The 232684-nt window shown below is 56.9% G+C and overlaps 13 protein-coding genes, 2 long non-coding RNA genes and 5 other non-coding genes across 47 annotated transcripts; 12 read left to right on the top strand and 8 right to left on the bottom strand.

Annotated features, from left to right (window-relative positions):
- Positions 1-16163: 16163 nt before the first annotated feature.
- On the bottom strand, positions 16164-21348 carry LOC117312790 (beta-lactoglobulin-like). 2 transcript variants are annotated; one of them, XM_033859293.2, is made up of 7 exons: positions 21225-21348; positions 20395-20534; positions 19560-19633; positions 17854-17964; positions 17038-17142; positions 16770-16811; positions 16164-16337 (listed from the first exon to the last, which is right to left on the bottom strand). In XM_033859293.2, the coding sequence occupies exons 1-6, from the start codon at positions 21318-21320 to the stop codon at positions 16795-16797; spliced, it is 543 nt and encodes a 180-aa protein (XP_033715184.1). In that variant the 5' UTR covers positions 21321-21348; the 3' UTR covers positions 16164-16337; positions 16770-16794. The 2 variants fall into 2 exon arrangements, with proteins under 2 accessions (XP_033715184.1, XP_073661786.1); XM_073805685.1 differs by having other exon boundaries at positions 16795-16811.
- Positions 21349-72576: 51228 nt separating this feature from the next.
- On the bottom strand, positions 72577-91985 carry ABO (ABO, alpha 1-3-N-acetylgalactosaminyltransferase and alpha 1-3-galactosyltransferase). 2 transcript variants are annotated; one of them, XM_033859042.2, is made up of 7 exons: positions 91882-91985; positions 79597-79669; positions 78775-78831; positions 78333-78380; positions 77751-77786; positions 75189-75317; positions 72577-74654 (listed from the first exon to the last, which is right to left on the bottom strand). In XM_033859042.2, the coding sequence occupies exons 3-7, from the start codon at positions 78798-78800 to the stop codon at positions 73964-73966; spliced, it is 930 nt and encodes a 309-aa protein (XP_033714933.1). In that variant the 5' UTR covers positions 78801-78831; positions 79597-79669; positions 91882-91985; the 3' UTR covers positions 72577-73963. The 2 variants fall into 2 exon arrangements, with proteins under 2 accessions (XP_033714933.1, XP_033714932.1); XM_033859041.2 differs by lacking the exon at positions 91882-91985 and adding an exon at positions 86930-87096.
- LOC117312718 (uncharacterized) lies at positions 85648-88944 on the top strand. The gene is made up of 3 exons (XR_004527196.2): positions 85648-85905; positions 87091-87192; positions 87811-88944. It is a non-coding gene; the product is annotated as an uncharacterized lncRNA (long non-coding RNA).
- A 10271-nt stretch (positions 91986-102256) lies between the features above and the next one.
- On the bottom strand, positions 102257-107225 carry SURF6 (surfeit 6). Of its 2 annotated transcripts, none has more exons than XM_033859027.2 (5): positions 106956-107225; positions 105411-105608; positions 104769-104857; positions 103567-103770; positions 102257-103464 (listed from the first exon to the last, which is right to left on the bottom strand). In XM_033859027.2, exons 1-5 carry the CDS (start codon positions 107152-107154, stop codon positions 102985-102987), a joined length of 1170 nt encoding a protein of 389 aa, XP_033714918.1. In that variant the 5' UTR covers positions 107155-107225; the 3' UTR covers positions 102257-102984. The 2 variants fall into 2 exon arrangements, with proteins under 2 accessions (XP_033714918.1, XP_033714919.1); XM_033859028.2 differs by lacking the exon at positions 106956-107225 and adding an exon at positions 106570-106926.
- Positions 107226-108172: 947 nt separating this feature from the next.
- On the bottom strand, positions 108173-115409 carry MED22 (mediator complex subunit 22). Of its 4 annotated transcripts, XM_073806789.1 has the most exons (6): positions 115164-115378; positions 114500-114651; positions 114017-114119; positions 112957-113037; positions 111908-112116; positions 108173-108957 (listed from the first exon to the last, which is right to left on the bottom strand). In XM_073806789.1, exons 2-6 carry the CDS (start codon positions 114550-114552, stop codon positions 108768-108770), a joined length of 636 nt encoding a protein of 211 aa, XP_073662890.1. In that variant the 5' UTR covers positions 114553-114651; positions 115164-115378; the 3' UTR covers positions 108173-108767. The 4 variants fall into 4 exon arrangements, with proteins under 4 accessions (XP_073662890.1, XP_073662891.1, XP_033714924.1 ...); XM_073806790.1 differs by lacking the exon at positions 114017-114119 and having other exon boundaries at positions 115271-115409; XM_033859033.2 differs by lacking the exon at positions 114017-114119.
- Positions 115410-115501: 92 nt separating this feature from the next.
- On the top strand, positions 115502-119039 carry RPL7A (ribosomal protein L7a). 4 transcript variants are annotated; one of them, XM_019937497.3, is made up of 8 exons: positions 115502-115521; positions 116114-116234; positions 116804-116953; positions 117253-117393; positions 117591-117670; positions 117990-118120; positions 118635-118704; positions 118876-119039. In XM_019937497.3, exons 1-8 carry the CDS (start codon positions 115519-115521, stop codon positions 118978-118980), a joined length of 801 nt encoding a protein of 266 aa, XP_019793056.1. In that variant the 5' UTR covers positions 115502-115518; the 3' UTR covers positions 118981-119039. The 4 variants fall into 4 exon arrangements, with proteins under 4 accessions (XP_019793056.1, XP_073662889.1, XP_019793057.1 ...); XM_073806788.1 differs by having other exon boundaries at positions 115507-115624; XM_019937498.3 differs by lacking the exon at positions 115502-115521 and adding an exon at positions 115911-115929.
- Positions 115891-115965, top strand: LOC117312834 (small nucleolar RNA SNORD24). Its single transcript, XR_004527244.1, has one exon. It is a non-coding gene; the product is annotated as a small nucleolar RNA SNORD24 (small nucleolar RNA).
- Positions 116656-116726, top strand: LOC117312835 (small nucleolar RNA SNORD24). The gene has a single exon (XR_004527245.1). It is a non-coding gene; the product is annotated as a small nucleolar RNA SNORD24 (small nucleolar RNA).
- LOC117312831 (small nucleolar RNA SNORD36) lies at positions 117439-117513 on the top strand. Its single transcript, XR_004527241.1, has one exon. It is a non-coding gene; the product is annotated as a small nucleolar RNA SNORD36 (small nucleolar RNA).
- On the top strand, positions 117847-117919 carry LOC117312832 (small nucleolar RNA SNORD36). Its single transcript, XR_004527242.1, has one exon. It is a non-coding gene; the product is annotated as a small nucleolar RNA SNORD36 (small nucleolar RNA).
- On the top strand, positions 118473-118540 carry LOC117312833 (small nucleolar RNA SNORD36). The gene has a single exon (XR_004527243.1). It is a non-coding gene; the product is annotated as a small nucleolar RNA SNORD36 (small nucleolar RNA).
- Positions 119040-119227: 188 nt separating the features above from the next.
- SURF1 (SURF1 cytochrome c oxidase assembly factor) lies at positions 119228-123453 on the bottom strand. 5 transcript variants are annotated; one of them, XM_073806787.1, is made up of 9 exons: positions 123377-123453; positions 123247-123298; positions 122209-122342; positions 122044-122126; positions 120992-121183; positions 120035-120107; positions 119786-119948; positions 119484-119565; positions 119228-119403 (listed from the first exon to the last, which is right to left on the bottom strand). In XM_073806787.1, the coding sequence occupies exons 1-9, from the start codon at positions 123449-123451 to the stop codon at positions 119334-119336; spliced, it is 924 nt and encodes a 307-aa protein (XP_073662888.1). In that variant the 5' UTR covers positions 123452-123453; the 3' UTR covers positions 119228-119333. The 5 variants fall into 5 exon arrangements, with proteins under 5 accessions (XP_073662888.1, XP_019793050.1, XP_019793054.1 ...); XM_019937491.3 differs by having other exon boundaries at positions 122209-122393; positions 123247-123384; XM_019937495.3 differs by lacking the exons at positions 122209-122342; positions 123247-123298; positions 123377-123453 and adding an exon at positions 121731-121838.
- Positions 123454-123501: 48 nt separating this feature from the next.
- Positions 123502-128139, top strand: SURF2 (surfeit 2). Its single transcript, XM_004322715.4, has 6 exons — positions 123502-123655; positions 123744-123898; positions 124602-124705; positions 126799-126987; positions 127170-127330; positions 127625-128139. The coding sequence occupies exons 1-6, from the start codon at positions 123578-123580 to the stop codon at positions 127706-127708; spliced, it is 771 nt and encodes a 256-aa protein (XP_004322763.2). The 5' UTR covers positions 123502-123577; the 3' UTR covers positions 127709-128139.
- SURF4 (surfeit 4) lies at positions 127992-140350 on the bottom strand. The gene is made up of 6 exons (XM_033859029.2): positions 140162-140350; positions 133020-133206; positions 132315-132391; positions 131638-131681; positions 131007-131193; positions 127992-130322 (listed from the first exon to the last, which is right to left on the bottom strand). Exons 1-6 carry the CDS (start codon positions 140207-140209, stop codon positions 130056-130058), a joined length of 810 nt encoding a protein of 269 aa, XP_033714920.1. The 5' UTR covers positions 140210-140350; the 3' UTR covers positions 127992-130055.
- A 41-nt stretch (positions 140351-140391) lies between these two features.
- STKLD1 (serine/threonine kinase like domain containing 1) lies at positions 140392-159917 on the top strand. Its single transcript, XM_073806785.1, has 17 exons — positions 140392-140761; positions 142432-142518; positions 145570-145614; positions 146917-146991; positions 147981-148082; positions 149968-150038; positions 150725-150840; positions 152312-152430; positions 152974-153137; positions 153714-153841; positions 154940-155023; positions 155636-155752; positions 157239-157367; positions 157877-158005; positions 158080-158208; positions 159323-159463; positions 159610-159917. The coding sequence occupies exons 1-17, from the start codon at positions 140747-140749 to the stop codon at positions 159861-159863; spliced, it is 1905 nt and encodes a 634-aa protein (XP_073662886.1). The 5' UTR covers positions 140392-140746; the 3' UTR covers positions 159864-159917.
- Positions 159918-160211: 294 nt separating this feature from the next.
- On the bottom strand, positions 160212-168502 carry REXO4 (REX4 homolog, 3'-5' exonuclease). Of its 4 annotated transcripts, none has more exons than XM_033859022.2 (8): positions 168275-168502; positions 166535-166869; positions 164988-165125; positions 164596-164789; positions 163341-163429; positions 162255-162329; positions 161655-161787; positions 160212-161036 (listed from the first exon to the last, which is right to left on the bottom strand). In XM_033859022.2, the coding sequence occupies exons 1-8, from the start codon at positions 168500-168502 to the stop codon at positions 160933-160935; spliced, it is 1296 nt and encodes a 431-aa protein (XP_033714913.1). In that variant the 3' UTR covers positions 160212-160932. The 4 variants fall into 4 exon arrangements, with proteins under 4 accessions (XP_033714913.1, XP_033714912.1, XP_033714914.1 ...); XM_033859021.2 differs by having other exon boundaries at positions 161655-161783; XM_033859023.2 differs by having other exon boundaries at positions 161655-161729.
- Positions 168503-168701: 199 nt separating this feature from the next.
- Positions 168702-200946, top strand: ADAMTS13 (ADAM metallopeptidase with thrombospondin type 1 motif 13). 8 transcript variants are annotated; one of them, XM_073806779.1, is made up of 32 exons: positions 168702-168831; positions 169216-169276; positions 169998-170302; positions 170674-170740; positions 174380-174555; positions 176456-176539; positions 176811-176935; positions 177057-177203; positions 178553-178693; positions 179286-179448; positions 180217-180321; positions 181206-181357; positions 181468-181531; positions 183959-184085; positions 184587-184735; positions 185087-185207; positions 185700-185780; positions 186753-186934; positions 189162-189297; positions 189379-189508; positions 189888-190070; positions 190950-191130; positions 191763-191883; positions 192787-192916; positions 193032-193211; positions 194042-194224; positions 196224-196428; positions 197192-197504; positions 197998-198144; positions 198437-198613; positions 199707-199891; positions 200511-200946. In XM_073806779.1, the coding sequence occupies exons 3-32, from the start codon at positions 170204-170206 to the stop codon at positions 200772-200774; spliced, it is 4518 nt and encodes a 1505-aa protein (XP_073662880.1). In that variant the 5' UTR covers positions 168702-168831; positions 169216-169276; positions 169998-170203; the 3' UTR covers positions 200775-200946. The 8 variants fall into 8 exon arrangements, 6 of the variants coding, with proteins under 6 accessions (XP_073662880.1, XP_073662881.1, XP_073662882.1 ...); XM_073806780.1 differs by lacking the exon at positions 169216-169276 and having other exon boundaries at positions 168727-168831; XM_073806781.1 differs by lacking the exon at positions 168702-168831 and having other exon boundaries at positions 168882-169276; positions 170677-170740.
- A 494-nt stretch (positions 200947-201440) lies between these two features.
- CACFD1 (calcium channel flower domain containing 1) lies at positions 201441-209113 on the top strand. Of its 2 annotated transcripts, XM_033859034.2 has the most exons (5): positions 201441-201638; positions 204615-204687; positions 205258-205383; positions 208198-208305; positions 208872-209113. In XM_033859034.2, the coding sequence occupies exons 1-5, from the start codon at positions 201518-201520 to the stop codon at positions 208960-208962; spliced, it is 519 nt and encodes a 172-aa protein (XP_033714925.1). In that variant the 5' UTR covers positions 201441-201517; the 3' UTR covers positions 208963-209113. The 2 variants fall into 2 exon arrangements, with proteins under 2 accessions (XP_033714925.1, XP_033714926.1); XM_033859035.2 differs by lacking the exons at positions 208198-208305; positions 208872-209113 and adding an exon at positions 205915-207203.
- Positions 209114-211765: 2652 nt separating this feature from the next.
- On the bottom strand, positions 211766-218774 carry SLC2A6 (solute carrier family 2 member 6). Of its 2 annotated transcripts, XM_033859019.2 has the most exons (10): positions 218590-218774; positions 217878-218040; positions 216681-216887; positions 215946-216045; positions 215100-215311; positions 214524-214676; positions 213787-213895; positions 213345-213530; positions 212989-213134; positions 211766-212128 (listed from the first exon to the last, which is right to left on the bottom strand). In XM_033859019.2, the coding sequence occupies exons 1-10, from the start codon at positions 218679-218681 to the stop codon at positions 211973-211975; spliced, it is 1524 nt and encodes a 507-aa protein (XP_033714910.1). In that variant the 5' UTR covers positions 218682-218774; the 3' UTR covers positions 211766-211972. The 2 variants fall into 2 exon arrangements, with proteins under 2 accessions (XP_033714910.1, XP_073662887.1); XM_073806786.1 differs by lacking the exon at positions 217878-218040 and having other exon boundaries at positions 218590-218729.
- LOC109550338 (uncharacterized) lies at positions 213518-228826 on the top strand. Of its 3 annotated transcripts, none has more exons than XR_012332763.1 (5): positions 213518-213767; positions 214055-215221; positions 219976-222941; positions 223269-223394; positions 223660-228826. It is a non-coding gene; the product is annotated as an uncharacterized lncRNA (long non-coding RNA). The 3 variants fall into 3 exon arrangements; XR_004527191.2 differs by having other exon boundaries at positions 213518-214222; positions 215022-215221; XR_002176840.3 differs by lacking the exon at positions 213518-213767 and having other exon boundaries at positions 214668-215221; positions 223187-223394.
- Positions 228827-232684: the final 3858 nt, after the last annotated feature.

Raw genomic sequence — 232684 nt, 5'->3', positions numbered from 1 at the left:
GTTACTCTGTGTGAGTGGGGGTTGGTCTGATGGCAGCTACAGTGTTCCTGGCAGCAGGGCCTGGACTTGTGTGTCCGCTGGGGCAGGATGACAGGTGGTCGTCGGGCAGGGCAGGGCAGGAGCAGGGTGACCCGGTACGAGGCCGCTGCAATGATCCAGGTGGGAGGAGGTGGCGGCTCGCACCAGGAGGCAGCAGTGGGGCGGGTGAAGGGGGTCGGATTCTGTTTTGAAAAGAGAATCAAGGATGTGCTGAGGGGTCGGATGAGGATACAGGAGAGAGAGACCTGAGGACTTGAAGCGTGTGCGTGGCACCGGCCTCCACCCTCTTTTCCTCCCTCATTTGGAAGCTAGGAAATGTCTCTGGGGGCTTCCCTGGTGGCACAGTGGTTAAGAATCCACCTGCCAATGCAGGGGACACGGGTTCGAGCCCTGGTCCAGGAAGGCCCCACGTGCCGCGGAGCAACTAAGCCCGCGCGCCACAACTGTTGAGCCTGCGCTCTAGAGCCCGCCAGCCACAACTACTGAGCCCACATGCCACAACTACTGAAGCCCATGTGCCACAACTACTGAAGCCTGTGTGCCTAGAGCCCGTGCTCTGCAACAAGAGAAGCCACCGCAATGAGAAGCCCGTGCACCGCAATGAAGAGTAGCCCCAGCTTGACCCAACTAGAGAAAGCCCACGTGAAGCAACGAAGACCCAACGCAGCCAATAAACATCCCTGGTGAGGGCACGTGAAGGGGTTGAAGTTTCCGTGTTTCCCCCTGCTGGGAGTCAGGGCCAACGAAACATGAGCTACTTTCTCGCCCAGGAGATCGGGTCCGAGACACACCTGGTTGTGGGGAGGTGGCACCTGGGGCGTGGAGGGCAGAGCCACTTGAGGTGAGATGCACACACCCAGCCTCCGGGCCAGTGGAAAAGTAGGCCAAAGGCGCCAGTGCTCAGGGCTGGACACATACAGAAGTACAGACGCCCCCTCTAAGAACTGCAAGAGGAGGGGACGAGGGGCGATCTAGTTCTACTGTAGCTACAATCAAGTTGGGCCCTCCTTTTTTTAAAGAACAACAACAGCAACTATTTGTTTATCTATTTGGCTGTGTAGAGTCTTGGTTGTGGCATGCGGGATCTTTTCAGTAGCGGCACGTGGGCTGCTTAGTTGCGGCATGCATGCAGGGTCTAGTTCCCCGACCGGGGATCGAACCCGGGCCCCTGCATTGGGAGCACGGGGTCTCACCCACTGAACCACCAGGGAACTCCCCTGGGTCCTCCTTACAGCTCTAACTGGTGTCCGGCCACCTGGTCTTCTATGTCCTCCCGGTGAGGGCCAGAGCTGGGAGGTGGCAGAGATTCGAGCTCCTGGGCCTGGGAACAGCTCCTGGGGTTGGGGAGCTGGGCAGGCGGCCACCCCAGAGCCCCTCTGTGGGCAGTTTCAGGTCAGACGTGCGGGACCTGCTGTCCTCTATGGTCTCTGGCTGCAGCCATGTCGGTGGGTTTCCTCTGACCTCCAGGGATGACCCGGCCATGAGTTTAGCAGGTCTGCTGTGCCCTTCGGCCCATCCTCTGCAGGCACCACGTCACGTCCACGCTGCCCTGGTCCCGCGGCCGCACCAAGTCTGGTGGCTGCAGGAGCCCCAAATGCCCTGAAACGATTCCAGGCACGTTCCTTGGGACTGATTGAAAAATCTCAGCTTCAGGAGGGCTTTGCAAGCGGACACCAGGTGGGCACACAGTGCCAACGTACCCGGGTGGAGGTGCAGCTGGCCTTCTCCAGTGGAGGGTCTGCCAGTTTCATGCAGAGACGGTGCCAGGCCTGGGGGTGACACTGGCTGATGCAGGATGGGGACCTTTGGGTGAGCTGACCTTGCCCAGTCCCTTTCCATCCCCCACACGAGCTCCCCACGCCGCCCACCTGATTTGCTCGACAGAGCGTGGCTGCTGCTTTGCCGAGGTCTGCGGGGTTGGGGTCTTGTCCCCCTCCCCTGGTGCCCCTTGTTCCTGAACCTGCTTCTCCAGGCTGCGTGCATGTTTGCCTGTGGGGTTGGCGGCCAGGCCCTTCTCCTCAGCCTTCTTTCTAGCAGCCGGCGCTGCTGGGAGGCGTCCCAAGCTCGGACGTGGCAGCAGGAGGTCAGCCCGCACGCACTGGGACCACTGGCCTCTATTTTCTGGTCTCTGTACCTCCACACCCAGGGCTTTGTGCCTGGAGGGGAAGGGCACACGGGTACCTCCTCTCCCCTCAGTCCCACCCAAGTGGGGCCTGACCCTGTGTGTCCTGCTGCCACTCTGCCCGGAGACTCCGCCGGGCCCAGGTCGTGTCTGGACAAAACCCACAGGGGGAGCCCTCCTCCTGCCCTCTGCCAGCAGAGGCCAAGAAAGAAGGACGCTACCTTCCGGAGAGGAAATCTTTGGGGGATCCGGGGTGAAAGAGGACGGCCGCGTGCATAGACGCCCCTGCCGCTGCTGGACCCAGCCTGCAAAACTGCCTCTGGGGTCCCCACCGATGACCCTGGGTGCTTGGCTCGGGCCCCCACTGCCTTGGCCATAGGCACCTACGGGTGGGCGTCTGGGTGTCGAGAGCACTGATGTGACGGGGGCCGTGTGGGGCGGGGTGTGCAGTCACCGATGTTCTTTTCTCCTGAAAACAAAATCTTTTTTAATCATAGCAAGTAGAATGAATATAGACGCTGAGAATGTTCCTGTTTAAGACCCCACTGGCATTCTGGGGCGACTGGATGTCTTTTCTACCCTACTGTCCTCGAGCCAGCTCACTTAGTTTTTTGTAAATTGAAGTATAGTTGATTTACAATGTTTCAGGTGTACAGCAACGTGATTCAGTTTATATATATATATATATTCTTCTTCAGATTATTTTTCCATTATAGGTTATTACAAGGTATTGAGTATAGTTCTCTGTGTTACACAGTAGGTCCTTGTTGTTTATCTATTTTATATATAGTAGCGTGTATCTGTTAATCCCAAATTCCCGATTTATCCCCCCCACTTTCCCCTTTGGTGACCATAAGTTTGTTTTCTATGTCTGTGAGTCTATTTCTATTTTATAAATAAATTCATTTGTTTTATTTTTTTAGATTCCATATATAAGTGATGTCATTTATAATATTTGTCTTTCTCTGTCTGACTTACTTCACTTAGTATGATAATCTCCAGGTCCATCCATGTTGCTGCAAATGGCGCTATTTCATTCTTTTATGGCTGGGTAGTTTTCCATTGTAGATATGTACCACATCTTCTTTACCCACTCATCTGTCGATGGACACTTAGGTCGCTTCCATGTCTTGGCTATTGTAGATACTGCTGCAATGAGCATTGGGGTGCATGTATCTTTTCGAGTTAGAATTTTCTCTGGATAGATGCCCAGGGGCTCTGACCCCTGGACGGTGGGGCCCAGCTTCCCTGCCCGCTGCACCTCTTCCCTTGTCCATCTGGAGGTCTCTGGGTTTGGGTCGGGCAGTAGCCCGCCGGCCAGCCCCAGCCCCGCGCTGAGCTCCAGAGCCTGGCTCAGACGGCCAGGGCCCTGGAGCCTCTCTGCTCTGGGCTCAGCTCGCCTCTGAGGCTCCCCCTGGGGTGGGTGGTGCTTCCCTGTGGCCCAGGGTCCTCAGCCACCTCCCAAGCATCAATCTGGGCGGCCCCTGTGCTCCCCAGATGCCAGCCTTCCGCACCAGCAGGCCCAGGCCAAGCGGGCAGCTTCCTACCTGTCCCCAGCCATGGCCCAGCAGGCTGGACCGAGTTTCCGGACAGGGAGCTGGAGGCCGGCCTGGCCATGAGAGTGCGGGGTACCCCTGCCCCCTGCCCATCAGGATAGAGCCTCTTTGTCCCAGCATCTGGCTCCTTTGGAAGGGACACAAAACTCTCCCTCCCCACAGCCTGGAGCCCTGGTCCTTGTGCAGCCCGACTCAGCGATTATGAACAGACACTGGTGCTGGGCGGGGTTGGTCCCCGAGGGAAACGCCCTTGGGGTTTGGGGCCGGCCCTCGGTCCTCTCCTGCTGCTGACCCCGGCCGTGGCCATCCAGCCTTTGCCCCCAACCTGGGGGTTTCTGGAGCAGCCGGCCATGGGGAGGGTCTCCAGTGGGTGGTCACCCGCGGAGGGAGGGGTGGCGCCAGCGCCCTCACCCTGCCCGGGGGCTGCCCACTCGAGCTGCACTGCAGGCGGGTAGGTGTTTACCCGCATGTGTGGGTAGTTTGGTTCCTGTTCAGACGGGAGGGGGGAGGCGGGGCAACCCTGGGAGGGGAGCAGAGGGTCTGCGGGGCAGGGGCACTGGGGTGGTGGAGCTGCCCCGTCTGATGGGTCAGGGGAGGAGCCTGTTAACATGTTCCCGGTTGACTCGGAAGGAAGGACAAACTCTCTCTTTTTAACCTTTTATTTTGAGAGAACTGAGGGTTCACATGCAGGTGTGAGAACGGATACAGACAGCTCCCGGGTCCCTTCGTCCACTCTGCCCCCTGCTGACCTCTTGCACGGCTGTGGGGCAGCACCCCACCTGGACGCTGGTGTTGGTACCACCCACGCTTGTGCAGATCCCTCAACACGGGCGCTGAGGGTGTGAGTGTGTATTTCGTGTCAGGCTCCCGTGTCCGCCACAGCCCAGGTACAGAACCTTCCATCCCCACGAGAACACCCTCCTCCTCTGGCCCCTCCCGCCCCTTAAGCCCTGAAATCACTGCAGTTTTGCCACCTGGAGATTGTTGTGTGAACGGAATCCCACAGGGCAGCCTTGAGACCCATCGTCTTGCCCCTTTCCCGTGGAGCACTGTGTCCGGTGCGTGGCTGGACCACACTTCGTTCAGCTGCTCACCTGCGGGGGGACGCGGGCTGTCACAGCTGGGGCAGGATGTGCAGAGTGTGCAGAGGTTTTTGTGTGGACCCGTTTTCACGTCTCTTGGGTGGATGCCCAGTGGACGATCACTTTTAACCCACGAAATAACCGTGGGCTACTGGAACCCCCCCATGTATTCACCAAGACGTGGGGTGAGGGCAGGGGTCACGTGTCTCAGAGGGACGGCTGAGCGGGGAGCAGGGAGAGGCAGAACCTGGTTGGCTACCTTAGGACCCGCCACCCAAACCTCACAGATGCTCATCAGAGGTGCCCGAGGGCCCCCGCTTCTCAGATGAGATGCTCTGGAGGGGCAGTCCCTGGGGAAGGAGAGGTGGTCTTATTGGGGGGGGCTGGTTCCTGAGGAGGGAGGCCAACTGGAGAAGGAGACTGTGTGGGGTAGGTGGTGCCCCCCCGCCCCCCAAATACGTCCATGTTCAGATATCAGCATCTGGAACCGGTCCCTGCCTCCCAAGGGAGCCCTCTGCCCTCCCAGAGACCCCTCTGCCCTGGAAAAAGATCCGTTGCAGATGGGATTAGGGTGAGGCTACTGAGATGAGGTCATCCTGGATAAACCCAGTGGGCCCTCCACCAGCGGCAGGTGTCCTCACCAGGAGACAGAAGAGGAGAGACACGGCCACGGAGCTGAGACTGAGGTGATGTGACCACAAGCCCGAGCAGCTGCACGCGGCAGGAAGGACCCTCCCCTGGAGCCTCCAGAGGGAGCTCAGCCCTGCCCACACCTGGGTTTCAGACTTCTGGGCTCCACAACTGCGACAAGAGAATAAACTCCTGCTGTGTGGAGCCCCTGTCTGGGGTCCAGTGTTACGGCCGCCTCAGGACGGGGATGCAGGACGTGCTCGCTGAGCCCCACCACCCCAGGAGGCTCCCTGTTACGTGGCAGGAGAAGCCCGCGGCAGGGTGAGGGACAGGCTTGGAGAAGCGGCCTCCACCCTCCATCGGGCTTCCTCTGCCGCCTGGCCGCCGGAGCACCCGCAGCTGAGCTCACGCACCGGAAGGCCAGGGCGGGGCTCACGCACCGGAAGGCCTGGGCGGGCTCCACTAGGTGCAGGGGCATCCAGGACCACCTTCATAATCTTTGCTGTGAAATTGCTCTAAAAATAAAGTTTATTTTAAAAGGAGGGGACACAGTGTCCATCGGCCGATGAATGATAAAGATGTGGTACATATACACAATGGAATACTACTCAGCCATAAAAAGAACGCAATGATGCCATTTGCAGCAACATGAATGGACCTAGAGACCATCATACTGAGTGAAGCAAGCCAGAAAGACAAAGACAAATAGCATATGATCTCACTTATATGCAGAATCTAAAAAAAAAAAAAAAACGATACAAATCACCTTATTTACAAAACAGAAACAGACTCACAGACTTAGAGAGTGAATATGGTCACCAGAGGGGAAGGGTGGCGGGCAGGGATAGCTAGGCAGTTTGGGATTGAGATGTACACACTGCTGCACTTAAAATAGATAACCAAGGGACTGCCCTGGTGGTCCAGTGGTAAAGAATCCACCTTCCAATGCAGGGGGTGCGGGTTTGATCCCTGGCCGGGGACCTAAGATCCCACATGCTGCAGGGCAACTACTGAGCTCACGCACCTCAACAAGAGAGCCCATGTGCTCCAACATCCAGAGCCCATGTGCCCCGGAGCCCAGGCGCCACAACTAGAGAGAGGAAACACACACGCCTCAACTAGAGAGAAGCACGCGCACCGCAGGGAAGACCCAATGCCGCTGAAAAAAAGAAAAAATAGATAACCAAAAAGGACCTAATATTCTGTAATAACCTAAATGGGAAAGGAATTTGGAAAAGAAAATATACAAGCATATGTATAACTGAATCACTTTGCCGCGCACCTGAAACTAACGCAATATCGTTAATCAACTATACTCCAATATAAAATAAAACAAAAATAAGCAAAAGGAGGGAAAATAAAGGACAATAAATGAATAATGCAAAATCAAGGCAGAAAAGTTTAACCCCATGGCATGGTATCACACCTTATATGTCTTCTGGTGGCATTTGACCTTCAGGAAAGGACTGGGTGTTGAGATTATCTCTTTGAAGGTAATAATGACGGGCTGTCCTCAGCAGAGAAGATGCAGGGGCCACATGCTAGCCCATAGCATGGGTTTTGCCATGTGCCCAGAACTGTAAACTTACGCGTGGCATATAGTAGGTGCTCAGTCATCATTTGGTTAAAAAGAGCAAATAAATGGATCTGAATTCTAGAATTTTTGTTATTCAAATTGCAATAGGTCTCTGTTCAAATTCAAAACATAAATGATTTTTCCCATTGATCTGAAGAATAAATCATTTACTTGGGAGGGTTGACAAATATAGCAAATAAAAATACAGAATGCTCTGTTACATTTGAATTTCTGATAGTAAATAAGAAATCCACTATCAGAGAGTTTTTAGATAGTTTTGATTGCTTTTAGCTATGATTCCCCACACATTACCTGGGACATACTTATAGGAGAACATCTGTTGCTTATCTTAAGCTCACGTTGAACGGGAGTCCTGCTGTTGTCTGCCAGACATCCCTCCGGAAGGGGCATATATGCTAGCAAGGATCTTTGTTGTATAAAGATTGTCCCTCTGGAAAGCCGAGAGGGCAGGAACCAAGAGGCTCCAGGGGTGGCAGAACCAGGGGGACAGAAAACCAAAGACTGACAGACCTGCAGGCAACCACTTCTGACTTCCTTGGCGATCGGCTCAGAAGTGTTCTAAACACACGACGCCTAGGTGCTGATTAGCTAGTGTGTGCCCTGTGTGTGTTAGCGCATTAGCTAGTGTGTGCCCTGTGTGTGTAAGTGCATTAGCTTGTGTGTGCCCTGTGTGTGTAAGTGCATTAGCTAGTGTGTGCCCTGTGTGTGTTAGCTCATTAGCTTGTGTGTGCCCTGTGTGTGTAAGTGCATTAGCTAGTGTGTGCCCTGTGTGTGTTAGCGCATTAGCTTGTGTGTGCCCTGTGTGTGTAAGTGCATTAGCTAGTGTGTGCCCTGTGTGTGTAAGTGCATTAGCTAGTGTGTGCCCTGTGTGTGTTAGCGCATTAGCTAGTGTGTACCCTGTGCGTGTAAGTGCATTAGCTTGTGTGTGCCCTGTGTGTGTAAGTGCATTAGCTAGTGTGTACCCTGTGCGTGTAAGTGCATTAGCTTGTGTGTGCCCTGTGTGTGTTAGCGCATTAGCTAGTGTGTGCCCTGTGTGTGTTAGCTCATTAGCTTGTGTGTGCCCTGTGTGTGTTAGCGCATTAGCTAGTGTGTGCCCTGTGTGTGTTAGCTCATTAGCTTGTGTGTATCCTGTGTGTGTTAGTGCAAGGACTCTGGTGTTGATCAAGGAGGAGGCAGGACTCCGGATGGCGGTCCCATACAACGTGCTTTTCTGGGCCGATGGGGTCTGGCGACAGTGGGGTGTGGGCTCCACCCAGAAGGGGAATGGGGGAAGGGCTGCCTTTTGTCTGGACACAGTTCTCTGATCTGCTGTTAGTTTCGTTTTCCTTAATCCTTCCTCCCAACCACATACCCTTTCTGGCTTCTCCCCTCTGGCCGTCCTCTCCTCCCCCCACCCCTCTTTCCTGACCACCTTTTCCCTTCCATACCCAGGTGAGATGTCTCCTCTTCCAGTAGTTTCTCCTGGTCCCCACACTGGGCTAGATGTGCCACATGCAGCCATGTGCCTTGAGCCCTGTCTCTCCCATGGGCACCTACTTCAGGGACTGTTCAGGGCCGCCTCTCTGTCGCAGGTGCCCCAGGGCCAGGGGCCGGAGCTGCACGTTCACAGTTGTAGGACCAGCACCAAACAGCACCCAGCACACCTCAAGGGCTCTGTAAATATTTGTTGAATGAATGGATTACTCATAATAACTTGGTTTTCCGTTCATACTCAGGAATAGTCAAGTAGAAGAACGTCAGCTCTCAAACTGGTTTAATCCCAGGTAAGATGGAAAGTGTCTGCACATGAACACACACACGCACACGCACACGCACACGCGCGCGCACACACACACACACACACACACACACACACGAACTCAATTTGGAGTGATTAGTTTTTCTTTTTTCCCAGTCACTAAATTATAGGCGTCCTGGGAGGTCTCCAGTAGCTGGAGTTTATACTGACCCACTCTACTTGCTGGAAGCTTCCTGGTTTACTCAGGGAAAGGGCATCCCGCTGGGGGCAGCTTAAAAAAGCCACCAACGGCTTCTCTTGATTTTGGCCTCGGCTCCCAGGGGAGGGTCCCGTCCTCTGTAGTGGTTAAGGAGTATCTGCTTTCTGGTCATATGCCATCATTTATTAGCCAATTCCCTCTTGGTTTTAGATTGTTCATAGTTTGGGGCTATTGCGAGGAATGTTCCAGGGACTAACCATGTGCGTATATATTCTTACATTGTCCTGTGAGTTTATCTGTGGGTAAATTCCCCAAACATAGCCATTAGATCAAAGAAGGCAGATAGTAATTTCTTTTACATTATGCCTTTATTTTATTTTTTGGCCACACTGTGTGGCATGTGGGATCTTAATTCCCTGATCAGGGATTGAACCCACGGCTCCTGCATTGGAAGCGTGGGGTCTTAACCACTGGACCGCAAGGGAAATACCCAGATATTTAAATTTTTGAGGTAAGTTGCTAAATTTCCTTTTACTAAATGTACCTTTTTACTGTCTTATCTACAGTGGATAAACTAAAGTATCATAAAATTTTTTTTATTCTTAGCGAAATTGCTGGTTAGAATATCCCAATTCAATCTGCATTTTTGTAGTTATTATTGCGTTTTAGCATATTTTAATGTCTATCACTCATTTGTATTTAATCTTCTGTGAATTCCTTTTGCAAACGTGTATTTTCTAAATGGACCTCAGGTGCTCAGAATTAGATAAATCAGAATCCATGATTCATGACACACTGTCCTCATCGGTTTATGCAAAACCTGGTTGTATTATTGATTTGTGTGTTTGCTTTTGCTTACTTTTCATGAAACAAAAACGATAACCTTCAATGACTCACATCGGCTTTGTGTTGTCCCCTGTCCCTTTGTCCTGCCCCCTCGCCACCCCCCTCACCTCTAAGATAGTCGTCATTCTGAATCCTGATTGATCATACTCTTGCTTTCCTTTTTATATAATTTATCTACAAGTACTCTGAACAAAGTCTATTTTTGAATTTTAGCTCTTTGTGACTTTATAAAGGGGATATCATGCTTATGTAATCTTCCAGGGCTTACATTCCCCTTGATACTCTCTTTCTAACATTCACCTGAGTTTGTCACTGTAGTTCATTTTGGACAGCTGTATAACACCCAGGGTGGAAATATTCCAGCTGACTCATCAGCTGTGCTTCTCCCGGGCACCTGAACCACTTCTGTGCTTTTGCTGTTACAATGCTGCCCGCACCATTCTTATGCCTGCTCTGTGGCACATGTGGGCAAGAGCCTCACTTGGGTGGAAGGGGAGCCACTGGGAGGCTGGGCATTTGCTGTCCAACCTGGAAGATGGTGTCAAACCATTGCCCAAGGCAGGTACCCACCCCAGTTTAAATCCCCAAAGGTCTCCTTGCTTTCTGATGCTTGGTGCCGCCAGTGTGGTGGGCATAAAGTCTCTCTTGAGGTATATCACCAACAATGGTGGAGTCCTCACTTCCAATTATTTTCTCCTCCATAAAACCAATGAGAAAACTGGCAAAAATTGTTATAATCAACTCATTCAGCACTCTGGAAATTAACAAAAGGCTTATACCAATCTGGGGAGCATTTGCTCAAGAAAAACAGCTGGTGGCTCTCAGTAAGAAAAGTGAGGTTTGTGGCATTTTAACTTGCCTTGGGCTGACTGCCTCTCTCCAGCTCTACAGTGGCCTTGAGTCAGATTCTCCCTCCCTTCCCAGGCTTCATCTTTGCTCTTGGTTGTTATGTTTGTTCGTTTAATGACTTTTCTGAGCTAATTTTTATAAAATGTACGGCCACTGAAATCTCTGCTCACTTAGGGAGAATCTTATTTACAGGGTTGCCGTATTGTATTATTTAAGTTATTTATTTTCAACCCAAAACTACCAAACTTGCAAAGAAACAAGACAGTAGGGCCTGTACAAAAGAAAAAAGGAAATTAATAGAAACTATGCCTGAAGAAGCCCAGGTGTTGGACTTACTAAAGTTTAAATCAGCTATTTTATTTATTTATTTATTGCGGTATGCGGGCCTCTCACTGTTGTGGCCTCTCCCGTTGCGGAGCACAGGCTCTGGACGCGCAGGCTCAGTGGCCATGGCTCATGGGCCCAGCCGCTCCGTGGCATGTGGGATCTTCCCGGACCGGGGCACGAACCCGCGTCCCCTGCATCGGCAGGCAGACTCTCAACCACTGCGCCACCAGGGAAGCCCTAAATCAGCTATTTTAAGTAACAAAGAACTAAAGGAAACCAAAGTATGAGGACAACGTCTTACCAAAGACAATATCAATAAAGATGAAGGAATTATTAAAAAAAGAACCAAATAGAAATTCTGGAGTTAAAAAGTGAAACATCTGAAATAAAAAATTTGCTAGAGGAGATCAACGGTAGATTTGAGCAGGCTGAAGAAAGAATCAGTAATCCAAGGAGCTCAACAAATTCCAGTGGATAAATTAAAAGAGATCCACCACTAGATACATCATAATCAAAGTGTCAAAAACCAAAAGCAAAGAAAGGATCTTGAAAGTAACAAAAGAGAAGTGATTCAATGAGATTAACCAATGATTTTTAATCAGACACCATGAAGGCTAGAAAGCGGTGGGACAAAATATTTTAAATGCTGGAAGAAAAAACCCTGTCAACTAAGAATTCTATATCAGAAAAAAATATCCTTCATAAAAAGGGGGGTAGTTGGGCTTCCTTGGTGGCGCAGTGGTTGAGAGTCCGCCTGTCGATGCAGGGGACACAGGCTCGTGCCCCAGTCCGAGAAGATCCCACATGCCGTGGAGCGGCTGGGCCTGTGAGCCATGGCCGCTGAGCCTGTGCGTCCAGAGCCTGTGCTCCTCAACGGGAGAAGCCACAACAGTGAGAGGCCCGCATACCGCAATAAATAAATAAATAAAATAGCTGATCTGTGTCAATGGCCACAAAATGTATAAACATGTAATTAGCATTACAATAACAGCCCAAAGGACAGGAGAAGACATGGGGCTATACAGGAGCAAAGTTTTTGTATACCATAGAAATTAAGTTGGTATTAGTTGATCTAGATTGTTACAAGTTAAGGTGCTAATTGTAATCCCCAAGCCAACTACTAAGAAAATAACTAGACTATATAGTGAAAGAAGAAAGAAGTGCATTAAAATGGTAGTGTAGAAAATATCTGTTTCACATAATAGAAGGCATTGATAGAAGACCAGAGGACCAAAAAGGATATAAGACATATAGGAAACAAACAGCAAAATGGCCACTGTGCTATTACACTTTGTGGATGGATTAAACACTCCAGTTAAAAGGCAGAGACTGGGGGCTTCCCTGGTGGCGCAGTGGTTGAGAGTCCGCCTGCCGATGCAGGGGACGCGGGTTCGTGCCCCGGTCCGGGAAGATCCCACATGCCGCGGAGCGGCTGGGCCCGTGAGCCATGGCCGCTGAGCCTGCGCGTCCGGAGCCTGTGCTCCGCAACGGGAGAGGCCACAACAGTGAGAGGCCTGCAAAAAAAAAAAAAAAAAGGCAGAGACTGTTACAGCCCAGACCTACTCTACTCCACCTCTTTGCATGACAGACATTTAACAGAATAAAGTCAACGTATACACACTACTGTGTATAAAATAGATAATCAACAAGGACCTATTGTATAGTACAGGGAACTCTACTCAATACTCTGTAATAACCTATATGGGAAAAGAATCTGAAAAAGAATAGATATACATATATGTATAACTGAATCACTTTGCTGTACACCTGAAACTAACACAACACTGTAAATCAACTATACTCCAATATAAAATGAAAATTTTTAAAAAGGGCAGAGACTGTGAGAATGGATTAAAAAACCATGATCCAACCATATGCTGTCTACAGAAGACAATTTAGATTCAAAACCACTCACAGACCTAGTTTAGGCTGAACTAAAAGGATTGAAAAAGTATACCATGGGAATAGTAACCAAAAGAGAGCTAGAGGGGCTACACTAATATCAAACAAAATAAACAAAGATAAAAACTGTTACTATGGACAAAATAGGACATTTTTAATGATAAAAGAGTTCAATCCATTAAGAAGAAATAACAATTATTAACATGCATGCACGTAACAACAGAGTCCTAAAAAGTTACAGAATTGAAGGGAGAAACTGACAATTCAACAACAACAGTTGGAGACCACAATACCTAACTTTCAATAATGGACAGAGAAACTAGACAGAAAATCAACAAGTAAATGGAAGGCTTGAAGAACACTGCAAACTAGACCTAAGAGACATCTGTAGGGCTTCCCTGGTGGCGCAGTGGTTGAGAGTCCGCCTGCCGATGCAGGGGACGCGGGTTCGTGCCCTGGTCCGGGAAGATCCCACATGCCGCGGAGCGGCTGGGCCCGTGAGCCATGACCGCTGAGCCTGCGCGTCCGGAGCCTGTGCTCCACAACGGGAGAGGCCACAACTGTGAGAGGCCCACGTACCGCAAAAAAAAAAAAAAAGACCCTACAAGAGACATCTGTAGAACATTCCTCCCGACGACAGAAGGATATTTGTTCTTCTCAAGTGCACATGGAACATTCTCCAGGAACGACCATCTTAAAGACCATGGTAAAATAAGTCTCAATAGATTCAAAAGGATTCGAATCATGTAAAGTTGTTCTCTGACCAACATGGCATAAAATTAGAAATAAATAACAAAAAGAAATTTGGGAAATCCACAGATATGTGGACATTAAACAACACACTCCTAAATAGTCAGTGGGCCAAAGAAGAAACAGCAAGGCAAACTGTAAAATACCTTGCGATGATTGACAATAAAAACACAATATCCCAGAACTTCTGGGATGCAGTGGTAGCAGTGCTTATAGCAAAACATAGCTGTAAGTGCCTACGTTAAGAAACAAGAAAGGTCTCAAGTTCATAACCTAACTTTACACGTTAAGGAAAAAGAAAATGAAGAACAAATTAAATTACGGCAAGCAGAAGAAACAATGATAAAAATGAAAGAGTAAATAAATGAAATAAAGAGTGGAATAAGAGAAAAATCAATGAAACCAAAATTGGTTCTTTGAAAATCGTAACAAAATTGACAAACCTCTAACTAGAATAACCAAATAAAAAGAGAGAAGACTCAAATTACTAATGTCAGGAGTGAAAGAGGGGACATTACCAACAACCTTCAGAAGTAATTATGATTATATGAGCAATTATATGCTAACTGATTAGATAACCTAGACGAAATGGAGAAATTCTTTGAAAGATATAAACCCTTAGAGATTCCTAGAAAGACTCAAGAAGAAAGGAAAAATTTGAATAGGTCTCTAACATGTAAAGAGATTGAATTAATAATAAAACATTTTCCATGAAGAAAAGCCCAGGACCAGAAGACTTCATTGGCAAATTCTACCAAATGTCTGAAGAAGAATTAATACGAATCCTTCACAACCTATTCCAAAAATGAGAAGAGGATTCATCCTAGGAGACCAGCATCACCCTGACGCCAAAACCCGACAGAGCCATCACAGGAAAACTACAGACCAATATCTTATATGACATAGAGGAAAAAAGTTTCCACAAAATACTAGAAAACCACATCTAGTAGCACACTAAAAGGATTCTACACCACAGACTAGTGGGATTTATTCCAGGGATGCAAGGTTGATTCCACATAGAAAAATCAATCATTGTAATACACCATATTAATAGAATAAAAATTAAAACCACATGATCATTTCAATATATGCAGAAAAGTTGCTTGACGAAATCCACCGTCCCTTCATAATATAAACATTCAACAAACTAGGGATGGAAGGGAACTTTTTCAACCTGGTAAACCAAAAACATAGCAGCAACAACAAAAATAGGTAAAACGGACTTTATCAAACCTAAAAACGTACAAATTCAGGTGAATATTAGAGAGTGTCAAGGGGAAATGTAAGCCGCCCCGCGGCACGTGGGATCCTCCCGACCGGGGCACGAGCCCGCGTCCCCTGCATCGGCAGGCGGACTCCCAACCGCTGCGCCACCAGGGCAGCCCTAAAATATTTATTTTAAAATCAATTAATGGTGCTTGTATGGGTGTTCCTCTCTTAATCTGTTAACAAATTTATTATATATCGTCTAATGTGGAAACATGATTTTCTGCCTTAAATCCCTAGGTACTGAATACATTGTTGGATTCGACCTGTTAATAAATTATTGGGATATTTGTATGTTTATTCCAAGTGATGGCTCTGCTTTTTTTTGTCTCCTGCATCATCCCATCCAGCTTTGTTAGAGGACAGTCCAGACTCCGCATCTCTCTGTGCCCTGGAACAGACTGTATGAGCCAGGAGCCATGACGGCGGTTTGCTGGTTCTCATCCATAGACTGAGAAGATCTGGCACTGGAACCGTTCTTTACTTTCTAGAGTTATTGTTCTTTCAAAGTTTTCTTTTTTAGCCAATATTGGTATTTAATAGTTTTCTAGAAACGTATCCACTTTACCTATATTTTCAAAACTTTAATATTCTACATAAATTGTTATTATATGTAACTATACCTATAGCAATACGTGCGTATATTATGTTAGACGTAAACTGTTCTTATGATTTAAAAATCCCCGTTTCTGTCGCTATATACCCCCTTTCCATTTGTGATGCTCAAAGCTGGTTGCAGAACAAGCGTCCTCCAAGGGTGACCTCTTTTGTCCAGCTCCTCTGTCCAGGGGAAATCTCTCTATTGCATCTTAGCACAGAAAAGATCAGTGCATTTTTGGCATATGAAGTTTGATATCAATAGTCTTACTAGTAGCAATTACCTTTATGTTCCTGAAAGCTGGTCATGAGGGTCATGGGGCTGCATTTGTAAAAGAGGGCAGAATTTGATCTGCAAGCAACTAAATTAAGCTTTTATATCAATGTTTATTAGACTAAGGGACAGCAAGTTTCCGTTTCCTGTCCTTTGTGGAGTTTGGGTGTTGGCTGAAGATGCAAAGCTAACTGGCAGGTGCCTCTGCCGCGTCCCTACCTAGTTTCCAGAAGTTTAAAGGAGCCGTGATGACGTGTGCAGGGCCCCCAGGTGTCATGAGGCCTGTGAGGCAGACACCTTAGGTCCCGGCCCTGTGTCACCGCCTGAGCCGCCCGGGTGCCCAGCCCACGCGCATCGGCCAGGAAAGACTCAGACAGGAGTGTGCACTGGTTTACGGCTTTATTGCTGAAGGAGGAACGCCCCCGAGCAGGAGACCCCAGGCGGGGCCCGGAGGGGCCTGGGTCCCAAGAGGGGTGACCTTGGTCCTGGTGCCTCCTGAGCCTGCTGGTGGGGGAGGTGGGGGTGACGTCATCTGTCCCCAGAGGGGCCAAGGCTCCCGGGCCCTGAAATGGACACGGGGCTCTCCTGTGATTCCTGGGGAACCTGCTGGACCCTCGCCAGCGCCCCCTCCCCGGGCTGGGCCTGGGGGTGCAGGACGGCCCCTCCTCGGGAGAGGGACCCCCCGCCTCTCCCCTCAGGTGGAGTGTCTGTCACCGGTGCCCGCTTCCGGGGCCTCCACCTTGGCCCTCGGCCCTGCGCAGAGGGAGCAGGGGGAGGTCAGCATGCGAGTGAGGCCAGGACACAGGAAACGACCTCCCCAAAGGCCACCCCTCGAGAGTGGGCACGCGGCCAGCGGCTCTGCAGTCTCCAGGAGAGACCCCAGCTTCCAGCCATTCCCCCAGGGGGACCCCAGGGCCTGATGGGGGAGCCCGGGCCCCACCAAGACCCCCACCCTTTGCACGTGCCCAGGATGTGGGGCAGGGGGGTTACGTTACCTCCAGGGCGCCGGCGGGAGCTCACCTAGACGCGGCACTGCTCTGTGGGGGAGGGAGAGCCGTGCGGAGGGTCAGGACGGGACTGGGCGCCCCAGGGACAGAGGGGCCTGGCAGGGGGTGGGGAGGCAGGGGCCCACCTCGGGGCGCTGCACCTCCACCCCCTTCCTCCCGGGAGCCCTGGGGAGAATGGGGCTCACCACGGGAGGAAGTCTTCCCCGGGGCTGGTGGCTTTCTGCCCAGGGAGCCGGGGCGGGGCCTGGGAGCTCACCTTCCAGCTGGGTCGGGCTGAAGGAGAGCCGGATGTGCATGGGCAGGGGCTTGATGGCTTTGTTGAATTTCTCCATGACCCCGTCGTCCACTTGCAGGGTCCTGGCTGTGGGGGAGGGGTCAGTCCCTGGGGGCACCCCGCCCCCCCCCAGAGCTCGGGGACGCCGAGGGCCCTGCCCCACCCACCCTCCCAGGGTGGTCTGCAGGGCGCAGCGCCCCCGCCCTCCGGGGCCCCTGCCCTCCCCGCTCGGCCCATTCCCCTCGTCGTCCTCCCGGTGCACTAAAGTGGGGGTCTGCACGGCACCCCCCTCAGGACGTCTGGGTCTCCTGCTGCCCTCCCCGCCCCACCCCGGGGCTGGCTGACTTATGACCAGGAGCCTGCACTGCCTGATGCCCACGGCCACTTCCCTGGGGACACACAGTGGCACATGTCTGTGACAATAAAGATGTCACCTGACATTTGTTTTCAGGACGTTATAGTAGAAAGATGTCTCTGTGACTGAATTCTTATTTGGTGAAGTAATTGAAACTCCTGGGTAACAAAGCCTGTTGGATTCATAGTGACCCGCTGGCTCCATTGCGATGGTCACACCAGTCACAGCGCTTGCAGTCCGCCTGCCCCTCAGCCCGCGGTCTGTCCCTCGTCCCTAACCACCCCCCGGCCCACAGGAGACCAGGCCACAGGATGCGACCCTCTCCCGATGACCCCTCACCCCTCCTCCTCTTCCTCAGGTGTCAGGCTCCCCCGTTCCCACGCGCTCTCCGCAGTGAGGACCACACCGCGGGTCTCCCCGGGAGGCAGGGCTTGGGCGCATACCCAGGTACTGGCAGGTCAGGCTGCGCTCGGGGTCAGCCGTGTTTTCCATGCAGAAGAGCAGGTAGTTTGTGTAGTCGGAGTCCAACACGAAGATCTTATTCTCATTCAGGACTGGAAGGGAGACCAAGACAGGGCAGAAGTAAGTTCCAGCGGGGGCAGTGCTGGCCAGCTCCTCTGGTCACCACCCGGCAAGGACTGGGCCGGGAGTGCCTCCTGCACTCCCCACACTCCAACGTGCCGCAGGCCCTTCCCCAGAGCCGTCCCCAGGCCCATCAACCACGGATGTGCCAGAGACATTCCACCGCCTCCTGGACTCAGGAACACGCAGCGCTCAATCCAAGATGCCCCCCGGGAGCCAGAGTGGTCAAGAAATGCACATATATACAATGGAATATTACTCAGCCATGAAAAGGAACGAAACTGAGCTACTTGTAATGAGGTGAATGGACCTAGAGTCTGTCATACAGAGTGAAGTAAGTCAGAAAGAGAAAGACAAATACCGTCTGCTAACACATATATATGGAATTTAAGAAAAAAAATGTCATGAAGAACCTAGGGGTAAGAGGAATAAAGACACAGACCTACTAGAGAATGGGCTTGAGGATATGGGGAGGGGGAAGGGTAAGCTGTGACAAAACGAGAGAGAGGCATGGACATATATACACTACCAGACGTAAGGTAGATAGCTAGTGGGAAGCAGCCGCATAGCACAGGGAGATCAGCTCGGTGCTTTGTGACCGTCTGGAAGGGTGGGATAGGGACGGTGGGAGGGAGGGAGACGCAAGAGGGAAGAGATATGGGGATATATGTATATGCATAACTGATTCACTTTGTTATAAAGCAGAAACTAACACACCATTGTAGAGCAATTATACTCCAATAAAGATGTAAAAAAAATGAAAGAAAGAAATAGGGTTGTCACGCCGACCTCAGGTGAGACTGGGCACCGCCGAGCGAGGGAGGAGGGGAACGTCCCAAGAACGGTTACATCGCGGGGCAGCCCTGAGCCGTGGGAACTGGGGCGGCAGGAGTGAGGGTTGCCCTGACAGAGGCCAGCGGGCGGCAGCGGCTGCACCGCAGGGTCAGGTAGCTTCAGGGGCAACGCCAGCATCCTGACCCAGTGCGGGCAGGTGGCTCTGGAGCCCCTGGGGCAGGCGCCCTGGCAGTGGTCAGTTCTTGTCTGGCACAGACAAGAGTGAGTGAGTCAGAGTGAGTCCCAAGGTGGCCCAGGCGCCCAGCGGGAGTGGCCCTGGTGGAAGCCCCCCTGCCCCCCATGGTGCTTTCTCATCTTGGATTTAGTGAGGAATGAGTGAACCAGTGGATGAGGGAAGGAACCCGTCTCGTGGAGATGGAGGAACCCATGTGGTGGGCTGGGGGCCGTGGGGCATCCTGACCGCTGACAGTGGCTCTGAGCTCCGCCTGGACGGGCACAGATGCTTCCTGAGCTCAGCCTGAGGGGCCCGAGCTCCCGGCAGACAGAGCTTGGAGAGTCACCTTGGGGAGTGAGGCCAGCCTAGCAGGGGCCTGCCCACGGCCACTGGCCCCACAGCACCGGGCAAGGGGCAGGGAGGGCAGTGAAGCTGGTGTAATAAGAGCGTCACTCGTCACCCCCAGCCCCTTGGCATCCTCGGGCCTGGTGCCAGACCCCTGCACCTGCCCAGAGCCCCCCAGGGTGGTGGGGCTCCTACCACAGACCCGACACTTACAGTTGATCTTGAACACAGCAGGGATCTCGGTTTTTTCTGCGATGATTTTCTCCTTAACACACCCGTCCTTGTCCCTGAAAGGCAGGCGTTTCCTGAGCCACGTGCACAGGCCATGCACTGTTGATCAGGCCAAACTGTGGGCCAGGGTGGAAGCTGGCCCCGGGAGGGGCCCGAGCCGGGGGGGCATTGGAGCCCAGCTGGTCACCCAGGCCTTGGCTGCGCTCACAGTAACCTCTAGGGCCACGGGTGACCAGGTTGGACAGGCCACAAGAGGTCAGACGGAGTGAGGGAGAAAAGGGCCGGGAGCGGCCAGGCCCCGCGGTCCGGGGCAATGACCTGCACCTGCAGACAATCCTGGGGTTCGGGTCCCCATCTCTGCACCCCACCCCCGCTCCGAGGGCAGATGGGGCTCTCCCCCCTCTGCTTTGTCTCTGTGACATCCCGTTCATCTGAGATATCGAAGTGTTCAAACCAGAAAAGATGCAAAACGTCTCCCCGTTGCTCAGGTACATTCGTAACCCTAACCCAACACAGAATTAAAGTAGCTGCCTGAATGCACACGTCCTTCCTACGCGTTTCCACTTTAGTGGACTTTATCTCCCTTTCCAAGTCAACTAAAATGATGTTTTATGTTCATTTATTTTATTATGTTCCGAAGCATCAAATTAATAAAAGTTAAAAAAAAAAAAGCCCTGGGTGGGGCTCCGAGGGCCCCATTGCCCGTCCCTGGGGCCCTGGTCCCGCCCAGAGTGCAGCCGGGCCCCACCAGGAGCCCTGACCGCCGCCCGCCCCCTGCTGGCCTGCAGCCCCGGCGGGGTGTGGGGACCACGCGCACCTTTTCTGCAGGAAGATCTCCAGGTCGCCCTGGGGCGTGGGCCTCAGCTCCTCCACGTTCACTCTCAGGGGGGCGCTCTCGGTGTCCAGCAAGGAGATGTCGCTGGCCGCCATGGCCACGGAGTGCCACGTCCCTGCCACCTGGGGAGCGGGCTTGATCGGCACTCCGGGGGGGCGGGAAGGGGACCCCGTCCCCACGGTGGGCTCTCTGTCCCACCCCGACCTGAGGCAGCCCTGAGACACCCCCTCCTCGGCACCCTGAGGAATGTTCTCCCTAAACTCACTCTGAGCCCCAAGAAGGACCCGGAGGAGCCCATCACACAAGTGGGAATGTTTGGACCTTGGGGAGACGTGGCTGGAGGTGGGGAAAGGTTGGGGGGCAGAGAGGCCCTATTAGGGGCTTAACTGTGTCCCTTTAACCCCCAGAGCCTCAGAACATAACTCTTTGGAGACAGGGTCTTTAACGAGATGACAAAGGTAAGATGAGGCCATTAGGGTGGGCCCTGATCCAGTGGGACTGATGACCTCATAAGGAGAGGAAATTGGACACAGGGATGACCAGGTAAAGACACAGGGAGAAGACAGCCGTCTACACGCCCAGGAGAGCGGCCTCAGGAGAAACCAGTCCTGCCGACACCCTGATCTCAGACTTCCAGCCTCCAGGATGCGAGACGATAACCGTGTTGTTTAAGCGGCCCTGTCGGGGTATTTGTTAGGGCGGCCCTAGCAGGGTAACACGCACCCCAGACATCACAGCCTCCTCTGTCTCCCCTTGGCCTCTGAGACCCCTGCCCGCCCTGCAGCTCACCACCCACCCGGCCCCCCTCGAACCCTTTGGATGTCCAGGTCCTCCATGGTCCGGATGACGCTGACAGCCTGGGTGCCACACGTGAGGGCCAGGCCCAGGGCGAGCAGGAGGCACATCATGGCTGCAGGCTTGGTGGCTCTTCTGGGCTCTGGAGGGAGACGAAGGCCGAGGCACTGGGCTCGGGGTCTTATATAGGAGGAGGGCCAGCCGGCCAGCCTGTGCTGGGCTCCCCGCCACGCAGTTCCCCGAATCCCCTGTGACTCACCCTCAGGCCCTCGGGTGGCTTCCTCAGCTGGGACAATAGGAGGCCTTCTTCCCTCCGAGGCCAAGCAGGAAGGTCCCCTGCGTCCCCGGGACTGGACGTCTCCTGCTTGGCCCCAGAGAGGAAGGGTCTGGAGTGCGAGTCCAGGCTGGCCGCCAGCGTCAGGAACACTTCCTGGGTCGGGCTCTTGGACAAGGACAGGTCAGAGCCAGCACTGAGGACAGCTGTGTCCTGGAGGGCGGGTCCATGGGTTGGCCGGGGTCTGGAGAGGCCCATGCCAGGAAGGACCCAGGGACGTGAGCCAGGGGGTGGCCGTCTGCCCCGAACAAGGGGGTCCCGTCACCCGCACCCGTCACCCCTCTCTTGTGGGCTGCCCTTCCTGGGGGCTCCACTAGCTCCCGGGGCCTCCCACCCGGTCCTGCTGAGCGAGGCCTCCCGAAAGGCTATGGTCCCGCTGGGTTCCTCCTGCTTCTGGTACACTCTCCTGTCTTGGGCATCGGCTCCTCCAAACCCCACGGACGTGGCCTTGGGCGAAGGGCTCTCTGCGGTCACCCCACCCCCTGCAGGCTGGGGTGAGGGTGACGTGGGGCTCAGGTGGGGCTCCAAGGATGGGCCTGGCCTGTAGTGAGAGCTCTGCAAGTGTCTGCTGCCCAGTTAGGGTGGCAATAAAGACAACAATGCTGACAGCAGCAGTCATCCGAACCCCCAGAGCCACCCAGCCGGGAAGGTGACCTGACCTTTGGGGGTGCAGCGGAGCAACACCGCGTGCTCCGTGTCTGTGAGCGTGATAGAAAGGTCCACAGTATCTGAATCTTCGATCTACCGAATCTTACGTTTTAAATCTCCCAGGGCACTTCCCTCCACACCACTCAAGGCTGAAGCAAGTCGCCTTCAGCACCTTGGGAGGGACGGGGCCCTGGCGCTGGGCATGTACCTAAGTCTGGAGGGGCATCGAGCAGGACACAGAAGCATCTGTCTCGCTGAGTCCACCTTGACAACAACACCCCCGGGGGCTGTGCAGGCCCTGTGTCCCGTGCCAGGGGGGCTGCAAAGGCCATCAATTGACATTCCAAGTGATTAACCTGCTCATCTCGGGGTGGCGGGGGCGTGGACTCTGGGGTGGGGGAAAGGGGCAAGGTGGGGATATCTCCCGATGGTGGGAGACTTGGAGGGTCGGCCCCTGTGCCCCCCCCACCCCGACGTGTAGGGTCTTTCCAGGTGGCCACTGTCATTGTCAGCGTCTTGGGAGGCTAAGGGGTCTCCTAGACTAGCTCTGGTTTGCTATCTGGCCTCTGGTTTCTTTCCTGTAGAGACCACTGGTTACTGCGCCAGGAAAGAGCCCGTGCACTGGAGAGACTGCAGGACCCCAGGCTGCCCTCAGACTCCCCTTTCCCAGGGTGGGGGCCGTGAAAGAAGGAGGAGGCTCGGGCAGCCCCAGTCCTCGCCCTGATCTGTTTTATCTCCTTTAATTCTTGCGACAATCCTCCAAGCTCAGGGTCCCCAGTTCCCTCTGTTACGACGAGCCACAGGCAGTTATGGAGTTGAATTCTGTCGCCCCAGAACACACGTTCACCCAGAACCTCAGGATGGGACCTTATTTGGAAACAGGGTCTTTACAGGTGTAAGTAGTTCAGATGAGGCGTGCTGGAAGGGGGCTGATGTACTGTCTGGTGTCCTTGTAAGAGAAGACGAGGACACGGAGGGGACACAGGGAGAAGGCATTGAACGCGGAGGCAGAGATTGGAGCGCGGCTTCTACGAGACCAGGCTCCAAGGACTGATGCAACACCAGCAGCTGGAGAAGCGGGAAAGGGTCCTTCCTGGGAGTCTCTGGAGGGACCTCGGTCCTCCGACCCCCGAACTGTGGACTTCTGGCCTCAGACAGGACAGGGCACACTTCTGTAGTTAGAAGCCCCCCCGCTCAGGGGGTGGCCCCCTAGGACATCAGCACGGGCGGCTTGGACCCGGGGGTCAGATGCGAGAGGCCATCCCCTTCAACACAGCTCCGCTCTCAGAACTGGGTCACGCAGGGCAGAGGGAGGTCAGCCAGAGAGAAACAAGCACCGTGTTTCTCGGTGAGCTTGGGAAATCGGGATCCCACCCGCCGCGGGGCATCCGTGCTGCAGGTTCTCACGTGTTCCTGTGAACCGAGACCACAAAGCATGCCCTTCAGGGCACAACTATTCATAACTTCCAGGAACCTTCAGTTTCCATAGAATACCATCCAAAAAATAAAATTGGAAAAAAAAAAAAAGAGAGAGAGAAAAGGAAAAAAAAGCACCCACTGGCCTTGGGCAGTTGGCATTGTCCATTGTGGGAGGGAGACTGAGATCTAAGGGCTCAGCTTCCCCCAGGTCATGCGTTGCCCCAGAAAGTGGGACCTGGGAGGAGACCTGGGCCCCCACCAGCTCTCAGTCACTCCCCCTCCCACCAAAACCCCTTGCTCTTTAGAACCATGTCAGGAAGTCGGGCCTGTAACTGCAGAAGCAGGAAATCACCTATCTCAGAATGAAATCGTGGGGCCGGGCAGGGTCAGTGGGCCTTCACACAGCTGAGGATGCCATGCTGCTGGGGGCCTCAACCTCAGCACCGGGAAGCCAGTCTGAGTTTCGCTGCTCACGACCGTGGTGGCCGGCACCAGGTGCCCCCCACGTATGTCCAATAAAATGGACAGCCTACAAGAAATGGACAAATTCCTTGAAATGTACAGTCTCCCAAGACTGAACCAGGAAGAAATAGAAAATAGGAACAGACCAATTACCAGTAATGAAATTAAATCAGTAGTTTAAAAAACTCCCACAAACAGAAGTCCAGGACCAGATGGCTTCACAGGTGAATTCTACCAAACATTTAAAGAGTTAACACCTATCCCTCCCAAACTATTCCAAAAAATTGAAGAGGAGGAAACACTTCTGAACTCATTCCATGAGGCCAGCATCACCCTGATAACAAAACCAGGCAAAAACACTACCAAAAAAGAAAATTATAGGTCAATACCACCGATGGACGTAGACGTAAAAATCCTCAACAAAATATTAGCAAGGTGAATTCAACAGTACATTAAAAAGACCATACACCATGATCAAGTGGGATTTATCCCGGGGATGCAAATATATCTGCAAATCAATCAATGTGATACACCACATTAACAAAGTGAAGAAGAAAAACCATATGATCATCTCAATAGATGCAGAAAAAGCTTTCAACAAAACTCAACATACTTTTATGCTAAAAACTCTCAACAAAGTGTGTACAGAGGGAACAAACCTCAACATAATAAAGGCCACATAGGACGAGCCCACAGCCAACATCATTCTCAATGATGAAAAGCTGAAAGCATTTCCTCTAAAATCAGAAACAAGATAAGGATGTCCACTGTCACCACCTTTATTCAACATAGTACTGGGAGTCCTAGCCACAGCCCTCAGATGAGAAAAAGAAATAAAAGAAATCCGAATGGGAAAGGAAGAAGTAAAACTGTCACTGTTTGCAGTTGACATGATACTATATAGAGAAAATCCTTAGGATGACACCAAAAAGCTAATAAATGAATTCAGTAAAGCGGCAGGATACAAAATTAATACACAGAAATCTGTTGCTTTTCTATACACTAACAATGAACTATCAGAAAGAGGAATTACAGAAACAGTCCCATTTACAATTGCATCAGAAAGAATAAAATGCCTAGGAATAAATCTAACCAAGGAGGTAAAAGACGTGTACTCAGAAAACTCTAAGACACTGATGAAAGAAATTGAAGATGACACAGAGAGAAAGATATACCATGCTCATGGATTGGAAGAATTAATATTGTTAAAAAGACCATACAACCCAAGGGAAGTTACAGACTTAATGCAATCCCTATCAAAATACTAATGGCATTTTTCACAGAACTAGAACAAATAATTCTAACAATTGTATGGAGACACAAAAGACCCGAATAGCCAAACACAGTCTTGAGAAAGAAGAACAGAACTGGAGGTATCATGCTCTATGACCTCAGACTATAGTACAAAGCTACGGTCATCAAAACAGTATGGTACTTGCACAAAAACAGACACAGGGGTAAATGGAACAGAACAGAGATCCCAGAAATAAACCCAACTAATATGGTCAATTAATCTACAACAAAAGAGGCAAGAATATATAATGGAGAAAAGACAGCCTCTTCAGTAAATGGTGTTAGAAAAACTGGACCACTACATGCAAAAGAATCAAACTGGACCACTTTGTAACACCGTGTACAAAAATAAACTCAAAATGGATTAAAAACTTAAATGTAAAACCTGAAATTAAAACTCCTAGAAGAAAACATAGGCAGTACAGTCCTCTTAAGGAAATTTGAGACGACTTGAAGAACTGATAAGAATTTAAAAAGAGGGAACAAAATGAGCAAAGCTAGAGATGGAAAAATATAATCAATATTTAAGAAACATGAAATTGGGCTTCCCTGGTGGCGCAGTGTTTGGGAGTCTGCCTGCTGATGCAGGGGACACGGGTTTGTGCCCCGGTCCAGGAAGATCCCACATGCCGCGGAGCGGCTGGGCCCGTGAGCCATGGCTGCTGAGCCTGCGCGTCCGGAGCCTGTGCTCTGCAATGGGAGAGGCCACAGTGGTGAGAGGCCCGCGTACCACCAAAAAAAAAAAAAAAAAAGAAATTATCCTGTATAAATTTTGTGTAGATTAGGAGTGAATAACTTAAAATTTTAACTAGGTTTACATTTTTGGAAATCCGGAAAAGTCAGATAAACATTTTACTAGACAATTAGGAGCCATTGAAGATTTTTGAGAAGATTATTTTAGTAAAGATATTTAAGACACACTAGGTGAAATACTAGCACAATCGGGAATTAAGAGGTCACTGCTGTTGTCTCTCTGGGTCTGTTTCCAGCATTAGTGTGCGTGAGGATAGTTTGGAGCTAACAAGCCATTACCGGGCCCACCCCTGAGCCTGAGATTCGGTTCATAAGTGGTGGGGCTCAAGGTCTCTATTCATGACAGGTCCCCAGGTGGTTCTGTGCATGTTAAAGTCTGAGCATCTAAGGGACAGGTGAGAGCCTGGCCTTGAGTGTGGCAGAAGAAATGGCTAAGAGGGCACAGATGAGACAGGTGTGGTCCCCTGGCTGCGAAACCTGAGTACTTATAGATGACTCTGTTCTGAGGCTCGCTTAGTGGAAGCATAAAAAAAAAAAACAAAAGAACCCCGACTTTCCTGGGCGACTCTGCTACTTCTCAGAATGGCCTCTTGAAGCTCACCAAAACTTAAGTGGCTAGTGGCATACAGTTTGTGGTTGGATCTAACAAGTTGGGACTAGATTGAGAGACTTAGAGAGTCATCAGTTCTCTTAATCTCCTAACTTCTTCAAAGCGTGGAGGGGCTGCTGAGAGAAATAACAGAAAGAGGGGGATGAGATAGAGCTCACGACTCTGACCTAGATCAACTCTATCCCATCCCCCTCTTTTTGTTATTTCTCTCCACACCCCAGCAGGGTCCGTGTTTGTGGAATGAATAGGCACGTGAGTGAGTGAATAAAGAGGAAGCACGATGGAGTTTTGATGAAGGGTTGTTTACAGGACTGTAGTTCAAATAGCAACAGGAAAAGTACTATCAACAATGTCCCGTGGGGAAGGGTCAAAAACCCCCAATGTCCTAATGTAACCAAGCAGGACCCTATGGGGCCTTCCCGGAACAGACTCCCCCCACATCCCCCATGTCCTCCACTTGCCTCTTGTTTGTAGAAAAAGTTTAGCCTCCTAGGCCTTCCCAGAGTTCCAAAGAGTACATTTAATCAGAGAAGTGAGAAACTACAGAAAGAAAGGAAAACAGTCAAACAAGTCAAAATTATAATAGTTTAGCCATTAAACAAAGCCAAGGACCTTTAGTTCCTCCTCAAGGGCTGTAGATAATATTCTGAGCCATGTCCTTTGAGCTGTTTTGCAGGTACTGAAACCTCCACCAGGTGGAAGAAGTTAACTGTACACTGCCCCAAAGCACATAGACCCCAGGCCAGTCGGAACCAGAAGGTTGATGTCGTTGACTCCTGATGACCTCACCACCAACCAATCAGAAGAATGTTCACCAGCCAATCACACACCCCACAGGCCCCCTCCCTCACCCTGTCTTTAAAAATCTTTCCCTGAAAGACTTTGGGGAGCTCTGGCCTTTTAAGCACTGGCTACCTGGACTCCTTGCTTGGCACCTGCAATAAACACCACCCCTTCCTTCATCACACACCAGTGTCAGGAGATAGGATTTACTGCACGTGGACACTCGGACCTGAGTTTGGTTTGGTCACACTAATAACAAAGATTTTTAAAGATCGCAAAATACTCTTTCAGGAAGTCTCTCTGACTTTCTACCGCAACTGGAAACAGAGGTGAGCCCAAGGCCACAACCTCTCGGTCTCCCTTGCGGGGTCTTTGCCTCTATCCCTAGAGACACTTCCCCTCGGGATTATGACTCAGCAGTGGCCAACAGCAGGAAGGGAATTTCAGGTGAGACAGTCCCGATGAAAGGTCTATTCAGAGTCTCTTTGGGGAAGCACACGTTTTTTATACCAGATTCTCCTCCTTCTCCTTGGAAAATTCAGCAAAGGGTAACATGAAGCTCAGAAGACAGGCTTGAGGAAAACATTGGTGCCACAGAGCAAGGAATGTGGTTGTGAACCAACTCTGCGTGACCAGCATTTACCAATACCCCCCACGTCACAGAAAGCCTCGTGTGCTGCTAAGAAGATGGCTGGCTGAACAGTGTTAAATTCTGGAAAACAACTATTTTCTAAGCCATTTACCAGAGCAAAATTGTTTAAAATTAACAGTTATTAAAATTATAATTACTTGAATAATTATGGAGCATTTTTATAGCAGTGGGAATACCTTTAGTTTAATAGCTCCTGAGCCAGTCCCTTCTGTGGAAACAACCAAAGGCTAGTACTAAAGAACACAGCACTACTTTAATTGACATCTGTATGGCATTATTTCTAATATGGTTGACCTGAGCTCTATCACTTGGGAGATAAATACATCTCATATGAGTCTGACCAGTTGGTGTTTAAAAAAAAAAAAAGACAGGAGAGGACAAGAAAGCTTAACCTATAGCTTAAGTGGAAAATGTACCCCAGAACACAGGGAGAAAACCAAATCCAGTGCTGGATAGCAATCTCTCGTGACTAATTGTTTTTTCCCCCGCAAGGTAAGGGTCATCTGACATTATAAAACATACTGATGCAATGTACAACCTCAATCGGTTAAAGAAAAACTATTTGGTCACCTCAATGCAGAAAACACGTTGGTTAGAGTTTAACAGCAATTCCTGGTTAAAACCAAGCCAAAACAAAACCTTTTATCTAAATAGAAACAGAAGGGACTTTCTTTAACCTCATGAAGTATATACAACCAACATTGCCAGCAAAAATCATTCTTAAAAGTGCGACCATCTTTGTTCCTTTTTACACAAATTTTTTTCTCTGTTACTGGTTTCGATTAATTTGTTCTCTGTGCCCTGGAGTCGTTTTCTTCCTGCTTTTCATGGTTGATATTAGTTGAGCTTCTTTAATCTGTATATTTATAGTTTTCATCTAATTTTGAGAATTTGGGGCCACTGTTTCTCCAAATAATTTTTCTGTCCTCCTCGTCCCCTGTAATGTCTCTCTCTGTAGTGATTCTCTTTGCTCGGAACTATGCTTTATTGGTTATTAAAATAGCCACTCCTGCTTTCTTTTCATTAACGTTAGCCTGATACATCTTTTTGCATCCTTTCACTCTCAACCTGCCTACGGTTTTGAATTGGGGGTCTCCACTCCACTGCCGAGCCCATCCAGAAATTAAACTTTTAATTTCTTTAATGGTAGGTTGCAGTTTTTGGTGAGATTTTCTGTTTTCACTTGTTTCAAGTGTGTTCGGAATCACTTGTTGAAGCATGTTTACAAAGGCTGCTTTCAAATCCCTAGCAGATAATGTCGACAACTGATTCGTCTTGCTTTTGGTGTCATTGTATTGTCTTTTCTCACCCAGGTTGTGATTTTCCTGGTGTTTGGTATGACAGGTGATTTTTGATTGTATCCTTGACATTGTACCTGTTATGATAGGAGACCCTGGGTGTTACTTGACGTTGTTTTTTTTAGTCACAGTAAGCAGTCTCCCTCCTACTATCCTGGCCTATTCTTGTGGACTGTGGTTCCAGTTTAATGTTCAAAGCCTTTGTGGCTCCATGTTGACCCCCACAAAGGGGTGTCTGGTGCTACCTGGGCCCCCACTGTCCCTGCTCGTGCTGCCTGAAGGGAGGAGGGTTTCTTCAGGCCTGGCCGCCAGCGTTTCCCAGTGGGGAGGACCATCTCAGGCCTGCTCTCCTGTGGGAAAGGGAGTGCAACCCATGGCTAATCATTGCTGGAGGGGCCCCGGTTGGGCTCCCTTGCCGCAGGTGCTGGGCTCGCCTGGTGTCATCAGAGGGACTCCCATTTGATCCAGGCGGGGAATGTCCCAGCTTGGCTGCCTTCCTGGCTGGGTCAGGAAACACCAGGCCGGGTCACCTTATTTGCTTGAGTCGGGGGAACGTGACACCTTGCGCTGTGCCCTCCCCCAACCCCAGGGCCCCAAACCAGTTGGCCTTCCTTTTGTCGCTTTTCAGATTTCGTTTGTGTAATTTCCAGGCTGTATAATTGTGCTTAGCAGGGAGGAGCAGGGGGAGATGGGCTCACACCATCTTGTCCACATTGGAAGTCCAGCCGCCGCGGTTTTTTGGGGAAGTTTTCTATTAAACTCTGCCACAGTTGGCTTTGCTCGCTTTCAATTGACTATGTTAGTGGCAGGAAGAACCCACCGGGGGGCTGTCACACCGTCTCGGGCTGGCCCTGACGTCTGAGGAGACTGAGGCCCTGGCGGGTGGTGGCGATGTTAGGGAAGGTCAGGTGGCAGGACTGGGGCGGCGGTGGTCGCTGCGCACTTCCTGGGCGTGGACCCTGCTCTGGGTGCAGGAGAGCTGTCTTCTCCTTCCATCCTCACCCACGCCTCCCTGGGGTCGCTCCTTCCGCACTCTCCACTTTACAGGTAGGGAACGGATGCAGAGAGGTGACAGCAGGGCGTCGTCAGGCTGGCCTGCAGCCTGTGCTCTTGACCAGCGCACAGCCAGGATGACCGCTGCCCTCAGCAGTCACAGAAACGGGCTCACAGCCTTGTCACCACCCTGTGGCCAGGCCCTGCCCTGCCGTCCTGTCCATCCTTTTCGTCTGTGGAGCCAGACCTGGGAGCTTTCCCATCGGAGGGGTTCGGTGTCAGGTTAGAGCTGGAGCGTGGAGCCGATGGCCAGGGGCCCGGTTCAGCTTTGCCCCTGAACTGGTGTAGGGACTGGGGGTTCCGTGGCTGTGCAGCCACGTCAGCACCGTGCAGGGCCTTAGGAAGCTGAAATGCCTGAATGTTGTTGCCCCCATTTCTCTCTTGGCAGGGGCGGGGCTCAGCCCTGCCGCGGGTCCCGTCAGGGGGTGACCCTGAGCTCTAACGGGGGGGGGTGGCCTTGCTCTTTGATGCTGGTCCCTGTGGATCCGCCCACCCACAGAGCAGCCTGAGGCCCCCACCCACCCTGGAACTCTGACACACCCCCACCTCCAGGGAGGGCAGGAGGTACCAAGACATTTCTTTTTCAAGAAATTTAAATGAAAATGTATGATTTTCAGGGTGAGCTGTCCCACCAGCAAACAGGGTTTCCGCAGCCCTTCGACGACAGAGGTGGGATGAATAGTAAAGGGAAATTGTGTCCAACACCGCCTGACACAGACAAGGCGTCCCACTGGGGCCCCGCTGGGCTCAGGGCTGGGTCTGGAGGAGGTACCAGCTTTCCCATCCCTGCGTCACCGCCTGAGCCGCCCGGGTCCCCAGCCCACGCGCATCGGCCAGGAAAGACTCAGACAGGAGTGCGCACTGGTTCATGCCTTTATTGCTGAAGGAGGAACGCCCCCGAGCAGGAGACCCCAGGTGGGGCCCGGAGGGGCCTGGGTCCCAAGAGGGGTGACCTTGGTCCTGGTGCCTCCTGACCCTGCTGGTGGGGGAGGTGGGGGTGACGTCATCTGTCCCCAGAGGGGCCAAGGCTCCCGGGCCCTGAAATGGACACGGGGCTCTCCTGTGATTCCTGGGGAACCTGCTGGACCCTCGCCAGCGCCCCCTCCCCGGGCTGGGCCTGGGGGTGCAGGACGGCCCCTCCTCGGGAGAGGGACCCCCACCTCCCCCCTCAGGTGGAGTGTCTGTCACCGGTGCCCGCTTCCGGGGCCTCCACCTTGGCCCTCGGCCCTGCCCAGAGGGAGCAGGGGGAGGTCAGCAAGCGAGTGAGGCCAGGACACAGGAAACGACCTCCCCAAAGGCCACCCCTCAAGAGTGGGCACGCGGCCAGCGGCTCAGCAGTCGCCAGGAGAGACCCCAGCTTCCAGCCATTCCCGCAGGGGGACCCCAGGGCCTGATGGGGGAGCCCGGGCCCCACCAAGACCCCCACCCTGTGCACATGCCCAGGATGTGGGGCAGGGGGGTTACGTTACCCCCAGGGCGCCGGCAGGAACTCACCTAGACGCGGCACTGCTCTGTGGGGGAGGGAGAGCCGTGCGGAAGGGTCAGGACGGGACTGGACGCCCCGGGGACAGAGGGGTCTGGCAGGGGGTGGGGAGGGGGCCCACCTCGGGGGCGCTGCGCCCTCGCCCCCTTCCTCCCGGCAGCCGTGGGGAGAATGGGGGTCCAGCAAGGGGGGAAGATGCTCCCCTGATTCTCACCCTGGGCAGGGCTAAGTTCACCCTTCCTCTGGCTCAGGTCCAGGTTGATCCGCATGTGCTCGGGCAGAGACTCCAGCACTCTTTCGAATTTCTGCAAGACCTCGTTGTCCACTTGCAGGGTCCTGGCTGTGGGGGAGGGGTCAGTCCCTGGGGGCATCCCCGCTCCCCCCGCCCCCCGAGAGCTCGGGGACCCTGAGGCCCCCCCCCCCCGCCCAGGAGCGAGCGCAGGAAGGAGGCACTGATGCGCTGGGATCTGTAGAGCTTGGTCTAGCCCTGCTTCCCAGGGTGGTCTGCAGGGCCCCGCCCCCTGCCCTCCAGGGCCCCGCCCCCTGCCCCCCCCCGGCCCATCCCCCTCCTCCTCCTCCCGGGGCAGCGCTGGGGGTCTGCACGGTCACAGAGGAGAGGCACCCGCCTCGCCCCTATCCTGGTCTCCCCCAGTCCCCCTGGGCTGACTGACTTGACCAGGAGCCTCCACTGCCCGGCATGGCCACCTTGGGAGCATCGCCCGTATATTTACTTTGGTCAGAAAATCTCCCTTTAAATCTGGTTGCATAACTGAAAGTGCTCTGAAGTCGTTAAGAATCTCCTCCTATAAGACTGTTGACGAATATTAGCTACTTGTACCAGCTGGTCGGTGAGGCCCCTCCACGCAGGGAGAAACCCCCGAGCCTCCTGTGTCAGTCCCGCTGGCCTGTCCCGGACCTCGTCCCAAGCATCTCCTGCCCTGCACGTCACCCCACATCTGGCGGCCAGTGTCGGGCGCCACGGCTGGGACCTTCGCTAGCATGACCTGTAGGGGCCAGCGAGGCAGCCCCTCTCCCCCTCCTCCCACCAGGGGCCAGGAAGGTGCGGGGGAGTCTTGAGCGTCCCTTATTCACAGCTTGACCAAAGGCCACGTCTCTGACGAGGAGTGGCCCCTCTGGACATGCCCCACGGGGTCAGCCACGTACACAGGAACTGGCACATCGCGCCGTGCTCATCGGTGGGCGTGGGGGCCTCCATGCAGAAGATCATGTAGGTGGTGTAGTCTGTGTCCAGCACGGAAATCTTTCTTTCCCCGTGATCTGGAAAAGGGGCCGAAATGGAGCCTGAAATCTTGTCTGAGTCCCTCCACCATGTCCGTCGGGGCACCCGGATCATCGCCTGGGAGCGCTCTTTCCCACGGCAGCCACTGGGCTCGGAATATCTGCTCCCGGACACCGAGGGGACGCCCTCCCTACTGGGTGCCAGAAACCCACCACCGGCAGCACAAGTTTTATGGACCCCCAGTGGGGACTCTCCGAGCCGCACCGTCTGGGCGAGACCAGCCCGTCCGCACTCAGGCTGAGACTGGAAACAGCTCTTAAATGTTGATGCTACAGTGAAGCCGCTGTCCATGCCTACTGCCCGCTTGGCCAAACTCTGCTCCCCTATGTCCTGGACGTGGCATTAATTCAGTCACTTATTCATCCACACCCCCAGGCACTAAATCCCAGCTAGCCCCCCTCGATGGGGCAGGCTCCCAGGTCTGTGAGCGATCAAAAAGATGCCAGGATTGGAGCCCCACTGGAGTCTGGGGTTATACGCGACACCAAAGAGTGGAAGAAAGAAGAGACGATATTTCAAGAGGAAGGGCAGCGACGCCTCTGTCCTTCGGGGGGAGAACATGGAGACCCCGCACCCTCGGGGCCCTTGTCCTGGCTGGATTTACATGATGGTGATGGAGGGAAGGCTCTTTGGAAAGTCCTGCCGATTTCCCAGGTAGACCTGAGGCCCTGCAGGTGAGGAATGAGAACCTCGGGCGTGGGGCTAGGTGGCTCCCTGCCCCCATCTGCTGCTGGGCCCAGATGTGGCAGGATGAGACTGTCCCCACCCCACCTACTGCCTCTCAGAAAGAGGACGTGACAAAAAACAGACTGTGGATTAGAGATGGGGCTGGTGGGCCCTGGGGGTGGGGTGGATCTGAGGGCCCAGGGATGTGTCCCAGGGAGGCTGCCAGGGCTGGGGTGAGGGAGGTGAGGCCTGGAATGTTCCAGAAGCAGGGTTCAGGCTGGAGAGGCAAATGCACAGTGTGCCTGCCCAAAGGTCTGGTTTGTTTGGATATTTTTAAGGAGCCCCCGAGAAACGTGTCCCCCCCCAACCCACCCCCGGGTGCACAGGACACATACCCGCTTCCTTCCATCTACACCAAGCAGGGGGTGCAGAAGGGGCAGGAAAGCATGGGGATCCCAGGCCTTGTCCCCCTGAGAGTACCTTCCACAGGGTGGGAGAAGCAGGGCCTGGTGCACAGGACGAGGCCACACACTCAAGCCCGACTCCTGCTGCCCAGATGGCGGGATGGCGAGCGTCTCAGAGCGTCAGGTGACGCCCCGCATGTGCTGGGGTTACCCCAAGGGAGCATGGGGCCCGGGCTGGGGGCACTCACCGTCGACCTTGAATACAGCAGGGTCCTCGGTCTTCTGAGCCAGGATGGTCTTCTCAACACACTTTTGGTTTTCCCTGAAAAGCCAGATGGTGGTGGGGGTCATTCACAAACCCTGCAGAGGGACAGGAGCTGCGCTCCGGGAAGTGTCCTCAGGGCAGGAGGACACCTGGGCCGTCCAAAGCACCGTCACCAGGTGCTGGCCTGAGTGGGAGCGGCCCTCCTTGGACCCAAGCGGGTGACTCAGGAAGTTGACAATGGGGCAGAGTCAGCCAGGAACCCCACAGGAGAGCTGGCTGGTGGCCGAAGGCATGTGGCAGCTCAGAACTGACCCTGTCTGCATGGGGCTTTGGACACAGTGTTTCCAAGAATACTGGTCTCATCATGACCCAGAATTCCCCGACGCCCCGGCTCCCCCACTCTGGGGGCAGGTGGGGCTCATGGTGGAAACGGCCCAGGCCCTGAGGACCCAACCTGCAGCTGCCCAGTGGCCCCACACAGGCCTCTCCCCACACTGACCCCGGGGCCGCTCTGTAGCCGCCTCTTGCCCCACAGCCCCTGGGCAGGGCTCCAAGGGGACCGAGAACCTCCAAGCCCTGTTTCCCCGTCCCTGGGGCCCCGGCCCCGCCCACAGTGCAGCTGGGGCCCACCTGGAGCCCTGCCCACCGCCCACCAGTCCTGGAGCTGCCCCCGCTGGCCCGCAGCCCCGGGGAAGGGGTGGTGCCATGTAACGGCGGGCGGGGCTCACCCACCATTTCTGCAGGATGATCTCCAGGTCGCCCTGGGGGGTGGGCCTCAGCTCCTCCACGTTCACTCTCAGGGGGCCGCTCTCGGCATCCAGGAGGGAGATGTCGCTGGCCGCCATGGCCACGGAGTGCCACGTCCCTGCCACCTGGGGAGGGACCTTGAGCTGCACTCCGGGAAGGGGACCCTAGCCCCACAGTGGGCTCTCAGTCCCGCCTCAACCGGGCCACGCCGAGTCTCCTATGTGCCCGGGTTTCTCAGGAAGCGTGATGCGCTAGGGTTCCAGGTGCACCTGGGGATCACCAGCTCTGTGATGACACCTGAGTGGGGAGTTCTTGCATATTTGGAACAACCCCCGTCTCTGCCGAACCCCCAGCGCAGTCCTAAGTCAGCCCCCATCCAGGTGTGGCAACTTCGAGGACGACTCCACCCCGGGAGGGAGAGGGAAACAGGAGCATCTGGGAACCAAGTGGCTGGAGAGAGACAAGTCCCTCCAACATCTGGGGGATGAAGTGGTCCCCCAATGCTATGGCTTCATTTTGACCCGTGTTAGACTTCTGCGGTCCAGGCTTTCCTGTGCCCTCTCAGCCCCTGACCCCAGCCCCCGGGGCCCACCCCCATACCTCTCTTATGTCCAGACCCTCCACTTTATTGGGAATGTGGGCAGCCTGGGCGCCACACACGAGGGCCAAGCCCAGGGCGAGCAGGAGACTCTTCATGGCTGCAGCCGTGGTGGCACTTCTGAGCTCTGGAGAGAAGGGAATTCCGAGGCAGAGGGCTTGGGGCCTTATATAGGAGGAGGCCATGCGGTTCCCCGAATGCCCTGTGACTCATCCTTGGGGCCACGAAGACACTGTCTTCCAGGACAGCCTGAGGCCCGCTTTCTGTGACAGTATCACTGACTTCCATCCGAGGCCAAGCAGGAAGGTGCCCTGTGTCCCTGGGCCTGGACAGTTCCTGCTTGGCCCCAGGCAGGAAGGGTCTAGGGTGTGGGTCCAGGCTGGCCGCCAGTGTCAGGAACACTTCCTGGGTCGGGCTCTTGGACAAGGACAGGTCAGAGCCAGCACTGAGGACAGCTGTGTCCTGGAGGGCGGGCCCGTGGGTCGGCCGGGGTCTGGAGACCCCCATGCCAGCCATGACCCAGGGACATGTGCCAGGGGGTGACCCTCTGCCCCACACCGGGGGCTCATATCACCACACTCCTGATGGGTCCCCTGCACAAGCTGTCCCCGTGTGTGTGCACCCAGTTCACACACCACCTGAGTGTGCACGCCCGGGGCTGCCGTGTGCTCCATGAGGGGGCGCACAAGGACCGCCCCCACCATCTTGCTTCCATGTCGTCATCTGTGGGAAGGGCTGGGGTGCCCACATGGCTCTGGTACAACCCCCATGGCCCTTGTTCCCCTTCCCAGTGCCACCCCCTCAGGCCGGCTCTAGGTGTCCCAAGCGTGGGCAGCTGCCTCCTTCATCCCCGAGCCTGTCCAGGATCCAGCCCTGCTTCCATCTCTTCTGCTATGATTGGGACCTCTAGGAGTCTGGAGCCCCATCTTTGGGCAAGGCCTGCTTCAGGATTGCTGGAGGAGGGTGTACACTGCCCCCAAGGTGAGAGTCAACCCCAAGAGGCAAGAAGCAGAGACTGAGGCAAGTGAGGCGGCCGAAGGCTTGTGTGAGCGGGGAGGGGCAGCCCTGGGAGGTTCCTATTGGTGGATTAAAACAATGCACAGTCTGGATGGATGAAGGGATGGATGGATGGATGGATGGATGGATGGATGGATGGGTGGGTGGATGGGTGGATGGGTGGATGGGTGGGTGGATGGATGGATGGGTGGATGGGTGGGTGGATGGATGGATGGGTGGATGGATGGATGGATGGGTGGGTGGATGGATGGGTGGATGGATGAGTGGATGGGTGGGTGGATGGATGGGTGGATGGATGGATGGATGGGTGGGTGGATGGGTGGTAGATGGATGGATTGGTAGGTGGATGGATGCATGGCTGCGTGGGGGGTTACATGGATGAATGGCTTCCTTAACTCATATTGGATGGGCCATTTAGCTTCTCATTCTCATGATCCCTGTGATTTTCCAAGGTGCTTTCATGTACATTGTCACTTTTGCCTTTCACAGAAGTGACAGGAATGAGATACATAGTACCAAGTACATGACCTAAATACACCCGTTGTTAGTGGCCAAGGTTGGACTTGAGCCAGGTCAGCCAGAAGCTGGCTCTGGAACAGGACGTCACTTCCTCCTCCCAGGGCCTTCCTAGTCCTCGCGTGGGGCCATCCACCTGAGCCCAGACTGAGCCCTGTGCCTGCCAGGCTCTGCAGACCCCTCAGGCAGTTCCTCACAATGGGTCCTTGTGTCTCACTGGCTCGGTTTTTAGCTCCATCTGGGACTTGCCAACAACCCCAAGTGAAGGCAGAGAGGCAGCTAAGTTTCATAATCAACCGAGTAAGGCAGGAAAGAGGTGAGCCCTAGTGCTCCGGGCTGCAGGTGGTAATTACGGCTTTGAGGTGGTGCTGATATATATTTACCCACAGAGTCAAAGTGGGACTCAGAGTCCTGAACACACGTCCATGTTGTCCCCCCAGCTTCCCTCCCCCACCAGATGGACTCGACACACAGAGGACGATCCAGGCAAAGGGACACTTTCTGAGGCTGCAGCTCATGTTTTAGGGTGATGAAAATCAGAAGCTCCCCCCTTTATGAGCTAGACTATTCCATGGTTCCTGTTTACTGCAAGAAGGTGAGGAGTTGCAGTGCAACGCTTGAGTTAAAAGAGAAAATTGAAGAATATTAGGACATCAAAAGGAAAACATAGCATATCAGAAGCTGGGGGAACCAGACAACGCAGGAGAACCCGCTGTCCTAAAAATAATTTCAATAAACAAAAAGAACGACAAGAGATTAATTAGCCGTAGCACAGGAAAATGAGGGGGAAAACACAAACTAAACATGAGAGAATAAGGAAGAAGTTGCAAATATAAAAGGAGAAATTACTGAATTAGAAAGAAGAATGATATACTTGATGAAGTGGTAATTCTTCAAAGCTATCAATAAAATAGATATACCATTAGGTAACCTAATTAAAAAAGGAAAAATACACAAAATAATAAATGCTATTGTGAAAATAACCACAAAAGGAGAAGAAAGTAAAAAACCATTAGAAAGAAAAAGGTTTACTTAACCCCACGGGAAAAAAATGAAAATTTCCCTGAAATAGGTAATTTTCTAGGAAAATGTAAGTTACTCAACCACAGTGAAAGAGTTATGTTAATGGACTAATTTCGTAGAAAAACTAGAAAAAAGAAATTATTAAAGAGTTATTTTCTGCCCCAAAAAACACCACTTCCAGGCAGTTTTACAGTGAAAATCTAGCACAACTTTAAGGAACAGTTAGTTTGAAAGCTAGATAATTGAGGAAACGTCCCATCATTTTTATGAAGTTAGGACTTTATTTTCAAACCCTGACAATTAAGTTAGAGACCAATCTCATTTTTTAGTATCAATGTAAAAATACTAACTGAAATATTATCAAACAGAACCCAACAACACTTTTTTTTGTTTGTTTTGTTTTGCGGTACGTGGGCCTCTCACTGTTGTGGCCTCTCCCGTTGCGGAGCACAGGCTCCGGACGCACAGGCTCAGCGGCCATGGCTCACGGGCCCAGCCGCTCCGCGGCATGTGGGATCTTCCCGGACCGGAGCACGAACCCGTGTCCCCTGCATCGGCAGGCGGACTCTCAACCACTGTGCCACCAGGGAAGCCCCCAGCAACGCTTTTAAAGGGTGATACCCAGATGTTGATTCTAGGATTGTAAGAAGTTTTCATATTTGTAAATCTATTGATAAAAGTAATCATAGATTATGAGAAAAATTGTAAGATGATTTCTATTGAGACTATCACGACTGATCAGTTTCAAAATTATTTTTAACAATAAATTTAATAATTATTACAAAAACTCATTATGAAAAAAAATTTACACTCCTGAGGACGCAACAAAAGACATAAACAAAGGAAAGATATAATTATGGATAGAGCATTCCAGAAAGATGTCAATTCTCCCTAAGTCAAGCTATAAATGCAATTCCATTAAAATATCAACCATATTTCTTACCGGACCATTTGATTCTAAAATTGACCATATAAATAAGAATAACGCGTAGGGACTTCCCTGGTGGTGCAGTGCTTAAGAATCCATCTGCCAACGCAGCGGACACAGGTTTGAGCCCTGGTCCGGGAAGATCCCACATACCACAGAGCACAGAGCCCGTGCGCCACAACTACTGAGCCTGAGCTTTAGAGCCCATGAGCCACAACTACTGAGCCTGCATGCCACAACTGCTGAAGCCCGTGCGCCTAGAGCCCGTGCACCACAATGAAGAGCAGCCCCCGCTCACCGCAACTAGAGAAAGCCCGCGTGCAGCCACGAAGACCCAATGCAGCCAAAAATAAATAAATAACTTTTTAAAAACAAGAAAAGAAAAATTGTGCAAGAATTCCTGCGGGTAAACTCCTGGGATTAGCTCTGCAGGTAAAGGGTTGCACCCGTGGAGCTCTGGGGTCCTGCGCACTGTTCTCCCAGACAGGAGTGTCCTTCCACGCTTCCCTCTAGAGGACCTGCTGGGCCTCTGCTTCCTCACACTGTCCCCAGGGCTGGTCGCCACCAGACTAGAAACCTGTCGGCGTGGTGTTGACAACGCCGTCTCCACGGCCTTTACACCTGCGTGTCATCGGGAGGTCAAGCGTCTCTGACCTGTACCGACCACGTGTGCGGCCTCTTGTTGGAGCTGCACATGTGTGTTCTCTGTCCCTTTTTAAAACATTGACTTTCAAGATCTGGGGGACCACAGGGGTGTCAAACCTCTCTCTGGCCCTGGGGTGTGAGGAGGGCTGCTCCAGTGTGTGGTTTGTCTTCCCAGCTTTCTACATGTTTCTTGTTTCTGTTTGGCCATGGGAAGAGCCAGGCGTTTCCCTTCTGTCTTCTGGCTCTGGGGCCATACTCAGAACAGGGGTCTCTACCCTGAGACTGCACACATATTTACAAAAAAGACTTCAATTTGTACATCCCATCTTTAATCCCTCTGGCATTTCCCTTTCATATAACAAAAATGCTATTTCAAATAAAAACAAAAAACAAAAATTAACCAGTCCCCACGTAAAATATGTAGACTACATAAAAAGATGCCCATAGCATGATTCCATTTACAGGAAACATCCAGACAGGTAAAGACACAGATAGAAAGCAGATTAGGGGCTGCGCGCTGGGAGAGGGAGGAATGGGGAGTGAGCGCTTTGGGTTTTTTTCTTTTTCTTTCTTTTCTTTCTTTTTTTTTTTTAGGTAAGAAGTAGCTGTCTTTAGGGAGATACACACTCCATAGACAGAGTGTGGGCCATCTCAGAAAGCGAGAGGCCCTGGGAGATACACGTTCTGCAGACAGAATGAGGTCCTTCTCAAAAGGTGAGAGCGGCCAGGGAGTGAGCGCTTTGGGTCCGGCTTTCCTTCTGCGAGTGAAACAGTCTGGCCCGAGACTGTGGGGAAGGATGCACGTGACTGTGAATGTACTCGATGCTCATGAAGTGCACGACTTAAAATGTAAAAAATTAAATGCCATTGTGTTAAGGCCTAAAAGAAAAGGCATCACAAATAATGTAAAATGAAAAAGTAAAAATTAAAAAAGCAAAAACAGAACAGAAATAACAGGGGAGGGGAAGGAAAGTTCTGGGTCCGGGGGAGCAGGTAGAAGGAGTGGGTCAGAGCCGGCATTGAGGGCGGAGCCAGAGCCGGTTCTCCCTGCAGGGCTGGCGGGTCCAGGGATGGCTCTGGGTCTCCACAGGAGCAGGTGCGGGTGACCTTCCCAGGCCGTCTGGGGTCCTCGTTCGGAAGACCCTTTCATGTCGGCGCTCACTCCAACCTGTGCTGCCCTCGTGGGCCGCGAGGATGCCCCTCACTCAGGGAAACAGAGGGGTGTCCCCGTCGAAAAGCTCCTCACTGATCTCCCGAGTGGAGCCCTGAAAAGACAGTGACCGGCAGTGGCCCTGAGGACCCAAGAGTCCTGCCCGCCTGATGTAGATGCTTCTTCTGCCCACTGGACCCTCTGCTCCCAGATCAGGCACCGACCTGTGTCTGCACAGCCCTCTACCCGCGACGAAGTGAGACCCACCTCCAGGACTGGCGATAAACCTCGGGCAGAGGGCGCCGCCCCAGCTCCGCACATCCCACCCCGTCACCTTGACCTGGGGGGTCAACACGACAGGCCCACCAGACTTCTGGCCCCTCATCGGGACAGGCCAACTTGACACGAACCCTCCCTTCCATGCACACGGGGAGGGGACACAGAGCTCCCCAGGTGGGACCCCAGAGGCGGCCTGGTTGGGACCGGGCTGCCCTGGGCCTACCTGTGTCACCTAAGGGTGCCTCCAGGCAAATGGCCAGACGCGTCTGTGACCACGGCCTCAGGACATCAGGACGCAGCAGGAGGACACGTTGCTCATTCCGGGGCTCTGCCCGCGCGAGCTGGCCAGGGGCTTCTCTAGAATGTGGTGCCTGGTGACCGAGTTCCTAGTTCTGTGGGGCTCTGCCGTCGGGGGAGTGAGGTCACTTCCTGGGGTCCCCATACTCGGGCTTCCTGCTCAGACATGAGCTCCCCAAGGGCCCTTCTGGGCTGCTGACTGCTCACCCCCACCCCATGCTGTGTCCCTGCACGGTGACACCAACAGGGAGGCCCGGGTGCCGCCAGGACCCCAGCTCTGGGGACACAGCTGGGCTCAGACCCGGCTCCCCCTTGTCACCCGTGATGTGACCCTGGACAGGCTGTGTGCCTCTCAGGGCCTCACCAGTCTCCCCACCTGCACAGTGGGGTCATTCTAACATCTACTTCCTAGAACCGTCATCAGGCGTAGACACCTATGACACCTACAGTGCCTGTAAAGCCCGTGGGCTGGGATTACACAGACTTAGCAGTGGGAGGCCCACAGGAAGGGCTGGGGTAGCACAGAACACAACTCTCACAGGCCTCCGTCTGCCCGGGGGTCTAGGGACAGTCGCTTCCCCTCCTATCTCTTTCTCAGTACCCCCCGGGAGGGGTGAAAGTAATGACACTCTGACATCATCCCCCTCTAGCAACAAACTTCCAGGTCCTCTGTCATGTTTAAACTCAGGTCCAGGCGTCTCACCTCGGCCTGTGGGTGGGCCGCCCCACGACGGCTCCCAGCGTCCCTGCCTCTGCCACACATGCCTGTGTCATCCCTCTCCTGAGGGTGGATGGGCTTTGGGACTGGGTTCAAACAAATAGAATGTGGCAAAAGGGATGGGCGGTTGTTTCCAAGACTGGTTTATGAAAAGTCTGTGACTTTCTGCCTGGTTCCCTCCCTCCTGTGTTCATTCTCTCTCCCTGTCTCTGTCTCTCTGTCTCTGGTCCAATGTTCTAGAGAAGCAAGATCAGGTATTAACGAGCTGCCCTAAGAGGCTCCAGTGCAAAGAACCGACACTGGGTCCCGGCCCACAGACAGGAAAGACCCGAGCCCCCGTCCAAACTGAATCCCGCCAATAACCCGAGAATGATCTCAGAGACAGACCCCTCCCTGACTGAGCCTCAGCTGAGACCACAGCCCAGCCTCCTGGGGGACCTCGGGGCAGAGGCTCCCAGCTGAGCTGAGCCTGCCTCCTGGTCACAGACACCGAGAGGGTCAGTGTTTGTCCTTGTAAGCGCTACGTTAGGGGATGCTGTCGCATGGCACAGACACCGGGATGTCCTTCCGGCCCCGGCTCTGGCCCTGCCTCCCGCATCCCCCCACCTCCTCTCCTCCCAGCTCTCTCCAGCCACACTGGCTCCTGTCTCGCCTGCTCTCCGGCCAGATCCTCTTCTGCCTCCGAGTCTCTGCACCTTTGAGCCCCCCCCCCCCACCCAGCTCACTGTCACGGAGTGTGCAGGGCTGGCTGCTCTTGTCTTTCTGGTCCCGGCATCAATGTCACCAGGGAGCCTTTTAGACCCCCAGGGGCTCCTGGCCCTCCTTCCAGGACCCTGACTCATTCCCTAGAGCACTTGCTCTTCTCTCCCACGTGGATTTGCTTTCCTGCTCTTGTCCATCTGCCCCTCCAGGCTGTGAGCTCCTGCAGGGCAGGGACCATCTGTCATGTCAGCACCGCCCCCAGGGCTAACAGGGCCCCTGCTCAGCGTGAGAGGAGGGGGGACGGTAGCTGAATGATCTATAGAGGGTCTCAGAGCCCCCTCCCGCCTCTGAGCAGCTCCCACTGTGGGCCTGGAGGCTAACAATAAAAGGTGCCTGTTGGGTCCGCGGCAGGGGGACGCCCAGAATGACCCCAGTTGCTCCATCCAGTAGAGTGCGCACAGCCTTCCCCCTGGTGGTCATCCCAGGAACTGCAGCCCCAGGCAGGAGACCAGAAAACTAACCACAGAACTTGTTGGGGGTCCTCAAGGCAGTGGTTCCACCAGGGCCGAGAGGGCAAACGAGCAGGACCTGCCGGCTCCTGGGGGATGAGAGGGACCTCAGAGCCTCTCTTGCTCCCCTCCTTCCCTCCACTGTCCTGGTGTCCGGTTCACTTCGGAGGCCTCCTCATCCCAACCAGGGCAGTGACTCCACCCACTTCCAAATGCGGACCCCCAGGCGCCAACAAGGACGGTCTTGTCCCTGGTCCCCGATGAGTGGTCCAGTCTCTGCCACCTTCTGCACGCCAGGTCCCCAGTCCCCCAAGTCTGTCCCCTGCTCAGAAGGCCTCGGGGGGTAGAAAGCATTTTCCAAGGACTCAGAGCAGAGTGGATCTGGGATGGAGAACCAAGGCCCGCAGACTCCTCTGCAAGCTTATGGGACCTTAGGGATCACCCCGTCTGTGCACCCACTTTACAGAGAAGTAAGCTGAGGCCTCCTCTCCAGCAGCCCCTCCACAGTAGGGAGGGGGTCTCATCGAACTTCGCGGTGCCCATAGTAGTGGACACAGGGCCCCAGACCCTGTCTTCTCCAGGCAGCTCCAGGGGTGGCGAAGCCAGGCAGCCCCCTGGGCACCCTGGGGACCCCCTGCCCACCCTGCGGACCCTCTGCCCTGATGTCTCTCCCCTCCCCATGCTATAGGCCCGGGCATGTTGCTAGGATACTGGATACCCCTGCCCCGTGGCAGAGCTGCCCCCAACCTCCTTCTCAACCCTCTCACCTCCCCCATATGCACTCCCCTCTGACCCCCAGCAGGGCAGTCAGTGGGTGAGTGTGTGTGTGTGTGTGTGTGTGTGTGTGTGTGCGCGCGCGCGCGCCCTTGTGGGGAGGCCCAGAGGAATGGGCCACACGTGGGAGGGGTGGGCAGGGGTCCTCCAGGATCTGAGGGTCTCTCATCCCAGTGCAAACCCCATGGGAGATTGAGGCTGGCCGGGGAGGCTGGAACCCTCCCTGCTCCTGTGGACTCTGTCCACCTCCTGGGCCCCGGAACAGTCCTGTCTCTCGGCCTCAGTTTCCCACTGTCCCATGAGTGTAACAGAGCGCTGCAGTGCGCAGCCCTTAGCACTCCGCCATCGCTGTGCACAGTTACCCACCCCGTTACCAGGCAACGGTTACCGGGAAACCACGAACGCCGGTTACAGCGGGGTTAAAGGTCCTGCTCAGCCATTGGTTAGCGCCGCAGTGGCCCCGCCCCCAAACGAGCACCTGTCAAGGAGCGACCCTTAGCGGGACACTGAGCCAATGATGGGGGAGCGATGGTCGTCAGGTGGAGAGTGAGGTAAGATACAGACCCCGGCCTCCTCCCCGGGGCCCTCCAGCTCACGCCGCCCTGGGCTGGCAGGTGAGCTGGGGGGCCCAGCGAACAGGCTGGGGGTGCGTCCTGCAGGGCTCCAGAGCCCTCGCCAGGGTCGCCCACTGGGGGGTCCCAGGCCCTGAGGCGGCAGTGACCCTCTCCCCCATCCCTGCCTCTGCGACCTAATGGCAGAGGCAGTTTGCATGGGACACGGTCTGGGGCACCCGGCCCCCACCGTTTAGGCGGCCTGAGGAGTCTGAGGGCCAGTTGGGTCCTGGGTGCCTGGCTCCCTCAGCGGTGACAGCTGGGCGGGGTCTGGGGACCCGGCCCTGAGGGAGCCGCCAACTGAGATCTGCCTCTTCAGCCGGGCCTGGGCACTGGCGGGAGGACCCAGGCTGGGTGCTGGACGAACGCTCTGGGGCAGGGTATCCCCCCACCCCGCAGGGACCCCCTTCTCTCAGCCGGGTCTGGACCTCAAAGAGTGAAAGTTGCGCCCTGGGACCTTCCCTTTTCTGAGAGTAACGTTTGTTTGGTGGCGATTTATAGGAGCATCATTGCCTGACTTGGACCTGACCTCAAGGACAAGGGGTCTGACACCAGTAAGTCTGCAGCAGCTGAGCAGTCCACTCCCTCACCTTCCCTATTAAAGGGCTTTGCTGAAAGCTTTCAGCGAGTTTGGGGTTTGTAAGGCGTGAGCCACCCGTCGCCTTGCATGGCCCTGCAATAAACCTTTCTCTGCTCCGAACTCCAATGTTTCGGTAGTTTGGCCTCTGTGCGTCGGGCACACGGACTTGGCGTTTCGGTAATATGAGGAGTTGGATATGAAACGGCATCAGTCCAGCCCAGCCCGGTGGTGGTCCAGGCGCTCCGCCCTGGATGATTGGGGCGAGGATGAACTTGAGGCCACAGATGCCTCCCTCCTGCGGGGCGGTCTGACCTCACGTTCCCTGCGGGGCGCGCACACAGGCCCCCAGACCGCGCGAGCACGTGACCCGGCCCCACAGTGCGCAGGCGCAGCACCAACGGCTTCCCACGTGGCGGGCGCCCGTGTCCCAAACCCTACCAGCTGCTCTATGACCCCCGTGTCCTCAGCCCTTGGACCACCACATCCAGATAAGTGGGCTTCGGGACACACGGCTAGGTGGTTGGACATCTGGGGACACGCAGGTCACTGAATATACCCCCACCCGCTCTCCTGGTCCCCAGATTCCATCCCAGGGTCCAGCTCGGCCCATAAACAGGGCAGAGGGAACTGAAGGCAGCAGAGGACCTCAGGACACAAGGTCCAGCCTGTCCCTGGCTGCGGTCCTGGCTGGAGGAGGAGGGGCTGGCGGGGGCCCACCACCCCGATGGGCGAGTGTTGGGGTCACTTACTGTTATTAGGGAGCCCTCTGGGCACTCAGTGATTTCGCCCCACTTTGTAGGGGAGCAGCGGCCCCAGCACTGAAGGTCACTCAGCTCTGAGGGACCAAGTCCAGCCGCGAACGGGGGGCTCAGAATCATTGCCCTTCACCCTCACTGAGCCTGGGGTGACCAGGGGTGAGGAGGCTGCCTCAGTTTCCTCCTGCGCACAGTGGGACCATGGGGTCATCTGCCTCCTCCGGGGGCTGGGCACGCTGCCTGGAGGGTCCACAGATGGCCTCTTGTTCAAGTAGCCGTTCAGGAGGGTTCTGTACCCAGAGGGTGAGAGTGAGGGGACCAAGGGGACGCCCGCCCACCCAGCTCAGCATGGAGCTCTTGTACGTGTCGCTGTTCTCATGTCCAGACTGACATGTGGGAAGTAGCATCGTCCACCTGCTGGATGGAGCGAGACAGCGAGGGTCTCTGTTGCAGATCCTGAGACACAGCCCTCGTGTGCCCGAGGCTCCACGGGCGTGCTGGATGCTGAAGACGAGGTGCTGCTGGAGGTCGAGCCGATGCCAGAGATCTTTGGGGACCTCGGGGAGGTCAACTTCCTTGACTGTGGGGTGTGGCGCGATCTGCAGACTCTCTGACCCTGCAGAGCTCCCCGAGCCAGCATCCAGCTCCTGGGCTTCTTGGCCTTTCTGAGGGTGTGGAGTGGGGAACACTGGCCCCAAGAAGGGAAGGGCTGGGAAGGGCTGTCAGGGGGCACTGGGAAGGCCCCTTCTTTCTGGGTAAAGCTCATCTCCCCACTTCAGGCTGGTGTCCCCACTGCTGAGGTCAGGGCCCCACCTGAGCCGGTCACAGCACCTGGGAGGGGAGCTGTCCCTGGTCCTGGAGTCTGTGTTGGGGCCTGGTGGCTGGAGGGCAGGGCCAGCTTTGCAGTGGTCACACCCACTAGGAGAGAGGGTGCTCTGGGGGAGCCCATGGGAACAAATGGCTGTGACTCACAGTTGCGTGGGTCCTCGTTGGGAGGTCAAGCATCTCTGGCATATACTGACCACGTGTGTCTCCTCTCGTTGGAATTGCGTGTGTTTGTTCTTTGTCGCTTTAAAAAACATTGATTGGGGCTTCCCTGGTGGAGCAGTGGTTAAGAATCCGCCTGCCAATGCAGGGGACACGGGTTTGAGCCCTGGTCCGGGAAGATCCCACATGCCGCGGAGCAACTAAGCCCGTGTGCCACAACTCCTGAGCCTCTGCTCTAGGGCCCGTGAGCCACAACTACTGAGGCCCGTGCGCCTAGAGCCCGTGCTCCACAAGGAAGAGTAGCTCCTGCTCGCCACCACTAGGGAAAGCCTGCGCTCAGCAATGAAGACCCAACGCAGCCAAAAATAAGTAAGTAAATAAATAAAACAATAAAACAAAAAATTGATTTCTGAGCGTTTTTTGGGACACAGGGAGGTTAACTTTTTTCTGGCTTTGGGTTTTGAGGAATACTGTTCCAGCTTGTGGTTTGTTTTTCCAGCTTCTACATTTTCTTGTTTCTATTTTGGCCACAGGAAGAGCCAAGCACTTCCTGTCTGTTTTCTGGCTCTGGTGTCACACTTAGAACAGGGTCTCTACCCTGACATTATGCATGTATTTACTAAAGGGCTTCATTTTATAAATTAATCTTTAATCCATCAGGGATTTCCCTTTCATACAACAAAAATACTGCTTAACACACAGAATACAAAAATTAAATACAACCTCTCAAAATATGTGTGCAGACACAAAAAGGTACCTAGTCTGTGATTCCATTTATTTAATAAAATCCATAATAGTAAAAGAACAGAGAAGGAATGCAGATTAGGGGCCGCACTGGGCTGGGGGAGGGAGGAATGCGGAGTGAGTGCCTTCGGTCAGGGTTTCCTTTAGGAGAATGAAATATTCTGCAACTAAATAGTGGTAACGGTTGCGCAGCATGGCGAATGTACTTAACGCTCATGAACTGTAACATTTAAAAGATCAAAACCTTAAACTGTATTTAATTTAAAACCTGAAATATAAGATGCCGTAAAAATGTAAAACAAAAAATAAAATTAAAAAATAACCAGACACAATAGCAGGGGAGGGGAAGGAAAGTCCTAGTGGGGTAGCAAGCTGAAGGTGTGGCTTGAAAACTGGCATGAAGGGTGGGTCCCGAGTGGGATCTCCCCACAAGGATGGTGAGTCCTCATCTGCTCTGGGTTGCCTGCAGGAGCAGGTGCAGGTGCAGGCGTCGGCTCTCGCTCAGGAGTGGTGGTACCTGTGCTGGCTTCAGGCTTCCATGAGGAGCAGGTGATGATTCTCCCTGCGGGGGTGCTGGGAGCTGTGTCACCCCGTCTCCCTGCGGGGGCGCTGGGAGCTGTCTCCTGGTCTCCCTGCAGCGGTGCTGGGAGCTGTCTCCTGGTCTCCCTGCGGGGGCGCTGGGAGCTGTATCTCCTGGTCTCCCTGCAGGAGCTGCTTCAGATGCTGGTCCTCACTCCAGAGCTGCTGGTGCAACTGACGTTGGAGCTGCTGGTGGGGGTGACACTTCAGCTGCAGGTGGACATTCCTCAGGCTCTGGAGCTGCCTTTACTTCTGCACTCATTCCGCACCTGTACCTGTCTCCTGTGAATGGACAGGAACTGGAGTTGGAGCCACCTCTAATTCGTGTGCTGATGCTGGCGCTGTGGGAGGAGCAGAGAGCACCCACATGCCTGCCTTTCCATGGTCTTTTTACATATTCTACTTGTAAAAATGTATTTTTTGTATTCTATTTACACAATCTACATTTCTATCTATTACAGTTGAATCAGTAGATTAATGGAGAACTGAGAGAACGTATTTTTCAACATGTATTAGAAATGAGAGAAACATTCCATATTGCTCAATGAGATAGAGATTACTTGTAACGGCACAAAACTGTAAATAATGTCAAATTAGGGGGCAATTAAATAAACTAATTTATCCATACATTGAAATACCACGTGTTAGTTTTTTAAAAGCAGAATGGAACAAACCTACATATACAAACATGATCGTCCACACTTTTTGTTGAGTGAAAATGTCAGGTTTCAGAACGTGACTTGAATGATGGTGACATTTAGGGAAAAATAGCATCACATTACTGGATTCATTTTATGATGTATATTTTAGAATTTGGGTGTGATTTGGTATTGTTTAATTTTTGCATGTGTATTCTTTTTTTTTTTTTTTGTGGTACGCGGGCCTCTCACTGTTGTGGTCTCTCCCGTTGCGGAGCACAGGCTCCGGACGCGCAGGCTCAGCGGCCATGGCTCACGGGCCCAGCCGCTCCGCGGCATGTGGGATCCTCCCGTACCGGGGCACGAACCCGCGTCCCCTGCATCGGCAGGCGGACTCTCAACCACTGCGCCACCAGGGAAGCCCCCCCCTCTGGTTTTTACATTCTACTAGCGCATCACTTTCCCCAGGGAGTTATCTGCTGAGGCATTTTATATGGTTGTGTTGGATGAATAGATAAATGGGAAAGAACTGGCATCTTAACAATACACGAGAGGAAAAGACATAAATTAGAAACAAGAAGTTGGAACAGGGACTTCCCAGGTGGCGCAGTGGTTAAGAATCCGCCTGCCAATGCAGGCGATATGGGTTCGAGCCCTGGTCTGGGAAGATCTCACATGCCACGGAGTAAGTAAGCCCATGTATCACAACTATTGAGCCTGTGCTCTAGAGCCCACGAGCCACAACTACTGAAGCCCACGTGCCTAGAGCCCGTGCTCTGCAACGAGAAGCCACTGCAGTGAGAAGCCCACGCACTGCAACGAAGAGTAGCCCCTGCTCGCTGCAACTAGAGGAAGCCCACGCATAGCAACAAAGATCCAATGCAGCCAAAAATAAAAACAAATTTTAAAAAAGTTGGAACAAATATTTGTACCTCATGTCACAGGCAAAGTGGCTCGATCCCCTTATATAAAGAGCTCTTAGAAATTAAGAAAAAAAAGCAGTCATACAGAAAAAAATGTGCAAAAGCAGACACTTCGCAAAAAAAAGTATGGTCTTAAAACAGGGGAAAACATGCCCTGTCTTTTTCATAGTATGACAAAATGATCAAATCCATAAGTTAGAAAGGGCTGTGTAGAAATAGGAACTTTTATTCGTTGTTGATGGGAATACAAGTTTCTTTCCAATGGAGGCAGTTTGGCCGTATCTGTCAAAATTACCAATATATTTACCCTCTGACTCAGCAATTCCAGTTCAGGGAATTCATCCCGTAGAAACACCTGTACCCTTGACGTGTGTACATGTTATCCACTGCACCTGCCTCATAAGAGCAAAAGATTGGAAACATCTCAGTTCCCTCCAGTAGGGGGACAGGATAAATGAATGATGACCACCCACACGATAAAATACAATGTAATTGAGGCAGAAAATAAGGAAGCAGGGTGAAGGGAGGAAGATCTTGAGCGCTGATCTGGAAAGATCTCCCCCGGTCCTGACTGCTGGCAGGGCTGACTCTCACTGGACAGTCCCTCAGACGTCAGGCTGCCATTCTCAAGCACCTCGAGAAGTGCCTTGACCTGTGTGTCATGAATGCCCTGGTCTCTGTGGCTACTGGGGGTCAGAGCCCAGGATTTCTGGCCCAGCTCATCCACTGACCAGAAGGGGTCCCCTCACAGAACATTGTCTAGTTCCCCTAAAGAACTCAAACCCTGCTCTCCGGGGTTTCAGCAGGAAGACATAGAGTGGGGAGCTCTTCTTGTGTGTCTCAGAGGATCTAGACCAACTTCATAGAGGAACCTTAGGAACAAATACCCCACACGAGCTTTATGGAGGGCAAAGCTGGGGCCAGTGAGGGGAACGGCTACACTGGGAAGATGGGCAGCCTGGATGCTCAGATCCCACATCCCCTCCACCACAGGCCCCACCTGGCTTGGCGCTGAGCTGCTGGACAGGGACGCCTGCAGGACCTGCTGCTCCCAGCTGAGCTGGGGCACGCGCCTGTGACCCGATTTCCTCATCTAGCCCCCGCTGCAGTCAGCTCCGTGCGAGCAGGGACTGTGCTTGTTCACTGCTGTACACTCGGCCCTCCATCAGTGCCTGGTACACAGTAGACTCTAACATGTTAATACGTCATCTGATCCTCTCAACAGCCCTGGGAGATGAGGGCTGTTATTTACAGATGACAGACCTGGAACACACACTCTTGGATCCATTCATTCATTCAGCAGCTGTGTACTGCTCCCACTGTGTGTGGGCACCTGGAGTACGATGGTGAACCCCAGACACCATCCCTCGGAGGTCACAGCCTAACAGGTGAGATGGCATCTCACCTGTAGCCAGTAAGTGGGGGCTATAAAGCTAGTCCATCTCTAGCACGAGATCTCGCAGGAGCGTGGAGCTAGCGCTAGCTCTGGAACCAGCTGCAGAGCGAGAGCCCCTTCCAGCTCCACACTTGGACTGGTCCAGGGTTAGAGCACCCCTGGCTTCCACTCCGGAGCTGAGCGACCTCCATCACAGTTCTCACACGACTGCCTGAGTTACCATCAGGCCCAACACTAGACAAATCTGAAGCCAACTCTAGTATCACCTACTGTGGGATTTTCCTTTCATTGGGGAGGTCCACGGAAAGGCAGTCAGGTCGGCGACCTGCTTCAGCACCATCTTGAGATCGAGAATTGGCGCCGGCACCAAGTCTATTACATCTGAAGAGCTAGATCCAGCTGCAGAAGCAGATACAAAACGGAAGGCAGATCTCGAACTAGAGGCATTTCACCATGAGATCTGGTGCCACCTTCAGGAGCAGGAACCAACCTCATCATCTGTTCCAGCAGCAGCTCTGGAGCTAGTCAGCTTCTGCGCCAGCTGCAGAAGAGCCGGCACCACCAGGGGACCTCTCACCTCCCGTGGAGCTAGAGCAGGACCCGACACCAGCTAGAGTGCTTAGCTGGCCCAGCTCCAGAGCTAGCGCCCCCTCCGGCTCCAACATCTGGAAAGCGGGGGGGAGGGGGAGTGGTGGTGGTGGGATGAACTGGGAGATTGGGATTGACATATATACACTAATATGTATAAAATAGAGAACTAATAAGAACCTGCTGTATAAAAACATAAATAAAATTTTTTAAAAACCCATAAGCTGTGACCCAGAGTCCCCAGATGTCCAGGCAAACAAGGTAACTCCCCGTCTCCCTAAGAGCCTCTCCCAGTCTCGTCCTTCCCAGGACAAGTGCTCCCCACTCCACACCACAAAAGGGGGCTGAAGCCCCCAGAGCTGGATGCCGGCATGGGGTCCCTGCACAGTGCAGGGCATCTGCTGACCCTGCCATTCCCCAGGGGCTGGGAGTCAGCAGCCCTCATCATCCCCAGAGACCTCGGGCATCAGCTCGGCCTCCAGCAGCACCTCGTCTTCAGCGTCCACCAGGCGCGTGACAGCCTGGGTCACACACGAGTAACATGTCCCAGGCTCTGCGACACAGCCCCTCACTGTCACGCTCCGTCCAGCAGGTGGGCGGCGCTGCCTCATCCCCGTCAGCCTGAACATGAGGACAGCGACACGTACAAGAGCTCCATGCTGAGCCGGGCGGGCAGGCGTCCCCTTGGTCCCCTCACTTACACTCTCTGGAAACAGACATCACCTAAACAGCTACTTTGACAAGCAGCCATCTCTGGACCCTCCAGGGAGCGTGCCCAGCCCTGGGAGGAGGCAGATGACCCCCACAGCCCTCACTGCACAAGGAGGAAACTGAGGCAGCCTCCTCATGCTGGTGGGTTATTGGAGACCCATGCTTGAGGGGGCATGAATACCATGGCCACTATGCTCCCTCCAGATCTAGGCTGCTGTGGCCGATGGGACAGCCGATATCATGTCCCCAGATCCCTCCTAACTAGTGGTGACCCCAACTCCTAGCCTGGCACTCAGAGCCCTGTGCGGTCTGGTCCAGACGCCCTCCCCAGCGTGCACCCCTCACCCCCATTCCAGCCTCCCTGCAGCCTTTATCCCCCAGGGACCTCACCAAGCCCTCCCCCCTCAGAGCCCCTGCCTGCAGTGTCCCTCCCTGTAGCCCCCCCATCCATGAGGGACTCACCTCCAAGCTGGGCTCAGAGGCCACAACCTTGGGCTCCTGTGCAACCACAGACTTTGGGGTCAGATTGACCAGGGCTCACCCCACAGCGGGGCCTCATCACAGCCCTGTGACAGGCAAGCTCGTGTGGTGACTCTCAGTGCCTCAGTTTGCTCCATCCAAGATGGGGTCAGTGATTCTGACCTTGGGAATGGGTGCTGGGGATTAGAGCAGGGAGACAAAGGCACCCAAAGTGCTTGGACTCAGGAGGTGCCCTGGCTGTGGAGCCCAACACAGGTCAAGGCCTCTGATGGTCAGCACAGGCTCAGTGAGGGTGACGAGCAATGATTCTGAGCCCCCCGTTCACGGCTGGACTTGGTCATCAGAGCTGAGTGGCCTTCAGTGCTGGGGCCGCTGCTCCCCTACAAAGTGGGGCGAAATCACTGAGTGCCCAGAGGGCTCCCTAATAACAGTAAGTGACCCCAACACTCGCTCATCGGGGTGGTGGGCCCCCGCCAGCCCCTCCTCCTCCAGCCAGGACCGCAGCCAGGGACAGGCTGGACCTTGGGTCCGGGGTACGGTGAGGAGACAAATGTGGGGTGGGGGCAGAGGAGACGCCGGACTGGGTGTCTACTGCCCCTTCCAGGTCCTCCTGACCCAGCCATGCCCTGAGCTGGACCCTGGGATGGAGCTTGGAGACGAGGAGAGCGGGTGGGGGTATATTCAGTGACCTGCGTGTCCCCAGATGTCCGACCCACCCAGCCCGGCGTCCTGCAGCCCACCTGCCGGGGGACGGTGGGCCTACGGCTCAGGGAACGCAGCGGGGGTGACCTAGAGCAGTTAGCAGGGGGTGGGACGCGGGACCAGCCGCGCGGGGAGCTGTAGGCGTTGCGCATGCGCTCTGTGGGGTGCGGTCACGTGCACGCAGCATCCTGGGTCTTGTGTGCGCGCCCGGCCGTGAACGTGAGGCCGGGCAGCCACGCGTCAGGGAGGCCGGTATCACTCTGAGCGGGTCCTCCCCACACGGTCCAGAGGGGAGAGCCCGGGGGCGTCCTCGTAGAGCTGGGCTGAGGCAGGTCCGCGTCCAGCACGTCATGAGGCCGGGAGAGGCAGGGTCTGCCTGGGGCTGGGATGTAGGCAGAGTCCGGAGGAGCGGGGACGGTTCTCGCCTCCCACTCCAGCCTCAACCCTCCCATGGGGTTTACTCTGGGATGAGAGCCCCTCAGATCCTGGAGGACACCTGCCCACCCCTTCCCATGTGGGGCTGATTCCTCTGGGCGTCTCCATGAGGGCACGTGCGCGCGCGCGCACACACACACACACACACACACACACTCACACACTCACACACTGACTGTCCTGCCGGCAGTCAGAGGGGAGTGCACACGGGGGAGGAACAAGGGGTGAGAAGGAGGGGGTTGGGGGCTGCTCTGCCACGGGGCAGGGATAATGACCCCCTAGCGACATGCCCAGCCCTAGCATAGGGAGGCGAGAGATGCCAGGCTGATGGCAGGGGGTGCCCAGGGGGCTGCCTGGCCTGGGCCATCGCTAGAGCTGCCTGGAGAAGACAGGGTCTGGGGCCCTGTGTCCACTACTATGGGCACCGCGAAGTACGATGAGACCCCCCTCCCTACTGTGGAGGGGCTGCTGGAGAGGAGGCCTCAGCCTACTTCTCTGTAAAGTGGGTGCACAGAGGGGGTGATCCCTAAGGTCCCATAAGCTTGCAGAGGAGTCTGCGGGCCTTGGTTCTCCATCCCAGATCCACTCTGCTCTGAGTCCTTGGAAAATGCTTTCTACCCCCCGAGGCCTTCTGAGCAGGGGACAGACTTGGGGGACAGGGGACCTGGCGTGCAGAAGGTGGCAGAGACTGGACCACTCGTCGGGGACCAGGGACAAGACCCTCCTTGTTGGCGCCTGGGGGTCCTCATTTGGAAGTGGGTGGAGTCACTGCCCTAGTTGGGATGAGGAGGCCTCCGAAGTGAACTGGACACCAGGACAGTGGAGGGAAGGAGGGGAGCAAGAGAGGCTCTGAGGTCCCTCTCATCCCCCGGGAGCCGGCAGGTCCTGCTCGTTTGCCCCCTCGGCCCTGGTGGAACCACTGCCTTGAGGACCCCCAACAAGTTCTGTGGTTAGTTTTCTGGTCTCCTGCCTGGGGCTGCAGTTCCAGGGATGACCACCAGGGGGAAGGCTGTGCGCACTCTACCGGATGGAGCAATGGAGCAGGGAAGGGACACGCGGGGTCATTCTGGGCGTCCCCCTGCCGCGGACCCAACAGGCACCTTTTATTGTTAGCCTCCAGGCCCACAGTGGGAGCTGCTCAGAGGCGGGAGGGGGCTCTGAGACCCTCTATAGATCATTCAGCTACCGTCCCCCCTCCTCTCACGCTGAGCAGGGGCCCTGTTAGCCCTGGGGGCGGTGCTGACATGACAGATGGTCCCTGCCCTGCAGGAGCTCACAGCCTGGAGGGGCAGATGGACAAGAGCAGGAAAGCAAATCCACGTGGGAGAGAAGAGCAAGTGCTCTAGGGAATGAGTCAGGGCCCTGGAAGGAGGGCCAGGAGCCCCCGGGGGTCTAAAAGGCTCCTTGGTGACATTGATGCCGGGACCAGAAAGACAAGAGCAGCCAGCCCTGCACACTCCGTGACAGCGAGCTGGGTGGGGGGGGGGGGCTCAAAGGTGCAGAGACTCGGAGGCAGAAGAGGATCTGGCCGGAGAGCAGGCGAGACAGGAGCCAGTGTGGCTGGAGAGAGCTGGGAGGAGAGGAGGTGGGGGGATGCGGGAGGCAGGGCCAGAGCCGGGGCCGGAAGGACGTCCCGGTGTCTGTGCCATGCGACAGCATCCCCTAACGTAGCGCGTACAAGGACAAACACTGACCCTCTCGGTGTCTGTGACCAGGAGGCAGGCTCAGCTCAGCTGGGAGCCTCTGCCCCGAGGTCCCCCAGGAGGCTGGGCTGTGGTCTCAGCTGAGGCTCAGTCAGGGTGGGGTCTGTCTCTGAGATCATTCTCGGGTTATTGGCGGGATTCAGTTTGGACGGGGGCTCGGGTCTTTCCTGTCTGTGGGCCGGGACCCAGTGTCGGTTCTTTGCACTGGAGCCTCTTAGGGCAGCTCGTTAATACCTGATCTTGCTTCTCTAGAACATTGGACCAGAGACAGAGAGACAGAGACAGGGAGAGAGAATGAACACAGGAGGGAGGGAACCAGGCAGAAAGTCACAGACTTTTCATAAACCAGTCTTGGAAACAACCGCCCATCCCTTTTGCCACATTCTATTTGTTTGAACCCAGTCCCAAAGCCCATCCACCCTCAGGGGAGGGATGACACAGGCATGTGTGGCAGAGGCAGGGACGCTGGGAGCCGTCGTGGGGCGGCCCACCCACAGGCCGAGGTGAGACGCCTGGACCTGAGTTTAAACATGACAGAGGACCTGGAAGTTTGTTGCTAGAGGGGGATGATGTCAGAGTGTCTTTACTTTCACCCCTCCCGGGGGATACTGAGAAAGAGATAGGAGGGGAAGCGACTGTCCCTAGACCCCCGGGCAGACGCAGGCCTGTGAGAGTTGTGTTCTGTGCTACCCCAGCCCTTCCGTGGGCCTCCCACTGCTAAGTCTTGCAGGAGCTCTGTGTGATCCCAGCCCAGGTGTTCATAGGTGTCTACGCCTGATGACGGTTCTAGGAAGTAGATGTTAGAATGACCCCACTGTGCAGGTGGGGAGACTGGTGAGGCCCTGAGAGGCACACAGCCTGTCCAGGGTCACATCACTGGTGACAAGGGGGAGCCGGGTCTGAGCCCAGCTGTGTCCCCAGAGCTGGGGTCCTGGCAGCACCCGGGCCTCCCTGTTGGTGTCACCGTGCAGGGACACAGCATGGGGTGGGGGTGAGCAGTCAGCAGCCCAGAAGGGCCCTTGGGGAGCTCATGTCTGAGCAGGAAGCCCGAGTATGGGGACCCCAGGAAGTGACCTCACTTCCCCGACGACAGAGCCCCACAGAACTAGGAACTCGGTCACAGGCACCACGTTCTAGAGAAGCCCCTGGCCAGCTCGCGCGGCCAGAGCCCCGGAATGAGCAACGGGTCCTCCTGCTGCGTCCTGATGTCCTGAGGCCGTGGTCACAGACGCGTCTGGCCATTTGCCTGGAGGCACCCTTAGGTGACACAGGTAGGCCCAGGGCAGCCCGGTCCCAACCAGGCCGCCTCTGGGGTCCCACCTGGGGAGCTCTGTGTCCCCTCCCCGTGTGCATGGAAGGGAGGGTTCGTGTCAAGTTGGCCTGCCCCGATGAGGAGACAGAAGTCTGGTGGACCTGTCGTATTGACCCCCCAGGTCAAGGTGACGGGGTGGGATGTGCAGAGCTGGGGCGGCGCCCTTCTGCCCGAGGTCTATCCCCAGTCCTGGAGGTGGGTCTCACTTCGTCCCGGGTAGAAGTGCAGAAACTGTCTGCTCTGGGAGGAGAAGTTCCAGTGGGCGGAAAAAGCATCAGCTGTCCTCGCAGGAGAATCCACGCAGGAGATCATCTGGGATCTGTGGTCGTCGGGGACACACACTCCATTTTTCTGATCGAGGGCGAGTCGCCACACCACCATGAAGGGCCAGCACAGACAGGCTGGGAGTGAGGGCCCAGCAGTGGCCTGGGTGGCCACCCACACCAGGTCCTGCAGGAGACCCAGAGCTGGCTGAGGACCCACCACCCCTGCAGGGGGAACTGTCACCTGCACTGGCGCCTGTAGGAGACCTGAAGATGGCGGAGACCTACCAGGCCTACGGAGAGAGCCATCACCTGCACCTGTACCTGCTCGTCTATGTAACCCAGAGCCAGCCTAGGACCGGCCACCCCTGCAGCTCTGGCGCTACCCTCAGTGCCGGTTCCCAACCCACTCCCGCACCAGAACTTTCCTTCTCCTCCCCTGTTATTGTCTGGTTTTTTTTTCCTAATCTGTTTTTTCATTTTACATTTTATCAATATATAGTGTCAGTTTTAGGTTTTAAATTTAAAAGAATAAAATCTAAGCTTTCACCATTGAAAATTTAATGATCTATGAGCACCAAGTGCATTCACAATTCTGTGCAACCTTCACCACTCTCGAGGTGCAGAATATTTCATCCAAAGGGAAACCCTGTACCAAAAGCACTCACTCCCCGTTCCTCCCTCCTCAGACCCTGACACCCCTAATCTGGTTTCTCTCTCTCTTTCTTTACCTGTTCTTTTCTTTTTTTTTAAATTAATTAATTTATTTTTTTTGCGGTATGCGGGCCTCTCACAGTTGTGGCCTCTCCCGTTGCGGAGCACAGGCTCTGGACACGCAGGCTCAGCGGCCATGGCTCACGGGCCCAGCCGCTCTGCGGCACGTGGGATCTTCCCGGACCGGGGCACGAACCCGCGTCCCCTGCATCGGCAGGCGGACTCTCAACCACTGCGCCACCAGGGAAGCCCTATCATGATTTTTTTAAATAGTATATGATGTTTAAGAAATCTTTGCCTGTCCCAAGATCTTGAAAATATCCTAAGTTATATATTAGTAAGATTATTACTAATAAACTTAAGTTATATATTAGTAAGATTACTACTTGAAATTTTCACACTTATATGTAAAATCCACCTCGTACTGGTTTTTGTTTATGCTGTGAGGTAAGAGTAAAGATGAATTTTTCCAATATGGATAACAGGCGGACCCTGGGCCATTTATTATCTATACTTAAAAGTACCCTCTCCCACTGCTCTGAAACACCTTCAACATAAAATATCCACATGAGTGACTCTGTGTTGGACTTTATTTAAATGGAATCAAACAATGTACTCTTTCATTGTGGTAAAAAATCATAACATTTAATTTACCATTTTAATTGTAGAGATCAATAGTCTTAAGTGTGTTTACACTGTTGTGAAACAAGTCTCCAGAGCATTTAATCTTGCAAACCTGAAACACTGTGCCCTAAACAACACTCCCCCTTCTCCCCTGCCCCAAGCTCCCGGTAACCCCCGTTCTAGCTTCCATTTCCATGAATAAGGCTCCTTTATGTACCTCCTAGAAGTGGCTTCAAACAGCGTTTGTCTTTTGGGCGCTGGGTTATTTCATTTAGCATAATGTCCTCAAGGTTCGTCTACGATGTGTGCACATGTCAAGATTTCCTTCCTTTTTAAGGTTGAGTACTATTCCATTATGTAGATAAACCACATTTTCTTTATTCATTCACGTGTTGGTGGACATCTGGGAGGCTTCTACCACTTGGCTGTTGTGAATAGTGCTGCTGTGAACTTGGGTGTGCAAATTACTCTTCCAGATCCTGCTTTCAATTCTTCTGAATATATACACAGAGGTGGGATTGCTGGATTATACGGTAGTTGCATTTTTAATTTTTTGAGATACCTCCGCACTGTTTTCCGTAGTGGTTACACCATTTTACAATCATAGCCACAGTGCACAGGTGTTCCAATTTCTCCATATCTTTGCCAACATTTTTCTTTCTTTTTAAATTAATTAGCCATCCTAATGAGGGTGAGATTATATCTGTTTGTGTCTTGGGTTTATATCTCTCTAATGATTAGTGATATTGAGCATATTTTCGAACGCTTGTTGGCCATCTGTATATCATCTTTGGAGAAATGTCTATTCAAGTCCTTTGCCCATTTTTAATAAGGTTGTTTTTGTTATGGCACCGTAGGAGTATTTATTTCTCCTGGATATTAACCCATTATTAGATACATGATTTGCAAATATTTTCTCCCACTCTGTGGGTTGCCGTTTCACCTGTTGTGCCCTTTGATGCACAATGGTTTTAACTTTGATGTGACCCTCTTCGACTATTTCGTTGTTGATGTTGTTTTCTGTGACTTTGCTGTCGTATCCAGGAAATCATTATCAATCTAATGTCATGAAGCATTTCCCTTCTGTTTTCTTTTGGGAGTTTCACAACTTTTGGACTTTCACGTAGGACTTTAATCCGTTTTGAGTTAATTTTTGTATGGTATACTATAAAGATCAACTTCATTTTCTGCGTGTAGACATCCAGTTTTCCCAGCATCATTTGTTGAAGGGACTGTCCTTTCCCCATTGTGTGCCTTGGCTCCCTTATCGAAGGTCACTTGAACGTATACACAAGGCTTCATCTACGGGACATCTGTGCTACCTTTTGGCCTATTTGCCTTTCTGCCAGTACCACATGGTCTTAATTAATGAAGATCTGTAATGTGTCTTGAAGTCAGGAAGTGTGTATTCTCCTGTGTTGTTCTTTTAACCTTTGTTTTGGCTACTCAGGTTCCCTTGAGCTTGCATATGAATTTTAGATAAATATTTCCATTTCTGAAAAAAAAGTCATGGGGATTGTTACGGGTTGTATTGAATCTATAGATCATTTTGGTAGTATGAACAATACTGTCTTCCAGTCTGTGCACAGGTGTCTTTCCAATTACGGATCTTTAATTTCTTTCCACAATGTTATGTAATTCTCATTGTACAAGGCTTTCATCTCCTTGGTTGTGTTTATTCCTAAGTATTTTATTCTTTTTGATGCTATTGTAAATGGAATTGTTTTCTTAATTTCTTTTTTGGATTGTTTTTAGTATATAGAAATGCCGCTAATTGTTGTGGGTTGAATTTGTGTCCTACAACTTTGCTGAATTACTTTATTAGTTCTACAGGGGTTTTTTTGGTGGAATCTTTAAGAGTTCCCACATATAAGAGCAGGTTATCTGTGCACAGATATGATTAACTTCTTCCTTTCCAATTTGGATGCCTTTTCTTTTTCTTGCTTAACTGCCCTTGCTGGGACCTTCCAATACTTTGTTCAATAGAAATGGCAAAAGCAGGCATCATTGCCTTGTTCTTGATTTTAGAGGAAAATATTCCAATCTTTCACCATTCACTATTATATTAAATGTGGCTTTTTCAGAAATGGTCTTTATTACGTTGAGGTAGTTTCCTTCTATTCCTAGTTCGTTGAGTATTTTTATCATTGAAAGGTATTGAGGGCTTCCCTGGTGGCGCAGTGGTTGAGAGTCCGCCTGCCGATGCAGGGGACGCGGGTTCGTGCCCCGGTCCGGGAAGATCCCACATGCCGCGGAGCGGCTGGGCCCGTGAGCCATGGCCGCTGAGCCTGCGCGTCCGGAGCCTGTGCTCCGCAACGGGAGAGGCCACAACAGTGAGAGGCCCGCGTACCGCAAAAAAAAAAAAAAAAAAAAAAAAAAAAAAAAAAAGGTATTGAATCTTGTCAAACCCCTTTTCCACATCAGTTGAGGTGATCATTTGGATTGTGTCCATCTGTGAACGAGCTGCAGTGATTATTATTAATTATTAAAATACTGATCATTTTTTGTATTTTCAGCCATCCTCACAATGTACTCTTTTATGTCTGGTTTCCATCAACATGCTTGTAAGATTCATAAATGTCTGGATGCCTGAGTTGGAGACGGACTCCGCACCCTTCTGTTGTTTTGTGCATCTGTCCTCACACCACTGCCTCACTGCCTTCATTACTGTACCCGAACTCAAGTCTGGCTGTCTGGTGGTGTAACTGTGTTCTTCTTCAAGATTATTCTGAGTACGCTTGGTCCTTTGTATTCCGTATAAATTGTGAAATCACCCCATCAGTTTCCACAAAGAGATAACTGCTGAGCTATTTCATAGAAATTGTATTTCTAGTGATCAAACTGGGGAGAACTGACATCTTAACAATACACAGTTTGTGGGGAGATGCCGTAACTTTAAAAAAAGGTCGTGATGAGCCACATGTCAGGCAAAGGGGCTGACAATCTCCGCATCCAAAGAGTTTCATGAAGTCGACAAAAAAAAGAGCAACGGATGCTGAGAAGTGGGCAAGAAACATTATCGGACACAGGGTTAAACACGGGAAAATATCCTCAATCTTAGGCATAATATGGCAAAACCGTCCGATCTAAATGTTCGAAAATACATTCTGAAGCTGGTAGAATAGGAAATTGACTCACTGCTGGCGGGCATGTAAGTCATCTTCCCATGGAGGCGGTTTGGTCATGTCTGTCAGAACTACAAATGCATTTGCCCTCTGACCCAGCAATTCCAGCGCAGGGAATTCATCCCACAGAAGCACCTCTGCACTCGCCGTGTGTACACGTTGTTCACTGCACCTTCCTCACAGGAGCAAAAGGTTGGAAACGTCCCAGTTCCCTCCAGGAGGAGAGGGATAAATAACGAACATGCACACGATGAAATACGACGTAGCTGGGGAAGGAAATAGGAAGAAGAGTGAGGGGAGGAAGATCTTTAAGGAGCCATTTGGAGGGATGTTCCCCTGGCTCGGAGTGCAGGTGGCACTGACCCTCACTGGAGAGTCCCTCAGACTCTGAGCTGCCTTTTTCAAGTACCTTGAGGAGGACACCTTGACCTGTGTGTCATCAATGCCCTGATCTTTATGTCCACTGGGGGTCAGAGCTGAAAGCTTCTGGCCCAGCTCAGCCACTGAACAAAAGGGGACCTCTAACCAGTCCCCTATAATAACATTCTCTAGTGCCCCTGGAAAACTCAACCCCCAGCCCTACGGGATTCCAGCAAGAAGACAGATAATGGGGAGTTGTTCCTTGTGTGTCTCAGAGGGTTAGGATCAACTTCATGGAGGAACCTAGGGACAGGACAAAGATAGTCACAAGCCCATTTATGGATGGAAAAACTGGGGACAGTGAAGGCAGCAGTACATGAGCAGCACGGATGCTCAGACCAAGGATCCCACATCCCCTCCGCCACAGTCCCTACCCAGGTTGGTCCTGAGCTGCTGGACAGGGACGCCTACAGAACCTGCTGCTCCCAACTGAGCTGGAACACTTCGCCGGAATTCCTCATCTAACCCCTGCTCCAGTCAGTTCCATGCTTGTTCAGTTCTGTATTATCAAGCCTCCAGAAGAGTGCCTGGTGTATAGTAGGCACTTAAAGCTTTAATGACTCAGTGTAATCCTTCCAACAGCATTACGAGGTAGATGAGAACACTGAGGGGTAAAGATGTCTTGTGTTCATTTACTCTTGCATCCGGCACCTGTGCACTGCCCCCTGCTGTGTGCAGGCTCCTGGAATACCACAGTATTTTATATCCTAGACACCATCCTGCCCTTGGAGCTCACGGCATAACGGGTGGGACAGCATCTCGCCCACAGCCACTGAAAGGGGGGCTACAAAGCTAGAGCATCTCCAGCACAAGCTCTTGCACCAGCTGTGGAGCTAGAGCTAGCTCTGGTATCAGCTGCAGGGCTAGACCCACTTAAGCACTAGAACTTGCACCCTCTGTACACTGGTGCCCGCTCTGGTGCCAACTATTGAGCTTGTGCCAGCTACAGGCTAGAGCAACATCCAGCTCAAACACTTGGACCAGCTCCAGAATAAGAGTGAGCTCTGGTTATAACTCCAGAGCTAAGGCCATCTCCATCACCACGTCTCCCACCAATTCTGGCACCATTGCCAGAGTTAGAGCCATCCCCAGTATTAGAGCCAATTCTAGAAGCAGCTCCAGCGCTACTGTGAAAGGCTGTGAGGTATTTCTTTCCTTGGGAGGTCACATGGAAAGGCAGTCAGGTTGGCCATCTTTTCTCTTCCTGTTGCTTCAGTGCCATCTCAGAATCTACAGCTGATCTGGCTCCAGCACCAGGCCTATTACAATCTGAGATCTAGATCCAGCTGCAGAAACAGCTACAGAACTAAAAGCAGCTCTAGAGCCAGAGTCATTTGTGTCCTTGGCTGTAGCGCCACCTTCAGCAGCAGCCCTGGAGCCGGCACCTACTGCACAGTCAGTTAGAGCAGCAACTCGGAGCTATGGCCAGCGTGTGCACCAGGTCCAGGAGGAGAGCTAGTGCCATCACAGGACTGTTTGCCACCTGTGTAACTAAAGCTAGGTCTGAGACATGCAGCAAAGCTAGTGTTACCTCGACCTACAAAGCTAGAGCGACTGAAAGCACCACAGTGTGCACCAGCTGTGGACTAATGTCAGCTCTGCCACCAGCTACAGAACTAAAGCCCCTTCCACCCAAACACTTGGACTAGCCCCGTAGTGGAAGCCTTGACAGTTTCTGGTTCTTGCACCAAATCTGGAAACGGTGCCAGAGAGTAGAGTCAGCTCAGAACTAGAGCCAATTCTAGAAGCAGCTGCAGCATCACGACCCGAGGCAGAGCCTGCTCCACCCCCAGCTGGGGCACAGCTCCTGGGCCAGGTCCACAGCCAGAGCCGGCAGCATCTCTAGCCTCAGCTGAAGCACCAGCTCCAGTGCCAGCGCCACCTCTGCATCACTTCAGCACCCGCAGCACCAGCTCCAGCAGCAGAGCTCACTCACCTCGCCCACAAAGGCAAGTTTTTCTTACTTTTCTCTTTTATGTGATCTTTGGGGTTTTTTTTATATTTCATGTGTTAAAATTCAGATTCAATTAAAATTCGCCTTGTAATGATGTTAAATTGTACAATTCAGCAGCATTAACTACATTCTCTGTTCTGTGCACCATCACCCTCTAGTTCCAGACATTTTCATCACCCCAATGGGAACGCTGTACCCATTAAGCAGTCATGGCCCAAACCCCACTCTCTCAACCCCTGACAACCACTAATCTGCTTCCTGTCTCTATGCCTTTCCCTCTCCCTGCCCTGCAGCCCCCTCATGAGTTCAACTGCCCCTCCCATAACCCTCCCCCACAGAGGTGAAGACCCTTGGAAATGCCAACACGTTCTATGCTATGAGCTCTACCATTGACTCTGACTGTGTCCTGACAAAGACGACCTCCAGCAAAGGGGTGAAGGTCAGGCTTGGAGCCAACTCGACCCTCCTCCACCTGAAGCAGAAGGGACTCGAGATTGCAAAGGGCATCTTCTAATTGGTCCTTAGCACTGGCCAGCCACATGGCTGCCCTCCCCAGCAACTGTCTGGCTAGATAACGAACCACTTACAGACTGGAGTGACAAAGGTCAGGTGGATACCTTCCCACTGACCTGCCAGCCCCGGTCACCCCCCAGGCCCAGTTTCACCCTGAACTTCTCCTGCTGCCAGCAGGCTGACATGACCTCCAGTAGACCACATGTGGCCTCAGGTGCCTCCTGATCTCCGGGATCCAAAGGACAAGCTGACTTTGCCAAGGAGCACTACCCATGGGCACTGAGCCCCGTGCACCCCCCAGGCACTGCCCTCTGTGCACTTTCTTCACAAGTTCCTAGTACGGGTCGCTGCCACCTGTGACCACGAGTCCCACAGAGCACCCACTCACCCTGTGGATCTAGCCACTGCAAAGCCGGCCCCGCCACCCAGTCACCGGGTCCCCAGCCCAGGGTTCAGGACCAGGGACAGCTCCCGCCCAGAGGCCTCTGCAGCAGGGCCTTTGCCCACGTGCTCACTGCACACACGGCTAGCTCCTCCAAATTCAAAGCGGAGGAGATAATATGAGCTTTGACACAGAGTCCCCTGATGTCCAGGAAAAGAAGATCACTGCCCCACCCCTTCTCCCTGACAGCCCTTCCCAGCCCCTCCATTTCTGGTACCAGAGTTCCCCACTCCACACTCACAAAAGGGGCCAGGAAGCCCCAGCTCCTGAACAGAGCTTCTAGAAGCTCCTGAGCTGCTCGCCAGCCTGGGGTGCCCTGCAGGGTCCAGAGAATCGGCTGACCATGCTGCCCACCACAATTACAGAAAAGACCTGGTATCGGCTTGGTCCCCGGCATCACCTCCCGCTTTGGAGCCTCAACCACACACCCACAAACTCTCTGTCTCAGGGGTCTGCAACCACAGGTCCTCACTGCGGCTCTCCATCCAGCACGTGGGCAACACTGCATCACCCACATCAGCCTGCACATGGGCAGTGGCAACAGGTACTAGAGCATTCTTGCGAGCTTGGCAACGCCCAGCCTGCGGGCATTGAAGAGGATACAGACCTCTTCCAAATGGCTGCTTTGACAATGAGCCCAACTGGGCCTTCCTGGCAGCATGCCCACCCCTGACAGAAGGGATGCCATAGCCCCACATAGTACACAGGAGCAGACTGAGGCGGCCTCATCTAGAACCAGGACCAGCTCCAACAACAGCTGCAAGAGTCAGAGGCAATGCCAGGTTCAGAGGACGAACCACTGGCTCTAGCATGAGCTCCAGTGTTAAAGCCCAGGCTGGCACCAGCTCTTGAAGCAGCTCCGGAGCTACAGGCAGCTCTGGCACCACCAGCAGGGGTAGAGGCAGCTCCAGCATCAACTCTAGCACCGAAACTAGAGGTAGAAAGACCTCTGTACCAGTCTGAACACAGACTACAGAGATACAGGCAGTTTTATTACGAACTCCTGTGAAAACTCCGGCGATAGTTCTAGCACCAGACCTAGAAATAGAACCAGCTCAAATCAGAGTCGCTCCAGAGCCAGCGCTAGCACTAGTTCCATGCAACAGCAGCTGTCACAGCAGCTCTAGTTCCAACACCAAAGCTAGGAGTAGCTCAGGCACCAGCGTTACCAGCATCCAGAGATAGGGACTGCTCCATCACCAGCTCTGGTGGCAGCTCCATTGCCAGCTCTAGAGCCGGAACATGCTCCAACAGCAATTCCAGAGGTAGAGTGACTGTGAGTCTCAGAACTAAAACCAGCTCCAGATCTAGCCCTCGCACCACCTCCTGCCCTAGAGCCAGCCCTGGACCCCATTGCAGAGCTACGGCTGGTGCAGTCCACACAGCAAGAGTCAACACTAGCACCAGCTCTAGAGCTTCAGCCTGTTGCAGTCACCGACCCACAGTGACAGTAAGCTCTGTACCCACCTCCAGTAACGGCTCATAAAATACAGCCAGTGCCACCTCCAGAACCAGAGTCTTCCTGTCCTCACCCGTGAGGGCATCCTTTTTCTGCTTTTCTGTCTTGTTTTTTCTTTTCGTATACCTTATGGCTACCTGTACTTTATGTGTTAACTTGCATATAAAAGTTCCTATTACATGCACCCCTACGTTCACGGCAGCACTGTTCACAATAGTAAGACATGGAAACAACCTGAGTGTCCATTGACAGATGAATGGATAAAGAAGATGTGGCACATATATACAATGGAATACTACTCAGCCATAAGAAAAGAATGAAATAATGCCATTTGCAGCAACATGGATGGACCTAGAGATTGTCTTACTAAGTGAAGTAAGTCGGAAAGAGAGAAACACCATATGGTATCATTTCTACATGGAATCTAAAATACGGCACAAATTAACGTATCTACAAAACAGAAACAGACTCACAGACACAGAGGAAAGACTCGTGGTTGCCAAGGGGGAGGGGCAGGGGAAGGACTGGACTGGGAGTTTGGGATGAGCAGATGCGAGCTGTTACATGTAGAATGGATAAACAACAAGGTCCTATTTATAGCATAGGGAACTGTATTCAGTATCCTGGGATAAACCATAATGGAAAAGAATATTTACAGCAGAAACTAACACAACACTGTAAGTGAACTACACTTCCATAAAAATAAATAAGTTTATCTTTTCAAACAGATTTAACTGTACGATTCGGTGGCACTAACTACATTTCATTTACTGTGCTGTGCACCTTCACCACTATCTAGTTCCACATTTTCATCACCCCCAAAAGAAACCCCATACCCATGAAGCATTCCCTGCCTGCTCCCCACTCCCCCTACTCCATGGCAGCCCCGCCCTAGCAATGTATGAGGATTCCAATTTCCCAGAATTCTCTCCAACGTTTGTTATTTTCTGTTTTTCAATCCTAGCCATCCCAGCGGGTGTGACGCGGTGTCATTGTGGTGTTTGCATTTCCCTCATATCTAGTGATGTTGCACATCCTCCCATGTGCCTAATGGGCCATTTGTGTATCTTCTTTGGAGAAATGTCTATTATTTTTAATTAAGCTGTGTTTATGCCCTTGAGTATAGGAGTGTTTATATATATTCTGGATACAAGACCTTTACCAGATTTATTATTTTCAAATAATTTATACCATGATATGGGTTTTCTTTATACACTCTTGAGATTGTCCTTTCACTCACAAAAGTTTTTCATTTTGATAAAGTCCAACTTAATCTGTTCTTTCTTTTGTCTCTCAAACAATTGGTATCATATTAAATATATCATTGCCGAATCCAAGTGTATGAAGTTTAGCTCTATGTTTTCTTCTAAGATGCTTGAGTTTTAGGTCTTAAATTTAGGTCATTGATCCATCTGGAGTTAATTTTTTATATGATGCGAGGTAAGGCTCCAGCTTTACTCTACTGCGTGTGGGCATTCAGTTTCCTAGCACCATTTGTTGAAGAGACTGTTTCTCTTTTATTGAATGATCTTGATACCCACATTCAAAACCAATTGCTTGGGTTCATTTTTTGATTCTTAATTCTATTTTATTGATATATGTCTTGTCTAGTTGCTTTTGCCAAATTTCCATTACAATATTGAAATGAAAAGCAAACGTGGGCATCACTGACTTATTCCGGTTCTTAGGGAGAAAGCCTTCAATCTTTCTCCACTGAGTAGAATATACACGTGAGTTTTTCGTAAACAGTCTATATCATGTGAAGGAAATGTTTTCTATGTCCATTTTATTGAGATCACGTATTATAAAAAGTTTTGGGTTTCTTCAAATGCTTAAATGTTTTCTTTACATCAATTGAAATGCTCATGTGTTTTTTCTGATGTGTTGTAGGACACTGATTAATTTAACTGTGTTAAACAGCCCTTTGTTCCAGGGATAAATCGTACTTGGTCATGATGACAGTCCTTTCAATATGCTGACAGATTTTGTTTGCCAGTATTTTACTGAGGATTTTTGCATCTCTATTCATAATGGATTTTGGCCTGTAGACGTCTTTTCTTGTGATGTCTTTGGAATCAAGTTAATGCTGGCATCACAGTGAATTTAAGTGTTCCCTCCTCCTGTTTTTTTGTTTGCTTGTTTTGTTTCGTTTTTAAGAGTTTGGGAAGAATTGGTGTTACATCTTTAAGTGTTTGAGACAAAACACCAATGAAGGCATCAGGTTCTGGGCTTTTCTTTGTTGGGAAGTTCTTATCACTGCTTCAGTCTACTCACTTATTATAGGTCTACTCAGGTTTTCTATTTCTTCTTGAGTCAGTTTTGGTAGTTTGTGTGTTTCTAGGAATTTTTCCGTCTCATCTAGGTTAAGCGACTTGTTCTATAAAATTGTCCCGTACGTGTCAAATTTTGTAAATCTTTAAAAGAAAGAACTGTTGGTTTCATTGACTTTCTCGAGTGCTCCTCTGTTCTGTTTATCTCTGCTCTAAGTTTCATTAGTTCCTTTGTTCTGCTAACTTTGGGTTTACTTGGCTCTTCTTTGCCTAGCTAATCAAAGGCGTCTTCTCACCAGCCCCAAACAACAGCCGGTCACAGGGCCTCTCCCCAGGTCTGCATTGTTGGGTAGATAATTACAGGCTGGAGTGGACCAGGCTACCAGGCACTATCCACCCCAACTGGCAGTCCAGGCCACTCCCAGACTACAGTTTCACCCTGAATCTCTCCTGCCTCCATGCTTTGATGCCTGCCCATCGACAGGCTGACCTTGCCTCTCACAGACCACAGCCTTAGGTGTTCTCTGTGCTCTGGGAACAAGAGGACTTGCTGAATTTTGCAAAGGAACACTGCCCACGGGCACAGAGCCCTATCCGCCACCACCAGGCACTGCTTCTGTGCACTTCCTTCGCACCTTCCCATGTTTGGGTCACTGGTACCTATGCCCACGGGCACCCAAGAGCATCCGTCACCCAGTAGATCTGACAACAGCAAACCTGGTCTTTCAATCCAGCCACCAGTCCCCCAACATGGAGCCCAGGACCAGCAGAAGCTCCTATTCCAGGTTCTGGCATCAGCTAAGGAGATGCCCTGAACTCAACGGTTGGGACGTTGTTCACACACTCAGTGTGCACTCCAGCCCCAGGCAGAGAGGATCATCCTGAGCTTTTCCACGAGTCCCCTGGTGGCCAGGAGAGGATGACTGCCCCACCCCTTCTCCCTCACAGCCCTTCCCAGTTCCAGTGTATCTCAATGCATACCCAAAGGGGACGAAGCCGGGTTGGAGAAGACGCCCCAGTTCCTAGAAGCCCCTGAAGTTGGATGCCGGCTTGGGGGGCCCTGCAGGCTCTGGGCTCTGCTGATCTACTCCTTGGGTTCCAGGAGTTGACGTCCTCATCATCCCCAGAGACCTCGGCCTCCAGCAGCACCTTGCCTTCAGCTCCACACACGCTTGGCAGCCTCGGGCACATGAGGGCTGTGTCTCAGGGTCTGCGACCTCAGCCCCTCACTGCTCTCCACCCAGCAGGTGAGTGACCCCACATCATCCGTGTCATCCTGGACCCAGAACGGCCACAAGTACAAAAGCTGAGTCCCCTTGGCCCCTCACTCAGACCTCTCTGGTCCAGACATCACCTGAGTGGCTTTGACACGAGGCCATCTCTGGGCCCTCCAGGCAGCAGGCCCCTCCCTGAGAGGAGTAAGATGACGACACAGCCTCCACTGTGTGCGGGAGGAAACAGAGGCTGCCTCTTCCTCCCTGGTCGGTTCTTTGGGATCCATGCTGTCCTGGGGTGTCCAACATGTCCAGCAAGATCCCTCCAGATCTAGGATTTGACAGGCTGAGGCTCTGATAAGACAGCCTGTATCTTGTCCCCCTCAACCTGCAGTGAGCACGGACTCCTTGCCCCACACTCAGAGCGCTGTGTGGTCTGGTCCAGACGCCCTCCCCCATGCACACCCCTTGCCCCCACCCCAGCCTCCCTCCCCCAGGACCCTTCCAAGCTCCTCCCCGCCAATCACCCCCCATCCACGCTGCCCACGTGGCTGCTGAGGAGCCGTTGGGCGCGCGTGCAGGCTGGGAGGCGGTTGACGCTCCCGCGCTGCCGGGCTGCGCAGGTTCCCCTGTGCGTGGCCCGCAGCAAGCAGGAGGCCCTGCCCGCCCCCTGCAGCAGTCAGCCCGCATCGCCTCCCTCCCGCAGTGGAGGTGGGGAGGCCTGTTCACCTGTGAGCGCATCCCCTCACAACCCCCGGAGGGACAGTCAGTGCAGTGACCACTCTGAGCCTGTTAAGCAGTTCCTTGCCCAACCCCTTATGGGACAATTAGGAACCTGAGGCCAGGAGAGAAGCAGGGACTCACCCCAGCACAGGAGGTGGGCCCAGGGCAGAGGAAAAGGCAGGGTTGTTCCAGAACCCTGAAGAGCGTCTGGCTCTTCCCACAGCGCGGGGCTCCTGAGTCTGAGACGTCTGAGGCTGGGGAGCGGGTGTGCGAGCACAGGGGGGGTGACGGAGGGTGGGTCGTGCTGTCCTGCACTGTCCCTGATGTATCGCTGGCCTGGGCCTCCTCCTTTCTCCCCTGTGCCCAGAGCAGCTGGGCCAGCTCCCCTGGGCAGCACTGACTCCCAGGGTCTGGCTTCAGCCTTGCCTCCCTCTGACCTCCCACCATCCTCCTCCAGGGGCCTCTGCGTGTCCCCCCCCCACCCCTGTCTCTCCAGTTCACGCTGCTCTGCTTTCCCTCTGCTGCTCTGGGTGAGGCCCCCTCATCTTTCCGGCAGCCTCTCTGCTCCTCTCCGTGCCCCACCCTGCCCGACCCCATTCTGCTGCATTAGCCAGAGTGATCTGCCCATCCTTCCAGAACCCAACATGAGCCCCTGTGTGGTCGGCTCCCCTCCAACCGGCCTCTGCAGCCTGGTCCCTCCCGCAGTGCCCTGCCCTCTGTGGTTCACCCAGTGGTCGGCGTTGTCCTGAACGTGCCACAGGTCTGTGCTCTGCCCTCTGCCGGGACCACCCTTCTTTTCCTGCTCTTCGCAGCCGGCCGGTTCCTCCTCGGGTCACGTCTCCCTCGGCTCTCTCTCCAGTGGCGGAGGGCAGATGGGGGCGGGGCCGCGCTCACCTCCAAGGCCTCCTCACATGTCTACCTGTTGATGCTGGCCCTCGGCTGAGATACCTACCCGGGCCCCCCGACAGCCTGGGCTTCCTCCCAACTTGGCTGGGAGGTTCAAAGATCAGCCACAACTACTGAGCCTGTGCTCTACAACAAGAGAGACCGCGATAGTGAGAGGCCCGCACGTCGCGATGAAGAGTGGCCCCCTGCTTGCCACAACTAGAGAGAGCCCTCGCACAGAAGCGAAGACCCAACACAGCAAAAATTAATTAATTAAAAAAAAAAACATGCCAGGGAATCCTAAAGACCTTTTAATTGATAATAAAGAGAACTTTAAAAAAAAAAAAAAACCCAAAAAAACAGAAGGCTCCTTTGTGCAATTTCACAAGAGTTTAAAAGTTAGATGGAAATGCAACAGGCCGAGAGTAACCATGGTTTCTTGAGAAACCATGTGGGAGGACTTACCCAATCAGTTACGAAGATTTATTTATAAACTTAGAGTAACTAAGATGATGTGTTATTGTCATAAGGATAGACAGTCAGACCAATGGAACACAGACTAGAGAACCCCAAAATAAGCCTAGGCACACAGGGACACTTGATACTACGTGACCGATGATATTGCAAATCAGTAGGGGAAAGAACTTTTCAATAAGGTTTCGAACATTTTCAATAAATGGTGCTCAGATAATGGTTATCCAGAGGAAGGAAAGTTACATTAAAACCACACAGGGCTTCCCTGGTGGCGCCGTGGTTGAGAGTCCGCCTGCCGATGCAGGGGACACGGGTTCGTGCCCCGGTCCGGGAAGATCCCGCATGACGTGGAGCGGCTGGGCCCGTGAGCCATGGCCGCTGAGCCTGCACGTCCGGAGCCTGTGCTCCGCAACGGGAGAGGCCACAGCAGTGAGAGGCCCGCGTACCGCAAAAAAAAAACAACCAAAAATATGTAATAGACACCCACAAATCAATAAGAAAAAGACAAACAATCTGAAACAACAAGCTACCAACACAAGCAAAGCAAACCTAGGAAGTGCTCTCAGGCCGGGCCTCTCCTGCTGTCTCACAATATGGTAAAACAGGGAACTCCCTGGCGGTCCAGTGGTTAGGACTCTGCGCTTTCACTGTCGAGAGCCCAGGTTCAATCCCTGGTCAGGGAACTAAGATCCCACAAGCTGGGCTGCACAGCTAAAAAAAAAAAAAAAAAAAAAGAGTTCCTTAAATTTAAATGTGAACAGTTTTGAGAGTCCCTGGGCATCAGGCACTGAGGTGTGTACTTGGCCTCTGCCGTCAGGAGCTCACATCGTAATGGGCAAGGCCAATGGGTAATGTAGGCAGAATGGCAGACATAGCCAAAGAATACACTTAGTACTTTATGGAAATGCAGAGGGAAGAGCAATTCACTTCAACCGCAGGAAGAAGAGAGAACCAAAGACAGCTTCCTAACAGGTGACCTTGCAGAGACCTTGAAGGCTCAGTCACATTTAAAGAGAATGCAGGATTAGGAGGGAATGAAAACCCGGAGCTGGGTTTGTTTGATGAGTGATGGAAGACCCTCCAGAGGAGGAAACAAAGAGATGGCCTCATCCACGTCATCAAATCTTTGGCCGATCCCTTATCAAGACGGCAGAACCACTGACGTGCGCTACAGCCTGGTAACGTGGGCTCTTGGGAAGTGTGTTCTCATCGGTTCCGAATCTCTGCGTGGTTCTTGGGCACAGCCACGTATCGAAGTTTCCTGAGTAAAGGTGGTCTCTGCAGCATCTGCTCGTCCCACAGGTACTCGGGGGACAGCACCTTGCTGGGCTTGTGGTGCAGCAGGTACCTGTTCAGGTGGCTCTCATCGTGCCACACAGCCTCGATGCCGTTGGCCTGGTCGGCCATCATCGCCTGATGACAGGCCACGGTGAGCCGGTAAACCTCAGGGACTGACCCCCCAAAAAAGCCTCCCGCATAGTAAAAATCACCCTCATCTCTTGGAATGTAGGCCTGAGACAAGGGTCGGCGCTCATAGGTGAAGGACTGGCGATCACCTGCGTAGAAACCAGGATGGAGGGTCCCGAAGAGAGGTGCCAGGATCTCCACGCCCACGTGGTCGCTGAACTTCATGTCCACGTCCAAGCACACCAGGTAATGGACCTCGCGGAGGAAGCGCCGCTGGGAGAAGTTGCTGATCATCTCCATCCGGTGCATGGATATGTCCTGCCAGCGTTTGTAGTTTCGGACCTCGAGGACCACCACCTGCCTCCCTTCCTGGAGGGGGATCTGGGGCACAGCCGCCGGCTGGTCAGTGAAGACATAGTAGTTGACCTTGTGTCCCACCATGAAGTGCTTCTCGGCCGTCTCCAGGAAGAGCTTCAGGAAGACCACGTATCTAAAACCCCCAGGAAAGAGAGGGTGGGTGTTAACAGACTCACACAGCAGCAAAATAATAGACTTTTAGACAAAAACACTTTGTAAAACTTTAGCCACACCTTGAGGACATTATGCTAAGTGAATAAGCCAACCACAAAAAGTCAAGCACTATATGATTTTACTTGTATGAGGTAATAGATTGGGGTGATGGAGCACACATGTATGAGCTGTGGTGCGGTTAAGCCCCTGGCACAATGGCTGGCACGTGGAAGTGGTGAACGTCAGCTGCCCATCTCTGAGAGGTTGACGCAGTGACCTCTGGAACAGATGACTCTCAGGTGTGTGGCTGCTATCTTGAGCAGCGGTCTGCCCAGTGATGCCCTGAAGATCCCACCAAGTTCACCTACGCCCAAAGTCACACGTGACTCCACACCCCAACCCACCCCGTGAGCTGAGCACCTTGTCCTGGAAAAGAGAGACACCGAGAGAGGAGTGCCCCCCTGCAGCTCGGGCCGGTTTCCTGGTTTACCCCGGGCAAGCATCCTTCACTTACTTTTTGATGGCAAACACGGTCAGCCCAATGGTGATGTTTCTGAACTGCGCATCCAAGATGGCAGAGTCAAAGGTTCCATCCCAGATGATGGGTGCAAACCAGGGAGTCATGACCAGCACGTCCACTCTCCTGGGGAGATGAGTCACAGTGTGTGAGAGCAGGGCATGGGGATGTGGGCCACAGAGAAGGATTTGCCCAAAGTTGCACAGTCTGTGAGCCACAGAGCTAGGAGCAGACAGGACTCCAGACTCCCAACCCAGGGCTCTTGGCACCATAAGCTCAGCACCCAAGACTCAACACTCCCATCCCTTCACTGCCCTAACTTAGAGTATCTCCTGAGTACCAGCCATGTGCTGGATCCCATAGGACCCTCCCTCTATGAGGCCTTCCAACTCTGTTTCCAGGAGGAGAAGAGTCTCAACTGAGGGCAAAGCTCTAAGCCCTCTCCCAGCACATGGGTACTTTGCCATAAGAAGAAATATATATTTGCCACTACCTCCCCTCCCCTTACCTGACACAGAGCTAGTAAGACCCTTGGGATTTCGGGGGTCGTAGGAGACGTCTTTTATTCTAATGAGGTGACTCTGGGTGGGCTCGTGGGTAGTTCAGGACGGGGGCTGGTCACCAGAGAGACCAAGCCAGGATTAGAAACTTGGAACTTTCAGCCTCGTATCCCATCCTCCAGGGAAGGGAGAGTGGCTGGAGATCGAGTTAATACTGAATCATGCCGGCGTGAGGAAGCCTCCATAAAAGTCCCTGAACTGTGGGGTCCGGAGGGCTTCCGCGTTGGTGAGCACACAGAGGTGCTGGGAGGGAGATGCTCCTGGGGAGGGCATGGGAGCCTCACCCCTTCCCCACTCCTGGCCCTATTTACCTTTTCATCTAACTGTCCCTGACCTGCACCCTTTATAACAAGCCAAGAATCTAGTAAGTAAACTGTTTTCTTGAGTTCTGGGAGCATTCCAGCAAATCATCAAACCCAAGGAGCGGGTGGTGAGAAATGATTTAGAGCCCGTCGGTCGGAAGCACGGGTGACAACCTGGCCTTGTAACGGGTGTGTGAAGTAGGGGCCCTGAGGCTGAGCCCTCCCGCTGTGGGCGTCTGTGCTAACTGCAGGGAGTGTCAGAACCACTTGGTGGGGAAAACCCACATGCTTGCTGTGAGTAGAGAAATCGAGAGTTCTCTTTCAGGGATGAAGAAGAGTTTCAAGGCCCCGCCCCTCTCAGGGGCCCTGTGTTCTCTACCCCTTCTCCATCTTCCAGCGGCACAGACGCCTCTCACCTCCCCCCCTACTCTTATTTCCCAAGTGTTCATTCAGTCGTTCATCACACCACCAGGATCCACCAAAAACGCTCACGCCAACTTGTCCCTCCAGATCCGTGCTGGCCCTCAGAAACATATGTAACTAGAAATGGTCTAGGAGCCACAGAAAAGTAAAAGGAACCAGGTAAAATTACAGGTAATTTGATACAGCAATAGTTTTTTTAATGCAATATATCCAAAATATTATCATTTCAATAAGTAACTGGTATTTTTATTGAAGTATAGTTCATTTACAAAGTTGTGTTAGTCTCAAGTGTACAGCAAAGTGATTCAGTTACACATGTATGTATTCTTTTTCAGGTTCTTTTCCCATATAGGTTATTACAAGATATTGAGTAGAGTTCCCTGTGCTATATACACTGGGTCCTTGTTTACCTATTTTACGTATAGTAGTGTGTACATGTTAATCCCAAACTCCTAGTCCATTTTTCGAGTACTAAGTGTTTGAAGTCCACTGTGCACTTCACACCGACAGCACATCTCATTCTAGAGCAGTCCTGCTTCTAGTGTTCATGGCCACACGTGGCTGGCAGCTCTAGAAACTCAAGGAGGGGTGGGCGTAGGTTTCAGAAATGACAGCTAGCATTTTCAGCTCTCCTGGCAGGGATGTGGCATGACATGACAGAAACCACCCAGCCTGCGTCCCGATCTGCCCCTCACCAGCCGCAGGGCCTCAGGCAACTTCCTTCACTTCTCTGAGCCTCAGCTTCCCTGCTCATAAAATGAGGGCTGATCAAAGTGGTCTCTGGGAGACTTCCTGCCCCGAAGCTCTGGGGTCTAGTGCCTCAGAAAAGGGCCGCCGGCACTCTCTCTCTCTGGCAGTGGAAGCAGGAGGTACAGGCTAAGGAGGCTTGGATTTGGGGACAGGCGATTGCGTGTGGAGGTGAGTTTGGAACCACAGTTCCTCAAATATTTACACCCATGGAAAGACCTCAGGGATAACCCAGCCCAGACCCCTGCCATCCTTCCCCAAGAAGAAACAAAAGAAGGTTCTGTGCCTGGTATGGACCTCCACACAGCTCCTAATGACCAAGAATTAGAGGCATATTCCATCGCTCCTTCAACTTGTACCAAACCCATTAAAAACTAACCCAGCCTCCTATAGCACGGAAAGAAAGAAAAGGAAAAAGGTGAAAGAAAAGACTGAACCAGGGAGAGGAGCAAGTGAACAGAAAACAAGAGGTACGTGGTGGCAGGGAACCCACTGGCTGCAGCCGTGGCAGGAACTCGCCTACTTACGTGGGCTTGAGGAGCTGGGCCTTGGGGTAAAGCAACCTGCGGACAAGACGCACATGTGAGAAAAAGCATCATAGATGCCCGTGGCTGCAAGGGTCTTCCTCCCGGTTCAGCGTGCCATCCCTGCCAGGAGGTGGCACTCAGCCACAGGGACTTCCTTCCTCCCTTCCTTCCTTCACCCAGCTGTGCCTACCCGGCCCTGGGGAGGCCACGCACTTCCCCAGGGATAAACTGACGGGGCTGAGATACGAGGAGAGGAAAGGAGGATCTTCCCTAACTGTTCTATGATACTGCTGAGGTTAGAGACCCACCCATGTCTCTTTCTTCTCTCCTTGTGCACTGTAAGTCCTTCCTGTGGTCTAATTCATTACGACTAAGGTCTTCGTGTCCTGCTTTGTTCAGGGGTGGGAAGCCCAGGGCTGGCCCGCACCCACCCCGTCCACGCCGTCCCCCCTGACAAATCTCACAACTCAGGCTCTGTGGGGTGGGGGTGGGGGGGTGAGGGAGGAGTATGGAGGAGGGAGACACATGGTGACTTGCTTGGAACTAGGCACAGAAACAGCCCAAAGATGAGATCTCCGATACCTGGGTACTTCAGGTATCCTGCAGGTGTCCAGGTGACAGTCACCTTCACTGAGGGAGGAAAACAGAGTGCTTAGAGCTGGGGACAGGGTGCTGGGAGAAGCACTGCCGTGCCAGACCGGCCAGGACCCCCCGAGGGCCATCACGCCACAGCCCCTACTAAGGAAAGCTCCCCATGGCTGCAAAGCTTGGGCCGTGTGGCCAGGTGAGAGGGCCAGGGGCGGGAAGCAGGGCAAAGAAACCTCGGACACGCTGACCCTGTCTGGGAGTTTGGTGCTCAGCTCTGCCCAAAGGGATTCCACGCCCGATGGTGACAAAGCGGCCTGGGGAGAGCCCCGCTCTGGGACGAAGGACAGGAGCCGTGGCTGCCCAGGTTGGCCCTGGAATCCCAAAGGAAGCTCTGGCAATGCCCCCCTCACCCCTGGGAGCCCAGCTCCCACCCTACCTGGACTCCTTTTTCTCCAGCTGCATCTGCCGCAGAACCACTCTGTGTGTAAGCTGGCTGCAGAGAGGAAAGGTTCTCAGTCATTCCTTCAAAAGTAGCATCTTGCTAAGAAAGTGCTCCCTCAAGAGGAGAGGGGGCTAACCAGGCAAAGGCTAGGTTCGCATCCACTTCCACCAGCCCTGCCCTCCCTGCCAGCCCCGCCCCTCCCCAGCCCCGCCCCCTATGCCAGCTCCCCCCTCTCCCCAGCCCCGCCCCCTCCAGAGCCGCTACCTCTCCCCCAGTCCCGCCTTCCCGCACCAATCCTGACCCCCACCACCGAAGAAGCTTGGTGGCGCCTGTCCCCATCCTGAAGACCAAGCAAAGGTTCGCTCCTGGGCGAGGCTCAGGAATGCCAACGTTTGTGGGTGGAAGGAGGTGAAAGTTATTACTTAAATGGCAGACGCCCCTGTTGGCCCTGCAGGTGGTGGACCTCAGGGCTGCTGAGAGAGTAGTCCCGTCAGCTTAGCCCATTCATCCACCCTCTGTCCAGCAAGCATTTGCTGGGCCCCCAAGTGCTGAACAGAGGAGGGAGCTGGACCGGATTTGGTTCTGAGGTCCTGCATCTCAGCCCTGCCCCTGTCAAGTGTTGTGACATGAGGCAAGGAGTATCTGCAAGATGGGAATTACAGTGTCATTCACGGCTTCTCTGGGATCATTGTTACGGGGGAAAAAACCTAGCCGGTCTCATTCCGTTAACGTAAGTAAGTTGTAAGTAGGTTAAGTCACGTAAGTCATAAATCCCCACCTGCCGTAGGGTCCCAGGGCTGTTACCATCCTCCTTACCTATAGAAGCCCAGAAGTACAGCACAAAGCAGGATCGAGCACAGCGAGACCTTGGCGCTCTTTCTGCAGAATTCTGTGGAGAGGAAGCCTAGGTCACTTGGGGCTAGTTTACCTGGTCCCCAAATCACCTTGTTGAGACCAGAATTGGGCACTGGCCAGGAACGGCCTCCTGTCGGCTCCAGCCGGAAGCCCTCTCCCTCTTTTGTGCTCACAGGGAAGGTGGGTGATAACCTCTCCTGGAAGCATAATCCCTTTGAGCCTCGCCCTGCAGCCCCTGGGCACCTGTCTGGGTGCCCCTGCTTGTTGGCAGGCCCCCAGGGGGCCAGGACCACTCGCACGCTCCAAAGGAGCGGCTGAGATGGACTGTGGCCATGAATGGACCAGCAGGGAGGGTGACGAGACACAGAGGGCTGTGAGAGACAAAGCTCGCCGAGGGGATGCCAACCCCCATAAACACCCGAAGCCCTGATGCTGTAGGAGCTCACGCAGAGTTACACGCAGCAAAAACAGTAAGGCCTGGGAGACCACTGCAGGGATGCTACACTTCCAAGGAACACGCACGTTTGAAGGAAGCTGTATCATATGCGTTAGTAAAATCTTAGCTGAAGCCTGTGGGTTTAACAAGCTCCACCCTTGATAAAGAACCCCCCACCCCATAGCCACTGCACCGCTGGGTCTCGGAGGCCCAAGTCTGATGTCCCAGCAGCCAGAATCTCGTTGATCACAAATACGAGGGGCTCCCAAGTGTTGGACTAAGAAAACTATGTACATCTGGGTGCAGCCCAGAAACATTTACCAAAGAATTTCATTTGGTAAGGGTATATACCTAAGTTTCCTCTGACTGGGTATGAAAATGTGAAAACCCAGGGATGTATAAACTCAGGGGTGTATCCAAAAACATGTGCTTCTATCTATAATAGCCAAGATACGGAAGCAAACTAAATGTCCATCGACAGATGAATGGATAAAGAAGATGTGGTACATATATACAGTGGAGTATCACTCAGCCATAAAAGAATGAAATAATGCCATTTGCACCAACATGGATGGACCTGGAGATTATCATACTAAGTGAAGTAAGGCAAACAGAAAAAGACAAATATCACATGATATCACTTATATGTGGAATCTTAAAAAAAAATATACAAATGAACAGAAATAGACACACAAACAGACATAGGGGAAAGGAGTGGGAGAGGGATAAATTAGGAGTTTGGGATTAACATATACACACTACTACATATAAAATAGATTACTAACAAGGACTGACTGTATAGCACAGAGAACTATACTCAGTATTATATAATAACCTATAAGGGAAAAAAAAAAAGAATATATATATGTATAACCAAATCACTTTGTTGTATACCTGAAACTAACACAACACTGTAAATCGACTATATGTCAATAAAAACATAAAAATTAAAAACAAAACAAAACAAAAACATGCTTATACAAGTTTACAGTGAATTTGGTAACATTGTATCATTTTGTATAAACTCTATGTGTCCTATATTTTAAATGTTTAAGGGAATTTGATATGTCCAATTTGTGTTTGATTTAATAAATGGACAAGATTAAGTGCATAAGAAGTTTTTGTCATACTTGAGAGTCTGTTCTGTCCCATCGTGTGTGTCTGAGAGAGAATTACATCAATTAAGCTTATAGTCATATTTTAAAACAAATTAAGCTGGGTGGAAATAATCCAGATAAAAGCAAATATTTAATGGAGGATTCCATTTCTATATAATTCTAGAAAATGCAAATTAATCTATAGTGCTAGAAAACAGACCAGTGGTTGCCTGAGGATGGAGGTGGGTAGGTAAGCGTGGCAGGGAGGGATTGCAAATGAGCACAGGACTCTTTGGGGGTAATAATAGCTATATTAATTTTTGTGACTGTAGCGATGGTCTTGCAGGTGTATACATATCAAAAGTCACTAATTTCTGCACTTTAAATAAATGTGCAGTTTATTATATGTCCACTTTACCCCTATAAAGCTGCTTTAAAAAAAAAAGAAAGAAAAAGAAATGCATCCAGATTGGAGAGGAAAAAGCTGATCTGTCTTTGTCTCCATACTACATGTTCATCTATGTAGCAAATCTGATGGAATCTATAAAAAAGCTACTAGAACTAATAAGTGAGCTGGTGAGTTTAGCAAAACCACAGGATACAAGGTCAATATACAAAAATCAATTGTTATTTTCTATACTAACAACCAACAATCAGAAATGGAAATTAATAAAACAACCCATTCACAATAGTATAAAAAATATGAAATACTTTGTCAGAAAAGTCTGACCAAAAAATGTGCAAAACATGGGCAGGGAAAACTACAAAACATTGCTGAGAGACACTAAGGAAGTCTTTTAAAATGGTGAGAACTACCGTGATCATGGATCAGGAGACTTAATATTGTTAAGACGTCAAACCTCCCCAAATTAACTTATAGATTCAATATATTAATAATTCCAATCAAAATCCCAGCAAGGTTTTTGGAGAAATTGACTAACTGAATTCTAAAATCCATATGGGAATGCAAAGGACTTATAGCAGTCGAAATAACTTTGAAAAATATAAATAAATTCAAAGGACTACATAATTTTAAGTTCTGTCCTATTGGAAAGTTAGCATAATCAAGACCAGGTGAACTTCATTAAGATAAACCAATCAATGGAGCAGAATAGAGTCCAAGGGCTTCCCTGGTGGCGCAGTTGTTGAGAGTCCGCCTGCCGATGCAGGGGACACAGCTTCGAGCCCTGGCCCGGGAAGATCCCACATGCTGCGGAGCAGGTAAGCCTGTGCGCCACAACTACTGAGCCCACGTGCTACAACTACTGAAGCCCCCGCGCCTAGAGCCCGCGCTCCGCGACAAGAGATGCCACCACAATGAGAAGCTCGAGCACCGCAACGAAGAGTAGCCCCCGCTCGCCGCAGCTAGAGAAAGCCCACGCAGCAATGAAATTCAATCTCACGATAGGAAGAGCAGTGCAAATAAGGGTTGTACAAGTCTCCAGTTTTCACCCATTGGGTGAGCAACAGGGTGTTGGCTGTGCCATGGCAATAAGGCACCTGCAGGAGCAGGTGAACAGGAAGAAATAGCTGTGGTCAGGGCAGGGGTGCAGCAGAGAGTGATATCTGTACACTGCTCATACTCTTGTGACATCTCCACCTCCAGCTCCCCTCCCGGTTCTCACGAGCTTCCCTTTCCAGAAAATCTTGTAAAGGAAAGTCCTCTACACCCGAGCATTCCAAACCTTCTTCCGTCCTTTACACTCACTAGCCAGCCTTTCACCCTGACTGCCTCACTGAAACTTCCCTCGACAAAGGCTCCAGTGATCTCGGCAGCCTCAATCCAGTGTTCCCTTCCTTGTCTGAATTAACCTGTCAGCCACAGTGGAACTCTGCTCTCTTTGGTCTATTTCCCAGGCCACACCTGCCCAGCTGGCCTTTGCTCTTTCTCTTCCTGTAGCACAAATGTTGGAGACTCCAGGGGCAGTCCTGGGCTCCCTCCTGTACCCACACTCACCACCCAGGGGTTCCTACCTTGTACCAGAGCATTAAATATCATATTTACACTGCTGACCATCCAGTCATTTCTGCAGCCTTCACCCCTCTGTGGACATGTGGACTAGGAAACTGGACCATTCATGGCCATCCCCACTGAAGGCACATCATCAACATTATCATGGCCAAACAGGACTGTAGGTCCCCAAGGGGGACCAAGGGGGGCACTCCTCCTGTCTCATGATAGGGCATCACCATGCATCAAAAGCTCTAAGGCTGGGAATTCCCTGGTGGTCCAGTGGTTAAGACTTGGTGTTCTCACTGGTGGGGCCTGGGTTCGATCCCTGGTTGGGGAACTAAGATCCCGCAAGCAGTGCGGCATGGCCAAAAAAAAAAAAAAAAGGTCTCCAAGGCGTCTTTAATACTTCCTTTCCCTCCCACCCTGAATCCAATTCACTATCACACCGTGTCAGCTCCACCTTCAAAATGTATCCCTGGTGCATGTCGTGTGGAAAAAGCTACGGCAATTCTTCAAAAAACTAAGCATAGAATTCCCATATGATCCAGCAATTCCGCTCACGGGTGTATAACCAAAAGAGGTAAAAGCAGAGACTCAAAGAGATATTTGGACACCCGTGTTCACAGCAGTATTTATTCACAAGAGCCAAAAACACAATGTCCATCGATGGTTGGTGGATAAAGAAAATGTGTGGCATCCACACAATGGGATAGGAGTCAGCCTTGGACTTCCCTGGTGGCACAGTGGTTAAGAATCTGCCTGCCAATGCAGGGGACACGGGTTGGAGCCCTGGTCTGGAAAGATCCCACACGCTGTGGAGCAACTAAGCCCGTGCACCACAACTACCAAGCCTGTACTCTAGAGCACTCGAGCCACAACTACTGAGCCCATGCGCCACAACTACTGAAGCCCACATGCCTAGACCCTCTGCTCTGCAACAAGAGAAGCCACCCAATGAGAAGCCCAAAGAGTAGCCCCTGCTCGCCGCAACTAGAGAAAAGCCCGCACGCAGCAACAAAGACTAACGCAGCCAAAAATAAATAAATAAATAGCTAGCTAGCTAGCTAGATAAAGGAGTCAGCCTTAAAAAGGCTTGTCCTGAGCTGCAACACGGATGGACTTCAAGGACATTATGCCAGGTGAAGTAAGCCAGTCACAAAAGGACAAATCCTGTAGAATTCCGCTTGTCTGAGGGACCTAGAATAGTCAAGTCCTCAGGGACAGAAAGTAGATGGTGGGGAGTCGGGCTGGAGCGGCGGTGGAGGGGAGTTCAGGTTTCCATCTGGGGAGATGAAAGAGTTCTGGAGATGGATGGTGGTGATGGTGTACTTAATGCCACTGAAATGTACACTTAAAAATGGCTTAAATGATAAGTTTCTTGTTATATATTTTACCACAATAATTCTTAAAAAAAAAAAAAAGTGGGCAGACAAATGGGTTGGGCTTGCATGCTCATCTGCCGCCCCTGACGGGGTTCAGCGGCCTGAGCTAGCTGATGGAAGAATGGGCAGAAGTCGGCTCCTGTCCAGCAAAGCCGATTCCTGACCTCGGGGACCCCCTTTGTCTGCGTATCGGCATGCTGGACGGCTGGTGTTCGTAGCCCGCCTTCCCCGATCTACCCTGCCGGGTGCTGAGAGCTGGGCTATCATGGGCCAGCTCGACCATTTCTCTGCTTGTAAGTTTCCCCCAACATCCTGCGTGGTGTCCGCCTTGCCCAGTGGCACCGGGGACGTGTGTCCTGACACTTCTCCTGCCCCCTCTCTAGACGGTGTCTGGTACACAGTAGAAGCTCAATGCACAGATGTGGATGGAATCTTCTCCGCCCACACCTTGTGCAGCACAGCTGCTCGGTAGTTCAGGGCTGGGGACTGGTCTGGGTTCTGGCGCTTCCCAGCTGACTTTCTGAGCCCCCCACTCCTCACTCATTTCTGAAACAGAGCGGGCTGGCCTCCCAGCTGACTTTCTGAGCCCCCCACTCCTCACTCATCTCTGAAACAGAGCGGGCTGGCCCAGGTGAACCTGAAGTTCACAGTTTCTGTTGCAGAGTGCGAGGAGCTCTCCTCTGCTCCCGGACAAATGCAGGGCGTGTGGCTCTGGCCCAGGAAGTGAGCCCAGGAAGGGAGGGAGCAGCGAGGTGTGCTGGATGGACCAGACAGAGGAGGGGGAGTTAGGATGCTGGACGAGACCGTGGAAAACACCTGCTCTCCGAGGATCCAGAGAGACTGGAAACTGGACCGCCAGGCCCCAGGGGTGGTCTGGGTGACACCCGGGCAGGATGTCGAAAATGGTGCCAGGGAGGGCCATGGGATCTGGCTGGCTCTGGGCACTGGTAGCCCTTCCTACCACTCACCACCCTCACAAGGGCCTCTCTGCTTTGGTCATGAAGAGTACACTCTGAGAACACACGGCTTTAGGGAACGAGTACAAACATGAACCAGGAATACTGGTGCATGCCAGTCTGTTTGGGAACACGATTTCTTCCGGGAGCCCTGCCCGAGGCCCAGCCCCACCCAGGTCAGTCTGGCCGCTTCCCATCAGTGAAAGAGAATTTTTGCGTTAAATGTCACAGAAAGAGGTGGCCGTGTCCTCTGTTCTTCTCCTCCAGGGAGATGTGCACTCCTCCACGCACCCAGGGGCTCCCATTAGCAGGCGGGGGCCTGGGTCCTGCCCGCGCTGAGCCCTGACGCCCTGAAGGACGGCAGAAGTCCCATCCCCCTCCGCTGCCTCCTCGCAGGTGCTGGCATGCGCCCCCCACCCCAGCCGGTCCCTGTCCTTGGAGCCAGGTAGGAACAGAAGGAGTGAGGAACCGTGTTGGCGTTTGTGGCCTACCGGGACCCTCCCAGCTTCTCACCAGGGCCACCTCCTCCTGCTTGGGGTGCTGGGCGGATGAGGCACAGGAGCCTTCCTAGGTGTCTGGAAAGCCCAGAGCCCCCCGGTCCCTCCCCTACCCTTCTCCACTGGTCCAGTAAAGAGAGACTCCGGGGGCCGGTCGGGGGTTGGGTGGGTTCTAACAAGTAAGACCTGAGTGGTTGCCAGGCAGAGCCTCCAGCCCTCAACCCCGGAGGCACAGACCACCCTCTGGGGAGCTTAGTGCTGCTCTGCCCCTTCCTCGTCCTCCCTCTCTTGTCCCCTCCCCTCTGCCTTTCGACCCGCAGCCTCACAAGGAGACGCTGGGTCAGATCAGGGCTGGGTTCATGACGTCCAGGACCCAGCCTGGACGTAGGGAGGCTCTTGTCCCCTTGGCCCTTTCCTCCTTCCCTCCCTGCCTCTCTCTCCATCAACACCTCCACCTCCCCACAACCCCTGCCAGGTGCCCTGGGTTCCTACCTCCCACACAGGCACTGGCTGTGTCCAAGCTCCTGGGAGGAACTTGGACCAGGCAGTCTTTACAGCAGGAGGAAATCCTTCACTGACTGCCTTCTCTCTTCTCTGGGGCCCAGACAAGTAGAGGAAAGAGAAGGCCGGGGAGAGGGGGCAGGCAGAGGTGCTCCTACATGCAGGAGAGCCGGGCAGGAGCTTGGCATGTCAAATCAGGACAGCTCCACCGAGGGTCTGCCTTCCACCCTCCTCCACCCTGGCCACGTCCCATCCATCCTACTTCCCTGGAAGCCAGCAGCGTCCCTACCCAAGACCACCCCCAACACATGCAAGCGCAGCTCCCCAGACCTTCTCTGCTCCCGCTGTCCTCGCCAAGGCTGGCTCTGGACCTCTGGCTCTAGTGCAGCTGGGAAAGCTGGGCCAGACTGTCAGATGCCTAGAGCGGGGCCCACAGCTCCATTCCTGGAGCCCTTGGCCTTCCCCACTCACCTCTGGGGTCCATGGCTCCTGGGACCGACCGCAGGCCAGAAGCCTGGAGGCAGATATGGGGGGTGGCAGGCAGAGGTCAGCCCGCCAGAAGCTACACACAGCTCAGAGCTCAGGCTCCGAGCCAGGTTAACTGGAGAAGTAAAGTCCAGCTCCTTCCCCAGGGCCAACCCCACCTGTCCATTCTTTCGGGGAGGAGTCAGGGGTCAGGGAGGAGCCTCAGCAGATTTCCTGTTTGTCCAAATCTACCCAGCGCTGCCAGCCAGGTGAGTTCCACTACAAAACCAGACTTGTCGGCTGGATGCCCAAAGCCAGCTGCCCCCAACAGCCCCGGGGGCAGCATCTCGCCCCCACCTCAGATCACAGAGAGGCCCAGCTGGTGGCTTCCCTTGCTCTCAGGGCCAAGCCCTGCCCCTTGCTCTGCTCCTCAAGCCCAGAGGTGTGTGTGTGTGTGTGTGTGTGTGTGTGTGTGTGTGTGTGTGCGGGGATTTGACCCCTGCTCACCTCTCCAGCTAAGCTCGTCCTCGCTCCACACCCCACCTCTCCTAGGCCATCTCTCCATCCTGGGGACTGCTTTTCTCACAACACCTGGCATATCACCTGCCCAACGGCCAAATAGCCCAGAGGTCCTGGACACTCTCTGGGTCTCATCATTTTCTCTGGCGGAACGTTCCTGGTCCCGGAGAATTCCAACACACAGGGATAAAGAGGGGTGTCAATGAAATTCTCAGTAGAGGCTCTGCTCCTGGGAGGTTGTCACCTGTGTCTTTAGGGGAGGCCCATCTGGGGTGTGGGAACATCAGGCCCGTGGACCCCATCCGAGAATTCAACATGGCACAGCTCAGGGGGAGGAGGCAGCCCACTCTCTGCCCCTCTCCCCCCAGCCCATGCTTCCTGTGCAGGTTCCCCACTGGCAGAGGGACAGGGATGAGGGGACCAGGCTGGACAAGAAGAAGCCAGAGGCTCCGACCAGTGGCTCACGCCGTCATCCTGCAACCTGGATGCTCTCTTCTCCTCTCCAGCCGACAACCCTGGGTGCCAGCCACTGGGGATGGAAGAAGGGGTCCTACCACGAAGCATCCCAAGGGCATGTCCTAGCCTGTGCCAAGCTGGGAGTTGGGGGAGCAGAGCTGGGTCCACAGAGGCCCCTTGTCAGGGTCACATGGCAGCAGGAGAAGATGAATGAACTGTTACTCACTCAGCCATAAAAAAAAAAACAAAATAATGCCATTTGCAGCAACATGGATGGACCTAGAGATGGTCATACTAAGTGAAGTAAGTCAGGCAGAGAAAGATAAACATCATATGATCTGGCTTGTATGTGGAATCTAAAAAAATGATACAGGGGTTTCCCTGGTGGCACAGTGGTTGAGAGTTCACCTGCCGATGCAGGGGACACGGGTTCGTGCCCCGGTCCGGGAAGATCCCACATGCCGTGGAGCGGCTGGGTCCGTGAGCCACGGCCGCCGAGCCTGCGCGTCCGGAGCCTGTGCTCCGCAACGGGAGAGGCCACAACGGTGAGAGGCCCGCGTACCGCAAAAAGAAAGAAAAACAAAAAACAAACTGATACAAATGAACTTATTTACAAAACAGAAATAGACTCACAGACATAGAAAACAAATGTATGGTTACCAAAGGGGAAGGGGTGGCAGAGGGAAAAATGAGGAGTTTGAGATTAACATATAGACACTACTATATATAAAATAGATAAATAACAAGTTTCTACTGTATAGCACAGGGAAATATACTCAATATCTTGTAATAACCTATAATGGAAAAGAATCTAAAATATATATATAGGTATGTATATGTATAACTGAATCCTTGCTGTACACCTGAATTAACGCAACATTGTAAATCAACTATATTTCAATAAAAATTGTTTAAGAAGCTGAGTGAGAAATCAACGGTCACCCCTATCTCACACCATATACAAAAAAATTAACTCCATTTTGAGTTAATTTTTGTTAACCTAAATATAAGAGCTTAAACCATAAAACTCAGGGGAGGGACTGCCCTGGTGATGCAGTGGTTAAGAATCTGCCTGTCAGTGCAGGGGACACGGGTTTGAGCCCTGGTGCGGGAAGATCCCACATGCCGCGGAGCAAATAAGCCCATGCGCCACAACTACTGAGCCTGCGCTCTAGACCCCGCGAGCCACAGCTACTGAAGCCCACGTGCCTAGAGCCCGTGCTCCGCAACAAGAGAAGCCACCGCAATGAGAAGCCCGCGCACCGCAACGAAGAGTAGCCCCCCCTCGCTGCAACTAGAGAAAGCCCGTGCACAGCAGTGAAGACCCAATGCAGCCAAAGATAATAAATAAATAAATTAATTAATTAAATAAAACTCAGGGGAAACATAGAGGTTTTTTGACCTGGACTCTTAGATATGACTGCAAAAGCATACGCAACAAAAGGAAAAAAGGTAAGTTGGGCTTCATCTGAATTTTAAACTTTTGTGCATCAGAGGACACTGTCAAGAGAGTAAAAAGACCACCTACAGAATGGGGGGAAATATTTGTAAATCACATATCTAATAAGAGTCCAGCGTCCAGGGCTTCCCTGGTGGCGCAGTGTTTGGGGGTCCGCCTGCCGATGCAGGGGACGGGGGTTCGTGCCCTGGTCCGGAAGGGTCCCATGTGCCATGGAGCAGCTGGACCCGTGGGCCATGGTCGCTGGGCCTACTCATCCTGGGCCTGTGCTCCATGGTGGGAGAGGCCACAGCACTGAGAGGCCCCCGTACCGCAAAAAAAAAAAAAAAAAAAGAGTTCAGCGTCCAGAATATATAAAGAAGTCCCAGAACTCAACAAACAACACCCAATTTCAAAATGGACATTTCTTCAAAAAAATATATACACACATAGCCAATAAGCACATGAAAATACGCTCAACCCCACTAGCCATCGAGGATATACATACACATCAAAGCCACAGTGAGATAACACTTCACACCCACTGAAATTGCTATAATCCAAAAAATGGAAAATAACCAGTGTTGTGAGTATGTGGAAAAACTGGAACCCTCATACTTTGTTGGTGGGAATGTAAAATGGTGCATTTGCTGTGGAAAACAGTGTGACAGTTCCCCAAAAATGTAAACATAGAATTACCATATGACCCAGCAATTCCACTCCTAGGTATAGACCCAAAGGAATTGAAAACAGATACAAAAACAAGTACATGTACGCAGATGTTTATAGCAGCACTGTTCACAATAGCCAAAAGGTAGAAATAGCCCCAGTGTCCATCAACAGATGAGTGGATGGACACAATGTGGTCTATTCATACAACGGAGTGTTATTCAGCCATAAAAACGAATGAAGTACTGATACATGCCGCATCACGGATGAATCTCAGAAACAATGTGGTCAGTGAAAGAAAGGAGACACGAAGGCCACTGTGACATAATTCCACTTATATGAAGTATCGAGAACGGGGAAATCTGTAGAGATGAACACAGATCGGTGGTTGCGGCGGCGCTGGGGTGGGGTGGGGGGAGGGGGCAGGAGGGGGAGGAGGGAATGGGGAGTAACTGCTTACTGGGTACCGCACCTTTCTAGGGGGAGATGAAAATGTTCTGAAGCAAAATTCAGATGATGGCTGCATAACATTTTGAGTGGACTAGATGCTGCTGAATTGGATGCTTCAAAATGATTGACTTTGCGTTACGTGAATTTCCTCTTAATATGTTTTAAAAATCAGCTGTGTTGTATTTTCTACCACTGGCTCAGGATGAACAAGTAAAGGATATTTTCTTGTCGAGCAACCATGTCTCCCAGTTCCCGAGGTTGGGTTCTTCTTGCCAGGGGAAGCTTGGGCTTTGATGGGTCTGGGGATGAGACAGAGGGAGGGTCTCCAGCGCACGCCAAGCCTGGGGTGGCCGGCCATCTGCTGGGGGCACCTGCATGAGTACCTGTGGGGCTGGACACTGAGATCGAGGCCTGGGGAACAGAGCGGGGACCCCCGGAGGCCCGGCCTGAGGTCAGGGACAAGGACCACCACATGGCACTATGTGGCTGAAGGAACAATGGCCACCATGTGACCAAGAGAGGAAAGAATGGAGCACACTCATGGTAACGCCTCAAACTGGCCCCTAGGTTCCAGATGCTAGGCACACTGGTGGGGCAGAGCCTGATCCAACGTTAATTAAGGAAGAATATATATGACGTTGCCCAAGCCCAGCTGGCAAGGAGTCCATCCAGCTAGGTTACGACCATGTTACAGCTCTAGTTCTTTCCTCAAACTTTCTTCCGCCACTGCCTTACCAAAGGGGAAAAGAGGGTACCCCTCCGGTCTTCCCTGCCTCTGCCCCCAGCCTGCAGGGCCCCTGCCCCAGCGGCTCTGTGGCTGTGCTCCCCGATGTCCTGGCCATACCCTTGCCCGGTGCTGTTCTCGTCAGTCCAGTCTTCCCCAGCCCGTGTTCCGCCCACCCTTATCTCCTGATTTATCAGACATTTGCCAATGTGACAGAGGACTTTGAGCCCTGGCTCACGCTTGATCCCAGACACGCAGGACCATTCCCTCCTCAGCTGAGTAACAAGCGTTCGCCCCTCCCCGCCCCCCTCAGCCAACCAGCACCTGCGCCGCCAGGTCACTTTAGGAGGGAGAGCCCTTTGAACACACATGGTCCTCAGACAGAGTCCCCCGGCAAGACCCTCCCACCCCGCCGACCTTCCCTCCCCTGCGGCTGCGAGGCCCACCAAAGCAAACTCCCTGTGGCCCCCAGAACGCCTTCATCTCTCTCCCACCACCGCATCTGCCTCCATGCCCCTCACCTCCAGCTTGTTTTCCAGGCACCACTCCCCTGGGGGTCTTCCTGCCACCCCTGGCCTGCGTGCACTGGGCACTGCCCCACGGAGGCCCGGACCACACCGCTCAACGGTGCTTCGCGTCCCCTATAGAATGCGAGGCCCGCGGGCGGGGATGAGGTATTCTGCCATCGTGTCCCCAACAAACCTGTTGCATAAAGGTTCGTTTACTCAGTGGCTCTGGCTGGGGGCCTGTGCGTGGCAGGCCCCGTTGGAGGCATCGGGGAGACCCGGTGAAGAACGGAGGACAAGGTCCCCCTCCTGCCCTCTGTCCCCAGCACTGCAGCCGCCATCCAGCTCGGTGTCCTTGATCCCCTCCCCCCCCCATTAGCTGGCTGCCCCTCCCCAGATGTCCACATTCTCTGTCCCCACCCTGAGAAACAGCCAGCCGGACGGGTCACGTGGCTTCAGCATCAGCGCAGGCGTCCATCCTCAAGGGAGCCTCAAGGCCTGGTCACAGCCCCGCCCCTGTCCCGGCTCTTCCTCCCCCAGTTCCGTCATCTGTGTCACTCCTTTGGCGCCCAGGATGAGTCCCTTTCCTGGTGCACCCCGGGCTCTCCTCGACTCCCCGCTGCGCCCGCTCCACAAGCCGCCTGGAGCCTCCCCTCCCGCCGGTGACTCCAGGCCTCCTCTCCTGCTGCCCTCCCTCTTGCCTGCGTGGCCAAGCTCCCGGACAGCCCGTATGCCTGCAGTCCCCCCCTGCACCCAGTTATCTGTTTGATTTTTTTAAAATAAGGGAAGTGCTTGTAGCAGGTTCACAATGTTAATAAGAAGGAATCGATTCTGCTCCAAACCTTCTTGATCCCCAAGTCCCACCCCTAGAGACCACTTCCATGTTGTTCCTGATTTTTCTAGAACTTGCATCCCTATTTTAATAACTTGCACCTATATCGTTCTTTATGCATCTATTTATGGGTGTTTTTTCTTTCTTCCAGTTTTTCAGAGATATAATTGACGTACAGCACTGTACACGTTTAAGGTGTACAGCATAATGATTTGACTTACACACATCATGAAGTAATTATCACAATGAGTCTGGTGAACAGCTGTCATCTCATAGAGACACAAAATTAAAGAAGTAGAGAAAATATTTTCCTTGTGAGGAGAACTGTTAGGATTTACTCTTAACAACTTTTCAGATATAACATACAGCTGTGTTAATTATATTTATCGTGTTGTACATTACATCCCTAGTATTTATTTATCTTATAACTGGAAGTTTGTACCTTTTGACCACCTTCATCCAGTTCTCCCTTCCCCCACCCCCTGCCTCTGGTAACCTCCAATCTAATCTCTTTTTCTATGAGCTTGTTTGTTTTTGAAGTATAATTGACCTCCAACACTGTTAGTTCCTGTTAAGCAACATAGTGATTTGGTATTTCTATATATTTCAAAACGATCACCACAATAAGTTTAGTTACAGAGTGTCACCACACAAAGACATCCCATAGCTACTTACTACATTCCTCCCATATCTATACATACATGTATGATCATTTGAAGTTGCTGATCTCTTACGTTCAAATGCATTTTTACAACAGCCCTGCGTTTAAAAAACAATAATAAATTTTATTTATTTATTTATTTACGTGCAGGCTTCTCTTGTTGCCGAGCACGGGCTCTAGGCGTAGCCCTGCCTTTTTACTACACCCACCCCCCAGCATTTGGTTTTTGACTTTATATTTTACATCTTTACTTACTTTGGATATAGATGATTTTACTGCTTCCTACTAGCTTTGTATATGGTTGCTTTACTACCTTTAATGTATGTTTGCCTTTACCAATGAGCTCTAGTTGTGGCCCCTTCTTCGCTTAGAGAAGTTCCTTTAACACTTTTTTTTTTAACATCCTCATTGGAGTATGATTGCTTAACAATATGATTGCTTAACAATGGTGTGTTACTTTCTGCTTGTAAAGCTGGTTGGGTGGTGCTAAACTCTTTTAGCTTCTGTTTGTCTGTAAAGCCTTTGATCTCTCCATGAAATCTGAACGAAAGCCTTGCCAAGCAGAGTATTCTTGGCTGTAGGTTTTTCCCTTTCAAAATCGCTTTAAATATATCCTGCCACTCCCTTCCTGCCTGCAGAGTTTCTGCTGAAAAGTCAGCTGTTAGCCTAATGGGAGTTACCTTGTAGGTAACTTGTTGCTTTTCCGTTGCTGCTTTGAATATTCTCTTTAAGTTTTGCCATTTTAATTACAGTGTGTCTTGGTGTGACCCTCTTTGGGTTGATCCCATCTGAGACCCTCTGTGCTTCCTGGACCTGGATGCCTGTTTCCTTTCCCAGGTGAGGGAAATTTTCAGCTATTATGTCTTCAAATATGTTCTCAGCCCCTTTCTCCAGTCTTCTTCTGGGACCCCCTATAAAATCATGGCTTTTTTTCTGTGTCCCTTGGCGTGTTTTTAGGAGTGCTTATTCTTTTCATATGCTACTTCTAATTTTATTTAATTTCTGTGATGATTTCTTTTTTCCCACTCTTTGAGTTTAACCTTCAGTTTTTCTGCTTTGTGTTTTGTTTTACCAAGGAGATTGCTTCATTTTTTAAAATTAATTCATGGAGAAATATTTGAAAACAATTTCATCTGTTCTATGGCATAAGTTTTTTGGCATGGGTTCTTCATCTGCCATGAGTTTCACCTGTTCTTTCCCCCCTTTTTAACCTTGTAGTATCGTTACATAGGTCCTATGCTAATTCCCATTTTGAAACTCATCCATAAATAAGGTATTTCCTGGCATAGATATTTGCGCAAGTGTCATCGTGGGAAGGAACGAGAATCATAATCAAGGGTAACAAGGGTTTTCCTAATGTGTAAATTCCTCCAGCCTTTACATCCCTGAGTCAGAGAGGAAAGGAAGCTGTAGGATTGTTCCCAGTGCAATATCTCTCTAATCCCAGCCCCCAACACACAGTCCTGCAAATATACCTTATCTTTGTGCGTCTTCACCCAGCATCCCACCCTCTGCTTCTCGGAAGCAAACCTCCACACAGGCTCCGACTACCATATCACCCATCACATCCTCATTGCTAGAGCAGGATTTTGTGTTTGCATCTTGGAGAAGGGGACTCACCAATGTTTCCAGAGACCTGGAGCCAAGTACATCCCCTCCTCACTTCATTTTGCTCCCCTGATCCATCTCTACTATTTTTCACACCCTGTCCACCTCTTTAGATACCTCTAAGAATTTGTTTTCTTTGTTGTTGTTTTTTTTTCCCCATTTGGCTTTTGGTATTTTCTGAAAGGAGAACAGAGGAAATGCCAACTTTAGACTGACATCTTCAAGTTGGATGTGCCCTAATGTCTTCTCAATAAATCCCCTTCTGCTGAAACCAACAGAGGTGATTGCAGCTAAGAGCTCTGATTGGTACAGAAATTTGTACCAAGAGTCGTGGCAGGCAACATTTGCCCAGGAGGCTCTGGGGCTCTTAAGAACATCCTGGCTCTCTCTTTCCAGGCATTGGGTAGGATTGCATTTCGGTGCCTGCCGGAAGTGAGGGGCCTGCCATGTGACTTGTTTTGGGCAGTGAAATGAGACCAGAAGTGACACGTGACACTTCCAGAGAAAAGCATTCAGTTTCAATGATCCACCTGTTTTTTCAACTAATAAACTTTACTTTTCTGTTGTTGTTGGTTTTTTTGTTTTTTTTTTTTTTTTTGCGGTACGCGGGCCTCTCACTGTTGTGGCCTCTCCCGTTGCGCAGCACAGGCGCCGGACGCGCAGGCTCAGCAGCCATGGCTCACGGGCCCAGCCGCTCTGCAGCATGTGGGATCTTCCCGGACTGGGGCACGAACCCATGTCCCCTGCATTGGCAGGCGGACTCTCAACCACTGCGCCACCAGGGAAGCCCTAAATTTTACTTTTTTAGGAGCAGTTTCAGGTTCATTGAAAAACTGAGTGGAAAGTACAGAGTTCCCATAGAACCTCTTGACTCCACACACAAAACCTCACCCACTACTGGCATCCTGAACCATAGAATATGATCAATGAACCTACACTGACACATCATTATCACCCAAAGCCCACAGTTTACATCAGGACTCACTCTTGGTGCTGTACCTTCTATGGGCTTTGACAAATGTATAATGACATGTATCCACCATTATAGTATCATACAGAATTGTTTCATTGCCCTAAACATCCTCTGTGCTCTGCCTGTTCATCCCTCCGTCTCCCCTTAACCCCTGGCAACCACTGATCTTTCTACTGTCTGCATAGTTTTGCCTTTTCCGTTATGTCGTGAATAGTTGGAATCATTCAGTCTGTAGCCTTTTCAGACTGGCTTCTTTCACTTACTATTATGTACTTAGGGTTCCCCCGTCTTTTTTTTAACTTGATGGCTCACTTCCTTTCAGTGCTGAACAATATTCCACTGTGTGAATGAACCAACAGCTATTTATCCATTCGCCTACTGAAGGTCATCTTAGTTGCTAAGTTCTGGCAATCATAAATAAAGCTGTTATAAACATCCCTGTGTAGGATTTTGTATGGATATAAATTTTCACTTCATTTGGGTGAATACTAAGGAGTATGATTGCTGGGTCATACGGTAAGAGTCTGTTTTGTTTTGTAAAAAGCTGCCACACTGTCTTCCAAAGTGGCTGCACCGTTGTGCGTTCCCACTGGCGATGAGTGACAGTTCCCGTTGCTCCACAGCCTCACAGCATTTGGTGTTGTCAGCGTTCTGCATTTTGGTCATTCTAATAGGTGTGTTAGTGATATCTAGTTGTTGTTTTAAATTTGCATTTCCCTAATGACATATGATGTTGAGCATCTTTTCATATGCTTATTTGCCATCTGAATCTCTTCTCTGGTGAGCTATCTGTTATGTCTTTTGCCCATTTTGAATCAGGTTGTTCATTTTGTGATTGCTGAGTTTTAAGAGGGTTTTGTTTTGTTTTGTTGTGTATTCTGGATAACGGTCCTTTACCAGATGTATCTTTTGCAAATATTTTCTCCCAGTCTATGGCTTCCACAGAGCAGAAATTTTTAATGAAGTCTAGCTTATCAATTACTTCTTTCATGTATCATGCCTTTGATGTTGTACCTAAAAAGTCATCACCATACCCAAGATCATTTGTCTACTGTTACTTCCTAGGAGTTTTATAGTTTTGAATTTTACGTTTAGATCTATGATCCATTTTGAGTTAATTCTTGTGTAAGATGTAAGGTCTGTGCATCTAGGTTCTTCTTTTGCAAGTGGATGTCCAGTTTTTCCTACACCATTTGTTGAAAAGACTATCTTTCTTCCATTGTATTTCTTTTGCTCCTTTTTCAAAGATTAGTTGACTATATTTTTGCGGGTGTATTTCTTTGCCCTCTATTATATTGATCTATTTGTCTATTCTTTCACCAATACCATGCTGTCTTGATTACTGCAGCCTTACTATAGTCTTGAAGTTGGGTGGTGTCAGTCCTCCAACTGTGTCCTTCTCTTTTAATATTGAGTGGTTATTCTGGGTCTTTTGCCTCTCCACATAAACTTCAGAATCAGTCTGTCAATGTCCAAAAACTAACTTGCTGGGAATGCACTGAATCTGTAGATCAAGTTGGGAAGAACTGACCTCTTGACAACACTGAGTCTTCTGATCCATGAACATAGAATCTCTATTTATTTAGTTCTTCTTCGGTAACTTTCATCAGAGTTTTGATATATAGATCAAATATACAGCTTGTTAGACTTATACCTAATTACTTCATTTCGGGGGTGCTAACTGCTAACCTAAAGGAATAAGACAGCCAGTTATTTTACCAACAAGAAGGGCTTATTCAGGAGCAGCAAAGAATTGTAATTCAGGACATGTAACTATGGTGAACCACATGCAAGTCTGGTAACGCAAAGGAGAAGAAATTTTATAGAGCAGAAGGGGATGTTGGAAAGGGCTACTATAAATAAAAAGTCCAATGGAGTGAACTGGGGTTTGAAGTATAGTGGCCTTTCAGTAGCTGAGTTGTGACAGTCTGACACTGAGCTATTGCCAGGCAAGGAGAAGTTCTCCCTTCCTCCTGCTGGCAGTAGTGGGGTCACTTCCTGCCCGAGATGCAAGGTACATCTCTTCCTGTTGGCATCTGTATTGATGTTGAGTGATATGTGCATGACAGCTCCCTATTCTGGCCTCCCAACTCCATGTTAGTGAGGTTTCCCTTTACAGGCACGCCTCCTCTTACTGCACTTCCCTTTATTGAACTTCACAGATACTGCATTTTTTACAAATTGAAGGTTGGTGGCAACCCTGCATCAAGCACGTCTATTGGCACCATTTCTCCAACAGCATTTGCTTGCTTCATGTCTCTGTGTCACATTTTGGTAGTTCTCACAGTATTTAAAAAATGTTCACTGTGACATTTGTTACGGTTTGTGATCAGTGATCTTTGATTTTACTACAGCTCGCTGAAGGCTCAGATGATGGTTAGCATTTTTTAGCAATATTTTTAAATTAAGGCTGTACATTTTTTTAGACATAATGCTGTTGCACATTTAATAATTGACTACAGTATAGTGTAAACGTAACTTTTACATGCACTGGGAAACTGTTAATTTTCACAGTGTAAATGGCAATGTACTTTTTTGTTTGTTTTGCTTTGTTGGCCGTGTGGCATGTGGGAATCTTAGTTCCCCAACCAGGGATCGAAACCATGCTCCCTGCCGTGGAAGCACAGTCTTAACCACTGGACAGCCAGGGAAGTCCCAATGGTAATGTATTTTTAGTTTCAAAGTCCACTTGTTCATAGGAACACCTGTTAGATAAGAAAGCAATTTGTTTTTTTACAATATTTACATTGTATCCTGCAACCTTGATACAATCATGTTTCAGGTTTTTCTGTCAATTCTTCTGGACGTTTACATAGACAATCATGTCATTTGCAAAGACAGTTTGATTTCTTCCTTCCCAATCTGCATGTATTTTCTTTTTCTTGTCCTGTCGCACGTGCTAGGACTTCGCTATTATGACACTGAAAAGCAGTGATGAGAAGGGACATTCTTGCCTTGTTCCTGATCTTAGCAGGAAACTTCTGAGTTTTTCGCTGTTAAGTATGATGGTATCTGTACGTTTGGGGTAAATGTTATTTATCCAGTTGAGGAAGTTTTTCTCTATTCCTAGTTGCTAGGACATATCCAGTGATCAGTCTGGCTTTAAACTACTGGTCTTATTTGTTAAAAAGTACTTTTCTTAATGCAACATAACGTGACCTCTCATGAGTGACTTAGGGAAAACCTGGGATTTGTTAGCTGGCTGGAGTTTAGCTGAGGGTAGGAGAAATCTGGTTAGTACCAGGGGATGGGATCCTGGATACATTGGCACACAGCTGCAAAACAACTTGTCTGGAGATGTGGTCACCTGAGACAGATATCTTCTGAAGGCAAGACTTTGAGAGACTAGCTGAACACCACCTTGAGAAATGAGAAAGGCTTGAGAAACTCCAGGACTGCAGGGTGGGGCTGCTCCTTTAACAGTGCTCAGTAGTCAAGAGAAAGACAGGGATAGGCTCAAAGTCCTCAAAGTCAACATGGACTGAGAATCAGGGACTTCCTATTACTCTGTAGAAAAACCTCTCATCTGGTTTTCAGCTGCAAGATTGAGTTACCTGAACACCCAAGTCTTAGCTGGCCCATCAGCAAATCCCAGCAACAGGCAAATGCACAACCTTACCGGATCTCTCATGGAAAAGCTGGAGCACTGATCAGCCCTCAGAATTGAAAGGGGGATATTTGGGCAACGTTGGATGCCTCAGGTACCCTGAATACCCAACCTCACCAAGGCTCACTTTGAGAACTCAGTCCCTCCTCCCTTGGCTGATAAGGCTGTGCCTTGCTTGAAGACTCTTATCGGAGGAAGTTACCTCCAAGGAGAAGCCAGTCTCCTCAAACTCACTCCCATCTCACCTTGTCTCTAGACTGCTAAGGACAGTCGGATCTCAGCAGGTCCAAAGTGGCCAGTTACAAAGTCCAATTCAGAAGCAGCTTTGACTAAATGAACAAGTATCTGCTGCTTTACATTGGACAAAAATCAGGGAAGTGTGTGGGAGCTGATTCTAGAAGTGCTTGGCCAAGAAAGGCAGGGTGCAGTTCCAGAGGGGGCTCCACCCATAAGCAGGACTCAGAGTGGGCTAGCTAGGGAACTGGAAAGGATCCGATCATTTCCTTTGTTGCTTGACCAAAACCTGGAACCCACAGTGGCCCATGCTGAGGTAAGTGAACCTTCCAGAAATCCCTTGGAACGACACAGAGGTAAGAACTCTCTCTTTCCTCTAGGCTACTCTCTACCAGGAGCGAGGCAGGCTTGTTGGAAGGTCTCAACAATGTTACCTGCTCATCCACCCGACAGGTGGTCTGGGGAGGGTACAGAAGACTCATCCTTTGCGGAAGTACTGGAAAAGCACTGTGAACAGAGCAGAGAAGCACCACGGTGGCCCTTCCCTGAAGGCTGGATGGAACGCCACGGGAGGTGCAGGGGTAGAACCATGCTCTTGGGCCAGCGCAGATCCTGGAACCCGAGGGCGGCAGGGAACACCTTACTTCCACAGGCCATGTACGCGAGGTTCCCACAGCTGTCAGGCTAGTGCAATGAACTGGGTGCGCCAACCCACGGGGGGTCTGGAGACAGCTCTCTGCCCTCTGCACCCCGACGCAGGTCTGGTGAACAGAAGCTTCACTTGAGCTGCTCAGCTGCATGTAGCCCCTCACTGAATTTCTAACCCTGTGTTCAACTTCTGGAGCCCCTAAGTAGAAGGAAAGGTTGACTGGGAGCCTACTTCCCAGCCTCACCCAAAGGGGCCAGTGGCACAAAACTACCCTGGCCTTGCAGGACTGTTGGAACCCCAGTTCCTGGTGAACCATGGCTCCTGAGCACGTGTCCTGGTTACAGCTATTTCCAGCTGACTCACCCTGCTGAGTGAAGGAGGAGGGACCTTCTGACTTGGGGACTCTTGCCATTCGGCTCTGAAAATATCTGACATTAGGCCCTTGGAAGTTCTCTCCCATGACTCTGCATTTCATCTTCTGCGCCTGAGGCGCACAACACCCAAGAGACGTGCATCGGGCCTCCTAGACTCATTCTGTAATGCTCTTAAACTCTTCTTCCCTGTTGTCCATATTCCATCGTCCACTATTGCCTCTGGCCATGAGACGCTTCGGTTGCCACCAAAATCGTGTGCAGCATGTCCTTGCTTCTGTGCACCATCAGCTCCCAGCCCTGGGCCAGGGAGGGACACGAGTGGCCAAGCCCAGGGAGGCTGGAGCATTTTCAGTGTTTCAACTTGGATACAGGCTCTGTCTCCCACCAGGTGAAGAACTCTCTGTATTTCCTCACCCTTTCTGCGCTGTATCTCCTATTGTCCAGTGCTGCTTCTAGAAATGGGGTGCTCCTGATGCCACCTGCCACCAAAATGCACCACCTGCTCACCCTGCACACCAGCTACATGAAGCTGGGGACACAGCAGCACTCCAGGTCGGAGGGACGAGCTTCCTGGACTTCCAGGCTTCAGGGGGAGCACCCGATGATACGTCCACCAGGCCTTTTGAGATGCTCCTGCGATTTCCACAGGGGGTTTATACTCTCCCAACTCTGACTGCAACATACGGACAATAATTCGGGAGCAACTGCTGGGTGCAGAGAGTGGGACAACAGGACCCTGGAATGAGATGCTAGGCCAAGCAAGATGGCAGGGAACTGTGCTGCATGATGCAATCACTTCCTGAGATGTAGAACCAAGAACAGATACACATAAGCACACTTTTAAGGCTACAAAGTGCTTTGGGCACTGCCTTCGCTGTGGCCCACAGATTTTAATGCACAGCACTTTCATTACCTTTCAGTCCTAAACTTTCTCTAACATCCACTAGGGATTACTCTTTGACTCACAGGTAATTTGGAAGTGTGTTTTTAAACTTCCAAACAGGAAACTTTACCAATTACCTCTGAAGTTTTTAAATTGTTCCACAGCCAGATACGATGCTGACGCTTTGAAATATGACTTGCTTTCTGGACTAGGAGGTGGTCAGTTTTCACCACTGTTCCAAGTGTGCTTGAGGTACATGCTGTTTTGTTTTGTTTTTAAATTTTTGTTGCATCCCGAGGCATATGGGATCTCAGTTCCCTGACCAGGGATCAAACCCGCACCCCCTGCATTGGAAGCAGAGTCCTAACCACCGGACTACCAGGGAAGTCCCGGTACACACTGTTTTTAGCTGCACTATTCTGTGTGTCCATCAGCTCAAGCTTACAAACGCTCTCGTTGAAACCTTCCCTATGCATCTGATTTTGTCTGCTTGGTGTATCAATTCCTAACGGAGATGTTAAAAATCTCCCACTTCGGTTTGTGAATTGATTTCTCCTTGTGGCGGGTCAGGTTCTGCTAGACAGATTTGAAGCTGTCCCTGGTGCAGGACTGTTCTACCTTCCAGGTGACCTGCACCCCTTTCATTACGTGGCGACTTTCTTTTCTCTCTACTAGTGCCTTTTCCCTTCAAATCTTCATCTTATAATACAGCCACGCCAGCTTCCTTTTGGTTACCATCTGTTTCTTAACTGGAGTTTAGTCAAAAGAATTTTATTAACAGTTTTACTGAAATATAATGCACATACCATGAGATTCATTGAGTTTTGTCCCGTGCATTCATCCCGGCTGCCTGCGGGCTTGGACTTAGCTGTGCCCCTGACTGTGCACCCTCCATTGGCCTCGCTCGGTTCTAGGTTTTACTCTTTCTCTCCTGCCTCCTCCTAGATCGATAACTGTCCACCCCACTCCGCTGTTCTTCCTGCTAGTTCACTGTTTCTACCTTTTACTGATTACCTTAGAATTTTTAATGTGTATGTCTACCTTAAATTCTATGTTTCACCCACCTTAGAAATTAACTTCGAATAACTCAATTCCAGGCAGCCTGAGGACGGCCCCGCCGTCTCCCAGTTACCGAGCCCGTCAACTTCACTCCAACGCAGGCTACAGGAGCTGGCTGGTTTTTGTCCTTTTCCAAGTGAGTCTGGGGCAGACACAGCAGTTCCCGCTCCTGTGAACATGGGGGAGGAAGAGGGCGCCAGGGAAGCCCCCCCTCAAGACGCCCCCTCCCTCCTCGCTGCTCCCTTGCCCCCCACCCCGCAACTCTCAGGGAGCGTTCCGGCCTCACAAGAGGAGCCTAGAGCCTGGATTTGGGTCACCCCTCCCCTGGATCCAAAGGCTCTCAAGCACGCGGCGGCGTCCACTCTCCGCTGGGACCCGGAGCCTGCGGCCACCCGGGTTGGCGCCGGGCATCCAGGCCCTCAGACCAGGCCGGCCCGCTCCAGGTCCTGGGGCAGGATGCGGCCCTTCTTGCGAGCCTTCTCCAGGCGCCGCTCGGCCCTGGCCGCCTTCTTCTTGCGCAGGTTCTGCCGCCGCCTGTCCTGCCGCTGCTGCATCTTCCCCAGCACGTGCGCCGTGCGCTTCTCCCATGCGCGCTGCCGCTGCGCCCGCCGCTTCTCCTTGCGCTTCAGGGCCTCCTGCAGCAGGTGCTCGTCGTCGCGGATCTTCACGCCCTCGGCCTTGTACAGCAGGTTGGTCCACTGCATCTTGGCCTCGAGCTCCCGGGCCTGGCCCGCGTCCTGGTCCCGCAGCTCCTCCAGCCGGGCCTGCCGCGCCTGCAGGCGCTCCAGTAGCTGCCGGTAGTTCCTGCCCGTCAGCGGCGTCAGGTTCCCCTTCAGCTTCTGCCTCTTCTCCTTCCTACGCTGGGCCTTGCTGCCCGGCTCCTCCTCGCTCACCTCCACCTCGGGGGAAGAGGGCGATGTGAGCTGAGCGCCGCTTCCCGCCCGCCTGGGGCCCGCACACTGCGCCCACCTCCACCCGCCCGACATCCGCGCAGCGCTCACCTTGTTGAAGAGCAGCCCCGACTGGGCCTGTGCCTCCTCGTGGGGCGCCTCGGGCGGCGGCTCGGCGGCCTCCACCCCCTCGAGGGCCTCGGCCGCCTTCTCCTTTGCTCTCAGTTCCCTCCGCTTCCTCTTCTTCCGGTCGCGCTCCTGCTTCCTCCGGCGTCTTTTCTCCAAAGCAGCTGGAGACAACTCCTTGGCGCTGCCCTGCGGCGCAAGAAGGTCCTCACTCATCAGGTTCTCCCAACCGCGGGGCCCCCAGCCTGGCACATGGAATCAGGGCAGGAAAATGGGCCCGCCACGTGCAGCGTTCCACCCGGAGGTGACCTGGCACCCAAAGTGCACCCAAAACAAGGCCAAGGGGACCCCACGAGAACCGTGCCTTCCTGATCCCAGGCACCTACCATACCAGGGCACTTCCCAAACATGCTGCCTCTAAGTCTCCCCAGTGACCCAATAAGGGACGTGTGGTCCTCCACCATTTCAGAGACAAGGACAGGGGGCTTAGCCAAGGCCACCACCCAGATCTTGGCTTTGGGTCAGAACACTGCACCTGTGCAGACCACTGCACGATTCTGACCCCTGCAGGGCAGACAACAGTGCTCTGGACCACTGCAGGAAGGCAGGGCCCTCGGGCCTGTCCCAGGACAGCGCAGAAAGCAGCTAGGGGACTGTCCCCACACAGCAGGAGGCTTGGGGGGGGGTGGTGATGCCATCCACGCTGAGGCTGGTTGAGGTCCTGGAGCGTCCGTCCCATGCCTGTCACCTCGGGCTGGTCACCTCATCTCAGGCCCTGGCTTACCTCACAGGGCTGTCGTGCATTTAGATAGACAAACGTGCAGGAATTGCCACCCAGTGCGGGTGTGTAGCAAAGACAGCTTTCCCTGAAGGGAGAGGCTGAGCCTCTCTCCAAGGCCGCAGGACGGAAGAGCCAGAAGCCCAGCATGGCCAGCAGGAGGGGGGCCCTGGGGGCCGAGCTCCCCAAGATGACAAGAACTACACCTGACCTCTTGCAGGACAGAGCTGCCGAGGCCCTGGCGGCACCCGCTGCAGGGGCGGGAACAGGGGCTGAGCCCCCCCACGCCTGCCCCGTCAGCCCCATGATAGCTGGCAGAGCTGGGGCCGACCTCAGCAAGCCCCTGGGCGTCTTCTCTCCAGGCAGGGTGCGGAAACCACCACAGGACCCAGAGGCCTCCTCCACCTACCTGGCCCCGCGCCTCCCGGATCTTCTCATGCAGGCGCTGCCGCAGAACGTCCAAGGCAAACAGCGAGCCAGGCTCACTGGCCAGGCCATCTGCAAAGAAGCAGTCAGAGGACCCAAAGGAGACGCCCCCACCCCCCGCCCTTCCTGTGCCCTCCCCAAGGGCCCAGCTTCGAAGCCTGAGTCTCCGTACACTGCCCCCCTCCAGTGACCACTCGTGGATCTGCAGGTCAGTTCCAGTAAATTCTACCCTACCTCTTCAAGCTGGACTGGCCTCCAGGACAGGACATCCTCATGAAGTGCGGCCCAAACCCATCTCCCACTTCTTCCACCTTCTGCAGTGCCCCCCAGACCCAGAGGCAGCTCTCACACCACTTCAGAGACGTGAGGGCAGTAAAGCTACAAGCCAAGCTGCTGCAGGACCTCAGGGGGACCTGGCCTTGCCCCTCGCCATCCCAGTTACTACGTGGCCTGGAACTACTGTGCACTTCCTGAGATTCCCATCCACCCACAGGGGCCCCGTGATCTGTCCTCTGAAAACGCACTCTTCGGGAAGTCTCACACGATCTGATCGTGCCGTTATGACCAGAGAGGCCCACTTCTGTATCTGTCGCAGATCCCAGTCGACCCTGCCCACCCCCCTCACCCGCAGGGGCCCCGGTCGAGCTGCGGGCCTCATCCTCTTTCTCCTTGGCTGCCACTGGTGTCCTGGCTTGAGACTTCTCCACAGGGGCCTGGGCCTTGGGTTCTGCAGCATTCTCCTCCCGCTCCCGGGATTTCTTCTGTGCTCTCTTCCTCTCCTTTTTGGGGGGCCCAGCAGCTTCTGAGACTTGAGTTTTGCCAGCTGAAACACAAAATGAGAAAGGGCTGCCACCCCAATCCCTGTGACCCATTCAATATGTAGGAAGGTCTTGCAAAGGCTTCGGTCCTAGAAGAATGCCAAAAGCCGATCAGGATGGGGGACATGGAGACCCTCATCCGCTGAGCTCAGAACCACAAAATTCCTAGAAAGCAGACTGGCCACACTCATCAAAACCCTGAAAAACACCCCCACGCTGCCCCCGCAGTCTGCTCGTGAGCACTCACTCTGGGTACGCAGCAAGATGTGGCCTCACGATGTGCATCGTTACGTCCTTTTTCGAGTGAAAAGCTAGTTAAACCTAGCTATCCACCTACAACGACAGTGATGGCACCGCCACAAAACACACTGTGATGTACCCAACAAAACATAACGGCACAGGCTTTCACCGTAACAGATTGAGAGAGAATTCTCTGGCGGTCCTGTGGTTAAGCACTCTGCGCTCTCACTGCCAAGGGCCTGGGTTCAATCCGTGGTCGGGGACCTAAGATCCCACGAGTGTGTGTGCTGGGGAGGGCAGAAAATGCTTACATTCTACAAGGAAAATGAGAATTGAGTACACAAAATAGGAGCCAAATTGTTTCAGTGAGAAACGCTCAGAAAAAGTGTTAGAAAGACACAGATCTAACTAGTAACTGAGTGGTGAAAAAATTCACTTAACTTCAATTTTCTACGATGAACACATTTTCCTTGTATAAAAAGAAAAGGTCGTTTTCTCTCTGGTAGGTCCACGGCAGACGTGCCCACTCTCCCCTCCTCTGCGCCAGGGCAGGCCAATTACTGTCTGTTTCACCTACTTGTGTATCTGCCTCCTAAGGGGGCCCTTGTCACCACTGCCGTGTAAACTCCCATTAGCAGGACCCATCTTCTTCCTTCCTTCTCCCCACACCACCACCAGACCCATAGTACTGGGCTAAAAAAGTAATTTTTTCATCATCACTCATACCTGTCTTCCCACCCGGCGTGGAGGGCTGGCTAAGCCTGTTCACGATGCCCAACGGCAGAGCAACCATTCCACGGGGTCACCTCCTCCAAACCCCGGCCGAGCTTCCAGCCCGGAGGGCGCACAGCTGAATCCCTCAGACTCCCAGACGGATGCCCCCAACGAACAAGGGAAATGGCGTTGCCTTTAAGCATCCCTTACAATACTTCCCTCTAATATTTCACAGGCTTGTTTCACGCATCTACGTGTCTACTCCATCTGAAGGCTACTCAGGTGCGGTGTGGGGCACACACCGACCTCCGCCGCGGAGGGGAGTGGGGACGCTGGGGGGGGTGGAGGGGCGCCCCCTTCCGAAGCCCTCCCAGTCCCGGCCGGGGGCTGCGCTTTACCCGACTTGCGCTTCTGTGGCTCGGGGCTGGGCTGGGAGCAGATCTTCTTGGCCAGACTCTGCAGGTAGGCGTCCTTCGCAAGCAGAGAAGCCATGGCTGGAGGTTCGGGGGTCGGGCGGGGCTCGCTCCGGGGTCCTACTCGCGGTGAGGAAAGCCAGGGCGCAGCGTCCCGCGCCAGCAGCGGCAGCCACGGACACATACACTGCCCCCGGCCGGCGCGACCCTCTCCCCTTCCGCTGCGCTCGCCGGAAACCAGCACGTGGGCAGGCGCGGCCAGCCGAGCGCCGAGCAGCCAGCGCGCGACGCTCGATTAACCAGGTGGCTCCAACGGAAGAGGCACGGGGGGCGGGGCGCAAAGCATTGTGGGGCGGGGGCGGGGACCGCGCCCGGCACACGGTAGGTGCTCGGTACCCGTAAAGGGGGACAGGAACAGGTCCGCAGGAATTTAGTTCTCTGGGGGCTCAGACCCCAAGTGGAAGCTGGCGAGACCGCGTTCGTTCAGAAAGGACTGCGCGCCGGGCAGGTTCCAAGGCCCCGGGGTACAAACGGCGAAGAAAACACAGCAGTGTCCTCATCAAGTTTATGTTTCAGTGGTGATTGGTAATAAATTCAGACGGACGTGGCGGGTCGTGGGTTGGCATGTCCTCCGTACACTGGGACGGTGATCTCCCTCTGGGAGGGAGATAAAGCACGCCGGTGACAAGGCTTGGGATTGAGGTCCCGGCTCTTCTGGGGGTGACACCCGACCCCCGCTTCTCAGGTGAGCCTGGCTCCAGGCACTGGGCCTAGCGTTCCACCTGGGTTGAGTCCTGAACCTCCCACTTCACTTCCCAGCTCCATGACCATGAGCACAGCACTACAACCCCTTGCAAGCCCGTGGTCACCCCTCCCTGAGATGACAATAACGAGCACCGACTCGGGGTGCAACCAGACGCACGCCGCCTAGGCCACGTGGTATGCAATAACGGCAGCTTCTCATGCATTCACCAAACAGTAGGGCCCTTCTAGGTCCTAGACAGCTCTTTCTAGGCAATGGAAATGCAGCCGTGACTCCAAGCTGACAAAGCCCCTGCTTGCCCAGAGCCCCCGTGAGAAGGCTGACCTGGAGCCCCATGTTGTCCAGGCAGAGCCCAGGGGCTGGTTTCCGACAGCCACCGAGACCGAGGGTGGTCCAAAACTGATTGGGGCTGAGCAAGAAAAGGAACCGACCAAAGCAAAAGGGTGGAGCTGGTTTTATTCAACAGTCTCATCACAAAAAGAACCAAAACGTGTGCAGCAGCGGAATTAGGAAGGACCCTGCCTGACTTCTGCAAGAGTGGGCAGCCCCCTTTCCCCACAGCCCTGCAGGGGCAGTCAGCTAGCGCAGGGAGCCTCAGGGCAAGGTAGCAGGCAGAGCTCTGCATGGGGGCCTGGCCTTGGCTAGTACTGTCCACTCTGAGCACTTGCGTCCTCCATTGTAAACACCACGCTCAGGTCAGGTCTCCCAAGGCTGGGCATCCTCCCTGCCCCGCCGTTAGGTCCTCAACGGGACAAACTATCCTGGAAACTTCCTTCCAGCCAGCCAGGAAAGTAGCAATTAAGAGGTGACGACAAGAGTAAGGATGGGCCCCCCTGGCATGGCTGGGGGTATTTGATTTCCCCCAACACTCCTAGGTGGGCTGTCCCTGGGCTGACACGGTTCCGAAAGAGGCCACGGCGGCTCCCCAAGTGGGCCCCAAGGCTGAAGGGAGCTGAGGCTGTGGTGGGCCTAGAGGGGAACACTGCACTTCATTCCTAAGGTCTAGGGGCCCGGGGAGAGGAGTCCTGGGAGGCTCAGGCGTGCTCTGCGGGGCCGGGGCCACCGGCGTGGGAGTGGGCAGGGGCTGCAGCCTGCAGGGGGCCAGCACTGGGCTCCGGGGATGCCGGCAGAGGGACTGAGAGGCCGTCGGCGGAGTCTGTGTCGAGGTCCAGCCTCCAGTAAGCTTCACACAGAGGCAGATCATTAGCTTCGCAAAGACTTGAGCTTTTCCACCACCAGAAACCCAGGGAGAGACAGGAGCAGGCAGTGAGGGAAGCCAGGGAGGGAAAGCGAGACAGAAGCAGAGTTAAGGAAACAGACCACACCCCAGGCCGGCCTTCCCCTCCTCTCCTCGGTGCTGGCCCCTCCGTCAGGCAGCCCGGCTGAGGGCGAGGCGCGGGCGGCTGCCCCTGCTTCCGGGTCCTCCGGAGAATCCGAAAGGGCGCCTTCTGGGACCAGCCACCAGCAGGCTGTGACCTCGGCTGGTCCCTTCCACTGACCAACCGGTGTCCCTCCTGCCAAGTGGCATTCCTGGTCCCTGCCGCCACCTCCTGTCCTGGCTCCAGCTGCCCTCCTCCCGCAGGGAGCTGCCAGCCTAGCCACACGCTCCCTCCAGCTGCAGGAACCAGCGTCCAGAGCTCGCTATGGCCTCCTCGGTCCCGAGGCCCCTGAGGGCAGACAGCCTGTCGTCCTTCTGGGTCTGGCCCTGGCTGGGACTCAGCCTCAATGGGTGGCAGTTAGGAGCAGAGGCCCTGGTGTTCTGTGTGATCTCAAACACGCCCCCGGCCCCTTGAACTCAGTCTCCTGTCTCTAATAAGGGGACAGCAGGGCCGGCCTCTCAGGGCGAGGACGCAGGTAAAGGGCACAGCTCGTGAAGGTTGTCAAGGGGGCGACTAGAGCATGTTCCGTCCCCACACTCGTCTCCATGGCTTTCTCCCGAATCCTGCCCTGCCTCTTGCTCCCTCCCTTGCTCCTGCCCTCAGCGTTCAGTCTCAGAAACCATCCTGGACACAGAGCGGAGTCTCAAGGAGAGTGGAGGGCAAGAGGCCGAGAAAGAGCAAGTCGTGAGCAGAAAGCAGGGGAGCGAGCGTGGAGATGGGGGTGCAGGCAGCCGGGACGCACGGGGAGGACGGGGGACGGGCTGAGCGCTGGTGGCCGGGGAGATGGGGGTGCAGGCAGCCGGGACGCACGGGGAGGACGGGGGACGGGCTGAGCGCTGGTGGCCGGGGTTGGGGGTGCAGGCAGCCGGGACGCACAGGGAGGACGGGGGACGGGCTGAGCGCTGGTGGCCGGGGAGATGGGGGTGCAGGCAGCCGGGACGCATGGGGAGGATGGAGGACGGGCTGAGTGCTGGTGGCCGGGGAGATGGGGGTGAAGGCAGCCGGGACGCACGGGGAGGATGGAGGACGGGCTGAGCGCTGGTGGTCGGGGAGATGGAGGTGCAGGCAGCCGGGACGCACAGGGAGGACGGAGGACGGGCTGAGCGCTGGTGGCCGGGGAGATGGGGGTGCAGGCAGCCGGGATGCACGGGGAGGACGGGGGACGGGCTGAGCGCTGGTGGCCGGGGAGATGGGGGTGCAGGCAGCCGGGACGCACGGGGAGGACGGAGGACGGGCCGAGCACTGGTGGCCGGGCAGATGGGGGTGCAGGCAGCCGGGACGCACGGGGAGGACGGAGGACGGGCTGAGCGCTGGTGGCCGGGGTTGGGGGCCGAGCAGGGAGGCGCTGACAGCCTGCGGGCCCAGCCTCAGCGGAGCCCCAGCCACTTACAGGCATTTACAGACAAGAGAGGAACTCAGCCTCTCGAGGCAACGGGAACAGCGGGAAGGGACCCCAGGCCGGACCAGAAACCCCTCTGGGTGAACCAGAGACTGCCGGGCCCAGAGCCAGGACGCGAGGAGCCTGGCTCTCAGACCCCCTGGGTTCCCCTGCGGCCCTGCCGCTCTGGCCCTCAGCCTCAAGAGGCAGGGCTGCGTTGCTGGCCTGGGACATAGGGGACAAGCAGGGCTGTGAGCAACGTCCCCAGCAGGGTCTGAAACCCCCCAGGGACCCACTTGGGACCCCTCTCTGAAGGCCTGGTATGTAGGAGGCACCTGCCGCATGTCTGCTGAGCCGTGGGTATCAGGGACTAGAGAAGGCCCCAGAACCCTCTGGAAGAGGCTAGACCGCTCCCTCTGGGCAGTGACACTCTGTCCCTTCCCGCAAAGGCCAAGATGGGCGGGGACCACAAGGGGTGGCACTGAGTCCAGCGCAGTGAAACCAAGCCCCAGACCACTGGCTCTGGGCGTCTGTGGCCCCAGCATGGCCGCCATGGGACAGAAAGGAGCGTTGAAAATCCATGACAGGAAGGACACATTGTCAGGAAGGGCGAGAGGGGGTGTGGACTCCATGTCTGCTGGACCGAGTCTCGATCTTTCCAAGCTAATGGGGACAGAGATGTGGGATCTCTCCAGCCTCAGTTTCCCCAAATGTAAATTACACCTGGACTCTGATTTCTCAGGCCCCCTCCAGCTCAAACCGCCTCAGGTCTCAGGATTCTAAGTGGCCACACAAGGGCTGGGGTGACAGGTCTTGCTCCTGCTGTATCCCTGGGGCTCAGCATGGGCCTGGCATGTAGGAGGGCTGTGGTCTGTGAACAAGGCTGAGCTGAATGGGGGCTCAGTGGTCCAAGTTCCCAGGCCTGGCTTTCAAGGCCATCCTCTGCTTGGGTTTTCTCCTCCTCCTTCCCAGAAAACCCCACCCCTGACACACAGGGTGGGTATTCAGTGACCCCCATAAGGAACTGCATCCCTAGGCAAGCACTGGAGTCCTGGACATGAGCCTGGGTGGCCAAGAGAGCTAGCCCCGCCTTGGCTGGAATGTTCAGGTATTGCTCAGACAGCTAAGAGGAACAGACAAGCCCCCAGACAGAAACGCTGCCTTGGCCCTCCCAACCCTTGAGGCTCTGTGATTTTCATCCCGATGCCCGGGCCCCGGTAGACGGCGTAGGTTGTCTGTAGATCAAACGCTCTGACCATGAGTCTCCTCTGAAACCCAGGCAAAGGGCTCTGTCGCCAAGACCAGGAAGGATTTGGAAAAACAGGACCTTCGGGCTGCCAGGTGGGGCTGGGCCACCCCTGCTGGCCGGGCCCAGGTCCACAGGTCCGCTCTGCACGGGGTCCAGCCCTATTTGTACCTGGACGAGTAATACTCCTCCTCCAGCTCGTAGAGGTCTGTGGAGACCTCATCCCGCAGGGCGATGAGCTTCCGGTCACACTCCTCCTGCAGAGCTCGCAGCTGCTGGCTGCGCTCGTCGATGGCCTCGTTCACCGACGGGAAGTCGTTGAGGATGAGGAACTGCTTGAGGTCGGACACCAGCTTCATCAGGGACTCGCCGGCTCGGACCTACGCGGATGGGGGCGGGGCAGCACAGTGAGGGACTGACAGCAGCCTGCCTCTGTGTGCCTGGCGCTGGATAAGCAATGGCCCCAGCTGCCTCACCTGCCAAGTGGGACCACGGCGCTAACATAGGGTCATTGTGAGAAGTGAGGAAACTAGAGCGCAAGCTACGGGGGGGAGGGGGGAGGGGGAGGGGGAGGGGGAGGGGAGGGGGGGGAGGGGGAGGGGGAGGGGGAGGGGGGAGGGGAGGGGAGGGGGAGGGGAGGGGGCAGGGGGCAGGGTCCCTGGCACCAAGGCAGGTGCCGTCAGCCCGCCAGTCCCCATGCGCCCCTGGCCTCTGCCTTCTGCTCCTGCTGGTACGATCACCAAGCTCACTTGCTATTCAAGCACACATTCTGCTTCTCAAAACCTCGAACCCCAGATCCAGCTACCACCCCATTCAACCTCCTGCCCTGCTCTTCCTCAGGTGCAGCGCATCTGCCAGTTGTGGGGGGGATTCCTTTAGGACCTTGTCCTGTGCATTTTCATCCGGGGACACAGACCTATGGAAATACTTGCTTGCCCTGCTTGTTCTGTGACATCGAAAGGGATCAAAATGCACGTCCCGTTTCATCTGGCCATTTGCTTCCCGCACTTATAAAGAATCTTCAGCGAGGAAGGGGTGACCTCTTTCTAACCACCGCCCAGCATTCGACAGGATGGCCGTGGCCCCTTACGCGGCTGCCATGGACAGCCCTCCTCTCGAGCGGAGTCTCCTGAGAAGTGGTTTGCCCCCCACCCAGGGAACCCCAGTGGGGACCACAGGGTTCCTGGAGCCCGGGCTGTCCCCTCCACCTGGTGACTCACGATGTTGGCGGCTCGCACGTGCATCTCGTAATTATCCTGCTCGCCCTGAGTGGCCCTTGACACCTGCGTCTCGTCCTCAATCTGGAGGGCAAACAAGAAAGCCTAGAATGGGCAGGCGCCCCGGCCCTCAGGCACCTGGCAGTGGTGGCATGACCGCACTCGCCACACCCTGTGGCCTATCGTGCCCTCTGCGCACCGGGTGCTGCCAACCAGACCTCAGGCCGTGTGCGCCGTCACTCCCTCTAGCTCTGTTCTAAGGAGATGACAGGCACCTTCACCAGGACCAGTGGATGCCTAAGGACACCAGCCGCTGTGCCAGGTGCGGGGAGGTGTTGATCCTGTCTTTTTGGGGGTATGAAGTCCTGTTCAGCACTGATGGCGTCCCTAGCTCAGGTGCTCACTGACCTGCTAAATGGATCAATAAAACGACAATGTGTTTTTTTCAAGTGATCGTTTGCCGAGTACTTCCTGGGTGCCAGGCACTGTGTTAAGCACTTGACCATCATCTTAGGAAACTCACAGAAGCCTGGACCGCCATCCCTGGTTTACAGGTGGGTAAACCTGAGGCCGGGACAGACCTGAGCACACTCAAGGTGTCTCAGGCAGTAAATGGCAGAGCCAGGAGTCCTGCCCCGCCCGTAGCCTGTTAGGCTGCTAACTGTCCCAACCCACCCACCAGGCCAGGGTCCGGGCAGGGGTCAGGGCACCCTAAGCGGTTAGGAGTCAGACTTCCCGGGTTCAAATCCCAGCCCTGCCAGTTATTAGCAGAATGACTTTGGGCAGGTTGGTAAACCTGAGCCTCAGTTTCCCCCCGTGAAAGGGAGAGGACAACAATGGTACCTGCCCCGTAGAGTTCTTGTGAAGACTAAATGGGACGGGACACAAAGGGCCCTCTCGGCTCGGCCTGACACGTGGTGAGCACGAAATAAACTCTAGCTTTCATCGTCACTCTCAATGCTCAAACAAGCCTTACAAGTCTGCAGCGGTCATGCAGAGATCCTGCCCCAATCCGGTCAGCGGGCTTGCCTGACCGGAACCAGACACTGACCACTCTACCCACCTGGGAGGCCTTCCCCGGCTTCTCTCCCCGACGGCGTGCGCTCGCAATAATCCCCATGGTAACCGCTTTACACAGATAAACTCCTCCAGTCATCACAAGGACCCTGCGATGCAGGGGAAACTGAGGCACTGAGAAGTCAAGACCTCATCCAAGCCCTTGCCGCTAGTAAGTGATGCTGGACGTTGGATCCCGGCAATGTGACTGGAGTCCCCTACAACTGCCTCACCAGGACCTGTAACTGGTCAGTTTATCTATCTGTTGACCAGTTTGTTATTGTCAGTCCCCTTGCGGCTCTCCCAAATGTTCTCCCCATGGGGACAAGGGTTCACTGGTATATCACCATCGCCTGGCCCGGAGCAGCCACGTTGAGTGGGTGCTGTTGCAAGCAGACACCCTGGCTCCGTTCACCACTGTCCACAATCTCTAGACCCTGCTACTTCCCTTGGTCTCAGAAGGGGCAGCAGACCGGCGGCCCCCACCCACCTTGGCGGTCTTGATGATCTCGGTGAAGTTGTCCATGATGGACTTGACATCATCCTTGAGTCGCTTGTTGTAAGACTGCAGCAGCGTCTCCTTGCTTTGCGGCAGGGCTCTCTGCTGGGCCATGGCGGGGCCTCGGGCACGGCAGGGGGCACCTGGGACCCAGAGTCTGGTGTGACAGAGCGAACCCCAGCCTCCCACCCTCCAGGCCCCCGCCTCGGCAGGACCCGCAGCTCTCCGGGGATTCCCTGTCTGCCAAACACACTCGTCCAAGCATCCGCACACAGTGCACTGCGGCGTCTCCTCCGGCCCGCGCCCCTTCCCCGGAACCCCGACGACACCCTGATGGGCTCCGGCGCAGCCTTCTCAGAGGCCAGGCCCACGCACGTCCCCCACCTGCCCTGGCCAGCCGCCTCCCCGCCAGCACTTCTGCCCTACTCCTCACCCGAGGAGCCGCTCGGATCCTACCCCACCTCCTCCAAACGCACTTGGCCTTCACCCCCAATCCGTCGCCCTCGTCTCCACGCCGGGACCCCCGGGGGCCACCCCACGGGACCTCTTGGGCTCCTGAGCTCCGGGGTCTCTGCTGGGACCACCCTCCCGCCCCGCGCCAGGTGCCTCCGGGCTGCGCGTGCTCCGGTCCGGATGGCCCCCAGACCGAACTCGCGGTTCTTAAGCCACTTTGGAGTAAATCGCACGAGAAGATCGCCGACACCGCCGCCACGCCGCCCCAACGCCCACACCTGGTCCGCAGAGCCGGGGACCGGCGGGTACCTGGCCAGGGCGGGCTGGGGACGAGCGCGCGCCCCTCCGGAGAAGTCCCGGCTCCCCGGCGCCTCTCCGCGCCGCTTTCCAAGCAGCTCAGACCCGTCGTCCGGCTCTAGGCACCGCCCGCCGGGCGGGAGAAAGTTCTGTCGCTTTAAATCCGAAATCCCGCACAGGCTTTAGTTCTCGCGATCTCCGAGGTCGCATACATATTACCCACAATTCCCTTTCCTTTCTTTCTCCGCCAACCGTTCAAGATGGTGAGTGTCCTTGGTGCCAGCGATGCTGGCTTTCGGATCCGGGCTCTATCCGCTGCCATCCTTCTCGAGGCGTGACTGCGCAGGGATCCCTCCACGGCTCAGCGCGAGAGGAGCCCCGCGGGGCCTCGCCTAGAGGCACTGGGGCCGCATAGACTCCTCGGCAGCCGGGTCTGGGGAGGAGGAGGATCCGGGGTGCGCAGCGCCGCCATGCGGGTTCGGGGCTGACGGGGCCGAGGCGCTCCAGCGCCCCGTGGGCTCTTCCGTCCCGGGGGCCGCCTGGGGGCTTGGGCAGGGGGTTCTCAGTCTGTCTGCCTCTGCTGTTTGGAGCCCGCCGCACTCCGAAAGGGGCCGCGGGGCTGCCGAGGCTCGTGCAGATGATGTGAAAGAATATTTGCTATCTGAGTGATGGTGAGGACGTCCCTAACCACCAAGATCGCTGATGCACGAGCGGGGGGGCCGTCGCCGGGCTCGCGGCGCCTGCGGCTGGGGCCAGGTTTGCTCACGGGGATGTTGGGGCCGGCTCGGGACCCACCCCTCTTCAGAGAGACTGTTGGGGAGGCGGCGGTTGAACTGGGTGTTTCCTTTTGCCCAGCCGAAGGGAAAGAAGGCCAAGGGTAAGAAGGTGGCCCCGGCCCCCGCTGTGGTGAAGAAGCAGGAGGCCAAGAAGGTGGTCAACCCCTTGTTCGAGAAAAGGCCCAAGAATTTTGGCATTGGTGAGTAAGAGACGGGAAATGTTGAAAACGGCTGCTTAGAGGGTATCCCCCAAAGAAGAAAAGCGGCTGGTTGAACAGAAGGTTATGTTTCGGCCTTGCTAGAATTCAGTGAGTTTGGAGTCGAGGCTACTTGGATGGGGATTCTCGCGTTTTGGCCGCTTTCTAGCTGTAACCTGGCTCGGTTCTTAATCTCTCCCTTTGAGACGGGGCAGTGACGGCGCATCCTTCGTCGGCGCACTGTAAGCGCCTGAGCGTGGGGCAGTGTGGAGCCCAGATACTGGCCTTGGGGTTCAGCTGGGCCGTCACGAAACCAGCTCTGCCGGAGCAGAGGCGATGGGGCTGCGGTACCGACACACGCCTCGGCTGCTTGTTGAGTGAGGAGAGGGGTCGGTAGTGTCCCTCGTGATCCTAGGTGTCTGTGTGCAGGTGATGCAAAAGAATGTTTGCTGAGACGTGGTGATGCCGTTTTAAAGCACCGAGATCGCTGACGCACCTACGCCCTTCTGAGTGGCCCTGAACACGAACTGGACAGGGAGTTTGAGCCTCACGGTGTTGCCCTTACTTCTCAGGACAGGACATCCAGCCCAAAAGGGACCTCACCCGCTTTGTCAAATGGCCCCGCTACATCCGCCTGCAGCGGCAAAGGGCCATCCTCTATAAGCGGCTGAAAGTGCCTCCCGCCATTAACCAGTTCACCCAGGCCCTGGACCGCCAGACAGGTGAGGTTCTGTGGCAGAAGCGCAACTGGGCGAGGGGTTTCCTGGGCACGGTTGCCACCTTTACTTGGACACCGGTAGAGCTGGGGCCTGTAAAGGGGCAGGGGTATCTTCAGTGCGTTAGTTTATTAAAACTTAGGATCCTTTGTCTAGCTTCCAGAACGCGATATACTGAAGAGATAACGTATACGACCTGAGATCTCTTGAAGTGCACTTGTGTTCAGGACAGTGACCTAGCATTCGTACGGTTAAGTGATGTAATCTTTTAAACTGTCGACCTGAACTGGCGGTCTTTTTTTCAGCTACTCAGCTGCTTAAGCTGGCCCACAAGTACAGACCAGAGACAAAGCAAGTGAAGAAGCAGCGGTTGCTGGCCCGAGCTGAGAAGAAAGCTGCAGGCAAAGGGGATGTCCCCACCAAGAGGCCACCTGTCCTCCGAGCAGGTGAGTGGCCCCGCCTTGAAGAGGCTGAATGGTGGGGCAGGCTCTTGGCGATGATGCATGAACTTCTTCACCTGGAATCGCTGTGAAGAGTAAAATTCGAGCTTTTTAACCCTGAGTCATGGCGGGGCCGCCGGGGCAAGTGCTGTTGTGCCCAGAAGCCCCACCCCGCTGCCACACAGACTGCTTGTATGTTCTAGGGGTTAATACTGTCACCACCTTGGTGGAGAACAAGAAGGCTCAGCTGGTGGTAATCGCACATGACGTGGATCCCATCGAGGTACGGGTGACTTGTTCTCAAGCGTTGACTGCTGGACTGAGATCGGTTGGGTCCTTGTTTGTACCAGGAAGACAGCTCAAAGCTAAATACTCGGTCTGGCAGAGGCCCTGGCAGGGTGGGGAGCACTGTCAGCTTTCCGTCTAAGGAGTCCTGACAGGGGAGCCATCTCGTGGCTATTGCAATGATGTGATACTCTCACTGAATTAAACCTTGAAGTACAAGTGTAGGAGCTTTTTAACCCTGAGCAATTGCTACCACGTTAGCTTTTAAGTTACTGCTTTTGCTCAAGATACTCTCTAGAGCTAATGCTGTCTTCCAGCTGGTGGTTTTCTTGCCTGCCCTGTGCCGTAAGATGGGGGTTCCCTACTGCATCATCAAGGGCAAGGCCCGGCTGGGACGTCTGGTCCACAGGAAGACCTGCACCACAGTGGCCTTCACACAAGTCAACTCGTAAGTGTGCAGTGTAGCCCAGAATTCCCAAGAATCACTAGGGGACAGCCTTCCCCCACCCCCAAGTTTGCTTAATTTCTCGGGATCTTAGCTTAAAGACCAACCTTAAAATACTTTTTTCGGGCTTCCCTGGTGGCGCAGTGGTTGTGAGTCCGCCTGCCGATGCAGGGGACGTGGGTTCGTGCCCCGGTCCGGGAAGATCCCACATGCCACAGAGCGGCTGGGCCCGTGAGCCATGGCCGCTGAGCCCACGCGTCCAGAGCCTGTGCTCCGCAACGGGAGAGGCCACAGCAGAGGCCCGCGTGCCGCAAAAAGAAAAAAGAAAAAAAAAAGAGTACTTTTTTCTGAACCTTTGCCGATGATGGTTATGAATTTCTTCACCTGAATAAACCATGTTGTCATGTTGTCATCTGAGGCAGAAGGTTTGTGTTGGAGCTAAAAAGGAAGTCGCTGATGCTTTCTGGAAGGGTAACTGAGAGGCCAGTGACTCCCATTTTCCCCTCTGCCTTGTTAGGGAAGACAAAGGTGCTCTGGCTAAGCTGGTGGAAGCCATCAGGACCAATTACAACGACAGATATGACGAGGTAGGTGGCACACTCACACAGAACACTGTCTTCTGGTAAGCTGCGTCTTTAGTCAGAACTGCCTGGCTCTCGGCTCTTTCTGAGCAGTTGTATTTGCCAGTCAACTTGGAACAACCCAGTAGAAGTGCGTGAAATGACCCGCCAAGCTGACTGCCTGTTTTCTTGTTACAGATCCGCCGTCACTGGGGAGGCAACATCCTGGGTCCCAAATCAGTGGCTCGCATCGCCAAGCTGGAAAAGGCAAAGGCCAAAGAACTGGCCACCAAACTGGGCTAAGTGTACACTATTGATTTTTCTGTACATAAAAATAATAATAAAAAAAACCCTGTTCTTCAGCCAGTGTTGGGCATTTTGGGCTAAGAGGTTGGGACAGTGGCAAGTGAACCCTGCGTCCTTATCTCTCATAGGGCAGCGCTTATGTGTTAGTCCAGTTTTGAAAAGGCCAAGCAGTACTTGAATACGCTGAACCAAGCCCGGATCTTAGATGGACTAGTTCATTTGGGTGGAAGGAAGGCCCTACACATGCGATGTAGAGATTTATTTATACCAGTAACACGTCATCAGCCTAAAGTCGAGTCTCTTGAAATGGTTTCAGCTGTTCAGGGACAGGGCTACATCCGCCAGCCTTGTCACACACCAGGAGTCCGGCTTAGGAATTTCTTAAACCACAGGTACGAGGTGGCCGCGCAGAGTCCGTACCTTAGGTTGAAAGAAAGTGAGCGCTGTCAGGGGCTGAAGGGAGGGTGGGGCGAGCAGGAGTGGGCGGAGCCCGGGCTTACCAGGTGATGATGTACTGCATGTGCTCGTTCCTCAGGGTCACTCTGGTCTGCCCTCCAATGGGTCCTCCAGGGACTGTGCTCTCTGCGGGGACAGTGGGCTGTGTCCTCACCGGGGCCTGTGCTACCAGCTGCTTGGCACTTAGTGGCCAGTCAGCCAGCCCCCCCATGTCGCCCTCCTCTTAGCGCCTGTCGAGCACACTCGCGCTCCACCAACACGGGCGCTGGGGGAGCGCTGGGGCGGAAGTGCCGGGGAGCTGTCCAGGGTCAAGAGGAAGGTAGAACAGGGCCTGCTCACGACGTACTGAAGTCGGCATCTATGAAGATGGGCTCTGCGCCTGTGAGCCGGGCCATGGCCTCCAGGTCCCGGTAATGCCAGTGGTTCCTCGCGGGATTGTTCTCGGGAACAAAGGGCTTCCTGGTCTCCGACAGCCTCACCATCCCGACTAGGTCCACTTCTCCCTCAACCTGCCCAGAAAGGTGTGAGATGCTCTGTGGGGCCCTGGATGGAGCCTGGATTGGTTCCTACAGGGGGACGGGTTCACGCCCCTTACCTGGCCTTTGCGCCGTGTATCTGGATTCATTTTCTTCCTGGGCACAAACCCTCTGTTTACCAGGATGGTGACTCTGGAGTAGTAAGAGCGCGCTGTTTGAGGTCGGGGACGGTTTTTGAATAAAGGTGGTCACTAACGGTCACTCTGGCGCCTCCCTCCCGGACCACAGCACGGTAAGGGTTTAAGGGTCAGTAGAGCTAGCTGGAGGGGGGAGGGGGTGCCCGACCCTGAGTGCTGTAGGTTCGCGGCCTCCGCGCCACTGTCGCCAGCAGCAGCGGCCTCCGCTTGCTTTGTGCTTCACCTGCTGCACCCGCAGCCAATGACCAACACCGCCCCGCCGCCTCCAACTACTGCCTCGCGTGTCTGCCCACAATCTCCCGTCCTAACCAGGGGAGTCCCTGAGCCGCAGCGTTGGGGCCCATCCCAGACCTAAAGCCAGAAAGCTGGGGGCTGACAAGGGACCTGGGGTTTCATTTGTACGTTACCGTCGGGCAGCTGCTCTACTTAGCGGCCTTGCACTTGCGGAGCCCCCAACGTGCACGTCACCTCCTTCCCCTGGGATACTCCGCCCGTCTCCTCACTCACTATTTGACCCAAAGAGCCCCGGGGAAGCCTTCCTCGAGTCGACTCCCTCCCTGCAGGGCTGGGGGTTCCTTTCTCTTGAGTTGCTCTGCTGGCCCCTCAGGCTGCACCCTAAGCACTAAACGTGTGGGCCACTCATGGACGGTTTCTCCAGAGGCCTGTTTCGTTCACCTCTCCTTCCTTCAGAGCTCAACAGGCAGGCGTTGTTCAGTAAGAAGTTAATTGGCTTAATAATGTCAGAATTACACATTTCAAACTCCCAAGGAGTCGAGCTTATCTGGGTTTCTTGGATTCCCCAGGGCTGGGGGCTGAGAAGGAAGGAGGTGGGAAGGACCGCATCTGCCGGGCCGGTCAGCTGCCCCGCGTCCCACTCACCCCAGGGCAGTGCAGTGGAAGGGAGTGACCACGTAGGCACCACTCTCAGCCGCCGACGAGAGCCGGCCGGCCTCCCGGGCCTCCCGGGCCGGGTCCACCATGGTCCGGGGCATCATGTACAGCTCTTTGGAGTGGTCAAAGTGCCCCCTGACCTTCACCGGCCGGTACTCCAGTTTCTGCAGTTCCATCGGGCTACAAGAGAGGGGAGGAGCTGAGACCAAGCCAGGTTTGGCAGGAAGACAAACCCTCTCAAGGGTCTGCAAACCACGAAGCCCACCGTGGCCTGAGAAGCAATGTAGAAGGGGACACACCGCCACGGTGGGGTCTGCGTGATGCGCCCTCCAAAGGGGGAAGCTGATCCCTTTGATGCCACATGGGAACGTGGATCTGTGCTGCCCAACAGTCCATGTTTTCAAGAAAAGCTTAAAGCTGTGGCCTCCTGCGTGAACACGATAAAATACGTGGCCAGAACCGCCATCTGCAAGCCGAATGTGACCCACTTGTTTGCTCCTCTGTCTGGAAAGCTTTGTGATTTTAGCTGGCACTCTTCGGACAGTGCCTTTTTTTTGGCTGTGCCGCACAGCTTGTGGGATCTCAGTTCCCCGACCAGGGATGGAACCAGGGCCCCCTGCGGTGGAGGCCTGGGGTTCTAACCACTGGACCACCAGGGAATTCCTAGGACAGTGCTTTTAAATGAGGGGAGAAAGCAGTCGAATGCCTGCGCATTTTCTCACAGTACCATTCTCATGTCCAGACGTGACATGCGCGTGCCCTCCCCTCCAGCTAAGAATTACTGCTGCAGAAAGCCGTCAGCACTGTGGGGGGGGGTCCCTCAGCTACACTGGGCCTGGAAAAGGCGCGAAACCCAGGTTCAAAGATCTGTGTCTGTATGACAGGCAGCTTCACGAGGGCAGTCGGGTGTCAACAGGAAGCCTAGCAGGACCCCTGATTTTGAGGGCTCCCCTCAGGGTCGGGAAGGGTGGCAGCAGCCAGGCCCCACTGCTGACCTCACCTGAGCCCCAGCCCCGGGGGGGGCGGCCTCACACACTCACTCTGCGGGCAGCGGGATGGGCTCGGCCATAACTCTAGACTCTAGTTCTGCGATCAGCTGTAGCTTCCACTTCCGGCGCTGGACCTGCGGACACAGGGCATAAGCCTGAGCAGATGGCAGCAGAGTCAAGGGCTCAGAGCCAGGAGCGCGAGAAGCCAGGCTTTACCTGCCACGTCCCCAGGCCAAAGGCAGTCACAGGTATGAGAAGCAGAAACCACTGGAGGAAGGAGTCGTCTTCCGTTTTGGCGGCAGTTGCTCCGGCTGAAGAGCTGCCACACCTGCTGGGCCTCCAGACCAACCCTAGTAGATGTCACAACATGGGCATGGGGCCGGAAGCCCTGGAACAAAGAACTGGAGCAGACAACTCCTTGAAGCTGCCGTGACTACCGGAGAGAACGTGATGCAGAAGAGGGCCCAGGCCACCACGTGCAGTCGGGAGCCCAGCACATGCGTCCAGCCCATCTCCTAACCCAGTGCCCAGCGCATGACACCCACTCAGTGGACAGTCACCCACTGAATGAGATCCAGGGCTTCGTCCTGGCTCTGCCACCAACCATGACCCTGGGTAATTCATGGAACCACCTCACGCCTTTTGTGCAAGAATATGCTGAGATGTATCCTGTCATGAAGGTGCACGGGTACAGGCTACTGTGCTCTGCAGACTGAATGTGATACACTCGGGAGAGTGGTTTACAGAACTCAGAACAGCTGTTCTTTTTCATCGTTCGTAAATTTAAAGTTGGCAGAACAAACACAGGAAGTACATTTAGGCTCTCAGAGGGTGAGTCCCATCAACGGAAAGCATTACGGGTCTGGAGGATGGTGAAAAGGCAGGCCTGGAGCAGGCTTGCAACGTGCCTTTACAGCGTGCACAGCACTCTACAGACAAGTACCCTTTGCTGTGCCTTGGAGGCAACATGCAAACCGTGGTGATTAGCTAGGCTTTCCTTTAGGAGCCCACACAGTTTCCGTCCTGGGTTGGCCCCGCATCAGCCCGAGGTGCCGTGGGGCGGTTATGGCACGTCTCGGGCGGCAGCGCGGACGACAGCGCCCGCGAGAGCCCGCGCGCACCCAGGGCCCGACTCAGAGGCTCGGGCGGCAGTTCCAGGGCTTATCGTGATGCCACGCGCCCCGGCAAAGCGGAGGCATGGACGGACAGGGCGGCTTTCCCAGATGCCGAGGGCATCCCTGGACGAGTCCTCACCTGGGCGCGAGATGACCCCAAGGGCGCTCCTCCGGACGGCGCGGGCCGGGGCCTGCGGAGACGCAAGGGGCCGGCTGAGCTCGTTCAGTCCGGGCGCGCGCCCCCAGCCCGGCCACCCCGCTCCGCTCACCGGCCCCGTGCCCGCCGCCCGCAGCAGCGACCCCAGCCCCGCCGCTCGCAGCCCCAACCCTCTCGCCGCCGCCATCCCCCCCCCGGCCCGGGCGCGCGCTTCCGGGATCTGGAGGCGTCTGCTTCCGGGGCGCCGCCCGGCCCCGCCCCGGCCCACGTGGTTCGAGCGACGTTCGGCCTCCAGCTCCGTGCGCGCCGAGCCATGATCGAGCCGCCGGCCGACGTATGCGCCTTCCTGCGGGAGCATCCGAGCCTGCGGCTGGAGCCCGGCGCCCGCAAGGTGGGCGGGCAGCACAGGACCCCGCGCGACGGGCCCCGGGTCCCCAGACCGCCCAGACCCCCTGACCGCCCCGCCTTCCCGCCCGCAGGTGAGGTGCGCTCTGACAGGCCACGAGCTGCCCTGCCGCCTGCCGGAGCTCCAGGTCTACACCCGCGGCAAGAAGTACCGGCGGCTGGTCCGCGCCTCCCCGGCCTTCGACTACGCCGAGTTCGAGCCACACATTGTGCCCAGCACCAAGAACCCGTACGTGGCTGGGCCGGGCCGAGGCGGGCCCGGCACTGCCCGGGAGGCCTAGGGTGGGACAGTTCCTAGTGCTGAGTCTGGCCGGAGCTGGGTAGACTCCAAAGCCCCGACCCCTCCCCGCTGGGTGAGCGCTCCTCAAAGACGCGGCCTGTTCTGCAGCGCGCACCCTCCCGTGAGATAGGAGACCTGAGATCCAGGTGGGCGTCCTGGAGCTGTGAGTCACCTGGGATCTCCAGTGAGGCCCGTCCCCCGTGCGTGTTTGCTTTTTTGTAAACGTGAGGTCTGTCACCTGGGCCTGTCTGCTTCCAGAGGATTGGAGCGCTTGCGCTTGGTCACCTTTAGTTTAAAGGAGAGCTTTGGTTTAGCTGAGAGCGCACGGTTGACAATAGTAGTCAAAACGAAGAGGGGCATGGTAGACGCTCCCACTGTCCAGCACTTTGCCAGGCTCTCGCCGACGTGCCTCTCTCGTGCTGGAGCAGAGTCCGGCGAGGCTGGTGAGGCCTGTTTTCCAGGTAGACGGTGAGAGGCCGCAGTCCGCCTGGATGAGTGCTTCTCCAACCCGGCTGCGGACTGCAGTTGCTTGGGAGCTTCTAAGAATCCTGATGCCCCAGCCACGTGGTAGACCTCCCCTGTCAGTCTGTCTGGGGGAGGCCAGGGTGGAGAACCCTGGGTCTGGATCCTTGCTTGTGAACTGTCCCCTTAGGCACCAGCTGTTCTGCAAACTCACCCTGCGGCACATCAACAAGTCCCCGGAGCACGTGCTGAGGCACACCCAGGGCCGGCGGTACCAGAGGGCGCTGCAGAAATGTAAGTAGCCAAGGCGGGACGTGGGTGTCTGGGTGCTTGCCTTCCCTCCCCCAGGACCAGCGCCCCTAGAATGCAGAAGCGGCAGCCCGGGCATCCTTTGGTGGTACTTGGTGGATGCAGTGGTTCGGGTCCCAGTACAGTGAGGAGAGAGGAACGACGGTAGAGACGGTGCAGAGCCAGAGGCAGACTCCGAAGTGATGCAGGTTGTGTTAAGTGCTGTGAAGAAGACAGTGTCAAGCGAGGCAGGTGGACCTGTCTTATGCAGGAGGTTCTCGGAGGGTTTCTCTTTAGACTGAGACTTGAGGGACTGCCGGGGGTGGGGGCGGGGAGGTGGGGAGAGTGCTTCGCTTGGCTAGGGGGGTGTCTGGAGGACGGCCATTGTGCCACCAGGCAAGGTGGGGTTAGAAAGGCAGGTGGGGACGAGACCACAGTGGGTCTTGGCAGCCGTGGAGTGGGGATGCCCTGGAAGGGTTAAAGCAGGGACTGGCCTGATCTGTTTGTGTCTCAGGATCACATGTTGCTGCCAGGGGAGAGGGGAGGGGAGGGGCCACCCGGTTGCTGTGCAGTCACCCAGGTGAAGATGCCGGTGGCTGGGGTCGCCAGGTGCTGGCAGGGCAGATGGAAGGATGTGGGAGGTTTCTAAGGGTTTTGTGGATAGAATCAGCGGACGGGGGCAGTGAGGGAGAGGGGGAAACCGGCTGTGCTTCCCAGGGTCCTGGTGTGACAACTGGTGGCTGCTGACGTCACGAAGGTGGGAGAGTGGAGTCTGAAGAATGGCTTTCTGGGGAAGAGCACAGGTCCCTTCGCACGTTACAAGTGGAGGTGGATCAGGGAGGGTGGCTGTTGAGAACACGGACCAGCCCTCAGATGATGCAGATCAGCGACACAGACACGGCGTCTGCATCCCGTGGAGCTGGGTGACAGGCCCGGGCCTGAGCTCAGAGGAGCCCCGTGCGGTCGTGTCTGAGGCAGAGAGGAGTCTCAGGGACGCAGCGGTAGCCTCGTCAGACGGCCCCGAAGGGCAGGTGCGAACGGAAGAGTGAGCCGAGATCTGACGGAGGCAGCTGAGGTGGCGAGGTGGGGACAGAGCCAGGCCGGAGCGGGCCAGGAGGCCTGAGCCTCCCCGCGAGCGAGCGAGGCGGGGGCAGGGGGAGCGGCTGGGCAGGCCTGGGGACGGGAAGGAAGGTGAAGGAGGACGAGCCCGAAGGCCTTGCTTCCCAGTGAAGAGATGAGGCTGCGAGCGCGGCGCTCAGGGGCCTGCGGAGGCAGGACACGGGGTCCCCGGGCACCTTGCTTCCCACAGCCGCGCTCAGCTGCTCGGCGAGGCGGGAAGGGGCTGCGTTTCCCCACGAGTAGGGAGCAGTTCCGATGCCGGGCCGGGGCGCCTGGCCATGCGCAGGTTCCGCTCTGCTGGTGACGGGGCCGCTGTGCGGCCGTGGAGGGGGCGGCAGAGGGGCAGCCGGGGATGGGGCCCTGCAGGTGGGCGGTGACGAGAGAGCCGGGGCCCAGCAGGGCTCGTCCACCCCGTGAGTGACGATGGCCGGAGTTGGGGGACAGTGAGGGCCGACGGAGGGCGAGCTCCAGCAGCCGGCTGCCCCGAGTCCTCGGTGCAGGGGGGCCGGTGTGGCTGCAGCGAGGCTTCTCCGTGAGGCCTCGTCCCCGCCCTCTGCTCTGAGCCAAGGGTCGGCAAGGGCCAGGCACCAACTTCCGCTGAGCCCCGCCATCCAGCGGGGGTCCTGGCCGCTGTGCCCGAGGGGACTTCCATCTCCGGGGGACAGGCTGGCCCGGCTTCCTGTGCCCGCTCAGCGCCCTCCCAGCCGTGGCCGGCTGGAGCCAGAGAACAGATGCTCCAGGCGCGTCCTAGTCGGGGAGGAGAGGAGAGGGAGGCCTTCGCCACCCTCCTGCCCCGGGCCCGCGTCCCCACGCGCCCCCCTGCTCTCCCGAAAGGAACCCGGCTGGCGACGCTCGCCTTCCTCTGCTGATCTTACCTGTGGGGGGAGGGTTCGGGGGGCCCTGGCGGAGCTCAGCTCTGTTCCCCGAGGGCTGTGGGGAGACGAGGCGGGAACCGGGCAGCGTGCGTATCTGTCTCCCAGACGAGGAGTGCCAGCAGCAGTGCGTGGAGTTCGTGCCCGCCTGTGCCGGCGGCAGGCGTCGGAGGAGGGGAGCCCGGCAGGACAGTGGCGGGCCGCCCCGCCCTAGAGCAGCCTTCTGGGAACCCCCGTCCAGCGATGACGGCGCCGCCCCAAGTGACAGTGACGACAGCATGACAGACCTGTACCCACGTAAGCCAGGACGCGCCCCCCTCCCTGCCCATCCTCTGGATTCGGGCTGCGACCGCCCGCTCCGTTTCTGTCAGCCGTGAGCAGCTCCCTCCCGCCGTGTGTCCTCCAGTCCTGGGCCCGGCTGACCCCTGACACGGGTGGTGGACTCGACCTAAAACGGCCCAAACCTCTGCTCCTTCCAGCCGAGCTGTTCACCAAAAAGGACCTGGGAGGGACCGAGCATGGGGACAGCACCGACGACTTTCTGACAGGGGATGAGGACGAGAAGCCAAGACGCCGCAGAGAGACGGGCCCTGGGGACAGCGAGGCCGCGGGCCGGGAGCGGGTCCCCAAGCGCGGGAAGGTGGGGTGCCACCCCCAGGGCTGCCGGCGTGGCAGCGGCTTCTTCTAGCTATGGTTTCAGTTTCTTTAAAAAAAACACCTTTCTCACAACCGAAATCTCAAGCTAACGCTACGTTAAGATAAGCGCCGAGGCTGCTCTAATGGGGGCGGGGGGCTGCTTCCTGGTTTGCTGCCCAGGAGTTTCCACTAAAGCCTCTTCCTGTCTGCGGGCCGGGATTGCGGGGGCCGGGCTTACAGCACCCCTGCGTCAGATCAGAACGCCTCCACTGATCAGGATTCTCTGTTTGTGCCGCAGAAGCAGTCCGGCTCGTTGAGAAAGAAGTCCAAGAGTCATCACCGCAAACCTAAGAGCTTCAGCTCTTTCAAACAGTCAGGTTAATGGAAAGTCGCTGGAGAAAACGCATCTTGAGAGCCTTTCGAGAACCCTCCCGGCATGCACGCCATGTTCCTCTTCGAGGTGCCCGCCGTGCGTCCTCCCAACTGGTGGGATGTCCATCCACTCCTCGTTTGCTGCCCCAGAAGGCCGGGCCGGGGGGGTCTGACCCGCGGATGTCAGGGTCTCACCCCCACCCCCAGGAAGCAGCAGGGACCCCGGAGGGGGCACCGAGGAGAGCCCTGGCCAGTCCCCACCTGGCTGGACGACACCAGAGGATCACACTGCATACAACAAATGCCACTATTTATTTTGACGTGTCTCCAAAAATCAAAATGTTTTCAAACACAACTAAGATATAAAATACAGCATAAAATGAGATTCATAACTATCTCCCCCATAAAGCAAAAAATTTTTCAGAAATGGTTGCTCCAGAACCAGTTGGTAGATCCTGTTTTTCTCTTCTCCCCGAGTAGGCATCGACCCCCGGCCGGAGCACTAGCCCACGCAGGGCCAGGGGAGGCGGGACTGGTGGCCACGACGCCACCTGGCCACCAGGGTCAATCTCAGTTTTTACAAACCAGAAAGGTCTTCCTAGGAGGGAGCCGAAGAAGACCCGTACCCTGCCAAAAACAGTGTCACGGAGCAACTGCGGCCTGGCCGAGAGCGCCGTTCATCAGGGCCATCATGCTGGGGTAACGGGGAGGGGGGTGTAGATCAAGACGCCACCCTGCCCAGGTTGCGCACTGAGTCAGAACACCCCCTTGGTGTGGGAGCATCCCAGTGACTGAAGTAGAAAAGCCTCTGAACTTATAAATACTCGGGGAGTAGGGCCACCGGGGGAGGGATTGGGAGCGTCTTGGGTTGAGCCTCTGCAGTGGCGGGGACACAGGAGGGTGCTGGAAAGGCGCTAAGCGCACTGGTGGGTAAGAGCCGGCCTCCCCCCTGCCCTGGGAAGCTGACCAGGGGCTTCGCTGGGGCGGGGCGGGTTGCTCCCCACCTCACCCTGGCTCTGGCCTGGAAGGTAGACGTGGATCTGGGTTCAGGACTGGCCCCAGCAGCCCTGGGGAGGCCCTCAGGCTGGCACCCCTAGCTGAGCGAACCGGAGAAGGTGAGATCGGCCCCAAGGCAAGGCTTGCGAGAGGCCTCCAAGGAGGGGAGTTCGCCAGCCTCACCATGTCGGTCTGACCCTGACTCCCCGTGGGAGGCACAGAGGCATCGCTAGGAGGCGGACGAGTGGAGAACAGCAAGAAGCACTCACAGCCCCAGGAAGAGAAACAGTATAAGGCAATGTTAGGAAACTTGAAATACAGGCTCGAGATCCAATCGGTAAGGCATCACAAATCGTAAAAAGTACTTTGGGCTGCATTCAGCATAGCAAATGGACAGTCTGAGCAAGCCGCAGCCTCGTGAAGGTGGGGAGTGGTGGCCGCATGGCCTGGGGAGCCCCGGGAGGGGGGAGACAGCAGGCAGCGCCGGCCTGGCTCTGGCTGTGGCCCTGGGGCAGCTCAGTGTGAGGTAACCGGTCTGAGCACCCCGCTCTGGCCCGGCCCCGCGGTGGCAGCTGGCCCCCACCGAGCTGGCCACGCATGCGGCTGAGGCCCGCGTGCTGCCGGGCCCGGGGGGCGGGTTCCTGCGGGCTCCGGGCAGCCTCCCCGTGGGCCACCGTCCGCACCTTGAGCCACTACCGCTCCCAGGGCGTCGCCCCATAAAAACGGCACCGATCCGAGTCGAGGCCCTGGTGAACGCCTCTCACCGCACCTTGGCTGCCCCTCCAGCGCTGCCTTACGCTTTGGGTCTGGGGTTCTCTACATGCTCTCGCTGTCCCTATAAAGCATCACAACGCAGGGCAGAAACGACGGGGAAGGCACTGGTGCGAGTCGGAACCAGTGTGTTGATGCTGGGCGGGGCCACCCCAAATCATCGAGTAGTTTTAGCTAAAAACGTAAACTTTAAAAAAAAATAAAGAGGGAGACTGCTTTGAATGATACACAAATGTATCTGCTCACAGTACAGCTTGAAGGTCCCCCACCCCAAAAAAGAACCGAAAGAAAACCAGGACCGAGAGGCCACAGCCAAGCAAGCTGCTCACTCCACGGAGCCGCGGCCGGCCTTGGGGAGGGAGGTGCTGACCACGGGCCGGCCGGCTCCGCACGGTCAGACACCAGGTGGTGGGGTCCAGAGCAGATTTAGCCATCAATTATCAGGTGTCCGCAAATAAAGTTCTCAAAACATCTGTGCCTTTACCAAGGGAGGGGAGGGGAGAGGATACAGAAATGCTGGCAGTTATGGTGAATCCACCCTGAACCAGTCCTCGACGGCCACGGGTCCCAGCCAGGCGGGGAGGGGTCTGTTACCACTCTTTCTTCTTCTCGTCCATGGACACGCCCCCGGGGCCCAGGGCCACCACCAGGAGCAAGCCTCCGATCACCGACATGGTCTGGAAGAAGTCGTACTTGAGGAAGTCGTGCATGGGCTTGTAGACGGGAATGGTCCAGAAAGCGTTGAAATACACGTTGATGGCAAACAGCCACACGACGAGAGTCAAAGCGGCCAGCTTGGTTTTAAAGCCGATGGCCACCAAAATCATCAGAGCCGTGCCCACGATGTTCTGGAGAATCTGCACGGGTTGGAAGGTAAGCAATGGAAATACACAGGCAGGTTCCAGCTGCCCGTGGGCCAGGGTGGAGTGACTCAGGGCGTGCCGAGAGCCGGCATTACAAGCAGGGAAGAAAATCATGTCTCCTGCGATGGGGGCAGCAGCGAAAGCAACGCTTTGAAAATTGAGAAAGGTTTGGGGAATGGTAGGTCTCCGAAGAACAGGCTGGGATTTACCGGGACCTGCCCCAGTCTGAGCCCGGTGGACCCGTCAGTCACAACCACAGTCCCCGGCGCTGCTTAGAGCCAAACGCTCCCCCCCTCCCCAGCACCAGGAGCCCCTCCTGGGGACCCCGCCCAGCTGGGGCCCCCCAGCTCTGTAAGCTACTGGGGGACAAGGACAAAGCCTTCGACTCTGCAGCCCCAACAAAAAGGACACGATAAAGGCAGGAGTGTGAGGAAGGAAAGAGAAACAGGAGCCTGTGCCAGGAACCTTCGCCAGCAGCCTGGACGGACCCTTCAGCGAGGTCAGGGAGATGCGGGACCTAATCTGTTGGAAAGGCACCTTCTTGGTGCGTAAGAGCTTGGCAGCGCTGTTTCCTTTAACAGGATCATCCCGATGGCCCCTCAGCTATGCTTAGTGCACAGCTGGGAAGAGGGGGCAGCACCCCTTCTAGAAGGACAGGGACCCGACAGGAACACTTACCGAGAAGAAGCTGGCGTCGAAGTGCAGGAGGGTCATGAACATCAGGACCAGCAAGACGCGGCCTCCGAGCTGCATGTACTGTCTGGGGGAGCTCTCGCGCACGGTGGGGACGCCCGCGAACATGCTCTTCCCTTCGGAACGGGACTCCGCCAGGAGAAGCAACAAGCCTCCTCCCAGGGCCAGGTTCCTGAGGAACGGACACGCCACGCTAGTCGCTCAGGCTCATCAGGCTCTGTGAGCGCCCGGCGGACCACATCGGGAGACCCCGGCAGGAGCAGGGACTCCGGTGACACCCACGGACAGGGAAGCCCCACGCGACCGGAGACACGGATGCCTCCGCGCCACCCTCGGGATGGCCTGGCCTGGGCTCTCCTGCTGACCAGCTGGGTCCCTGGGAGCCAGTACTTCACTTGGGCCCTCGTCGCCCTCATGAGATACGGGGTCGGGAGGGATGACCTCATTCTCACCTCTGTCCTGGGGGCTGTGGGTGGGGAAGGAAAAGGCTTCACCAACGTCCGCTACAGATTCTAAGAAGCATGGTTTGGACCCAAAGAAACTTACTTCAACCAACAGTTACTGAGTTTAGAAACACGAGGAAAGTGCACGAAGTCGCCAGCCAGACGGCACCTACCTCATGAGAAACTTCAAGTCCCATAAAATGCTGTAGGCAATCGTCTAAGGAGAACAGAGAAGAGAGAGAAACTTGAGTCTCAGCGTTTTCAGACAGATCCTGTATTTCTACAGAATGAACAGCGCCAGGCAGTTCTTCCAGCGCAGGTGAGAATCTAAATACAAGACGCACAGAACCCTCTCAGGACCCCGCCGGCCCCAAGCTCAGCGTCTCAGGGCAGCGGTGGCCCCGGATCCAGCAAGCCCTTGCCTCCTCAGGGCGGGGCCCAGGACGTTCTGGAGAACGCAGCGGCTCTGAGACGCCAGTCTGCAGTCGATGTGTGTGACACAGCTCACGTGAGTAGCTAGGTGCTCTTCTTTATGAAGTAAAGGGCAACACAGTGCCCTGGCTGCAGCCGACCCCGTGACTTGTCCCCTTGTCACAGGGAACTCAGGAAAGTGGCAAAAGGAGGATGCCCGGAGTTCGGCCCCTTCCCAGGGCGCTCGGCTGTCTGGCTCTCCTGAGTTTCCACGGCTGGCGTGGAGGAAAATCCAGCAATTTCTCAGAAAAGAAAAGGAGTTCCAGGCAGACACACAGAGGGCCGAGAGGGGACTGAGCCTGAGTCCTCACAAATGCCTTTCGCCAGCAGCTCTGCTCTAACCAGAGCGAGAGTGAGACCCCAGCCGCGTGCCGTTTACCTGCAGCGCGATGATGCCGAAGAGCCCGAAGCAGGCGTACTGCACGAAGTTCCTGCTCAGCACCAGGATGCAGCCGGCTGCAGAGGAGAAGGGCGAGGCTCAGGGGACCGCGGCCACTCACCTGGCCCTCCGCGCAGCGGCAGCCCAACCGCCCACCCCCAAGCAAAAAGCATCTTCTGGGAGGGTCGTGGTAGGCACGGGCCACACACACGCGTCCACTGGTCTTTACTCATCAAAAACACTGGTCCGGAAAGTGGGTCCCTTGCTTACAGTCAGTCACTGTCCATCAGAAAGAAGCTCAACTGTGGGGCTTCGGGACAGGCTGGCAAGTGCAAGTCCCGTCCTTGCCCCCTAACGTGCGAGAGGGAGCGCTGCCGCCGCAAGACGGCCAGCAGGGGCGGAAGGCAGACCCGAGGCCGACGCAGCTGCACGGGTGTCTGATGCGCCCCCTTCTCTGTTTACCTGTTGATCCTTTCCAGACACCCTGGGTCTGGGGTGCCTCAGCTCCTCGCTGGCCCACCCAGGTGCCCCCATCTCCAGCACCTCCCGCTCTGGGCACTGATCACAGGGCCTCAAAGCAACGCAGCCAGGACCCAACACAGAGCACGCACCCGCGCGCCGGCAGGCCCAACTGCCGGGCCCGGGCTGCTGGCCTGGTGTGAGGAGCTGCAGACACACAGGCCCCCGAGCGCCGGCGCCACTCACTCAGCTGTCCGAGCAGGTTGAGGAACACGAAGGAGGAGGCCAGCAGGTAGCCGCAGCTCCAGGTGGTGTCGATGTAGTCCCGCTGCTCGCTCCACTGGAACCACATGCGGATGCCGTCCTCCAGGAAGGTGCTGATGAGGCAGAGGCGTGCCACGTGTGGCAGGTACTGCTTGGTGACTCGCAGGAACTGCGGGGCCGCGGAAAGCCGAGGGTCAGGGGCCCGGCGCCCGCTCCTGGCACCGCCCAGGCCTCCGTCCTGGAGACGAAGGAGCCCGAAGGCGATGCCCCGGGCCCGACCCGACCTCCTCCGCCATCTCAGCTGATGTGTGTGTGGCAACTACAGTCGTCACGCGTGGGACTGCCACAGGACACAGGGCGTGGGCAAGGCAGACCCGCCCAGCGACAGACTGGACCAGCCCTCGGAGGCGACCCGTCGAGGGTGTCTCCACCCAGCTCGCTCTCTGTCGTGGGGCGTCCTGCGCCGAGGGCTGCGAGCAGCCTCCCCGGCCTCTCTGCCCACCAGCTGCCGTGAGCGGCCCCGCTCCGACCGCGACAGCCCGACACCTCCAGACACGGCCGCCTGCCCGCTGCGAGCCGCGCCACTTAAGATGGGTGATTAGGACACAGAGAGGCAAGGCGAGACTGAGGTACAAATGTCATTCGGTGAACTGCACGCCCTTTGTCTTACCAGGCGTTCGAAGCTGAGGTACAAAGGGAAAGAAACCCTGTGACACACGCTAACACAGCAGGAACTCGGGAGAAAGATCGGAGACCCACCCACACGAGTGACATGTCAGGAGCAGAGTCTAAAGGGCAGCGGTGAGTCTGACTCCTCAGAGGGCCAGCTGAGCGTCACAGCCCCTTAGCCGACTGAACCTGGCGGTGCAACAAACAGAGGTGTATACGGGAGCACTCCTTCGTGTCTGGTGTTCTGAAGAGCGGCTCACAAGTCCTAGGAAGCACTAAAGCTGTCCAACAGGGTTAACGAGCCTCGGGCTGCTTAGACCAGCCTGTAGTTCGTCAGCTCTGGCTCGGTCTGCACAGAGAAGCCTCCCCTCCTCCGGGGACCTGGGCCACAGCAGCCTGGCCTGGCCGGCCTGGGAGCGGAGGGGAGAGAGCTGACAAGCCAGGTGGCCACTCTCCTCCAGTCCTGGAGCTTGAGCCCCGAGGTGACGCGTCTGCTCAGCCCCTGACCCCCACGGAAGCGGTGCTGGAGTCACAGTGAGGGAGACAGACGTGCAGACAGGCACGCACGCAGGTACGGGCACAGAAGCACGGCGGAGACCGGAGCTCAGGGTTCTCATCCTGGCTCTGACACCCACCAGACAGCACACTGTGGACTGGAGACGGACTGAGTTACTTTGGGGGGAGGGGGAGTGGTCTCTACCGTCCTTCTAGAAGCGAGGACAGCTGTGTCCATGGTGGCGAAGATTCTTTCCAACTTTAATGAGCAGAGGAGAAAAGGAAAGGGAAAGGACCCTGTTTAAAAAAAAAAAAAGAGGTCCCAAATACTCCTATATGAATTCTGGAGTCCACGCAGAGAAGAAACACGTCAGATCGGGGGCTGCGGGGACAGCTGATGCCACATGCCCTCCCGTTTCTGCCTCATGGCCCGAATGATTTCGAAATGCCCAGCAGCGGTGTAGTCACCCAGCCCGTCGAGACACAAAGAGCACCCCCTCAGCTCTGACGCCCTGGCCCTCGTGTCGAGGCCCCGCCCAGAAGCCCGGGCGACGACACTGGCCTCAGCTCGATGTGGAAACCGGGGAGAAGCCACGGCGAGGCCGGCAGGGCCCCGCCGGACGGCTGTGCACACTCGGACTCCCGGGCGGGGGAGCGCGCCCACCGCGCCGCAGCCCACAGGACGAGACAGAGGCAGTGTTTAAAGCCTCCGTGACGCATCTTAATTTGAGTGTCTGGGTCAAGAGGATTAAAGAGCGGCCCAGAGAAGGTTCCCTTCGGACACGTAACTCACTCCTCCCTCTGCATGCAGACACGCCAAGGAGACACACGTCTCTCTGCTTTGGAAAAGCACAGCAAAAGTTCAGGCATCTGTGCTCTGAACTAAGCACGAATCTGATTTTCAAAGTCATACGTGACCTAGGTTTGGGGCTGACGATTTTATAAGTCAGGCCGATCCGGAGCCTCTCTTAACCAGCCACGCGCTAATGGGCACCTGTTTGCACTGAACAGGAAAGAAAAAAACTAGGTGTGATATAACATAAGACCAGACCCAATTTTAATCTTATTGCCTACACACATCTTGGTCTCAACGTGTGGCCCCTGAACCCACGTCACGCTGCTTTAGACAGTGTCCCCTCGGCACAGCAGAAGAGCCCCCGAAGCAGGCACCCAGAAGCCACCTGGCCGGTGCGCGTGCTAAGCCGGCCTCCCGCTCACACAAAGGGCCCGAAGGCCGGGGGCTGCCTGCTGCCCGCGCACCCGCGGGGCGGTCAGCCATTCTCCCCACTGGGGTAGCTACACCTGACCTGGGACATAACCCTGGGAATACGGCGATCATGTCCCACAGAGCACGGGAAAACCTACTTTGTCTTAGCATTCAGGACAAAAGGGACCTGAGGAAAGCAGTGTGCGATTCTTATTTCACGAGAACTTAGAGGCGGAGAAAAGAGGCAGTCAGACTTCCTTGATCACCAAGGACCGGGGCTGCCCTTCTCAAGGGCCAGCTCAAGCCTGCACGTCCCAGATTAGAACCAGCGGCCAGGTGACTTCCCGCACATCAGGCTGAGTCAGGGCTGGTACTGGAGCTCAGTGCCTCACACAGGTGCGTCCACCGAGACCCCCGAACCCCCAGTAAGTCTCCCTGAGCACTGCTCTGTAGGGTCACGCAGCACCTCGAGGTCCAGGAAGAGATGTCAGCCGGCCCTGAGCTGGAGAGATGGCCTGGCTTTCTTTACTAAAAACCCACGTGGGACAAAGCGCCTACCAATAGGAAGGCAGCTCCAGGCTGCACCTGACCTTCCGGGAGCAGGCCTCACCAGCCACAGCCCCCGCCCGCACGCCTCCACCCCACTGCCAGAAGAGGCGGGGCGGCTTTTCTGAACCTCCTGTCTAAGGCCGGTGAGCAGGGAGAGTGAGTCAGCCGGCTCCCCTCTGCCCTCTCCCCACGCCTTTTCGGCATAAGGCAGGAAGCCCTTGCTGGGGAGGGGGTGACAGAGCAAAGGAACAAGAGGAAACCACTCAGCAGCCACCCCCCACTGTCACCAGAACCCCACCATGCTGACGGTCATCCACGCACTGTTAATCCAGAGCCCTGAGGCCTGGGGGCTGTGTATGCCCGGCTCAGTGTCCTGCCAAGGCCATCCTAGCTCTCCGGCGATTGACCAGAGGCCAAAGGGAGCTCCTGGGGGTGACAGCTTCCAGGACTGGCTCTGTCCTGCCAGAGGACAGGTAAAAACACCAAAGGCCAGGGACCTCCCTGGTGGCACAATGGTTAAAAATCTGCCTGCCAACGCAGCGGACACAGGTTCGACCCCTGGCCCAGGAGGATCCCCCATGCCGCGTAACAACCAAGGCCGTGCGCCACAACTACTGAGCCTGCGCTCTAGAGCCCGCGAGCCACAACTACTGAGCCCGTGTGCCACAACTACTGAAGCCCGGGCGCCTACAGCCCGTGCTCCGCAACAAGAGAAGCCACTGCAATTAGAAGCCTGCGCACCGCAACAGAGCAGCCCCTCCCTGCTCGCTGCAACTAGAGAAAGCCCGCGCGCAGCAACGAAGACCCAATGCAGCCGAAAATAAGTAAATAAATAAATTTATTAAAAAAAAATACCAAAGGCCATGCTGGAGAGCAAGGCCTCATGCAGCTTATGTCACCTTGGTGACGAACCACCAGGCAGAACCCAGTAAGTGCTAATACTCCTATTTACTGGTGCAAACGTGCTTGCAAGTTACAGTCTGCAGACTGGCAGCGAGCTCCAGCTGCAGGGCACGTGCATAATTTTGGACTGCCGAGTTCATTAGTCTCTGGCTCCTTCAGACCAGTCTCAGATGGCTTCCGAATGCCCAGCTCCCGCACAGAGCACTCTCAGTACTTTCTCCAGCAGGAGGACACTGTCCCTGGCCACGCAGGGCAAGGAGCCTGATGCCAAAGAGGCAGCTCGGGCAGAGCCTGCCAGCGGGAAGTAACCAGACCACTCACCCTGCGCTCGCGCCTCTGCAGACCTGAAGGCAAGGTCGCAGGACGGCCAAGCCACACGTGGACTCAACATATTGACCCACCACGTGCTGCGCGAGACCACACAGACCTCCCTCTCCGCATCTAAAGGTGGAAACGCTATGGCCAAGCTCCGGGATCCAGGGGCGGCAGAAGTCGTATATACGGAGGATCTGGCCCAGTGCGGGTGTATCGAAGGTTCCGGATTACTGTCATAACTCTCAGAGAACACATGGCCCTTCTGAGGTCCTGTTCGCGGCAGCCCAGACTTTCTGGCCAAATCCTGTCACTTCATTTTTGCTTTTGTTTTCTGAAGACAAGGTTAGAAAAGACAGATATGTCATATTATACGATCAGTGACTTTGATGACATTTCCCCAGTCCCTTCAAATTAGATCATTTTCATCTTAAAAGCCGGACTCACAGCACCTTTATTGTTTTAGTACTATGTGGGTAAATGTTAAAAACAAAAGCGCCGCCCCAGATTCTGTCCACAGGAAGCCACTGCCTTGGCTGTGCACCCCACTATCTGTCCACATCCTCCTCTCGCACCAAGCCTGCCGCCAGAAGAGGCTCCTGACTCTGGCTGTGACAGCCCGCTGGGCCCCGCCCTCCTGAGTCACCCACAGAGGGGTCCGCTGACAGCTGTCACCATCAAGGTGGGCTCTGCTGCTGAAAAACTGACAGCAGGGGCCTGCACTGCCCGACAGACGCGGCCTCGGTCCACGCTGTTTCTCTGTTTTTTAAGGCAGCGCGTGCCCTCTTACGACGCTAGTGCTTTGTGCGGTTCCCTTCATTTGTACCAGGAGAGGAACACTAGGTTTCAGAAGCACGTTGTGTGTGGTACTAGCCTCGAGGTCGGAGACTGGGCTTCTCCCAGGGCCATGGCCCCAGGCCAGTCCAGGAGCCTCAGCAGGCCCGGCCTCCCTTCCCATAGTAAACTGGTGTAGGCCAACCCTGTGTGCCCCTCAAGGGCCTTTCTGGTTCCAAGATTCTGCTTCTCTCATTGAAGGCAAACAAAATGGAGAAAGAGAAGAAAGGATTACGTAAAAAGAGTCTGGTGGGGTTTTTTTGTTTTTGTTTTTGTTTTGGCAGTAGGAGGGTTTATCATTTGATAGTTGGCAGCAACTTGACTGGAGACATTTTATCTAGATTCGGTTATGAAATTCACTTGCAAAACCAGGGTTTTTCCGGGCTGCAGAGTGAGTGTACAAGGCTCTGATGACTCCCTTGGCTAAAAGGAGCCGTCTCCTTAGGTAGTTGCTACTTGGGGGAACAAAATTGGGTCACTACGGCTATGGCAATGAAAAGCGACAAACTAAGCAAGCCTACTTGGTTTCTGAGAGCTTTCGATATGAATTGTTTTTGAGAGGGATACAATTTTTGGATTGTGTCTGTAAACACAAAGTCATGACCTTAGGAAAAACTGTTTCTTCAAGTTGCTACGTTTTATCCCCAAAGTGGTTTTTAAAGTATCAGCTCACAGGAAAGTAGTGCTTAGGAGAACCTGACTGGGAGACCACGCAAGAGAGGTATCACCCCTCAAGGGAAACAACAGGAAATCTTGTTCACCAATAACTGATCAGAAAGTGCACGCGCGCGCACGCACACACACACACACACACACACACACACACACACACCCTCTTGTTCACCAATAACTGATCAGAAAGTGCACGCGCACACGCGCGCACACACACACGCACACACACCCTCCAAGAAGCCCAGCCTCAGAGTATGATGAATTAATACCACCTCCATAAAAATAAAAAATGTAACCTCACTGCTGTGAACTCCGGCAAAGCCACACACACAGTAAGTGAACCAAAGAGAGAATGACAGTTGGGCCAGACATGGATCTTCTGGCAGAGATGGGGCTGTTCGTCTGTAGACATAACGGGATACTTTTAGAGGTAAAAGGTACACGACTGAATAATCACCACCATGTTCTTTGGACCAAGCTTGGTAGAGAGAGAGGGTGGAAGCTGTGTCCTTTCCCCTTTCCAGCATCTGGTTCTGTCCATCTAGTTTTTGAACACCTTTAATGGTGACTCAAGGGCCTGTTTCAAGGGCTTCCCTGTAGCTCGGAAGGCCACCTGTACACCCTTGGAAGGGGAAAACAGGAAGATGGGCTTCCCCTCCTCCCAGGTTTGTGTACAGACAGATAGATACCCATTCATTTCAGTCTCAGGGCAGAGTCCAAACAGGGAAGGAAAACGCAGGGAAGGGTCAAAGGGACCCCAGGAACCCAACACATCTGGGAAAGAGAAAACAAGTACTGTGGCTTTCTGCAGCGAAGTGCATACCAGGGCGCCCCCTTTCCTCTGGGAGGACCCCAGGCCTCCAGCCTGACCAACCCCCGTTCAGGATCAGCTCCCCAGCCCGCCCCCGAAGAGCGCCCAGTAAAAGGAAAAGCGTGCAGGGACCACCCAACAGTGTAGAATGCAGAGGACGCGCCCCACGCACCCCGGGGCCTCGGGCCCCTTCTCCGGAGCCGGGGAGGCAGCCGCTGACACCCCTCGGCTTCTAGGATGGCCCGGGCCGGGCTGGGGAGGACGGGCCCACCGAGCTGGGCGCCGAAGCAGGGGCCCGGGAACACACCCAGAGCCCGGGTGGGGGGGCGGCGCAAGGGCAGGCTGGGCCCGGAGACCGGGTTTGGGGCGGATTTGGGGGTGCCCCCGGCCGGGACGGGCGGCGAGCCCAGGAGGGAGGGCCCTGGTTGGGGGAGGGAGCGCGATCCCTCCGGTGGGATCGGGAGTGAGGGCACGGCCCAGGCCTCGGGGCGGCCCTGCGGGCCGGGGGCCGGCTCTGGGGGCGGCCGGGGTCTCGGGGCCGGGCCCGGGGGGTGCAGGCGGGCCGGGCGGGGGGCCCGGGGGGAATCCAGGAGAGGGGGCCGAGGGGGGCCGGGGGAGGAGGCTCCGGGCGGGAGGCCCGGGGGAGGGGCCGGCCGAGCCCGCAGGCCGCACCTGGTCTGCGAAGTCCTCGGCCGTGCCCATCAGGTCGTTCTGGCCCATGGCGGCGGCGGGAGGCTCGGCTAGCTCGCTCGCTCGCTCCCTCGGCGCTCGGCCCGTCGGCGCCCGCGCCCGCGCCCGCTGCGGCCTCCACAGGAAGTGCCGGCGGCCGGCCTCGCTCCTCGTCCGCGGCTCCAGCGGCTGCCACGTAGGCCAAGCCTTAAAGGGGCCGCGCCGCGGGGCCCGCCCCGGCCGCGCCTTAAAGGGGCCGCGCGCCGCCCGCCGCGCTCAGGCCCCGCCCACCGCACTTGAGGCCCCGCCCTCCCCGCTCGAGGCTCCGCCCGCTCCTCCCCGAGGGCCGGCCTGCTGGAGACGCGCGGGTGCCCCAGCGGACACTGTGACACTGTGCGGGCAGGGAGGGTCCCCGGATCAGGCCAGCACCCGGGGCTGAAGGGCGCCCCCAGGGTGGGGGATGGGCGCTCACCGGACGCGGTCCAGACTGAGCATGCTCAGTTTAGGGTCCGACTCGGCTGGGGCTAGCGGTGCGCCCCAGCGCCCAGTGGTGGGACAGGGAGGCCGGGAGTCTCCCCGCAAGACACAATGGAAAAGTACCAGGTGCCGAGTTGTCCGCTGGTGGGGAGGCGGGGGCGACGAGGGGCCGACGGTACGGGGCGAGCCCAGGACCTGGATCTCCTGCCGCCACCCCCGGCCCCCTACCGGTTTAACGGTCACGAGGGACCAGGGGCCAGGTCCGACCCCAGGGAGGCAAGGGGCCAGTGTTGCGGCCAGTATCTGCCTCTAGCTCATAGGGTGATCTCCGGTACCTCCAGACGTGACCTCCGGGGTGCCCTTTGCCCCTCTGGGCCTGGGTTTCCCGCTTTCTAAAATGGTGGATGAAATTAAGTCCTCTCCAGTCTGAATATGGGCGGATGGACGACACCTTCATCCTTTTCACCCATGGGTCCATGTGCTTCGGCCCGTAGAGACAGGACACCCTCGAACGTTCAGGATTCATAATCAGACGCCCCCAAACTCCTAAAACACCCCATCAGTAGTCCCTCGCTGGGGGAACTTGGGCCTTTTCCAGGGCCTGTGAAAATGTTTAGGACGTGAAAAATTCACAGAACAAAAGGAAAGCTGCAAACGAATGTTTAAATGCATAAGATGTCGAGTTTTTTAACTGTTAGTCTCTGTAAAAAAAATCATCAATTTGACGATAATCGGTCTTTTAGATTTTTCTCACTTTGTGAGAATCCCCTCTGTGTGGGAGACTGTGGGGTGTCAGCCAGTGGTAAAGCCGGTGAGCTTCTGGGTGACCAGAGAATTTTAAAAGTAGTTACTTTTAAAGTGGGGGGGAAAGACTTGATCCGAAGACAGGGGTGCATTTTACTGTTTAACTTGCCCGCTAAGAATGCTTAAGTGTGCATTCCTTCACCAGCGTAAGCGGCTCGGTACACCACCCCTGCTATTCCCTGAGCGGGATTCAGGCTGCCACACGGGCTGGATTACAGAATCCTGAAACTTCTGAACTCTGAGAATCCTTGGACACGGGGCTCCACCCGCTATGTGCCCTCCTCGGCATCCTGCCCCCTTCCCCCATCCTCTGATGACTGTCATCCCATCATCCACGCTCACCCATCCCTCAGCCTCCTTGCGCAGAGTTCTGGCATGGCGGCCATCTCTCTGCAGGTCTGGCTCGATGCGCCAGCTCTGGAGTCAGACTCCAGAGCTCCAGTCGACTCCCAGCCCTCTCAGTTATTAGTGTTGTAGCCTCAGGCAAGGACCCCGCTCCCTGTGCCTCAGTTTCCTCCAGTGTAAACAAGGAGATAGCAACAGCGCCGACTGCGTGGGTGGCTGTAAAGTGCTTGGCACGTGCCAGGCACACACATGGCTGTGACTATGATGGCACCAGTTATGGACCAGTTACTTTCTTGTTTGGATGCCCAGTTTGGAGGTGGATGCTGGAAGCTGGGATCCTAGGGGGCTAGAGAGAGTGAAGAAACCCTCTGCCCCAGGGAGGTGCTGGTGCTTGGATGCCTTGCAAGGCCTCACCACAGACTGGAGAAGGGGTGTGGGGTGGTGGACAGAGCTCCAGAATCGACCTCAAAGAGATGGGCTCGGGTTCTGCCTTCACAGGCCTCCAAAGCATTCTGGGCCGTTTCCTCGTTGGCCAGCCCACGAGGGAAATTAGTTAGGAGGACCGGAAAAGACACCGGAGGTGGGCACACGCTTTGGGAAGTGAAAAGACGTGTACGCTTTCCTGAAAGCTTCTCTTTTGCTGGTAGATTTTGGACTGGCTGAATCCTGGGGCCTTGGGGGTGAACCTTCTGGTGGAGGAGACAAAAACCAAAGTAAAGCACGTGATAAAGCAGGTAAGAGGCCGTGCCTGTGGCACCCAGTGGGGCTGGCTCCCCAAACACGTTAGAGAAAGGCGATGTGACAGCGGGTTCCTCTCCGCCAGCAGTCACGAAGGAAGATCCAGCGGGCTGGGCGGGGGTGGGGGTGGTGGATAGACGGGGATGGGGGGGTGACATGAGGCTCCTCGGGCTTCCCCGCCGACTCACCTCTCTCACCTTGATGGAGAAGGAATGCTCACGTTCACTCCGCCAGCAACCATACCCACCATTTACGCAGACATCGTGCCCGGCACCAGCATCATCTTTCATCTCCCGCCACCTCAGCAAGGCGGGACTGATGACCCCGCTTTACAGCCAAGGATAGGGAGGCTGGAGGGGGTGGCCAGGGACCTGCCCAAGGTCACACAGGTTTAAGGACAGAACGCTGACCCCGGGCCCTTCCTTCACCTCCTCACCAGGGCTGACACGGCCGGGTGGAGTGCACACCTGCAGGAGGACAGCCCTTAGCGTGTGCAAGACCAGGTAGTCCAGATGAATGGAGGGTCTAGTGAAGAGCTTTGTTGGTGGCCGCTGTGGGCGCCCTTCCACCCTGCCAGGCCTCCTGTCGGTGCAGCAGCTCAGCCCCGAGGCAGCAGGACTGGAAGTCCTTACCGGCCTCCTGCTCCATTGCTGGCTGGCTGTGGGGTTGCCCCGTTGTCTCACGGGCCCATGGGGCAGGGTGGATGACTGCTTTCACCATCAAGGAGCTTTATTCTTTTTTTTTGAATTTTATTTTATTTATTTTTTTATACAGCAGGTTCTTAGTTATCCATTTTATACATATTAGTATATATGTCAATCCCGAGGAACTTTTTTAAAAGTCAGTCAATCTTTCTAAACAAAATGGAGGAGGGGGGTTGTATATCCTTTCAGGGTTTTTTGGTAAGCATTTATAGAATTCTTGGTTTTTTACAAGAATGATGCTGGGACTTCCCTGGTGGCCCAGTGGCTAAGACTCCGCACTCCCAGTGCAGGGGCCCCGGGTTTGATCCCTGGTCAGGGAACTAGATCCCACATGCTGCAACTAAAGATCCCGCACACGACAATTAAGATCCCGCGTGCCGCAACTAAGATCCCAATAAATGAATAAATAAATATTAAAAAAAAGAATGGGGCTTCCCTGGTGACGCAGTGGTTGAGAGTCCGCCTGCCGATGCAGGGGACACGGGTTCGTGCCCCGGTCCGGGAAGATCCCACATGCCGCGGAGCGGCTGGGCCCGTGAGCCATGGCCGCTGAGCCTGTGCGTCCGGAGCCTGTGCTCCGCAACGGGAGAGGCCACAACAGTGAGAGGCCCACGTACCGCAAAACAAAACAAAACAAAACAAGACAAAAGAATGGTGCTGAACTTGATAACGTGCTTTTCCCCACTGAGTGTATGGCAAATGTTGTTGGTGCTGCTGACGCATCTTCCTCCTTCCCTGGCTCTGGTGGCCGTGTGGACCCCCCTGCTTGATGTGCCATGACTGACCCAACCCATCCACTCAGGGCGATAAGGGCTTAGCTTGTTCTCGATTTTTCACTCTGTATAAGCAACTCTGATAAACAACCTTATAGTTAATTTTTTTGAGGATCCATGATTTCCTTGGGATAAATTCCTAGGGGTGGGATTTCTAGGTCAAAAGAGAAGGTAATTTGAAGGCTTTCAGTATGTTTTTGGCCAAAATGACTTCAGCGCGAGCCCCTGGAACAGAAGGAAGGGATGCATGGTGCCGCTGCGTCTGGGGTCTTTACGTGGATTGGGGAATCACCCACTAACTGCATTTTCATCTACGATCACCCTAGTTATGAGTTTTTCATTTGTAAATCTTATATGCAAAAGTTCTGGGTAAGGATCTGGTAAGACGCGGTGACAGTATGAACGCACAGTCTTTGCCGCCAAGCATGTTGCAGACTCAAAGTTCGGTGCTGCCCTGACCACCACCCTCTCCCCCTCTCCACGCGTTCCCCACCGCCCAGATTCAGTGACCGGGACAAGCCTCCCAATGCGGGTGAGGCACACAGTGGCGGGGCTGGTGCTTCGCGAGCCACAGCAGGGCTCTTTGGCTCTGGGGGCGACACATTGCTTCCTCCCCTGCTTTCAAGATGGTCTGAAGATGGATCCTCTAACGATTCCTTGGAGTTTACGTTATGTGATCCGAAACTTATCCTTGCAATAGGGGCAAGGGTGACCTAATGGCTCAGAGGATTTTTGGATCCCTTCCTTAGGAACATCTCCAGGCCCCATCTGGTGGCGTGTGATGGGGCATGAATATAGGCGCCTGGCAGCCCTGGTGAATAATGATGGTGATGATGATAGTGGTGCTGATAATGGTGGTGGTGGTGGTGATGGTGGTGGTGATAATGGTGATGGTGGTGATGGTGACGGTGGTGATGATGTTGGTGGTGATGGTGGTGATGGTGATGGTGGTGGTGGTGGTGGTGATGGTGGTGATGTGATGGTGATGATGGTGGTGATGGTGGTGATGGTGGTGATGGTGGTGATGTGATGGTGATGATGGTGGTGATGGTGGTGATGGTGGTGGTGGTGATGGTGGTGGTGGTGATGGTGGTGATGGTGATGGTGGTGATGGTGGTGATGGTGATGATGGTGATGATGGTGGTGGTGGTGGTGATGGTGATGGTGGTGGTGATAATGGTGATGGTGATGGTGATGGTGGTGGTGGTGCTGATGTGATGGTGATGATGTGATGGTGGTGGTGATGGTGGTGGTGGTGGTGGTGATGATGTGGTGATGCAGGTGATGATAGTGATTATGATGGAGATGGTGGTGGTGGTGGTGATGGTGATGAGGGTGATGGTGATGGTGGTGGTGATGGTGATGATGGTGGTGACGGTGATGGTGGTGGTGGTGATGGTGATGGTGGTGGTGATGATGGTGATGATGGTGGTGGTGATGGTGATGATGGTGGTGACGGTAATGGTGGTGATGGTGGTGATGGTGATGGTGATGGTGGTGATGGTGGTCACGATGATGACGAGGGCGTTTACTGCACGTTTACCAACCTAGTGCTCTTGTGCCCCTGCAGGTGGAGTGCATTGATGAGCATCAGGCCAACGAGGCCCTGGAGGAGGTAACTCTCTGGGTGGTTCCCTCTCTACAGGACATGATGCAGGACACACAGAGACTGTTCTGCACCCCACTGTGGCATGATGGGTGGAAGCCTGGTGAAGGCATGGAGGGTCAGAACCAGCTCTTGCCCTGTGCTATGAAGTCAGAGGCCCCCAGGTCATGAAGGGAGTCTGTGTACCAAACACTCATTTCTAAATCCAGGTGCTGACAACTTATGTTGTCATATGTATGTTCTCAGAGAAGATGATAACCTTTAAATGTTGGCTAGGTCCCTAGGCTGATCTACCAATAACCATCTTTTAAAAGATTTTTTTCTTCAATTGTAAAAGTATCAGTTACAATAGAATATTTGGAAAATAGAGAATTGGTTAACAAAGAAAATATAAACTCTTACGTTCCTTAAATCTGCCAATCAGGACCGACAGTAACATCTTGGTTTATAATAACAGCAGAAACAGCTGCATATACTTCGATTTGCCGGCAAAGGGTCCGCGTCATTTTTCTCTGCTTCTCTGGAATTTCACAGGAGGTTGAATGTCTCCCTTCCTATCTAATGGTCACTTGTTTGTCTTTTTTCCGGAATCACCAGCTTTTGAGCTTTGCTAGCAAACAGCTCTTCTGTCCACAGTGTGTCTGACACATGGTGATGGACCCAGGCCACATTCATGAAAGAAAGAATGTGGGGGGGCCGTCCCGCGCGCCCCCCAGCATCACAGCCCCCTCTCCACCCCACTAGGCGACCTCCTTTCACACCCAACCTGCCGTCATAAGCAGCTGTCCGTCTGGCCTAAGTCGCTAAGGGAGCCGTTCCTACTGCCTAATTGTGTTCGTTTGCAAAGCACTTTGAGCTCAGGGCAGGGGCCCTGGGACCTCTAGTGTACACAGCCAGGAGGCCAGGTGGCCTGGGCACAGCCGCAGCGGCCGGCCTCCCGTTGGCCACACCCCCTTCATCAGCCAACCCGGACTGTGCTTGTTTCCAACGCCCCAGGCACTCTGCCCACATCGGCTTACCTCGTCCTCCCGACCCCTGTGAGGCAGATACCCCCGTTACTGCTGTTTCCAGGTGAGGCTAGGAGGCTCAGAGAGGTGGAGGAGCCCCTCCTCAGTCACACAGCACAGCCAGTTCATGCCAGAGACAGGACCTACCCTGGGCTGTCTGGCCCCTAACCTCCGGCTGCCCACCCTCCCTGGGCCCGCGCTCAGAGCTGGAAGCGTGTGGTTTTTGTTGGGACGTGTGACAGAGAAGCACCTCTAGAAGCAGTGTTTCCCTAACATCTCCACTTTCTCTGGCCTCGCCTCGCAGTTGATGCCACTGCTGAAGCTTCAGCATGCCCACGTCTCCATCTACCAGGAGCTCTTCATCACGTGGAACAGTGAGGTGGGTCAGAGCCGACCCCGCGGGCCCAGCAGGCACTCAGGGCGGGCACAGAGCACCCCCCGCTGTGCCCCCCCCCACCCCGAGCGCCAATGGCCGCAGCACTCATGGGGCCACGCCGGGAGCTCTCTGGGCATCGTCTCACGTGCGCTCCACAGCCTCTGCGTAGGAGGGTCACTGTCCCACTTTCCGGAAGAAGTGGAGGCTGGGAGAAACCAGCTGGCGACAACCGAGCAGGATTCCAGTCTGGGTCTGGTTGCCCCGAGCCCCGTGCTTGGTCCCATTGGCGAGCTGATTTCTCATCTTCAAGGAGCTGGAAGCTTGCCGGTTACTCCACATGGGGCTGAGCTGGGGGATGCGGGGGGCTGGAGGGGAAGAGGGCCAGGTGTGACCCCACAGTCAGACCCCCATCTGGGCTGACAACCGAGGGAGGGGCCCCCTCCCCGTCAGCTGGGCCCTGAGGAAAGCCGTGGGGAGGGCCCCTCACCACCTGTCCCCCCAGGTATTTTCTGAGCACCCCCTCACGCTCTCAAGGGGGACACAGAGAAGCCAAGAGGACATGTCACTGCGGGAGGGAAGGCAGGGTGCTCTGAGAGGCCTGACGGGGGCTGCTGGGGTCCTGTCGGGTGCAGGCCCCTCAGAGGGAGGAGTGGATCTCAGCTGAGCCCTAAGGGACAAAGGGCCCGGTGCCCCAGGCACGGTGGTCTACGTGTGCGGTGGCCAGGAGACCCCGCGCCCCTTTAGGTTTTCCTAAAGCAGCTTAGTGTAGATGGGGGGTAGGGGGGGATGGGGGAGGAGAGAGGAGGCGGAGGCGGGAGCTGCTCAGGAGGGGCTCTCCCCCCCCACAGAAGGGGGCATTCTCCCATAGTCACTGCCGGTGGTGGCCTGGCTGGGAGGAAAGACCTGGAGTGGGTGACGGCCCAGAAGCCCCCAGGCCTGGGCCTCTGGAGGCCAGAACTCGGCACCTGGCTAAGGGGCTGTGTCCCCTGCAGATCTCCTCTCTGTTCCTTTGCCTGGTGATGGAGTTCCACGAGGGAAGCTTCCAGAATGTCATTGAGAAGAAGAGGGCGGCAAAGAGAGTCATTGACTCCCAGGTAAGACAGACTCTCTGGGGCACCAGGCCTGGGGGCTGCCTGGACCCTGTGATGGGGCAGAGGGGCAGGCACCGATGGAGTCTGGTCTCATCTCTTCCGACAGTTATGAATGAAGGTATCTGCACACCGTAATGTGCACAGGGCTTAAGTGTACACCTTGGTGTGTCTTGCATAGGCAGATACTCCCGTCCCCTCCCTCACATGAGGCCAGAGCGTTCCTGGACCTTCAGACAGTCCCAGCCAGTACCCAGGGTTTGACTTCTGCCTCCAGAGATCCTTCTGCCTGTCCCTGAAGCTCTCCTAGATGGGCTCCTACAGCATGTTGTTTGCTTGTGTCTGGTTTCTCGCGTTCATCCCAGTGCTTTGAGATTTACCCACCTGTGAGTGTGTCAGGAGACCATCCGTCTCCACTCTGCCAGATGGCCACGTCACCAGCAGTGTATCTGGTCCAGTGCTGTGAGCGTCTGGGTTGCTTCCAGTTTGGGGCTATTATGAAGAAGGGCTGCCGTGAACACTGCTGGGCATGTGTTTTGATGGCCCCAAGCATTCATTTTCTGCGTGACTGTGGAGTCGTTGGATCACAGAATGGGTACGTGTGCTGCTCTAGCCAGTGTCCCAGTTATCCAGGATGGTTGGTTGACTCGGTGTTGATTCTCATCCCAAGTTGTGAGTCTTCTGGCTCTGCATCCTGGCCCACATTTCACTGTGTCAGTCTTCTTAATTTTAATTAAAAATTACATTTTAGTTTCAATTATTTTGAGTAGTCATGGTGAGCACTTTTTGGCCATTTGGATATCTTCTTTTGTGCCTGTTCAGGTCTCTTGCCCATTTAAACTTTAGGGTTGTCCATCTTTTCTTGTTGATTCTTAGTGGCTCTTTATATATTATGGACACAGTGTCCAGATGTCCTCTCCCAGTCTGTGGCTTGCCAGTTCACTTTCTTAATTGTAATGAACTCTGGTTCATCAGTGTTTTGCCTGAGGTTGGTGTCTTCTGAGCCTTTAGAGAAGCCTTCCCCGCCCCAAGGTCATGACGATATTTTCCTCTGTTGCCCTTGAAGCTGGATCCATTTTGCTTTCACATTTAGGTCTATGACCCACCCCAAATAAATTCTGCCTGCTTTTGCTCTGAACACGCCTCTGTTCTGTTGGGCCTCCAGGCACTGCAACCCTGCTGGGGTGTTCTGAGGGGCACGCAGCTCCAAAGTGGGCCTCAGAGACAGCCTCTGAGTGGGTTTCAAACTTTCTGTTTGTAGTAGAACCCTGTCGAGCACAAAGATGTTCTCAGAACCCCCATTAAGGAAAGCAGAGCTACTCCAGTCAGGGGTCTGGGGGTCAGTGGAAGGTGGCGTGGCAGGAACGCCGGGGTCCTGCCTGCTCAGCCCCTCTCTTGACACCCCAGGTGGAATCCAGGGTTCCTAGGAACACGGTTTGAACATCACTGCCCTGGAAACCAGGTGGATCTTGTTTCTGACACAAACTGCTTTCAGAATGTTCTCTCTCAGGGCTCTTTCCATTCTAACGCCCTGGAGAGGCAAACCCCAAGTAGCAGCTGCAGACCTCAGCATCTCTGGTACCCATGGGGTGGGACCCGGGCGGGGCTAGAGCCCCAGGGCCCCCGGGGTCTGCTGGAGACAGGAGTGGGGGGTCTGGAGACCAGGGCATTTCTGTCCAGAGGGCCTTGAAGCAGCCTGCAGCAGAAGCTCCCGCACTGGCTCTGAGCTGTTGGCCGCTCACTTCAGGCCCATTTCAAGACGCAGGGTGGGAACTGGCCACGACCCTGCTGGCTGCTCTGAGTGGCCACTGACCTGCCTAAGAGCAGCTGGGAGGCCCACCTGGGAGCTTTCAGGCCCCCCCAGTCCTGGCATCTCTCCTTCTTTCCCCAGTGGATGCAGAACATGCTGGGCCAGGTGTTGAATGCGCTGGAGTACCTGCACCAGCTGGACATTATCCACAGGTGACCAGGTGGCCAGGCTGCTTGAGGAGAAAAGGCACCTCCTGGGGGTGGCACCTCCAGGTGGCAGCGCCCGGGCGCGGGCCCAAGGGAGAGAGGTGCAGCTGGGACAAGGATGGGCCCCTCCCCCTCCCAGAGCACCTCCCTGGCTTAAAGAGAACATCACCCCCTCCACGACCCTCCCCATGCACAGACAGGGCAGTTGGTTCTAAAGTGCAAGGGAAGAACCAGATAACAGCACTGACGAAGAGATTAGGCCGCCCGAGGGCCTCCGGGCACTCCCAGGCTGAGCTTTTGACCTGCCAGTTTCATTCTCCAGAATCGTGATCTGAAGGATCAGTGCCGTATTTAGAGGAGGAGAGAAAACTGTGTGAACCAAACGTAGGAAGGAAATGCTCGAGATTCCGTGTTAATGTCAGCTGAGATCTGGAAGGACGTTAGCGGAGGGACCCCGGGAGGATCGGTGTTTCCTTACTTGCAGTTGGCTTGTTTTTCCCATTTGAAATAACAGTATATTTATGCTTACAGAAAACGATATTCAAGAAGTGGCTGAACAGGGCATCTACTGAGGAGAGAGGAGGAGGGGTGTGGGCTGCTGTGGCGGCCCTGGGTGTGGCGGGAGCGGAGGGTTCACAGACGGACGTGGCCCTGCCAGGCAGTGGGTGGAAGGGCGCGCCTCTCGGTTTCAGGAACCTCAAGCCCTCCAACATCGCCCTGGTCAGCAGCGACCACTGCAAACTGCAGGACCTGAGCTCCAACGCACTCATGACCGATGTAGCCAAGTGGAACGTCCGTGCAGAGGAAGGTGGCTGGCGTCCTCCCGGCCAGGGGACAGTGGTGGCGGGGGAGCACTGCGGGAGGGCCCATTCAACCGAGTGGGGGGCATGCAGGGTCCAAAAGACACTCAGAAAATGTTAACCTTCAAGAAGGGTGAAGGAAGGCCTCAGAAGGAAGGAGACTGACACGCACAGAGGGAGGGCTGGTGGATGGCAGGCATTGGCTCGGGCTGGATTACTTTACTGAGTCTCAGAATAACCCAGGAGGTGGTAAAGGTGAGCAGTCCGGGGAGAGACGTTTTCCTTCCTTTAAAAAACAACAGGGCGGGCTTCCCTGGTGGCGCAGTGGTTGAGAGTCCGCCTGCCGACGCAGGGGACGCGGGTTCGTGCCCCAGTCCGGGAGGATCCCACATGCCGCAGAGCGGCTGGGCCCGTGAGCCATGGACGCTGAGCCTGCGCATCCGGAGCCTGGGCTCCGCAATGGGAGAGGCCACAGCAGTGAGAGGCCCGCGTACCGCAAAAAAAAAAAAAAAAAAAAAAAAAAAAAAGACAACAGGGCAAAGGGAGCTGGGCTTCAACCCTATAACGGCTATCAGGGGTGGAGAGAGCAAGTCTCCAGTGGAGAACTCCAGAGTCCCGGGCTGGCAGGGACCAGTGGCATGCTGTCCTTGATGGGTGGATGGGTGGATAGATGGATGGATGGATAGATGAGTGGGTGGGCGGATGGACAAGTGGATAGATGGACATGCAGATAGATGAACAGGCGGATAGGTGGGTGGAAGGATGGAGAGGCGGGTGTGGGCGGGCAGGTGAGTGGATGGGTGCATCTACTGGAGGTGTGGGTGGCAGGGGTCCTTGGAGCCCACCCCTTTGCTCTTTGTTTGGGGAATGGAGGTCTGGAGAGGGAGGGGCTGCCTGCGGCCTGTCAGGCCCTGATAGAGCTGGGCCGGGGACCCTGCTCTTTTGGCTCCCTGTCGGGAGTTCAGGTTTGTTTCTGTATGTATGTATGTACTTATTGGCGGCGTGGCACGCGGGATCTTAGTTCCCTGACCAGGTATCGAACCCGTGCCCCTGGCAGTGGAAGCGCAGAGTCTTTACCACTGGACAGCCAGGGAAGTCCCCGGGGTTCAGGTTTAGAAACTAGGGCAGGGCAACCGGAACATTGCCTCAAGGTCCCGACTAAGTGTTGGGAGGGGCACGATGTTTATGAAGGGTGCAGATCTTACCTTTGTGGCAGACGCCCCTTCCGATTATTTCTGCAGCTGCAGTGGGACACAGGTGCGCACACGGCCAGCCTGGTGGGCCCCTGCCAAGATGGGCAGCCTCACTGGTGAAGATCAAGGGCCAGGATCTTACTGACCAGGGGCCTCTTCCTTTTCCCCCTCGGATAGCACGTCTCTCCCTCCCTGGAGGAGGGTGATGGAGGGCTCATTCTTCAAGCTGCTTGCTTCCCCAGGGAGCATGGGACTCACGCATCCCCCACTTCACTCCTGCCAACAGACCCCTCTCACAAGTCCTGGATGGCCCCCGAAGCCCTCAACTTCTCCTTCAGCCAGAAATCTGACATCTGGTCCCTGGGCTGCATCATTCTCGACATGGCCGGCTGCTCCTTCCTGGATGTGAGGGGCCTTCCGTCCACCCCTCCCCGCCACACCTGAACCCCGCTCCCCACAGCCCCAGGGAGCCAGGCTCTGCCCACCCCCGGCCCTGAAAAGGGCGCATTCTTCCCGTTGGCACCCTCCTGCCCACGCTGAGTGCCTGTGGGGCTGTGTGGAGGCCCCCCCCGCTGCCCCAGCCGCCGGAGGACCCCGCATTTGGGCCTGCTCGGCCCTCGTGTGGTGGTGGTGATGGTGATGGTAACATTAAATCCGCCCCCAACAGTGCCCCCTTATGGACAAGAACAGCTGAGTTCGGTTGCACTAACCGGCCCACAGTGGGAGTCCGGCCGTGGACGGAGGGCTGTTCCCTTATTCCCTCCAGCCAGTGAGATGGCCACTTGCTTTTCTCTGAACTTCCATTTCTTCTTCGTACAAGAACTCTGGGGCGCAGGTGGCCTCTGTGCGCTCCTGACGGCGGCGGCCACGTCGCCTCCCCTCTGCCCGAGGTCAGGCCATCTTCCTTTAGCTGAGGAGGTGCACAAGTGGTCCTCTCTCTCCTCCCAGAGCACGGAAGCCATGCTTCTGCGGAAGTCCATCCGGAGTTCCCCCGACGGCCTGAGGGGTGTCCTGAGGACCATGGAGGAGAGGAGGGTCCCCGACGCAGAAATCTTCAGTTCCCTTTTGCCTCTGATGCTCCAGGCCGACCCGTCGGATCGAATAACCATCAGGTGAGCTCAGGCCCTGGGGTGGCAGTTCACTGTCAGCCTGTGCACGCACTTGGGGTTTTACCACCACAAAGCGCTGCATCTATGGACCATGGCTCCTCCAGTGTGGGCTGCCCCAAGCTGTGGCCACATCTCCGAGCGCAAGACAAACAGGGCCAGCTTCCCCATCAGGTGCGGGAGGCATGGCCCAGGGCCCAGGTCCCCATCAGGCATGGCCCAGGGCCCAGGTCCCCATCAGGCATGGCCCAGGGCCCAGGAAGACGTTTTAACTCTAATGTAAAGTCAGAAGAACAAAATGACCCACCCTGGGTTATGTTCACCTTTATACCCACACAGCCAGAAATTGTGATTTTTGGGTCTATGTTATGGAGGAAGGGGCCCACGCGAGTGCAAGCGCCAGGACCCAGCACTGTCCTCCCTCGGCCCCTCCTGGAGCGGGAATTGCTGCGGTGCCCGCTGGACGCACCGTGATGCTGGGAGAGGTGCTCCCAAGCGGGTGCCCAAAACAGGTGGAGGCCCAGCAGCTGCTGGACGCAGAGGGGACGCAGGGCCAGCTGGCGGCTCTCTGCCCCTCCCCAGGGACGTGATTCACTTGTTTGTGAGCAGCGACTTCAGGTCCTCCAGCAGTGCCCTGATGCCGCACCGGCAGGTGGTGCCCGACTTCATCATCGACAGGCTGCTAGAAAGCAACGTCACCAGCATCTTAGGTGATGACGGGGCCCTGAGGGGGCGGCGCCAGAGGCTGCTGTGGCCCCGGCACCCCATTGTCTTTAGTTGGGGGGCAGCGACCCCCCCAGTCCCCTGGACTGCTCCTCACACATGGCCGGTGGGCTTGCCCCTCGTCCATCCCAAGCACTGCTTTGCTCAGGGTACCACCCCGCTCAGATACCCCCGAGCTTACCTAGAGCAGAGTTCATCTCTGTGGCCAGGCCCCCACCTGCTTCCCCTCTGTTCCGGCTACACAGTCCTCGACGTCACCGAACAGCCCCTCACTGCCACGCACCCCACCACAGACTCCCCGCTTTTTGCTCGCTTGCCCGGCACACGGCGGCCCGGTGCCTGGAGTGTCTTCCCCAATGAGCAGCACCTCCTGTGTGGTTGCTACGTGCCCAGAATGGTGCTCACGCTGGGGCCGGCACAGCAGCCACCGTGGACCAGCAGGCACGGCCCTGCAGGAAGGTGAGGTGGCCCAGGGGCTCCGTGTGCAATGTGACATGTGCAGGCCTGAGGCTCCAGGCACAGTGCTGGCTGGTCACCCCCCACCCCACAAAGGCACACACGATAGACTCCTCCGCGTGCCCCAGGCTGGGGGCTACCCCCACGGTCTTGGGCAGAGAATGGATCTGGAGGTCATCTTCCAGTTCGGGGGCGGCTCCGCCCTCCCATCCCTCCTCCCCGTCAGTGGCTCCCTGCGCGGGCTGCCTGTGATAAGGGGCTGCTACCTCTGCCTCCCTTTCTGGAGAAGGGGACCCGTGAGGGCCCAGCTGCTGTCTCCCTGTCTCGTGGCCATGGGCTTTGGAGGCAGACAGCTGGGTCCAGCTGAAGGTCATCGCCCCGAGTACCCTGGAGAGAGTTACCTGAGGGAGGTGTGGAGTGGAAGCACCCCCCTGGGCGGGCTCTCAGGCAGATCCAGGTTCGACTTTGGACAGGTGGCTCGGCCGGGAAGGTGAGGATGATAAGGTCGCCACCTCGCGCCGCGTCACGTGGGCCTGTGCAGTGGTGCTCACGGATGCGCCCCTGGTGCCCCGGCCCTCAGGCGGGTCCCTGAGCCAAGGCGCCTCCCCGTGCTGCCCTGTCCCCTACAGAGGTCCTGCAGAACTTCTCCAGCCACCCCGAAGACCAGCAGAGGGCCCTGGAGAAGCTCCTGGGGATGTCTGAAGACCAGCAAGGTAGAGCCGCCACCCTCTCGCCTTCCCCCAGTTGCCCCGGCCCTTCCAGCTTCCCTGGCTGGTACTTTCTGCCCCCCGTTTACATTCCCATGAGCATGCACGGCTTTACCACCTGCTTGGAACAGGAGCCCGGACTTCCTCCTGTGCCGCCGCTTTCACTGAGCAGACAAGTGGGCGGGGGCTGGGCTCGGCATCCGAACCACCTCCCCGGGGCCCCCCTCACGTGCTGTTCATGGATACTCAATAGCCACCCCGTCCCTGCCACCACCCCTCTGGTTGGCTATTTGAGTGGTTGCCGACTCCCCGGTATCATAAGCAATGTTACGCAGCCCACCCCGGGGCATGTGCGTGTGTTCTGTGTGCTTCCGCAGGGTAAATTCCTAGATGTGCAGGCTGTGAATACTTCACGTTTTCATAGATACTGCAAATGGCCCTCCGTCGCTGCACCAACTTTCTCATCTCCCAAGAGTGCAGGAGAACACCTCTTCACCCAACTTTCTCCACCCAGGGGCCCACGTGTGACGCCCTGCAGACTCCCATCAGGGTCTGGTCCACACCCCCTCCCGCCACCTGCTCGTACGCCGAGTCTCACTCTGCCCCCCACGCTGCCAGGTGTGCCGTGGCCGGCGGAGCTGGTGGAGGTGTTGGCCGGCACCATGAAGCAGCACGACAGGGTCCTTGACGCGCAGCCGTGTGCCTGCTCCCTGCTGCTCCGCACCCGGGGCCAAGGTGGGCTCCGGGCACAGCTGGCTTCTCCTACCCCCGCCCTCCCACGCCAGTCAGCGCCCTGGCGTCTGACCCTCTGGGCACCCAACCCCACCCCAGGATGACAGGCAGGGCGCAGCCAGGAGTCTGGGGCACCGCCCGAGGCCTGCCTCTGTGGCCCTGGACCAGCTGCTCCCCCTTCTGGCTGATCTCCAGGCATGAAACGAGGAGCTGGTCATAGGGGTCCTGTGGTGTGAGCCCAGGCAGGTGGGATGGGGTCCCAGGCGTGGGCTCCCAGGAGGGCAGCTGAGGAGGGATGGGAGAGGCTGGAGCTGAGAGCCCGAGGGCCTGGCCTCCGATGTTTAAACTGGAACTACGTCACTGCCTTCCTCACTTGAGTATTTAGGCTGAATTTCCACGTAATGCTTTACGCCGCACGTGCTCACAGCCCTGGCAGGGGCCCCAGCCCTCCGCTCCTCGGCTCGGTCGTGCAACAAGCACTTACGGTGCACTGGAGCCCCGACCTCGGCCTTCTCCCCGGAGACCCGCCCCCGCCCCCGCCCGCTGTCTTCCCACCGTGGCCCCAGCTCAGGGTTCCCCGGCCTCTTTTGCTGGCCTGCGCAGCACTGGGGCAGGACCCAGCGGCCACGGCGCCGAGCGACAGCACCATGGCCCCCGTGCCGCTGAGCGTGCGCGGAGCCACCCCAAGGAGCAGCAGCCCCTGGTCACGGTGCACCGCCCGCTCACCGTCGCCAGCCAGGGTGGGCGCCGCCCTCCCGTGGGCGCAGGGCTCAGGCGGGCAGCGCCGGGATGCCCCGAGGGGACAGCTGCTCCGTCCCCAGCTTCCATGTTCACAGTCACGTGTCCCTCTGGCAACATGCACGGGCCGCAGCCAGGCGCCCCCGTGGGCTTCACGCCGACGTGTTTCGGGTTCCCGCCCTTGCTGCCCCACCGGCCCCGCTCCAGAGGCCACCAGCGAGCAGTCGGGGGACGGTGTGGGGAGAGGGTCACCACCGAGGGCTTTACACATGTTCCCCATCTCCAGCCACTAACCGGGTGGGCGTCGTTCTCTCCAAAGGGAAGCTGGGGCCTCACCTGGAGCCCCGCAGCCCCCAGCCCACCCTACACTCACCAGGCAATTTACCACATTTCATTGACCCCGCGCCGAGAAGTGCAAAGGGCTGCCATGAGTAGCCATGTTGGGACAGCAGCTGTAAATCGGGACCACCTGGCAAACAATGGGACCACAGTCGTGGTCCCATCTTGGAAGGAAAGCTCAGAGGCCGGTCCCAGCCCAGCAATGGGATGGGAGGTGCTGGAACGGTGGCCCAGGGGATGGCTCATACCCTTGTTTCTGGGTCTCATGCTGGGCATGAAACTGGCCAAGGAGGCACCACTGGCGTGGGATGCATGGGATTGCAGTGCCCTAGGACCACAGAGAAGGGGTGGCCGCCAGGGAGGGCTTCCTCCAGGTGTTCTCTGTGGTCCTAATGCCGGGGCCCACCTGCAGGACTGGCCACAGACGAGCTGCGGAGGGCCAGGCTGTGCGAGTGCATCCTGGAGCGCCTGGACGCCCTCCCCAGGAACAGGGACACCTGCTTGAATGGCCTGAGGCTGCTCTGGGCTCTGCTGGTGGACGGTGAGCGGGCCCGGGGCTGCGCCCTAACCACCCGAGAGCCGGGAGGAGAGGGAGACAAAGGGCCAGGGTGGACGGGAGAAGCTGCACCGGTATCCTGGGGAGGGGTGGGTTCATATTCGGACCCCCTCGTGCCCGGCCCATGGAACCCTCCAGCTCACGCACATCGTGGGATTTCCTGGGCAGTCCCTGGTTCCACAAGCTGGCCTTAGCACTGGGCAAACCATCCTGACTTCTGATTCAGAAAGGGGGTGCTCCCAGGCCGTGCCACTCTCTCTCCAGGCCCCACTTGGCCCTCCAGCACCTGGGAGGTCATTTTCCCCAAGGAAAAGAGGGCTCCCGACTGTGGAGAGCCTGCCCACACCCGGCACGCAGGGCTTCCCAGACCTCCCCTTGGGGGCCCTGCCGATTCCTACCCTACAGACTGGCTGGCAGGCTGGGGTTGCCCCTCCCCCCCAGCTTCTGCGCCACCAAGGAGTAGGTGTCCCCTCCTCCACCCCGTCCTGTTCCAGCTGTCATCGCGAACAAGGCCCCCTGGGAGAAAGCCCTGGCCCTCATTGCTGAGGTGCTGGCCACCTACCCCACGGACACGGAGATGGCTGAAGCCAGCTGTGCAGTCCTGTGGCTGCTGTCCTTGCTGGGTGAGCAGCCCGGGGCCCCGGGGCCGGAGAGGTGGCCCTGGGCCCTCGAGACAGGCACGTGTGGCCCCCCGCAGGCTGCATAGGCGAGCAGCAGTTGGAAGAGGTGGTGGTCCTAATCCTGCAAAGCATCCGGGCGTGCCAGGACCGAGCCCTGCTGGTGAACAATGCCTGCCAGGCGCTGGCCAGCCTCGCGAAGATGTCCGGTGAGCCTGGGGACGGCCGGGGCTGCCACTAGGAGGCGGGGGCAGACTCCCCCAGCGACACCTGCCGGCAGCCCCAAACCAAAAGCAAGCACACGCTCAAAGCAGGGAGGGGAAACACCTACAGTCCCATCGCCCAGACGTCACCGCGCAGACCTGTACCCTCACTTCCCACTGCTCTCTGCAACTCTGCACGGTGACCACCTTGCCTGCCACCCACAAGCCTGGCGCGTGCGCAGGCTCCCCTCCAGGTGTGGCTCTGCAAACAGCCCGAGTCAGGGCTCTGAACTCCGCCTCCACGCAAACCCCAGCTGTTCCTAAGCCCCCGGCCCAGGTTCTGCACCCGACTTGGCACCACGAGCCTTGACGGACACTCGGGGCCTGGAGCCTGGCAGAGGTTGCCCGCCGTTGTGGGGTGGTTTGGCCCCTGTGAGGTCCGGCCCCTGCTGGGTGTGCAGGCTGGTGGGTCTCTGCCTGCTACTCGGCCTGAAGCAGGGAGTGGGGTGACCTTCACTCCTGGAGAGAACCTCCCGAGCGGGCGGGGTCTCCGGGCCTACCCCCCACTCCCGCCGGGATCCCACCGTCAAACGGGGTGGGGTGCTGAAGCCCCAAGAGCAAAAGGCACGTGGCTCAGTGAACAAGGAGCGGGGTTGTCAGAACCCAGCGAGCGTGCGGGACCCCAGAGCCGGGAATCTCGGCTTTGCCTCCTGCTGGCTGTTGACGGCTAAATCCACTCCCTGGAGGGTCAGCTTCCCCCTGGGCTCCAGGAGGATCTGACAACTAAGTGACATCACGGGTCACTGCTCTCACGGGCCCCCAGCCCCCCAGGAGCCAGGCCCAACCCCGCACTGACGGGCCTCCTCACGGGGCAGGCAGGTGCCCTGGAACGTCCCCAGCACCCTCTCTACAAGCACACTGGCCTTGGGGGCTGCTGGGATGGAGAGAGAGGCGGGTGCACACCCCACCAGAGGACACCCGCAGATGCAGAGCCAGGAAAAGCCTGGCCTTGGCGGTCCCCACGCTGCAGGACAGCATGGCGTCCCCTGCCAGCTGAGGCTCTTGCTGCCCCACGTGTTCAGTACTACTGTCACCCACCCACCCCCTCGCCCACACCCAGAGCTGGCGGCCCTGCAGGTGGTGATGCCCGAGGAGGGCAGCAGCGGCCTCACCCTCATCCAGGAGACATACCAGCTCCACCAGGACGACCCGGAGGTGGTGGAGAACATCTGCATGCTGCTGGCCCACCTCGCCTCCCACAGTGAGGACCCCCCGCCCTCGTCACGCCCTCCCTGGAAGCCAGCGTTCAAGAGGCGCCCTGCTAGCGGCTATGACCGCTGGGGGAGGGGCAGGAACCCTCCGTGCCAGGCGCATGCTAAGCCTCGGGACCCTCTGCTCTGCCCGCAGAGGACATCCTGTCAGAGCTGGTGTCCAGCGGCATCCAGCCCCTCGTTGAGGAGATCCACGGGCACTTCACCTCCAGCCTGGTGAGTGTTGGGGGGCTGCCTCAGCCAGACCTGGGTGGCACAGAGTCCAGGGGCCGGAGCAGTGGTTTGTGTGGAGGCGACTGGGGCTGCCGCGTGTGTGGTTTTGAGAGGCCCTCCCTGTATCACCGTGTCCACGACCTGACCAAAGTAAACCCCGGAGAGAAGCAGCAGTGAGACCGCTTCGAAGAAAAGCAGATTAAGTAACAGAAGTTACTCGTGGGCCCAGAGACCGTCCATGGAAACGGCTGACCTACTGTTCTCCTCGCAGGAGCTGGTCTCTTGCGCACAAAGTGTGCTTCAGAAACTGGAAGAGGCCTCGCGGCCCAGCTCCGATGGGGGGCAGTAGACCTGTCGCAGGCAGCCGCCCGGGGAGGGCTGCCTCTCCCTCCTCAGGCTGTACCTGACGGGGCGCCCACTGCCACAGGGCGTCTCCTTGGGGGTGGGGGTCAGGGAGAGGTGTCACCCAGGACCAGCAGGGGGACACGGCAGTCCCCTCAGACACTGAGCCTCACAAGCTCCAGCTCAAGTAAAAACCTGCGTTTATGTCGCACATCCCCTGTGGGTTCAGACTCTCTGTACGGCTAGCGGGGCTCAGCATAGCCTGCCGCTAAACGCTCCACGCACTGCAACCGGCTGCTCCTGTGCTCAGAAAGCCCCCTGCCCCGGGCCGGGGGGAGAGGGCTGCGGGCCGCCCGTGGTCAGAACGTCCATCCTAGTCGGGGAGTCGCCCACCTCTGGGGAGAACTGTTGCCACCGCGCTGGGCAGCCCGAGCTCCCCACGCCGGCCGTGGGCCCCGACCTGCAGTTTAAACTTGTGTGCAGCGGGTGAGAAAGGAACCTTGAAAACCCCTCGATGAGGCTGCCGCCGGGCTACCCACAGCCGCGCGGTCCAGGCTCGAGTCCGCGGAATTCTTTCCTTTCCGTTGGCCGAGGCAACGAGGGAAAGGGGCCTCCTCGGAGGAAGGTGCCACACACCTGGGGACAACTAGGCGCTTCTGGTCCTGGGACCCGGGGAATCCCCAGGGACAGCCCGTCCTCCCGTCCCACGTGCAGGGATGAGTCTCAGACGCCACAACCAGACAGGAGACGTTCTGCCCAGCAGCAAGCACGCCGCATGCCCCTGCTGCCACGATTCTGAAACCTTCCCACAGGGTCACTGCTCCAGGGGGGACTCCATCTGCCCGGCGGCTTGGTCACAGCTGCCCGCGAGCGCGGCACAGGACGGGGCTCCTGCTAGGCGTCGTTACCATGGGCGCTGGAGGCCGGGGGCCGCCTGTCTCGGGCGATGCTCTCCCACTCCTTCTTCACCAGGACGTACAGCCTCATCGCTGCCTGCGCATCTTGAATCTGGGAACACACGGCATCACCATGACTGTCCCGCTGGGCGACAAGCATGGCCACATTCATGCCTGTCCACCCCACAGTTCCCGAGTCCTGGCATCAGACACCAACAAGTGAAGGAGAAAACTGACGAGAGCAGTGGTCCAGCACCACGGCCCTCACCGTGCTTCCGCGCCCCAGTTCATGGGAGGGAGGGACCCAAAGCGGAGGGATGAACGTGCTGCCTCGTGGGTGCTCCAGACACCACAGCATTAGGAAGGAGACGGGGTGGGGGACGGCAGGCCCTGAACTGGATGCTGGGGCATGAGAGCCCAACGGCTGGGCTCCGCGGGCCAGCGGGCTCACGCGCAGTCCTAGAGGGCCTGCAATCCAGACTGGGGCCTTTGTCTCCGACTACAGTACACTGGTAGCTTTTTGGCGTGAAGTGTTAGTTAAATGTAACCGTTTAGAATTTAACCGACACTTCGCAGGCCTGCTGTGCCGTGTCATTTATCACGGACCAGGAGCTCCTAAAACAGAAGCCGCCCGAGGCCCACTGTGTTTGTCTTCAGCTGACACTGCGCCTCGCGCACGAGGCCCGGCACAGCCCCCAGTCCCGAGGCCTGTCACCCGGGACACACTCACCGAGCAGTGCTCCGTCTGCTGCACCCGGATCCCCAGGACTCGCTCCGCAAGCAGCTTCAGAGACGGCCGTCCACTCTGCCAGGGGAGAGGGCGGCGCACAGCCACGCTCGGGTGGGGCCTCTGTAGGCCCTGCCTGGGCAGGGGAGTTGCCCGCTGAGCCCCGACCCAAGGGACCTTCAGTGTCCCTCCCACCGGAAGTGCCCGCGGCCCTGCGGGTTGGTGACACCCGGTCAGCCCACAGAGGAGGACCAGGAAAGGACTCTGCCATGTCTGCCTTCCGGCCTCAGGCTGCCCTGCTCATTTCAAGGGCAGCTCTGCCTCTGGAACAGACACGATGGCGGCTTCTTGCCTGCAGTCGGGGGTCTAATCACAGAGACCAGAGAGTGGAACTCACCTGCCCTCAGCGACACTAACTTTAAAGTTGGCATTTGGCAGAACTCTTTCTCTTCTAAGACTCCTTTTAGTTTTAAAGGTTAAAAGGAAAAACCAAATGAAACCCAACACCTTTCATCAGTAAGCCAGCCTTCAGGGACCAGAACCGACAATCACGTGAACCGAGAAACTGAACTACGCCGTGCGGGGCCGCGCGGCTCCAAGTACCTTCACTTGGCTCCGGAAAGGCTTGTACTTCTGAGTGTCCCTGATCTTCTTCTTCGGGTGACCAAGAAACAACGCCTGGAGGAAAAAATAGGACGGGCGTTTTGTTGTCCATCTGCAGCAGCAGACCCCTTCTACCAAACTCCAACACATGACACACGTGCACACACAAATAAGACAAGCACTGACACGAGCCTGAACTTCTGAGGGAAGATCACCATGGGAAAAGTGATGGAAGGACCATGGGCATGAAAACAGCCTTGAAACCGGGGAAGCGGGAGACTCAGTCACCAAGGAGCCAGCAAGCGGCTGAAACGCGGGTCTGCGCGGGGAGGGAGCACGAGATACCGGGGCCTCTTGAAGTGAGAACGTTTATGACAAAACGCGTCTCCGTGGGCAGAGGAATTGTTGGTTTTTAACAGTTCAAGCTCTACTTTCTTTCTTTTTCGGCCGACTGCGCGGCTTGTGGGATCTTAGCTCCCGACCGGGGATTGAGCCCAGGCCCTGGCAGTGAAAGCGCCAAGTCCTAAACACTAGACTGCCAGGGAATTCCCTCAAAATTTACTTTTAAAAGACATTTAAGACCAATTTCTATGGGTCCCTGAAACATCGGAGGCTGCCAAGCTTCCAGGAAGCACCGTTTGAAAAGCTGCAGGCCCAGGAAGGACAGTCTCCCACAGCTGCACGCCCCCAGCTTCTCGTCCCAACAGGTGGGTCAGCTCTGCCCACAGCAGAGACCCTAAAGGGCTGAGGCTGAGCCCCACTCTCTGGGGCACGGGAAGGGGACCCTCCGAGCCTGCCTGCCGCCCGCTGTGCTGGCCGCCATGGGTCGGCCTGTGACACGGGGAGTGCCCAGTGGCTCCGAGGAAGGGGCGCCGGGGATGCTCCCCGACAGGAGGGGCTCTGCCCTGAGAGGGGTGGTGGCCCACCGGGCAGGTGAGGGTGGCAGAGACAGCGCCCGGCTCTGCCTACGAGGGTGTGCAGGGACCCGCTCCCCCAAGCTGACACGGTGGGCACATCACCCAAGTCACGGAGAGAGCGCGACCACCTGGGACACCGCGTTACGTAAGAGGCGCCTGGAGCCAGCACCTTCAGGTCGTTGTGCAGCGCGTGTCCGACTAGAATCCGGCCCTTCAGCAGGTCTGCCACCTCCTTCTGAACGACTTCAAATTCTTCTCCTGGAAACAAAACAAAGCAGCGGTTTTTAGTGACACGTCCATCACTACCGTGCTGAGCGAGAGGACTGGCAGGCGGGTCTCTCTGCTCAGGAGGGCGATGCCAAGGCCGAGGGGCCGTCCCAGCACCCCAACCGGGGAGAAGTGGGGGGAGCACACTCACAGTCCCCTGCCAGGGCAATTCTGACGGCTGAATCTAACAGTAAGAAGCCAGGGCATGTGTTTGATGTCTTTCCAACCGGAGACGAAAACGAGGCGGGGGTGGCCCTCGCCACAGATGGTGAGAAGCCCGGCTCTAGACCCTGGGCTCCGGAGGCAGCTGTGCTTGCTTTTTCGGAGCGGACCCCTCGGGGCTACGCCCTCCCCTAACGCCCAAAGGGAAGGGCTGCAGCAACCGCGCTTGGGCCCCACGCCTCTGCCCGCCCGCGACCCTAGCAGGACCGGCAGAGCCCGGATGGAGGTGTGGTCAGGCCCTGGGGCTGACGAGCGGCCGGGCCACCTCGGGGGCTGTGCTCCAGGGAACCTGAGAGGTGCAGAGAGCAGAGAGCACGCAGCCAGAGGACGACAGAGCAGCCGCCTCAAGCCCCTGCTCCCAGGATCTCCCCAGGTCCCAAATCTGGGGCCCCCTGGGTGCCTCTCTGCCCTCCCCCAACAGCCTGTCCATTGGCAAACCCTACGGGCTCAGCGTCCAGGCTGTGTCCCGAGCTGGGCCACGGCTCGTTGCCTTGTACAGCCACCTCCCTGACCAAGGGCACAGAGGACAGGCTCACTCCTCCACCCCCGCGCTCCGCCCCAGCCTATGCCCAGCGCCGAGGCCCCCCGAGGGAACCTGCGCCAGACCGGGCCCCTCGCTGCTCACGGCCTCCCCACGGCTTCTGAATCCTCACGTAGGCCTGGGAGGCCCTCCAGCCTGTCCCGCCTCCCCACCCCTTCCCCACCCCACAGCAGCCTCTCTCCGTCCAGGAACACTGTCCCGGTCTTCAGGTCGGGTGGCCAACAGGCACCGAGGCCGACGCAAGCGGCCGTGGGAGCCTCTGAGCCCACCCGCCCGGGAGGGAGGAAGACCGCCGGGCTCTCGCTGCGCCCGTGCCTGCAGCAGAAAGGGCCGTAGGGAGACACGGAAGCGCTCCAGCTGCCCCCGCCCGCGTGCCCGTGCTGAGGCGACCCACCCTGCGCCAGGTCGTCGGGCCGGATCCCGCTGACCGCCGTCCTGTAGTCAGTCACCGGCTGGGCTGGCTTCACGTACTTGTCATAAACACACTTCCCGTACTGGTTCACCAAGGACACGCGGGCCACGATGCTCTCTTCCCCCTTGGGGCCCACGCCCACCATCTCACAGTCCACGGCTAAGGCTTTAGTCAGGCTGAGGGGAACCAAGGCTCCAGTTTAATCCACTCGCAGGACCAGGAACTGGCACCACCGCTCAGTTATGTGACAAGGACGGGTGTCAGCCGGACGCCGAGAGGCGCCTGCCCAACTCAACGGGAGGAGAGGGAAGCGGGCCCTTCCTGAAGACCCCCGGCCCCGCCCCCCGGGGCCCTGCCCCACGCGCCCCGCGTACCCGCTGAAGGCCCGCTCCTTCACCAGCGTGATGGTGCTCTCGCTCTGACCCAGCCGCTTCCGTGCTATCCTGGCTGCCTCCGGGCCGATGGCTGCTTCGATGTCCGCTGGGTCGACGTCGTCAAACCAGATGTCTTCTCTAAAAGGCAGAGGGGAGAACAGGCTGAGCGCGGGGAGGCGAGCGGGGTCTGCTCTTAGGGCAGCCCAGCCCCAAGTGCCTGGCCGCCAGCCCACCGCTCTGGCTACTGTGATCATCCTGCTGCTTTCCCTTTTAATTACTCGTTAGGGACCTCCCTGGTGGCGCAGTGGGTAAGACTCCGCACTCCCAATGCAGGGGTCCTGGGTTCGATCCCTGGTCGGGGAACTAGGTCCCACATGCACGCCGCAACGAAAGATCTCGCATGCTGCAAGAAGCCTGGGCGCAGCCAAACAATAAATTAAAGAACAAACGACACTCATTAGCTGACACTTAGGAACTACAAGCAACAGGAAGAACATAAAGCAAAAATACGCCCCCACCCCCAGTCAGGTGTACCGGCTGCTAACGTTTTCTTCTCAGTTACAAAACGGTTCAGTTATGAAACATTTAAGAACCTCAGAGAAACGCGATGAGTGCAGAACACAGACAAAGAGCCCCAGCGCCAGGCCCCCGGGCCGAGCCCTGCAGACGTGGGCTGCAGCCGGGCAGGGATGGGCAGCGGCGGCTCGTGGCTGCGTCTTTCGGGCTCAGCGTCCACGTCACTTCTTTAGAGGCAGCCTCCCGAGCTCACTGACTGGACGCGCCCCTCTGGCCATCTGCCCCCACAGGCTTCTCCCTCGTTGGATGTATCCCAACCACATTGAAGGAATCACTGAAATAGGTTCAGTGCATCGTCTGTCGCCCTCGAGACAGAGGGACCTGTCGTGACTGCTGTTTCCAGAGGGCGTGCCTGGGGCAGTGACTCGCGGCAGGCACTCAAACTGTTCTTTCCTGAAACCTTCAGCGATGGTGTCCTCAACCCCAGGCAACACACAGCCAGGCTGACTTACCATCACGCCACTCCTGGCTGAGCCATTCAGAGGCAGCCACTGACTTCTGTTCCTCCCCGGGTGGGTGACACCACAGGGTCTGCTGACCAGGCACTGGGTCGGCACGCTGCCCCTCGCGGACCCGCCGCAGGTGAGCACGCTGAGGCTCCGGGCACGTCGGGAACCTGCCCCACACCACCCAGCTAGCAAGACGTGGCAATCGGCTTCACACTCGGGTCCCTGCGGCTTTGGCGTTCATTCATTCCAAAGACCCTTCCTTGGGGCCTCCCACGTGCCAAGCCCTGTTCTAGGCCCCAGAGACAAAGCAGCTGTGAAACAGGCTGTCTCCCTCGTGCCCACATTCCAGGGGAGACAAACAGTCAACAAAGAAACCGACAGCACCAGGGTAAGGTGACGGAGGGGCCAGCAGCCTCGGCCTCCTTAAGGAGACAGGCCTTAGCCGCTGTGACTCGGCTCTCGGCCGGGAGGCCGATTAGGCCAAGACGGTCATCGCAGCTGCGCCAGCCCGGGGGTACTCACTCGGTGGGCGGGGCCGGAGGCAAGGTGGCGGTCACCTCCTCAGCTTTGCACTTCTTATGTCTGATTTCTCCTCGTTTCGGGGAAATGTCATCATTGGTCCTTTTCTTCGCTCCTTTCTCATTGCGCTGTGCCCGGATCTTCCTGTTCGTCAGACATCCTGAGGGCACAGAGCCCCGTGTGGCCTTGGGGTCTGTGTTTTCTGTCCCCATCTCATCTCTCTTTGCTTTATCTGAGATCGCTTTCCTGTTTTGTTGGACACCTTGGGGCTGCTTTTTGGAATCCGTCTGAGAGAGAACAAGAGCCTCTTCCGGGGCCTGTGATTTTTGTTTCAGCAACTAACGGAACCCAAGATAAAACACGAAACACGTTTTAATTTGGAAAACACGCACAAAGGATTAAGAAGGCTTACACGTGTGTGTGTGTGTGTGTGTGTGTGTGTGTGTGTGTACAAGCAACCTGTTTCCACATTTAGAGTTAACTCCTTCACAGCTCAGGCCAACAAGCTGGTGCATGGCAGCCACCTTCTTGGTTTGCTACTGCTGTGAGGGTCTCAGGAAGAGAGGAGTGTGTCCAACAAAAAGAGGCTGAAAAAGGGCTGACAGCCGCACCCCTGCTCTCCTACACGGAGGGCTGAGGTCTCCCAGCCCAACCTCCTCTTGCGTGCAAGTCCCCGGTGTGGCCATTCTCAACACGGTTAGCACCCTGCTACGTGGCAACCAGCTGAGTGATCAGGCGGGTTTCTACTTACCTGTTCCTATAATGTTTAGAGAAGAAAATACTTTCTTGTATGAACTGGAGAAAACACAAAGTTTTTCCCATAATAAATATCCCTCTGCTTGCTTAGTTTTGCTTTACTTTCTTGAGAGAAAGAAATAAAGTTACAGCTCAAGAAATCAGAGCACCCGGGGGTTGCCGGAGGGAAAATTTCATCGGCCTGTGTGTCAAGACAGGAGAATGCTTTGGACTCTGCCCTAAGGTGCCCGGCTGTGTTAAGAAGCTCAGAAGCTCTTACGTTCCCGCTCTCACTCTGAGGCTCCCTCCGTAACCGATTTCAGGAACTAGAAGAGACTTTGAAGGTCACGCCCCATGGTGTGAATGTGCACCCCCGTCTGCCATCTGCTAGCTAGCTATGCGACCTTGAGTCAAGTTCCTTAAACTCTGCCTCATCTAGAAAACAGCGATGACAACAGCAGCCAACTCAACGGAACTGGAGAGAATTTATGAATGAAGCAGAGCAAACAGCATTTAGGAGACAGTAACCTGTAACCTGTAGGTAAGTTTGGGCCACTGATTCCGAGAAAGGCAGTAGGTTCAACACGGCATTACGAGCAGGGACTTGGGCGTCTGACTCCTGGATCTGCTGAACCGGCTGCAAACCTGGACACCTTACGTAACCTTTCCGGCCTATTTCCTCGTCTGTAAAGTGGAGATGATTAAGGACTCTATCTCAGGGTTGGTTAAATAAGAACACATGTAACTCAGCCGACAGCGTCTGCCCATTTTAAGAGCTCAGCAGCCGGCGGCAGTTGCTGTCAACTCTCACCTATTAAAGGTCCAGGGTGTCGCCAAAATCCTTTACATCAAGTCCCTGCCATTCACTGGCCTGCGAGCTCGCCGCCGCCCTCAACAGGCCACCTCTCTGTGAACCGCTCTGTCTACAGCGTTCACGCCAATCTGCGCTCCCTTGGACCCCACAAGCCCTTCTCCGTTTTTCCATCCGCGGGGCCCCCGCGGCCTTACCTCCTCCTGCAGCGCCTTCCAGTTTTGGGAAAAGTCCTCCGGTGCCTTTGGAGGTCGCACCACGACCACGCCGGGGCCGTTTCCCGGCTTTCTGCCTGCTTCTCGCGCTTTGTTCTTCCAAAATCTTTTCTTCCTGTTTTTCTTCCGATTCGGCTTCTTGACGAGCTCGGGCTCAGGCGCGGGGTCGCCCGGGGCGCGCTCGGGGGCCAGCACCCTCGCCTTCGCCATGCCGGCACCGTCCCGGCCCCCGCGCCCATCCACGGCGGCGCCGCGGCCCCGGAGCCGAGCTCTGCCCGCCGAGCACAGGTCCCGCCGGACCCCAATTCGCCGGCCGCGGTGACAGCAGCGCGCGGGACCCCGGAAGCCGCCCCGCGCGAGTCTCCACACGTGAGCGCCGATCCCAGGAAGTGCCCTTCTCTCGCCGACCGGCTGGAAACCGGGTCTTCGCCTCTGGTTCCGCGCGGCCGGGAGCAGGGCGGGGCTCTTTGTCCCCCAAGGAAAAGGGCTGCCACCCCGGCGAGCGGCGTCCGCGGTCAGCGACCCAGGATCCGGTTGGGGTAAGCCCGGGATCTCCCCGAGGGCCGGCCTGGGGCCGAGAAACGTGAGCGCCGGAAGGGAACTGGGGGGGGGCCGCCGTTGGTGTAACACCGAGGCCCGGCCGGTGGAGGGCGGGGCAGGCGGCCGCCAGGGGGCGCTGGACGGCCGGGCCTGGGAGCGGCGGGTGCGGAGCGGACTCACAGGGACCCCGGGCAGCTGTCTCCCGCCCCGGGGTCCGAACCCGGCCCATCTTCCCTACGCGGCGGGGAAACTGAGCCCCAGGGACGGGAGGGAGCAGCCCAGGTCGCACAGCCTGCTTTCCCAGGGCCGTAGTTCAGCAGCATCCGATAACAATAATAAGCACTGTAACAAGTGTTGAACTGTGTTATTTTGTGTGACAACAGTGATAACAGGTCACTTGCGCACCATGCCTTGGCTCTGGCAATACCTGGATCAGCGACACAGGTGAGGCCTCCACTTCCCCAAAGCTTCCATCCCAGGCTCTGTACGTGCGTGGGGGCCTTCAGGGAAATACAAATGCTAAATCAACAATTGTGGATAGTAGTAATTGCGACGAAGATGATGAAGTGAGATACAGTGGTACGGACTTGAGGAGTAAGGCTACCCAACAAAATGCAGGACGCCCAGACAAATAGGAATTTCAGATAAAGAATAATTTTGAGTATAAAAATGTCCCGTATATTAGCTGCAATTTGGGGGCATACTTAACCCCCCCCCCAAAAAAAGCATCGTTTACCTGAAATTCAAGTTTCGCTGCTGTCCTAATTTTTATTTTCTAAATGTGACACCTTTCCCTGGGGGGCCACTTAGATGGTGCCACGAGGGAGGTGACATTTGAGCTGAAACTAGAGCAGCAAAGCACTGGGCGTATTTGAGGAACGGAAAGCAGGCTGGGGGGGGCAGTGGCTGAAGGTCTGTGAGCAGTGTGGGGATGGCTGGGGAGGCAGGCAGAGGGCTGGTGCCACCGTCCCGGTTCTGTGGGCAGCCGTCGGCTACAGGCACAGAGCAGGCAATAGCTGAGAGGGAGGGAATGAGGACAGGAGAGCGGGAACAGGTCATGGAAAGCAGGGTGTCCATAGGAAGCAGGTGTGATGGTGCCTCAGCCAGCCGGGAGGCACAGTCACACAGATGGGAGATGAATCCCACCCCCGCTCTGTGCTCCCAGGCGCAGGACCGGTGGCTGTGCTCTGAGCCAAGGCCCAGCCCAGCCCAAGGCCGGGCGGCGGCGGGAGGAGCCTGCAGGCCGCCCAGCCCCTCGGCCCCTGCCCTGGGAGGAAGCGCTCACGAGTAAACACAGCCTCATCATCCAGCCCAGCGGGTCTGTCGCATTCCACGCCGGCCAGATTGCAGTCGCTCTCCCTTCCTGGGAGGATGAGTGAGCTTCGCCTCCAGGGGAGATGTGTGCGGGCAATTCTCATCTCTGTGCCCCTCGTCCTCCTGGGCTGCTGGGGACTCCCTGATTTCCGGCAGGTGGGTGGACCCGAGGGCTGCGGTGCTGGGGGAGCCCCGAGAGCTGGGAATCTGGGCTCCGCTGGGTGCTGAGGGCGGGTCCCTGGGGGAGAAGCGGCTGCCCGACAGCCCTTGGGCCAAGTGGGAGGAAATCCGAACTTGGGGTTCAGGGGCTGAAGTGGGCTCACTGGAGAGGGAGTTGGCCTCGGTACTGTCCACCCACCTGTTGAGGGGCAGACCCGGCTAGGCGGTGTGAGTGGCTTGCCTCCTCTCCATCCTGGGCCCCCTCTCCATCCTGGGCCCCTTCTCCCCCCCACCCCCACCCCCCCCGCCTGCTCCTCTCCCACACCTCCTTCTCCCTCGTCCTCCCTCACTCATCCTTTCTCCCACAGCAGTTTCTTCAGGCTTTGGAGCCAGAGGAAGTGACTGCTTACTTTGGCCCTGATGTTGCCTCCGAAGGTACTTGTCCTGGCGTCTTCCTTGCGAGGGGAGTTTCTCAGAGCCTGCAGGGGGCATCTCACCCTTGGGTCAGGGACCTTGGCTTTTCAGTGGCTCCGCTGAGAGGAAGTCAGAGCTGCTGCTGTCACCCCGTTAATTAGTTCTGTTACTTCCTGCCAAGTCGATAAAGACTGGTCTGGGTGTCCTGGGCCGGGCTGGGGTTGTGACCCTGGGATTCTGCTCAGTATCTCAAGGGAACGGGCACTAATTAGCTGGTCTCTTCCAACCCTGGGCCTCCCTTTGGGCTGACTGACTGTCAGGAACTCTTGCAGTTTCTGGCCAGGATGTAAACATTTATCTTTTCTGTGAGACACAAGAAGGGCGCTGGGCCAAGCTCCAGCCAAAGCCTTTTCCTGTCGCTCGTGGGCCGTGTCTGTGGACTTCTCCATGGTGCCAGCCGCCTTTCCAAGTAGGGCCATCGGTGAGCCAAAGGCAGGTGGGGACCAGAGGCAGGGTGGGCTAGTGGGCAGAGCGGAGGGAATTAGGGGTATCACTCGTGCCTGCCTTCTCTGTGGTCGGGGCCAGATGCACGCTGAGCGATGGCTGGGGTTGTGCTGCGGGCAGGGGGAGCTGTGCTGGAGGGCCGAGCAGGGGGGGGTGAGGGGCCTCCCATCTCCCGCAGCGCCCCGATTCGACGTGGCCCCGCTCACATGCGTCCGTGAGCCCGAGCATGAGGCCGAGGACGGGCGCGGGGGGCTGCCCTGCAGGGCCCCGAGCTGCTCCCTGGCAGCCCTGGGACGGCTCTTCTGGGCCTCCTTGCCACCTCCTTCACCAGCGAGCGGGTGGTCAATGCCTCCCTCCAGCTGCTGGGGGCCCCCCACCCCTGCCTCGCGGGAGGCCTTGCCCTGCTGCCCCCAGGCGCAGCGTCCAGGCTCACCTTCTGCTTGGGCTGTGTGGTGAGTGGGCGCCCAGGCCGGCAGCAGGGGGAGGTTGTGCCGTGGGGACCCCAGTGGGGCAGAGATGCCTCCGAGCCCCCGCTGCACAGCCAAACGTGAGCGCAACACCACTTAGCCAGACTCTGACGCCATGGGGGCCTGTTCCTCGGAGGCTCAGAAAAGCCAGCTGAGTTTCCCAAGGCCACCCAGCTAGCAGGCGGCAAGCCCGGGGAACAGGGAACGGAGAGAGGGTGGGCTTTGCAGTCAGACCTCTGAGCTCAGACTCCAGCTCTGCGCCTTAGTACAGGCGACCTTGGGCCAGGCACTCCCTGGACGTCAGCGTCGTCACTGATGGGACTTCCCAGGTGGTCCAGTGGTTAGGACCTGACGCTTTCACAATGGGGGTCCGGGTTCGATCCCCAGTCGGGGAACTAAGATCCCACAAGCTGTGAGGCCAAAAAAAAAAAAAAAAAGAAAGAAAGAAAGAAAGGAAAGATTAAGAAAGAAAGGAGTGGTGACGGCAGCAGCAGTGGCCTTTTGGGTATCTTTGGGGATTGCCGCGCGTTGCCACGATGCACCACTGAACGAGCCAGAGCCGTTTACGTCACAACCACCCGCCTCCCCGCCCCATTCCGGGGTCAGGAGGCCCAGCCTGGGTTGGAACAGATGCCGCTCAGGGCCCATCTGGTGACAGGCAGTGCTGTTCATTAGTGCAGGCCTAGCTGGTCCCTCAAGACCCCTCCATTCTTGCACACGTGGGGCCCCGCCAGGATCCTTACCAGGCCCTGCAGACTGGGGCCGGGAGGCCTTGTGCGTGACGGGGACTGGAAGCGTGGCTGGGGCCCTGGCAGCAGGTGGTGGGCAGCGAGCGCAGCCCACAGAGGGCATGGCTCCCCCGCTGTTCCACACAGATGGGCTCTCGGACCTTGGACTTGGGCAGGAGCCCTCGGAGGGGGCAAGTCCATGCCTGGTGCTGTGAGGGCCCTGCATGGGGGATGGGGCTGTGTGCACCAGGCAGCTCTGTCTCCTCCAGGAGGGCGACATCCTGGTGGGTGCAGACGGGTTCTATATCCAGCCGTTGAGGAGGTGGCACCGGGAGCTGGTGCCTCCCTGGGGTGGTGCCCAGCCCCACCTGCTCCACAGGCCCGCCCCCAGGGCACCCACGGTTCCAGGTACAGCTCCTGAGAGAGGGAGGGTGGAGCTGTGTCCAGGACAGCTCTGCAGGAGGGACCAGCTCTCCTGATGCCTGGGCCCAGCTCCACCAGCCACCTTTGTTAGCACGCAGGGGAGTGCCCAGCTCACGGGGCAGGCCAGGAGAACACGTGGCCACCAGCCGTGGCCCCAGGCCGTCTGCTTGGTGGGCAGGTAGACCTCCCGCCTCTGAACAGCCATTCACAGTTTACAAAGCGTGTTCACAGACGTGCGCGTGGAGCCTCGGGCGGGCCGAGGTCAGCGGTTCCTGGTAGATCCGATGCTGCAGACGGGAATCCAGAGGCCCAGAGATGGGAGGTGGCGGCCGCAGGCCTCCAGGACGGCTCCAGGGCGTGGGCAGGACCAGGCCGGCTCTGCCGCCAGCACGCCCGCTCACGCCTTCCTCAGGCTGCGCCCGGCTGCAAGCGGGGTGTGGTCCTGGGCTCTTCTTGCCATCTCGGGGTGACCCCCTACTCCAGTGTGCGCCCAGCATGGGGCTTTGGGGTGGCCAGAAGGACATAAAAGCCACACAGCAGCTGATGTCTCCTGGTCTTGTGCTGCCCCGAATGCCCAGGCAGCAATGGGATCTGGGCCCGAGGGCTGGAATGACACGTCTCCACCTGGGACGGCCATCCTCCCAAGAGCCGGCCGCCTCTCCCCCGTAAGCTGGCTGAGCTGTCAGTTCTAACGGTCACAACGTGCATGACATGCGAGAGCTCGGGACCTCTCACCCTCTGAGAGTGTTTCCTCCCGAAGAGCTGGGAGGACCAGGATGCCCCAGATGAGTTGGTGGGTGTCCAAGGGCGTGAAACCGGGGTGCTGAGAGCCCGGCTCCAGGAGGGCCAGGGCAGAACTGCTCAGTCAACATAGAAAACTAGCTATGGTTACCAAAGGGGGAGGGGGGAAGGATAAATTAGGAGTTTGGGATTAACAGATACACCCTACTGTATATGAAATAGATAACCAACAAGGTCCTACTGTATAGCACGGGGAACTATACTCAAGATTTTGTAATAACCTTGGACTTCCCTGGCAGTCCAGTGGTTAAGACTGTGCGCTCCCAATGCATGTAGTGCGGGGTCGATCCCCGGGCGGGGAACGAGAATCCCGCAAGCTGTGCAGCATGGAGGAAAAAAAAAAAAAAAAAGATTTTGTAATAACCTATAAGGGAAAAGAATCTGAAAAAGAATATACGTATATGTATAACTGAATCACTTTGCTGTACACCTGAAACTAACACAACATTGAAAATCAACTCTGCCTCAATAAATATATAAACAAATAAATAAACCAAATGCTTAGCCAATTAGTGATTAAAAAACAAAAAGGAGGAACCGCTCCCTCAGTCTCCCTGTGCCGGGAGACGGGCCCTCTCTGGCTCCCCACACGCCCTGTGAGAAAGCGAGGGTCGGCCCATCCACGCCCTAATCCCCACAGTAAGCGCGGCGCATCCCCAAGCCCAGGAGTGCGGGGTGATGGAGGGGCCTGGCCATGGAGGCCGCGAGGTCAAAGCCACATCTCACCTGCTCTCTAGGACCCTGGCTCTCGGCCCTGCCCCCCGCCCCACCAGGCCGTCCTCCTGCCCCTCGCCTGAGGAGACAGGCTGCCAGGAGCCTCCTGCACCTGGAGCTGCTGGTGGCCGTGGGCCCCGACGTGCACCGGGCTCACCGGGAGGACACGGAGCGCTACGTGCTCACCAACCTCAACATGGTGAGTGCTCGCGTGGGCAGCGGGCTCTGTGGGCGGCGCTGACCCGGCGAGGCTCAGGGTTCCGGGGGGGCGGTGGCTGTCCTCAGAGACCACAGCCAGCCCGTCCTCAGGAGCCTCTGGACACAGCGCCCTGCGCCCGGGGCTTGTGCAGAGCGCCAGTGAGCTGTCTCGTCTCGGGGGCTGAGCTCAGTACGAACCTGAGGCTGGGGTCACGCTTGGGGCTCGGGGCCCTGGGGTGGGGAGGGGTGTGATCTCTCTCCCTTACCCCACTGGGGAGTGCAACCCCCAGCCTCTTGCTACTTGGGTCCCTTCGCCCGGGGACCCTCAAGCCTGGCCTCTCCCCCCACGTCCCTTTGATCCGTGGGCTTGTCGGCCAGCACTGCCCCGGCGGCAGCAGGCTCTCCCAGCGCCCTTCTTGTGGGTCCCCCCATGTCCGCAGGCCTCCCCTTCCTTGGCTTCTAGGGGTAATGGTGGGGCAGGAAGCACAGCTCCCACTAACCATTACCTCAGAGAAAAAGAGGCAGCACAGAAACAGGTGACTGCAGCACCTGATGACACATTCAGCCTGACGGGCTGTGCCCGGCCACGAGCGCATTCACACGTGAAACACACATACACGTGTTCTAAGGCGGCCAGGTAGGCTTCCATAACGTCAGGAGATTAATATCACCGCCGGCAGCGGCAGGGCCGGCATTGCCCCCCCGGTAAGTTGGCCCCGGAGGGCAGGCAGCCATCCTAGAACGTGGGGTCCTTAGTACCATCTTGTCCCCGGCCTCAGGTATGCCCAGCTATTCCGGACAGAAGGAAAAGGTCCCCCAATCTCAGAGCCCCAGGCCCTCCGACACCTCTCCTTTCCCATGTGTTCTCTGGGCCTCGCTCCCTGGAGGGAGTCTGGGTCCCAGAGGCCACACCCATGCAGCCGGACCCCTGGAAAAGCTGGCTCAAGTCCAGGACAAGCCTGCTTGGGTTTCCACCTGCCGACTCCAGAGGTGGAAAATATTCCCTCTAGGTCACTTGAAGGCTACTGTTTTCAAGTTTTGGGGGTCCCCCCACCTCGAATATGCTGAAATTTGGTAATCGAACCACACTCCCTGTGGTCATTCAACATGTTTTATGAGGGCCAAGGATGGTCAGGTGGTAGATTGCAGCCTGGCTCCTGCCCAGATGGTGTCAGTCGTGGTAATGGCCAGTGGCATGACTGGGCACCCACCTCATGCCAGCCGCACTGTTCCTAAGTCTGCCAACAACCATGGAAGGCTTTCTCTCCATTTTACAGGTGAGGAAACTGGGGTCCTGAGCTTAGTAGACGGGATCCCGAGCGTACAGGTAGGAAGGGGCGGAGCCTGGTTCAGACTCAGGTCAGCTGAGGCCGGTGGTACCACGTCCTCTCGGGCGCCACGTCTCATTTAGAGGACAAGCTGGTGCAAGCAGCTGCAGTGCAAGTCGACCACAATCAGCGTCTCGGCAGATGTACTGGGAGAGCTGGGAGCCTGGTGGGGGGAGCCTTCTCATTCGGGTGCCCGGGAAAGGGCTCACGGTGGGGCTGCCCCGTGGAAATGAGCAGTTTAAGCGAGCAGAGGTGAGAGAGGTGTTTCAGGCAGTTGGACAGATGAGAAAGGACAAGGTAAATGCAGTCCGAGAGAAGCAGTGTTTGAAAGGAACGTTCTAGACTAATGGCAGTTACTCGCATCCCGTTGTTTTGGGGTTTCTCTGTGTCGGCTAACCTTCCTTCTGACTGTCTCTATGGCTGGCTCCCAGGCCCAAGAACTAGCATTTCGGGTGCCCTCCCTGCTGATGAAGCATCCTCTCCAGGCAACCCCACCCCCACCCCCGCCCCGGGCCCCTGGAAGTCAGCAGTGCCCACGCACACGTATCACCTCTCCCGCCCGCCCTTCCACAGGGGTCAGAGCTGCTTAGGGACCCATCCCTGGGAGCTCAGTTCCGAGTGCACCTGGTGAAGACGGTCATCCTGACGCAGCCCGAGGTAGGCGCTGAGCTGGACCCCCGTCACTGGGAAACCGGTTTCCGCCTGCGGATGCGCACAGAGCCGTGGGGGTGGTGGCAGGGCTTCCCGCCAGCCGGGCCTGGACCTGAATTCCGGCTCTGCCCTGGCACGCAGCACTGCTGAGCGTCAGTCTCATCATCTGTAACATGGGACAGTAATAGGGTTGTTATGAGGACTGAGGTGGCAGCGGTGGCCCGCGCCCTGCTTGGGGTGGATGCCCTGAATGTGCGCTCTGTTCCCGGTCCCTCAGGATGCTCCGAATATCACAGCCAACATCACCGCATCCCTGCTGAGCGTCTGTGAGTGGAGCAGGACGGTCAACCCTGAGGATGACACGGATCCCGCCCATGCTGACCTGGTCCTCTACATCACCAGGTAGCCGAGCTCCCCACTGGCGTGCCAGCCTGCCGGGGAGCTGCTCCCACTCTCTGCAAAGGTAGCCCGGTGGTGGGCGGGCACCTTAGCACTGCCCAGCTAGCTGTTCTCTCCTCCTGAGGTTTGACCTGGAATTGCCTGATGGGAACCGGCAGGTTCGGGGGGTCACCCAGCTGGGTGGCGTCTGCTCCCCCTCCTGGAGCTGCCTTATCATTGAGGATACCGGCTTCGATCTGGGGGTCACCATCGCCCATGAGATTGGGCACAGGTAAGAGGCCCCAACCCCTGTCCCCAAGCTCCGGACAAGGACGTGACCTGGGCCCCCAGGAGGGGAGGTCGTGGCTGGCAGTGGTCCCTAGAAGAGCCAGCTGGAGGAGCCTGTACTCTTGACCCCAACGGACTAGGGAGGGTGGGCGGGGGCAAGGGCTGGGAAATCTGATATTTCTTCATTACGGAAGCATTAAAAGAAAAAAAAATTTTTTTTCAAAATACGAGGAAAACAAACTTAGGAGCTAAAAAGTAATTTTTGTAGGAAATTCAGGTAAAGGAAAAGCCAGCTGCAAAAATTATCCCAAATCCCACCACTTAGAGAAAACGTCCATCTTTTCTTTACACACACACACATAATATTTTATTTGTAAATTTGGGAGTATGCTGTATATTGGTTAACTGCTTTTTTATGTAACAATATATCCCAAACATTTCTCCCAAACATTCTCTTAAAACATATATTGGTTTTTTTCGTACGCACCAGAATTTACTTAATTCTCCCCTCTTGTTAGATATTTAGGTTGTTTCCAGACTCTTCCTGCTACGATTGCTATACATTCTGCGGGCAAATCTGTGCTGCTATGTATTATTCACCCGGAGTGGAGGGTTTCTTTCCTTTTTGATTTTTAGCCTTTTAATTATGAAAGTATATACCTGCTTGCTGTAAAAATTCAGAGTACAGAGACTCCTGAAGTGAAAAGTGGGTGTCTAACTTCCTTGCCCACCAGCCCCGCTCCCACCCGCAGGCCTTTCGCCCCCCCCCCCGAGAGTGCTGAGGGGTTCCCACACCCACCTCCACGGGCAAGGCTGGGGCTCCTACCCCCACAGCAGCCCACGGTGCGCACCTTCGCTCTCAGCTCTGCACCTCCGTCTGACCTCTCACCCATCTGGCCCACCACCCATCACAATTCCTCCATCTATCTTGTTTGGAGGAGAAAGAGGAATTGAAAACCATTGCCTTCCACTGGGAGCAGAAACTTTGGCCAGAGGTCCGACCTTTTCACGTCACCAGTACACATTCAGTTGGTGCTTTTCACACACCGAGCCGCCCCCAGGTCAAGAAAGCTGTCAGCAGTAGAGCCCCAAAGGCCCTCGAGCCATGGCCTCCCACGCTCAGAACACCGCGGATGAGTCTGGCCTGCACATTTTTCAAGCCTTTTGATATGTATTAGCCAAAAGAGGCGGGGGCCACCGGGCCGGCCCAGCGCTCCCTCGGGAGGGAAACTGAGGCTGGGCGCCTGAGCGACGCGGCCCACCGCCGGGTTAGCTGGTGGCGGGGTCAGGGCGACCCCTGCGAGGGTGGGGGGACCCTGGCCACCGCCGGCCTCAGCGCCGCCGCCTCCGCAGCTTCGGCCTGGAGCACGACGGCGCGCCGGGCAGCGGCTGCGGGCCCAGCGGCCACGTGATGGCTTCCGACGGCGCCGCGCCCGCCCGCGGGGGCCCGGCGTGGTCCCCCTGCAGCCGCCGGCAGCTGCTGAGTCTGCTCAGGTAGCTGCACCCCCCGCCCCCCGGCACCGCCCTTCCCCGAGCGCCCCTCCTTCCCGTGCCCGGACCCACCCCTCCATCTGCCCTCAACCCTGTGCCCACTTCCGTGGCGTCCCCGCGCCCACCTCTCCACGGGCTCCCAGCACGTCTCAGGAGGCACTCCTACATCCCGCCTCTGCCCACCCCTCCCGCCCTCACCTCCTCGCGGCGTCCACCCCTCCATCTCTGCCCCCGCCCCGCCCCCGCCAGCCCATCCCTCTGGCCGCGCCCATCCCGCCCGCGCGCCACCTCCCTCCTTTCCATCGCCTCCCGCCCCTGTGGCCACCGCTCGGTTCTCCCCTGTCCACTTCCATCCCCTCGCAGACCCACTTCTCCACCCTCCCCCGCCCCCTGCATCTGCCCCTCCATCCCCTCTCCTCCCCTAGGCTCGAGCCTTGTCCTAGCCCAGGGTCAGCTCTTGGTGGGGCACACGGGCTGAGAACGCCCATCCTCGCCCACCCGAACCCGCCGCTTTAAACGCCCCCGCTTCCCGCGCCTACTCCATCCCGCGCCCACCTGCTGTCCGCCCCGGGCCTGAGCCGCGGCCTTGTCGCAGCGCAGGACGGGCGCGCTGCGTGTGGGACTCGCCGGGGCCGCAGTCCCAGCCCGCGGGGCGCCCTTCCGAGGCGCACCCCGGCCTGTACTACGGCGCCGACGAGCAGTGCCGCGTCGCTTTCGGCCCGACGGCGGTCGCCTGCACCTTCCGCAGGGAGCACCTAGTGAGTCCAGCAGTGGGTGATGCGCACCGCTCCCCCGCCCCCCGCCCCTCCGCATCCCTCTATCCGCTCCTGCCCCCTGCGCGCTGTGAGACCCCACTGGCCCAGACTGTCCGGTGCCGCTCGAAATTCTCAACTTTTGAACAAAGGTGCCCACGTTTTCCTCTTGACGAGGCCCCACAAATTAGGTAGAGCTGGTCCCGATAGGGCCCCCGAGCCCGTGGACCTTGATCCTACCTAGGCAGTTACCGAGGGCTTCCCACCCGATGGGAGCTGGAGGGCTTCACAGAGGAAGTGACCTCTGAGCTGAACCCTACGGCCGGGGTGGGAGCTGGCAGTGGGAGGGGAGCTGAAGGGGGGCAGGCAGACCCCCTTCCCAGGACCGCACAGGACTTGCAGGCACTTTCGCCTTGGTGAGCCCCTTCCCCCTCGTAAAACATTAGGAATTATATCTTAGTGTTTTCGTGAGATATAGAACTTTACGTGTGTCGTTATAAATGCAGTGTTAATGTTACATATTAGCATAGTCTTTCTGATCTAGAAGGTCATCTTTTTTCTCCTGGTTTTAAAAGAGATGAAAACATTTCTGTGGGCCCTGGGCACTGTCCCTGTCCTGGTGGAGGAGTCCTCCGCGGCTGTCCTCTCCCCCCACCACTGCCCAGGGAGCTGGCTGTGTCACTGTGTGCTGCGGTCTGGGAGGGGCAGTGATGGCCGGACACTGACCCCCAGGCCCTGGTGGCCCCTCGGCTGGCCATCTGTCTCCCCTCTTAGGACATGTGCCAGGCTCTCTCCTGCCACACAGACCCCCTGGACCAAAGCAGCTGTAGCCGCCTCCTTATTCCTGTCCTGGATGGGACAGAGTGTGGCGCGGGGAAGGTCAGAGCGGGGACTGGAGGAGCGTGTGAGCGTGTGTGTGTGTGTGTGTGTGTGTGTGTGCGCGCGCGTGTGCGTGTGTGCACGCTCACACACGCTCACGCAGACCTGAGCCTGCAGCCCTCACCCTGGGGTGGGAGACAGGAGGACCTCAGGAAGCAGGGGCTTAGGGCCCTGGAGCTGTTCTGGGTCCCGTCAGGACAGGTGGGCAGCAGGATGCCTGCGTGCACGCAGTGCTCGCCTTGCCCTCTGCAGGCGGTTCATAACAGCTAACGGCGAAGGCTTGCGCCTGACTCTGCCGGGGCGGGCGGGGCATCTGGCCTGCCCCGTCAACCTCCTCGCTGTTCCAGAGAGAGCCGGCGCTTGAGGGACGGCCACCCTGGGCCCGGTGTGGCTGCCTGGAGACAGGGATTGGGTTGTCGCCCGCCACCCAGAGGAGGCAAAGTTTTCCCGTGGCTGCGTGACCACCCCCCCGCCCCCTGCCGGCCTGCAGCGGTCACCTGACGTCCTGCTCCCGGCCCAGTGCCCCTGCCCTCCCTTCTGCCCTGCATGGCCAGCCCTTCCTCCAGTCCCTGTCCTGCGGGAGGGGCTCTGCCCTCTTCTATTTAGCCCTGGCTCCAGAGCCGGATGGGGGTCCAGTGCGTGTGTGTGCGTGTGTTTGTGGGGGGTGTACCTGTGGGTGTGGGATGCCCTGGGTGTGGGGTCCTGTGGGTGTGGGATGCCCTGGGTGTGGGCACCTGTGGGTGTGGGATGCCCTGGGTGTGGGGTCCTGTGGGTGTGGGATGCCCTGGGTGTGGGCACCTGTGGGTGTGGGATGCCCTGGGTGTGCGGTCCTGTGGGTGTGGGATGCTCTGGGTGTAGAACGTGGTTCCGTCCTTCTCTTGCAGTGGTGCTCCAAGGGGCACTGCCGCTCCCTGGCGGAGCTGGCCCCCGTGGGGGCGGTGCACGGGCACTGGTCTAGCTGGGGTCGGGCCAGTCCTTGCTCCCGCTCCTGCGGAGGAGGTGTGGTCACCAGGAGACGGCAGTGCAACAACCCCAGGTGCCGCGTGGAGGGCTCTGTCTGTGGGTCAGGGGGGTGGCTGCTCCGCGTTCCCTGGCGGGGGGCTGGGGGTCACCCTCCTCTCACCCGTGTCTCGTGGGCATTTTCAGACCTGCCTTTGGGGGGCGTGCGTGCGTAGGTGCTGACCTCCAGGCCGAGATGTGCAACAGCCAGGTAGGCCTGCTTCCCGGGCAGGGTGAGGGGGTGCCGTTGGCAGCACTGGGTCCGGAGGAGCCCAAGGGCCAGGGCGGCTGTCACTTGTGGTTCACATACGGCGTTTTGAGAGTGAAGGTGATGCTATTAATACCTGCCCTGGGACCACTGTGCATTCACCGGGAGGGTCCCACCCCTGAAAGCAGCCGCCCTGAAGAGTCCCCCTCCCTCCCTGGATGCCACTGCCCTGCAGGGCTGCCCGTTTCTGCGCTGAGAACGACCCTCCTCTCCGGCAGCCAAGTCCACTACCGCGAGAGCATGGGCGATTCTTTTAGTTATAAGTTCAGGTGAATTTCACCTAGCATAAAATCAACCATCTGAAACTGTGTAGTTCAGGAGCACGAAGTACATTCACAATATCATGCAACCACCACCTCCATCGAGTTCCAAACCATTTCCGTCACCCCAGAGTAGAACCCCGTGCCCATCAAGCAGCCGCTCCCGTGCCGCCTCTCCCAGCGCCCGCCAACCAGCAGCCTACTTTCTACCTCTGTGGATTTACCTACGCTGGACATTTCATATAAGTGGAATCATACGATATGTGACTTTTTGCGGCTGGCTTCTCTCACTCACCGTGTTGTTTTCGAGGTTCAGCCATGTACCATGTATCAGAGCTTCACTCCTTTTTCTTTTTTTACGGTTTATTCTTATTTATTTTTTATAAATTTATTTACTTTATTTATTTATTTTTGGCTGCGTTGGGTCTTTGTTGCTGCGTGCAGGCTTTCTCTAGTTGCGGCGAGCGGGGGCTACTCTTCGCCGCGGTGCATGGGCTTCTCATTGCGGTGGCTTCTCTCGTTGCAGAGCACGGGCTCTAGGCACGCGGGCTTCAGTAGTTGTGGCTCGCGGGCTCAGTAGTTGTGGCTCGTGGGCTCTAGAGCACAGACTCAGTACTCGTGGCTCACGGGCTTAGTTGCTCCGCGGCATATGGGATCTTCCCGGACCAGGGCTCGAACCCGTGTCCCCTGCATTGGCAGGCAGACTCTCAACCACTGCGCCACCAGGGAAGTCCCTATTCTTTTCTTCTTATATTTTCTTATTTTTTTGTTGGGTTATGGTTGCTTTACAATGTTGTATTAGTTTCTGCCGTACAACACAGTGAATCAACTATACGTATACATATATCCCCTCCCTCTAGAACCTCCCTCCCATCCAGAACTTCACTCCTTTTTATGGCTGAATAGTATTCCACTGGATGGATGGACCACATCTCGCTCATCTGTTCATCCATTGTCCATTTGTCCGTACATTGGGGCTGTTTCCGTCTTTGGTTGTTGGGAATAGTGCCGCTAATGAATATGTGCGTACGTGGACTTTTTTTTTTTTTTTGCGGTACGCGGGCCTCTCACTGTTGTGGCCTCTCCTGCTACAGAGGCCAGGCTCCGGACGCGCAGGCTCAGAGGCCATGGCTCACGGGCCCAGCCGCTCCGCGGCACGTGGGATCCTCCCGGACCGGGGCACGAACCTGTGTCCCCTGCATCGGCAGGCGGACTCAACCACTGCGCCCCCAGGGAAGCCCCGTGGATTTTTTGAGCGCCAGCTTTTCACTCTTTCGGGTGTACACCTCAAAGCGGAATTGCCAGATCCCATGGGGATTCTACGTTTAAGTCCTTGAGGAACCTCTGAGCCATTTCCCATAGCAGCTGAACCATTTGGCCTCCCCACCAGCAACGTGCGAGGCGTCCAATTTCTCCACACCCTCTCCAGCACTTACCTGTGTTTCCCACACGGCCATCAGAGTGGGTGTGAAGGCGTGGAGTGATTCCTCTGGCCTTGACTCAAGATCTGCACGTGTTGAGACCCTCCCTCCCCCCCCCCCGCCCCCACCTTCTCCAGGCAGACTCCGAGGCCTCCCCAGACCAGGAGAAAGGAGTCCTTGCCTGGGGTGGGGGAGGGCCAGGCCTGCAAGGAGGGCAGCCGTGGTCCCCGCACCTGCTCGGCAGGGCCACTCGGATTCTTTTCCTCTTGACTCCAGTGCAAAAAAGGCCAGGACGCCCGCCCGCGGAGGTTCTTGTGCGGAAGCCCTTTGCTCTTGACTCCTGTGACTTTTCCAATTACCTGCCTCTGGAGGTGCAGACATAGCGAATACACATACTCAGCCCCGTTTTCTGAAGTTGGGGCCTCCCGCCCGCCCGCAGTGCTGTTTGCCTGGCTTTCCTCTGCGTTGCTGGGTGGTAGGCCCCCATCAGCGGAGGAAGACTCGACATCCCCACTTTACAGAGCAGGGAACTGAGGTGCAGCCAGGAGCTGGGCTCCAGCCCACGTCTTGGCCCTCGCACTGCCGGGGGCCTTGCTGTCTCCCGGGGCGAGGGTTCCCTGCCTGAGCCCCCTGCTCCGGGCCCCCTGCCCCGTTCCCTCCTGTGCCCGTCCTCTGCCTCCTTCCACCAGGCCTGCGAGAAGACCCAGCTGGAGTTCATGTCGGAGCAGTGCGCGCAGACCAACGGGGAGCCCCTGCGCCTCTCCCCGGGCAGCACCTCCTTCTACCGCTGGGGCACGGCCGAGCAGTACAGTCGAGGTGGGTCCCGGGGGGTGCCGGGGCGAGCCAGGCCTGAGACCCCGGGGCAGGGAGAGTCGTTGGGGGAGACCCACCATCCCTCTGATGCTGTTGAGAGCAGGCTTCGGCCCTGCATCAGACATGTCACGCCTCCCACCCTGGCTAGCAGGTTAGGCCACGACTTCTCATCTCTGAGTCTCGGTTTCCCCATCTGCAAAATGGAGGTAAGAGGCGTAGCTTGCTGCCAGCATTGCTGGCAGGAGTCAGTGAGATGGCACAGGGGAAGCCCCGAGCGTGCTCCCTGGCTCGTAATTCAGTAACTTTTATTACATCGCCGTGTGATTACTGCCTCAGGAGGCAGGACAGGTGGGAAATAGAAACCTGGCCTCAAATGCAGAGAGCGAAGCGGGATGGCGCTCGGGGGTCGGTGAGGGCCCACCTGGATCGTGTTTCACAGGGTCACTGCCCTCCCTGCTCCCTGCCACCCTCCCATCCGGGTTTCTTGTCCTTCTGCTTTCCCAGGGGACGCTCTGTGTAGATATCTGTGCCGGGCCATTGGCGAGAGCTTCATTGTGAGGCGTGGGGACAGTTTCCTGGATGGGACACGGTGTGTGCCAAGCAGCCCTCAGGAGGATGGGACCCTGAGCCTGTGCGTGTCGGGCAGCTGCAAGGTAGGCGTGCTCGGGCAGTGGAGGTGCCCTTCTATCCACTGTGGCCCCGAGGCCTCTCGCATCAGAAACCAAGATGCTAAGGGGCCTTCGAGGGGTCAGGTCTGGGGGGTGCTGCCCCCGTGAAGCTGCAGTAGAGTCTGCACTGGGTGATGCTGGGATACAGGGCCGAGCTTGGGGTCAAGAGCCTTGCTGTGACCTTGGACAAGTCATTTCAGCTTGCCTCCTGCACAGATGTCAGAAGCTGCAGAAATGCCCCATTTGGTTGTGTGAACCTCAGAGCTGTGGGTGTCAGTGGGCCAGCACCGTCCCATGACGTCACCCGGGTCTCACCTGCCACTCTCCTTTGCTCAGATGTTTGGCTGTGACGGCAGGATGGCCTCCGGGCAGGTGCGAGATGTGTGCCAGGTGTGTGGCGGGGACAACAGCACGTGCCGTCTTCAGAACGGCTCTTTCACGGCCGGGAGAGCCAGAGGTAGGGCCCTCCCTGGGGGTGAAGGGCCGGTTCCCCCCAGCCTCCAAGAAACCCCACAGCCCAGAGCCTGGGTGCCGGCTGCCTGGGTGGCGGGGCCCGCACTCTGGCTCAGCCCTGGGCCCTCTTAGCGGCCTCAGCCTCCGCGTTCCTCTCTGCCAGCCTCCCCATGAGGCTCAGCTTTTGGTGATGAGGCCCCTGCTGGGGTTGCGGCACATCGGTAACGGTTGCTCCGTGTACCTGTGGTGCAGAAAAAATACAGACGTTGGGAAATCTGTGGTGGGCTGTCCTCTCCTCTCCTGCTCAAGGACTCTTAGCAGGAGGGACCTTATGCTCGGAAAATCCTTGACTTTGATCCATTTATAGAACAGGTCAGGTCTTTTGCAAAGTCAGTCGAGGAGTTGAGTCCCACCTCCCTCTGGCGCTGAAATCTGCTCCCTTTGACTGTGACCTAAGTGACCTGAGACCACCCCTCCCCCCCCCGCTTCCTCCTAGAGTATGTCACATTCCTGACCATTACCCCCAACCTGACCAGCATATACGTCATCAACCACAGGCCTCTCTTCACGCACCTGGGTGAGTTGGCCAGAGGACGCCCACAGGAGTTAACCAGACCGTGAAGGTCGAGGGCGCAGCCCCAACGTGCCGTCACTTCTGATGCCACCTGCAAGTTCGGGTGCTCCCCCAGCTGCCGTCCGTTGGACGATTCGCTGGGAGGACTCCCAGAACTCTGAGAGCTGTTACGCTCACCGTTACAGCTTATTACAGGGGAAGGATACAAAATAAAAGCAGCCAAAGGAAGAGATGCTAGGGCAGCGTCAGGGAGGGCGCCGTGTCCAGCTCAAAAGTGACCACACGCACGGTGTACCGCCTACTCTGGGAGCTCTCCTGAGCTCAGGGTCCAGGTGCTATGGGGCTCCGTTATGTAGACACGATTGGGGGATGGATTGATCGCCCCCTGGACGATCTCAGTCTTCAGGTTGGCGGAGGCTTGGTGACTCAAGGCCGCCACCCTAAGTCATGTGTTTGGTCTTTCTGGTGTGGCCAGCTCCCACCCTAAACAAAGACGGTCTGGGTCAGGTCAGACACAGGGCGCAGGTCAGACCTGTCTCTGGGCAAGGCTGACCTCTTTACTTAACGCCACTGTGGGGCTTTATTTCCAGGGGGCGCCCTGTCCTGACCTTGGAATCTGGGGTGGGGTGCTTACCCTGGGGTCCTTGAGCCCCCGTAGAGTGGGGTGTGAGTGCACTTGGTGAGGGAGCAGGTCCACGGCACTCACCAGGTTCCAGGAAGAGGCACAGAGTCACCGCGTGGGGAGCCTCCCGTGGTCAGACACCCTGTTCAGAGCGTGGGATACCAGGAGGACCTGCTCCCCGGGAAGGCTGGGGATCCTGGGGCGGGAGTGGCAGGTGCGGCCGTGGAAGTCATGCCCCGTTGGCCCAGTTGTCACCTTTCCTTAAACAGGACCTGTCTGTGAGGGGCGCGGTGCTGGCTCCCACGGTGGGAGGTGGGGGTTCTCTGTGGTGCTGATGGCCCCTCCCCCAACAGCAGTGAGGATCCGTGGGCGCTACGTCGTGGCCGGAAATGCGAGCATCTCTCCCAGCACCACCTACCCCTCCCTCCTGGAGGACAGCCGCATCCAGTACAAAGTGACCCTGACTGAGGACCGGCTGCCCCGCCTGGAGGAGATCCGCATCCAGGGCCCCACCCAGGACGACATGGAGATCCAGGTGACCGGGGGCCTCCCCCTGGCGTCCCCTGGTCCGTCAGCTCAGACGCACACCTCTTCATTCTCTCGGCGGCCGCCGGGGGGCCTGGGGTCCCCGTGCTCAGAGCCCACGGGAGTTCTGGCGTGCTGGGAGTGGGTCAGAGGGAGAGCCCTGTGCAGGGGTCGGGGGCTTCCCGGGACAGGGGCTGTGCTGCCGAGGTCTGAGATGAGCTGACGCTGCAGGCCGAGCAGGGAGGGGAGTGTCTTGAGCGAGCAGTGCGTGCCCAGGAGAGGTGCTTAGGAGGGAGGGAGGAAGGGGACCCTCCAGGTGAGGAGGCTGGAGGGCCAGGCAGACCTGGAGGGGCCTTGCTGGCCGTGTGAGGAGTTCAGGCTTCCTCCTGGGGGCCTGGGGAGCTGCTGGGGGTCTGTGTAGGGCGGAGTTGGGGTCGGGCTACGTCAGACCCGGACGAAGGAGGGTGGGGGGCACGAGACCGTGGGGGAGGCTGGTTGGGCCAGTGCCCAGATTAGAGACCCACCGTGGGGGCATCTAATGCAAGAGGAGCAGAGGCAGCCCGAGAGCTGGAAGCAGGGTGACCCAGGGGTCAAGAGCCCAGGCTAGGGACTCAGCCCAGAGTTCAGATCCTGGCTCTGCAGAAACTTGGACAAAAGACTTAATTTTCTGAGCCTCAGTTTCCCCGTCTGCAAAATGAGACTAAGCCGACCTACGTGACGTGAAGATGCGTTTGTTTTTTCTTCAAAACGACGCACAGCAAGCGCTTGGCAGACTGTCTGGTGCCCCACACGTGCACACGGAGGGTGGCCAGCCTGCATAAGTGCGTGCGGACTCGCCTCTCCAAGTGCCCAAGGCCCCATCCTAGCAGCGGGCATGAGACACCCAGAAGTTCCGGGACAAAGGGGCGGGCACTGTGAGGGCCGGAACTGGAGCCTGAATATCCCCTTCCCGCGCTTCGCTGTCCTCTGGCGGGGATGCTGGGTTCCCCAGATCTTCATCTGCAGAGTGGGGGCCAGATGGCAGTCCCGCCTCCTGGGGTCGTGGGCGGGCAGCGTGGGCGGCAGGCCCTGGCCCAGGGGCAGCTCTGGGTGCATGTGGGTTCTCGCTGTTTCTTTGGGAGCCCCGGCTGTGCTTGGGTGTGTCCCGCACGCTGTAACCTCGTCTGCAAGCGGCGCCTCGTGTGCTTTGCTGAGGAAGGTGCTGGAGGGAGGACGGGAAGTAGTGGACGTTGAAATAGCCCTTGACAGCCTTTGTGGGGGAGTCCAAGTCTCCACGGCCCCTCACTTTGGTCTAGCAGCCCCACCCTCTGCTCCCACGGCTGGGGAGGCAGCAGGGGCTCCCCCAGAAGTCCAGGCCAGGCCAGAGCGAGCCCCACCAGTGAACAGTTAACCACTTCCCCACCTCCCCACGTGGCCCAGTTCACCCACCTCCCCGCCCCTGGGAACGCTGTTCCAAGGGCTGGGTGTCAAGCAGCTCTGTTGTCATCCTTTGCGGTGAGGATAAAAAATACAGATTCCGGGGCCCCTCTCAGAGACACTCAACCAGGACCTGCTGTGGGGTGTGTGTGTGCCAAGAACCCGCATTTTAGCAGAGGACTGTGACGGGTGGCCAGATGAGGTGTTGTGGGAGTAGATGCTGGAAACTTGGGGGCGTCCTCCTGGCCTCTGCCCACCAGACTGGCCCCTCACAGGACCCAGTGACCCTCCTGAAGTACGGACAGACCCAGGCTCCCTGCTGGACACTCTTCCTTAACTCTCTGTGTCCTCAGGCTCGAGGCCAAGCTGCCAGACAGCTACAGGGCCCCTGATCCAGCCCCTTCCTGCCCACCTCTGGGTCTCATCTCCTGCTGCAGAAGCCCGAGCTGTGCTGGTCTCACACCAGGCTGGGGCTGGGCTCCCCTCTGCTGGAACACCCCTTCACCCGCCTCCACGCCTCCCCGCACCCTGGTCAACCTCAGCACCTTCTTCGTGCTCCCATAATCCCCTGTGCGAACCTCTATCCCCACACCTACCACCAGCCCACCCTCCCCCACCCCACTGTGAGCCTGGGGCAGCGTCCTGGTCACCGGGCCGTCCTCGAAGCGTGGCGTGGGGTCAGTGTCGGTGATGGCTTGCCGAGGGAAAGAGTATAGAGATGGAGGAATGAAATATCGAAGGCTTCCCGGAGGAGGTGGCCGTGACAGTGGCCCTCAGACAGCCCGCTGGACTGGCCCCGGCTCTCCGTGTGTCTCGTGCAGGTTTACAGGCGCTACGGTGAGGAGTATGGCAGCCTCGCCCGCCCAGACATCACCTTCACCTACTTCCAGCCCAAGCGTCGGCCGGCCTGGGCGTGGGCTCCCGTGCGGGGGGCCTGCTCGGTGAGCTGTGGGGCAGGTGAGGCCCGGGGCAGGGCTCGCCTGAAAGCCTGGTTTGCTCCCCGCACGGAGGTGGTCTAGCCCCCCTCTCTCCCCGCAGGGCTGCGCTGGGTGACCCACAGCTGTCGGGACCAGGCAGCGAACGAGTGGGTGGAGGCTGCCCGGTGCGCAGGGAGCCGGCAGCCGGCGGCGTGGTCCGAGTCATGTACCTCCGTACCCTGTGCCCCGTCGTGAGTGTGCCTGGGGCTCAGGCGCTCACCGCTCCAGGGGGGTGACCGCCCCGCCTGGGAGGCTGCGGGAGGGGCCCACCCCCTGGCAGGAGCACAGGGCTAGGCACAGAGCCGTCCCTGTTGGGGGCAGGGCTGGGGCAGCCGCCCACAGGCACTTTTAGACAGTGGTCCCCAGGCTCAGGTGCAGCTTGGGGACACCTGGAGAGGTGGAGGGCTGGGCTGCCTGTACCTGCGCGGTGTCCAGGTACCTGAAGGGACAGTGGGCCCAAGCCAGGCCTGGGAAGTGACTCGGCTAGACAGACCTGCCAGCCTCCCGCCCCCGCCCCTGAGCCAGCCTGGGGACCCGGCCAGGGGCCCGATGCTCTGTTCCTCTCCTCAGCTGGGCGGCCGGAGACTTCGGCCCATGCAGTGCCTCCTGCGGAGGGGGCCTGCGGGAGCGGGTGGTGCGCTGCGTGGAGGCCCAGGGCGGCCTCCTGAGGACGGTGCCCTACTCCCGGTGCAGAGCGCTGGCCCAGCAGCCAGCGGCCGTGGAGACCTGCAATCCCCAGCCCTGCCCCCGGAGGTGAGCACGGATCCAGGCAGGTCCAGGCAGAGTCTCCCTGGCAGGGCTTATCCCTGAGCTGAGCCCTGCCCCTTCTGAGTGTCCCCTTTTCCTGAGGCCTCTGGCCAAGTCCCACCACCCTGGGTGAGTGCCGACCTTGGAATCACCTCCTATCCCGGAGGCCCTGGACTGGCCATTTCCGCCTCTGAACTTCCAAGTCTCTGCTCGTGGAGGGCTGCGAGGATCAAGCAAAACCACGGATGTAAAGCAATACATGTCACTTTGTCACTGCTATTGTCATTTCCACAGTGTCCCAGCTGATAGAGGCGTATCATTCTGATTTGCCGCTAACTGCCTGGGTGGCCCGGGCAAGTCCCCTCCCTCTCCGGGCCCCAGTATTGTCCAGTGGGGAGGGAGGTGGCCTAGGTCACTGGTGGTCCACACGTGGCTCTGGGCGTCTTCCCCCACACGCCCCGCATCCGTGGCAGACGTAGCAGTCACCACTCTTTCCTCCTGGGGGCCAATCGTGCCTCAGAATCCTTCTCAACACAACACTCCAAGCAGCCGCCACCTCTCAAGGCTGCCACGGGAGATGCATTTGCTGTCCCTGAACTGGTGATCGACTGCATCTGGCCCCTGTTTCCCAGCACCTGCTAGGTTGTCTGGTTGGAGGCCCACCTTTGCCTCTGGAAGGCGGGAGGGTCAGGGCCGGTGTCATTGCACCCTGGGTGCCGAGTGGAGGGCCAGCAGCCGTTCATCCAGGCTTCAGGGAAAGGCCCCTGGCTTCTGCCTTTCGGCGGGGATCCCCCTTTGGGCTCTTGGGTATGGGGGAGCAGGTTCCCTACCTCTCCGCCCCAGGAGCAGAGGCAGGGCCTAATGGCTGTCTTGTGCCGTCCTCAGGGAGATGCCGGATGCGTGCTCGTCGGCCTGTGGAACAGATCCGGCCGTGCAGAACACGACGTGTGTGCAGGGGGCAGATGGCATGGGGGCGCCAGCAACTGCTGGGCCCTGCTCCGCAGACGAGAAGCCGCCTGCCCTTGAGCCCTGTATCGAGGTGTCATGTCCTCCGGGCTGGGGCCATGTGAGTATCCTGGGCACTGGAGAATGGAGAGCACTGGTTACCACTGGCCTCCTGCCGGTGCTAGAAGACTGCCCTGTGTAGGGCTGCTGTCCTCGGGAGGCCCTGGGCAGAGGACAACCCTAGAGACAGATCTCAGAGCTGCTGGGCAGGCCCCTTCCCGCTGGCAAGCAGGCTGAGCAATGCAGACCCTGATGGAATGCTGTCAGTTGTCTGCTGCGCAGAGAGACGCTGCCACGCTCCTGCCTGCGTCCATGGGCTCAGGCTGGGTGATGTTACTTTCGGACAAGGGTGCCGGCCGATCCTATCCCCGTGCCCCGCCCCCGGCTGGTGGGGACGGCAGGGTCAAGCGTGCCTGCAACTCTGGCTCCAGAGCCCCAGCGCGGTTGTGCCCCACACTGACCACTGATGCTGACGCAGAGGCCAAGGTGGGGCGTGTGGTGAGGGCATCCCCTGGAGGCCAGGAAGCAGGCTTCCTGGGAAAGGAGCAGCGGGGAGGCGAGGCCTTTAGGGTGCTGGTAACCACTTCTGTTCTCTCCTGAAGAGATTGGGGTAGGTGGGAGTGGAGGGCCAGGTGCCCAGAGGTGTGGAGATGGGAAGCCCAGACCCACCACCTTGCTGCTTGCCCTCTGCAGTCAGATGCCCCGTCTCCAGGGGAGAATGCTGCATCCCCAGCGGGCAGTGCCAGGCCAGAGGCTCATGCCACACACGTGTGGACTCCCTTGGCGGGACCGTGCTCCGTCTCCTGTGGTCAAGGTGAGGACCCCAACGCCCCTGAGGGTCAGCTAATTCTAAAAAAAGCATTTGAGGTGGCTTACAAAAAAATCCAGCTACACAAGAACATGACATTATAAGCAAGGAGATCGGGGCCAAGTACGGACAGCCACACGAATGTGCTCACTGACCGGCTGGAAGGTAGGAAGTGATGATAAAACCTGGCCGTATTGACACCCAAGAGTGTATTCTTAAGGTCTAAGATGGGCCCAAACTTAGCTCTGAGCTTCCTGGAGGCCAACCCAGAGAAACAAAATTAATTTTAAGATACACGGTGTTTTCAACTAAAACCCTGGGAACTCCCTGGCGGTCCAGGGGTTAGGACTCAGCACTTTCACTGCCATGGCCCGGATTCAATCCCTGGTCAGGGAACTAAAATCCCACAAGCTGTGTGGCATAAGTAAATAAGTAAATAAATAAATAAGCAAACTAAACCCCTAATCACTTGCTCAGGTAAACTCCAGCATGTTTAGAATTGAGGCCAGAGATTTCTTTTGAGGATACTTTTGCAGAGAGATGCAAGGACACGGTCCTAATAACATGTTGGTGATAAACACAGTAACAGATTTTCATATAGCAACTGTTATAATGCCCCTGAAGTTATAAGAGCAGTTACCACTTTTGAGCCCCTACTATGCACCAGGCACTGTATAGCTCCCCTTGAAAAATCTTTATAAATAGTCCTCCAAGTCAGGCACCGTTAGATGAAAAACCTGAGGCTCAGAGAGGTTAAGTCACTTGTCCAAGGTCACACAGCTGCTAAGTGAAAGAGCCGAGACTCAGATCCACGTGGGCCTCGTCTGCTAGAGCTCTTCAGAGTGGGGCACCCATGGTCCATGCTGAGCCCCCCTCTTGGGGCGCGGGGTCCCTCCTTCCTCCCAGCAGGCCTGATGGAGCTGCGTTTCGTGTGCATGGACTCTGCCCTCAGGACACCCGTCCGGGAAGAGCTGTGTGACCTGGCAAGCAAGCCTGGGAGCCGGCAGGAGGTCTGCCAGGCTGCCCCGTGCCCGGCTTGGTGAGTCCGGGGGAGGGAGACCGTGCGGAGGGGCAGCAGTCTGGGTCCCCCAGGGAGGAAGGAGTCTTACCCTGGCTGTGGCTACCTACGGAGCACTGGCCTTTCCTTCCTACAGGTGGGAGACCCGAGCCTTGGCACCGTGCCCCGTGACCTGTGGAGGGGGGCAGGTGCCACTGGCTGTCCGCTGTGTGAGGTTGGACCAAGGCCGCTTTGTCTCCCTGCCTCATTCCAAGTGCTGGCCGATGCCCCGGCCCAGGCCCCTCGAGAACTGCAGCCCGGAGCCCTGCCCTGCCAGGTGGGCCCCTTCCCAAGGAGACAGGTGGTCCTAGGCGGGCATTCTTGGAGGTGGCATCATCACCTCCCGTTAAGCTCGTGACCCTTGGCGTCCTCACCTGCAGGAGCGGATTGTATTGGTGCCCGGAAGACTGTAGGGCTTTTAAAGTGTGTGACGTGCATCGCACGGGATCTGGGACGCTGAGGGCGCAGGTGGTTGATGGGTCATTTTTTCATCACTTGCTCTTTACTGAGCACCTACTAAGTATGTCCAGGTGCTGTTCTGGCACAAGGGGACACAGCAGTGAACAAGACAGACGCGCATCCCTGCCCTCCTGGAGTAGACGCTGGGGGCAAGGGAGAGACAGATGAGAAATAAGATTGATGGGGGAGACGTACAGTTCACGCTGGATGGTGTTGGTGCGACATGGCAAACACAGTGGGAAGGAAGGTTGGGAGTGCCGGCAGGGGCGGGGTTCAGGTGATGATGGAGCTAGGACTCCCACTGGAGACAGACATCTCGGCAGGGCCCCTTGGGTGCCCTGCCCCTCCCCCCACTGCTTTTTGGACACGTCCACCCTCGGCTTCCCCTTCTTTTTTTTAAAAAAATAAATTTATTTTTGGCTGCGTTGGGTCTTCATGGCTGCGTGCGGGCTTTCTCCAGCTGCGACCTCAGCTTCCCCTTCTGTAAAATGGGGGCTTCTGAACATTCTCTGTCCACTGCGCTGAGCCTCTCAGTGGAGACGTAGAAGTGACCCCTGGAGAGAGAACCTTTCCAGGCCCTTTCCAGTCTGGGGAAGTGAGGGGAAGCCCCCCACTCCTCGGGGTCCCCCCGACTCTGGTTTGCCCCAGGTGGCGGTACCAGCTGGCGGCCTGCAGCGTGACCTGTGGGGGAGGAGTCGCGCAGAGGATCCTGTACTGCGCCCGGGCCCACGGGGAGGACAAGGCCGAGGAGATCCTGCCGGACACCCAGTGCCAGGGGCTGCCTCGCCCGGAGCAGCAGGAGGCCTGCAGCCCAGAGCCCTGCCCGCCCAGGTCAGCAGCCCCAGGGTGTGCAGTAGGCAGCCTGAACTCCTGGCCTGTGCCGACGCCGGGCCAGGCCCGTGGGGGTTAAAGGGCAGCTCGGTGGCACAGGAAACAGGACCACCCGGCAGGCTGCACTCGGTGTCAGAGAAGACACTCCAGCAAACTCAGGCAGTGCTGTTGGTTCTAATGGGGGTGACGGGGTGGGGAGGGCAGGGGCACTTCCCAGTGGAAGAGGCGGCATCTGAGTGGAGCCTGAGAGTGGTCCAGCTGGGGCACAGCACCGCCAAAGCCTCGGGGACAGACAGCTCACACCAGTAGGGTCCGGGGACAGGCTGGAGCCCGAGAGGGAAGGGCAGATATTCACATGCCTTGTTCACAGTTCTCCCGTGGTTTCTTCTTTGTAATTTTGCATTTTAAATAATGCCGTGCTCTTCTGTATCCTACAGAAGCATCCAGAAAAGAATGTAACAGTCACCCCTGTCCCACGACCAGATTTAATAGATGCTAGCATATCTCCGTGTTTCCTTCATATGTCTCCTTGGTTTTAAAGAAATACACCACTACAGATAAGACTTTATTTACCTTAAACCTTTAACTCGTCTGTGATTTACCTGGGGTCAGTCACGAAGGCGGGGAGCAAACTACTTTTCCAAATCACTGACCAGCAACAGCATTTGCTGCGTCCCCCCAGGTGCCCCCTTTATCGCATCTTAAACTCTCGTGTGGGTTGGGTCTGTGTCGAGGCTCCTACCAGGCTCTGTTGTTTTACTTCCCCCACCTATTCCCACCCCCAAGTCAAACTGTTTTCATCGCTCTAGCTTTGTGATCCGCTCACCATCCACACCCGTGTCGCTTGATTTCCCTGCCCGTGCTTAAATGTGCACCCCGTTTATTTTCCCACATCATATTGGAAAAGGTCTGGGATTTTTTTTAATGGGAGTTTCACACGCACAGGAGCTCTGGTTACCCCGGAACGTCACTGTGGCCACACTGGCCTCCTTGATGTTCCGGAACATTCCAGGCAGTGCTTCTGATTCAGGGCATTTGCACCTCCTTTCCCGCTGCCTGAATGTGTCTGCTCTGGACATCCCTTCCCAGGCTCCGCTCAGGGTGCCGTAACAGAGAGGCGGGGGGTCCTTCCTGGGACTTGGTTTTTTTTTGGCTGTGCCCCACAGCATGTGAAATCTTAGTTCCCCAACCAGGGCTCGAACCCGTATCCCCTACACTGGAAGTGTGCGGTCTTAACCACTGGACTGCCAGGGAAGTCCCCCCTGTGACATTCTAATTGTCACAACTGGGGGTGGGGAGTGCTGCCGCTGGCATCTAGTGGGTGGAGGCCAGGGGTACTGCTAAACGTCCTACGCTGTGCAGATGGCCCCCACGAGAAAGACCCATACATGGGCCCCAGATGTCACGAGGCAGAGAACCATATATGCTCCACGGTGGGCCGGGGCGAGGGGGCCGACTTGGTCTGGTTCACGGCCGTATCCCGGAGTCTAGAACAGCGCCAGGCCCACAGAGGCGTGTTTTTGAGAGGGGGCATCACGGGCCGGGAGGGCAGCATAGCGCGGAGACTCTAGGGCTCCAGGCTCCAGTGCGGCCTACCTGCCTTCTGTCTCGGCTCTGAAAACTGTCGGTCATTATCGTTTGTTGAAACATGATAAGTTAACATGGGCAGGACTGACTGATGTGGAGATCTGTTCTCCTTCATCCTGGGTCACTGCTCCCCCGTCCCTGCTACTCGGACTAGCAAGCAGCTGGGTGTCCACGGGTGTCCTGTGATAAAGGGGAAGAAAGGGGGCACCTTGTTAAGGGAAAAGAGCTCTCTTTCCCGCAGAGCCTTTCCCTTGCCACTCAGCCCTGTGACTAGCCAGGAGGGTTGCAGGGGCTGTACTGCTGGATCCCAGTGGCCTTGGAACCTGTCCTGGCTGGCAATCCATGGAGCCCACCGGGGCAGTGCCACCTTCAGGGAAGCCTAGCCTCTCTCTGGGGTCTTCTCTTCCTGCAGGTGGAAGGTCACGTCCCTTGGCCCATGTTCAGCCAGCTGTGGTCTCGGCACTGCCATGCGCTTGGTGGCCTGTGTGCAGCTGGACCAAGGCCAGGACACAGAGGTGGATGGGGCGGCCTGTGTAGGTCTGGTGCGGCCGCAGGCCAGCATCCCCTGCATCATCGCCGACTGCACCTACCGGTGGCACGTCAGCGCCTGGATGCAGGTAAGTGCTGCAGCTGGGGCTGGTGAGTGCACGGGCCGAGGGTCCTCACACATGGGGACCTTTGGGGGCTTTGATTCATTGTGGTCCCCTGAAAGCAGGGGGAGAGCTGTGTCTCTTGGGGAGAGGGCAGCCGGGGCACCTAGAGATGGAAGACATAGCAAGGCCTAGAGACGTGGGGGACAGGTAAGCCTTAAGAGGCCCTGAGGTCTGAAGACTCCAGAAGATGAAGGGCTGGTAACTCCCCACAGATGAGCAAATGGCACCCCGTGCCCAGCACCTCACAAGGCGCTGGAGAGACAAAGTCAGACAGGGCCAGGTCCCCCGCAGAGGGGCTCACTCACGGTGCGGAGGGAGAAGAGGCAAAGCAGACGGCCACCGCTGCCTGCGTCAGGAGGACCCTGGGCATCTGGGTCGGGGGAGTTGATCCCTTGGGTGGGGCAGTGCGGGGTGGGAGGGGAGGGTGGACACCAGGCTGTGACGAGTGATGGAGGGCGGAAGGATGAAGCCGCACTGCCTGCTCCCCGCTCCAGGGGCTGCAGGGCAGAGAGACCTCGAGGGCGACGGGGAGAGACCTGGGCTTGAACCCCTGCCCCTCCTCCCCGTGTGATCCTTGCAAGGTGACTTCTCTGAGGAGCGTGGACACCCATGCCCGCCTCCCGTGTTGTGCAAAGATTATATCAGATCCTGCCCGGCCTGTGGTCGCCGCTGTCCTTGTCACCCTTCAGCGGGGTCAGTCCCAACTCCTTCCTATCTTTCCTGGCAGTGCTCTGTCTCGTGTGGGGATGGCATCCAGCGCCGGCACGCCGCCTGCCTCGGACCCCAGGCCCGGGTGCCCGTGCCAGCCGACTTCTGCCAGCATTTGCCCAAGCCGGTGACGGTGCGGGGCTGCTGGGCTGGGCCCTGTGCAGGGCAGGGGACACCCAGCCTGGTGCCCCACGAGGAATCCACTGCTCCTGGCCAGACCACAGCTGCCACCGCTTCCCCGCAGTGGCCCGAGCCCCAGGCCCACCTCCTCTCCCCAGCTCCCCGGCCGCAAGGACTCCCGCCCGGGCCCCAGGAAAGCCCAGCAGAGTCCAGTTACGTTCCTTCCTCCTTTCTGTCTGGGCGGCTGACTGGCTGCAAGAGGTGTGGGCAAAGGCATGTTCACCTGGGAGAGCCAGGCCGTACTCCTTGTGGGGACCTCCTGGGGGTGGTCCTGTGGCTGCAGCGCCCGGGACGCTGGGATGAGTGCGGTCGGGCTGAAGGGATGGGCTTGGAGGCCGGGTTCAGGGGGGCCTCTTCCTCACTGGTAAAGTGCAAGCTCACTTATTATCATCAAGGGAGGGTGTCACAGAGTCAGAATCCCCGCCTGTGTGACCCACTGTACACGCTGCCTCCCTCTTGCTGGCATGTCTGCCTTGGGTGGCGATGCTCTGGCCCACGCAGCCCCCTCCTTGCCTGAGAAAGCTTCCGGCGGGGCCTAGGAGGACGCCAGCCGCCCCAGCTCCCAGTCTCCTTCCCCAGCACGGAAAGCCCCCGGCCCTGCCCTGCTGGGGATACCCCACCTGGAAGTTCCCGCCCTCTTTCCAGGCGCCTGTGGCCGGCAGCACCTTGAGCCGACAGGAACCATTGACATGCGAGGCCCAGCGCGGGCAGACTGTGCAGTGGCCATCGGGCGGCCCCTGGGTGAGGTGGTGACCCTCCGAGTCCTCGACAGTTCCCTCAACTGCAGTGCCGGTATGTCTAGGGCCACGTGAGCAGCTATTGCCAGTGACAGGATCTGCTAGGTGCCAGTGAGTGTGACGCCAGGGCGCCCCATTCCTGGGGGGATCCTCCAGGTGCATCCCCATGTGTAACCATCGCAGCCAGCTCCTAACTGGGGTGTGGTTGTCCCCATTTCACAGATGAGGAAGCTGAGGCTAGGAGAGATTATCACACGTCCAGTTCCTTACAGTCGCATAGCCAGCAAGTGGGAGAGTCAGGACCTGGGCTCGGGGTGCTGGGTCCTCACCTCACTGCCACTTCCCAGGGGAGATGCTGCTGCTTTGGGGGAGGCTCACGTGGAGGAAGATGTGCAGGAAGCTGCCCGGCATGACTTTCAGCTCCAAAGCCAACACGCTGGTGGTGAGGCAGCGTCTTGTGCAGCTGCGAGGCGGAGTGCTGCTTCGGTATTCGAGCCAGCCTGCCCCGGGAGCCTTCCACCGAGGTATGGCGAGGCCCTGGAGCCTCCCCGCCTTCCCCAGAGGCTGGCTGGCTGGGTGCTGCTGCCAACGGGGCCAGTCCCGACGGGCCAGCGGGCAAGGCAGACAGGGAGCTGAGCTGACTGAGAATGAAAAGCAGCGCCTTCCCGGACACCCCCCGACACCCCCCGACACCCCCATCCCTGTATGTGCGATCAGGACGAGGTCCCGGAGGCGCACGGTGTTCCTTCCTCTCTGGGGCCCTGCGCGAGATGGGCGGACATCCTCACTCCCTCACTCAGGCCGTCGGGGGCCCCACACCCTGGCCCCGGCACGCAGGTCCTTCAGGATCCTGTAAGGTCCTTCTGCGAGCCTCTTTCCTCAGTCCTGTTGGGTGCACTGTCCTCCTGGCTCATCCTCCGCTCAGCAGGGCGTGGGTGCACGTGCACACCTCGTGCGGAGGATGGCGTCCCCGAGAGCCCTGCTAGCCCGTGGGCCCATCCGTATCCACGGAGAGCTGTCTAGGTTGCTTCAGGGGGCTTGCCCTCTTCCACAGCCCAAGCTTGCTGAAGGTGGCTTCCCTAGGGGTCCCCCCAGGCCACAGGTGAGAAGTGGGACCCTGGGGGGCTTCTTCCTCTGCCCCTCAGTGTGCAGCGCATCGGCACCAGCTCCTACCTGGTCATCACTCCTCACTTCCCAGCCTCCCCACATGCAGGCACCTGCTTTGAGGGAGGCCCAGGAGGCGCAGGCAGGAAGGGCTGCCCCGGTTGGGGCGGGTGCAGCATGAAGCACTTTTGCACGTGTGACTTCGCTGATTCCTCTTAAAGACTGCCCTGCCCCGTGTGTGCTGTCGTTCCCTTCGCTTTACGGAGGAAGGAACTGAAGCGCGGAGCGTTTAAAGCCTTCACCTAGGGTCACACAACCGGGAAGTGGTAGAGATGGGGTTCGGTGGAGACTTCTGCCTGGGAGCCCCGATCTTGACCGCAGTGCCACACTGATCCCCCACTGCTCCCCGGCTGCCCTGCTGCCCTGGCCTCTGGCAAGAGTGGTCACTCTGGGGGACTCCTATGTTCCGGAGGTGGTCCACACCCAGTCTGTACGCCTGCTCTCCCCCTGCAGGATGTGACATGCAGCTCTTTGGACCCCGGGGTGAAATCGTGAGTCCATCATTGAGTCCGGATGGGAGGAACATGGGGGGCTGCCGAATCTTCATCGACGTGGCCCCACAGGCCCGGATCGCCATCCGTGCCCTGGCCATGGACACGGGCACCAGAACCGAGGGAACAGATTCCAGCTACATCTTGGTGAGGCCACCAGGATGATTTCTGCTCTAATTCTGGACATCCATCTCTGGGGACAGGGACTGGGGGTTGCTGGGCTATAGGACCCACTGAGTTTACTTCTGATCAAACCCCTCAAAATCGTTAGTGAGAGAATGGGAGAGAAGTTTCCTCCACTTATTCACCAACAAATGCTTATTGAGTTCCCTACAAGAATGAAATAGAAGAGACCTTTTCCAATGTAGACTGCCAGTTCACCCAGGACTGAAGCCTGATTTTAGACCCTGATATAATTTTGCCAGAAGAGTGGGCCGAGCCCTCCCCGATGAGGTTTTCATGTGTTCTGGGAGAACTGGCATCTGTAAGGTATCAGCTCCCTGGAGGAGGCAGCCTGGCCTCTGTAATCAAACTAATCTGGACTCAAATCCCAGCTCTGGCGTCCTGGCTGTGCGTCCCTGGGGAAGGAGCACAACTTCTCTGAGCCTCAGTTTCCTAGGTAGAATAATGGTGTCTTCCTGATAGGGCTGTTGTGTGAGGATTAAATGTGACCCAGGGTATATGATACCTTGTATATTAAGGGCTCGTGAATGCTAGCTAATTATCATTTGTGGTCGGTCCCTTGGGGCTGCCCCTTTCCTCCCAGATCCGGGATATCCACAGCCTGAGGACAACGACATTTCGTGGGCAACAGACGCTCTACTGGGAGTCAGAGGGCAGCCAGGCAGAGATGGAGTTTAGCCAGGGCTTCCTGGAGGCGCACACCAGCCTTCGGGGCCAGTACTGGACCCTCCAGGCTAGAGCTCATCAGCCTGACGATGCCCCGCATCTCCAAGCACATCCCTCAGTTGACCAGCGGTCACAGTGGGATGCCTCCTCCCGGTCTGGGAAGGGAAAAGGAGGAACCTGACATTTATGAGCACCCGTTAGGTGCCTGGCTTTCCAATTCGAATTCCCTCCAAAATTAAGTATCTCCTTTAGGGCTTCCTTCAACGTGCAAAACGTTAGAGGGTGGGAGGGGAGACTCTCCGGAAAAGCAGCTCCCAGCCCCTCGGGTACCAATAAACGGAACGTGAGGTCTGAGTGGCGTTTTCTTTACATAACCTGTCCAAATATGGCTTGAAAACCCACCTCCCCACACGGCAGGGCTTCCGTGGCCGCGGTCGGGCTCCAGATCCACACCAGATCTGAGCAACCCCCTGGCCACCCCTAGCGGTCGTCTTCCTACCCAGGGAGGAGAGGCGAGGGAGTTGGGAGTCCCGATGGGGCCCTGAGGCTGGCGCACCTGATAATTCTCATCGAAGCCCCGCCCCTATACTAGTCTGGGTGGGAATGTTTGACCGCCTGGGAGTCCTGCGGCGCCAGGACCCGCCCCCTATGCTAATAAGCGCGAGCCCTTAGGGCCCTCCATATCCAGGTCCCTGCGGGCCCCGCCCCCTATGCTAATGACACGGGCCCGCTCGGGCGCACCTACCCGCGGCCCTACCTCTATGCTAATGAGCACGAGCCTCTCGGGAGCCCCTCTCCCAACCCCGAGAGCCCCGCCCCCTATGCTAATAAGCGGCCGCCTCTCCCACAAGGCAGCGCGCCGGGACGACGCGGCCGGCTCCGGAGCCCTTTGTGAGGGCTGCGGGAGCGCCGGACGGCGGCACCATGAGCGGTGCGGGCGGAACGGCTGGGGCGTCCGTGAGCTCGGCGCCGCCCGAGCAGGAGGAGGGCGTGACATGGTGGTACCGCTGGCTGTGTCGCCTGTCGGGGGTGTTAGGGGCCGTCTGTGAGTACCCAGCCTGGGGGAGGGGCCGGCGCTGCCGCACGCTGCGCCTGCGCGCCCGGCCCCGCCCCCCCCCCCCCCCGGTGGCCTCCCCCCGCGGCCCCCCCTCCCCCCGGGAAGAGACCGGCTTGGGGCCGGGGTGTCCGGGCCACGCGCGGCTCTGGGCCGCGGCGGGGGCGGAGGGAAGCCGGCGCTTCTGCGGTTGCTGTGGTTACCGGCCCGCGGCCTGGGCTCCTGGGTCCGGGGCTGTCGAGCAGCTCAAGGGACGTTCCAGGAGGGAACGACGCGGCCGAGACTTGCTCCTCTACGGCTCCTCTGAGCGTGAGGGCAGTGCGGCACCTACTCCGGGGGCCTTCCGAGATTGCCCAGATGCCAGTGCTGAAACCCGGGCTCAGTCTGGTCCGGAGGCCGCCTCACCTGTTGACTCGGGTGTGGGTGCGGGCGGCAGGCGCCTTAACCTTTGGGCGAAGGTTGTTTATAAGTGGGGCAGGTGCTGGCCAGGCTTCCTGAGGGCCAGGCGGTCCCCACGGGAGGGCCAGGCAGTGAGCTGAGGGAGGCGGCCTCTCCTCTGGGTCCGCACTGGAGGCAGTGCGCTTCCCCTGATGTCACCTCTCCCTCCTGCTGTCAACGCTGCCTCCACCGTCCCTCATCTCCCCTACTTCTACTCCCCACCCCGCATCGCGGACACGCACACCCCGACCTCAGGTTTCCTGGAAAGCTAGGCGCTTTGAGCGCAGTCCCCCGAAGAACATACGTAGGAAGGCAGATCCTTCCAGAGGCAGGTCTTCCAGAGGCAAGCAGACCCGGACCGGATATGTCGAAGGAGCACCTCCTTAGGCTCCCCTTCCAGTCTCGTGGTCCTCGCAGGTGGAGGGAGGCTGGACGAAAGTTCAGCGGTGATAACGGGACAGGCCCTCCCTCCAGTCACAAAAAGGCCTCTGAGTCCCTGTCGTTGCTCTTCAGAGGGAGCGTGTTTTTGACTTTGTAGGAGAGACTGGTCAGGGCTTAGACATGATCCTCTGGAGTCTGGGTAGCTGTTTCCCTGGCAGATCAGAGTGAGGCTGCTGTGGGAGTGACAGTGATGGGGCGGGGTGGGGGGGAGAAGGGAAGGGGCCTGAGCGGGGCCTGTGGGCTGGCACCCTCCTCCCTCCATCTTGGGGTCAGCTGCCCCGCCAACTCCCTCGTTAGCCCTGGCGTCGCATCCAGTTCTGCGCTTTTCGAAGTGGGATTCTTGGGCCACCCCAGGACTTCATGGTGTTGGGGCTACAGATGACGCTTCAGGAGAAACCTGTGACGTCGCTCTGAAATGTCCGTTTTACCTGCAGTGGGGAAAGTGCTTGTCGTGTGAATCCCAAATAGTATATAGTACAGAGTAGAACGCACAGCACGGAGCAGTTGTAGAGATGGGACTGGAGTTCAGCTAAGCCTCGTGTTTGCGGCTGGTGGCTGTGGCGTAGGGCACCTTCCGACGCGGGGGGGGGGGGTCTCGGGAGAGGCGTTTCCGCAGGGTCCTGAGCATCAGCTCGAGGCCAGAGCTTGGGAGGAGACAGGCTGGCACGGGGCACCTCCCTCACCTGGCAGGAGTGCTGGACACCCCGAGGGGACACCTTCCAGCCCTTGATGGTTAAAGGGCTCCTGGCCGGAGCCTGTGTGTCTGGGTTGAAGCCTGGTCCTCCCCCAGGGCTGGCTGTTGGTAGATAGTGGGGTACAGGTGACGTGCCACCTGCGGCAGGAAGTATGGGGCGCTGTCAGGTGAGACCAGGCACGGCTGACGTCACGCAGGGGCAGTACTGTATCGTGGGCGCTCACGTCCGTGGCCCTGGGGAGCCTTGCTGCCTGAATGTGTGTGTGACCTGTCCCAGGACAGGTGCCGCCTTTAGTAGGCGGGAAGTACATCTGTCGCTGGAGGAGGCTTTGGCGGGGGACGTACGAGGGCGGTCCCGTTGCAGTTTGGGTTCACTGCATCTGGTTTCCTCTTCCGTCGTCTGCTGTCTGCATAGGGTTACATGGGAAAACCGGAGAATTCCAGGTCAGGTGCAGAGGGAGCTGCTGCAAGTTTAATGAACTGGCTGCTCATCGCTGCCTCGGAAGGCCCAGCTTCCTGCCCGGCTTCCTGCCCAGCGGCCAGGCGCCGCCGGGCAGACTCCCGGAGTTCTCGGTGGAGCCGGGCTGGGGGCTGTGAGAGAGGAGGCAGGCGACTGTGCGGACCCCTCGGTGGGATGCTGTCGGGAGGGGTGAGCGAGGCTCAGCATTTGGGGCATCAGAGAAACCGCTTTCCGGGGTAGGAGAGGATGCACCCTCCCTGCTGCAGACCCTTGGTATTTCAGGGTGGGTGGGCTGGGCTGTAGGGCTGTCCTGTGTGCAGGAGAGAAAACAGGCCTGGAAAGGTGAAAAGAACATACGTAAAGTCACTGGGCTGGCGGGTCAGGCAGAGCTGGAATTGCGGTCCAGGTCGACCTGGTCCTGATTTCTTTTCCAGGAGGGGCAGCCCTGTCCCAACCCAGATCCAGAGGACTTCTCTCGTGGCCTGCCCTGGGCACGGTGCCGCCTGCCCTGGCCTGAGCCCTTGAGAGACGTTCTCTTTTTCATGCTACGCACCTTGTGGGATGGGTTTTGGGACAGCTGGGGTTCAGAGGGCGGGCTTCTCCAACCCCAGAACAGAGAGAGGGCGGGATGTCCACGCTGCCTCGCTGAGCCCCTAGAGCGAGCCAGCTCTGGGGTCCAGCCGCACCCTGGCCGTGAGGTCTGGGCAAGCCACTTGGCCTGTCTGAGGCTGCGTCCTCACCTGTTCATGGAGTCGTTGTGTTGGCCTTGCTTGTCTCTGGTGGCAGTGGGGAGACGTCTGGGTGCTGTAAGAGCCAGGTGCTGGGGTCGGAAGGGGTCTCGTGCTTCCACGAGCCGCCGTCTGCCCAGGTGGCCTGCCCGCGGGCTCGGTCCCTTCCTCCCTGCTGATTTCTGCCCGTGTCTCTTGCTTCCAAGCTTGCGCCATCTCCGGCTTCTTCAACTGCATTACCATCCACCCTCTGAACATCGCGGCCGGCGTGTGGATGATGTAAGTAGCCGTGTGACCGTCCTGCCGGGGGGTGTTGGGGCGTGTGGATTTCTGGGCACCTCCCAGGTGGAACACGAGTGAGCTGAATTGGGTTGACTGGTCTGTGAGGGTTACTGGGCACCAGTGGTGTGTGGGAGACCTGGGGTGGCATTAGTTGTGTGTGTTCCTACTCTGGGGCTCAGGGGGTTCTTGGCGGCCAACGGGGATAGCGAGGGTGCTTTCCCTCCACGGTGGGGGTGGATGGAAGGGCCCGGCCCGCTGTGAGGGCCCAGTGTCTGGTCACGGTGACTGTGACCCGGACACGGAGAACCCAAAGGCGGGAGCAGGCACCCTTGGCGTGCCACCTCGGGCTCAGCTGTCCCCAGCGCAGACACGCGCCGCGCTCAGGGCTCGCCGAGTTCCTCCTCCAGCGAGGGCATCCCGAGGGCGGGCTGTGGCGGTGGACTGGCTGCCCTGCTCCGGCTCCTCCCGGAGCCCAGAGCGTGGGGAGCAACCGGGAGCAGGCGGAGGGGCCCTGAGGGGGGCGGGGGACTCGCCGGCCTGGGCGCCAGCCTGTTCCTCTCTCTGCAGCATGAACGCGTTCGTCCTGCTGCTGTGCGAGGCGCCCTTCTGCTGCCAGTTCATCGAGTTTGCGAACACGGTGGCGGCGAAGGTGGACCAGCTGCGCTCCTGGCAGAAGGCCATCTTCTACTGCGGGTGAGGGGCCGCGGGCCGGGCCTGACTCGGCTCCCCCAGACCCTGCTTCTGCAGGTGACAGTGTTGGCCGGGCTGGGCGGACGGCTGCTTAGTTTACTCTCGGTAGAGGTTTAAACAGGGATGGCGTTTGTGCAGAGTCACATGAGGGACCCGCTCTACGATGGGACCCAGCGTCCAGGGCTCTGCGTCTGGCCTACAGGTCCAGCCGCACAGTATTCAGACGTGAGATGCGTACACCTCGCAGCAGTACGTGTAATAGAGAACGCGAGAAATGCCTGGACTGTGGGCCCATCAGTTGGGAGTTGTAGAGCAGATTCTGGAAGATCCGTATGTGCCTCTGTGCAGCCTTTCAGGACTGTGGCCGATCGAGGTGTCCTGACGTGAACGGGGAAAGAAGCAAGTTACAGAACAAAAAATAGTGCCTTCCAAATATGCTTTTCTTATTTTCCCACATCTGACAACAAGTTCAGTACGTAGTACCTCCCATCCGAGCCGTGAGATTGAACTAATCTGTGGGTGTGTTTAATGCAGCTTCCGGCGCGGTGCCTGGTGTCCAGGAGGCCCTCAGCAGCGTCCGGCAGCAGCAGCCGAAGTGGTTGTGTCTAGATTATCTTTAGAAATAAATATGGAGGTTTTTATTTCAAGGGTTTCTTCCCTTTCTGGAGGCCAGTAGTGGTGTCGGAGCACAGGATACGTGCTCAGCTCTAGAGCCGTTTTCCACTGTGTTTAAAGCACAGAGGAATACGAAATACCACGCATCGGCGCCTCCTTTGCCGGCGTTCCTGTTTCTTTTTAATTAGTTAAAAATGCTAACAGTAATATACATTCATTAAAAATAATGTGGAAATAAAAAGTTGTTACCCAAAGCCCCACTACTCGTTAACATTTTGATATGTGTCCTTTCACTCTGTCTTCAGGCATTTTCTAAAACCTGTTTTCGCACAGTTTTAACCATTACAAGTACATTTGTATCCTGGGTTTTTTCCCCCTTAAAATCATGGTAGAAATATTTTCAGTATTACCACAAAGGCTTCGTAAGATGACTTTCTAAAAAAATTAATTAATTAATTTTTGGCTGTGTTGGGTCTTCGTTGCTGCATGCGGGCTTTCTCTAGTTGTGGTGAGCAGGGGATACTCTTCATTGTGGTGCATGGGCTTCTCATTGTGGCGGTGGCTTCCCTCGTTGCGGCGCACGGGCTCTAGGCACGCGGGCTCAGTAGTTGTGGCTCACAGGCTCAGTCGTTGTGGCACACGGGCTTAGTTGCTCTGCAGCATGTGGGATCTTCCAGGGATTGAACCAGGGATCGAACCCGTGTCCCCTGCATTGGTAGGCGGATTCTTAACCACTGTGCCACCAGAGAGGTCCCCATAAGATGAATTTTAATGATAGGAATATTTATTCCGCTGAACGTATCATGCTTTTCTTCATTTGTAACCTGCAGTACAAGTCAGGCTGTGATGAACATCTCGGTGCTAAAACTTTCTGTGTTGATGATGATTTCCTCAGGATCTATTTCCAGGTGTGGGGTTATTAGGTCAAAGATTACAATCATTTAAAAGATTTCAATATGTGGCCAAAGTGCTTTCCAAAGAGAGTACCTGAGTTTCTTCTGTCTTTCCCCTGGCCCAGGGCCGTGTGCCCTTTTCACATTTGTATCTGTTATCTAAGGTAAAATCTTTTTCTGTATGTTTTTTACTAATTGCATTTTCGTTTTTGGTAGTTAAGGGTCTAGCTTCCTTTTCGCCTTTTGACATTGTAGCATTTTACTTAGTAAGTTACATGTGTTTCTATATTAAAGAGTTCTTAGTTTTTTGTTATATTTCCTGCAAATGTATTTCTGGCCTGTTGTTTGCCTTTAGTTTTGTTTTTACAGATTTTTCCCCATGGTCTTTTCTTTTCCTTAGCAATTTCTATTACTTAGAAAGTTTATAACTTCAGTAAAACCTCGTGATCACACGTCCCGCCCAAATGGAAATTCAGGTAGAATTCATTTGGTTGAGTCCGAGAAGAGTCTAAGAAGAGTCTTGTCTTCCTCGTGTACAGGGTGTGTGTGTTAACCCAAATCACTGCCACCAGTCTGGAAATCCCAACCAGGACCGGGCATCGGCCCCATGGATACTTAAGCCAGAGTGGACACCTGTGTCCAGGTGGCGCCAGCCTGGACCAGACAGAGCTGCCTCACCACCCAGTTAGCCGTTCTTGGCGCGCACCTTGCCATAAGGAAGCCCCGTGTCTCGTCCCCTTAACCTTTGGGATCTTCCTTGTTGAGATACGGCTGGTTTTACTGCGCTGATAAGAGCCAACATTTATTTAGTGCTTATGCTGTTCCAGGCGTCTGTCGTGCTTAACATGCCTTAACTTAACATGCCTTATCTCGTTCAGTCTCAAAGCCTCTGAGGTTTGGTCCCCACCTTACCGTAGAGAGGCTGAGCCTCCTCAGTTGAGTAACTTGCCCCCAGTCGCCAAGCCGCTACGGGACTGAACTGACACTGCATTTTCTGGTCTGCCTGTCTTTATGCACAGGGCTTTGGGCCATTTTGGTGCTGTTTAACCCTATTTGGATCACAGATCCTTTCAAAAATCTGATGAAAGCTTTGGGTCCTCTCCCCAGAAAATGCACGGAATTTTACAGACAAGTTCACGGGTGTTTGAGGACTTTACGAAGCCCGGCTGTGCACCTGTGCCCCACCTGATTTCTGGGGACCCTTCCTGTTCCTGGCTGTCTGGGAAGGGGGCTGGGTGAACCTGGGAAGCTGGAAGTGGTGTCGTGGCCGCGGGGTGGTGGTGCCCTTTGACCTCTGCTTCTCCTCTAGGATGGCCGTCGTTCCCATCGTCATCAGCCTGACCCTGACCACACTGCTGGGCAACGCCGTCGCCTTCGCCACCGGAGTGCTGTACGGACTGTCTGCTCTGGGCAAGAAGTGCGTCTGCTGGTCCCAGCCCCCGGGGGTGGGGGATCTTTACTTCCCGCCTCCTGAAGTCTCGCAGGGAGGAGAGGGCTGGGAGTGGCCCCCGTTATTCTGTTGTGGAAACGGAAGCACAGAGGCTGTCAGTGACCCCCATCCATGTCTCTAGGGTGTCCGAGCTCTAGGGAGTGAGAGCAGGAGAATTCACGGGACTCCCTGGTGGCCCCGTCGTGCCTCGTCACAGCCTGTAGCAGGGGTGGCAGAGGCATGGCTACTGAGAGCCTCTTCCCATCGGGGCTCACACCTGGCTCCACGGTCAGCATTCACCCTCTCTCGCGGAGCCCAGACTGAGAATCCGAATCCTCAGCCCAGCATCCCAGGCAGCCTTTGTCACTCTTAGAGGTGACAAGATGTGTCTCCGCCATCCTAGCAATAGGGTCTCTGCCTGGGGAAACTGGAGGGCCCCCTAGGCTCTGTCTGCGGGCCACACCTGGGTCACAGGTCAGGAATGGGGCGGAGGCTGGGAGGGCTGTGTGTCTGGGGTCCGTCCCCCGTGCGGCGCTGACTGGCTCTCTCCCCAGGGGCGACGCGATCTCCTACGCCAGGATCCAGCAGCAGAAGCAGCAGGCGGACGAGGAGAAGCTCACGGACACCCTGGAGGGGGAGCTGTGATGTGGTCGGGGGGCCCTCCCGCCCCCCCGTCGGCCCTCTGGTCTGTGTGAGCACGTCCCCGAGGCGCACTGACCCTGAGGGGCAGCCTGGAGGAGGAGCCTGTGTCCAGCTCCCTCAGTCCCTCTCACCTGTCCCCGCACCTGGAGTCCTCCTCTGTCTGCCCCTCCCCCAGATTGGCATCACCCCAAGCTAGGCGCCGAGGGGCTGGGGTGAGGGCTCTGAGGGCCTTGGCCAGCATCGAGGGGATGGGAGGTAGCGGCAGGCAGCGGGGGCCTCGGGGTGATCCAGGCCTCGGGGCGTGAGGCCGCGCGGAGCCTGCAGAGCTCTGCAGACGGCCCGCCTGACCCCACTCTTCCCAGCTCGCGTGGCCTGCCGGCAAGAGGCCCCTGGGTGGGTTTCCAGGCTTACACAGCTGGCGGGACCCCCGAGACCTGCTGAAGGCCCGCGAGGAGCTGCTTTTGGGGACTTTGGTCCCGTCTCGAGGTGGGAGGTCCATCAACCCAGGCCTGGGCATTGGCCACAGTGGCCTCCTCTCAGCCCTCCAGGCAGGAGAGCATCCCGTAAGCTGAGCCACCTGGGCTGCCTCTGTCCTCCTGTCATCAGGGCGGAGCGGTGTCCTGCTGCCCACACCCCCTGCCACTCTGTTCTCCATGGGAGCCCACAGCGCTCCCGACCTGCGATGGCAGCCCGGGTAGTGACCCAGCCGCTGGTTGGGGTGTGCTCCCTCCCCCGGCTCCCGGGAAGCCTGGACTAGCACGGAGCCAGGACACTTCCCGTGGGCCTGGCCAGCCCTAGGTTCTCCCCATCCCCCAGGCCCCGGTGCTAAGGACGTGCGGAGGGCAGGCTCTCCCCTGCCCCGCGGGGCTGCCCGTCCACCTCTCTGGTGTGGACCTGCTGACCCCACCCCCCGCCCTGTCCTCAGGGAGCTTCCTGCCTTTTGAGAGCTGGGCAGAGGCTAGAGCCGCCCCTGCTCCCACTGTGAGCTGCCCCACTGCGCTGGGTGCCAGGCCACCAGGGAGCGGGGCCTGTGTGGACGTGCGCGTCGTCTCCCCAGCCTCCCTCCGTGCGCCGTCCCTTCCTTCCGCCCTGCCCACCGGCCGCTCTGGTTGCTGGACTGGTTTCAGCCATTGGCGTGTGTGACAGGCCTGGCCCGCCCGGGTGGCCTGGGGCTCAGCTCCTGCCCCTCCCGGGACCCCAGGCTGGGCCTGCTCTGGGCGCCCAGAGCCCAGGGGCCAGCTCCTGCTCTGTGGATCCAGCCCCAGGGCTGCGCCCCGGTCTTTGCTTCCCAGAGGGACTTTCCATCTCTGGGGTTTGTTAGCGTTTGAGGCTGGGAGGGCAGGCACTGTCCCGGGCACAGCAGCGTCCCCCAGCAGCTGTGCAGGGAGCCCGACACGTGCCTTCAGGGGTCCTCCAGGACCAATTTCCTCAGGCCAGCACTGGGTTCAAAGGGCTGTGGGCTGTAGGTCTCTCCAGGCCAGCAGGGTGTGTGCATGTGTGTGTGTGTGTGTGTGTGTGTGTTTGTGTGTCTCTCTCTCCTGCGTGTGCCGTGAATGAGGCCTGTCTACCTCCCAGGAGGAGCAAGGGCCCTGCCTGCCCCTCCTGGCTCATTCTTACCCAGGAAGTGGGACTCTGGGGTCACTCCTACCCCTGCCTCCGGGGCCTTGCTGGTGGGGGTCTTCTTGCTGCAGGAGGAGAAGGGCTGGCTGTGTGTTGAGGAAGCTTGCGCTTCTGCCCTGTGAGGAAGTTGGGTGGGCCCTCCAACCCCTCGGTCACAGGCCAGAGTGGGCAGGTCACTTGACGAGGTTCCGAATGAGCGTAGCCGAGCAGCCCTGGCGCTGCGATCCTGTCTCCCAGTCGGGGGCGGGTCCCACCTTGCCGGCTGGTGGAGGGGCGGGGCCGCCAGGGCCCTCCCCCTCTGCGGCCCTGGGCTCTGTCCTCTCCTGGTGCTTGTCTACTCTCAGTGTTTGGCGTGCATTTTGAGCAGTAAAGCCTGGTAGCGGTTTGTATGGTCTCCCGCGTGGTCAGCCTGTTACCGTCTCCCTCCGGGCCACTAAGTAAGCGGTAGGGATGCCCCGACCCTACACCGGCTGAGCAGGGGCCAGCCCCGGGAGTAACTGCCACGGTATCGAGGTCCCCTATGCTGCTGGCCCTGTGCCGGCCTGCTCCCAGCATCTCAGGCAAGGATGGTGGCTTGGCTGAGCTCGCACAGCTAGGAGGGGCTGGAACCCCAAGGCCGGGGGCCCACGGCCCTTGCCTCTTCCTTCTGCCTGGCTGTGGGCAGCTTGGGGCCGTAGAGAGGTGGCCTGGGGCAGCAGGCCCTGGCGACCTTGGCTGAGAATTCGGGTCCAGCCTGGCTGCTGGGGGAGATCCCCCACCTGGAGTAAACCCCACTCCTTCCTCTCCTGGGCCGTGGCCCGATTTATTTGTATAAATAGGGTGAGCACAGCTTGAACTCGAGCGCTTCCTGTTCCAGAAGGCGGGTGGGTGTAGGAGGGAGTGTCCACGCTGGGTCCTGGCCTTTGGGGGTCCAGGACGGTCCGTGCGGTGTCCATAGGCCTCACAGGCCCAGGTTTCTGTCTTGGTCCCCAAAGCCAAGAGGCTCAATGGCCGCCAGGTGATCAGAGCAGGAGGAGGGCCGACGTCCTGTGCGGAGCCGCTCCACCGCCAGCAGCCCTGTGTGTCCTCGGCGTGGCCCTCCACGCGTGAGTGAGCACTAGGCCCGAGGTCGCCCAACAAGGCCTTGGCCCCGGGGCCATGTGGCTGCCCTCTCCGTCGGTGGGTCTGGCCGATGAGTGGGTGACACTGGGGCCACCTGAGCCAGGGCCGAGGCTGGACGGGGCGCTGCCTGCCCAGAGCTGGTGCGTGTGCCGTGCCGTGAGGCCTCTGGCCGGTCCTCCTGTGCCCTGGCTGGCGGCGGGTTGACACCGCCTCCTGGACGCGGGGTGCAGGTTTGGGGCCCCGACACGCTCCACCACCCAGTGGTTTGGCCCTCAACGGTGGGGGCCCCGCCCTAGCGTAGGAAGGACCTCCTCCCGCTGCGGAAGAAGGACTCGATCTGCTCCAGCGACCGGCCCTTGGTCTCGGGCACACAGCAGCCAGTGAAGGCCAGGTTCACGGAACACACGGCGGCAAAGAAGAAGAAAGGCGCCTGCAGGCCGAAGGCGTTCTGGGGGAGAAGAGGGGCTCCGGGTCACAGGGGAGCACTAAAGGCCCTTCGCCCCAGCACCAGCTTGTGGCCCTGCAGGCATCAGCCAGCCTGGGGGGCAGGCCTTCATCTCGTTCCCCTGCTTGGACCACCCCCGGGTTCCCCGCCGTCTCCAGCGTGAAATCCAGGTGCCTCAGCAGGGCATTCGAGTCCTTGAGGGGTGCAGGCAGCCTTCCTCTGTGCTGGGCCCAGGACTGACTTCTCCCAGCCGGAGCCCAACCTGCCCCAGACACCGGCCTCTCTCCTTGGTCCCAGTGCCCACCTCTCATTTTGAGCTGTCCCACATGCCCGCTTGCGGCAGGCCTGCCACCACAGCGTGGCTGACCTGCTCGGGGCGCCCCCAACCCTGCCCTGACCCACTGACTGCACCAGGCTAGGCCCCATCCAAGCTGTCCCCATCAGATTCTCCCACTTGGGAGCTGGGAGCTGGAACCTGGAGGTTGTGGTTGGCTTCAGGGCCTGCTGGGGGTTTGAACCAAGAGGCTGGGTGAAGGGGAAGGGGATGGGGAAGCATTCGACGGAGAGACCCAAACTGCCCACCCAGACAGAAGGCCCAGATACCCCGGAGGGTGACAGGCAGGGCAGGCGGGTGTGGCTGTCTGGACTTGGGTCCCACCCTGGCCTGGGAGGTCAGTCACCTGACTTCTCCCAACAGTTCCCTGAGCCGAGTCTGTTTGCTGAAATGCATGTTGTCACTTGACGGCCCTTGGCCTCCGCGTGAAGGGGGTGTGTGCTAAGGCTGAGGGGACACGCGGAGAAGCCTCAGCACGGCCCTCGGCACCGGCCAGAGAGGCCCCAGGTCCCCGGGGCAGAGCACTCACCACCACCAGCAGGAAGGACTTGGTGAGGGCAAAGGCGGTGAGCCAGCTGACGAGCACGCAGAGCCCCGAGGCCACGCCGCGGGCCCGCAGGGGCAGGATCTCAGACATGAGGAGCCAGGTGATGGGCCCCCAGCCCATGGCGTAGCCTGCCGGAAGCGGGGAGGGGCGGGCTCAGAGCCCATTTGTCGTGGGGGGGGGGCGGGGAAGAAGGCCTCTCGTGTCTCCCTGGAGCTGCTGAGGGACGGCTCCCCAACCTCCGGGACGGCAGTGACACCGCCCACAACACCGGCGCGTCCCCGCACCTCATACCCAAGACAGCCCTGCCCCCAGACCCCGTAGAGCACGGCCACACCTACCCATGATGAAGAGCATGGTGGCCAGCAGGGGCACCAGGGTGAGGTAGCTGGTGGGCGTGGCCAGGGGCTGCTCTGTGCCTCCCAGGGGCACACTCTCCAGGCCCATGGTGCTGTTGGGGGCCAGAGGCTTCGGACCGAAATGGACGTACAGCCCCAGCGTCAGGTTGGCAGCAAACATGCTGGCCGCTGTGGACAGACAGGTGGCCCTCGGGGGGCCGGGACCCTCTGAGCCAGCACCCCTCAGCGCCCTGTACCCCGTGTGGCCCAGTCCCCTGCAGGGCAGCCAGCTCCCACCCAGCCCACGTTTGGGCTCCCGCCACACCCAGCATGTGTGTCATCATCAGCTGACCCAGGCCCCCTGGCGCTCCCACCGCGAGGGCTGGCAAGACACGTGGCAGCTGCTGAAGGAGTGAATGAGTGCAGGTGAGCAGCCTGTGCTCACCTGAGACAAAGAGCAGAGCCTTGCGGCCGGCCAGGTCCATGGTGAGGGCGGCAATCAGCACGGACAGGAGCCGCACAGCTCCCACGATGGCTGCGTCATCCTCAGGGGGCTGCAAGGAGGAAGCCCCCGGGGCTGAGGGACCCCAGTCTGCTGTTCCTCCCCGCCCCACCGCCCCCGCCAAGGCTCTGCAGGGACCGGCCCCAGGCTCAGCTGCTTTGTGCCAGGCGGTTTCGCTGGTCACCCAGCCCGGCCCGTGGGGCCTTCGCAGGCAGGGGCGCAACTGCTGTGCCCACCACCAAGCCCAGGGCTGGCACCGGATCCAGGCATCACAACAACTTGTGGAACCACGCTGTCGCTCATCTTCAGACCTCATCTCCCTCTGAGCCCCAGGAAGGGTGGATGAAGCCATGCTGGCTTCGCAGAGGAGGAAGCTGAGGTTTGGAGGGGAGGTACTTCCTCAGTGGGTGGCAGATGCTCTGAACCTGGGGTTTGTGGCTCCCGGGGGGTCTATGCTTCTATAGAACTGGTTTTCCTGGTAATTCTACCTTATTTTAAAACATGCAAGCTTCGTTTACAAACATTCCTCTGAGAACAGGTGGTTGGCCCAGAAACAGTTAAGAGACGCTGGTGTCTGCGCGTGTGCGTGCACCCCAGACCCCGGCACAGAGCAGATGCTCCGCGGGGATGCCCTCCCCAGATCTGGGGGCAGAGCGGGTGGTGTGGGGCCGGGCTCTCACCAGCAGGACGGCAGTGCTGTCGAAGATGGACTGCAGGTAGACGAGGATGGGCGTGATGCCCGTCAGTTGCTGCAGGAAGCGCATCAGCAAGGCGATGACGATGGGGCGGTACATGTGGGGGTCCCGGGCCTCGGCCCACGACAGGTGGCTGCTCTGGAGGCAGGAGGCTGCCGCTGAGGGGGCTGTGCCCACCCCTCCGGCTGGCACCAACCTGCCCTGGGCTGCATGGGGCTGGGTAGGAGGCTCCCCTCTTCCCTCCTCCAGGGAAGATCCCCAGCACAGAGGCGACCCTGGCTCTGGGGACAGGCCCGGGGACCCCCGCGTGGACCCAGGCTCTTGGATCAGTGGGTGGGCCAAGGCAGACTCCTGCTTGTCAGTATCGCCGGGCCCCCAGGCATCCACCGCACGGCACATGCGCCCTGGGCCAGGGGCCACGACATCGCACCCCCCCACCCCTTGTTCCTAGAGGTGGGAACTGCTCTTATCCCTGTTCTCCAGGAAAAGCAACTGAGGCTTGTGATGGCCTAGTGAATGGCCACAGCCCCACAGTGCTGTAGGCGCCCACGCCTCCCACACCTGTCTCCGGACGTTGTCCTGGATCTGCTCGAACTCCCAGCGGATGTCAGCGTCAGCCCCTCGCAGCCAGGCCAGGGCCTGCAGCGCCTCCGAGTCCCTGCCCCTCGAGAGCAGGAAGCGAGGTGAGTTGGGCATGAAGCTGAGCAGCAGAATCATGACAAGCACGGGCCCCTCCCCGGCCACGGCCAGCCAGCGCCACGGCAGCAGCAGGCCTGGGCACAAGGAGCGGGTGAGGAGCTGCGGCTGCGCTGGGCCCAGAACCCCTCCCACCGGGGCCTCTGAGCAGCCTCATTTGCCCTCAGGTGTGAGTCCCCGGGCCACCTCCTACAGGAAGCCTACCCTGGTTGCTCCAGGCCTCTGCGGTCTCAATCAAGAGGGGCCACAGGGACTGCCTGGCCCCTGGCACAGGGCCCAGGTCCTTGGAGGGTCTCAAGGGCCACGGCAAGGTGATGGAGGAGTAGCCTGAGCAGCAAGGTCCTGGGGCCTCTACCGCCAAACCCCCACCCCACCTCAGCTGGCTGCACTCTGATCACTTTTCTCTATGGTCTTCCCACCTAAGACTATTTGACAGAAAACATTCTGCTGTCAAAAGACAGTTTAAAGGCTGCCAGCCCAAGAGAAGCCCTCCCTGCCCAGTTAGGGGTGGGACCTCGTGACCAGAGGGGCGCAGGGAATTGCCCGGAGGCACACAGCATGAAGGCAGCTATGCCTCTGGCCTCCCAGCATGGAATTCGTCTGGGGGCACGTTCGTTCATCCCTTCCCACCCCCGGCTGCTCAGCGGCACCCCATCACCCCCCGGCCTGCACACGGGGGAGGCGCCTAGAGCGCCTGTGGGTGATACTTGCCGAGGGCGTAGAGAGACAGTGATCCGAACACGGCCATGAGCTGGGGTGTGGCGCCCAGGGCCCCACGGACGCCTGCGGGAGCAATCTCAGACACGTACACCTGCAAGACACATCCGCCCCCACCCCGGCCTCCGCTGAGAACACAGGTGCCCGGGCCCAGCTGAGGTAGCACAGGTGGCCTGGTGAGCCGTGGGGAGCAGGGAGCGGGGGCTTCCAGCGGGGTTCTCCTCCGCATCGTGACTCACGGCGTGGTGTCCCTTGGGCCTCAGTCGCCCTGCCAAGTGGGCAGAAGCGCTCAGCTCTGACGTGGGGGCGTGAGGCTGGGAATTGGGAGGCCTGAGGGCACCTGGACTCTGGCCTCTGCTCCTTCAGGGGCCTTCGTCCCATGCCGGGCTTGCCCAGCCCCCGAGTGGGTATGTGGAATGGTGGGTATGACGAGGGGGTCCCAGGAAGGGTGCAGGGCAGGGACTTCCCTTCCCTTTCTTGTTGCGTTGCTCAATGTGGATTTTCTCTGATTGAGCAATGTGTCAGGACTCAGGACAGGAAGTTTGGGGAGTCCAGAGCTGGGGGCGGCTTGGGACTGGTGTCAGATTCCCCCCAAATTAGCTGCCCTGGTGGGGCTGAGCTGAGGCTCCCTGGCAAACACATCCCTGTTGACCAGGGGGCTCCGAGGCCAGGAGGCCTCAGCTGATGGTGAGGCAGTGAGAGGACCGGGGTGGGCAGTCCTGGCCTTACCGGGATGCAGGCGGCTGTGAGTCCCCCAGCGAAGCCCGTCAGCGTCCTCCCCAGGAGCAACATCCAGAGGCCGTGGGCGCCCGCCATGAGCGCATAGCCGGCCGCCGAGGGCACAGCCGAGAACATGATGCTCAGCTTCCGGCCCAGGAGGTCGTTGAGCACCATGGCGCTGAGGCCCCCGGCCGCCGCACCCAAGGTGAACACGGACTGCGGGGAAAGGGTGCAGGGCCCCGTCAGAGCCTAGAGACAGCTGCTTTTCCAGGCTGTCCCAGGAGCCTGGGCTGCCGGACTAGGGCCCTGGATGGTAGTGAGCCTCCCGTCTCCGGAGGGGTACAAGCAGCATGTGGACAGCTGTTTGTTAGGGATGCCACAACAGCTGTCTGCAGCGGCTCTGTCCAGCCTGATGTTTAGATGTCTAGCACTGTGATAGAGCAGGCAGGAGGACTCTGTGACGTGAAGCCCTTGGGATTTTAAGACTTGGGGGTTCTCGGATTCCCTGTCGAGTGGACCAGGTTGGATCCGGTCAGTGACCTGGGCACGGTGCTCAGCCTGTCTGAGCCTCAGTTCCTTCAGCTGCATTATGGGGACAGCGGTAGCACCCCCCTCATAGGGTTGGCCCTGGAGTAAACCGGCTCTCGTGGCAGGTGCCTAGCACAGGCCCGGCACACACTAGGTGTACAGTCTGCACTGGGTATTATCGTCTTAGCTAACGTGTTGTGGTTGTAAATCGGAGGCCGCTGAGATTGCTATTCTAGAATCTTGGGACTCCGGGGGCCTGTGCTCTTCCTACTTACACGCCCACCGTCTATCCTGGGACCCGCTGTGCCCCAGCAGTGCTTTTTCCATTAGTAGCGGATTCTCCTGCCACCCCTCCTCCAGGGAGGTGTCCTCTCTGCTACGACAGCCCAGCTCTGGGTGGGGGGATCTGGGGAGCCCTCAGCCCCACTGGGTGGAGGCCTTAAGGGACACCTCCCCACCTGCTCCTTCCCTTCTCCATCAGCTTTCACTTCCTCCTTTTATTTCACAGCCATTATCTGGCCTCACTCCACCCACCCCACCCTGGAGTGGGTGTGTGGGGGGGGCAGACCAGGGCCCTGGAGGGGGTCCCAAGGCTGACCTTTGGGGGGTTCCTAGCTTGGGACGGAGCTCAGTGCGTCCCTGCCCTGCCCCCCCTCCAGCTCAGAGCATGGCTCTTACCCCGAACCAGGATGCCTGGGTTTTGGTCAGACTCAGGTTTGGGTCCAAGGAGTGCTCCAGGGCTGGGATGACAGGGGACGTGTAGACCAGGGCATACCCGAAGCTGAAGTTGCCCAGCACAGCAGCGAAGGTAGCTAGGAACACCCTCTTGTTCTGCAGGGCCCTGGTGCGTGGGGGGTGCAGAGCAGTCAGAATCTGAGTCCCTCCTCGCCTAACTGCTGCCTGTCCTGAGCACGGTGGCTACCCGCTCAGAGCGCCGTGCTGGGGACGGCTGGGTCAAGAGCTGGTCAGGCTGGCACCTCCCAGGCCTGAGCACCAGCTCCCTTGGGAAACCCCCAGGGCATGAGGACAGCCCTTGCAGCCCACTGCTGTGGCTGAGACGCAGGTGCAGAGCACTGTTCCCGCAGAGGAGGCTCGGTGTCTGCCCCCAGCTTTGCCGTTCAAGGCTTACTGTGTGACTTTAGGCAAGCCCCTCGCCCCCTCTGGGTCTCAGTCGCCCTGTCTCTGCCAATTGGGGGCTGGGCCCTGTACTCAGGAGGACCGGCTCCTTAAATAGGACTAGTGTGTCTGGGGCAGGAGGGAACCAGATGGCCCCTTGGTGGCCACTCACCGACAGTCAGTGGAGGCCCAAGATGGGAGCCAGCTGCCCACTGGAGGATACCAGGGCCATCCCTAGCCTCCACCCGCAGACCCTATGCCTAGAGGCTCTCACCCGACCCGCGTCGTCTCCCTTGGTGACGGGGGCGGCTTCTCGGGGAAGGTGTCATAGTCCGGGCCCTCGGCTCCCAGCAGCGGCTCCTGCATGGCCGGCTTCTCCTGTCGGGGTGCGCCGCCGAGGGGCAGGGGCAGCTCCGGCCAGAGGCGCGTCCGGCCGCAGCTGCTGGGAGCATCCGGCTGAGCCCGCAGCTCCGCCCCCATGACCGCGATTGGCTGCGGGGCGGCCCTGCAGAGCGGGCGCCGGCCAATGAGGCGGCCACGAGTGGTGCGGATGCTGAGGATGCGGGGTGCGGCGCTGGGGTGGGGCGGCCGGGCTTTATCCTGTAGCCGACTCGGGTGTAGGGCGGAGGAGCCCGGACGGGGCGGCAGGGTTTTCCCTGGACGCGGCAGGCCCCTCGTGCGCCCCTGGAGGCCCCGGGGCTCGCTTAGCGGATGGGAACCCGCACGGAGGGAGCCGCTTGAAAGTCATGCAGGGCCTGGAGGCAGAGCTCTTCCCCATTCGTCTGTGTCCGCGTCTGGGTCCAAGCTGGGTACCAGCCCTGGGGCGCAGACTGCGTCCCACCCCGGGGCCCAGTTGCTATAAGCAGGAGGAAGCTGAAGCCCAGAGAGGGGCCGTGACGCGCAAAGGTCACACAGCGAACACTTGTGGAGACGAAGGCTGTGTGCTCCGCCTTGCGCTCCACGCCCTCTCTCCCTGCCACATCGCGTTTCTGAGTCACTGCTGTCCCCTTGACGCGGTGAAATCAGGTTCGCGAGTATCTGGGACAGCCGCAGCCGAAGGTGTGTGGAGTGAAGGCAGAGGGAGGAGGGCGTGGCGATTCCAGTGGGCGAGACTTGGATTTTCCCCATTTCTGATTGCAGGAGTGACTTGGGTTTGTAGCCAATCATCCAGGTAATAAGATAGCACTTAAAAATAAGAAAGAACCTGAAAATTCCCTGGAAGCCCATTCTTTTTTTTTTAATTATTTTTGGCTGCGTTGGGTCTTCGTTTCTGTGTGAGGGCTTTCTCCAATTGCGGCGAGCAGGGGCCACTCTTCATCGCGGTGTGCGGGCCTCTCACTGTCACGGCCTCGCCGGTTGTGGAGCACAGGCTCCAGACGCACAGGCTCAGTAGTTGTGGCTCACGGGCCTAGTTGCTCCGCGGCATGTGGGATCTTCCCAGACCAGGACTCGAACCCGTGTCCCTTGCATTGGCAGGCAGATTCTCAACCACTGCGCCACCAGGGAGGCGCTGGAAGCCCATTCTTAAAACAAAACACCACCGCCAGCCACAAAAAACCCAACCGACCAAACAAAAACGCAAACCACACACGCACACACCACACAACAAAAACAACAGAACGGAATTACTAGTTCCAGCTCTCCCTTTGGACTTTTTCAGATGGAGGAGGCTGAATCAGACCCTATTCTGCTGAGTGGATGTGCCACATGTATTTTACAACCGACTCTTTGTCGTTGAACATTTGGGTTATTTCCAAAGTTTAGCTCTCAAAATAGCGAAGTGTTTAAAAAAGTTATTACAGTTCTCTTTTATAATCATCAAAATGTAACCACATGTATTAGAATAGAGAAAACAGAGACGTGGGAAGGCCACATCCATTGCCAACAGCCTCACCCTGCTGGAATCTTAGTGTCTTTCCTTCCTCTCGTTTCCCCATGTGTCTGTTTTGTGTGTTTGCCCGTCGAGTGTGCATCTGATTGTGTGACCACTTCACACTGTGTTTTAAGCATTTGCTTGCCGTCAAGGGTATAGTCTGTGGACTCAGGCACACCCAATAAGTGGTGACTCTTGCTGTAATGTTGCATCGTCCTCGTGACCATATTTTGAAAATTGAGATGTAACACGTCAAAACCGAGCCGGACCCCGTGGGGCCTTCCCGGGACAGACTGCCCCCTCCGTGTCCTCCGCCTGCCTTTTGTCTGTAGGAAAACTTTATCCATAGAATAAATTTAATCAGAGAAGTGAAAAAATGCAGAAGCAAAGAAAAGCAAACAGGACAAAATAATAGTGTTTCGTCATTAAACAAAGTCAAGGACCTTTAGTTCCTCCTCAAAGGCTATGGATAACATTCTGAGTCATACCCTTTGAGCTGTTTTGCCAATACTGAAACCCCCACTCGGTGGAAAGGGTTAACTCCATGAAGACCACACTGTAGCCATGACATAAACTGCTCCATCTCCATTCCAAGAACTGGCCTGAAAGAAATGGGCACAAACCAGCCCTGGAACTGAAGATTAAACTGTGCTTAAAACAAGACACTGATGAGCCCACCGCAAGACCAATTTCAAGATGATTGTCGGAGCTGACTGTGCTGTTTCTGCATGTAGACCCTTCCCTTTGCCTGTACACCCCCGAAACCCCCCTTTAAAGGCTCTGATTGGCAGGGGAAGTTGGCTTTTGGACACACAAGTCTGCCTTCTCCCCCCGGGTTGCTGGCCTCCTGTATGAAGCAACCTCTCCTTTCCTACCAACACCTGTTTCTTGAGTATTGGCTTTCAAGCTTCGAGCAGCCAGACCTGAGCTCCGTAACATCTTAAGGGTGCAGCTCAATGAATCAAATTCTGTGCGCACCCAGGAGTCACGGCTCAGATCCAGAAAGAAGCTTCTGATCACCCCCAGAAAATCCCAAGTATTCCTTCCCAGTCACGCCCACCCTCCTGAGGTCCCGTCGCTCTGATTTCTGTCATTGTGGCTTAGATTTTCCCGCCCTTGAACCTCTTGAATGGAATCCTGCTCTTGTTTCTGGCTTTTTTTTTTTCCTTTAAAGTCAGCTTTATTGAGGGACAGTCTACACACAGTAAAATGGACCCATTTTAAGTGTGTAGACTGATGAGTGTTGGCAGCTGTATCACGCAGTGGCCCCCCAGTCAAGGCATAGAACATTTCCATCCTCCAAGAAGTATACTGGTGCCCCTTCCCGGTCAACACTCCTCCTCCATCCCTAAGACACCACTAACCATCTTTCTGTGACTGTACATTAATCTTTCCTAGAGTTTCATAGAAAGAGAACCATATATTAAGTGCTTTTTTCTGGCTTCTTTTACTCAGTACATCTATGAGGTTCATCCGTGCTGTGCTTTCTAGTGGCCTGTTCTCTTTCTGTTGCTGTGTGTGTTAAGTTCCATCCTTTGATGGGGGTTGGGTTTCACGAAGCTCGGGGCAAGCCACCCCCAAATATGCCAACGGGGCAGACTGATTATGCTGAATTAAAGTTACTTGAGAAACAGTGGAGGCAAGAAGGGCACTCTGACCCTCCTCTCTGTCGCCCTGAAAGCAGAAAATAAATCTCCCATGTGGAATATACCCTTCCTGCACCGGGAGGTAGAGAGACATCCTTATCACCAGAGATGGGGAATTCCAGGCAAGAAGGCTGTGTAACAAACTCTGCCTGGTTTCTTCGCTAATGAGCACCCAAACCTAAGTTTCTTTGTCTTGTCAGTTCTTCACAAATTTGTTGTTTCTTTGTCTAAAAAGCATAAAAGCTGCCTGCTTTGGTCATTTCTTTGGGGCCCGTATCTATGAGACCTCGGCATGTAGGAAATTCAATTTGTTTTTTTTCTCCTTCTGTTAATCTGTCTTGTGTCAATTTAACTCTCCTGGACAGGCTATTTTCAGTTTTGGGCTAAAAGAATAAAGCTGGTATGACTCTCCTTGTTCATAATCCTGTCTTGCCGGCTTTTTAAGGTTCTTGAGTGGACGAACCTGGATTTGCTCATGAATCTTCTGTCATGGGCATTAAGGTTATCGCACACCTTTTTGCTTTTAAAATTAGCAGTGTGCTGAACATCTTTGCCCTTAAGGGATAATTTCCTTCAGCAAAGATCATTTCTGTGGTCCTCAGGCCTCTGAACCCTCCTATCTTCTCTCCTGCCCACTCTCATCTGGGTCAGCCCCAGATGGGCTGCTCTGGAACCTGGCCTCTGGGGGTGGGGTGGGACTATCCCCCCCTCCCTCCCACCCGGCGCCTGGCACAGCATGGGCACACATCCAATGCCAGGAGACCCCTTGCTGGCTTGAATTTAGAGCCTGCCCTTCTTCCTTAGCCTCCCCCAGGTCCCATGCGGAAGCTAAGCGGCAGCAGGAAGCCCAGGTCTGGGAGTTGAGGAACCTGTTTCTGCTGGGCCCGGGAAAGCCCTGGACACACCCACGCGGGGGCTGGGGCCCTCACTTCCCCGCCTCGCAGCTCCGGCCACTCCTTGGGGGAAGCCCCAGAGGGGGTGGCTGCTTTAGCGGAAAGAGCCCCTAGTTGATCCATCCAGGCTGCCACTCACTGGTGTCTGTCCCTGGGGAGTCTGGCAGCTCCGGGGCAGCCCTCTTCCAGGACATGGGAGCCCAATGGCTGGAAGGTAAATGTCCTGAGAACTGCCGGGGTTGGGGTTGGGAAGGGGCTGGGCAGAGGCCACTCCCTGTCTCCTGGACCTTGCTGGCTGGTCTAGGGCATTGGAGCTTAAGTGACCTAGTCCACACTCTGTCCCTGTACGGAAGAGGAGCCCGAGAATAGGGTCTCAGGCTGCCAGGACCCTCCCTGCCAAGCTCTGGGGCTTCTCGGGAGCCACTTCCTTTACTGAGCCTCCTTTTTCTCATCTGTAAGATGGATGTAACCTGGTGCCCACTTCCTTAGCTGCCGTGTGGGCAGAGAGCAGCTGGTAGCCTTGATACAAATCCTCCCGCAGTTCTAGTCCTTCCAGACGAGGATGCTGGCTTTCAACTGCCCCAGAAACTAGCCTAGCTGCATTCCAGACCCCGTGGCGCAGGGGGAAAGGTCCTGACTTCCAGCCCCTGTCATCTCAAGGGAGAAGGTGAGGAGGTTGGAGGGAACGCCAGCGGCCCAGGGGCTGTCTCATCTGGTCCTTATCCTCCCAGGGTGGTCTTTGGCATCTCCATTTCACAGAGGAAAAAATCAAGGCTCAGGGAGTCACTGCCCAGAGTCACCTCTGGGGCACCTCTTGGCCCCTGGCTCCTGCTGTGTCTGGGGGGCTTCCCGAGGGAGAGGGATGGGACAGGCGGTGGGTGGGTGGTGGGCCCTTCCCAAACGGAGTCCTGTCCCTCACCTCCGTCTCACAGATGGGCCAGCCAGGGCCCCCCGGTGAGAAGGTCTCTGACACCCAGCTGTCTGGTGCAACCGCCACCCCCCACCATGCGGCGGCTGATGCCATCCCTGGCCCCGAGGACTCGGACCTGGTGCCCTCCCTGACCCTGGCTGCGGCTCTGGTTCTGTTGTTCCTCTTGTTCTCGGCCTGGCTGGTATGGGACAGGGCCCTCCGAGGTTTTTGCTAAGGTGGGCTCCCAAGCAGCGGGTGTGGGTATCCCTGGGGCGGGAGTGGCACCGGCCCCCCCAGCCACACCCTGGGCCAAATCCTGTGGCCAGCCGCTCAGCCCTCGCCCGTGGCAGCCCCAGTGGGACCCCAGGAGGCCCCCAACTCCCTCCCACTGGAGGGCAGGAACCCCGATGAGCCCTGGAGTCTGCAGCAGAAAGTCGCTGCTGGAGCCCCATGTCTGGGGACGGTCACAGAAGGTGGGCTAAGGGCCTGGGGCAGCCGAGAGTGCCCAGGCAGATGGGCCTCAAAACCGTCCCGTCCTGGCTGGCTGCGGGGTGTGGCGGGGTCCCCATCCTTGTACCGCCATCCTGAGTGTTGCAAATAAAGCCAGGTGACCTCTGGGTATTGGTGGAATGAATCAGAACGAGTCGGGGGACGAGAGCTCCAGCCCAGGCTCTGCCCATGCTGGGCCGTGTGATGGTGGACAAGGCCCTTCTCCATTCCAAACCTCGGTTTCCCAGTCATCAAATGATGGCAATACCTACTTCGGGGCATCGTTGGGAGGGCCCCCCAGTAGGCAGGCATTCTGTGGTCACCTCCGCAGCACACAGTCTCCCTTTGTGTCCGTCCCTCTTCCTCCTCCTGGTACCCAGAAAACCCTTGGAGGAAGCCCCGCACCCTCCCCAGGGCTGAGGCCAGTCAGAGACGGGATGCGCTGGTCTTGGCCGCCACCTGGTGGCTGAAGTCAGAACTACACCATCCCTTTGGCGTTCCCTTCAGGGCAGAGGAAGTGAAGGTGTTTGTTTTATTTTTTAAATTTTGAGATTGTGGATAAGCACAAATCGGATTACGTGGAGAAAACTTCTTTTACCATTTGCTATTTATCTTCTTTCCCTCTATTTCCGTATCTATAATCTCCTTACCAAAAAAGCATCAGGCCGAAGGCGGAGGGGGTGGGGGAGGGGGTGGTCTGCCCAGGGTCACCGGAGCCTTCCTGCCCCGCAGTGGCCCCTTCTTGGACCTTGACAAAGGAAGATGTGCTTTTCTGAGGCTGGGAGGGTCGTGGAGATCTTCAGGTCAGGGCTGGAGGCCCCAGGATCCTCCAGGATGCACTGGACAAATGCTTATCAAGAGCCCTCCCGAGGGGATATCCTCTGTCCTCCGGGGAGCAGGGAAGGGAGGAGAAGCCCCTCCGGGCCTCGCCCGAGGCCTCAGCCTTGCTCACTGCCCGACACGGGGTGAGGGCAGATGTGTGCGGCCCCTTGTTTGTATCTTTGTCCAGCGCCCAAGAAAATGCGTGTGGCTTCCGTCGCGGTTCCAACAGCCCCTCACTGCATCCGGCCCAGCCCCTGTGGTTCTCCCAGGCTGCCGAGCCCCCTCTGTAGCGCTTGAGGCCAGCACGGGCATCTGTGTGAAGCTGGTCCAGGAAAGAATTGCACCGGCGAGGGAAATATCGTTCTGTGTAATTCAGTGACCTGTTTTATAAACACTGTGGTCCCATTTGGGGTTTTTCCTGCCCTGTCTCCCCCCTCTTCCAGGGGTGCCGGGGCAGCCAGAGGCCTGAGCTTAGGAAAGTCTGGGCTTTCGGTGGGCTGGACGTCGCCAAGGGTGACAGGATGGGCTGGGCCTGGGGTGGGCAAGCCAGAGAGGGTCCTGGCGTGGGGCTGGCAGCCTGCTCCTTGAGCCCATCGGCAGCGAGTGGCTGGGAGCCAGCAGCTCGTGTGCGAGTGTGTATGTGTGTTGGTGCGTATGTGTACATGCATGCCTGCACGCACACATGTGTGCCCACGTGCTACAAACACGTGCACCGCGTGTGTACTTGCACACAACGCACATGCACGTGTGGCCATCTCCGTACACGCGCCTGTGTGTATGCGTGTGCCCCCGTGTGCCCCCGTGTGCCGGGGTGTGTGTGCGACTCTACGTACACCGTGAACATTTGTATTTGCATGCGTGCATGTACGTGTGTGTATACACGCCGTTGTATGTGCGTGCACGTGTGTGTATACATGCAGTTGTTGTGTGTGCACGTGTGTGCACGTGTGTTTCATCCACGTGCCCTCCCTGTAGGAGCCTGGCGATGGAGTGGAGCTGGCCTCTTTCCTCCCAGCCTGGGCACGGGCTCCTGGGTGTTTACAAGTCAGGGTTCAAGTGGCCCCGGGGGTAGGGAGGCTTCTCCTTTGGGGAAAGAGGTTTTCCCATCGTTTCCTCCCTTTCCGGCTCTGCCCAGCTGTGCGGCCTTGGAAGAGTCCCGCTGCCCAAGCCATTTCCTCATCAGTCTGCGGTGGGGTGGGGCCACACTGCCACCTCTACTCCTTTCTGCCTCCTTCCTAAAAGGGCCCCAGTTGTGTTTGGGGGGGCAACGTGCTTACCAACACACAGGTCCTCCAGACGCCCTGCAGCTGGGTGCCCACGTGAGTCCGTTCTGGCCAAGGGTGTAGACAGGAGTGTCCAGGGAGGACCGCCTTCCTGATGAGCGAGGCTTTGGGTCCTACCCGCTTCTTCCTGCCTGGAGTTCAGTCATGTTGCCTGGTGAGGCAGCAGCACTCTTGCACCCGGGAGGTGGGAGCCCAGGCTGGGACGGTGGGCAGGGATGAAGCGGGAGCTCGATCTCTGGTGATGTGGGGCCTGGACGCCTTGTTGTGAGAGCTGGTTTTCTGTGTGTTGCAGCCTCGCGCACTCCTAACTGATACAGGCCATCAACCCCCTTCTCACCTGGGGATTAAGTGGCCTGGAGCCTGAAGTGGGGGGGCTCGTGGGTGCGCTTCAGAGCTAGGCATCCTCACCCCTCGGCCCTGAGAGGGCCACTGGGGACTAGTCCTCAGGGGCATCCAGGTGCCTCTTGGGAGGAGAAGGACGAGGAGACAAGGACAGCCCGGCCTAACTTCCCAGTGGGAGGCGGGCACCCCCAGGGCCCTCGTCCGAGACCAAGTGCAGCCTTGGCACCATGGGGCCTGCTCCCGCCCTGTGTCCTCCGCAAGGTGATGGTTAAAGAGACGGGAATGAGGTGACAGGTGGAAGCCCCCTCCCCCTCCCAAGGAGAAGGGACCGGCACAGACAGCAGGTGGACAGGTGGGCAGAGGGAGGGCATAGCCAGCCTTCTTTATTCTGTACGCGGGCCTCTCACTGTTGTGGCCTCTCCCGTTGCGGAGCAACAGGCTCCGGACATGCAGGCTCAGCGGCCATGGCTCACGGGCCCAGCCGCTCCGTGGCATGTGGGATCCTCCCGGACCAGGGCACGAACCCGTGTCCCCTGCATTGGCAGGCGGACTCTCAACCACTGCGCCACCAGGGAAGCCCCGCCAGCCTTCTTTAGGATGTGGGGCAGCCGGTGCCGAGAGCCCAGCCCTGGCTGGACCCCTCTGGTCTCCTTCTCACCAAAGACCTGGCCAGACTCCCCCCGGCAGACACTTCTGGGGACCTTCTCGGGGTCTCGGCCACGCACGCCACATGTACAGGTGGGTCCTGCTTGGGACACACAAAGGCAACGGAAAAAGGGCAGGGTGAGGCTCACCAGTCAGTCCCCGTGCCGGCCGTCAGCCCCTCCTTGGGTCCCGTGATGTGGGCTGGGGTCTGATCTGACGGGGTGAAGTGGGTTCCTCCCCGCTCTGGCCTCTGTGCCGGGAAGGGTCAGACCCAGGTCCCCCCGCCCCGGGCAGATGCGCAGTGACCCTGGTTCTAACCACGCTGGGGTTCACACCCCTCCCCTGCTGCCGCGACTGGCCAGGCCTGCAGGGGGTGGGGCTGGGGGTGAGCTCCGCCCGGCCAGCCTGGCGTTTCTGCCTTTTAACCGCCTTGGCCAACACCCTCTCCCGGGACTCAGCCAACTATTTCTGGGCCGCTAAGCGGCACAGCAGCTACTTCTCTCGCTCAAGTATGACATTACATTTTTTCGGATGGCTGGACCGAAAACCGGGAACTTGTTCCGGAAGTTCCCGGTTTGCAGCGTGTAAGCGACAGCCTCGCTCTGTCCTGGCCGCTCCCCCGCGTCCCTCCAGCGTCCCTCCACCCCCCCCCCGTCCCCACTGTCTGGGCCGCCAGGCAGCGGTGGCAGCAGGGTCAGGCTCAGAGCCCACACAGAGGCCCCCGGGCTGCAGGTGGCCCAGGAAACCTCTCCCCGGTTATTTCTGGCCCCTGTGCTGGCCCGTGGACTCCTGCCAAAAGCAATTACTGAATTTTCATCTTGTTTTGCTGACGGCTTAGAATACGTCAAAAGTGTTCTGCTGGGAGACCCGAGGGCGCTTTGGGGTGGGGCTGGGTGCTTGAGAGTCCAGCAGGGGCCTGGTCCCCCCAGGACTAGACCTTTGGGGTTCCGGCGAGTCGGGGAGGACGGGGGCCAGTGAGGGCGGTTTATTAGGCTGTTGTCTGATGGTGCTTCTGGAGCACAGTCTGTGTGCAGACACTGAGAATCGCCCCTCTCCTTGCGGCGCGGGGGGATTCCTCTCTTCCGAGGCTCAGAGCTGTTCTGAGACCCGGCGACGTCCCTGTCCTGGGAGATGGCTGAGGGGGAACTCTGCCCCCTGTCTGTGGGCCGTGGGCTCACCCCGTTCTGTGGTGGGCAGGGCTGGGGGCTGGGGGGCAATAGGAACAGGCAGGGTCTGCGCCCAGGGGTCTCCCCCTCCCCCGGGGCTGTGCTCAGAGCCACTGACAACAGGCCAGGAGGACAGACCAGGCCTGGCCATCTCCTTTCAAGTGTCCCCGTTGTGCGGCCGTGGGATCTGCACCCAGGCCCTTCGACTCCAGCACCTCTGCCGGGAGCAGCACGCCATCCGGGGAAGGACCTTGGGCCGCCTGATGGGCAGGCTGGACTCTGCCGGGTGGGCTTCGTCCAGGGCCCAGGCCACTCTCCACTTCCTCCCCCGCCCTCGGGAATGTCCACTGGCCACAGGCAGAGATCGGCTGGAAGGCGGTCGGTCGGGGCCGCAGCCCCAGCCCTGGGGGCCTCCTAATCCTGGTCTGGGGGGAGATGGGGGTGGGGGCCCCTGCCTGGGGGGCGGGGGGGAGCCCCAACCTCTCTGCCGGTCTCAGTGTCCACCACAGGGGTTTCCAGAAGGGAGTGTGGAGATGGGAGTCTCCAGGGAGAGGAACTCGGGCTGGGAGTTGAGCCGTGTCTGGGGATGTGAGCACCCCGACCTCTTGGGACCTGGGTTCTTTGCGCACCTCGGATGGTACCCCGCCGGGGGGTGAGAGCTCCCTGCCCTGTGTGGAGATGGTGCCCGACCCCGTTTTCCCACCAGCCCTTCTTCTCAGGGTGCACAACACTCGCTGCCCCGGGAGGGAGGCCAGGAGGCCGAGCCCATTCTACATGCACAGGTGTGTGGACACACACGCACATATATGTACGCACGTGTGTGTGTGTGTGTATGTGCTTTAACAAAGTGCCCCCCGTCCTGCTGGACGGGCTGGCCTGGCCCCTGAGCTTTGTTACAGGTCCACACTGTCCTCAAATGCTGCTTGGTGCCCAGCTCCTGGCCGGGCAGTGGGATCGGACCGGCCCTGCCCCGAGGGGGCTCCGGGTCTAGTGGGGTGAGACAGAAGCTTGGCTGGAGGGCGTACAGGAAAGGGCTCCAGGCCCGGCCTGGAGTGGGGACCACGCAGGCTTCCTGGTACCGGCGGAGGGCACCTGGTGGGACCGGCCAGCGTGGGGGGGCTCTGGGGAGGGGGCGGTGGTTCCGAGGCCCCAGGGTGGGAAGCGGCTTGGTACTGGGTGGCTGGGGGCTGCAGTCAGCCTGTGGGGAGGGGGCAGCCTTGGACACTTGGGGCTGGCCTGGGTGTGGGGCGACCCTCGTAGATGCCACGTGTGTGCCGTGTGTGCCTCTTATGTCCCCGTGTCTCCCCAGACTGGGCCTGGCTTCCAGCTGTCTGTAGCCCTGGATTGGCCCCATGTGTTTGGAATTATGGTTGCAATTTCAGGGGAAGAAGCAGATGGGGTGCCTGTCCTCAGCCGTCCCCGACCTTTGAAGGCTTCGTCTCAGAATGCGCAGAATGTCTGTCCGGGGAGCGCAGCCCAGAGAAAGTCCGTGACCCTGGAGGCCAGTGGAGGCCAGGGTCTCAGGGGCTGTCCGTGGTGGAAAAACTGAGGCTCCGGAGCTCTCAGATTAGCTCCCCAAGGAAAGGGCTCGTCTCAGAAGCCTGCCTGTCTTTCGCTTTGTCACAGCTCGAGAGAGGCATGGACATATATACACTACCAGACGTAAGGTAGATAGCTAGTGGGAAGCAGCCGCATAGCACAGGGAGATCAGCTCGGTGCTTTGTGACCGCCTGGAGGGGTGGGATAGGGAGGGTGGGAGGGAGGGAGATGCAAGAGGGAAGAGATATGGGAACATATGTATATGTATAGCTGATTCACTTTGTTATAAACAGAAACTAACACACCATTGTAAAGCAATTATACCCCAATAAAGATGTTAAAAAAAAAAAAGAAGCCTGCCTGGCTCATTCTCGCCAGAACAGCAGGATTTGCGTTCTCGGGCCTGAAGGATGGAGACCAGGGCCCTGCGGTCCTTAAAGGGACTGGCTGGCAGGTCTGGATGCAGTGGAGGGTTTGGACATTCTGGGAGCAGCGTAGGGGCAAGGGGCCGCTGGCTGTCTGGGTCGGACCCCCCTCTCTCTGGAACATTCCCCAGGGGCAGCCCTGGCTGTGGGCGGGTTTGAGAGTGGGCTGAACGGCCCCAGGATCCTGGCCAGGCCTGGGCCTCCCTAGGCCTTTCCTGTGTCCACCAGGCGGGCGGCCTACGTGCTTGAGTGCTTCCCCGCCCCTCCTGGATGGAGGTCTGGCCCCGCCCACCAAGGCAGGAGACTCAGATGAGCTGCAGTTCCCTGGTGGTCTGGGCACATCCTCTGTTGCCCCTTGACCCTCTCACTGCCTGTGGACATGATGCTTTTCTGGGTCCAGTGCATCCTCAGGACGCCGCCCTGGGTCCTGAGCACACAGGTTCCCCTCCGCCTGGACTCTCCTGGGGCAACCATCTTGTGACACTTGTACTGTCTACTGGACGGGACTTGCCAAGTGAGAAGCTCCCCAGTGCAAGGGCTGGTGTGCGTGTGCGTGCAGCCCCAGAACCCCACGGCTGGGGACCCTGAGCCTGGGCCCCCGTGGCTGCTGGGCTCTGCGCTCCATCTGAGGGTGAGGCTGGAGCCCGCGGAAGCTGCTGCCCGCACCCACAGAGCCCCGCGCTGCACCCTGGGACTTTGAGACGGCAAGGGCGCCCTTGGCTGCCTGGGCTTTCCCTCTTCCATAGATGTTTCATTTGTCAGAATGAAAGCGGAGTGCCTGTTGGGCCCTCGGCCGTTTCTCAGAAATGGGCCCCTCCCCGGACGTCCCCTCCAGGCATGGCTCTTCCTTCCTTAGTTCCCAAAAGTCCAGACACAGTGCCTCTGGGTCGGGAGCTCCAAGCACGGGGCCTGGCCCCTGGTGCACTTGGCACCAGGGCCTCACGTGAAGGACCCCCAGCTCCGGGTTGAGCCAGCCCCAGGCCTTTCTCCGGGCAGCTCCCAGATGACGGCTGCGGACCCCCTTAACGGTGGGAAGGCACCCCGTCCCTGGCAGCCCTGTGGAAGCGAGGGAGGCTGTCCACACCTGAGAATCCCAGGCCCCAGAGCTTCCTCCCCTGTGTCCTGAGTGCCCGTGCTTCAGCTCGCCTACGCCCCTCCTAGGGAGGGCAGAGGGGGTTTCTGGTGATTGGGGCCCCCTGCCCTAAGGTCTTGGCATGAGGTTGGGGCAGGACTCTCACCGCCAGGCGCCCCCCCCATCGTTCCTCGAAGCTGGCCAGCCTGGACTGCAGCCTCGACGACCTGGAACGGGCCCCTGGCCTGCAGGAGGCTGAGCTGCAGCAGACTTGGCCTCCCCTCTGTCGGGAGCTGAAACCCTTGCTGAGGCCAGCAGGCTGGGGGTGGGGCAGCCGGCCTGGCCTCCGGGAAGGGTTCCTGGGGCCGGGCCATCCCCACAGGGCACCCTCCTGAGCTCCCGTCCACCCTGCAACGTGACAGATGTGAGAGAGGACCCAGCACCCGACCTAGAAGGTGTTTGAGAGAGATGGGGGGTGGGGGTGACACAGGAGAGACGGAAGGCGGTGTTCCCACGGGCTCTGAGCCCCCTGCTGGGCCCAGGCCTGCCCGTCAGTCACATTGGCGCCCTTGACCTCGCACTTCTGTCGCGGCCCCTCCCCGTCAGGGCCGCCTGGGGATTCAGTGAGCTCACATCCGAGCACACCTGGCACAGCAGCCCCGTCAGCGGCTGCAGAGAGAAATACCTGTGATCGCAGGTGCCTTGGGCGGCCGTCTTGCTCACCTGCACGTTTGGACTTTTCTGCAACGTGGCCGAGTGACGGGTCATTTTTTAAGAGTTAAAGGGTTGCTTTGAACAAACCTGGAACCGTTGCCTACCTGTGTGCTGCTTATGTGGTAAAAAAGTAAAAGAAAAATGAATAAAAACACCAGAAATCTCCTCGTCCGTCACAGGCTGACGGGGCGGCAGCTGCTCTCAGGGCTCCGAGTCGGTGGGGTGGGGTCTGGGGGGAGGAGGGGCACGGGGGGCGAGACACACACGTGGATGCAAGTCGCCCCTCAGCAACGAGTGGTGAACGCAGGGAGGGGGTCGTGGAAGGGGCCGTTTGGGAGGCTAGGGTTTTCGCCTGGTGCCGGAGCACGAGCAAGGTTTTAACAGGCAGGGAGCAGAGGAACGTGCGGAGGTGTCCAGGCGTCGGGAAGCCTGTGAGCGCCCGGCCTCTCCACACCCACGTCCCCCCGCCCCCCACCCGCCCACTCACCTCTTGCACCCCCCACTCACGCCCCGACACCCACACCCACCCCCCTCCCCCCGCCTCCACGCC

Source organism: Tursiops truncatus, chromosome 6 (genome assembly GCF_011762595.2).
Source record: "Tursiops truncatus isolate mTurTru1 chromosome 6, mTurTru1.mat.Y, whole genome shotgun sequence".
Taxonomy (NCBI): domain Eukaryota; kingdom Metazoa; phylum Chordata; class Mammalia; order Artiodactyla; family Delphinidae; genus Tursiops; species Tursiops truncatus.
The sequence above is the reverse complement of the archived record's forward strand: the minus strand, read 5'-3'. Positions and strand labels throughout refer to the sequence as shown.

Coding starts and splice junctions, on each gene's coding strand:
- LOC117312790 (XM_033859293.2), bottom strand. CDS start 21,320: ATGATGTGCCTCCTGCTCGCCCTGGGCCTGGCCCTCACGTGTGGCACC. Junction 17,965..19,559: donor TGCTGTGTTCAAGATCAACT/GTAAGTGTCGGG, acceptor TCTCCCTTCCAG/TCCTGAATGAGAATAAGATC. Junction 17,143..17,853: donor CCTGACCTGCCAGTACCTGG/GTATGCGCCCAA, acceptor CCTCCCCCACAG/CCAGGACCCTGCAAGTGGAC.
- ABO (XM_033859041.2), bottom strand. Junction 78,832..79,596: donor GTACTTCTGGGCTTCTATAG/GTAAGGAGGATG, acceptor TCCTCTCTGCAG/CCAGCTTACACACAGAGTGG. Junction 75,318..77,750: donor GCCCAGCTCCTCAAGCCCAC/GTAAGTAGGCGA, acceptor TCATCTCCCCAG/GAGAGTGGACGTGCTGGTCA.
- SURF6 (XM_033859027.2), bottom strand. CDS start 107,154: ATGTGTCCGTGGCTGCCGCTGCTGGCGCGGGACGCTGCGCCCTGGCTT. Junction 103,771..104,768: donor TCCGGGAGGCGCGGGGCCAG/GTAGGTGGAGGA, acceptor CTTGCGCCGCAG/GGCAGCGCCAAGGAGTTGTC. Junction 103,465..103,566: donor CGGGGCTGCTCTTCAACAAG/GTGAGCGCTGCG, acceptor TCTTCCCCCGAG/GTGGAGGTGAGCGAGGAGGA.
- MED22 (XM_073806789.1), bottom strand. CDS start 114,552: ATGATGTCAAGTCCATCATGGACAACTTCACCGAGATCATCAAGACCG. Junction 114,120..114,499: donor AGATCATCAAGACCGCCAAG/GTGGGTGGGGGC, acceptor CCTGCATCGCAG/GGTCCTTGTGATGACTGGAG. Junction 113,038..114,016: donor AGCCGGGGAAGGCCTCCCAG/GTGGGTAGAGTG, acceptor TTTGCCCTCCAG/ATTGAGGACGAGACGCAGGT.
- RPL7A (XM_073806788.1), top strand. CDS start 115,544: ATGCTGGCTTTCGGATCCGGGCTCTATCCGCTGCCATCCTTCTCGAGG. Junction 115,625..116,113: donor GGATCCCTCCACGGCTCAGC/GCGAGAGGAGCC, acceptor CCTTTTGCCCAG/CCGAAGGGAAAGAAGGCCAA. Junction 117,394..117,590: donor GCCACCTGTCCTCCGAGCAG/GTGAGTGGCCCC, acceptor TGTATGTTCTAG/GGGTTAATACTGTCACCACC.
- SURF1 (XM_073806787.1), bottom strand. CDS start 123,451: ATGGCGGCGGCGAGAGGGTTGGGGCTGCGAGCGGCGGGGCTGGGGTCG. Junction 120,108..120,991: donor TTCCACTGCACTGCCCTGGG/GTGAGTGGGACG, acceptor TTACTACTCCAG/AGTCACCATCCTGGTAAACA. Junction 119,404..119,483: donor ATGCAGTACATCATCACCTG/GTAAGCCCGGGC, acceptor TTTCAACCTAAG/GTACGGACTCTGCGCGGCCA.
- SURF2 (XM_004322715.4), top strand. CDS start 123,578: ATGATCGAGCCGCCGGCCGACGTATGCGCCTTCCTGCGGGAGCATCCG. Junction 126,988..127,169: donor CATGACAGACCTGTACCCAC/GTAAGCCAGGAC, acceptor TGCTCCTTCCAG/CCGAGCTGTTCACCAAAAAG. Junction 127,331..127,624: donor GGGTCCCCAAGCGCGGGAAG/GTGGGGTGCCAC, acceptor TTTGTGCCGCAG/AAGCAGTCCGGCTCGTTGAG.
- SURF4 (XM_033859029.2), bottom strand. CDS start 140,209: ATGGGCCAGAACGACCTGATGGGCACGGCCGAGGACTTCGCAGACCAG. Junction 132,392..133,019: donor CAACCTGCTCGGACAGCTGA/GTGAGTGGCGCC, acceptor TCTCCTCTGCAG/CCGGCTGCATCCTGGTGCTG. Junction 131,194..131,637: donor GACTTGAAGTTTCTCATGAG/GTAGGTGCCGTC, acceptor TCCGTTCCTCAG/GAACCTGGCCCTGGGAGGAG.
- STKLD1 (XM_073806785.1), top strand. Junction 148,083..149,967: donor AGAGAGTCATTGACTCCCAG/GTAAGACAGACT, acceptor TTCTTTCCCCAG/TGGATGCAGAACATGCTGGG. Junction 158,209..159,322: donor CAGCCTCGCGAAGATGTCCG/GTGAGCCTGGGG, acceptor GCCCACACCCAG/AGCTGGCGGCCCTGCAGGTG.
- REXO4 (XM_033859021.2), bottom strand. CDS start 168,502: ATGGCGAAGGCGAGGGTGCTGGCCCCCGAGCGCGCCCCGGGCGACCCC. Junction 165,126..166,534: donor CCTCCGGCCCCGCCCACCGA/GTGAGTACCCCC, acceptor TCTGCCTTTTAG/AGAAGACATCTGGTTTGACG. Junction 161,784..162,254: donor CTTTCCGGAGCCAAGTGAAG/GTACTTGGAGCC, acceptor CTGCCCAGGCAG/GGCCTACAGAGGCCCCACCC.
- ADAMTS13 (XM_073806779.1), top strand. CDS start 170,204: ATGAGTGAGCTTCGCCTCCAGGGGAGATGTGTGCGGGCAATTCTCATC. Junction 194,225..196,223: donor CCAGAGCCCTGCCCGCCCAG/GTCAGCAGCCCC, acceptor CTCTTCCTGCAG/GTGGAAGGTCACGTCCCTTG. Junction 199,892..200,510: donor CAGATTCCAGCTACATCTTG/GTGAGGCCACCA, acceptor CTTTCCTCCCAG/ATCCGGGATATCCACAGCCT.
- CACFD1 (XM_033859034.2), top strand. CDS start 201,518: ATGAGCGGTGCGGGCGGAACGGCTGGGGCGTCCGTGAGCTCGGCGCCG. Junction 201,639..204,614: donor GGGGGTGTTAGGGGCCGTCT/GTGAGTACCCAG, acceptor CTTGCTTCCAAG/CTTGCGCCATCTCCGGCTTC. Junction 205,384..208,197: donor AAGGCCATCTTCTACTGCGG/GTGAGGGGCCGC, acceptor CTTCTCCTCTAG/GATGGCCGTCGTTCCCATCG.
- SLC2A6 (XM_033859019.2), bottom strand. CDS start 218,681: ATGCAGGAGCCGCTGCTGGGAGCCGAGGGCCCGGACTATGACACCTTC. Junction 216,888..217,877: donor CCCAGGCATCCTGGTTCGGG/GTAAGAGCCATG, acceptor CTTTCCCCGCAG/TCCGTGTTCACCTTGGGTGC. Junction 216,046..216,680: donor TCACAGCCGCCTGCATCCCG/GTAAGGCCAGGA, acceptor TGTGTCTTGCAG/GTGTACGTGTCTGAGATTGC.